Source organism: Pseudorasbora parva, chromosome 3 (assembly GCF_024679245.1).
Source record: "Pseudorasbora parva isolate DD20220531a chromosome 3, ASM2467924v1, whole genome shotgun sequence".
In the NCBI taxonomy this organism is placed as follows: Eukaryota; Metazoa; Chordata; class Actinopteri; order Cypriniformes; family Gobionidae; genus Pseudorasbora; species Pseudorasbora parva.
Window position 1 is genome coordinate 38,983,064 of NC_090174.1, and position 288,358 is coordinate 39,271,421.

General features: G+C 38.3%; 4 protein-coding genes and 1 long non-coding RNA gene across 11 annotated transcripts in view; 2 read left to right on the forward strand and 3 right to left on the reverse strand.

The window, feature by feature from the left end:
• Positions 1 to 697: 697 nt before the first annotated feature.
• si:dkey-220k22.1 (multiple epidermal growth factor-like domains protein 9) lies at positions 698 to 100,401 on the reverse strand. Its single transcript, XM_067438783.1, has 6 exons — positions 99,741 to 100,401; positions 85,944 to 86,142; positions 37,347 to 37,486; positions 22,892 to 23,041; positions 7,447 to 7,716; positions 698 to 2,070 (listed from the first exon to the last, which is right to left on the reverse strand). The coding sequence occupies exons 1-6, from the start codon at positions 100,252 to 100,254 to the stop codon at positions 1,628 to 1,630; spliced, it is 1,716 nt and encodes a 571-aa protein (XP_067294884.1). The 5' UTR covers positions 100,255 to 100,401; the 3' UTR covers positions 698 to 1,627.
• LOC137071096 (uncharacterized) lies at positions 54,452 to 55,873 on the forward strand. Its single transcript, XR_010904386.1, has 2 exons — positions 54,452 to 54,503; positions 55,132 to 55,873. It is a non-coding gene; the product is annotated as an uncharacterized lncRNA (long non-coding RNA).
• Positions 100,402 to 102,698: 2,297 nt separating the features above from the next.
• p2rx1 (purinergic receptor P2X, ligand-gated ion channel, 1) lies at positions 102,699 to 132,272 on the forward strand. Of its 2 annotated transcripts, none has more exons than XM_067438772.1 (13): positions 102,699 to 102,964; positions 114,678 to 114,822; positions 118,789 to 118,857; positions 121,756 to 121,834; positions 124,050 to 124,137; positions 126,416 to 126,496; positions 127,027 to 127,168; positions 129,068 to 129,213; positions 129,517 to 129,607; positions 129,692 to 129,757; positions 130,823 to 130,918; positions 131,728 to 131,772; positions 131,865 to 132,272. In XM_067438772.1, exons 1-13 carry the CDS (start codon positions 102,831 to 102,833, stop codon positions 131,865 to 131,867), a joined length of 1,185 nt encoding a protein of 394 aa, XP_067294873.1. In that variant the 5' UTR covers positions 102,699 to 102,830; the 3' UTR covers positions 131,868 to 132,272. The 2 variants fall into 2 exon arrangements, with proteins under 2 accessions (XP_067294873.1, XP_067294874.1); XM_067438773.1 differs by having other exon boundaries at positions 121,756 to 121,822.
• A 2,370-nt stretch (positions 132,273 to 134,642) lies between these two features.
• camkk1a (calcium/calmodulin-dependent protein kinase kinase 1, alpha a) lies at positions 134,643 to 230,746 on the reverse strand. 5 transcript variants are annotated; one of them, XM_067438774.1, is made up of 18 exons: positions 229,858 to 230,740; positions 201,624 to 201,677; positions 189,561 to 189,969; positions 174,839 to 174,886; positions 174,569 to 174,622; positions 168,824 to 168,875; positions 168,510 to 168,643; positions 165,330 to 165,366; positions 162,014 to 162,035; positions 159,776 to 159,864; positions 154,222 to 154,421; positions 152,596 to 152,649; positions 152,331 to 152,404; positions 150,230 to 150,317; positions 145,777 to 145,905; positions 145,282 to 145,385; positions 139,688 to 139,735; positions 134,643 to 138,900 (listed from the first exon to the last, which is right to left on the reverse strand). In XM_067438774.1, the coding sequence occupies exons 3-18, from the start codon at positions 189,861 to 189,863 to the stop codon at positions 138,825 to 138,827; spliced, it is 1,512 nt and encodes a 503-aa protein (XP_067294875.1). In that variant the 5' UTR covers positions 189,864 to 189,969; positions 201,624 to 201,677; positions 229,858 to 230,740; the 3' UTR covers positions 134,643 to 138,824. The 5 variants fall into 5 exon arrangements, with proteins under 5 accessions (XP_067294875.1, XP_067294876.1, XP_067294879.1 ...); XM_067438775.1 differs by lacking the exon at positions 229,858 to 230,740 and adding an exon at positions 224,074 to 224,282; XM_067438778.1 differs by lacking the exon at positions 139,688 to 139,735 and having other exon boundaries at positions 229,858 to 230,746.
• A 15,354-nt stretch (positions 230,747 to 246,100) lies between these two features.
• atp2a3 (ATPase sarcoplasmic/endoplasmic reticulum Ca2+ transporting 3) overlaps positions 246,101 to 288,358 on the reverse strand; it is an 88,271-nt gene continuing 46,013 nt past the window's right edge. Inside the window, exons 6-22 of one of the 2 annotated variants that reach the window (XM_067438782.1) lie at positions 281,624 to 281,704; positions 281,449 to 281,534; positions 280,184 to 280,648; positions 268,803 to 268,891; positions 268,553 to 268,655; positions 266,830 to 266,961; positions 264,399 to 264,515; positions 262,584 to 262,802; positions 261,248 to 261,583; positions 258,491 to 258,711; positions 258,203 to 258,405; positions 257,359 to 257,444; positions 253,456 to 253,589; positions 252,044 to 252,161; positions 249,370 to 249,487; positions 249,178 to 249,206; positions 246,101 to 249,070 (exon numbers count right to left, since the gene is read on the reverse strand). In XM_067438782.1, coding sequence (XP_067294883.1) covers positions 249,202 to 249,206; positions 249,370 to 249,487; positions 252,044 to 252,161; positions 253,456 to 253,589; positions 257,359 to 257,444; positions 258,203 to 258,405; positions 258,491 to 258,711; positions 261,248 to 261,583; positions 262,584 to 262,802; positions 264,399 to 264,515; positions 266,830 to 266,961; positions 268,553 to 268,655; positions 268,803 to 268,891; positions 280,184 to 280,648; positions 281,449 to 281,534; positions 281,624 to 281,704 — 2,513 coding nt within the window. In that variant the 3' untranslated portion in view covers positions 246,101 to 249,070; positions 249,178 to 249,201. The remainder of the gene's footprint in view (positions 249,071 to 249,177; positions 249,207 to 249,369; positions 249,488 to 252,043; positions 252,162 to 253,455; positions 253,590 to 257,358; positions 257,445 to 258,202; positions 258,406 to 258,490; positions 258,712 to 261,247; positions 261,584 to 262,583; positions 262,803 to 264,398; positions 264,516 to 266,829; positions 266,962 to 268,552; positions 268,656 to 268,802; positions 268,892 to 280,183; positions 280,649 to 281,448; positions 281,535 to 281,623; positions 281,705 to 288,358) is intronic. The other variant, XM_067438781.1, reaches the window with a different exon arrangement.

A 288,358-nucleotide genomic window follows, 5' to 3' on the forward strand; every position in this document is an offset into this window, starting at 1 on the left:
GTGGTGCACCATGCATACTTGCCCAATGCATATAATGTAAGATTAAGACACCGTTACGACGTCAGTCTCTATGTGCGCACACAAGTATGCAGGACACAGAAAAAAAACTCGTCTCCACATGTACCAATACAATAGCAGCCTCCGCAAGACAACCATTCTGTACATCTAATATTTACATTGTTTGTACCGACACACCTTGGGAAAAGACAGCTTCATGACTGTGGAAGTGGGGAGGGAAAAAGATGATATATCCCAAGAATCATTTGAAATACAGACAGAGATGAACCATTGCTCTTTTCTTCAAGCTCGGGCCATCTCCTACAGAGAACGTACTTGTGCGTTCACGCCCTTTGTTATGTCTTTTATTGACTGACACTTTTCCAACTCATCACCACACTCAGCACCCACACATACAGCCATTCACCCAAACACATGCCCTTATTCATTCACTGAACCATTCGAATCAACTTGTTTAAGCCTGTGCTACACGAATGGCAGTGATTGTCCAGTACGGCTGTTAGACCCAACATGCATTATTGCTCATCTGATCATATTTGTTCCCCTCCTCTGTGACACACAAACTGACCCTAAGCCATCAATCTGAGAGAGAGGTTCGTCCAAATAAATTAACCAAAATTGTTAGACTCTCCCAACCCGATATATTATAGTGTCAAGTCCACACAACAAGGCATTCAACAGGTGGCTGGTGATAAGTCACAGAGGAAAAACAGGATTGCAGAGAAATTCCTGAAAATAAATTAAACAAGTCAAATTCTATACATTGTGAAACCGTACTCTAAATCGTCTTTGTCATTGTAAAACTGTGACAAGAATTAGCCAGACTCATTTCGCCCGAGACTGACACACAGATCCTCTTTGGCCTGATAAAAGAATAATCCTTTCTTGTATTTCGCTTCGGCAAGAAAGCTTCTGCCAAAAAAAAAAAAAAAAAAGAAAAAAAAAAAAGAATGCAAAAGTCATTCAGCATCAGCAATTCAGTATTATGTATTTCCACTGGATAATACACAGGCCTGGTCTGCATGTCAGGTCCGGTGTAATGGCGCCCTCTAAAGTCATGCATGTAATCGTAATTGTCATGTAATAGCATGTATGGTATCCTTGTGCTGAAGAAACACAAAAATGATATCCATCCTGAGTTTGTTGAAAACTAATGTCTTCTCTGTGTTTTTAAAAGCATTTAAAAAGGGAACAATTAAATGTATGCGCATGTAAATGTGCATATGATTGATCTAACCAGACATGCTTCTGTGTCTAGTATTCTGATAGCGAATTAGTCTCTGCATCTCTTATCTTCCTTCAAAGCAAGACAACATATTTTAGCTCTGACTTGGCCAAGATCTTCAACAAGGCAGGATGTTTAGCTCTGCTTTTCAGCTAGATGAACTGCTCATGTTCTTCATTCACTTCTGGCTCTTCTTGTTTTGGAGTGCTTGTGTGAGTATTAGCATTATGTCCGATGAGAAAAACAATGTCCTTTTTTCCCATCTGCATAAAATGAAAAATAAAATAAAAATTAGGGTCCATATATCCATTGGTCCACAATCTGGCCAGTGACAATCCAGCACTGGTGTAGCAGCGCAGTTGATGTTTAAAAACACTAGATTAGTTACACCTTATACAAACTACCAGGACCGGTTAAAGCAAGTTGTCCATTGCCCACGTCACTAACTTCATCCTCTAAAAGTCCTGATACATCTGCGTTTGGAATGCTGTCATGATAGCTGCTGAAGCTAATGTTGTCCTCCTTCAGCTCGATGGTCCAGAATGGGGCATTCAGCTTGCGGTTCTGGTATTCCCTGTAAGTGTACACACCACCCACCACAGCCATGAGAGCTATCACTACGATGATGATGACGGCCAGGATGATGATGTTGAACTGGTTCCATGGGAGTGGAGTCACTGTGGTGGTGGTGGTGTTGGGGGTGGAGCTGCCCAGGCTGCTCAGCAGGGTGGTGGAGGAGGTGGTGAATTGTGCTGTAGCATTGGGGCTGGAGGTCATGGTGGTGTAGTGAAACCAGTGGGTAGTGGATGAAGGAGTAGTGTGGGTGACTATGGACAAGGCAAGAAAAAGAGAACGACAGTTTGAGAAAATATGCATCTAATATTATACCACATATCCAAAAAACAAAAGTTAATTAATTGCTAATACTCCAGTGACTTTCTAGTGGTATGGCAGGCAGAGCAGTGTTGAATGTGAATGCGAGTTTGTAGTCTTGTACCGAATGTAATAAGATAAAAATAATGACAAGAAAACACATCTTCATAAAACACGTCTTTATATTGCCTTAGTGGGCTGAATGCACAAACAAAAAAACATACAGACAAAAAGCAACAAAACAAAAAACAAAACAACACATGGACTATTTCTATTGTAGTATTATTCACAAATAAATATACAGTGGGTACGGAAAGTAATCAGACCTCCTTAAATGTTTCACTCTTTGTTATATTGCAGCCATTTGCTAACATCATTTAAGTTCTTTTTTTTTCTCATGAATGTACACACAGCACCTCATATTGACAGAAATACACAGAATGTTTGACATTTTTGCAGATTTATTAAAAAAGAAAACCTGAAATATCACATGATCAGACCCTTTGCTGTGACATTCACATATTTAACTATTACATCCTTGATTTAACATCCTTGAGATGGTTCTACACCTTCATTTGAGTCCAGCTGTGTTTGATTATACTGATTGGATTTGATTAGGAAAGCCACACACCTGTCTAAGACCTTACAGCTCACAGTGCATGTTAGAGCAAATGAGAATCATTAAAGGTCAAAGGAACTGCTTGAAGAGCTCAGAGACAAAATTGTGGCAAGGCACAGATTTGGCCAAAGTTACAACTTAGTTTTTTGCTGCACTTAAAGCCTAGTTCACACTGGCCGTTTTTTGCCCCGATTTTAAGTCGCCGTCAGGTTTTGTGAAATCACCGAAAAATGCCCGAGATCATAGGCAAATCGGTGCTCGTGCACGCGAGTGACAATCACGCAGTGTGAATAATCAAAGACATGATCAGAGAGAATCGCCGACGAGCCGACGATTCAAACTCCTGCTGTGTGAACTGCGTTCTGACTGAAATTTACATCGGCGATGACCGACAGCCAATGAAAGAGTGAGATACAGGACAGCAGGAGGTTCAGGGAGGAGTTATAGAGCAGAATATCAGTATTTTAATAGATATATTTACAATTATATCAAACAGAAACAAAGGCCAAACATTTGCAAGTCCAGCCACAGCAGCAGCACATTACAAAATTGTTTATTTACCTCAAACTGTCTTTGCAGAACACAATCCTGGCTCCCTCTGTCTCTCCAACAATTTCTTCTGCCATAATCTTTTTTTCTTTTTCTCCACAAATTAGCGCACATACAGTTTGAAGAAAACTTTGTGCACTTTATCATTTTTTAAATAACAATTCCAGGTCTCGCGCGAGAACTCCGGGCTGACGCACGTGTGCTCTCACGTTGTTTTCTTGTCAAATCGTGTTCCTACTTGTCACTTCCTCTTGTTCAGTCATGCAGTGTGAACTCCTCTGTCGTCAAACCATCGTGCAGTGTGAACACAGCAGTGACTGAATGATACCCCAGATAGTCATGCAGTGTGAAAAGAGCAGTGACCCGACGAGTATGAAAATCGTGCAGTCTGAACTAGGCTTAAGGTTCCTAAGAGCACAGTGACCTCCATAATCCTTAAATGGAAGACGTTTGGGAAAACCAGAACCCTTCCTAGAGCTCAGGGGAGAAGAGCCTTGGTGAGAGAGGTAAAAAAGAACTGCACTCAGGAGATGGGAGAAAGTTGTAGAAAGTCAACCATCACTGCAGCCCTCCACCAGTCGGGGCTTTATGGCAGTGGCCAGACGAAAGCCTCTCCTCAGTGCAAGACACATGAAAGCCTGCATGGAGTTTGCTAAAAAAAAAACACCTGAAGGACTCCAAGATGGTGAGAAATAAGATTCTTGGTCTGATGAGAGCAACATAGAACTCTTTTGGCCTTAATTCTAAGTGGTATGTGTGGAGAAAACCAGGCACTGCTCATCACATGTCCAATACAGTCTTAAAAGTGAAGCATGGTGGTGGCAGCATCATGCTGTGCGGTGTTTTTCAGCTGCAGGGATAGGATGACTTGTTGCAATCGAGGGAAAGATGAATACGGCTAAGTATAGGGATATCCTGGACGAAAACCTTCTTCAGAGTTCTCAAGACCTCAGACTGGCCTTAAGGTTCACCTTCCAACAAGAGAATGACCCTAAGCACACAGCTAAATAACGAAGGAGTGGTCTGTACAACAACTCTGTGACTGTTCTTGAATGGCCCAGCCAGAGCCCTGACTTAAACCCAATTGAGCATCTCTGGAGAGACCTGAAAATGGCTGTCTCCCAATGTTTACCATCCAACCAGACAGAAATAAAAAGGATTTGCAAGGAGGAATGGCAGAGGATCCCCATATCCAGGTGTGAAAAACTTGTTGCATCTTTCCCAAAAAGTCTCAGGGCTGTAATAGATCAAAAGGGTGCTACTACTAAATACTGGGCAAAGGGTCTGAATACTTAGGACCATGTGATATTTCAGTTTTTCTTTTTTTATAAATCAGCAAAAAAGGCAACAATTCTGTGTTTTTCTGTCAATATGGGGTGCTGTGTGTACATCAATGAGAAAAAAAAAGAACTTAAATGATTTTAGTAAAAAATGTAAGGGGGCCTGAATACTTTCCCTACCCACTGTCTCTCATGCACGGCTTGATATAAAGCATGTGCTAGTCCTTCGGACAAGTAAATCGGTCATTCAAATGTAGTTCTCCGGCAAAAAAGTTAGATCTTTAAAAAAAAAAAAATGTTTTAAATATAATTTATTCTGAAGCAATATTCTCACCAGTGTTCAATCAGCTTTGAAATATTTAAATCTGCATATTTATGATATTTTTACCTTTTACCTTCAGGTTTCATTTTATACTGTTAAATTTGATCTATACATTAAATTAAAAGAAGACACTATAGGGGTGTTACCAATCTAATTAAATAATTTAAAATTACAACTGCATTAAATAATATTATGAGATTATGTATTTTGAATAGACAAATAAGAAATGTTGGAAAGTATGTTTAAACATGAAACGAAACCACCAATACATTCAAACGATTGTACCACCAGGCAGCAGGTAATTCATTCAAACGTTTAATTCAAACGGCTGATTCATTTAAGCATGAGGCACTCGTTTACGAATAGGTACAGCTGAGCTGTCAAACAGCGCTATTGTGGCTGCTATGTGTCATGTGAGAAGCACGACACACCGTCATGGAAACAAAAAGGCGGCGCGTTCTAAAATATTCAGCCAGAGAATATGGTCATATATCTGCAAAACAATGCTGAACTGAAGATGGTTTGTAGGATACTAAGAATACAGACTACTTTGCTGTTATTAGTGCTGTACCTGTCGTTTTGTGGCTCCTTTTTTAAAGTATCGTTCAGGCACCGGTACCGTTATAAAAGTTACGTTTTGGCATCGGTATTGTAAAAAACCCAAACGATACCCCACCTTAGTCGTGGTTCTCTTAAAAAATCATTCAAAAAGACTCACAAGTCTGAAAAACAACTTCTGACTCACTCACCAAACTGCAAGTTATCATTACTTTCATCTTGAAATGAAGCAAATTCTCAAAAAGGCTAGAAAATTAAGGATCCAAAAAGGTAATAAAATTGTCATAAATCAAATGGAAAAAAATAAATGAATTGAGCGGCTTAAATCCAAAACGTTTGATGAGATATGATGCTTTATATGATGAACATATTTCATTTAGTCTTTTATTTACATCTCATCGCATTTGGCAAACACAGAAGCTAACGCAGATTTGATCTTACATAAAAATATTAAAACATTCCAACAATAAAAAAAGAGGAAGAGAACAAAAAAGGGTTAGAGCAGCAAGCTAGTCCCATGTGGAGTCCTGATCTAGTGTAGTGTAATGTAGAGAACAGATGCTGCACACTGGAAGACGATTCAAAGGCAAGAGCAATTCCATCTGCTCAGTAGAACAGACAATGTCAGACTGTATGCCATGCACATAAAGACTGAAAAAACACCTCAGCCATTCACCTCAGAAAACATGTTACATGTATTATTGATATACTTTATAGCATTTATTCATATTTTGAATTAGCTTTAATTTTAACATTTTCTGTTTTTTTATTTTTATTTTTGTAATTTTTTTGTTTTTGTTCCTTTTTATTAGTTTTAAATAGCTTCAGTTTTCAATTCAGTTTTATTTTTAGTACTTAAACTACCAGTTAGTCACGAAGGCAATTAAAAAAATTTCTTCAAGTTTTTCATATAATATTTATATTTTAATTTATTTTAGCTTAATTTCAATCAATAACTGGAAAGTTTTCATTTTAGTACATATCAATAATCATTTTGGGAGATGCTATTTCAAAGATTTTTCAACCATTGTTGGAGAGTCAATATAATTTCCATGTGGAGTTCGATTACAGTACCATTATCATCAGTGAAAGGCAACATGGTTGTTCTGTAGCAGCAGACCATCTGGAGCAGAGCTCAGACAGGCCAAAAAGAAGGATTTATTATTGTTGGCTGAGTGGAAAGATTGACGAAAAGAGAGTGTGGATTTGGCTGACTTACTGGAGTGATAAATCACTCTTTTCTTCCTCCTCTCTCTTTCATATATTCACACTGTGGTCCTTGTTTACCGTTTGGCAGCCTGAAGCAGCCTGCCTGTGGAAATGTATGATCTGTCCTCTTTACAGTACACCACAGATAGAATCAGCAGCATACAGACGGATGTTGAGTCAGAACGCTGATCTGGGATTAGTCATTCGACAACACATCTTCTTTTCCCCTCTTTGAAAACCACAGTCACTTAACATGCAACTCTCTTTTCAATCAACCCTTTCAAAAATATTAATATCTCAAGTTCAGTTCCTTCCTGTTCACACAGTATATACAGTAAGCCTGGGTAACATCAAGGTCTTCATGATGCATGATATATTCAATACATTGCAATATGGATCACAACTGAAACCGCACCAAACGCATGAGAAAGTGTGTCCACGAGAGAGAGAGTTAAACTGCGGGATCAGTTTCAAACTCTCTCAAATGGTTCACTTCACTTTTTTTCATAGTCTTGTAGAAGTGTCTCTAACTGCACTGAAAAATTATAGTTTCAGAGTTACAGATTGTTGAAAATTATTTGAACGAACACACGCACACACAAAAAATATTTCGATTTTTAAAATAATTTTAAGTACAGCTGCAAAAAAAAGAAAAAAAAAGAAACTTGCTATATATCAATAAATTACTGAATTGACACAGCCCTAAAACCCCTGACTTTGGCAAAAATGAATCCATTATTATCACTAGAGCTTTTAAGTATATTAGCCCAAGTGTTTTGGCTTTGGCTTTCACCTGTGGGAGTGCAGTTCCTGACGAGCGCGTCTCCCGTAAAGCCCTCGGCGCAGCGCTCGCAGTGCAGGCCTGTAGTGTTGTTGATGCAGCTCAGGCAGTTGCCCGTGTCCGGGTGACATATCCGAGGGGACAAGCGGGGGTCCCCGTTCCCACTGCAGTTACAGGGAAGGCAGATGCTGTCGGCGTTGTAGAAGCCATCACTACACTGCTCACAGTTAGGACCCTGGTACTCCGGCTTGCACTGGATACATGAAGGCTGGCCGGTTGAGTCTAAACACATATGGAGACAAAGAAAGTTTAGGGTGAATAACCAGATCACCTGCTGGTAAAAAAAAAAAAAAAAAAAAAATAATAATAATAATAATAATAATAATAATAATAATAAATATATTATATAATATAATATAATATACATATATATATATACATATATATATATATACATATATATATATATATATATATATATATATATATATATATATATATATATATATATATATATATATATATATATATATATATCTCGACGTGGTATATATGTTGAGGTATATCAAGAATACAGACATTTTCACTAAGAAAAAGAGGTTTAGAGTTCTTTTGACCACCAGATGGCAGAATATTATAAGGATAATAAAGGTAGTATGAAGTGAAACTGAATTCTTTGTTTATATTATCCTATATTGAGTTGTCAGATGAACTCTAATCATTCTTGCATTATCTCCTTTGCTTACTGGAGAACAAGTTATCAAACAACAGGCAAAATCCGGGCTTTAAAAAGGTCTGATGACTTCTTACGGTTAAAGGATTAGTTCAGTTTAAAAATTACCCCATTATTTACTCATCCTCAAGTCACCATAGGTGTATGACTTTCTTCTTTCTGATGAAGACAATCCGAGTGGGTCTTCCTGGCTCTTCCAAGCTTTATAATGGTAGTGAATGGGGCCCATGAGTTTGAAGCTCAAAAAAGTGCATCCATCATAAATGTACTCCACACAGCTACAGGGAGTTAATAAAGGCCCTCTGAAGCGGATCAATGTGTTTTTGTAAGAAAAATGTCCATATTTAAAACTTCATAAAGTACAATTATGCTACATTACACGTTGTGCCAGTTAAGTTAAATACGGAAGATGGTCTGTTGGAAGCTAAATATTTTACTTTATAACATTTTAGCAGGATATTAATTTTTAATATAACTCTGATTATGTTCATCATATAGTCATATACACCTAAGATGGCTTGAGGATTAAATCCATGGGATATTTATTCATTTGAAAGTGAACTAATCCTTTAAGTGAAATGCTCTTTCCCATGCAAATCTACTGCCTAAAGTCTTCAACAGCACATCTGCAACTAAAAGAAAAAAGTAAACAAATAAAAATAAAATGTTTTAGAAATTTTTCATTTGACAATAGTCCACTAGGAATAGTGCTGAAACACAGTATAATGATTAATGTATAAAAGCTGTTTTTCCATTTCTAACAAACCTAACCCAAAAACAATCACGAACTTTCAGCTCTTCTGTATTCATGACATAACAGACATGTCACATGAAGGGTGGAAACTTAAAATAGATGTATAGTGTGACCTGTCACTGCAATTAAACCACTTGCAACAAAATGTGGCATCATAAAATCAGCATGATTATTATATGACAACTGGGAAAGTACTGCAGAACTACTGGTCCATTTATAGTGTATTATAATGTGTAATGTATTATAATGTACTTGAATGTCAAAGGTGAGGAAGGTTATTTTCAAGAGCAATATCACATTGTGAGATATTTCAGTGTCTGACACCAAGGAAATTAGTTGTATTCTAGTGTTCATTTGAAGTGATTACTTTCTGTGGAGGGAAAAAAAGGAGAGACGAGCCAGAACAGAAGAGGCCATTTTTAAAAGCATTAATGAGTACAACTGCCTCAACCAAACAAGTTTTTCTCTTTCTTCCTTTCTTTAAAAAAAATAATTAACTTAATGTGATGTTTTTGGAAAGAAGTTTCTTATGCTCACCAAGTTTGTATTTTATGGAAGTTTGTTTCCGCCACTTAATAAAACATTACATAAACTATATATAAAAGCAAAACAACAACACTACGCTTGTACCAGAATATGGATGGAAAAATACATGATATCAAAACTAGAAGAAATAATCGATTTTATAACCTGGCCCAATGAAGATAAAAAAGATACAAATCTGATTCCAAAAAAGTTGGGACACTGTACAAATTGTGAATAAAAAAGGAATGCAATAATTTACAAATCTCATAAATGTATATATATATATATATATTTTTTTTTTTTTTTTTTTTTTACAATAGAATATAGATAACATATTAAATGTTGAAAGTGAGACATTTGGAAATGTCATGCCAAATATTGGCTCCTTTTGGATTTCATGAGAGCTACACATTCCAAAAAAGTTGTGACAGGTATAAGAGGCTGGAAATGTTTAATGTAAATATAAGAAACCGCTGGAGGACCAATTTGCTACTTATTAAGCAATTGGCAACATGATTGGGAATAAAAAGAGCCTCTCTGAGTGGCAGTTTCTCACAGAAGTCAAGATGGGCAGAGCATCACCAATTCCCCCAAATCGGCGGCAAAAAATAGTGGAGCAATATTAGAAAGGGGTTTCTCAGAGAAAAATTGCAAGGGTATTTGATGTTATCATCATCTACAGTGCATAATAGCATCCAAAGATTCAGAGAATCTGGAACAATCTCTATGCGTAAGGGTCAAGGCCGGAAAACCATACTGGATGCCTGTGATCTTCAGGCCCTTAGGCAGCACTGTATCACATTCAGGAATGCTACTGTAATGTAAATCACAACATGTATGGGCTCAGGAGTAGGGATGGGTATCGTTAAGGTTTTAACGGTATTACTACTCTTAACGATACTGCTTATCGGTCCGGTACTTTAACGGTACTCTTATCGGTACTTTTTGAGATTTACTATCTATCTATCTATCTATCTATCTATCTATCTATCTATCTATCTATCTATCTATCTATCTATCTATCTATATATATATATATATATCTATATATATATATATATACCCCATACACACACACACACACACACACACACACACACACACACACACACACACACACACACACAAACAATTAACAAAGATATACATTATATAGGCCTACACAGTGCTTTAATTTCAGGAAGAATTCTAGTAATCAAATGTAAAATAACGCTGCATAGTTTATCATAGATAGGATAAATTAATGCTTATTAAAGCTGAAGTTATTCATTCAAGAGCTGTGAGGGATTTTCTCTTTTCATTTGGTTGTTTAATTCGCAGTAATCCGTCCTCATGTTTATTTACACCGCTGCCTCTTTAAGACAGATGTGCAGATCTATAGGCGACTGATAATAGGCAGATGCACTACATTTTCTCTCAACTATCCATAATAACAACGTCCATTTTAGACACAAACTGTGTTTAAGAGACTCTCCAAGCCGGCCATTTTGACATAGATGTTTGTAAATTTGATCGTTTAGACGCGAGTGTGAAACCGAAAGTGTAATTTGCTCGTCTCGTTGCGGGCTGTTTCGGAGCGCGCGCCGACTTGGGAACAATCTCTTGAGCACATGTTTGTGCTTTTAATCGCTCTTTTTATTATTAAACGCATCCCACAATTTACCAGCAGTTGCTAGACTGTATTTTACAACAATCACCGATCGTGCTGATTCTGTCATTACGTTTGAGTTATAGGGAGAAATGACAGCGTAGGCTACTGCTGCAAAGGGAATTAAGTTGCGCTAGACATAAATATTAAAATTATACTTTGCCAAAGAAGCCACAATTAATCTAAAATAAAATCACATTATCACAATCTAGTGTAAAGTATAACCAGGCTATGTTTGAATGTTTAGTTCTGTCCTCCGTCCATCATCACTCATTAGGGCTGTCGTTTTGCGCTCTCTCTCTCTCTCTCTCTCTCTCTCTCTCTCTCTCTCTCTCTCTCTCTCTCTCTCTCTCTCGTCACGTGTATTTTCAAAAGTACCGAAAGCAGAACCGATAACGGCCGAGCTTATCGAAATTCTTCTGAATTTTAAAATTCAGCCCCGGGGCCCGTTTAATACCGGGTTTCGGTACCCATCCCTACTCAGGAGTCAGGAATACTTCCAGAAAACTTTGTCGGAATCCACCAGCCATTCGCTATTGCCGGCTAAAACTCCATAGGTCAAAAAACAAAGCCATATCTAAACATGATCCAGAAGCGCAGGCGTTTTCTCTAGGCCAAGGCTCATTTAAAATGGACTGTGGCAAAGTGGAAAACTGTTCTGTGGTCAGATGAATCAAAATGTGAAGTTCTTTTTGGAAAACTGGGACGTCATGTCATCCGGAATAAAGAGGACAAGGACAACCCAAGTTGTTATCAGCGCTCAGTTCAGAAGCCTGCATCTCTGATGGTATGGGGTTGCATGAGTGTGTGTGTGGCATGGACAGCTTACACATCTGGAAAGGTACCATTAATGCTGAAATGTATATCCAAGTTCAAGAACAACATATGCTCTCATCCAGACGTCGTCTCTTTCAGGGAAGACCTTGCATTTTCCAACATGACAATGCCAGACCACATACTGGATCAATCTACAGCCAAGCCTAGAGTCCAGATATTTCACCCATAGAAAACAATTGCTGCATCATAAAGAGGAAGATGTGACAAAGAAGGCCTAATACAGTTGAGCAACTAGAAGCCTGTATTAGACAAGAATGGAACAACATTCATATTCCTAAACTTGAGCAGCTTGTCTCCTCAGTCCCCGTACGTTTGCAGACCGTTATAAAAAGAAGAGGGGATGGTAAACATGGCCTTGTCCCAACTTTTTTGAGATGTGTTGATTGCCAATTTAAAATCAACATATTTTTTCACTTAAAATTATACATTTTCTCAGTTTAAACATTTGATATGTCATCTGATGTTTTCTGAATAAAATACTAAAATTTGAAACTTCCAAATCATTGCATTCTATTTTTATTCACAATTTGTACAGTGTCCCAACTTTTTTGGAATTGGTTTAGGAGGAAAGAAGAAAGGGGCAGTTAAATGAAAAACCATGTTGAGCCATACAAAAAGAGTGAGCTGGAAGCAATAAGACAGACTGTAGGACCTGCTGTGAATCAAATATATCTAGCAGAGAGGCAGTTTTTGCGTTACATACAGAGAAGGGCAGTGAATCAGAGAACGTTATGACCCTCCTATCATCATTTGCCCAGACTCAGCACCTGCATACAGCAGGCAGCAGGATATAAAACAAAAACCTCCAGGCAGTGATGTACACCCAGGGACTGCTATACTAGAAGGAACAATTTTCCACATTTCTAAAGCATGAGGGCGATAATGATGGTAAGATAATGACACAATGAAAGAACAGAAAGAGAAAGAGGCAGAAAACAGCCCATTTAGATACAGATCATCACGACAGTAAAACAGCCACGTAGGGACAACGAGCTTAAACTTTTATCCCAGTACAAGAATTAAGAACATTCACACAAATGACAGGAACAAGACAACGATAGAACAAATGATAAAAGAAACGGAATACTTGAGCTGTCCAGAGTGAAATCAATGTGTGAATGCGCGCGCGCACACACACACGGGTAATGTCCTCATATTTAACCCTCTCCTTGTAATACCCATGTCATTACACACATTTGTGTCCTGATATTTCACAAAAACTCACAAAAACACACAAACACACACACACACACAAACACCCTTTGTTTGGTCTCACCTTTATGTATTTATTCCAAAAAGGCCGTTCTCTCGCTTCTTTTGGCAGCAGCAAAAACTTTACAAAAAATCCAGAACTGCTCAGCACTGCATATGTCCCAACATGTTACAGCATACAAAGATTTCCGGCGACACACAAGATATGCTTCCTCATGTTGATGTGACTCTGACTCGTGACAATAATGTCTAAAATGAGGGCTAGTCAATGTTTAACATCTAATTAAATTGGCAGCAGCAGCTTCTTGAGTCCGTTGACTTTTACCCATTTGTTTTTTCAGCGTCACAAGCGTAGACACGCAGATGCACGCAACGTTTGACGCACCATCTCAAACAGGTATGGACATGCTCAAGGCTATAGTCGTTCCAGCAGTTTTCACACTTCCTGACCAAAGTGAGAATAAACCCCCCACAAATAAAACACTTACTGAAGAAATAGTTAAGAGTAAATACAGAGTAGCTAATGGTTTTAGAAATACATTTAAATGAAGCCTACAGTAAACAATAATTCCACAGAGTAAGTGAATAGAGTAAAATTACTCTTCTGCTCTCTATATTCTGTGAATATGAAGATTTCTTGTCCTATATTTTCATGTTTAAAATATCTGCTCATTTTTAACAGCTTACTGTGTATGTTTCATTCTCTCACCATCTGTCTATCACAATAGTGGACAGAAAGAAATCAGCAGTGACAAATAACAGACTTTTTCACAGACTGCTCAATCAAAGCTGAAGCTCTGGCGGAACAATGCTGGCGACTCTGTCAACATTATAGCAACTGACACTGCATGGCACATAAGCCAACCAGTGCTAGGTCATTTCCAATGCAAACTCAGGCAGCATATGCAAATCAAACATGCATTTCACTAAGGAAATCTAGCATTAGCAAGGAGACAATCTGTGCCGTAAAGAAAAATGACTACAAATTGCTAAGGGAAATTTAAGTTGAGAAAGACTGAATGAGTTTTTTAAACAACACATTACATAGACACTACCGTGACTGTGCAGCTTTTTATTTCTGCCTTAAAATAAGTGAGATGTTTACAGTAGCTTCTAGTTGGGGAAGAGGGAGTCTTGAGACAAATAAATATAATATACACAGAAGTACATACATTTTTAATAAAACATTTGTGGTCAGTAAGTTTTTTAATGGTCACAAAGGCTACATTTATCTGGTCAAAAATACAGTACCATAAAACAACAGTAATATTATGAAATTATCACAATTTAAAATAACTTTTACATTCTGAATTTTCTGCAGCTATTACACCAGTCTTCAGGGTCACAACAGATCTTCTATCAATATTCCTTATTATTTTCCGTTGCGCTGCTTAATAATTTTGTGGAAACAAAATATATTATATATTTTTACAGGATTATTGGATGAATAGAAAGTTCAAAAGAACAGCATTTATTTAAAACAAACTTTTTAACAATATACAAGTATTTATTATCATTTTGATCAATTAATTGCCTCCTTGCTGAATAAATGTATGAATTAATAAAAAAACTAAAAAAAACTACCTACCTACATGCTTACATACATGCGTACGGTTCATTCAACAAAATATACAGTAGAATAAATAGAACAATAAAAGATATTATTTTTGATATATTCAAGAATATGTTCAGAGAGTTATGAACAGATGCAGCCAGGTATGTTTTTTTCAACTGACATAAATTATTTGATAAACAATTTTTCATGTAATGTTCTGCTGAATCTACCTTATAAAGCCCCTCCACACTCAAGACAGATCAAATAAGGTACCCATGAAACCTTACAAATAATGTTTGGAACAGACATTCACAACAGCATTCTTACGAGACTACATTTTACAGCACTGAAAGATAAAAGAATCTGAGCCGTCAAAATCCTGAGCTATCAAAAGAGTGTTTAATAATTCCATATTTTAAAAGCTCATCAACCTAGTTCATCAAACAATAAGCAATACACGACAACATGAATTTATAATGGAAGATGTGAGAGCTTCATCTGCGTCTGTCAATTCGTCTCAACAAATCATGTGTGTGTGTTTTTGGAGGCTTCATGGGTTTTGATTTAACAATACACAAGAAAAATGTCAAGGCCACGTCACGGTAACAATAGAAGGAGGTACTAAGAATGACTTGTTTGCCATTCAGGACAATTGATTTTTTGTCACTGAGACAGCATACATTTGTTCATTCAGACGGTGCTGTAAGCACAAACAAAGAATTATTGAAGCAAAGCAAATATAGTCATTTATAGAGATCAAATTGCTGACTTCAGAGTGTTTGCTCTACAAGGACTGATTTCAGAAAAGCAACTTCAAACACATTTTCTTTTCCTGATGCAGAGACCCTAATCGTAACAGAAAAGCTTATTCTTACTCTCTCACTAATACTCTAATAAACCACTTATTTTGGATTCTGCAGAAGGGGTCAATACAGCATTCCAACAATACTACAATACCTATCTACTGTGTATATCACTGCACCCATTGACGCCAAGTATTATTCACAATTTACATCTCAAGAACTAAATAATAAAATGTGTCCTTAAAGTCCACATGAAATAAAAATTAAAGAATTTGGCTTTTATTATGAATATGTTAATTTTACTGTTATATCTACTGTTACTGTTACTCTTACTGTTATATGTGTGTGCCAAAACAATGAAAAAATGTGCATTTAAGCACTCAAAACGTACAATCTCTCAATTCCGTCCATACAGATCAACAAATTTGATGACATCATCAGCGTCATGCCCCTTTGAACACAAAGTCAATTCAGCATTGAGATCTGTGGGGGGCTCGCCATCAATTAATTTCCAATATATTCAGTCCAACAGGAACAAAAATCTGACCAAAACGGTGTTGTGTACCTCATAATTCCTGTGTTGTGTACACATAAGTCCTTTTCATTATGTGACTAAATCAACCTGGTCTACACTTACACATGATTAACATTACATAAACAAAAATGTATCAAATTAATGATTTTAACCAATATACACTATCCACTACAGTTTTATGGAGGACCAAATTACTCAAAATGGAATAATTAAATAAAATTAATTATGTTTTGAATTATTAAATGTTCCAGTTTATTCTGAAATAATTGAATTATTAATTTAATAATTAAATAATTTATTTAATTAAATATGAGTCAAATAATTAAATAATGTATACATTTATTTTGTAAAATTACATGAAATTGTTTAATATATATTACAAGTACCACACACACTATTACTATGTTTAAAAAAATGTTTTCCTTATTTAATGTGCTTTTTCAAAAAGACGTTTTTTTTTTTATAATAATATGCTGCGTTTACGAATGAAGCCTATTTGACGAATCATGCATTTCCAAAGCACCTTTTTCCAAAGATTTTTTTTCATAATAATAGAGGACATTTCACAAATGCCAATCAACAGGCAGTGGGCGTTGCTTGGCACTGATTTGATAATCCTTTTAGACTGATTACTTTTTTCTGTCTGGGTCTGGAAGTGGCAAAGGGAAATTGGGGAATTGATTGGAAATGAATATGGCGGTAGGAATTGATCAAGATCAAAATGCACTGTCTTAAACACAGCCAAGGTTCTCATAGTTTTCAGGTTTTTAGAAAATTCAATAGAGTCAAAATACATTTTCAGTCACAAATAAGAAATGAGAAGCACCCATGGTGTTCTGTGATGTCACCACACCACACAAAGATCGATCTGTCATGTCTGTCTCTTCAACTTCAAACCAATCAGCACCAAGCACCGCCCACTGCCTGTTGATTGGCATTTGTGAAATGTCCTCTTTTATTATGAAAAAAAATCTTTGGGAAAATGGTGCTTTGGAAATGCATGATTCGTCAAATAGGCTTCATTCATAAATGCAGCATATTATTATGAAAAATGTATTTTTGAAAAATAGATTTTTAAACATAGCAATAGTGTGTGTGGAAGAGGTAATTGTGAAATATATAAAAAATACAGAATAAGATTTCATTCTAATATGCTGATTTGGTGTTAAAAAAACATGTCTTCTTATCACAGTTAATGTGATAATGCGAAATCTTTTTGTGGATTATTATTATTATTTGAAAAATTAAACTTTCGTATCAACGTAAGGGGTCACTTTTAATTGAATGCAATTAAATTTGTTCCTTATCTTACTGACCCCAAACTTTTAAAAGGCAGTATATAATAACATTAATTTTGTATTAAAAATCATACAAAGGCAACAGCCATGCAAACATATTGCATATACAAAGAGAAAACATTATTCATTTCTGAAGATTATGTAAATTATGTGTCTAAGCGGCGCTGTACTTCAGATTTTGTTTGTGGAATTCTCTATTGCGGACTGCCTTGTACAAGAGAAACAGTACTTTTAATACTATGTGACACCATGGGAATAAAAAACTAAAATATTTACATTAACACTCAACATCAGTGTTAGCTGTGATGAGATCTAAGCAAAGAGCTACTGGCTGTGAGTTCTGTGGGATGCATCCAGACTGTAGATGACCAAGGACACAATTAGAGAAAAGAGAAAAAGAGTCCCCGAGCAGCACCAGCAGGACGGTGACTAAAACCCGACTACATAAATCAAACAGGAGTTTTGTTATGAGCTGTCTGCTGTTTCCTCTCTCACTAATACCGAATATTGGATTATTCGGCTTCATGTCGTCACTTTAAATTTGATCTTTGAAACTGTGATACCAGACTATGAGCTAAAATATGTAGTGTTGATGACATTTATGCTAAGAGCATCTTTATGAGCAGGGCAATCAAAAAGTTAGATGAAAACTGCCATTCTGGCATTGATCTACTACAACACTTAAACCCTTCAAGATCTGTACAAGGCTCGCCAAACCACAGGTTAAAGGTTTATCAGTTGTAAGTCGCTTTGGATAAAAGCGTCCGCTAAATGCATAAATGTAAATGTTATCTTTTATTTGGGTTACCGTCATGGAATTGGCCATCAGGGGTTATGTACATTAGCAGTTTCTTATTTAAAAACACAGCAACAGTAGGGCAGGAAGTGTGCAAATGGCTGCAACACCTGCAACCCAGAACTAGTGCTGTTTGGTAAACCTGCAGCCGCAGTACTTACCAGAACACCCGACCCCTTACTCAACAGCTGCACTAATTCAATTCCGTAACCGACCCAACCCGTTCAACAAAGACCATGACCTGACCCAAATTAAATCTACTACATCAGATAGACAAAAAAATATTTATTTTCTCATGTAGTTGCCTAACAGTGGGCTCTGAACCAAGTCAAAACATTCTTGGCTATTGGATTCACAGTCCGCCCATGCCAATTGATTCCTACCCCGTACCTGTAAATGACGACATAAATATATATCAAAAAGTAGCATTCCGGAGTCACCCGTCAGCAGATCAGTATTTCTTGGTCTAAACCTTGAACCAGCAACCCTTCAATCACAGCGGCAGAGATAATCCCACACATGGTGCAGTGCAGGATGTAAACTAAGGATCTATGCCATGTGCTTTGCTTTTGTGCGGCGTGACCTTTACAGCAGCACGTGTGAATGAATCACTTCCATCCTCCTGTTGGTGCTTTCACATTATGATACATTTCCTTTGTTTAGGTCCCAGTAAAACAGTTTCCTCATTAAGCTCTACAGAGACGTTCAGTGGGTCTGCAGTGTAATCTAGAGGCAGACGGACGATACATTTAGCTCTGCAGGGAGATTTGTTAATAAAAGTGTGGCCTTGATGGGTAAATGAGGAATTCATTTAACACTGGTGTGCTCCCCTGTACCTCATCAGGCAACACCGTCAGGGATTTATGGGCAGAAGAAAATAAGGTCTGTCGGCTAATCAGCTGCTGTCCTGACTGTGCCGGTTATTAGCATTTCATTACCATAATCACTAATCCTCAAAACCTGTAGTTCCATTTTAGTGTGGGCAGCATTTCGGATGCAGGCATGGTGATGAACACTCTTCTTTCTTGTACACACTCTTTTCTCATTGATGAATACTATGACAGAAAACCATACTTTTCGAATCAGGATTTAATCCACACTAATTAAGCATTAGAAAAGTTTTGTCAGACTATGGAGAGAGAGAGAGAGAGAGAGAGAGAGAGAGAGAGAGAGAGAGAGAGAGAGAGAGAGAGAGAGAGAGAGAGAGAGAGAGAGAGAGAGAGAGAGAGAGAGAGAGAGAGAGAGAGCGCACTAGCTCTGGGCAGGTATGTTAGCTTGCTCTTCAATCACAAACCACATAATCCGCATTCGATCGTGGGCGGGGAGGCTGACACAAGTGGGCGTGTCTCTACTTATAATTACTTTTGTTTTATACAAACTGTTCAATCAACTATCACAAACTATGCATCACTTGAAAGCTAAAACACTCAAGATTCATGTTCTGAACTGGTTTTTGCAATAAACACACCAGAGAGGAAAGGGTTAAATTAAATGCTAAAGCAGTAGCTTTTAAAACATTAGCATAATAAACGCAGTACTCATCTTTCATCTCCTGACGTTCAGATCAGATCGGACGAATCCACGAAACAACAGCATACGTGTCTGTGTAAGAGTCCACTCTTCAAAATGCTTCCCACTTTTTAATCCAAAACAACGGAAAAATAAGGGGAAAAAACTAAACATCCTCCGCTGTTTGCATGAGCGTTTTGCGTTAGAGTAATCAATCATGTCCATTTTCAACGAAATAGCAATTATAATCATTATTTTGACAATCTCCCCTGTACCGTGGACTGTTCCGGTCATATTAAACCCTCCCAGGTCTCTCTCCTTCAATCACAGCCTCTCTGAGGACACATGATAGGAAGGGAGCGCGTTACTGGCTGCTAAATCTGTCAGTGAAATGCGCCCATGCTTTTAGTTGGATAAGCCAGTCAATGCCTAGCCAGCATAGATTTGATTGATGGATGTAGTAACGAATCAAAATACATTATTTTGCGCAGTGTTTGTAAGATATGCCGTAAGAAGCATTGATGAATACCTCATGCTTACTGTCTCCATAGTATCCAGCGCGGCCTGGCAGTGTAAGCACACACACTTAACACACAACGCGCAGACTAAATGACAGATTTTTATCAACTAAATGAGTTTTTTTTTACACTTGTAAATTCTGTAAATAGTTGCTTTAGTTTTCAGGGACTGCAAATGCATTATAATTAGCAGTTTATTGCAGATTTATTTGATAAAAACTACTCTTTACTATTACAAATGTTCTAATGTAATTGGCCTTTTTTGAAAGGACGCCTAGTCTTTAAACATAAAAGCTTACAGAAGCTAGCCTAGAAATCTAGACGCACCTAGCGGCAGCAAATCTAATCTGCCCGCGAGTTTCGTCTAGCAACACTGAATACCCTTCTGAGCTGTAATCGGCAAACTCTTGCCGGCCAATCACATCGTGTATGGAGTCAGTGGGCGGGGCCATAATGATGACGGCCGAGTTGCGTTTGCATGCTTCTAGTAAACACAGAAACTGGTGAACGGCAGTCTTTCGAATCAGCTTTGACCGTGACTCTGGAAGACTTGGAGTTAAGCTTTTCTCTGAGAAAAGAACAAAGAACGGCACTGAAGTCATTCTTAAAAAGGGAAGATGTGTTCGAAGTTTTGCCGACTGGATACGGCGAATGTTTAATCTATCAACAAACTCTGTTTCACCTTCGTTGCTCTGGTTGGTTGTAGCGCTTTCCTATCGCGTGCAGAGGGAGTTTAAAAGACAACCGTTTATCCCGCCCCTCGGATTGAGCTGTCAATGGTGAGTTTCCAGACCAAACATCTTGATGTGGGTCGGGCTTGTCAGGCTATACAGAAGCTGAACATTTTTGAGAGAATCATCCTCAAATTTTAATCAAAGCATGATCAGACATTCAGTTTTATATTTAGGTTATTTTCAGGGCCTTAAAATTAAAATCTCTTTTTTTTCCATAAGGGAATAATAAAAAAATAAAAACGTGAGTCACTTACATGCATATTTCATAACTAATATGAAACATAATTTGAAGTGTCTAGTTTAAAATAAGACCAAATTTATGGATATAGACCATAGGGTTTAAGAGCTGCAGACATTTTTATTTGGGGTATGTCGTTTTTTTAATTCTCAAAAAAAGGGGCGGGGGCTAATAAAACTTTTATTATTTTAATGTGCCTTGAGTTATACTCATGTTCCTCAATTGGCAGCATTTGCATAAATATAGCTGGTAACAATTATAAAAAACAATTATAAAACGCATAAGCATTTTCTAGTGCATAATATGAGAAAGCCTAGATCAAGATGACAAATGTATGTGTCTGAAAAGTACAGTAAAGTTACTCAGAAATGATGGAGTGGCACAATTGCAAACAATGCAAATATGGTTGCAATGTTAATTACACACCAAGAACTAAGACAAAAGTGTGTACACAGCTGTACTTCTTTTTAACGAAATAAGACCATAGGAAGTTATGCAAATATGAATCTGTACAGCTTAATATTATGGCATTATTTTTATATATATAATTCAAATACAAATACACTTCTCTTCAAGTGTGACGTCAATTGATTATTTTAAAGCAATTAAAAAGACTTCGGCATTTATATAATTAATATCATATAGGCCTATATAATATAATTAATAACATTACAAAAACATTTAAACACAATTATACAAAATAAAATGTATTTCTATTTCAAATGAATGCTGTTCTTTTTAATTTTTTTATTCATCAAAATAATCCTGGAAAAAAAGCAGTATCATGGTAATACGAAAAGGATCTTGAGCACTAAATAAGCATATTAAAATGATTTCTAAAGGCTCATGTGACACTAAATACCGGAGGAATGACTGCTGAACATTCAGCTTTGCCATCACAGGAATAAATTAAATTTTAAAATATAGTAAAATAAAAATTGTAAAAAAATAAAATAATAATATTAAAATTATTTTGCCTGCATTTTTTAATAAGGGTAAAATTACTCAGTGTATCTTTAAAAAATGTGTGACAAAAATGACTGAAATATTGACTAATTCCCCCAGTGGATGTCATATGGTTACTACTCTTACTCAAAACAGCAGCAGCACTGTGTGGCACGTTTGTGATGTGCCTTACTGTAATATCTGGAAACACTGAACACACACACCTACCCTTTTGCTGCTCTATGTGATCTATTTTCAATGTCAGGTCCTACCTTAAATCAGCTTGCACGGCTACAAGAACATTGCTGCCGTCAGCAAACCCAGAAACCCATCCACAGATCAACAAAATAATATCACTCGATTCCTCACAAATATATCCCGAACAAAATCAGCCTAGAGAGACGGAGCACTGTGGGACTCATCAAAAAACTGTCTGAATAAGACACAAGAAACACCCCCATACTCTCTCGCCTTTACAGTATATTTCATAAACACATCCTGTGAGGGTTTTATTCAAAGTGAAGGCCCAGAGAAGAGAGGAAAAAAGTTTCCAGTTTCACTTTCACTTACAATAAAGCTATCTTCTCTTAAAAGTCTCAGTCCACCCACCCAGAAATTCAGGCAGCAGACGAATGGCCAGAATGATGCAAGACACATAATCCACAACAGATGAGAGGGGGTACTCCACATTTTCCCAGATGTGGAGATCTCCTCAGAATTTCCTACAGCTGTGGCCAATAGGAGCTCAATAATAAAAGTTAGCAGGCTACGCTAATGTGGGCTACGCTAGCCTGACGTGCATGCAAGGAGGACTCACCCAGTTTACAGCTGCCTGTGGAGGTGACACTGGAGCAGGGACAGGGGATGCAGGGGTCCGTGTTGGGAGAACCGGGCCTTCTGTAGAAATTATACCTGCAGTTCTCGCAACTGGGTCCTTCGGTGTTGCCTTGGCAGTTCACACAGATGCCTGAGAGAACAGGAGGAGGGAGAGAGAGTTGAGTAAACAGACCCACAGCTGTGACTGACAGGACTTTGGTCCAGTGAGGTGGACGAGAGGGGAACAGAGTACAACGACGCCAAACAAGGTAGACATAACAAACCTAGAGTTAGAAGACCGATGCATGGGAGGGGGAGGAGGGGCTGGGGGAGGAAATGGAGAGATTGAGCAAACTGATTTGTAAGGAACGTGCATGAAAACAAGGAAGGAACTTCCTCAGACCCTGCCAGAGCATGTGCAAATCTAACGACAAAATGCTAATGGTAATAAAAAGACCTTTTTGTGTGTGCCAATAACATTCAGCTGAACAAGTTACATGTTGAGTGGCTTGAACTGCTTTTATTATATTGATTTGAAATGTTGAAAGCCAAGTGAAAACAGAACACTTCAACAAGTGATTGCATAATTCACAGAGGAAGTACGAGAACACACACACACACACACACACACACACACACACACACACACACACACACACACACACACACACACACACACACACACACACACACACACACACACACACACACACACACACACACACACACACACACACACACACACACACACACAATTACAGTCCTATGATAATTATGCAAGAAGCCCAAACTGACATGTGCAACAATAGAAGAAATCTCTAATTGCAGAAAAAGTGAAAAACTATTGTAAGTGATAGGAGAAAAAAGCAAATACATGGTATAGTAATGAATGACTGGCAGGAAATTGCAGAAGAAAATACTGGTGAATATTGAGGTGTTGTTTTGGAGCAGGAACAGGATCTGGCAATGTTTTCCCACGTGACAGGGATCCTTCTCTGATTCACCTGGTGATGAACACATGGTGATGTTTGGCAACTGATGCCCAACAGTGATTTCTCTGCAGTACATAAGACTTCTTTAATTTGCTGTATTTATCCTTCATTTCTAACAAAGCACCACTTCTTGTCATAATGCTGTACAAAGATGAATGTCCCTGTATTAGATAACAAAATATCAAACCAAAAAAATATAGCAAACCATTTCACAAGGTCCTACGTTATAAAACAAAATATTATATGCTGTTCAAAATTAAAGGGATGGTTCACCCAAAAAGAAACATTTTTGCCATCCTAGTGTTAAATATGAATATTTTTCTTATAAAAACTCATTGATTCACTTCAGAAGGCCTTTATTAACCCGGCAGAGCCATGTGGATTACTTTTATAATGGATGGATAAACTTTTTTGGGCTTCAAATTTTGGGGTGCCATTCCGTGCCATTATAATGCTTGGATTAGCCAATACATTTTTTAATATAAAGAAGAATGTCATATACTTCTAGGATAACTTGAGGGTAAGTAAATCATGGGGTGATTTTCATTTTTGGGTGAACTATCCCTTTAAGACAAAAAGCATTTGGACACTTATCTTCTTTTATGTTTCACAGAATAAAGGAAGTCAAAATCAGTAAGAAAATTAGGGTCAGATGATGAAAAAGTAAACTGCCCTTTTTCAACTTGTTGGTTGATTGCAAAAACAATTAAGATAAATTAAGTTTGCTTTCTTTCTTTGGCAATGCCTCTGGTCTAATTTTTTTATATTCTAATTCAAAGATACTCAAACATTTTTAATTGCGCCATCAATGTCCAAATACCAATTTCGAAACCACTGCAGTGTTCAGTGAGCAATTATCTCAGACAGAGAAAGATTAATGGCACAAATTAACTAAGCAACGGTCACAACTGATGAAACATTGTGAACAACAGTTAGCAGAACGTCTGATGCATATGCCACACTTATCTGGAAACACTTCAAGAGTTTAAAAGTCGTCTTCTGATTGGTTGAATTTTACAGGATATCTGCGAGGCAAGTGCGTTCTTTAGCAAATTACACTCCTATACATGATGTGGAACAAAATGAACCGTGACTGGTTGTGTTATAGATCAGTCAAATGTCCTCTTGGGTGGTCCTTGACTGCCATCAGTCTGAAGGTGTGGATATGTGAGAATTATGTGATCATTTTCATTTTTTAGTAAGCTATCCCTTTAACTACGGTACATTTTTGTGAGTGGTACTTCTGTTCAAAATTCACCAACACAATGCCTACAGCTAGTGTTTTCTGAACGGTTGCTAGAGCTGGGTGGTCAGTTACTGGCCTGGGAAAAATTGCATACTCCCAACTTTCTTTTGTCCCAAGATGCAAGTCAGTTGTTCATCTGATTGTACTTGTACACCCCTTCAAGATTTGAAGTATTATTCCTGTCTGCACCACAAACATGCAGTGCAACACTTCTTTACAATATAATTGTTTCAATAACATATTAAATACTTGTATTTATTTACTGAAATATGACCAGGTATTGAACCACACATTATTTGGCATATGTATATTATTGTAATCTTTTTCTCACGAGATGACGAGGTTATTATTCCTCTGCAGCTAAATTAGCTAAAAAGCAATGGATTTTTCCCCCCACCCTAAGGCATTTTTTTTTTAAATCTGCTTTCAAAGTATATGTATTGTTAAATGAATTGTACAAATATCTGACTGGACTTCAAGCTCCAATAGAGTACAAAAATAAATCCACCAAAAATTAACAGAACTGAGTGACACATGTTAAAAAAGAAGTCTAATTAGGCTAGCTACTTGAATTAAATCGTAGTGTATTGCAGGAGCTGCCTATCAAAACTGCCTTGGGATATAAAACATGGGATACTAGTACAACAGCATGGATCAATGGCTGACTTAAAGAGTCTGTCCATCTATTGACAAAGCAAGGGCATGAAAAATCTTCAGGGATAAAAACAGAAACATTCTTTGAGGGAAAGACAAAGTGAACACTAGAGAGATCCAACTCGTGGCCAAAAGCACATAGATCAAAGAGGCTGTGTTTGTGTGTTTGAAGAGATGTGCTGCTGTCAGACCCACTCGTCTATGTGTGTGTATGTTTGTTTTTCCACTGGGTCTCCAGGGCCAGAAAGTAAAGCAGGAGGAGGATCATTAGTGTTCAAACACTGTTCCCTGTGTTGAAGACGGATATGTGTTCACAGGCGAAGCCTTATGCAAACGCTCCCCCTGGCCCAACTCTAACTCTTTTCTCATCTCCTATCAGGAGACTGACAGGGGTCAGAGGGAAGCAAGGTCAGTAAATCAGGAGACCAATCAATGAAGGTGTATGTACATGACCATAAGGCAGTAGACAAAACAAGTATCTTCAGTTGTGGTTGAAAGTTTACATACATATTGAAGAATCTGCTAAATTTTAATTATTTGAACAAAATCAGAACAATCATAAGCAAAAATGCATTTAGTCTATTGTCAATTTAAGTCTATTTGTACTTTTTTGTCTCTTTTGAGTCTCATTAAATTCGCTACACTGGTTACAGTGTAGCCCGTAATGACAATACAATAGAAAGAAATGTTGTCTGTTTATTATCTTTGTATTATTTTGTGCTAGCCAGTTGGTTTCATTTCATCAAATTCAATTCAGTCTGAAAACTGTAAAATCGGCTGATATATAATTTCTGTTGGAATTGCAGTTGTTATTGAATAGCAGAGCTGGATACACTGGTGGAAGAACTTCAAGCACAGTTGGTTCTGCAAGACTATGAAAACTTATATATCAGCAGCTGAGAGACTACAATGCGAGTCCACAAATCACCATTATGACAGTGGCGAGGAATTTACAGAACTGGGAGGAGGAATAATGAGTCACATTAACAAGTGTGAGTGCCTGCGTATGCAAGAGTGTAATTATGAAGACATGTGCATAAAGATCAAACACATGCATAGTAAATGAGTTAAAGAGGCTTACTGTGTGGCTGAAAATTGCAATTATGCAGTAGGCGGTCACCAAGTGTCTATAAATTCAAAAGGTTTTGGACAAAAAAAAGTGTTCATCATAGAGATAGTTAAAATATATTTAAAATATATTATGACAGTTACGAAAATGTATGTTGACAAATACAAACATGACATGAAAACAAAGTCTACGAAAACATGAACATATGACTAGAACAAAAAAACTGCTAGATTGTGATGCATAAATGTTTAAAAAAAGAAACATCTAAAAACAAAATGACCGTCTCAAATAACCCAGTAAATAATATTGGGCATAAAACTGAATATACACAGCTTTGCTAGAAGATTACTAAACTCAACCAAACACATCCTATATTAGATTAATCTGATACATAGCCTACCTACAATCTGCTCAAAAAGACTAATGCTAGTTTTCACAGTTTATGGTCTGAAAGGGTAACTCACATTTTGAATGCACTCTTCCCTTTAACAACGCTGATACACAGGCAACTAAAGCCCAGCGAATTTACAACATTCTATTACAATCTTGTTCTCATTATGATGCTATATATGACAGATTCGTGCAGCACATCTTGGACTTAATTTTATTTTTCACGATCAAAGTGATTACATCACAGCGCATTTTCGAAGCCATAATGAGAAATAACTTTAAATAAAACATAGGTCAACGGTTAAAAAACATGAGAACAAAATAACACTGCTGCATTATTCATCAATGAAAAAGAAATAATAATGTTGAGCACTGCATTTGAGCTCAAACTGAAGTGTTTATAACAGCAGACCTTTGCTAGCTGGTTAATGAACTCAACCAAATACCTCCTAGATTAATAAGATATAGACATAAAAGGAAACTTAAAACATGGAGAAAAAGCAATGCACAATATCAGGCGTAGTTATTGGCTAATTGTGAAATCTTGCTGGGAAAGACCAGGTCAAAACTATTACAAATAATTTTCATTGAAAGAGCTAAAGTTGAAATAAACTATAAAACTTGTGTTGTTATCCTGTTTTTATGTTGTGTATATGCAGTAGGCTATAACCCTGTGTTAGTTATTGTCTTTACTTGTGTTTAAAGCTGTTGCATTCCTGTCTACTGTTTGGATTATCTTATTGTTGCCTTCATACTCATTTGGATTATCTAAGTTTGTGTTTATGAAACATACTGCTGCAACAAGATCCTCGGCTTTTCTGTGCTACCGTAACAAAGCGGAGTTAGCGCTGCTTTTTCCCGCGGTAATGAAATCCTGCTGTGGTACTAAACGTGTAAATATGAATCGATGTTTCAGCGTTTGAGGGGAGAAAATGTAAAATGTGACCCTGGACCATAAGGGTAAATTTTAAAACATTAAATAAGCATTCCATTGATGTATGGTTTGTAGGACAGGACAATATTTGGCTGAGATACAACTGAAAAAAAATCTAGAATATGGGGGTGCAAAAAAATCTAAATATTGAGAAAATCACCTTTAAAGTTGTCCAAATGAAGTCCTTAGCAATACATATTAATGCTAGTAATAAATGTTTATATACATTTACAGTAGGAAATTTAAAAAATATCTTCATGGAACATGATCTTAATATCCTAATGATTTTTGGTAAAAATAAAAAAATACTATTATTTTGACCCATACATTGTATAGTTGGCTATTGCCACAAAAATATACACTTCCGACTTATGTCTGGTTTCATGTTCCAGGGTAGTGACAGAAAATACTTAAAGGGATAGTTCACCCAAAAATGAAAATTTGATGTTCATCTGCTTCCCCCAGGATACTCCAAGATGTATATGCATTTGTTTCTTCAGTAGAACACAGTAGATTTTTAACTCCAACCGTTGGTCGTATAATGCCTGTCAGTGGGGTGTATTTCTATGAGGGCTTACTATAGATCAATGTGTCACCACGAGCCACAGGGTTTAATATGGAATTAGGGATGCATCGTTACCATTTTTTCAGAACCGATCCGAGTATCCGTCAATACAGATACTAAACTGATACCAATACAGTTTTGTTAAAAAGATTATAAATTTCTATACCTCAGTATGTTGAATTGAAAATCACTCTTTTGTGAATAAAACACAATCAACTAAATACAGACAACTTCATTATAAAGATAATTGTATAAAATCTAAACATTTAGTGGGAAAAAATTAAGAAAACCATAAAAGTGAAAAAGTGTAGCTGTAAATCTGGTAAAATGTTACACAAAATACATTCATGAAAAACAAGTAAATATATTTATAGAAATAAGGCCTATATACTAAGAAATTACATTTATTTAAAATGTATAGTGCATCATTTTAATGAGGTAGCAACATATTATAGATAGGGCAGAACAAGAAAGGCTATTTATAATCTTTCATAGTGCAAAAGTGTTATAATACAGAGCGGCTCAAAGCGTGTATGCGAATCCCGTGCGCAGGATGATGCGATTGAAGCAACAGAGGAGAATCGGTCCTGTCTGATCGATACCCGATCTGGCAAATACGGTAATGGCGGATCAGAGTCGATACCGATACTGGATCGGTGCATCCCTATATGGTATCTTATGTCTATGTGTTTTTTACTCTCACTGAAAACGACCAATTGGCAGGCATTATACAAGCAACAGTTGAAGTTAAAAAAATCTTCATTTGTGTTCTACTGAAGAAACAAACACACCTACATCTTGGATGCCTTGGGGGTAAGCAGATAAATATCAAATTTTCATTTTTAGGTGAACCATACCTTTAAATTGGAGTAAAGAAGAGACATATTCATTCTCAATTTTATCATCCAAAAAGGACATTCAATATAAACTTGACATATACCCTGAATTAAGCAATGTGAAACAAGAAGCAAAATAAACCAGGATTCCATTTACCCAAGGACCCAGGTCCTCACCTATATTAAGTGAGAAAAGACCTAAGCAAACTAAAACAACACTGGGTCAAAATCATAAAATGAAAAATAAGATAAAGCAATTCAATACAAAAGCACTGACAAAGACCAAAGAGAAAAGATTAGTCTATAAACAGGATTTGAATAAATCAATAGTAGAGGTGGGTAAAATATCTGGAGCAGCCAGAAAGCAAGGCACAATCACTCACCAAGTCTAACTGTTATTGTCTGAGGATCTCAGAGGTGTAATACTGCATTATTGCAGTGGAGTGAGTGAATGAATGTCAACCACATCAATACAATGGATAGCATGATTGTCAGGAGTTATTAAAAAATAAAGCAGACGAGACAGTAGCAAACTTTTGGCATCTTATTTAAAATAGTCCACAATACAATTCACATATAAACACAACATTTCCCCCCTTTTTAAAAAAAGAACAGAACATCAGATTTAAGTAACAAAGTCCTTTTACCAACTAGTCTTTCGAACATCACATCTGGTATGAGTGTGTGTGCAGTGAGCAGTGTTCTCAGCCGGAATGGTGCATGGAAATACAGTAAGATGGGAAACGTTCTGTCTTTCCATCACTAAGAAGTCTTTTGGCAACTGAGAGCGGATCAGTACACTTCCTGTGTCACTTAGGAACATACAAGTGGTCCCGTACACTGACTTTATTCACCTCCTAGAAACAATAATTGCGAGCACAAACAGTCATGCTAGTTGGAGGGTGCACAGGAGCAGATGGCAAAATAGACATCTTTGTGTGCATTTGCCTGCCATAAATAAACTGAAAAGGTGAAGTACCAATTGCAGCATATGAAGTCAGTTACCACAGGTTTCTATGGATGACATGGATGGCCATTTGGACATTGTGTTTGTGCATAAGGTCTCTACAGAGCAATTAGCTGCCGGGTAATAGAGAGAGGAAAGATGGTGATGAATATTCCTGCCTTCCAGAAAAGCAGAGAAAGCAGCAGACGTGATCAATAACAATACTCAATGGATTGTCAATGGGGGCTGAAGAAAAAACAAAACTACAGGCCCAGTAGTGACAGTGTGAGTGAAGGAGACCTCAGGCCATTTGCTGTAATAATCCGTTAATATTACAGCAAACCTACAGTCGGATGCAGTAGTTTCAAATGGCTACATCCACTTTTTGCAATGGTCCATCTGGCAGCAGCACTGGGCTGGAGACGAGGATGTGAATTGACAGTTTGGTCAATGAGCTGACAAACGGAGCAGGAAAAGGCAGCATCATGAACCTAAGCATCCATCCCTGTCCTCCAATTGAGACCACAAAAGCGTTGTTTGGTTCTCACCTTTCCCTGATGTCCTTTGTGTGCTATGGAGACCAGCACAGATCAAAGAGAACTAGGTGCAATCAGCCGTGAGTCTCGGGAAGCAAAGTTACCCTTAACAGACAGTTCCAGATGCAGTTCATAGTCTGGCAACAACTCAACATCAAATCCATTGGGTGAAGGAGACACACCATTAGAAATTTGTTTTGAAAAGTTTGTTTAGTGCAGAACACGAAGAACATGCAGCATCAACATCAGCAGCAGACAGAGAAGTACAAACGTCTTAATAAACTAGTATCTTCTTGTCGTTGCAAGACCGCTTTAGGTAATTTTCCACCTCTGACAAGCCAATCAGGCCTATGGTCATCATCTTCTGAAACGTTGCAGGTGCTGAAGCCAATCCACAAGGAACAGTCCATAGAGAGTAATAAAGGCAGAGAGGTCACTACTGTCCTCATGCAGTGGCACTTGGTAGTGAGCGTTAGTCATGTCTATGGTTGAGAAAATAGTAGAACCTTTTATAGCAGAGAGTAGTTCATCCATGTGTGGCAACAGAAAAGAGTCCACAATCACTGCTTTATTTGGGTCAATGCACATTCTAATTCTACCTGGCTTTCTGCATAACAACAATTAGTGACACCTATGCAGAGGTATCGATGTATTCTATCGCCCCATCTGCTTGCAAGCGATTTAATTCCTCTGACACAGCACTACTAACAGAAGGCAGCACAGGTGTGGCAGTTTCATCCAGCTTTGCAGTGTATAGTTTTAGATCATCCAAACTCAGTTGACTCAGCAACAGTGCAATGAATCATTAGCCAAGTGTGCCTTCGATCCACAGTAAAAAGCATGACTTCCTCTTTCCAACCTGAGCAGAACTAAGAGGTGCATGTGACATTTTCCTTGTAGTTCTTCATTTGACTGTGTGCTACACTGACTGTACGGGGGTGGTAACTAGGCAGAAATTTGAAATGGATTTAGCCTGATTGGCAGCAGATTCAATATAGCTTGCTATTTTAACAGCTCAGTTAGGCCTGGTACGGTATGGATTGTTTTCTTACCACTGTTGAAAAGCAAGAAATTCCCACAGTTCATCAGTAATCTGCTTTTAAGCATGTGCGCTGTGAGCATGTGACTGTGTTGCTTCAATCGCATCATCCTGCGAACGGGATGCGCATACACGCTTTGTGCCGCTCTATATTATAACACTTTTGCGCTATGAAAGCCTTATTAATAGCCTTTCTTGTTCTGCCCTATCTATAATATGTTGCTGCCTCATTAAAATGATGCACTATACATTTAAAATAAATGTAATTTCTTAGTATAAAGGCCCTATTTCTATAAATACTGTATATTTACTTGTTTTTCATGAATATATTTTGTGTAACATTTTACCAGATTTACAGCTACACTTATTTTCCCCCACTAAATGTTTAGATTTTATACAATTATTGTGCACTCGTGATTTTGTAACTTTTGCTGCTGAATTATCCACTAATCTATTTTATTCACCATCTATAGTATTAGGCTATTTTTGTCATAGATTGTGATTTTATATATATTTTTTTAATTTGTTGTTTTTCTTCTTCTTTCTTCTTATTGAAGTCTGTATTTCATTGATTTTGTTTAACTCACAAAAGAGTGATTTTCAGTTCAACACACTAAGGTTTAGAAATTCTACATTTTTAAACAAAACTGCATTGGTAATGGATCGGTTAAGTATCGGTATTGACTGATACTCAGAATATATAATATCGGATCATGATAGTTCTGAAAAAATGGTATCTGTACATCCCTAATTATCGGCTGTGCAACCATGAGAGAGAATTGTGCATGTTCAATTAAAAACTGAGATCCTGCTTACATGCATGTATTTTATGCTTTAGTAAAATTATTCAAATTATAGGCTATAAGACATTACACAGGTACTCCCGCATATAGGCCTAATAGTCAGTACAAATGGAATAATGGAACATTGCGCTCCCCAACTCGCGAAAGGTCGGATTTGCTCCATCTTTTGATGTAGTTTTGTTTAGAAAAACCTTGAATCCATATAAGACACACGTCATTAGACACAATCCATGTCATTAGACACAACGTACACACGTGCAGGCCAAGGTTTAAAAAAAAAAATGTTTCAGTCATGACTGTGACAATCTCAGACCCGCGGTAGGCGCCATGTGACCGGTGTATTGCGGTAATGAGTAACCATCCCAGCCCTAAGCTCAGTCCAATGTGAGATCCGTTTCAAGTAAAAGCCTCTCACATATTCGTGGGCACATTCTCTACTAACTGATAGCAAATAATTTCATCAGTACTGACACCGAATTCACATGAAACAACAAGCTCTCAACAAAGCAGCAATGTACTGTATGTGTCTTGAAAGCGTTCAGAAAGGTGTGCATTTCAGCTGCTATGCTAGCTTTTGCCATGAAGTAATCTTTCAATGCATCCTCTGGGCAAAACATGCAAAGCACGTTCACACCTGCCAGCTTCATGACCAACTGTAGGGGGTGGGGGGTAGCCTAATCCTCAACACTAATGTGTGGTATCTGTCAGAAATTATTAAACAAAGCACACAAGACAGGAGTAGAGAACTTCATCCATGTTGTTTACTCTTTCACTTCCGTTCTCACACACACTGTCATTAAACAACAGTTCAGATTTCCTTTCAAAATAGTAGTCCACAAAACTATTCACTTAACACAATGTTAAGGTTCAGCAAAGATTTTAGAGTTCACAGACAAGAAGAGCAGAACTACAAGTTGTGACATGTTTCTTTGTAATATGGTTCCCAGTTACTGGAAGGCAAGAAGCAAGAAACAAAAAACAGTATTATTTAATATTTTCACTGACTAGGCAGCTATTTACTGAATTGAAACGTTTGTTTGTACGCTTTGTGAGAAATGCACAGGCCCAAACAATGCACAAAGCCCAGGCTTGACAGATGAACTTTAAATAGCTGCACCTCAAATAATCTTTCAACATATAGCAAACAGCATTTGTAGCCATTTAAAAAAAAAAAAAAAGTATTGTATTTAATTTAACTTCATCAGCAGACCTGTTTTAGCCAGAGAGCTCAACTCAGTAACATTCAATCAAAACTAATAAAAAAAATTAAAAATAAATAAATCCAAATCACAAGATAAAAAATAAGTACTTTAAAATATTTATGTGTGAGAGCTTGTCTGTTAACAGATGCTATATTTATTTATTTATTCCTTCCAACAATTTTCCAGTCAACAGAAATGTAATTTCTGAAAAATTAACATTTTTAATTTTGGTTATGTAAAATTAATTCACCAAGATATCGACAATGACTTATCTGTGGAAACCAGTAAGAAACATGATTAATTTAGGTCTAAGAAGTGAAAAAATATCACATGTTCAAGCCAAGAATGGTGTGCCTCCAAGGGGCTTAGTCCTCTACAACAGCTCAAATTGTGCTGAACTAATGTAACAGTATCCATTCCTCTCACTGCAAGGACATGCATACTGACTGAGAGATGAGATTCACCGGCAATGGTTGGGACAGTTTGACTCCTGCTGTGGTATATGACGTAATGGCAGATAGGTAATGGAAGCTCTTTGTGCTTGTCTGTGTATATACATTATTGGCTTTTAAGAAGAAGAGTGCATGCTGACAGGAACATTAAACACAGCTGGATTGACACATGGACGCTACAGGGAAAAATCAGAAGAAAAAAAACAAACAAAAACCAGACAGCTAAAGTGACAATGAATCAAATGAGAGAGAAAAAGATCAGGCTTCTGTTCCAAATCGTCATTATAAAAACATGTTTCACTTAACCAGACTTGTGTGGAAAATGCAGGTAACACTAACATCTGGCAATGCTGGTGAAAAATAAACTGATGAATGAATAAATACATTAGTAAGAAAGAAGACTTGATAGATGCAAATGCAGCAACCTTTAAACTTTTTCACCAGCCTTTGCAACAAACCAGAAATAAGGGCAGAAACAGATTCTGAATGTGATCTGACATTATGGCTCTAAACTTAAGACTTTCATACAGGGATATTAGTTCACCCAAAAAATGAAATTGTCATCATTTACTAACCCTCAGGCTGATCTCTAAGGTTTGGAACGACAGGGGGATCATGACAAAATATATATTTTTTTAGGATAGCCTTAGATTTGTATAAGAATATACTTAAAATGTACACCCAAACCAAACAACTTTGCATGATGTCTGATTATGTAAGTGGTATTAACAAAAATCAAAACAAGGTTAAAGATAGACTCATCATGTAGGCATACTGATCCAGAGTGTTAATAATGATGACATTTGATGATGCACTGCAGCGATGCTTGTTGCAAACCAAACATGATGCTTGTTGACTGGTGTGTTGAAGCCCTGACACAATTCATGTGAAAGAAACTTTCACCTATTACAGCACTGAATAATAAATATTGCTGTACTGACCAGTATTCGAGATATATTAAGTGAATATTTGTGATTTGTGGATACTCCGTGCCACATAAAACACCCATTACCATGCTGCTAATCAACGTAATACTCAAGTAAACAAAAACTCAGTATGCACAGAGCATACACATATTCATGGACAAAGAAATGTTTCACCTTTTCTGCCATCGGGACAGTACTTGTCCCCTGAGCTTTTGCATTCTGGGACTGCCTCCTTTTTGAAGGATACAATACTGCCTGAGAATTTGGTCAGAAAGAAGTATCGTAAAGTATCGTTCACCCTAAAAATGAAAATCCTGTCATAATTTATTCACCATCAAGTTGTGCAAATTTGTACAAGTTTCTTTCTTCTGTTGAACACAAAATAAGACATTTTGAAGAATGTTGATAATCAAGCAGTTGACGGTAGCTAATTACTTCCATGGTTGGAAAAAAATAAAATATGGAAGACAAAGGCTACTGTCAACATACATCTGGACTTAAATAAGTAATTAAGTAACAATTTCTTATAGCCAACGATGTAACGTGGGCCATAACTCTAGAACAAAGGTAGATTAACAGCACATAATCAGATCTCATTATCATCTGCTTTTAGACAATCTTCAGATGTCCAAAATAACACAGAAAATTACTTTAATGTATTGTTACATTTCTGGGTACAATTCTGTTGGAATGTCAAATTGACTTGCACTGGATTCAACATAAATCCCCCCCCCCAAAAAAAAAATTCTAACTATGAAAAACATAAAAGAATCAGGTACAAACATTAAACTTTTGATAGCTTTGCTTTTCACACATTAAAAAATGTATAATAATTCCCCCATATGATTTATGAAAATGTTTTAACCACAATTTTTTTAAACTGTCAACTGTGGGACATCTGCCATTCACATTTTTTGTCTAAACCTAGAGTACATGTAACATATGTAACAAGGACACTGTAAAACAAAGTGTTACTGGAAATGGGTGCATTCTTATGGTCACCAATGGAGTCTGGATATCATCTAGTGGCAAATTTTGGATCTGCGGCCAAACAAAATCTTACTAAAAGCTAATTTTTTCAGTAAAATTTGGAAGACAGCTTGTTCAAGTTTATAAATAACTTTTTTATTTTACTTTTATTTGTTTCAGCATCTCTGAAGTTAAGGGAGCGGCGGGAAAAGCATGATTTAACAATCTGACCAATTTGCGAGTCAAAACATAACGTGGAGTCGATTAATACTCCAAGATTTCGATTTTTTAAGGCCTAATCTGGACACCATCAATATCAATGAAATTGTCATGCCGTGGTAAATCTGAGATTTAGGGCCATTCAACAAGATTTTAGTTTTATCACCATTAAGCTGTAAGGAGTTATCAGTCATCTATCTTCAGTTCCTGAAGGTAAGAGTTAACAGTTTTACATGTTACATTTTTATCTAACATGTAAATCGTAATTTTGAAACACATCAGAGTATCCTCACTTTACCTGCACATTCGTGACTCTAATGCACATTCGTGACTGGTTCAAATTGACTCCAACATAATACAAGGGTTAAATCATCAGATAACATTGAATAGTCAATACATTTTCCTAGGTCAAACCCGGCAAGAGGCTATCTATGAACCATTACTATTAATCTTGCACAATTTTAATTTGCTCCAGGGGTTTGTGGGCATAATTCTGTAATAATAAATGTACTCAGATGAAAGCACCATCTAAATGACTAATTAGACAGTTAACGTGACATTTTTTTAGAGACTGAGGTCGAACTACCATACAAAGATACATCTCTGTGTGACAACCAAATGGAAAAGGGTGTGCTGGCTTCTTTTAATACTTATGTTGTGTGAATGTGGGTGGCTCACCTGACTGTGGGTGGCAGTAGCTGCTATGATTATTGCATTGACAAGGTTGGCATCCCGTGCTGCTGAAGTGCGAGAAGCCTGGGCGGCAGTCGTCACACTTGTCCCCATGCACTCCTATCTTGCAGGTGCACATCCCCGAACTGGCAGAAAATGCAGATAACATTTTTGGAGTTAGAAAGAATTATAGCTGCACAAAATGAAAGCAATTGTTCTTTCAAGACCGTACAGAATCCTTCAAAAGCCAGACACAGAGAGGTTAAAACCTCTGTCCACATCAAACACTAGGTGCAGTGAACTGTTAGAATAGCTGCTCCATCACATGTTAACAGATTTGCTCTACGAAAGCTGATGCAACGTGTATTTGAGATATTACTGTAAACTAGAGGTGTAATAATAACATATTGAGAGGCATCGGTTTTGATGGAAATCCTTTTCATTGATTATAGTATTATTCAGGCATAAATAATAACCAAGGTTTGTGGCAATAAATAAATAAATAATTAAATGCATTTCATTTGCATTAGATTTAGCAGCAGGTAGGATACACTATGGTTGTTTCAGTCCCTTTCCTGCCCTGGGTTACAAAAAAAATCATTACACAGGTAAATTAGCCATTAGTGGTTTCGCGTGTAATGCAATCTCTTTGTACTAATCGGAAGAAAAACAGGGGTAAATATGCTCTACATGAGAAATTAAAGTGTAACACTATCAGGGTGCTTAAAATAAAAAAGATCAGAAACTCCCAGAAATGAGAAAACTTCTGATTATACTACACACTTCATTCTTTTGAAGAGCAAATGAGAAATGCAGAAGGATATTTCTTTTGGGAGAGGCTTAGGAAATCTATGAAACATATCTGCAATTATCTCTTTCAAACACACACACACACACACACACACACACAGACACACACACACACACACACACAAACACACACACACACACACACACACACACACACACACACACACACACACACACACACACACACACACACACACACACACACACACACACACACACACGGCTCACTCTCAGAGTGAATGCATTCTCCATATGCACAATCAGAAACTCTCTGCCTTTGCCAATACACAGAGTGATTAGGCTACTTATTCTGACTGAAGCTGAGCTCACTGTTCCTGAGAAAAAGAACCCTGACATGTCAGTACATTTGAACCCGACCTCTCAAATTATTTTCAGTATTCCCACTTGTTTCAATAGGATACAGAACACCTAAATAATTTAGAGCAAAACCCACTGAAATATCATTATAATTAATATTAAAAAGCACATAAGGATAACTGCAGCCACTGCAGCCATACCAGATGGGGTGATGAATTGAGAAATCAACTTTCCTTTGAGCTTTTGATATATAAAAGGTCATGGTAAAAAGATTATCCTGTAAGTTTTAGAGCTGAAAACATCCTTGTTAGTCAAAGAAAAGCTTTTATAGACACCAGGCCCAAAAAACGATCGTGTTCGCATCTTAACGTCATCGACTGACAAAACACTGCCTCTACAGAATAAAAAGCACGTCTAATTCAGTAGCCCCGCCCATCATCATCAGATCACTAGCCAGCCGAGGAAGATAGCAAGATATGGCGCTATTCCTGGTTGTGGAAGAACACAGTCGCTGCATAAGCTTCCTTTGGATCCTAATATTAGGAATGTGTGGAACTTTATTTTTAATTCAGTTCCAGCGGACGTGGGGGAAGCCAGTAGCCGCGTTTCCATTACCCTTCAAAATGCGCAAATTTAAATTGAAAATTGAAAATACGCCCAATGGAAACGTGGAAATTTCGCAAAAACTCCCATATATCGGAAAAAAGTTTTTACGCTCTCATGAGGTGGTTTTTCAGGCAATTCGAAAAAGGATATTTTCGCAAAACTGCAAAGGAAACATTTTTTTCGCATTTACAGGTGCGGTGATGCATTGCTACAACATAGGGCCTATATAGCCTATTATATTTTCCACTCAATTGTGTCGTAATAACAACTTAACAAGATATAATGTAGTTAAAAGGACATATATTTTCTCTTAATAAGGACAGTGGCGTAACTTTAACCTAATGATGGACCCCGGTGCAACCACAAATAATATATAGGCCTACTGTAATTAAGACATATATTCAAGAAATATATTAAAGCAGAAAGAGCTGTAGCTTCAGCTTTACTCAAAGGCAGAGGAAACAGGCCAGCTACGCACGTCATTCCAGACGATCTTGGTTTGTTTCTTATTTAATATACAGGCAATTAATTGATGAAATATCAATAAAAATAAAAATACAATTTATTCAAAACTAAATCATTTTTTTAAGAAAGACTTTCTAGAAAATAAAACTCGAAGTGGTCAAAATCATGTGACTCCCCATCTCAAATATTGGGAATCTTAGGCTATATCTTACTCATGCTGCTCACTTTTCATAATCAACATATAAATTAAAATAATAATATTAAAGGCTAATGTTTAGGCCTGAACGTAGCCTATTTAGTTTCGTAGTTAGGCTGTTTTCTTTAACCCACCGTCGATAAAGGCGCCAACGTTTTCTCATTTTTTCCTTCTTCCTTTAGGACAGCGGAAACAACTCGCAATACTCTGTCATTTTTAGCTATACAGATAAGTTCAAGACATAATTATAAATTATAAACTGTCTACTTTTATTTGTAGACTCAGGGAACTAATTATTTTGCATGCACTCACTCCAAACGCTGTCCTCATTTAAAAAAAAAAAATTGTTTATTAAATGCCAATTTTTCTTTTCCAAAGGAAACGCTGTCATTTCACAATAGTTTTTTATCGACATTTAAGAAATATCGCTAAAGTTTTTCGCAAATCTGTAATGGAAACGCAGCTAGTGTTCACTTAATTTCACTGCAGGATCGTTTGTAAACAAATCGCACAATGCTGTTTCTTCTATATTGGATCTGACAGGAGGAATGGTGCAGCACACTTATGTGAGTAAAATGTGTTTTTATATGTAATAGTATTGCATTGTTATAGATCGTTTTGCTTATGTGTCTAACAGAACATACCTTTAGCACTGGACTCAGACAGGTATGGGCCAGAGCTCGCAATGCCCAATGTCCCGGGGTGCTGTGTGTTTTCCAGAGGGGCTACCAAAACAAAGCCTGTCAGCAGGCCAATGAATCTCGTAATATATTCCTTTCTTGTTCTGCTATTTTCTCACTCTATTTGAAGGGCACGCTCGTGCACGTGTATGTGTGTGTGTGCGGTTCGTGCTTATATCAAACAATCGTGGGGGCTATGTAATACAAAAATAATAGTCCAATCAATCGCGGGTGGATGAGAAATAAATCATTGTGTTTGTTTGATAAAGACGTTTACGAGCCCTGTGGTCGAGAGAATCATTCCCTCCCTCATGTGAACTGAACTGACAGGGGAGCTTAAGCTCATTAAATCTGCAAATCTTCTCCAATCCTAGCTGTGGGCGTTTACTTCCAAGTCTCCAGTGCTGCACACCCATCAAAACCCAGCGTTCAGGAGAGAGCCTCAAAACCAGTGTAGAAAATAGCCTATTACTTATTAGTTATGATGATTGTGAGAGTAAAAACCACACGAATGCCATTAGTTGACCTCAGACAACAGTATACAAAATTTTTTTGTACACACCTTTAAAGCCTGTGTTTCATGAAATATTGTCAGGGCTCAACAGGATTATTTTATTTAATTTTTTACAAACATTTTACTTGCCCCATCACATGAATAAATTAGAAAGTCATACACACGAAATCATACGCGTTGTAATGGGAGCATTGTGAAGTGCTATGTCAGTACATGAAGTGTGATGCAAGCGTGATGTGAAGCTCATGTGAGAAGTGATGTAGCATTGAGGACAGTCACTTCACACCATCTTCACAAAACACTAACATCAGACTTTGCAGTGCGCTGACCCTAACCTCAAATATTTAAAATTTCTTAAACTATAAACTGTCATAGACACATTCATAAACACGCACGCACGCACACACTCTCTCAGTCTCACAGTTTCATCTGCTGGGGTCTCAAGGGTTACATCATGTGTTTTTTTAAAGCATCAACTTTCAGAATTTATGGAATATTCCTTTAACACTAGAACAACTGGAATTCTATAACTACAAGAATGGCCATAGCTGTCATGCCATTTACATTTAAAGCTTCTATTGAGGTTTTAGAATGAAGCTTTACATGTCTGTCTGTTGCCATATTTTATGACAGCATCACTGTAAAAAGTGTCAAAATCCACAATTTGAATAAAATCAAACAATAAAATGAAGCACCAAGCTCCAAACTAACACCGATAGGTCTACATATTACAATCTTTTTTGTAATGTAACAGTGTAAGGGCTACTAGACTGCACCGGGAGGTGCGTGTCTCACATTGTGTGTGGCAAGTGGGAGGGCAAAGCCATGTTTGAAAGTCTAAATGCGAACAAATATGGATTGAAGAAAAATATTTTGTCAGATTAAACATGATGTGATTTTTGGAAAAGATTAGAGCTACCTTTTTTCAATACGTTTGACTTTTAGAATTTACAGCGTTCTTAAGTTATTAGAAATGTTTTGACAATTTGCAGCCAGCAGCATAATCATGTCGTGATCCGGTTCTTCCCTCCCTCTCTCTCTGCGCTGTCAATTCTTCTCATTGACGCTCACACCCTCTTATCTGCTCATTATCTCCCTCAGCTATTTCTCTTTGTTGTTTAGCCGCCGCTTATTCCCTCTCACCTGATTCCTTTTCTCCCCTCATTAGGATCTCTATTTCTTTCCCCCGCTTTCTCCCCATCTTTGCCTGAGGATTACATTTTCCCTACATGTAAGCATATTCGTTTACCTTGTGTCTCTGTCTAATCCTGTCGTGTGGGAAGCTGAATTATATTAGGGGAACTTCTCTGAACTGGTGAAGCGCCAATTGCCACTACCTCTCCCTAGGAAGGGCCTGCCTGCTCTCACTCCCCGTCTCTCTGAGGTTTCCCCCACCTTCCTCACTACCGCCGGCCTGACCGCAGCTGCGCTACCTGCCAGCCGAAACCTGAGTTTGAACTTTATTCTACGACTACTACCCTGAGTTGCTTTATTGACATTACTTGTATTGACTTGAGCTCGCTGGCAAAGACCAGTGGTGAATAAAGACTGCATTATTTCTCCGCATCTGCTGTGTGATCCTCTTACCTTCATGACAGAATACTCAGGCCAACGGGATCCAGCAACGGAGAATCTGGTGGGATTTGCGGTCAGGATCCATGGAATAATGTTAGGTAGGCACGAGGAGGAACTTGCTGCTGCTCGACAAGCCATCGAGTCCCTCGCCACTCAGGTTAATGACCTTACGCTTCAGCTGCATCAGCTCCGATCCATCCCTCCGGCCACCCAGAGCATGTCGACACCTTCTGAGCCCCATATCAAAAACCCCCCTTGCTACTCCGGTGAGCCCACTCAGTGTCGTGTCTTTTTCACGCAGTGCGAGGTTGTGTTCTCTCTCTATCGGGTCCTTTCGTTCTGACTGGTCAACGCTCCTGCTGTTTTCCAAGCGTTGGTTAACGATGTCCTCCGGGACATGCTTATTGTCTTTGTTTTCGTTTACCATGGACGAAATTCTTATTTTTTCCCCCTCTCCACAGGTGCATGTTCAGCACGTCCGTCGCGTTCTTCAGCACCTGCTAGAGTTGATTGTTAAAGCTGAGAAGTGCAATTTCCATGCACAGTCGGTTTCCTTTTTAGGATCGATTATCTTGCCTGACGGGGTTAGTGTGGACCCGGAGAAGGTGAGGGCAGTCACCGACTGGCCGGTACCAGATTCTTGCACCGCTCTTCAGCACTTTTTTGGGTTTTGCTCATTTTTATCGCCGCTTTATTTTTAATTTCAGTCAGATTGTCGCCCTCTTAACGGCCTTAACCTCTTCTAAGACCAGTTTTCGGTGGTCAAAAGCCACCCAGGTTGCATTTGACCAGCTTAAGACCCTATTCACCTCTGCGCCCATTGTATTGTTCCCCGGACGCCTCTAGTCAGTTTATCGTCGAGGTTGATGGATGGACGGACCACAGAAATCTATAATACATTCGATTGGCAAAGGGGTTAAACGCGCGTCAGGCCCGTTTCGTCCGGGAACAAAGAATGTAAAGCCGGACACATTGTTTCGTCTCTTTGATTCTTCGGAGGGTACGGATGTTCAAGCTCCCATCATCCCAGAGGGGTATATCTGGGGTATTGAGAGATTGGTTAGACGCGTGTTATCTCCTACTAATCCTCCGCAGTCGTGTCCTAGTAACCTCCTTGCCATGTTGCAGTGGGACCACTCCTCTAAGCTCCCGGCCCATCTCGGCATTCGGGGCACTCTCGCATCGATTCGTCAGCTGGTGGTCCACCTGCGAACGTGACACACGTCGGTTTGTCGCCTCTTGTGCGAAATGTGCCCAGACCAAGGCTAATAACAGACCCCAGCCGGCTTTTTAAGACCGTTACCAATCCCCTCGCGTCCTTGGTCCCACGTCGCGCTCGACTTTATTACCAGTCTCCCAGCGTCATCTGGGAACACGGTTATCTTGACCATTATAGACCGTTTCTCTAAGGCGGCTCATTTTGTTTCTCTCCCTAAGCTCCCATCCGCCAAGGAGACCCCGCAGATCGTAATTGAGCACTTTTTTAATAACATAAAAAAGATAACTTTTATATATTTTATGATAACTTTTTTTATCCAGCTTTCACCCTCTTTCACCTGAGTCATTCATAAAAACACTTTGACATGGACATGCTTTAAGCAAAAACTATTATTTTCAACAAAACAAGACAAAATATCTTATGTAATTTTACATCTAATAAATTCATCTTGATTTAAGTTTTTTTTTTATAGATATTTGGACTTGAAAAAAGAAAAATTCTAAATAAGAGTAGCATTTTGTTGACTACATTTAAAATAAACTACAACAAAATATATTTATTTTGTCCTATTGCTTAGCTCCCTCTCTGTTTCAGAGTTAAACAAAACAAATGAACTGCATTTAAACCACACTCAAACACACGTGCACACAAACTCACACACGCAAGTCTTAACACCAGGGGATCCCTTTAAGAATGAAACCCTTGAGCCACAGCTTCAAGTGTGTGAGAGAATGAATGATTAAGTAAGCATCACAGAGCAGCTGAGGAAGAGCATCTCAAAGACCTTTCAGTCGGTCTGTTTGAGCTATTGGCTGACACCATGATCCTCCACAGCACAAGTCAATAACTTTGATGTTTGGCCTCACAGTCACGTCTAGAGAACTGAGCTATGACTGTATCCCATCCAGTCTATGAGAGAGAGAGAGAGAGAGAGAGAGAGAGAGAGAGAGAGAGAGAGAGAGAGAGAGAGAGAGAGAGAGAGAGAGAGAGAGAGAGAGAGAGAGAGAGAGAGAGAGAGAAAGAGAGAGAGAAAGACAGAGAGAAAGAGAGAGAGAAAGAGAGAGAGAAAGAGAGGAGAGAGAGAGAGAGCTTCTGGCATGGGCTGGTTTATGTCCAGTGAATTTCAATGGATTCAATCTGAAAGTGCTCTCCTAAATATTAGAATTCAATGATGAATGCAGCCCTGAAAAATCTGACATTACAATTAAAGCTGCTGTGTCTAATTTTTATTAGCATTTGCCATCTTAATTTTCTGAATTAACTATAGAGTAAGTAAATGTTTAAATGAGGAGAGCAGCCCAATGTTAACTGATCTGCTTAGCCAAACAATGAAAGATGGAGGGAGGATTTTGTAAACCTAATTGGAAACAGTTATTAGTTCTGCAATGCATTAGTGCACATTTAAGTTTTAGGCCTTTAAAAGTAATGCAAAGATGATGTTCCTACTGATCCACAAAATAAAACATTAAAATTACATAATCCAGGTGAACTATACTTGCCACAAACCTTAAACTCTAAAGAACTTGTAAGAATCCACTACTAGCCGACTTTGCCCGGAGGGTGTAAGAATGTTGAGGTTTCCATGGCAACAACACCTCAGATCAGAAGTACCCCACTGCGATTAAACTGAAAGTCTATTACAGTATAATCATCAGGGCAACAATCCCACACAAAAGACAAGCATCAAATGTGCTGTGAATGCAAATTTACAACCTTTTGTAAATCATGCAGACTTCGCACTTGTCAAGATTAATTAATGAAACGGTTTAGCAATTTGTGGAAATTCTGATGACACAGCATGGTTTATACCCACTAATAAGGGGGAAAATAGTCTGAATATATTAACTCTTTGAAATTATTTGTAAATGCTCACACTATCATTGTGTATAGTAATACTTATTTATGTGCAGTTTTAATGTAATCCATTTATGCAAGGCCAGTTAGTTAGTAGCTGGCATTAATGCACACTATCTAGGGAAATCTGGTGGTCACTGCTTTAGTACTTGACTACTTCCTTCCAGACCATTTAAGGGCAGAGCGGTTTGAGGCCTGGGTGGTTTGGAACCTCTAATGTATAACCCAGTTTTATTGCGGTAGTGGGTTATGCGGATTCTGGAATCATATGGTCAGACCCAAAGGTTTTCAGAGCAGTTAAACAACCTTCTGAAAGCTCTTGCCATCCTATGCTTCAGTGGTGCTAAAGCAGACTGTCAAATTCAGTTGAAGAACACAGACCCCATCCTTGTCAGGCATGCTATATTGGAAAAACCTTTTAAACCGGAGTGTGTTTTCATGGTAGCCTCTACATTTTTGTTATTTTCATTTATTTTTATTCAAATTTGCTTACAGTGCAATCAACGGGCACAACATTTCAAAAGTTTGAGGGGTCAGAAAGATTTTTTTGTTTTTTTTATGAAAGGAATTCAATTGATTAACAAGCTAGTAAAGACTTGTACTGCCAAAGTTGTTAAGTACACACACTTCATTGTAAAGGACAATGAAGTCTTAAAAAAAAAACATCCACAAGTTAATCCAAATACAGAGAGAAGAGAAACAACCAAGGCGTACACATTAACAATACCTGACAAACTAAAGGACACACACACACACGAACTTAAGGAAACACTGCAAACTGAAAAAGTCCAAACAGGGTGAAATTGTGACATTTATATTATCACAAAAGAATACTGATTTTTTTTTAATCCCAGTTACTTTGCATAAAAATATTAAGCAGCATAATATTTTTTTAACTTTGATAATAATTGTATTTTATTTTTTCAGAGAACCAAATCAGCAAATCAGCATATGTGACGTGACACTAAAGACTGGAGCAATGGCTGCTGACATTTCAGCTTTGCCATTACAGGAATAAATTACATTTTGAAATATACAATAAAACATTAACTGTTTTGACTATATATGATCAAATAAATGTGTGAACATAAGAGACTTCTTTCAAAAACATTGAAAAATGTTATGAAAATTGAATGATGATGTATACATTATGTCTATTGGAGTATTCCCTGGGAATCCAGTCCATGATCAGCTGAACAAGAACACTACTGTATTCAAAGAGAGAAAAAGCGATTAAAAACTGAAATAAAATGTAAAGCTTGCAAATGAATCACCACCACAAAACTCCTAATAGCATCACCTGCAGCAGATGTAATATTTCAATCTTTCAATCTCTTTCTCTCTCACACTCAGTTATTTCAGGTTTTATTTAAGCTGAGTGAAATAGGCACACTTCCCATGTGTCATTACAAGCAGGCCATAAATGAGCTGGTGCAATATTTGGGTATCTCCTGTACTACTTTCACTCAAATTCTGTCAGAGAAATACTGTAAAAGCTATTTTGAATACTTCAGATAGAATCTATTTCTATCTATTTAAATGTTAAAACTGTAAAGCAGACTGTTCACTACATGTTGCTGCTCTGATTCTGTTACTGAATTTAGTATCTTTCTTTAAAACTCATTATGTCACTGAATACAGTCACAATCCTGTCACAATGTCTTCCAAGAATAGTTTGAGTTCTTGGAAATAATGACCCAGAGTAACAGACAGTTAGTAACAGTACAATGGCAGACAATAGCATCTTGTTTATTTAATTAGAGATACACCTGTAACGTGTAGTCGGTTTATGTTCCCTTTTTTGCCTGCCATAGTTCTCTAGTTTGTTTCCCTGGTTGTGAACTAGTTCCCACAACTGTTGCGTTAAATTCTTGATTACACTCCCCATGTATTCAAGCCCTGTGTTTTCTTCAGTTCTTTGTTCGGTACTATCAGTGTTTAATGTGGTTTAGGGTGTTGCCGATGGACGATATCATCATAAAGCCAACCGATATATATGGGGATGATTTAGCCTAGAAATCTAGACGCACCCTAGCGGCAGCAAATTTAATCTGCCCGCAAGTGTTGTCTTGGAACTCTCAATACCCTTCTGAGCTGCATTCCTCTCAATCTGGACAGGCCAATCACATCGTGTATAGAGTCGGTGGGCGGGGCCATAATGATGGCCGAGTTGCGTTTGCGTGCTTCTAGTAAACACAGAAACTGGCGAACGGCGGCGGTCTTTCGAATCAGCTTTGACTGCGATTCTGGAAGACTTGGAGTTGAGCTTTTCTCTGAGAAAAGAACAAAGAACGGCACTAAAGTCATTTTTAAAAAGGGAAGATGTGTTCGGAGTTTAGCCAACCGGATACGGTGAATGTTTAATGGGGGGGTGAAATGCTGTTTCATGCATAATGAGCCTTTTACACTGTTTAAGACTTGGATTCCTATCCTAAACATAGACAAAGTTTCAAAAACTAATGTTGGACGTTTGATGGAGTATTTCTGTGTTAAAAATACTCCTTCCGGTTTCTCACAAGTTTCGGAGAGTTTTTTTCGAGTATGGCTCGGCTTGACGTTAATAGATCGGAAGGTCCTTGTATGGGCCGTACGGGCTCCTCTCCCGGTAAGGTGCACGTGCGCGTGACTAGAGTGAGAGGAAATGCACGCCCGTAAAAACTCTCTCACGTGCAGATCTAGTCGATCCAGGTGCCGCGCTCCACTTTATTCCTATGGGTGACTTCAACGCTTCAGCACAGCATTCCGGGAAGGCAGCGCTGCATTTGAACCGATTTGAACGCAGAAATGACGGGAATCTTCACAACATCGCTTCAGTTGCATCACAAAGTGGATCTCCACACTCCAAGAAGTGTGTTTTTGACGGAACGGTCCCAGCGATAAAGGTTCGGTCCTGCTTTGGAAGCAGCCGGTGAGTAAAACTGCTTCAAATGTCTATGCTGTTGGCTCGTCGTGTGAGTAAACATCAGTAAACGACACGATCCCGTGCTTCGTCATTCAAATGCGCTAACGGACTCTATTGTTGTTCTATGTAAATTATAACGTTACACTAGTCTGACGTGCAAAACCGTTTTGCTTGCTACTGCTAAGGTTTAGTCGAATACAATAGTCCATAAACCGAATCATGTCCTCATACACTGCGAGTAAACACACACAAATGTTGACAGGGCACTAAATACAGTACATACCACAGAGACGGACGTCCTGTGTTGCTGTTTCTCCAGTTCAATTTATTTCAGCCTCCGAATGATTCTGGATCATTATCTGTATTAGCTGAGCTGGATAGCCATGAGTTTCTCCACACTTGAGGACGTCACCGCTTTGTTCGCGATTGTCATTTTTTAGCTCCGCCCACACGATACGCCTCCAGGCGCTCGTTTTTTCCCGGAAAGACTCGGTACAGCCCATATTTCTTTTATAAATATAATAAAACTAAAGACTTTTTGGAGATATGAAGGATGCAATACTACTCTATAGGTACTCAAGATTGACATGAGATTGACTGAAACTGAGTGTTTCACCCCCCTTTTAATCTATCAACAAGCTCTGTTTCACCGTCGTTGCTCTGGTTGGTGTAGCGCTATCCTATCGCGTGCAGAGGGAGTTTGAAAGACCACCGTTTATCCCGCCCCTCAGATTGAGCCTTGTCTATGGTGAGTTTCCAGACCAAACATCTTGATGTGGGTCTGGCTTGTCAGGATAGGGATGATTAGGAGGCTATGATGGACTATGGGCAAAATTATGGCCAGGACATCCTGGGACATCCCTTGCGTTGCATGATTTGTAATGAATGTAAAAAATAACAGAAAAATTCTCAGGTATAACATTTCAAGAAATATAATACTGCACCAAACAGTTGATTCACATAGTTTCTCTTTGAAGAAACTGTATTGTTGACGACAATATCACTCTGAAGCAACTAGCCCAAGCTTCTGGACCGCAATCAAGAGCCAAAGGTTGTTTGTCCAACAGTAGGAAAACACAATTAACCAGCATAAGCGCATGCCCAGTAATTTGAAGTGAGGGATTCTAGTGCAGCCCCATCCTGATAAAAAAAGCCTGTTTACACAGTGAAAAAGCTGATGGAGGGCAGAGGGAGGGCTGACTGAACAAAGCCACACTGTGCTTGGAGCAGAGCTGGAGACTGTTAATAACCCCTTCTACCTACAGACCAGAGCTGGTGAGTGAACAGAGATCTGTCGAGGAGAAAGAAAAACAATTATAGAAAGGAAGTGATGAGTAAGAGTATATAATAGATTGATAAACATATTAAATCATGTTTTAACTAAAATGCAAAACGGTTTCTGTGAGGGTTAAGTTAGGATTTGTTTAAGGGCATATAAAATAATAATAAAACAATATAATCAATAAATATAATCAATAGTTCGGGGTTTGCTGCAAAGCCTCTTATGCTCACCAAGGCTGCATTTATATTAGGGCTGCACGTTTTCAAGTTTTTCATTAACCGTTAACCGAGGCCCTTAGCGGTTAATACTCGGTTAACCATAGTGTGTGTCAGGGTTATTTTTAGTTTATTCATTTGAAGACCGCCATCTCCGTAGTGAACGCGCCTAAAGTGAGAAATGCACAGAGAGTAGCCTATTTCTTTTCGTTTTAAATTGTTAAAAGACATTTCAAGCTTTCTTAAGATATATTTCATGTCTGTGAGGCGTACGCTGAGTTTCGTTAAATTAGGATGAGATGCGCTCCAGTTCACGAGCAATGCAAGTGGCCGCGAGGGTGCCTGCACGATTAGGGCATGTAGTAAAATATGCAGCCGAGAATGATTCACACAGCGTTTGACTCGCGCGGCTGATGAGCCTCTCCCGGCAGAGAGTTCAAGCATCTGTGGACTCGTCCCTTCAGCTCTGGCCATCTTGCTTTCAGTCCGCGATTAGCTTTTTTGTTTTATTCATTACAGTTAAAGTAACCTCTGCTTTTCTCTAGTCATTTACAAGTTTCTCACTTCAAACTTTCTTTCTTCTGATCCATTATGCACAGCGCGCACAGCTCCCGCTCTGCTTCTGCCCTAATGCGACTTATAGTCCAGTGCGACTTGTTATTTTCCTCTTCAGGATGCATTTTTTGACTGATGCGACTCATACTCCGGAGCGACTTATAGCCTGAAAAATGCGGTAAGCACTGCATTGCAATACTTGCATTTTGCCCCGTCACTCTCATTTTTAAAGTGCTCCCACGCATTCTTTGCCCACTTAGAAAGCTGGTCATGACGACTTCTTGTGGATATTACAAATGTCTGGCCCAGAAAACGATAGATCACTGAATATGCCACACCTTGACGTCATCGACTGACAAAACACTGCCTCTACAGAATAATAAGCACGTCTAATTCAGTAGCCCCGCCCACTGACTCATAGAGCTGTTCAGATCGCACTAGCCAGCAGCAATAAACATGCCAAAGAAGATAGCAAGATCGCTGCACAAAGAAGATAGCAAGATCGCTGCATAAAGAAGATAGCAAGTCGCTGCATATGCTTCCTTTGGATCATAATATTCGGAATGTGGGATACTTCATTTATTTTTAATGAAGTTCAAGCTCACGTAGGGAAGATATGTACATGTGTTTGCTTCATTTCACTGTGGAAACGTTTGTAAACAAGTCTCAGGTCGATGCTGGATTTGCAGATATTGAGATTAAAACACAATCCTGTGCCTACTATATTGGATCTGACAGGAATGGTGCAATACATTTATGTGAGTAAAACATCTTTTTTATATGTAACAGTAGTCTTGGGGCTATGTGTTTTCCAGATGGGCTACCAAAATGGAAGCCTGTCAGCAGGCCTGTGAATTTCAAAAAGTTAAATAATATTCATTTTTTATATTGAAAAATATAGAATTTTTATCTTTTCACAACATTTATTATGTTTATAAATACATTTACATTTGGTCCCCGCAATGTAATATAAACAATACACACACACACACACACACACACACACACACACACACACACACACACACACACACACACACACACACACACACACACACACACACACACACACAGGCCCCATCTACACGGAGACGCTTTTAACTGTATATAAATTTTGTACCGTATCAGCGTCCCGTCCACACGGATCCGGTGTTTTGGAAGCATGAATCCGATATTTTTTGAAACCGGGTCCCAGAGTGGATAAATCTGAAAACGACAATCTTCCGTTTTCTTGTGTATGAAATCCGTATATTTTGTGAAACAGTGATGTGATTACACTACGTCCAGCATGGTGAAAGAGTTAAGGGATACAACTACGGGCACTGGGCATGCGCACATCAATATCACGTCATTTAATTACCATATTTACATTATTGTAAGGTATGTTTTGGGTTGGGGTAGGTGTAGGCATTAATAAAACACATTTGTTCAGTAGCAAATGTATATTGTTATTTTATTGTGAGATTTTGCCTCACCTCCAACCACTGCTGTACCCCTTCTAAACACAACTCTTCTTCTCCATTTTTAGTGTATTTCTGTGGCAGAATTACAGCGCCACACACTGGCCTGGCATACATACTACAACGTTTTGAGTCGTTTTTCATTGCTCTCATGTGGACGCATATATTTCTTGAAACGAGGAGAAAAAAAAGATGGAATACGAAAAGCTCTGGCTTCGTGTGGATGGGGCCACACACACACACACACACACACACACACACACACACACACACACACACACACACACACACACACACACACACACACACACACACACACACACACACACACACACACACACACACACACACACACACACACACACACACACACAGCAAGTTAACTTGACAGGATCACAGTAGGGAGGGACAATGTTAAAACTTCTTATCCTTAAAAAAATTTCCATTTTAATATTTGCTCTCACCTGGAGGCATGCTCTGTGAGGAGACCTTTATTTGAATGTTTAATTTATGTGAGATTAAACTCTGCTGGGTGCTCTGCATTAATGCCAGAGTGGTAAACACCTTGAGGTTCATTCTAATTCAAGGGGTGGTAGCTCTTCATAAAGCTGAGCAGGACAGTACGTGAATGAGCTGGATCTGAGCCAATTTATCTGTGAAAACCCCACAGACGGGATTAGCGCTTTCACTCCCTCGCAGTTCTCTAACGTCTGGCGAGACATCAGAGCAACTTCAATCCTGTCACATCGAGGAACCATCAAGACTTGAGAAGGAAGAAAGTTACACACTTCTGCTCCCACCCATAGTCACTTTAAATCAGATTTCTAAGTGAACAGGCGAAGCATTTAACAGTGTGTGATGAGCAATTATTTTTCCTCCCTATCAACAATAAAGCCTTCCATTGCACAGATCTTATTTTTCCTTTGGCAAACATCACGGTTTTGCCTGGCTTTTGATTAGGCCACGCAGCAGGCTAAACTAATCCTCCTCATAGGCTAGAGATATCAGAAGCCAAGTAATTTCAACTTCATCTAAATAAAACAGAAATGGAAAATGGCAAATGGAAAAATGAAAGAAGTAATCCCATGATCTATAGGGAAGAGTGCTCTAAGGGTGTGTTATAGCTTTGTTTAGTTAGACTCACGCTGCTGGGTGTCAGTGTCTTCACACTTCTGGTCTGATGGGGATGAAATCCTCCGTAACAAGATTAGTGAGAAGCATTACAAGGCTCTCCATTACTGTGTGTGGTAGTGGTCGACTGAAATAATTGCCATACCTTCCATGTTGTTGTAATAAGTTTGATAACTGCTAGTCTAAAATGTGGAAATAGTAAAACGTAAAGAGAAGATACGGCGACACATTTTGCTGGTAGCGTAAACAAAACTATTATGATTGAAATACTACTTGCCCACTCGTCTGATTATAAGAATAGATTTGCACGAAATATAACCAGTTTCGATGGAAAGGAAAGAAGATTCCTCTGATCCTTGGTTAAAATCTGAAGTCTTTGATCGTTAGTCTGACTTGTTCACCGGCAGCCGATTAATGACCGCTGCCATCAAATTTTACCTCAGAGAAAATTCTGGCAGTGTCAGAAGATTTGGCACAGTCCTGCAGTGTGACTTCTCCTACGACAACCGTCAAATTATTTTCGTTTTTAAATACAAACTATGACCAAAATGAGCACTAGAGATTTCTTTGTAGCCACTATTTCAATCATGTGTGTAATGCAGCTCACTGTCACCAAACGCATCATTCATGGATGATATAATACACTGGACGAGATTTCTTGCGAGTCCGTTTTAGCGCGCCTCACCTATCGTACAGTCTGACATTAATGACAACTAAGATCTAACAGTGACATGGCTTACAGAGGGATCATGTTCGTATAGTCTAACAAGGAACAGTCGTAAAAGACTGTTATAAATCGCACAGTGTGTGTACCTTGCTTTACTCATCAAATATTAAAATCCCTCAGTTCATCACCATCTCATGTTAATTCTTGTTTTATGGGCTTTGTCGCATTCTCTTTTTGCTAGCACACTCCTTTTTTTAAAATTGGTAATTCCCTGGAGGTTGGAGATTTAGTGTGTTCCATGTCAACCATTCCCGCTCGATGTGACAACTAACCTATGCCACCCCCATACCATACACACACTGAAAAAAATGACTTTGTGGTATTGTAAAATCTATTACATTAATTCATGTAATTTATACATTGTAAAATCAAGATTAAGTTGGAACTATATATTTCATGTAAAATTTACACAATTTATTAATGTAATAAATTAACTGAGAAGAAAGAGTACATTTTACCATATATTTACAAATAGTATTTAATGTTTTATAGTCACAGCACATTCACCTAAAAATACTAAGTAAATTTTAATCTGAAAAGCAAAGTGTGTTTGAATCTGCCCGCCCCGTTTTTGTTGTTGCTCAAAAAGATCCCGGTTCAGTGGCAGAGACGGTCGGTTTGGGATGTCGCTTTTACATGGCTGACTTATTCTGGGTAAGTTCTGACTTTTCTATTTTAGATTTGTGATAACGATGTACTTCGTTTTGATGGTTTGATTATTGCATAGACGTTACGGTTTAAAATTGACTAAAAGTGAGTTTTAATCACAATAACGGTAGCTAAAGCTAAAGCTTTATCCACTTCTATAAAGTTGAGACTGGTGTTTAGTCAAAGATAGAGGGGATTAAATGTAGTTAGCCACGTTCTTGTAGAAAAAGTCACCCTGTCTGGTTAACTTCAAAATAATTTAATGTTAGCTGGCCGTGATTAAGTGCTGGCTGCCTGTGTGTGTGTCCTCTAGCTAATGTTAGCATTTTTTTTAAGTGTCTAAGTTAGATGTTTTTATATCCACTGAAAATTTCACAGCAATTATTATATCAAAGCATTAGTGTGCACTCTGCACTAAAGAAGGAAAGTTTGGATGACAGGTGAACTCTGATACCAAATAAGCATTGATGTATAACGTTAGCAACAAGTGCATGAATGTCAGCAATTCTATTTTAGTGAGCTAACGACATGAAGGTCCGGTCACCTTTTTAATGAAAATAAAATGTAATGTTATAAATGTAATTCTATTTCTTAAATGGAATTGTGTTCTTTCTTTCTTACAAACTGTATGCAGGAGGACAGTCGCAGTGTTGCCGCTGAACATATCCTTAAGATGGAGCTGATCGAGAGGATCCAGTCGATGAATGAGCATTAAGGAAAAGTGACCATTCTATTTCAGCTGGACTATGCATGTGCTCGTCATTAAAGGGTTAAGTTAGTTCAGTTCAGTCTAAAATGAAATGTCTGACATTAACTCCTCTCCCAAATGTCGCTCCACACCCGTAAGACCTCCGTTCATCTTCACACACAGTTTAAGATATTTTATATTTAGTCTGAGAGCGTATGCAAGTGTATGCACACTATACTGTCCATGTCCAGAAAGGGAATAAAAACATCATCACAGTAGTCCATATGAGACATCAGTGGGTTAATTAGAGTCTCTTGAAGCATCCAAAATACATTTGGGTCCAAAAATAACAAAAACTACGACTTTATTCAGCATTGGCTTCTCTTCACCGTTTGAATCTTTATTTGAGGATTGAACACAAACACGGAAGAGAAGACAATGCTGAATAAAGTCGTAGTTTTTGTTATTTTTGGACTCAAATGTGATACATTTCATATTTGGCTGAACTAACCCTTTAATGTTAGTTATGCCACTGTTGGCTGCTGATGTTTAGTTGAACCATACATGGTTAATTCTACAGTTATTGTAAATTATAATGAATGTACCTTAACTACTTAATCAGTTGATGTGAACATTACTGATTTAATGGTTAATTGTAAATTTTGATATAATAAACTGTTCAACTTTATTGTATTTATGTGTGATTTGTGATAAATGTATTTGATGCAGAGAAAATTATTACATTTATTTGGTTTAAAATAGCAACATTTACATAATAATAGTGAGTAATATAAATTAATTCAACTAAGTAATTCAAAATGTCAAATGGACAAACATTATAAAATCTACTTAATTACTTCATAAGAGTAAATAATACAGATTTATAAAATTTACTTGATTACCTTTAATAAATACAACATGCTAAGTTAAATATAATTAAGTAACATTTACTTAATGTCTTTGCAAATGTTACATTTATAGTTAAGTACATTTTACTTGATATTGGCAAGTAAGTTGTACTTGATATCGCAGCAGTAAATTTTACTTAGAAAAACTGAGTGCAAATTGTTACAAAGATTTTATCAAGTAAATCTTACAAGTTGTTTTTATCAGTGCAAGTCAAAATAGCCAAAGACACTTTTCGCTATTTACGTATAGGATGGGACACAGGCAAGTGACATATTTATGCAGTTCCCCATGAAAACCATCCCGTCAGGTCTATATAACACACAGGCTATCAGGGTAAGACAAAAACATGTTTTGAAAGAGTGAATGATGATGTAAATGTTGCTAATTTAAATATATATATATATATAATAATACAATTATATATATATACACTGTAAAAAAAATGTTGGTTTAACTTAAAAAAGTAAGTAACCTGTTTGCCTTAAAATTTTGAGTTTATTAAAATAAAAAATGAGATTTTTTATTTATTTGTACATTTGTTTATTAAATAGAAACTCAAAATATTATTGTATCTGAACCACATAAAAAAATGATAAATCATGAAAATAGCACTATTTGGTAGGGCTGGGCGATATGGCCAAAATTTCATATCCCGATATAGCTCATTTGATATCCCGATAACGATATAGCAACCTTTCTATTAATTCAGTTTATGAATAGTCTATACAAAATTGTAATGTGGAAATGCAGTTTGAAATGATATACAAAACAAATAAAGGTAGTATGGGCTACATTTTTATTTTATTTAGAACCTTTTTTTAAAGCAAGACTGTTGGTAAAGTTAACACCTGCCTAGGGATGTTTACCGATGAACGTTTGACCGATGGTTGACCGTATCAACGTTAACCGATCAAAGTTGTCGGTTAAAATAAATAAAAAAGTGATCTCTAAATTAGGCTATTTATAGACAGTGGACTAAACGCTACAACAGTTGGCCATCTCATTCCAAAATCTTTTTGTGTGATTGAACATATCCCTCGCACTCAATTTTTCATAACTCGCCTGTTTGTACTTAATAAACCAATAAAAACATTTGGCGCGAGGTCACAGCGTTTGGGTTTGCGCGCTCACAAGGTTTGCAAAAAGTAAACACTCGAGATTAGAGCCAGAGCAGACGACAGGATGAAGCGTGCATTTCGCTTAAGATGGGCTTACATTTGGAAATATATTACATGTTCATTTCAGTGGTAACACATAAGGTGTTGATCGTCTTTCTTTATTATTGTTAGCAGTAACGTTACCTCAAACTAAAGCGGCGTCTCTTCGGAGCTGTCATTTTCTTAAAGGGGTACTTCAGCGCTGGGAAGATGAATCTGTATTTAAACTGGGTCATCAATGCAGTAGAAATGTGAAATTATTTTTGAATTTGGTGTCTTCTAGACTGAGAAAAGACAGAAAATGTATTTTTGTCCCATGGGGATGAAAGACTACAATTCCCAGAATGCTTCGCTGCCCTGTGAGGCCATTCCCAACGCCAACAACTTCATTACTGTGACTGAGTTAGAGACACTACAATTAAAAACTGAACGTGTCTGTTCAATATAATGAGTGAGTCACCGCGCGAGTCTCACAGCACTGAGCACTAACTGCACGAGTGATGAGAGCTGAGGTAATCGCGACTACACTCGCGGCATACATTCACAACGCGAGTTCAGTCTGGCACGTTTCAGTTCATGCCTTTGCAAGCTTAACTTTCATAGAAATGAATTTGAGAAGTTAAAAGACTTACATTGCTCACCATAGCTCCGTTTAAATGATCCTGTCTGCAAGCTGAGCTCTCCCTGAGTGTGATCTCCATCCCCCAATGCCGGATTCAAAACATGCGGAAATGGCTCCCTCTGCTGGCTGTAGTCTTTAGCCTCTGGGCAAACATTCCTCCTATGATGCAAAAAGCGTCATTTTGCATCATAGGAGGAATTTTTCCAGAAATAAAATGCATAAATCTCTCGTCTCAGGGAGATATGAGAGGGGAAAGCACAATAATTTGAATATTCTCCAGGGTTTCTACTGATACAAAGCCATATGCTAATCGCTGAAGTAACCCTTTAAATGAGCCGCGGCAATGATTCAAATGAGCTTCTAAGGCTGGACAAACGCCTTTATTTTCAACGCGATCACCTTGTACCCAAACCATTTCGAAACTAAGGAGCCATTTGTCCTCTGATTACAAACAAGCTCCTCTGCGGCGCGTTTGCGGGACTCGTGTTTCGCGCTGTGGGGGATTTTAAAAAAGTGACGTGAGTGGAAGGGAGGCGGCTGGCAGCGCGTGTGTGTGTGTGAGTGAGAGAGCGAGAGAGAGACAGAGGGAGCGCGTTTATGTATTGCATGGGCATGCTGTGGCGTGAGGTGCATCTTGACGTAAAATTCTGCCATAAACGCCTTATCGTGGCGTAAGCGATAGAGCCTTATATAAAACGATAGACATTTTCTATCGTCCAGACGATATATTTCGTCATATCGCCCAGCCCTACTATTTGGCAGGTTTCACTGCATCATCAGAAATAAAAAACACACAATTACCCAATATGCTTACAAAATCTTTTAATAATATTTGAATAAAGGTTGTCCAATCTCAAAAAATGTTAATTTCAATGAACTCAAAATTTTAAGGCAACCAGATAACTTTTTTTCTAAATAATTTTTTACAGTGTATATATATATATATATATATATATATATATATATATATATATATATATATATATATATAAATATATATATATATATATATATATATATATATATATATATATATTTTGTCTAAAAATGTATGCTCCATTATCTATTAAAATACAGGGTATAAATATATAAAACATTTCCTAGTGGGCATGTCCAATTGTAGTTTTAACACAAAACATATATACGGTATAAAGCATAAATACATAAGGATTTAAGCAACATTATTTAGAGCTGCACTACAGCTACTACACTTACACTGATTGCACATTCACAGCAGTTTTATGAGATTATGCCCCACTCAAAAGGTACGCACGTCCCTCTCAGAAGGAACTAGAAGGAAGCTTTTTCCAAACAGGTCCCTGTGCCATTCAAAACCCATGCAGCCAGTTTACGGAAAGTGTCTCTGGTTTCCATAGTTTTTCCCCAAAACATTGTACATAATATTTGTTGTTTTTTTATTTTTAAATAGATTGAAATAGAACAGCAGGCAATAATAATGAATTAATTATGGGAAATGATATGATGTGGGTTGTGATGAGACAGCAGAGGTTATTTCACCTTATTCTGGGTGAAAGTGTTATTTGATATACTGGTCTCAGATAAGCAGACAACCAATATCATCAACATACCATGCTGGTATCGTTAGCAAGCCTGAGGGTTTTCAAAATGATTGGCAGGCCAGCACAAACTGTGTCAATATAATTTGAATAATTAAATAGTTAAATCTTATTTCATGCACCCACAAAATCAAATATTGGTCTGTATATGAGATGAGATGTGAGGGAACAGAAAGCCTCAAGCAACCAATTTTACTGGCTTTGGCACTACAATATCATTGTTTAATCAGTCCAACACCTCTGACAGTTACATTTTATATAGCTAGAGGCCACAACAAATCTTCTAAATGTAAGGTCTGCCTTATGTCAGTGTGTAGTGTGGACACAAACTGACTTCTCTGTAATTACAGTATGTTCCATTGTAATCGGTAATTAACTTGCTTAAACAACACGCTGCTCTTGGTACAAAAGCTCTTGAATGTCTGACTGTTTCATATTGATTTTCTGAAATGTGGGATTCTAATGAGGGCTCAATGAAAGATAAAACCTTCTCCACAATAATTCAAAATAGAATTGAGAAAAATGTCAAGAAACAAGTGTGTAAAACAGAAGATAATGGGTTTAATTATGAATAAAATGTCATGCATTATGATTCATTCTTCTGGAACTCTCCCGACAATTACTGAGGCATAATAGTGCAACGTCCCACCAGGGCCACAGACGTCTTGCCTCAATCAGATCCTCTGATGCCATGCACACAGAGCCGTCTGATTGGATGACAATCCCTGGAAGGTCATGTCTTGACCGGTCCTTTCTCTTTGTCCTCTGGCATGAATAAAGCCTTTTCAGATTATATCAAACAGGGCTTGTTCAATTGCTCACAGCCGCGGCTGCGCCCAGGGAACAGAGAGCTGCCGTGGGCAAGAGGCCAAGCTGTAGGACGAGGGGCTGGAGGAGCTGCAATCATACAGACAACTTCACACCATTACCTCTCTATGGCTCATGAATAGAGCCTTTAGACCCCACTGCAGACTGAACCGAAATTGACAATGAGGGGTGGGAAAAACATGGAGAGAGAAAAAAAAAAAAAAAAGGGAGATGGAAAAAAAGGGAGCGGGAGATTACTAGACAGGAAGCTGTCAACCGGTAGTAGACCAATATACCAGACATACTGATTAATCATAAAATATTTTGCTGATATAGACTAATTTTGGGAGACATTGCTTGATTGTTGATTGATAGAAGTAGACATGTTTACTGGTAATTTATACATTCTAACTGAATTTTGAACCACTGTTTAATAAAAAAGAAACAATTTCATGTTTAGTTTTCTCCCCCCTCATCGCAAACCATCAGTTTTGTGTACCGTTACACCCTTAATATTTAAACAGGACCCATTATGCCCCTTTTTACAAAATGTCCCCAGAGTGTGTCTGTAAAGTTTAAGCTCAAACAACCACACAGATAATTTTTTATAGTATGTTAAAAATATATTTTTTTTTGGGAGTGAGCAAAAAACGTGCCATTTTTTGAGTGTAAATGCAAATGAGCTAGTGCACCCGGTCCCCTTTCAGGAAGAGGGCTACACTTCAAGAGTTCATTCTCCGGCATACGGGCAACAACGAAACAGGATAAGCTCACGGACTGAAAAAGTCAGAAAGTGTTCAGGTGTTCAGCCTTACAAGTTGGAAGGACACTGATGGAGAGACTCGAGAAGGAGTGACAAAATCTAGAATGCAACAGGACATTTCAGAATGGAAATGCAACAGCTTGAGCAGACTGATTTGCGCAAACGTATAAGACTTAAGCGATTATCTTCTGAACAGTTCCTTCGAAGAGGAATCTTAACCACAATGTCCCCAGTGACTCAGATGGCAGGAGTCTATGGCATTACTTGTAATGCCTCTTTGGCGCAGACATTGTACAACTCCAACTGCTACAGCAAGGATACGGAAATGGCAGACTCTGTGCTACTCACTCAGGGCTGTGTCTATGCTAATAGGGCAGATCATCACCAGCTGTGGGTGGCAATACTCCACAATTTGATGAAATTGTCGGAGGGAATATGAATCAGCTTGTTTAAAGAGAGAACTTTTGATTTATAGGAATTATTTTAAAAAATATGAGTGTATTTTTACCATTATAGGCTGGTTGTTTTCACTGTGGAAACATATTGGTCCACATATAAATTGAATGGCTTTGTGCCAAAAGACCCTTGATGTCTGTTAGAAAAAGTATGAAGAAAAGAGCAGAGAGAGGGATATTTACTGAAAGAGATTTTTTCCTCAATATATTTCTTCCCTGCATTTTTTTGTAGGAACAACAGAGATAATGGGGGAAAAAACAGAGGTTCAACCTCTAACGGCAGGAACAGAAGAACAAAGTGTTCCTGGGTATCACTGCATGAAAAGTGGGATTTTCGTCAGTAAGCGGCACTGTAGATTGTCGTGGAAGATCAGGTTTACGACTGTACACGGCAGTTTGCAGGCGACATCGAAAACTGCCGTGAATTGTCAGAAATTGACGTGGGCCTTGCTTGGCAGTTGTCCCCCCCAAGACCCCCCTTCCCTTAACTCCAGGGGAGGCTTTAACATGTAAATGAACATGCTGTGAGCTATACAAATGCAAATCAGGGTAGCAGGAGTTTTAACCCATGTGACATTTTTCTAAAAGGTATTAACTTCCTTCTTAGAAAATCTCTTAGATAGATCAGGCTCAGTATAGCCTAATTGTAAAATCTTAAACTTAAGCTTGAATTTATATATTTGATGAAAGTATTCTAGATTATTTAATGTGTGTCATTTGCAATCAGTCCCCGTGAATTCAGTGCGACTCGCAATTTTGACCAATCACCGCAACTTTTACCAATCATTGCGGTCTCCTGCTAATAAGCGGCGTCATACATCAGCAAACTTTATATATCATATATCATTGCCTGTCAAAATTAACGTGTTAACGCAAATTAATTTTAACGGCACTATATATATATATATATATGTGTATATATATATATATATATATATATATATATATATATATATATATATATATATATACAGGGGTTGACATTAACTTTTTTGCTCACTGGCCACCGTGGCTAGTGGTTTTCCAAAGTTACTAGCCACTCAGCATTTTCACTGGCCACAATTTTGCTGTTTGGAAATTACATTGTATATGTTTAAAGTTGACTTTGGCATATATAAATTACTTGATTTTGAATCATTTTACTTTATTTAGAAGATTTAAAACCCTTTCAAACTTTCAAATGCAGAATGACCCCCCAAATCTTGTATATCAGCTGGGATGTACAGGTGGGCAAGGGGTGGGCAATATAATAGATTATAATAGAATATAATAGGCTAATATGAGAAAGGTAATATGACAGGCTATGAGTTATTTTAGTTAGGATATATATATATATATATATATATATATATATATATATATATATATATATATATATATATATATATATAATTTAAAAAATACCCTAAGCAAATTACAAAAACAATAGTTATTAAAAATAAAATAAAAATTCAGATACTAATACGACACAATGTAATTTATTGAATGTAATTGTCATTGGATACGACTTTCATCGAAAAGAATGTAACAAAATGTGGGCCTGGTCTGTGTTGTGAAATGAAACCACATTAAAAATTCCCTTAAACTGCGTTTGAAACATACAGCAAAGCAGCGACAGAGGAAAACACAGAGCCTGATATTATGCAAACATTTACCAATAATGTGGAAAGCGTTTTAAATCTGTTCAGTGGAAAATCCGCTGTGACGAATCTGTCCTCGTCTAACATCTGCTGTAAATCCAGGTAAAACTAGCTGCGTGCACGCCCCCGTCCCCAGATAACATGATCCCCAGTTGATCCGTAACACCGGCGGGAAGAAACAGCTGAATGCAATCATTGGGCTATCTCGTCAGCTTGCTCAGTTTGCTGCCGATTTTAACGAGCAGTTAACTTTAGTAATCTCCAGGTTGCTGTCCATAGATGATAGGTTGCTTGCTTTGGAGCCGAAAAACTGTGGAAGATACTAACTTTAAGAAGAGAAGACGAGTGCCTAAGAGAAGACCAGTCCTAAGATTGCGGTAAGACTGTTATCTAAGCTAAAGTAACCTAAAGCAAAGCTTTTTAAGTAGCACAAGCTGAAATTAGCCTTGTAAAAGAACAAATGTAAGTTGCTTTATAAAAGTGTTTTCTTTTTCTGGTCATTTTACAGGAAGCAGTACGCCGTCTTCACAACTTCGTCATAACACTCATTTAATTGTTTTCCAGCTGCATGTAAGACATAGAGACAGTACGCAGGAGGTAAACATCCAGTTCTTGCATCGCACGCAGAAGCTGTGAAGAGTTCAGCTCGGAGTCGATTGAGAAGATAGAGGGTAAGATTTATTAGATTAGATCCGTTTTTGGTCAGTGTGACTATTTTTCAGGTGCATTTTACGCAGTACATTGCGCAATACTGATTGTCTTTATTGTTTGTTTTTACAGCTGCTACAAGCAAGAAAGAGTGTGTTTGCTGAGGATGAGGTGGGCCTTTGGAAGTGCGCTACCATAGACCTGATGTCTGATGAGGAAGACGGCATCGTTCGCGCGGTGTCTGGATGGACTGTTTGACCAGCCAGGAGCTCGCCGAGCTCTGTGCCACGCTGCAATCGAGATTAGAGGCGATTCCAAAGAACAGGGCAACGCACGACAGACGTCTGAAAAATGGACTGAAATCAGACAGAATGGCGCTAGTTACCTACAGCTCTGAAGCAGAAAACAGAGACTTCATGGTGCTGTAGGATTTTGGGCTTCTCGTGAGCTTCCTATCGTTGTGTGGGCAGATCTCAAACGTTTTGCATTTGGTTGTGTGTTTGTGTTTGTTCTAATAAAGCTCTTTCTTTGAATAAACTGCACGTCCCTGGCATATTTTCCTTTCCTCAATAAATGAATGTCCTTGATGGTTATAATAGCGTAGTCCATAGGATAACAATGACATGAATATAAAACATAATAGTATATCACATGAATATGAATATATACAATTAAAAAATATGTAAATCATAATTTTATATATATGTGTAAAATTATTATAATTTGGGGGTTTAAATTTATTAATTTATTACCCAGGTTGACCAATAGTAACAGATCTGCCAACCAATCACGAGTGATATTTCTTGTTTCAATGTAGTAGTTTCAACCAATACTGAGTGAGGAAATTCAAGCCATTCCGGCAAGGCGCCGCCCAGAGCTGCTATTCATATGCTAATTAGAGCCATTAGCGCCGGCGCCAGCATGCCTCCGCAAGCTCCACATACGTCATGGTTCGTTTCCGTCAATATGTGGCACAGACGAACGCGACGTTCACAGGCTGTAAACTGACGTTAATTGTCGAAAATCAGGGAGATTTCCGGCCGTTTACGGGGACGAAAATCCCACTTTTCATGCAGTGTATAATGCCTCACTTCTGTTCCAGCACAGAGCACCTGCATCTCAGTCAGTGTTCTCACAGAATCCACAAGATGAATGCAGACCATCCATGCTCTAATGTTTCCACCTGGTATACCATGCATGCTGTTCTCACTTTGCCTGAGAAACAGCCACACATACCAAGATTGTATCAAGCGTGCACATTATGTGACAAAATTGTACGTCTATCTTATAAGACCACACCAAATAAAGAACATGCTAGTCTTAGACTGGTCAGAATCTCAATTCTTTCAAAGTAAAGAAAGAAACAGAGGGGTGAGAGGAGACATGCCAAAACCTATGAAAGTACTTCACAGACATAAAGACAAGAATCTCAGTAGGTGATGAAGCTGCCATTCCAAAAATATTAATGCTCAATTATGAATAGTGCAGTGGAATTCCAAATTTAATCTATTTACTGGACATATTCCTCTTCATTTCCTTTAGTGCTTACCGGGATTTCACCAAGCAGGACGCATTCCTGGATAAACATCCTTTTTGGTCCTGGAACAACATTCCTACTATCAAATTTCACAGTTGGGTTCAGAGTTAAGGTTAGATTTGAGGCCTCTATAACACTCTTTTTAATCTTTTATTTCCTCAATGGTCTAGTAAATAATAGTTAGTTGGAGGACTATGTTAGTTAGTAAGGGATAATCAAAAGATGATACGCCCTACTTGGTAAATCAATGGTTGATAGAAAATGGTTGTCTTAATTCAATATTTTTGTGCATACGTGTTATATTGTGGTAAAATATTTGATTATGCTCCAAAAGATAAACGTTCAGATGGACCAGCACTAGATCCTGCCAGGAGATATATGGACCGTATCACATATATCTTTCAATGGTCTTTCTCCTCCTGTTTTTCTGTTTGCTTTCCCCTCTCTTCCAATAAACAAAATGCTGTTGGAGCATGACTAGCCAATGCTGCAGAAGAAGGGGGACAGATTGCTGAAGGGGCATTATGTGGGAGGGATTTATCAGGCTTCTCTGCTGTGCTAGTCTTTGTGTTCAGATCTCCATTAAACCCTCTGCTATCATTTCCACAAGCCAAGCCTTCAGAAGCAGATAATTAAATCTAAATTATTTATTTTTCTTTGGAGATATAATCCCTATAATCATGATTATCAGATTATTTGTACTTGGAATCAAATGTCTATAAACGAGATCAAAACAAACCGATTTAGTCAAAGCTACTTAAACATAGATAAAGAAGGTACACCAGACAGTGCACTGAAAATTTAAGTCAAGGTTTTTTAAGAGAGGGTTGTCTTTTGTCAGTAGCTGGCCATGAAAACAAGGCCATGATGATCCACTTTTACCATCATGGATTCATTACCTGCTAAAATGGCCCCTGGAAACATCAGAAAACCATCAAAGGTGATTTTGCAGGCCATGGAGCCAGATAAACGATGCAGTTCAAGGATGTGGCTCATAGGAGGAGATGGAGGACACTTCAGGCTCTCAGATGTGTCCAGGTCAATCACTGTGCTGTCATACTCAAGCATGATGGATAAGTACCATATGCCAGGGAGTCATTTGATCTGTGGATGCTTTAAAACACTCAAGGCATTGGGAAGTGATAATAAAAATTAATAACCATTAAATATTTGATTTTGAAAACCCCTTGAACTATCCTCTTAAAATTGACCAATCTTTTTTTTTGACATCTTATCTTTTCATGCATCACTACATCCATTTTATGAGATTAATACATTCTTATATAATAAACCAATTTCACATTTCTTTTTTGTGTGATTTTATACATGGTTAGATAATGCTTGTGTAGTAGGGCTAGCTCTCTTCAAACCATATAATTTAGACTACCAACATGCAACAGCTCATAAAAAACAAATGTTCTCACGATGACACACTTCAATTCTCATAATATGCCAAAATGTGACATCACCGTAATACCCCATTCTGACCCACAAGGCTTGCATCCAAATCCTGTCACAATATTTTCATAATCCCTGGTGGCAAAGACATTAGTATCTTTAAGAAGTCACATTTTACCAAGCTCAGAGACTATGTGTTGAAAAACATCTTATGATTGAATTCCAAAATGTTTACTCTAAATACACCATGTGAAATGCATGTCTGAACATAGTGTTTAAGCAGAAAGTACACATATGCACTGCTATCTGGCAGACAGTGGCAAGCAGCACCGTGGTCCATGGTTAAGCCACCACAGACTCATATTAAGCTATCCCGCTATCCCTGCACTATGGTCATTGTTTTTATTCCCCCACAAAATTCATAATCACACCACCATCATGAAGTAACTACTGCTCAATCTATCAACAAAAAGAGGCTTCTAGCATGACAATTACTTGCCAAATCTAAAAGTAAAGCTATCACAATTTGTCACAATGACATAAAAACATTAGGGCCACACTAGATTATATACAGTGTTCTTTATTAATTTGACACAATAAGCAAACTATTACCGGTCAAAAGATTAAAAAAAAAAAAAAAAAAACCTGCATTATATTGTGAAATATCATTACAATGAATTTACAATGTCTCTTTTTGCTTCAGTCTTCAGTGGCACCAACCAATTCTGTGTGCTGATTTGGTGCTTAAGAGACAATTCTGAAAATAATTGCTGCTTATCGGACTATCTTACTGACCCCAAACTTTATTAACTGTAGTACATCTTTTATATTAAAGGGTTACTTCAGCGATTAGCATATGGCTTTGTATCAGTAGAAACCCTGGAGTATATTCAAATGATTGTGCTTTCCCCCCTCATATCCCCCATGAGACAAGAGATTTATGCATTTTATTTCTGGAAAAATTCCTCCCATGATGCAAATATCATCAATTTGCATCATGGGAGGAATTTTTCCAGAAATAAAATGCATAAATAGCATAGGAGGAATGTTTGCCTGTGAGAATTGAAAGGCTTGAAGAATTGAAAGGCTAAAGACTACAGTTAAGTTAAGCTTGCAAAGGCATGAACTGAAACGCGCCAGACTGAACTCGCGTTGTGAATGTATGCCGCGAGTGTAGTCGCGATTACCTCAGCTCTCATCACGAGAGCTCATCTGCTGTGATACCCGTGCGGTTACTCACTCATTATATTGAACAGACACGTTCAGTTTTTAATTGTAGTGTCTTCTCCAACTCAGTCACTGTAATCCAGTAGGTGGCTTAGGGAATGGCCTCATAGGGCAGCGAAGCATTCTGGGAATTGTTGTCTTTCATCCCCATGAGACAAATACATTTTCTGTCTTTTCTCAGTCTAGAAGGCGCCAAATTCAAAAATAATTTCACATTTCTACTACATTGATGACCCAGTTTAAATACAGATTCATCTTCCCAGCGCTGAAGTACCCCTTTAAGAACCGTTTTAATCATTTTAAAAGGAGACTTTATTACCGTATTTATTGAGTGTCTTGTAGTGCTACAGCTTAGGCTAAATGGTCTATATCTATCTCACAATCCAATTCTGCGCCATCAACCCCAGTACTTGATCTTTGCTGTCAAAGATAATCCCTACCCAATTTCCTCCAGTCTAGTGGGTCTACATCTGCCCTGCTTCCGGCACAAAATAAGTGCACTCTCATTGGGCTTTACAGAGTCTGATTGATTTAACACAGATTAATGAATCTCTAACATGATCCCCAAGTAACTGATCGACACAAACCTCTCTCATCCTCCTTTTTTCTGCAGTGCCTTAAGCACAAGGCCAGAGATACAGAACAAAAAGAAGGGTGGAGTATTGTGTTGATGGCTGCATTTGCTAGGAAACAATAGGGAGGGCTTTGACTACAAGATTGACATATTTGTCCTCAGTGTAAAAGTTATAACCTGTTCAATATGCTGCCAAATCAGCAGTTATAAACTTTCATCAAATAATTTAAAACCAAGTTTAAACCAGCAAACTTTTAAAAAGTTTAAAATAAAGTAGACAATAAAAATTTCAGTTACTAATTAAGCACATTTGTGACAGCTATACAGACGTTTCTGCTTCCACTGAAGCACGAGATCATCTCAAAAAATCATGCTGAACATTATCATAGGACACAAGCTTGTTGAGTTGAAGGCACAGCATGCTGCTAGAGGTCGCAAATTTCAAAACTATAACAAAGGCGTAGCTTGATGACGCTTTGAACGAGCGTGGAATCATGGGAGTTGTCGTCTTCACCACAAGCAATCTGACGGGACTCTGGCATATGATAAATCTTGATCATGGATGAACTAATATATTAAAGTTTATTTTATGTTTATGTATGCTTATATGCCACAGTGGGCCACTGCCAACTTCGCTTTGTTGTTTCTTTAGGTTTATTTTAATGATTAAATGCACATTCACATAACATAATGCACATAAATGCACATCACAGCACATTCGTGTTCGATGTGGAAGCACTAATTACACAAACAGTTGATCAAAAAACAAAAGCATCGCGCAAATTATATGTGCGTCAAAAGCACGTCCAGTGTGAAAGGACCTTACCGGTCCATGTCACTGTGTCATCTGTTAATGACATCATATCCATGTTATACCCTTGATTTCCTGTTTTACTTACCAAACACCAAAGGTGCAAAGGCAGTATTTTAAGGGATCATAAGCTATTTTTTCATCCACCTATTTTATATCCAGTTTGGAATATCCAAAAAATGCACATAAACTATGATGGAAACACATTTCACCAAAGAGATTCCTTGATGAGCATAAAAAAGTAAAGGGACTGTGCAATGGGACACCATAACTGGACTAAACAGCAGACCAATATCGTAGCACAACATCTGAAATGCTGTTTTGGTCATTCCAAAGTGTTTGAGCAAAGTCTTCAAAGTGGTTTGGAATAATTAACTCCCATAACTTGCATGATGGTCTTCCCAAACACCAGGCATCTGGCACCGACACCAAGAAAGTGTTTATTGCCTTTATACAAAAATGATTATATACAGTGTATTTTTCTTAGTGATATTCAGCACCAATTTATCAGGAAGCAAGTGTTTTGTTCTTTTCAACTCACTGGAAGGAAATTATGCTTTATTCACAAAGGTTTTTGCAATATTCCAATTTTGCTTTAAATGGAAACATAGCTACTTTTAGTCTTGGCACACTCTTGGTTTAAAAGGTTGAAAGGCATTGTCACAAAGACATGCAAAAATAGGAGGGCTGAAAAATGGGAAGTGTGAAACAAGTGAGAAGTTTTAAGAAGGGGAATAGGATGTTGCCTTGTTCTGTAACAAACTTTTCGGGTTGTCATTCGAGCAGTGACACCATACTATCAGGGAAGAGTGTCTTGACCTGTGCTATAAATACTAGAGCGACACTGGATGCACAGAGTCAGAACAACTCAAACACAACACAGCCTCAGATTCTCTCTTATTTTCAGCCTTCACCACACACATGCATGCGCGCGCACACGCACACACGCAAAAACTGCAATAAACACACACACACACACACACACACACAACAACAGCAATAAAACGAAACCAATTTATGATCTGTTTTGTGACTAGAGTCACAAACAGTAATTTGCAGCTTATATATTTATTTGTTCTTTTTTTCCCCCTCACACCGGAATTCCTCCTTCCTAACTAGGATAAACTTTTGTGAAGCAAGAATAGAGAAGACTTACCCTATTTAAAGGGGTCATATCCCACATGTAAAAAAAATATTTTCCCACCACCTTATTCAACTTGTGATGAAAGTAGCTTTTACCTCTAAAACAACCAAACGTTGTATAGAGATTTTCCACAGCTGCTATTTTAAGATATGTCCCCTTTGAATGTGGAATGAGCAAGAATTTTCTCCAGTTCTGCTCATAGGTTCGCTGTTGTGTCAAGTATTGTTTTTAACTTGAAAATCCTTCAATAACAGCCTCATTGCAAAGCCTGTGGTAAACTCAGCAGGTTCACAGAACAATCTATGCCAAAAACGAATAAGGTTGAAGTGATCAGGGTCCTTTTAAACTAAACTTCAGCTTTCCTGAATTTGGGTAAGCTTTATCTCAAAAGATCAATGAAAATGTGATAAATTATAATAAAAATGTTAAATATTACCCACAGTTTCTATTTAAATGTCCAATCCTGAGTATTAATTGTATGAATCATCATTATGTTGAAGCCTAAAAGGGCAAGTAGAAATCAGAAAAGACTAATAGCCATAGTAATTTCTACTAAAAAGCCCTCTGAACAGCCGTCCTACATTGAGGCTATTAGATGTGTAATCCTGTTTGTGGCTAATCAGTCATACTTCAACATCCATCAGCTTGATGTGCAGCTCGGGGACTAGTTTTGAGCACTGCAGCATTTCCAAGATGATGTTTTATTGTCTCTTAACCTAACAAGATTGTGTCAGGACATAGTTGTCTTTAAAATGCATGTGCTGTGTCTTGGTTTTCCACCCAGCTCAACAGAGACATGATAAACTAAAATAAAATATGCTTCCTTTTTCACATGAACCCACTCCGCTACACTCATGTGACCTGATCTGTTTGAAAAAGGAACTGCGTATCCCTGTTGCAACCCACAACTTAGTATAATTAGCTGCATTTCAGTCCATTACAGTATAGCTCATATTTCTATTCTATACTTCTATACTATACTGGGGCTGTTCCAGGGGCTGCTATGTGTAAAGTTTCCAACTTTGAATAAAAGTTTATTCTAACTGAATAAATGTAGTAAATGTAATAGTTGAATGCATTATATGCCAGCCAGAAACTTCTCGTCTACGTTAGATGATCTTGAGCACTCTACAGTTAATTTATGTCAATAGTTCAAATTCTGGCTATGTGAGCATATAGTTAAATCTGCATTCATGATTTCCTAACTTAAGACAGGGCAATTTCTGTGACTTAGTGTTATGACTTTATTCCACCAGGGTGGCCGAGGTGATTGATGTGAGCTAAGGGTGAGTGAGGCTCCTGTAATTGGCTTCTTATTTTCAGAAGAAACTATTTTCTATTGAGGTTAGGAAGTGAATGTGAATTCTAGCCCGTTATTCAGGAACATATAGGCAGACTAGGAAGTGTAGATTACCCTGCAGTGATGTTTTCAAATGTAGTGTGTGACATGTGTGTAGAAAACTGTGAGGTGGGCCTTACATAAAATGAGCCCATTTATCAGAAAAAGAAAGAAAGAAGCACATAGGGAGAATGACTAAACCCTTTGTCTTCAGATAGTTTGATTTCCCTCCAAATGGATCCATGAAACAGATGAGTTGTTGTAATAAGCAATATATCTTGGCGACAATGGTGAGTTAACACAAATGTCTGTCTCTTGCAAATATTTAAAGGTGGCAGTAATGGTCACACTCAGATTTTGGTATTAAATCCAGATGGGACAGCAGTGTGTTAATGGAAAATATTTAGGAGTGTACAAAAACAGGACACACACACAACAACAGCAAAAAAACAGAAATTATGAGCTTGTCATAATTAAGGGGAGATCACCTAAAGTATTATTGAATTGTCACAAAAGAAACTAAAAGTATTTTTTTTAAGTTTCACTTACTCATAGTAAAACAGGAACAATAACTATCAGGCCTGAAATGAAGTTTTGTACATAAACAGTGGTAAACACAAATTAATATATTCATTTTCAGTGTTTCAGAAACATTTCTGCACATATCATGGAAACAAACACGCACAAATCCACACCAGAAACACTAAATGCATTCATTCACTCATACATGCAGACTTTCTCCCACAGGATACCCACAGGCAAACATGGCAGTGTGTGTGAATGTGGGTCATGGGCGGTTCATTCTGTCCACTGTCTGGACGTCTGTCTAAGCAGAGAAATGTGTCATGCCCAGCCAATCACTAGCATCACACATTTGCTTTGAGTCCCATTTGACCCTTTGTGTTTGGAATGGCGGATCTTACTCGCATTCATAGGTCATTGTTTATATTTGTAATTTTGGTTACTATCTTTAGATATCTGTTCTCAAGAACAGAATTAACTGTTACAATGATAAATTAGGTAAGTGCATTAAAAACATTAAACATGTGACAGGTCTATAAAAGTTCAAATAAATGTATTTCAATCTTTTATTATGACGGGACGGAACACAGTCGCCGGGTGCCCGCACTTCCACTTTTTCCGGTCAGGTAAAAACAGCAATTTGTATCATATCAGATACATTTAAGGGGCCAAGGACTTCGGCCATCCGTCCGCTCTCTTCCCTGAACTGAAATTAAGTAGTGGGCTGTACTTTCCACACGATTGACATCAGGTTCAAGTACGCCCACAAGCCGTGCAAGTTATTTGTGTATTGCAGGTTGGCTGGTGGTTATGTTGCCCGCATACCGCCTCCCATGGCCGAGACTGGTATTACGATACCTGTCGGGCCGGGCTAGTAATGGTACTGCTAATTAAGGCTGATATCTCTGCAGCATTATAACTTGACATTTTTTTAATGACATCACCCTTATTTCTTCTCATTCTTTTGATGCGTGTAGGTAATTTTTTTGGATATTTTTACACATGGCACCTGCTCTAAATCTGCATATTTGTGAATTTTTATTTTTTATATTTTTACCTTTTATAAAGGGCACTTCCCCCCTAATCTTTTTAAATATAGGCTATGCTTCAGGTTTAATTTTATATTGTTCAATTTGATCAATACATTAAATTAAATTAAATTAAGACACTATAAGGGCTGTTAACAATACAATTAAATAATTTACACTGAAAAATTACAACTGCATTAAATAATGTTTTCAGATTTGTACTTTTGAATAGACAAAAAAGAAATGTTGGAAAGTTTGTTTAAACATGAAACTAAACCTCCAGTAGGTGGCAGCAGGTGGCTGTCTTAATGAGTGAGTCATTGAGTTGTTCATTCAAACGATATATTCAAACTGAATCGTTCAGTAACACACTTGTTGCTGTGAGACGCGTTACGGTTCTGCTGTGTGAACTATTTTTGCTGCTGAAATAGAACAAAAGCACTCAATATTGCATCTAAAATGTAAGTGACTTAAGTGAATGTTAATGCAAGTGAATGTTAATTAATTGTTTATGAAACTTTCATATAAAAGCACTGTCATTTTCAGTCGTGATGGTATTCAGGAAACAGCTTAAACGCTCTAGTGTTGTAATTTCTCCTCGAGAGGCTGCACGAGCGTCAACAGCGAGTTCATCATATATTATTATCCACCACTATCGATCGGCACTTACATTAAATTAATGCACAATCATTCTTGCATTTTGGTGATTGGCTAGTTATTTTTTTTGTTTTCAAAAAAAAAATCAGGCTATTGTCCGTTGGGCAAGTACAATTATTTTTCACTTGTCCCTTCAAAAAATCCACTTGTCCCGGACAAGCGGACAAGCGTTAATGTCGAGCCCTAAGTAGTGTTTCGGTATCCAGGTTGCCAGCTCTGCTCTAGTTACCACAGCTTAATGCAATGAATTCCTACACTTTTGATTTAATTTTGAATTTAATTTGAATTTAAATTCGAGAATTAGACAGCGTAGCATGTTTTACACCCCACTATGTGTTTGAGCGTAAATTAAACAGTGATAGGCCTTTCTATCCCAGCTTCACACGTCACTTTGAAGTTGCATGTCTTACAGAGTACACCAACACACTCTAAAAAATAATTCAGTGGCTTAGTAAATATCACAGTAATAATTAACTTTATTAACTTAATAAAATCTCTCAATATCATTTACTTGATGGTTTTAGTTAAACATACCAAAATAATTGACTAAAAATCCAACAGTTAATTTTGTCTAAAATGTATAGTTATATTTAAGTTTTTTTCACTAAAATAATTTAGTATTCAAATAACCAATTATTTATTTTAAATATACTTAATACATTTGTGAAATTTATTTCAAAATATTTGAGAATGGAGAATTAAACCGATCTGTTTCAAGAACCACAAATATTACTTAATTAAAATCAAGATTATTAATATTTAACACACACTGAAGAAATTGAGTAAGTTTACTCGATCAAAACAATGCACCCCTCCCCCACCCTCTGACATGACGACATCTCGACGGTTGAGTGAGTGCGGATATTTGAATTCTCCTCACTCAATCACCATCAGAGCAGTTTCTTCTTCTCAGCGTCGCAGAATTAGGGCATTTCCTCTGTGAAATTCAGGTTTGTATGTTTTTTTAATCTATATAATCATTACTGTGCTAAAAGGCATTTTATTTAATTCAAAACAACATACAGGGACAGTGTGAGTCACCAAGTTAACGTGTGGCGTTGGTCTTTGAAACGCCTGCTGTGTTGCTCAAAACACAACTTTATTCGGAAAGATAATGAATATAATGAATTTGGATGATAAAATCTTATTAAAACTGGGCACTGTTTGTTTATTGTCAGGTTATGGAGTCTGGCGCCTCGCAGCATCTTTCAGCTACGAATGAAACGCAGGACAGCGGTCTCAAGTTCAAAGTCCACCCGCAGACCGCTAACATTAGTCCATCTCAGGCTCGAGAAACAGCGCTGATACGGTGGAAATGGGATAACAGACCGGTTGATTACACTTGAATTACTTTTAAATGTTTAATTTTTACTTCTAAAATGTTTGTTACATGAGTTTAAATGTTGTAAAATAACTGTTATTCTTTACATGTCAAAACAGTAATATATGCTGTAACATTATTGCTGTAACTTACTCGTCGACAATAAAGGCCATGTCATGTATAAGTGTGTTTGTGTGGACTGTGGAGTATTTTACAAAGGTTTAGAGGAAATTAAAGTTATACTATACAAGTTAGTAATACTCATAAATAAAAACAGTTCATATTAGTCGTAAATATTGGTTTTTAAATGCTTTTTACCCAATTTTTTCTACTCAATTGAATTTGTTAATGTAACAAATGCAGTTACTCAGATCTACTTAATTTTTTTACTTACATTTACTCAGTTCATATGGTGTCTATAATTGATTTCACTGCTTTAAAATTTACTCAATTTTTTTAGTGTAAAAATGTTTCACCAAAAAAATTGAGTAAATCATAGTATAGGTTTTTAGAGTGCATAAACGCTGCTTGAATGTGCTGTCAGAATTATCATAACTGAGTTTCCAAGTTAAAAATTGGACATGAATGACCTCTCAAGTCATATTTAACACAGGGAACATTTAGGATCATTTTTATACCCAAGTTCCAGAGTTGGGCATGACATAAATGTTTGCTGATGTGACTGATAGCAAGTGTAGGTATTTGCAAATTGGAGTAATGGGCTTGCTGAAAGTTTTTTTTTTTTTTTTTAATTGGTCAGAAAAGCTGCCTGTTAGGGTGTGGGGTAGGTTTAGGGGATTGTTTTTGTTGTAGAAATTCATCTTTTGACACGCCCTATTACCCCGACCTGCAGCTACCACACTGCCTCTCTAAAGGAGAGTCTAAACACAGCATGTTTAGAGGCCAATGTTTAAGAATGTGATTCAACATCACAACAAATCTATGTATTTTTCACTATATTTTTACTGGCTTTAGACAAGGTTTAAGTTCCTGTTTTCCATGCTCCAAAAAGTGACATATACACACAAACACACTCTGCTCCAAAGACTTCTCTCACAGATGGTGGTCCCCCCACACTTCTAACTCCACCCTTTCCCCCCGTTTGCCTCTCATCCTTTTTATTGGGTCAGGGGGTTCTTCCCTTTTCAGTTGCTATGCAACAAATGCAATTACACTGAGCTGAAGTGTCTTGTGCCAATGAACAATACTTTTTTTATTTGCATGTGTGCGCGCGCACGTGTGTGTAATAAAAAAGAGGATTGCATTGTCTTAATATGCAATACAATGATTGATCTTTCCTTCTATCTCTCCTACTACCCATTTGACATGTACTAAAACAGCACACAAACACTCCATCACAATTGCCTTGTATGGTCTTTTTTCCACTGATGTCTGGCTTCAGGTAAGCTGTATACATAGCAGGCAGAGGAAGGCTCTCTCAATGCCAGAGAAGATATTGAGCAGGACTCATCTCATTAACTCACTCTATGCTCAGACGGGACTTAATTGTGCATGTCATTTATATAAATCGCTCTGTAATTTTTTATAGGCTTAAACACTGAATTTTGCTAAGTTCTGCTAGTGTCTTAGTAATACGTAATGATGATTTATGAATACGCTGCTGCATTTGCATATAAATAAATTTGATGAGTAAGTAAATATATGTGCGCATTGACTTCCTGAGAGCATTACCTTCCTCTTTTCCGCTATTTACAGAAACAGCCAAGCAGAAGCAAAGTTGGTTAAGGTCTACCTGAAACCCCTGAAGAGTGAACCGTAGAATCTAATTCAGTGGTTGAAAACATCTGGAAGGAATGGTCATAGAGTAATATGGAAACAAAGGGCTTGAAGGCTTTTGTTGTTGCAGTACCACAGTCTGCCAGGTTCAGCAAATGTGGATTGGCTCTTTAAAAATGCCCCAAGGGACCATCATCAAAGGAAAGCAAGGGTCGTTGGTATCAGAAAAACACTTACATGAGCCACACAGATTACAACAAAGTACTTTTCTCTAAAACAAAATTGCAAACAAGAAGTGACACACCAGAGTCTTAGTGTTACTAAATGTCTGAACTGGTTTTGGTGCAAGTACTTTTTATTGTAGCTTTGAATGTGATTTTTCCTTTAACAACTGCGGCAGCCGGCTAAACTGTGGTAAAACAGGCCAGAAAAGAAGATAAATAAAAACAGCACAGTGTTCCCGCCCTACAACAGACCTAGATAATTTATATTTAAAAGAACCGAGAGAAGAAAAAAAATCTATTGAAAATGTATGTCTGCAGAGAAGACTTTAAAAATTACTTTAATTTTATTGAACAACAACCACTTTCAGTCTGGAGGCATTTTGCAGGAGAAACAGCTTTACAGCATTTAATGTGACCAAATTATAGGAGGTTTTCTTTACTTTCCTAATCTGTCTGGTAAACAGCATACCACAGCACCCTCACATAGCTGATTTTTCTCTGTCTGTGCTCGATATAGGCTACTTCTAATTATAGTGTGTGTCAATACTATATCAGTGGAGTTTAATATAATGATTTGAGGCTCATTGTAAATACTTGTGGTTGAAAATGTTCCTTATAACCTAATGGCAGCAGTGCGTGTCAGAAAGTGGAGCGCTGTCAAGAAGCAACAACACATTATAAGTGGTCTTTTGAAAACTGGATGATTGCAGACCAGTTTCGTAGTTTCATATACCGAGATGAGGACATCGGTCTAGAGTTGGAGTGAGAGGCAGTAAAGCATGAGCTCTGGTTCAATCAGCATTCCCCAAACAATCCGAGGCAACCAGGAATGTGAAAACTACCAATTTCCACAGGATCAGACTTCCACAACCAAATCAGGGTGAGCATTTTTTCTTTATTTTGTTTCAGCTTGCTTTTGGTCTTACAGCTCAGGAAATGGCTTGAGGTTTGGACCATGACCAGAGCAGAGCTCTCTAAAGCTATACAGCCTTCAGTCACTTCAGTGCAACAGAACAAATGACCAACACTAAAAAACTATACACTCCATGTAAAAAGAAAATTGTATTCAGCCACAGCTGTCTGATCATCTTTTCTTATAATGACCAAATGTATTATTATTATTAATAATAGTAATATAATTAAGATTGGTTTGAATATATTGATTTCTTGATGCCTTAATTTCTATGCTGTTTTGTATTGTAACACACGCAGCTGCCATGCAATAATAATAAAAAGCTTTTTAACTTTTGATATGAAGGTCTTGGCTTTCAAATTCTTTCAATTTTATCACAATGCACGTGACTCGATCACCTTTTCCTCTTTACTCCTAGTTACAGTAAAAAAACGAACAAACAAACAAAACAAAAAAAACAAAACAAAAACAGTAAAACATATTGAAATGTATCATGTCTCATGTAAATGCTCAGTGTTTCCACCGTGGAAAGATGTCAATAAAAAAAAGGAATTGTAAACAATATGTCATGTAATGTTACATTTACCTCAGGAATGTCATTTAATGTTTATAGCTTGTTAGTCAACTAAACAAAATAACTCTAGAGAAGAGCCTTTTGCTAAATATATGCATCGGCTTGCCATGATAGAAGGTAATACTGGTTATACCAGTTATGAGGGAAAATACCGGTATGACATTTTTTATACCGGTTTAAATGGAATATGTTGTGTAATACCCGACAAAAGCAGTTGCTATATTAATACAGTATAGGGATGAAACGGAATGGAAATTTCACATCACGGTCACATGATCACAGTTATCAATATCATCACGGTTTTGTTCAAATGAGATAAAGTGTTCAAAAAGAACCAATGCACACACTAAAAACATTTCAACAAGTTTTATATTTGAAAATCAAGAAACAACAAATAAATCAAGCTGCTCTATGCCCTTTTTTAAAGCAAGATTGTATTCTTTTGGATTTTCTTATATTGGTCGTCGTTAATAGCACCACGTAATGCATAAATAAGGATTTGTTGTAAATATAATCTCTAATATTATCTCTATAAATATGTTCAAGCAATATTCTCATCAATGTCCTATCAGCTATGATGCATTTAAATCTAGCAAATTTTGTGTACAAGCCCAAACAGTATCCCAGTAAAATAAATCCTATCCATATTTTCATAAGATTTGATAGTTTATTTTATTGGTGTGCGTTATACCCGACACCTAGATGAACACTTTACAGTCAGTTTTATACAAACATGCATACCAATGTTGTATGTAACTTTACAGACGGTCCCTAAATTTGCGAATCTCAAACGTTAAGTCAACTTTATGCCAATCATATCAGATGCGCTATGGTTCTGCGGTGTTTGTTTTAAACTATTTTCGCTGCTGAAATAGGCTAGAACAAAAACATTCAACCGTATATGCTGAATGAATCTCCTGCGGACATCGCACGTTCATCTCTGCTTTGAGTGCAGATTTCAGTGAGTGAGAGCTGCGCGCTCAGAACAAAACTCCAGCTAATCTGAACGCATCTGATTATTTGACATTGCATTGATAAACTCAATAGAAACACGTGTGATAGTTTATAATGCACAACATGATTATAACAGATGGCTTTTGAGAAGCCTATAATAAGTAGGGGACTTTAGCAACAGCGACAGAGTGCCTGTGTTACACGCCACACCCGAAATACACCAAACAAACGGCAGGTGTTATGTCAAGCCCTGATTAATATTCATTAAAGGGGTTATGAATTGAGGAATAAACTTTTCCTTGAGCTTTTGATATATAAAAGGTCATGGTAATATAAGAATATTCTGTAAGTTTCAGAGCTGAAAACTTCCTTGTTAATCAAAGAAAAGCTTTTATAGACACCAGGCTCAGCAAACGGTCCTGTGCTTTATACTGACGTCACTGCGCGACGAAACACCGCCTCCACAGCGCGTCTAATTCAGTAGCCTCGCCCAGCGACCCATGGAGCTGATCAGCTCGTGCTAGCTGGTCAACAACAATAAACATGCCGAGGAAGATTAAGAAATTGCGCTATTACTGGTTGTGGAAGAACACAGTTGCATAAGTTTCCTTCGGATCCTAATATTAGGAATGTGCGGTTGAACTTTATTTTGTATATATTATGATACATCAACTTACAATAGGTTGAATTACACGTCTGCCATAGCTTGACGGGGTCTGTATCATTTTTAATTGTACTTTTAAACTTTGGGTTTCGGGTAGTAACCCGAGAACAAAAATAACTACAAAATTCGAATGCTTTACGGCACTTTCACCAACAGCCACACTTCCTTAAATTCGGACATGCGAAGCCCAACTTTGTTCGTCGGATAATATAGTCATGTCCGAAGCATCACAGACAAATAAGAAAGAAAAGGTTTTGTTGGAGGAAAGAAATAAGAGGAAACGAAAAAGTGATTGGATTAAAGGCAGGTCGAGGATCAACATTGGACCAGCGTTTGCTCGTTGACGTGAGCTGAAGGAGCCGTGCCCAACCTGTCCTGCTTGTTGTGGTGATTGCCTACCACTCAAACATTGAATTGAAGTATCATATAGATTCTGTAAAATCGTAACCAATAGACTACTATAATGACGCTGGCTTGTAAACATGAGCATCGCGATTATTTGGCGCTTGAAACATACAGGGTCCGCGGGTTATGAGACGACCCGCGCATTACTAGTTCAGGGCTATCAGGGTTGTCATGTCAACAAATTCATGCGCGATGGCATCCCCTGTTGTAGGATGACAGCTTACGACAGTAGTTGAGGACATTATTTTTTCCCAACTGTAGGGGGACCTCGAGAGCAAAAGTTACTCAGTGCTCCTTTAAGCTAATTAAATATGCAAATCTTCTCCAATCCTAGCCGTGGGGGTTTACTTTCAAGGCTCCAGTGCGTCACGCCCATCAAAACCCAGCGTTTTAGAGAGAGCCCTTAAAACCAGTGTTGAAAATAGCCTATTACTTATTAGTTATGATGTTTTTGAATGTAAAAACCACACGAATGCCATTAGTTGACCTCAGACAACAGTTAAATTTTTTTTTTTAAAAGCCAGTTCATGACACCTTTAAATGTCACCCTAGTTGTGTCTGAACGTGTTCGTTCGTCTTTGGCTCAAGCTTCACGTTATTATTTCCCAGACGTAGGTTTGGTATTGAGGTCAAAGTCCACTTGCCTTGCGTTTGCAAATCTTCGCAGATTTAAAGTGTTTCCTCAATTACAGGGACTTTATTCTGGCATGTTCTGCTGCAGACAGAGTGACCAGAGCATCTTCGATTCATTTTCCCTCAGGACTTTTGTAAAAGCCAAAATATGGCCACACCTCAGATTTTGTACTTTTAGAAGGCTGGAAAATCTCCCGGTGTGTCACTGCCTTCTGTCATTTCTTCTCATTCAGAAAACAGCGCTGCGTCACGTGCTGAATAGGATTTGCCGCAAGTTTTCAAAATCGTGATAATCACTGACTGTTTTAATGATAATTCAATTTTTAAACAATATTACTAACCGTCAGTACATTTTATTGTGGTTTATCTTGAAACCGTTAATCATTTCATCCCTAATACAGTATATTCCCTGCATAGTTTAAAGCTATTTAGTTGAGACACATTTTGACATGCACCGTCCCTGATAAATCCAAATGAAGCTGTTCTGAATCAAACTGAAGTGGCCAGTGATGTGGTGTGTTCAGAAGGATTAAGAGCAACATTTCCCGAAGCTACTGGCCAATAATGTATTGTTTGCCGAGAGTCAGCAGAGAGCTTCAGCTATACTAGCTTCTTTGTCAAATGGTAACATCTAGACTTTGAGGTGTGCCACAAATCGTGGGGTCCCCCTCCCCCTCGAACCATAAGATGGGGCCCTGTCCACAAGCAGTGACGTCGTGCTCAAACAATGCAAACGTTAAACCAGTCAAACCATGATACAAAAAAGAGGGATGCAATTCTAGAATAGAGTACTGTTCTTTAATATTTCTTTTGCTACACAGGAAAGCAGTTGGACTGACAAAAGCCACTCAGTCATGTCAATCAACACGCCTCTCGTGAATCAATAATAAACATTAGATGTCTGATGCATTGTTTGTTTCCTACATTTAAGTCGCATATTGTATACACTGCTTTAAAGCGGTTTCTATGTGGACCAGAATAGTTCTACAAATTTAACCATAATACAACTGGCTTATACTAGCAATGTTTCCACTGTCGGGCCAAAAATGGGTGTGCTAGTGCGTGCCAGGGCCAGTCAAGTTTCCACTGTCACTTCTGGGGCTTGATCAGGCCTTGTCGGGGCTTCCTCTGGGCCAAAGGGCAGGGTTTTTCAGCCCACCTTTTTTCGGAGTTGTTACGAACAAAGTTTATGTGAGTCTGGAGACAGCAGTGCTACAGATGATTTCATATACCAGCTAACATCACCATTAAAGACTTTTAAGGCAAAAATATATTTATTGCAATGCAAAAGACTATGAGCACTAACCTTTACTATAGTAAACATGGTCAATACAACCACTAAGAAATCATACAAATAATTTAGGCTATCACAAACAATAGTGTATTTATTCATAATATGAAGCAACTTCAGGAGCTTGCTGTGTTTCTCTGACTGAAAATATAGGCCAACTGTATTGTGAATGTAACTGGAGAGAGCTAAAGCACCTCAGGTTGTATTTTTGGTGGAAAATGTGTAAAAATTATAATTCTAAATGTTAAGTAAACATACTGTCCTGTGACTACAAATAAACAGAAACAGACGCAACTGAATAAGTATGTGTGTCCAATTTCTTTTGTGAAATAACGGTAAATACTATTTTTGTGGGACTATGTAGCCTGACAAGCCAGAACCACATCAAGATGTTTGGTATGGAAAGTCACTATTGACAGGGCTCAATCCGAGGGGCGGGATAAACGGTTGTCTTTCAAACTCCCTCTGCACACAAAAGGATAGCGCTACAACCAACCAGAGCAACGTGAAACGGAGCTAGTCGATAGATTAAACTTTCGCCATATCCAGTCGGCAAAACTCCGAACACATCTTCCCTTCTTAAGAATGATTTCAATGCCATTCTTTGTTCTTTTCTCAAAGAAAAGCTGAACTCAGAGTCTTCCAGAGTCGCGGCCAAAAGCCGGTTAGAAAAAAACGCTGTTTGCCAGCTTCTTTGTTTACAAGTAGCACGCAAGCGCAACTCTGCCGTCATTGTCCTAAGCCCGCCCACCGACTCTATACACAATGTGATTGGCCTAACCAGAGTTTGTTTTTTTCCAGCTCGCAAGTCCATGGAGATTTGCTAGACGACACTGGCTGCAAATTAGATTTGCTGCCGCCGCTAGGGTGCATCTACATTTCTAGGCTAGGACTAATGTGCAATCTTGACACAAATTAATTCTTTATGATCAATGTATCACTTATTATTGTAAAACTGTGTGAAACTGCTTTTAAAATGCTTGGGCTTTAAGTAAATGAGAAAAATCATCGAGGACTGTTTTTAATCATGTTTGTTTTGCTCTAACTAGATTCCAGTGATTTCTTTCTGGTTAGTTTTCTGATAAATCTTCCATTTGTTGGTAAAATTATGGGTTTGTGTGATGTTGTTCCAGAGAGGCTTGTTGCAGCCAGGTTTCAGTAAGGCAACCCAGTCTAAGGCAGCTTCTGGCCCAACTGTGGAAACATAGCGTGATTTGGTTCTTGGTGCTACAGGTCCGAGGCTATTAGACCAGCAGGCCCGTTGAAAGCCCTGGTTCGCACTGGCCTGACAGTGGAAAAGTGGCTAAAGCTGCTAATGCTCCTATTTAAGGCCATTGTCTTGTATGTCTGTAGCATAAAATCCTACAGCATGAAATATACATATCTAGCACCATGGGTTAATGACCTGCCACTCTTTATTCTGTATTCTGATAGATGTTGTGATCTGTGACTAAGTGTGGCAATGTACTACCAAGCCTGGTCTCATTAATCACTATGTAGCAAATGACACGCGCGCACACACACCACACACACACACACACACACACACACACACACACACACACACACACACAATGCTAGCTAACTAGCAAGAGTTGCAGAGTCTAATTTCCAAATATCACATAATGTCTTAAATACAGAATACAAACTAAATTAGATGTATCTGCAATTTTCTCGTCTTAATTTAGACAGCATATTTCTAACCCTCAAACACGACGAGTTCAGCAGGACTTTATGAATGACGGACTGGGTACTGTAATGGAAGCTATCTACAGCCAGTGTTCTGAGAGAGAGCGTGAATGCTGTGAATTATGATGCCTTTCTCCATGTCAGGGGGAGCAGAGGGGGGCTGCAGTCTTTGAGCCCGCTCCAAATCAAACACAGGCGGATGGTTGACTCTCACACGATTGCGGCTATTCCGTTTCCAACTGCAGCCGTCTGCAGAGGGGAAGCTATAATTACTCAGCGTGTGGAGTCACTAACTTTACCCCTGCACTCTCATGTCTGCTTTACACACACAGATCTTTTCACATACAGATATTTCTGCATAGAGAGCCACTGTCAACATACAAGTAACACTACATGCACACACACAGATACCCAAGAAGACATTAATGTGTGTTTCTTTAAAGTGGAGATCAGCCAAGATGAAGCTCACTGTGGACGCTTTGAGATATATAATGTTCTCTTGATTTTTACATGCATTAAATTTCTATATACTTGCAATTTGTATAAGATATTATATTTAATATTAACTTCTTGGTTATTGTTGTACAAAAGCATCACGATAGAGATGGATAAACTTTTTTTCTGTAAAACTGCTCCAAAATGATGTCCAATGTGAAGAAGTGTCATATTGCTATCTACGTAAATAAAACGGACATACTGGACATTATAAAAATATTTACATAAATATTCTATTACATGGCCTGTTGTTTATGTAAAGTGATTATGTGTAATGTTGTGCATTAAAAGGTGTCACATTTCTAAGAATCTGTAGTGGCTTGCTATGACAATATTAGCTTTCTGTATTCCCGCAGTGGAATACGAACAACAGGTGTAGAAAATGACAGTCAATGACAAGATATGAGACCCCCACGATTCTGGGACCCACATGCAGACAAGGATACACGCAGGGAATGTTCTCAGGCAAGGTTACGCAGAGACTGATATCATCAAGAGGCTCACTGGCAAAAATCACAAAGGGTTGACAGGTGACTCTGCTACGGTGATACAATAAATTACACGATTGCAGCAGTTTGGCAGGAATCTGACAAAGTGGAAGGGTGGGGAAAATCCAGCAGCAACTCCACTGCAGTGCAGAGAGCAATCTCTCCATGTCTGCTAACTGCATTTATGCAGATGTCAAATTAAGGTCAAACATGAGCCATACAGAACAGCTTTAGACTATGAAGCAGAATCAGACAGAAACAGGAAATGATTCATTAAATACTACCACAAAACAAAGATACAAAACTGCTTAATATCATTACACAGATGCTACAAGTTCAGATCAGGTACGTTTTTCCAACATGCTCTATTTGACTAATAGAGTTTCATATTGCATGTGACATTTAAAAAACAAGTTCTAAGGCTGGGAAGAGGGAACACGCAGCCCTGATAAATCAAAACCATTCTGCTGCAGAGAGCTTGAGGAATTTTTCCATCAATTGATCATGATATCCATAGAAGGTGATGTAATTAGTGTGAGAAGAGCAGATACTCACCTATTGCAGAGTTGGCTTACGGCTCCATAGGAGTCACAGTCACAGGCCTGGCAGCTGCTGGTACCGTTGGTGAAATATCCATTCTCACATTCATCGCAATGTAGACCTGTGTATGTAGGTATGCACACACACTGACCCGTGACAGAGTCACAGGTATTTGGGTCCTCTGAACCCTCAGCACTACAATTGCACTGAGGTCCTGTGTGCGACAGAGGAGAGAAGAGAGATTGTTGTCAATGTAGTTTTTAAAAAAAAAGTGAGCACTTGTTAAAACCACAATGTAAGATGTAAGATATTATATATATATTGTTGCTATTATTAGCAACTCTGTGAATTGCTTGACACTGTAGAGTCCATGAAGGGCCAACATATAATGTTCAATAATGCTTGCAGTATGACTTTCAGAGAGATTCAATCAGTAAGTGGTCATGGTAAGGCTTTTTTATTTCATCAGAGCATGTCACAGCAAAAGTGTGAATTTATTCAAAGCCACAGGTTGCCACTTTCCAGTGCAGTCACAGCAGGGGAATAGCACAAGGGCAGAAAATATGCTGCTGAAATTTCTCTGTATGAGCAAAACCACAAAATTATGATGCAAGCAACTAATGGAAATTATATGGAAAGTGCATGTGGGGCGCAGTGGGGCGACTGTACCTCCAGGGGTGCACTGAACCTCTGGGCTCTGAAAACATGCTGTACACCAGCTTGATGAAAAAAACACCCTGTATTTGGCTACTGCCTTCAAGGAATGTTTTGTAGGATTTGAGCCTGGCCCATCCTGTTATCAGTTCGCAGTACAAACTGTTCCCTCCTGTGCACGTCAACACCTCTGTAAACAGTTTTTTGTTATAAAAACAGCCTGCTCAGTAATTCAAAAAGCCTCTAGCACCTACAGCAGCAGTAACCTTACACAGCTAATATGATCAGCAATATTACAGAGGTCACAGAGAGGCTGTCAGCTGTATTATTTGCACCCAGAAAAACTGAGCAGAACAAAGAGAGTTCGTTATTAATGCACCCTTTAACTGACTGTGCTGCAATATTAGCGTGCTGTGTAGCAACCCAGAGCTTATCTGACAAGAAACTACATCGCATACATGCAGTGTTCAAATAGTGCGTCTGTGTTTTTTTTTTTCTAGGTAAAAAGGGAGCAGGTGCTATCTCCCAGAGGAAAAGCACAGTGGCTGTAATTTGCGATGATAGTTTCAGTGAGATGTGTATGAGAGGAAAAGGCAGAGTAAGGAAAAAATGAAGGATGAAATATTCGTTTTAGGATCTCTTAGTACTGTCTACCTGGCAAAATGTAAAAAAAAATCTAAAGAACCACATTTTGATGGGTTGAAATCATGTTTCATAAGAAAAGACATCTGCTGGGTACTAGAATCAGAAAATACTCCTTTTCTTCTTTTCTTTTTTTTCTTTCGTCTTTAACATATTGCAACTGCATGCATGAATCCAGAGGGGGCCATTCCTGCAGTGTGCCATTGTTTTACAGTGACCTCCCAATGGACCTGCGAGTGTGAACACACACAAAAAAAAAACATACACATGTGCACTGATGCAGTGAGAGAAATGGAGCGCTGTGATATATTTAGGAGAAGCTCTCAGCGTGTACAGTTCCCATAGCTGACTGGGGGCAATATGATCTGAATCAGAGGTGACCTTGCAGATTACACAATAGGAGAGCTATGCCAGACAAAGTAAAAAAAGAAAACATTTGACTTGTCTCTTAATGGAACAATTAGAAGTATCCATCTAATCTTTCATGTATTGTCTTACAAGACTCACTCCTAGCCTACTTCTCACAGTCCCAAGAGAGCATGCATCATTTAATAGAAATACAGATACACCAGCAGTCTAAAGTTAGGGGTTAGTATTATGTGTTTTCATACATGATGCATTAAGGATGCAATGAAGTAATAGTGACAGTAAAAACTTTTACATTGTTACAAATGATTTCTATTTAAAATACATTTCCACAAAAACATTAAGCAGAACAACTATTTAACTGATTATAATAAGAAATTTGAAATAGGAAACTGGGATTTTAAATTGTAATATTTCACAACCTAATCAAAATAAAAGCAGCCCTGGTGTTCAAGAGAGACATTTCAAAAACACACACAAAAAAAAAATCTTAGAAAAATCTTAGTGTCTTACAGTAGTTTAGTGAATGTGATGGTCTTATGGATGCAAGGACGTAAGCCCTTCTTCTTTTTTTCTTTTTTTTATTCAATCATAAACATGCTGAGACTAGACTTGTGACAAGACTAGAGTGTTTGTGACATTGGCAAGGTGATCCTCCTTATAGAGAGTATATATAGAAAATGCAAGAAAATGATGTCAGCTGGAGAGACCTGACAATGAGGTATCAGCTTTCTTTACACAAACATGTAAAGGTCACAGCTTTGTTCTATTTGAATAAGGATTAAAGCTTTCATTTAACAGCTACATATCTTTCAGGGCTGAGAGCATTGACCTAAATTCACCTTTGTCACATTCCCGGACATTCTTATTTTTGTACTCATCCCTCATAATAAAATATTGGGTCAATCATGGCAAGAGTGTAGGTCGGCTCCAGACTGTAAAATGAAGGTTGTCAGAGAAAGCAGCTAAAGACTCATGAATGAAGATGGTCAATTAAGCTATCAGCTGTGCTAATTCACACATTGTGCCCAGTACTTGAAAAAGACTAAGAAATCAAAAATAAGAAAGGGGAAAATGATAATGATACATGCACAATATAAAATAAATGTTGAGCAGTTCTCTAAAAATATATATTTTTTTGCATTCAACCCTGTCTATGGCCATATCTTATATAACTTCTTGCATGTTTCGTGACACTTTCAAAGATATGTCATAACAGAAATGCACATTCAGTTTTAACCAAAACAGATGAACATCTGCCAATGTTTTATTACATCGGTTGCTGCTGAATAAATTGCGGAAGGTCAGAAATTAAATGTCAGGTGAGTGGTAGAGCTGCACAATTTAAAAACCCATGCGATAATTCACACTGCCACTGATCCAGAGAGAGCTGTTACGTATTGGTATGAAAACTTCTAGCTGTGTGGTCTTTTCAACCAGAGTATCCTTAAACATTTAAATGATCACAGAATAACTGGGACTGATACATTTTATAGTAAATCACCTTTTGGATGTAACTTGACACTTCAGACAAATCTATAGTGAGTGGCACTAAAAGATTAATGCTCTATGGCATTTAAAAATAATAAACCTAAACTAAATCAAACTGATAGTGTTAACAAAAGCAAACGTGAGATAAAAATGTATTTGTGCAAGCAACCATAGTATTGTGCCATAATCATAATTTGTGTGGAAAGGAATCAAAGTAGTTGGAATTTTATAGTCTCTAAAGTTAATTTCAGCTGGAAACTGTAGTAAATTGTTTTATTATTGTTTTTTATTATTATTATTATTACTATTTACATATACAGTATGTACTTTTTGGACTTTGTAAAAATTTAGGTACAGGCATGTTACAATGAGCCTAGATTGTATCATTACTACATGGCTTGAACCTTATTGTAGGAGTCTGCTAAAACATTTGATGAGAAGCAAACATTAACCATATTTGTCATCGATGCATAGTTTTCAAAAAGGTATCCCTTGTTTGTGACATCCCTGCAGGTCATAACATGTTTGGGCAAATGCCTATGATTAGATTCAGTAGCTTTGCTGTTGTTATGTAAGAAATTTACTGGTCACTTATATAACCGTGGCCTGACACAGGCCCGTGGGATGACATACTGACCCTCAGGGGTGAGCAGCATGGTGTCATGGGTGATGGGGCCGCTGTCACCCTGCATTGCCACCCATATGAAAAATCCGGTTGTACCGCTGAGAGAAGCAGAATACTTGAGCACTGTTATTTAGTTACATTTATAGTGAAAACATAGCTGTAATGCTCAATTAGAAAGCTAATAAACTTGCCTAATGACAGGAGAAACATATAAGCGAAGACCACAAAACAGGCGTAGTAAATGATAGATGTGTGTCAAATGATGTGTGTTGAATTAGCAAGGCTAAGAATTATTATAACCACTATCAAATCAAATTAAACAAATCAATAAAATATGTGTGGCTTAGTGGTAAATTCCAAGCTTGTAACCAAATTAATTGTAGTTCCAAATGTCATCCTTTTGATCCTGTAAGCAAGGCTGTCAGATAAAAGCTGAACTGACTTGACTATCCTTCCTACTTGACAAACAAGTATAAACCTGTCCTAAAATTAATTTTCTGAAGAAGTGGATTATCTAAACACCTGGGTGTGGTATCAGTTTAGTCTCAAAGACACCCACACATTGTGAAAAATGTAAATGCATAGAGTTAAGCGTGTGCTGATATTCTTGCTCCTGCTTTTTGTTGCATGCTCAGTCCACAAACTGACACTCTTTATTTTCATCAGAGCACTCTAGTGTACTGGCGAACAGAGTGTGAGGCAGAGATAAACAGTGGAGCAATATCTATATGTGCACTTTTAGATATTCAACTGATTGGTACAGTGCATCCAAAGTACTCCTAGCGCATTCACATGTATACGCAGCCTTTACTCAATACTTTGTTCAAGTACCTTTGGCACCAATTACAGTCCAAGTCTTTGTATGTTATTGTGCTACAAGTTTGGCACACCTATTTTGGGCAGTTTACCCCATTCCTCTTGGCAGGACCTCTCAATCTCCATCAGGTTGGATGGGGAGCATTGGTGCACAGCCATTTTAGATGTTCAATCAGGTTCAAGTCTGGGCTACTCACGGACATTCACAGAGTTGTCCCATAGCCAATCCTTTGTTATCTTGGCTGTGTGCTTGGGGTCATTGTTCTGTTAGAATATGAACCTTTGCCTCAGACTGAGGTCCAGAGCGCTCTGGAGCATTCATCATTCCCTTGATACTGGCTAGTCTCCCAGTTCTTGCCACTGAATAACAACCCCATAGCATGATTCTGCCACCACCATGCTTCATTGTAGGAATGGTATTGTCCCGGTGATGAGTGGTGCGTGGCTTTCTCCAGACATGATGTTTTCCATTAAGGCAAAAAAGTGTTTTATTTCATCAGACCAGAGAATATTGTTTCTTATGGTTTGAGATTCCTTCAGGTGCTTTTGGCAAACTTCAGGTGAGCTGTCATGTGCCTTTTACTAAATGTCTTTTACTGGCTTATATCTGAACACACTACCATACTGGCCTGATTGATGAAGTGCTGGGTTGGTCTTCTGGAAGGTTATCTTCACTCAATAGAGAATAGAGAATTGAGAATCAATAAAGACAATCATGTTCTTGGTCACCTTGGTCAAGGCTATTTTCCATGATCACTTAGTTTGGCCAGGAGGCCAGCTCTATGAAGAGTCATGGTGGTTCCAAACTTTTTCCATTTTTGGATGATGGAGGCCACTGGGCCACTCATTGGGACCTTCAATGCTGCAGAATTTTTTCTGTACCCTTCCCCAGATTGCCTTGAAACAATCCTGTCTCTGAGGTCTACAGACAATTTCTTGGACTTCATGGCTTGGTTTGTGCTCTGACATGCACTGTTTACTGTGGGACCTTATATAGACAGGTGTGCGCTAGTGACGTGACTGTAAGGAAATTCTCTCACCGGTTAATCGATGTGTGACAACCCCAGTAATACTGGTATCACCGACTGGGCTTTTAAATCACTAATTCTATCTAACCGAAAGTAACACATTTTGGGCATGAATAACAGAGGGAAGCAAAGTGAGTGGTTTCAATGAATTCCTATGAAAGTTAAGCTTCCATGAACTGAAAACGCACCAGAGCACACACACCGTGAATGACAGTTTGTACGTAAATGCAACATGTGAGGCCGAGCACGTTTTAGTTTTAGTTTTGACTTGGCGCCAATTCGAGGGCGGGTTGCTTGAATTGTGGGTTCATTAGCCTATTCTTAAAAACACAACAACAACACAGTACAATGACAAACTCATGAATATGCAGTTTTACATTTCATTTTGAAAAATCAAAAACCAAATCTTCTGCGACCATCTTGTCTGTCTGCTCCTCACTCTCTGATAAATGAGATCTGACTCCTGCTGCGTTTGTGCTGTGACAGCGACACTTTTTCGTATCATGTATTATTAAGCAGACACTTTCAGTTTTATTGGTATTGTCTGTTCTCTAACTGAACTAAATAATTTTATTACACTACGAGATCTTTTACAAATGGATTATTGCCTTTACCGGCTTTTAAAAATTGTTATGGACAGAGATCTTTTTTTCTTGTGCTAACTAAAATCTGGAATGAGATCCCACAGCACATCAGGACTATCACATCAAGAAGACTATTTAAAAAAACATTTGCTCAATATTTAATGGAGAGGTATATCTGTGATCATTGAGATGGTTCTATAGCCCCCCTGTCGCCCATATCTTGGTAATGTGTGTCTGTTGTTGTCTTAAGATGTCAAGTGTATGAGCTTTGTTGTGAATGTGGTTGTTATGTTCTGCAGAGCAGGAACCTGCTGAAAATCAGTTGTATACTGAGCCAGGCCCGATTGTCCTTAATCTTTTCCTGTTTTAAAAATAAAAATAAATAATAAAAAAATAAACTATTAAAAAAAATCTGAACAACGGTAGGGGCGGTGCTACGGTGTGCAAGTGATGTAACCGGTGTTGAGTCTGAACACTGGTAACACCGACAACACTGAATTAGCAGCAAGCTTAGTGTGTGCCTAGTGTGTCATGGCAAAGGCTGTGTACTAATGTATTTTTAATACATGGCATACTGGGAGTCTGGGACATAATATGATATACTTTGTATGCTTTGTGTTTTAGCAGTGGGGTTTTCTTGACATACCCGAAAACAGACTGACTTCCATGCCAGTACATTTTAAATTCATTATGAATTTGACTTTTAAATGGTTGAGAGAGAGGACAGTAGAGCTTGGCTATCAAACACAGGCAGAAGGGCAGTTATCTGTGTATTGCGGCTCTAGGACTCCTGAGATTTTCTAATCAGCCGGAAAAATAAATCTGTGCTGAGTCTGGAGTGTCTACTCCTCACAAAAGAACTGGATTTAGGGTATTTGTAGACCCTGAACTCTATTAAGAACGGCAGTCTAAGCAATAGCAGAGCAGTGCTTTTATAAAACTCCCAGATGGGAATTCACAAATGGCGCAAATCAATGTGCTACACGGCACATTAGAAAACTAAATTAATTTGCTCATACAGCTCATTTGCATATTCAAAGAAAAGTAGCTTTAGACCACCATTACGATCACAATACAGCAGAGTTGATGTCTGTTTGCGTCATTGGTCACTATTTTTCTGTTTATCACTGTAACGCTGCTTTGAAAATCTGTATTATATAAAGTTCTATATGAATAAAGGTGACTTGATTAACGATACTCTAGCATTATAATTAATGTAAGTAGGATAGTATTAGTTTGGCATATGAGACATCAAACAAACTGTTTGAATTTTAAAGTCAATAGACTTATACAGCCAAACCCAAGCAAACAAACACTAGCTTGTTCTATTCAATTATTTTAATGTCCAAAGGAAGCTCAAAGCACAGCATTAAAACACAGCATTTGTCTTGAAAATGAAGCACATCTACAGCAGGTCTTACAAAAGCTGTACTGTAAGGGACAGTAACAACGTTGAAGACTTAAAGGTCCATAATGTGTGTACGGGTATTCATTTGTTTGAGCTCATGTTACTTTGGTGATGAAACTGCTGAGCAAGGACAGCGCAGAAGCTGAAAAACTGCCTGTGTGTCTCCTGCAGACCTGGGGATTTATGAAATGACTTTCACTGTCCTTGTCTGAAATGTGGTTTAATAAGCCACATGCTGCTGACACGTACAGCACAATATGAGATCTACCACAGGTACCGTGGTGTGGAGTGTATTCCCATTAAAGCAGCACTAGGTAACTTTTCAACCTTCATAATATATTTTTTAAGACTCTTGTGATGATAAATCGACTTACAATAGGTTGAATGACACGTCTGCCATAGCCTGATGGGGTCTGTATCGTTTTTAATCGTACTTTTAAACTTCGGGTTTCGGGTAGTAACCCGAGAAAAAGAAAAGAACTACAAAATTCGACTGCTTTACGGCATATACGTCACTTCCACCAACACACACACTTCCTTACATTCGGACGTGCGAGCCCAACTTTGTTCATCGGATAATATAGTCATGTCCGAAGCAGCAGAGACAAATAAGAAAGAAAAGGTTTTGTTGGAGGAAAGCAATAAGAGGAAATGAAAAAATGATGGGATTAAAAGCAGGACGAGAATCAGCATGTGACCAGCGTTTGCTCGTCGGCGTGAGCTGAAGGAGGCGCGCCCGACCGATGCTGTCCTGCTTGTTACGGTGAGCTACCACTCAAACATTGAACTGAAGTATCATATAGATACTGTAAAACGGTAACCAATAGACTACTATAATGACGCTGGCTTGTAAACGTGAGTATCGTGATTATTTGGCGTTTGAAAAAAACAAAACCCATGAAATTATATTCATATGACATGCTGAAACATATGCCACTGACTGTAACGTTACCTGGGATGAAGACATTTCACACGCGACGCCAGAAGAACTCCTCTTGCAGTTTTCAGGGGAACTGTTATTGCTGCACCGACCCGCGGGACGCTTTTATTAAGTTATTTTGCCCGCACCGCACCACTGTATATATTTTTACAACACGCCCTGCGACCATTAAATAGACATACGGGGTCCGCGGGTTATGAGACGACCCGCGCATCACTAGTTCAGGGCTATCAGGGTTGTCATGTCAACAAATGCACGCGCGATGGCATCCCCTGTTGTAGGATTACAGAGCTTACGACAGTAGTTGAGGACATTATTTTTTCCAAACTGTAGGGGGACCCCGAGAGCAAAAGTAGCCAAGTGGGGCTTTAACAAAAGATTTGTTGGCATTTGTTTCCCAAACAGAAAACAGCCATCAGGTTTGCCACAGTTCAGAATTAAACCAGCCTCATCTCCTCAAGGCATTTTAGTGCACTGTTTGCATTTCTTTTGAATGTTTATGAAATGTGCTCTTGCGGTTTTCAGTTTGTGTACATCAAAGAGTACCCAATCTAAGACCACCACATCATAAAGTATCACTGAGAAATATTTTTCTTGATTGCATTGCAATAAAAACAAGATTACATGAGTCAGTTAAGGTGGGAAAGGACAAATTAAAGATTGTGTTTAAAGGCTAGTCCTGCACTTGTTAAATAGGCCTAAACATAAAACAAGTGTCAATTTTATAAGCACTGTTTAATACTGAAATCTGCCAGTAAAGTGCATTTTAGTAAATCTTGAAAATACTTGCTTTCATATAATTGTATGAATTTAATTGTCATACAATTATATGAATTTGTTTTTTTTTTTACTAATAATTATTTAAAAAGTACCTATGATTACAAATGCAACTAAATAATAATAATAATAATAATAATAATAATAATAAAAACATTTTAAGATTAAGAATCAAATTAATTCATAAGAAAATAAAGTAGATCACGAATCACTTTGGAATTGGACCGTGACTCCAAGTATCGGAATCAGATTGTGAGGTGCCAAAAAAAAAAATCCCACCCCATTAAAACATTCTCAGGCCATCCTTAAAAATATTTTGGTTTGCAGTAACAGTTAAAAAAAAAAAAAAAAAAAAAAAAAAAAAAAAAAAAAAAAAAGAGGGTCGGTAGGTAGGTCTATATTTTTTCCCCAAATTTTAATACAAAAAAAAAAAAGTACATTTTTGGTGATGGTGATTACGTAGGTATGAATTTAAACAAATTGGCATATCGTGACATCACTGACTGGGTCTTCAAGCCGTGCCTTCGGGCGCATAGGCTAATTGCAGGCTATATAGACCACAAACAAATTGAAATATTTGTCAAAAACATGTTTATTGCATAAATTTCAGGTGCATACTTTAAGAAAAGGTTCTAACCACCAGCTAGCTGTCATTGACTCAAAGCTGTCAACCCTCCCTTTTTTTCCGAGTTTCTCACATATTTTAGCTCTTTTCCCACTGTCTTCCCGTTTTAGGATTTTCCCATGATATGTTTTGTATTTTTACGCTCGATTGTGTTAACTCAGAACACGCAACTATCTGTGTCTCTGAAGTGGCTTGCACTTGTTGCCAGACCAACGCATCTGGTGATATAGACTAGTGCATTTAAATATATAAAAAACAAAAAGTTGTTTTTATGAATTCAATTAATTAAGTAGCTATAACCAACTCTTTTCTGGTAAATATTACAGTAAACAAACATCGTAGACAATGGCAGACCATTTTTTTCAGACGTTATATTATTTTTGTAATATTATGTATTGTCTCTCAGTTTTTTTTGGAGAGACACTGCCCCTCTTTCCTCCTTCTTGACAGCCTACATTTAGAATATTAGCTTTGATTAACATTAATGGTGAAAAAGGTTTAAAAATCGTGATTGTTTGGATTGTTTTTCCTGCCGTTGAGCCACAGCCGTTCACTAAATCAGTGTTTCCCAACCTTTTTTCAGTCATGGCACCCTTTGAAAATGTTCTAATTTAGATACTCATCAAGATCGACATGTTGACTAACTTTTTGTGTGAGTTTGTCCGTTCAAGCGCAAGACTTGAAATAACTCAATATTTGCGCGCTGTGAGACGTGCGCGCGCTTTTGGACGGGCGCAGAGACAGATCTTCTCTCACTGCAGAGAGTTCTCATTCGCGTCTTCTGCCGAATATACTGAGTGATGATGGTGAAAATGACTGGTCATACGGCAGCACTCACATGCATTGAACACAGTTTACAAAGATAGACCGTTTTGCCCACGTTTTTCTTTTATTATCGCTGTTGTAGTGTAGCCTATCACTGAGGAGCAAGCACGTGTATCCATTGACAGAACCACATAAATTATTATTTTTCAAGTTACAACCAGTGCCGCCGCTCCCACCACGCGCAGTCGAGCAAAACACACGCTACCCATAGCAACGCGTTATGACAACGACATTTCAGACTGACAGAGACAAGATAAAAGGTTTTCCCGCCATTTGTTACTGTTTTGTACATGTTGTTATATTAATTATAATTCAAATTCTGTTTTATTAGCCGCAATATAGTAATGATAAATGTTGAGAGGGGCACTTTTGATTCATTTTCAAAAAGGGCAGGGGCTCAAACCCCCAAAGCCCTCCCCTCTGCAGTGCACTTGCCTGGTGTGTGTAACGTGTCCATGGTCCTGACTCCTATCACAAAATGCGGCGAAATCTCCGACAGGGCTAACGTTACAGTGAATGAGAGTATGAGCCGAAACAAACGCACAGGCCATGTGAAATCCGTTAACCATATATATGACGTCACGGGTTTTTCTATAAAAGAAAGAACGTAGCCTTCATTTGTATGTAGGCCCAGGCAATTTATATATTTATAATACTTACTAAAATATAATTCATATTATTTTATTACTTTTGTATTAGTTGTTTGAAGAGTAAAAAAATAAATTGGTCGGTATTAAAGCAAATTTACAACCGGCAAGTCGGTCGGACTAAAAGGAAAAAAAATAAAATGAGTCGGCCCTAAATCGACAGGGTCGGTCGGGTTACGGCAAACAAGAATATTTTTAAGGATGGCCCCAGGATTTGGAAAAGCTTTGATGAGCTTTGATTCATCCTGTTACTTTCATCACCAATGTATTTGGTGGTTGTCAGTGTATTACAAAGGTAGAGAACAGACATTAGTAGTACTACTTCAACAAGTTGGTAAATTAGTATTATATAATTTAATTTAAAAAAATGTTTACTGTAAATTTAAGTTAAATCGGTAAAACCTCAAACGTTTCTAGCGTATTTTTTCCGGTAAATTTCTGGCAACCACAGCTGCACAATACACAATAACTTGTAAATGGACTGCATTTATATATACTTGTGTAGGTGTTATTTGAGTCTCAGTCTGAAATCATTTTATGACAGAATGAGGTGAATGTTTTAAGGTTCCCCACTGCTAATATTAAACATGAACAAACTTTATATCAAAAAGAACAGTTGCCAGAACATAATCCCAGGGATGTTCTTATGCAATTATCACAACAAAACATTTACTTAAACCCAGAGGCAGTCGTGGCCTAATGGTTTGAGAGTCTGGCTACGGGTTTGATTCTCAATACGGCAAAAAATGACTGAGGTGTCCTTGAGCAAAGCACCTGACCCCCAATCGCTCCCTATAGGCGCCACAACAAAAATGGCTGTTGTGCCCTGTGTGTGTTGACTACTCTAATCCTAATGTGTGCACTAACTTGGGTTAAATGAAGAAGACAAATTCTGCATATTATTACCATACTTGGACTTCACACCACAGTTAATTTCACCATTTCACTAGTCACAATGTCTTAATCAGGTACTGAATATCATGCTCATTAAACTTTCTAATAAGGTGCTATCTGGGTCACCTCTTACCCTAAAAATTATATCATCGATGTCTGGGGAAACAAGGGCACTAAACTTACCACACTATAGGAACAAACATTTTAACTTTTTAAAACTTCTCCCCACTCATAAATAAGATAATAACAACAAATGTTTCAAGGCAAAAATAAATTAAATAAAAAAAGAAGAAAAACAATGGCACAAAAAGCCTTGAAATATGATGACTCTCGTTTTCTCTTCATATGTATACTAAGCTGCTGAATCCAGTGGCTTTAATGTGACACATCCGCTTTTCTGTGGAAGCGCTTTAAGACCTGCAGTAAACAACAAAGGGCTAAAATCCAGAAACAAATCTCAAACAGACACAGAGCTGGTCGCCTTTGGGCTGCTACATAGAATGAGATGGTTTTTATTAACTGTAACCTCAAACACCTGTCTTCTTGTACAGTCACTTCCAGTGAAGTCCAGAGGGGCTGCGGATCGCATACGTCTGAACCTTTAATTATACCTCATTTGGATGGTTCACTTTTAACTGCATTTCATCCCACTTCTGTCACTGAACTTGTCCAAGTCCGAACTGAGAGAATTTAATGACACCAAAAAGATGAATTTCTATTCCTTTTTTCCATGTCAAGATGAACGATTATGAATAAGACAAATAAATGTGTCATTCTTTTAAAGCAGACATAAAGGTGCTAATACACTGGATATGACCTTAATGAAAATTAATCATCCCTATTCTCAAAGCTAGCTTGCCATCATGAACTCAAGATAAACGAGTGGAAGGTTTAAGATTTATGACTATTTTCCTCTTTTGGCAGTCAGATGGTAATTAATCACATTAAAGCAATTAAGAAGGTTGTCTCTGCACAACTGGCCTGATCTCGAATGTCCTTCAGATTCACAGCTGTAAAGTAGGCTACTGAAGGGTTGTGGAAAGTCATTATCTGTCAATTCATTTTTTATGATACAGCTGAATAATACACAAAACCAACAGAGGAACTGAGACAAAGGAGTGTCTCTAAACAAAGGTTTGTTGTAACTGATCCTCTGGAAGCAGTGAACAACAACTCTTTCCGTTTGAAACTGCACTATGTGAACCCGTGACTAGAAGAAACAGTGTGAAATTCTATCAGAATGCTGCAACAAAGATAAAATAATGAATGTAGCACAGAACAGCATATGCAGGTGTAAACCTCTTGCAAACCCCTCTGTTTCGCAGAGGCTGGGAAAGAAATTCAAGGACACGAGGGCCTGTTTTTTTGGTATCTGGTGTTGGAACACACTCCAAATTGAAAGCACATTTGGAAAACTTACATTTTACAAACTCGCATACTCGTCATCACATCGTTTCAGTGAAAATGAACGGAATGAGAACCGAACATACCTTTCTCAGTGGTCACAAGAGGCTTTAAGGTGCTTTTCTCTGTCCATGAACTCTTTGCAGTATCCACTGCAGGTGGTGTTGTGTTTTTTGTGCCAGTAATTGGAGAGGAATAAGTAGGTTTTACTGTAATGTTTGGTGGTGTGGAGAATGTGGAGTTTTCTTTGACTTTACTGCTTTTGGAGGTTGGGCTCATTGTTTTGGTCAGAAGCGCTGCTGTGGTGGTCAGCCATAGTTGGTTAGTTTCACCAGTGGTTTTCAAATCCTCGGTTGTGATGGTCATTGTGGGGGTGAAAGGTGAAAACCTGAAGTCTCTGTCGTCCTCCTGTAAGTGGTTTGGGATGGTGGTCGCCTCCAACGTCTGGTCCAACACAGCACGCGGTAGTCTCGCGCCTGGAGACGCGTTCTCATCGCTCAAGCGACGTAACGTTACAGCACGCGACAAACCAGCTGTGTATCCAAACAACAATAACTCCAAAACTGGGAACAGTAACATAGTGTAACGCATACACGTCATGTTGTTCTTTAACTCCCCATGTGAAACGTTTCAATTGTATCCTTTAGTTCTCTAGACAGTTTTTCCTACTATCGAATCCGTGTTTCATCCAATTGTCTCCACTTGTCCACTCGCGCTGTAAACTGCACGGCTTTACTCCAGCGGGACTGACAGCTGTAAACCACGCCCACTACGGGCACGGGCACGCCCCCACCTAATCAGAGCGCAGGCTACATGAAGATTGACGTAACGCTGCACCGATCATACGACTGCGAGGAGGAGCCTCAAAACTGACAACTCAATGAGCTGACTTGAAAAGTGACAAAAGAAAGGAAACAGCTAAAATATTGCGAGATACCGGGATAAGAGCCAAGGCAGAGCTTCCAGTGAAAATAAAACATTCTCAAAGAAAACTACCGGAAGTTGCTGCAATGCAAAATATGTAGGCTATATTATGGATTTCTATATATATATTTGAAATGTGTGCATTATTTAACACAATGCATGATATTTGTGTATAACTGGCACATTATTGTTTAGACAGAATATAACCTGTAAAAATGTTACAAAACAAAAAAGAAAACACGTAACACCTAGCCTATATATGGAAAAAGGACAATTTAATGACGTGGTTTACGTGTTAATGGATAATTTTTACGAAGTTCCATTCGCCCAAAACCAGTCTTAACAAAATGTACAGTAGCCTGCCCGACACTACAGAGTAATCGCGACCTCTACTGGTGACGCACCACGAGTGAAGAACACGCTGACGGTTGGCACAGCTTTTGAGTAAAATTCCTTTTACTAGCCTTCTAGATTTTCAACAATAATCAGGACAATTAATAAAACACAATGAAATAAATGATGTAATAATTGAATAATTACAATATGCAGATAACTAAAATATCCAAAAATCTAAATAAAAAAAACAAGTATTTTCGATATTTTGGGGTTTCACCAAAAAAAAGAGAAAATGGGAATGATTAATAAAATCACTGATTTATTGTTTGTAATAGCATAATAAGTAGCTAAAGAATTATCCTACATAAAAAAATAGCTACACATTAAAATCTGTACAATGTTCAAACCACCACACTGTAAAAAAAATAAAAAGAGAGAGAAACCTTAAAGGGATAGTTCACTTTAAAATGAAAATTCTGTCATCCTTTACTCACCCGCAAGTTGTTTCAAACCTGTATGAATTTCTTTCTTCAGCTGAACACAAGGGAAGATATTTTGAAGAATGTCAGTAACCAAACAGTTAACTGGAACCATTGACTTCCATATTAGGAAAAAAAAAAATACTGGAGTCAATGGCTCTAGTTAACTGTTTGGTTACTGACATTCTTCAAAATATCTTCCCTTGTGTTCAGCTGAAGAAAGAAATGCATACAGGTTTGAAACAACTTGAGGGTGAGTAAAGGATGACAGAATTTTCATTTTAAAGTGAACTAACATGATAACTTTTTTCATGTTAAATAGTTGAATAAACTTTAAACACTGAATTTGTCTTTCAAAACTTAAGCACTTTACTAGGCTACTTAATACACCGATTAGTAAAATGTAACATCTTGTAGTAATAAGTTAAAAAAAAATTTTTTAAAGCATGTAAACATTAAAATCCCTACATTATAGGCAAACCACCACTTTTCATGTGGGTTCATTTGGTTGATGTAATTTGCATTTTGGCCATAAGAAATAATCTATTCCATAACAAGCTACTGTCTGTATGCATACCACATTGTTGATTATTTTACATAAGGGCATTTGTCATAGTGTGCACTGAAGAAGCCTGTGTGCACTTGATGATATTCAGTCCTTGAATCAAGAAATTTCTCATCAGCCACTGCAGGCGTTTTTGGCTGCACTGATCCACTGCTCTCTGCAAGGTTCAAAGGCTGGTTTAACGTCTGATGGTGGTGACCCAACTGTGTAATGTAGGAACTGAGATGCTTCATTAAGCTTAAGATTCATCCTGTGAAACTGTATATGTATGTAAATATAAAATGAACACTACTGTGCTGGGTTTTATCTTTAGCAGTCATTCCAGGAAGGCAGTGAACGAAGAGAGCTGATAAACAGAGAGACAGAGAGGAAGATGTTCCAGGGACGTCACAGATGCGGTGACATTAAGCCTTTATTTTGCAATTGGACTCTGAGTTGTTACTCCACCCAGTTTATCCGCCTGTACATGAATTTGTATTACAGTCCAAAAGAGGAGGGGGATGAAGACAACGCAAAGTGGGTGGTGTACTTTAGAAGTGTTTGGTTTAGAAGAGTGAGAGAGAGAGAGAGAGAGAGAGAGAGAGAGAGAGAGAGAGAGAGAGAGAGAGAGAGAGAGAGAGAGAGAGAGAGAGAGAGAGAGAGAGAGAGAGAGAGAGAGTAGAGAAGAGAGAGAGAGAGAGAGAGCGAGAGAGAGAGAGACAGAGAGAGAGAGAGAGAGAGAAGAGAGAGAGAGAGAGAGAGATAAAGCTGGGGGAGGCAAGGAAGTCAAAGATCAGCACTCTATACACATCTTACATTGTTTTCCAGGACATCTCAAGAACACAGAAAGGAGGATTTGTCACACCTTTCTACCTTTCCTTTCAATTATAAAAATGAAATCCATGGGGAGATCTTTTTCAAACTTCTTCTTTGAGTATGAAACCCCTCGACAGGTTCTGGTCAGGAACAGAAGAGTAGCAATTGTGTGCCGAATCATCCAGCTGGGCGTTCTATCCTACATCATTGGGTAAGAGATGTCTTTTATTCTTAAAAACAAAACTGTGAAAGAAATGCAGAGGAAAACCCAAATATGATGAACAGAACTGAACATGCTTCAACAAGAGCAAAAAATGTACAGAATGCAAACAAACTAACGGTTTTGTATTGGACTGAACAGTTAAGTGCTGTCATGTATTGTTTAGTCTAACTAGCACCGTACCATCAAACTGTTATTGTTTTAAAACAGACAGACATGTTTTTGAAGAAAATTACAATAAGTCGAGATTTATTTAGTGAGCTTGAGCTGCTTAAAAGTATGCAGATGCTTTTCATTGTGTCTGATTAAGTTGTAATGGCTTGCAGGCAACAGCTCCATTCCAGTCTTAGAGCTAAAAGCTGGCCTTTAGTATGTATTAGATAACTATTAGTCTGTGTAAAGGATAGCCTACACTTATGCATATAGACTTGTTTATAAAAGCAAACATTTGTTTGAGCGGTAAGATGTCATAGTCATACATGGGTAACAAAAAAACAGACTTTAACTGATGTTAACAAACACTGAGAATGTAATTCAACCCTGAGTAGTCCACTGAGCACCAGTGAAGAATTTGTGTGCTCTAAGCTAGAGGTTTTTAATCTTTTAGCTGCCACGGACTCCCCAAATATGATTATCCTCATGTGAGGGACCCCCATCCTAAAATTTAAAAGGAATTTATATTTGAGAAACACAACATTTATTCACTGTAAAATAAACACTACAAATCTAAAATGACACACACACATATTTATTCGATATAAATATTATATATATATTATATAATAATATTATAATATTATATATATCGGGTTTGATTCCCAGGGAAAGCAGGAACTGAAAATTATGTAAAATGTGTACCTTCAATGCAATGTAAGTCGCTTTGGATAAAAGTGTTTTTTTTTAATATTGTGATATACTTTTACAATTTAAAATATTTGGTTTTCAATTTATTATACTTTAAATTATCATTTATTTATGTGATGCATTCGCTTCTTTTTTTCCTTTTCTTTACTTTTTATTCATCAAAGTAGCCTATTTTTTTTTTTAAAGTATCACAGGTTATGAAAAAATATTAAGCAGCAGAACTTTTTCCAACTTTATCATCATATTATAATGATTGCTGAAGGATCATGTGACATTGAAGACTGGAGGAATGATACTGAAAATTCACAGAAATAAATGATCATTTAAAGTATAATAAATTGAAAACCAATTATTTTAAATTGTAATAATATCACAATATATATTTTTTTTCTGTATCATTAAAGGTGCCCTAGAAGGAAAAAATTAATTAACCATAATCAGGGGGGCGAGCACCCTAGCGCCTGGCGTCACCGGGAGGTGCAGACTATAATACCTCACGAAGGTATGCGGTGTGGCCCACCCAGCCGCCTCGCAAATCTCTTGCAGAGAAGCTCCGGAAAGGAGGGCTACCGAGGAGGCCATGCCCCTGGTAGAATGAGCCCTCACGGCTATAGGTGAAGGCAAGTTGCGCACCTGATAGGCCGTTGCTATTGCCTGGACAATCCAGTTACTAATTGTCTGTTTCGCTGCAGGCAGCCCCTTCCTAGGTGGACCAAAGCACACTAACAACTGGTCTGACTTCCTCCACTGGGCAGACCTCTCCAAATAAATCCTCAATGCCCGCACCGGGCAGAGGAGGTGAAGCCTGCCCTCATCTGCCGTCACATGAGGTGGGGGATGAAAAGCCTGGAGAACCACCGACCGTACCGCATTAGACGGTACCTTGGGGACGTATCCCGGGGTCGGCCGCAAGATAGCTTTCACGTTGCCTGGGGCAAACTCCAAGCAATTGGGTGTTACTGCCAATGCCTGAAGGTCCCCCACCCTCCTCAGAGAGGTGATGGCTAAGAGAAAAGCTACCTTAAGCGTGAGGTTCTTGGCCTCAGCCAACTCCAGCGGTTCGAAGGGGGCCTCAACCAACCCTTCGAGAACCACTGCCAGATCCCACGCAGGGATCCTAGAACGAGCCACAGGTCTCATCCTCCGCGCTCCTCGGAGGAACCGTACAACCAGATGGTGCCTCCCCAGAGGTCCTTCACCTAATGGTGCGTGGAAAGCTCCTATCGCTGCCACATACACCTTAAGTGTGGACGGGGTAAGCCCGGCGGAAAACCGATCTTGCAGAAACTCCAGTACTGAAGCCACAGCGCAGTTCACTGGGTCTACTTCACGGTCTCTACACCATATGGAGAACACTCTCCACTTCAAGTTGTACAGCTTCCTGGTGGAAGGAGCCCTGGAGCTGAGTATAGTCTCCACGACACCTGCTGACAGCCCTTCCTCTATGAGCTCTGCCCCCTCAGGGGCCAAGCCCACAGGTTCCATAACTCTGGCTGGGGGTGAAATATCGAGCCCCCCGCCTGAGTCAACAGATCCCTCCTCAGAGGAATCTGCCATGGAAGGTCGTCTAGCAGGTCCATAATATCGGAGAACCATACCCTGGTCGGCCACCGGGGTGCTATCAGAAGCAGGCGAATGCCTTCCCGGCGAACCCGCTCCAGAACTCCCGGGAGCAGAGCAATCGGGGGAAATGCGTACAGACGCAGCCTCGGCCACGCCTGTGACATGGCATCCAGGCCCAACGGAGCCGGATGCCTGAGGGAGAACCAAAGTGGACAGTGGGTCGTCTCTCGAGACGCAAACAAATCCACTTCCATTCGGCCGAACCTCTCGCATATGGCCTCCACCACCTCTGGATGGAGACGCCACTCCCCGGGCCTCAGCCCCTGCCTCGACAGGATGTCTGCTCCCTGGTTCTGGTCCCCCGGGATATAAACTGCCCTGAGAGAAGACAGTTTCCCGTGGGACCACAGGAGGACTTGATGCGCCAGTCTGTACAGAGAGCGCGATCTCAGACCCCCCTGATGATTTAGATACGATACCACGGCAGTGTTGTCGGATCGTATCAGGACATGGTGGCCGCGAAGGTCCTCGAGAAAACTCCTCAGAGCTTTCCAGACAGCCAGCATCTCTAGGCAGTTGATGTGCCATGAAGCATGCTGGGCTGTCCAAGGACCTCTCGCCCCTCGGCCTTCCATGACCGCGCCCCAACCAGTAAGGGATGCATCTGTTGAAACGGTTTTCCGGCAACACGATGCTCCCAATACTAGCCCCAGGGACAGAAACCAAGGTTTCTTCCATATAACCAGGGAACGAATGCATTTGCGCGTTACCCTGATCATACGAAAGGGATTCCCCTTCGGAGAAAACCCCTTGGTTCTCAGCCACCACTGTAGCGGTCTCATGTGGAGCAGGCCGAGTGGAATCACACTGGACGCTGCTGCCATGAGACCCACCAGTCTCTGGAACTGTTTGACAGTGATGCTGTGGCCCAACCTTATACTTGAGACCTCCGCCCGTATGGTCTCGATACGTGCGGGTGACATGTGTGCCCGCATCGTTACCGAGTCCCACACTATTCCCAGGAACGTAATTCTCTGGGAGGGCGTCAACGTGCTCTTTTTCGCGTTGAGTCTCAACCCCAAACACCTCATGTGTGCTAGAACAGCATCTCTATGCTGAACTGCCATATCGTACGACCTGGCCATGATCAACCAGTCGTCGATATAATTCAGTACCCGGATGCCCTGGAGTCTTAGCGGAGCCAGGGCTGCATCCATGCACTTCGTGAAGGTGCGAGGTGACAAGGCTAGGCCAAAGGGAAGGACCCGATATTGGAACGCTTCGCCCCCGAAAGCGAACCTCAGGAACTTCCTGTGACTGGGAAGGATGGAAATATGGAAGTAAGCGTCCTTTAGATCTATCGTGACGAACCAGTCCTCGAACTGGATCTGACTCACGATAACAGGAATGGTTAGCATCCTGAACCTGTATCTCCTCAGAGACCGATTCAGAAGCCTGAGATCTAATATTGGACGCAACCCCCCATCCTTATTGGGGACTATGAAGTACCGGCTGTAGAACCCGACCTCCCTTTCTGGCGGGGGGACCCTTTCTATCGCCCCTTTTTCCAGCAGAGAGCGTACTTCCTGCCCCATTACCCCCACCTGCTCGGGACCGACCACTGTCCAGACTATCCCCCCAAATTTCGGGGGGGGAACTCTGAACTGCAGTCTGTATCCCCGTTCTACAGTGCGCAGGGCCCACACAGAGATATTCGGAAGGCATGACCATGCGCCGAGATACTCTGATAAGGGGACCAGCCTCTCGAGGCTGGTCTGGGGTATCAACCGAACCTCTGCCTCGACCCCCTGAAGCGGATAACCGGCAGGGACTAATCGAGGCAGATTTTCGGTGTGTGAACGCAATCGCTGCTCTGCCGCAGATTTTATATGTGCTGGCCAGAGCCGCGCGCGAACATGGGGAAACGACGTGGTCCGGAGCCCTTTTGACTGCGAGAGCACAACATCGATTTCCCGAGAGCCTCGGGGGGAGAACGACCTCGGTCGCTCCGCCCCGTGGGGGACAGCTCTCAGCGGTCCTGCCGCAGCTAGGACCGCTTGGAAGCCTTCTTGGCCTGAATAACCTCCCTCAGGTCGGTCTTCGGCTTTGAAGACTTCCCGCGAGAGCGTCGCTTCTTCTGCCAAGCTCCCTCAGGAGGGGCACGAGAAGCGACGCTCTGCTTCTGCACCTCACGGTGCGAGGAGCCCTCTGCTGGCCGAGACTGCCCGCTCGAGGCAGCCTTGCTGGAGGAGCCCCAGTGGCGAGGGATGAACTGGCTGAGAGCGGCCGCCTGCTTTTTCACCTCCTGAAACCTCTCGACGACGGTGCTCACAGCGCCGCCGAAAAGGCCAGAAGGCGAAACCGGGGAATCAAGGAGAAAGTGTCTGTCTCTCTCCCTGATCCCCGACAGGTTCAGCCAGAGATGCCTCTCCGCGCACACCAAACCCGCCATGGAGCGGCCGATATCACGGGCCGCTTGTTTGGTGACACGAAGAGACAAATCCGCTGCCTTCCTCAGCTCAGTCACATCCTCCGGAGAGGGACCCTCGCCCTCATCGAGCTCCTTCAGCAAGTCCGCTTGGTAGGCCTGCAGAACCGCAAGAGTGTGCAGGCACCCACCAGCGCGACCAGCCGCACTATATGCCCTCGCCACCAGCTTCGAAGTCTCTCGGCATGGTTTCGAGGGCAATGCCGGGGTCTTCAATGAAGCTGCTGTCTCGGGAGAGAGGTGGCCCGCGAGCGCCTCTTCTACCCTCGGCAGCGCAACATATCCCTTCTCAGACGCTCCCAGCACGTTAGCGAAGTCAAGTGCAGGGGGCGTAGTCAAACGTGCTGAGAAGGGTTTCTCCCACGCCCTGCACAGCTCACTGTGCAGGTCGGGGAAAAACGGCAGACCCCGGCGTGGAGGCTGGGCTCGACGCTTGAAGAAGCGCTCGTCCAGCTTGCTTGGCGGCTGGACGTGCACTTCCTCTTGTGGCCAATCTAAGCTCAGCTTGGCCACAGCGCGAGTCAAGACCTCCACGAGCTCCTCCATAGCCTGCGAGTGGGGTGGCGACTGCCCCACTGCGCCTGCTTCGGTGCTCATTGTCAACGATCCCTCAGAATCGGACAGCATGAGCACCTGATCCTCCGCCTCGCGGGAAGAAGCCGCAGCGCGGGCTTCCACACGTGGCGGAAGATCCTCTGAATCGTCAGAGGAAGAGAGAGATGAATGAATGAATGAATGAGGCATTTATATAGCGCTTTCAAATGTACTACTGTACACCCAAAGCGCTTCACACTGAGAGATGCCTCAACATTCCCTAATCCCGCTGACAGATCCAGCTGCGAGCCCCACGACCTGCGGCGCCGCTCTGCCTCGGCAACAGCGGGCCCAGAACCGCGAGGCTCGCGAGGCTGACCGGCCTCGTCAAAGACCGCCAGCCGCGAGCGCAGTACTCTCAGCGGCAGCTTATCACATTCGCCGCAAGCCGCTCCCTCGAGAGCGGCCCGGGCGTGCTGCATGCCGAGACACTGCACACAGAGCTGGTGTGTGTCCGTGCCCGAAATAAAGCGCGGACAGGGAGGCACACACCGTCTAAACTGCTCGCTCGCCATATCTAATGATATAATAAGCCCTACGGGACAAACAACACCAAATAGACAGACAGAACACAGAGCGCGACCGCTGAAAGCAGGAAGCTGCGTTTGCTTGTGCCGGCGTCCCTTTATACCTCCGGGTATGCCGTCACTCGTTACGTCATTACGCAACACCAATCAAGATTGGACTTTTTTGATATGAACTCAGCAGCGTCACGCCGAGGGCGTTCCCCGATGTGTCATCTACGATGACGCAGTGCGAGTTCCCTCGATAAAGGGAACTGTAATGTTTCCATATCACACGATTGTATAAAACTAAATAAGTCAAAGTGCCGTTCATAGAGCAGTATTTAAACGCAGCGTACGTTCGTCAGCGGCTGTGCTGTGCGGTTATTCTCCTTTTGCAGTTCCATGCGCTCAAATAATAAATAAATAAATAGAAAAAAAGCGCCTAATATGGAGGGGAGGTCGCTTCCCCTTTTTCTGAATTGTCAATTCAGAAAACAAACCAATGGGCCGCTGTCGCTGCATGTTGTCAGTGGAAAAAAAACAGTGTTTTTTTTTTTTTTTTTAATTTTAAACACTATACCGGCCCCAAAAGTGCGTCGGCCCACCGGGCCCGGCATGCCAAATTACCAGTCCAGCCCTGCTTAAGCCTAGTTCAGACTGCACGATTTTCAAACTCGTCGGGTCACTGCTCTTTTCACACTGAATGACTATCTGGGGTATCATTCAGTCACTGCTGTGTTCACACTGCACGATGGTTTGATGACAGAGGAGTTCACACTGCATGACTGAACAAGAGGAAGAATCGCCAATCGCCAACAATTTTATATATATATATATATATATATATATATATATATATAAATAATTTACAACACACACACACACACACACACACACACACACACACACACACACACACACACACACACACACACACACACACACACACACACACACACACACACACACACACACACACACACACACACACACACACAGTGTTTCCATGTTTTATGGGGACTTTCCATTGGCGTAATGGTTTTTATACTGTACAAACCGTATTTTCTATCCCCCTACACTGCCCCTCCCCCTAAACCTGCCCATCACAGGAAACATTCTGCATTTTTACTTTCTCAAAAAAAAAAAACTTCTGTATGATTTATAAGATGTTTTCTTCATGGGGACCAAAAAATGTCCCCACAAGGACAAGGATTTCAGATATTGGCATCTTTCTGGGGACATTTTGTCCCCATAACGTAGGGATTACCAGCTCCTGTTATAGTTTTATTTAGAAATCATCTTCGTCAAAAAAAAAAAAAAAAAAAATATATATATATATATATATATATATATATATATATATATATATATATATATATATATATATATATATATATATATATATATATATATATATATTTGACATTTTTACAATTTTTTCCCAAACCCTATTTGAAAAGCAATACAATTTACATTACAAGTAACCAAATAAATGTTGAATTATTTTTTGTTTAAATACTGCATATAAGGCCATTGGAGCAATAACTAATTTGTAAAAGAACAAGTAATTTATACTGGTACAATTATTAGGTTATAAAGACCAATTTCTAGCTTATTTTACTGTATCTCCTACAAAGGGATAAAAAAATATAATATGATAATAATTAAAAAAATTACAATTTACGTCTCAACATTTACTCACCCTCATGTTGTTCAAAAGCTGTAAGAGTTTCTTTCAAATGAAGATACTTTGAAGAATGTTGGTAACCAGACAGTTGACGGCAGCCATGAACTTAAAAGTCAAAATGCCATCAACTGTCTGTCAATATTCAAAGGGTGGGTGAAATGCTGGTTCATGCATACTGAGCTTTTTACACTGTTAAAGACTTGGATTCCCATCCTAAACATAGACAAAGTTTCAAGTTGGACGTTTGATGGAGTATTTCTGTGTCAAAAATACTCCTTCTGGTTTCTCACAAGTTTCAGAGAGTTTTTTGCGAGTATGGGTCGGCTTGACATCGACAGAGCGGAAGGTCCTTGTATGGGCCGCACACTCGGCCGCGCTCCACTTTATACGACAATTCACCATGACTTCACAACAGCAATAAACAATCTTCCGAGTGGCAAAAGCCGAAGCGTTCCAATGGCACTGCTAGTAAATTGCTTGGGATTCAGACAGTTAACATGATTATTGAGGGACTGATTAATTAATTCAGGAGATAGCAATACATGAAATGCCTAACCTTGCTCCAGTAGATGTAGCGCTAGTCTAATACCCTAATTTTTAAATGAGCCTCAGCCTACATTGAGTAGTTATTTGAGTGACTGTTGCTGTTTGACTTACAATATGTTAAGCTATCGTAGATGGTCTATTTCCCTGTTATCTAACTAAAAAAGGCTGGTTTTCTGTTGCTCAGTCGGGGTCGGATCAGATGGCACAGACGTGAGCTTCTGACGGTCAGAAGGATAGCGTGCTGTTGACAACTCCGTTAGGCATTCACTCAAACCAAACTCGCGGTAATGATGAAGCCAATGTGGTACACGCATCAATCATCCATCAGCCTGAAAACTATGTTTTGCTTTTCCTATTTCTTCCATTGACATTCGATTAGCCTACATGACACTAGAAGTTCGGTCTCTTCCTACTTTTACTTCAGGCAGTGACTGGCAATGAGTTCGATCTTTAAACGAGATCTAAAGTTTACTAATATTAGTCTTGAATTTCCCCAGCTGAAGATAATTATGCTCTGCTATGATTTTGTAGATGGACCATTTTGAGAATACTTCTCTGTAGTGCCTCTTTTGACGACGTCCACTCGCCCTCCTCACCCACAGGTTTTGCTGGATATATTTACTTTTTTCTGAAGGAAATCAATACAATCCTACACCTTTTGCTGTATATCTGACGGCGCATCCCCAAACACTACATGTTTTCATCATAATTTCAACTTTAATCAACAACAATGTTCTTAACTATGTAACTGTTTACAGTAGCCGGCAGGATCTCTTCAGTTTGTCAATAGAAGCCGCTCGCGTTCTGCTACCCGGAAGGATCCTGGTGCCCATTGTTTCCAAACATTCTGAAATGGTTCTATTCCTATGGGTGACATCAAACGACTTTAATGCGCCCACACAGCATTCCGGGAAGGCAGCGCTGCATTTGAACCAATTTGAACGCAGAAATGACGAGAAGCGTCACATCACGCTTCGGTCATGTCGCAACAGTGGATCTCCACGGTCACTGCTGTCACAGGACTTCACCAAATCAACAAGAAGTGTGTTTTTGACGGAGCGGTCCCAGCGATAAAGGTTTGGTCCTGCTTTGGAAGCAGGCAGTGATTCTGAGAACGTCCCCTAGCCTAGCTTTATGTTTGGGTGGTTTTACAATAAACACACAGACAAATTAGTCAGCTAAACAAATCTATTTAAACACACACCATACGGACGTCCTGCTGCTGCTGTTTCTCCTGTTAATTTTTATTTCATCCACCGGATCTGATTCTGGATCATATATGTATTAGTTGAATCTGATTGATAGCCATGGTTTATTAGAGTAACGTTTTCTTTTCCACGCTTGAGGATGACAGCTTTCAGCAATCTCTCATGCAGTAGCTGCGCGCTCGTCATTCTTTAGCTCCGCCCACACGATACGCCAGGCGCTCTTTTTCCTATCTTTCTTTTATAAATATAATAAAACTAAAGACTTTTCGGAGATATGAAGGATGCAATACTACTCTAGGTACTCAAGATTGACATGAGATTGACTGAAACTGAGTGTTTTAGTCCCAGAGCATAATGCAGTCAATGCCCTCTTTACTGTCCATGTCCAGAAAGCTGATAAAAACATCATCAGAGTAGTCCATATGTGCCATCAGTTGGTTGCTTAGAGTCTCTTGAAGCATCGAGAATACATTTTGGTCCAAAAATATCAAAAACTACGATTCGGGTCGCCGAGATTTCAGCAGTTCGGTTCGTGTCAAACTGCCAAACTGCTGAAATCAAGTGACATTGGCGACCCGAATCATTGATCGATTCACTGATTCATTAACTGTTTGATTCTTTTTGGAGGCACATGGAGGAGAAGACAACGCTGAATAAAATCGTAGTTTTTTATATTTTTGGACCAAAATGTTTTTTCGATGCTTCAAGAGACTCTAATCAACCAACTGATGCCACATATGGACTACTTTGATGAATGATGTTTTTATTAGCTTTCTGGACATGGACAGTAAAGTGGGCATTGACTGCATATGCTCTGGGACTAAAATATAAAATATCTTAAAATGTGTTCCGATGAGGAACGAAGGTCTTACGGGTGTGGAACGACATTAGGATGAGTCATTAATGACATCAGTTTCATTTTTGGGTGAACTAAGTTAACCCTTTAAAGTGAAGAGCTCTTTTGTTATTTGTCATGTAGAAGTTGTTTGTTTTTGTAGTCAGGTAATCTGAACTGATAAAGTCGATAAACACTGCAGTAGCATTTGTTTTGCCAGTTTGGTCTGTCTGGAGCAGTATGCCATTGCCATCTTTAGGTGTGTCAGATGATAAGGCGAGTCATGCTTAACTGGAAGAATAAGGTTTGCCATGTCTTGTTAGATGGCATGAGGCCAAAATCGTATTGACTCATCCTACTTTTATGTCGCAAGATAGTTTGAACACATGACACTTTCTGAAACACAAACTATAAAACAGCCATATGTCATTCCAGTTTAATCATGAAGATATGCTTTTTACCTAAATAAAATAATGCACTTGTGCTATGTTGTACTGTTATTATCAACCAGTAACCAATAAAAAGACTAATAGTTCTGGGTGAAAGTCAAAACCAGCTTTGTCGCATCGTATCGTCTGCTGTTGACTGACATGTGGACAGAAGTTCAATATTGACAAATTGTGTTGTGAGAATTCATGAATAAATAAAGAATGGCTTTTCAGAACCAGAATCAAATAAAATGTTTCATACAATTAATTAAGATAAAAATACTTGTAAAATATTGTCAACAAGAAGAATATATCAGTCCATAATAAGCTAAATATTTTAAATGTAGCCCTTTGCTTAAGCCTTTTGCTAATATATGTATTACAAGTCGTATATTATGTTCAGTGTTGGGTGTAAATAGTTACTAAGTAATTAGTTACTGTAATTTAATTACTTTTCCCTTGAAACAGTAAAGTAAGGGATTACTCTATTTACATGTAATTGAACTAAATACGGTGTATAGACTGTGGAACAATTGTATATAATACAATAGTTGAATTAATATCAAAACTTTTAAAATGCATGTTTTTATATATCTTTCTCACATGTAAAACTTTGGTCAGTTATTAAGAATAATTAATGTAGTTTTATATATTGTATTTGAATAAATTAAAAGACCCGTTTCATGTCCATCCTTGAATCACTTAACTAGTCGATGTTGATATAGGATTTAGAAAGTAATTAGTAATAAGTAATTAAATACTTTTTGGAGAGAGTAATTTGTACATTAATCTAATTACACTATTGAAGATGTAATTAGTAACTAGTAATTAATTACTTCTTTAGAGTAACTTACCCAACACTGATTATGTTATGGCTTCATGAAATCTCATGCATTTGACAAATAATAACAGTCTTTTGTGACTTTTTGAGTCTACATGTGGCTTTTGTAGTTCATGGATTGTTTTTTTTTGTTGCTTTTATTAGGTGGGTGTTCATGTATGAGAAAGGCTACCAGACAGTGGATACTGCCATAAGCTCCGTCTTCACCAAGATGAAGGGAGTGGCCTACACAAATATCAGTGGAGATGAGAGGATATGGGATGTAGCCGATTATGTTTTTCCAGAACAGGTGGGTTATGTCTCATAATTTTGACCTCAAAACTCAACTCATAGGGCCCTGATTAAGGTGTAGCCTATATATTTTTTAGTTTTATAAATACAGGTACATACATCTGAATGCAAATATATGTAACTCACTGGGTAATTGCCCATCCAGCAAAGTGCTGGAATCGGTTTAAGTGTCATTATGGTTGTGGTTTGGGACAAATCATAGATAAAAGTACTCTAATTGTGTAAACATTTGCAGTCCTGCTCACACTGTTTCAGGTTATTCTCACTCAAATTGCTAACGTTATCAAAGACAAATAAACATCTGAATTATGACTTGCTGTTTAGAAGGGAAACACAGAGAAACACATTGAACAATATGACACAGTGGTGATAATTTCTTAAGTAAATAACTGAAAATAAATACCTGCCAATATTTACTTTATCCCAACAGCCTGCAGCATTTTCTGAATGTAAAGTTATTTCGCAGAAATCACCCAGTGTAATAAGAAACTGACTGACTGTTGACAGAAAAGTAAACACGTCATCACTTAGCAATTAAAGGAGTGGCTCCAGGAGCTTATAGATAGTCAAATAATATCATCTCCAAAAAAGGGTATACATGTTACAACTATACAACTATACAACTTTGTATACATGTATATGTATACACGCTACCATTTAAAATACTTTTATTCAGCAAGCATGCATGAAAGGGTTAAAAGTTCACCCCACAATCAACAAAATCATTTACTCTTCATTATGAGTTTCTTTCTTCTGCTGAACACCAAAGAAGATATTTTGAAAAATATGGGTAACCAAACAGTTTATTTTTGATTGCTGATATTCTTGAAAATGTCTCCTATATTGTTCATTCATATAGAAATTGTCTGAAAGTTTGGTCAGAATTTTCATTTTTGGGAAATAAATTAAACTTTAAAATGTTCAAAAGGGACAGTAAAGACATGTATAATGTTACAACAAAAATCTATTGAAAAAGTGCAAATACATCATAAAAGTGTATTGTTTGTTTGCACACACAGGGTAAAAGGCTCACCAGCCTTTACTTTATACCAAGTATTTACACAAATAATTTAACTATAAAGTAATATTTGTTGAATATTTTTTATTATACTTTAAGTTAATACTTGTTCAAAATAATCAATTTAGCAAAGTTTGTGGTTTTGTGTTTATTTAAAAAAAATGTATTCAATAATTGTTATTAAAATGTGTTCATTTGAAAAATACAGAAACTAAATTATTTAAAAAAATATTCTGAAAGCATTGATTGAGACCCCATAATAATTGAAAGGGATAATTCACTTAAATTCTGTCAACCTCTCAAGTTTTTTTTAAACCTGCATGAATTTTCTTCAGCTGAACACAAGGGAAGATATTTTGAAGAATGTCAGTAACCAAACAGTTAACTGGAGCCATTGACCTCCATAGTATGTTTTTCCTATGGAAGTCAATGGCTCCAGTTAACTGTTTGGTTACTGACATTCTTCAAAATATCTTCCCCTGTGTTCAGCTGAAGAAAATTCATGCAGGTTTGAAACTTGAGGGTGAGTAAAGGATGACAGAATTTTCATTTTAATATCAACTATCCCTTTAATAAAGCTTTATAAAGCAGTGTCACGTTTTGTTCATGTATAGAGTTTATTTTAGATAATTTTAGATTTTTTTTCTGTTCATCCCTAATATCCCCCTAGATCAGTTTCAATGTTGTAGTCATGTCACCCGTTGTTCATCAATTAACTTGTTAGTCATGTCAGCTGCGTCTTGTCTGTTTAATTTAGCCCTGCGTATTTAAGGCCTGGCTGAATCTGAAATCACCCCCTAACCCTCAATCGCTATTCCCTACTTTAGTCCACTAATGCAGTTCACTTGAAGGAGAGAATGAAAATGAGTGCGTAAAGTCAGAGAGCCGTTGTGTTTACACAACGTGGAATTGAGTGAGTGCACTCAATAACGTCAACTATGGTTTCACGACTAATGGCATCTCAAATAATGCCCTATTTAAGGGTTTAGGGGGCGATTTCCGATTCAGCCAATGTTTTTGATCAGTTCAGTTGTCTGTTGGTGTGTTTTCCTGGTTGTTCTGATTGTATTTTATAGTCAAGATGAGTTTTTCTAGTTTTTTGTTAATAAACCTTTTACTGCTGTGCTTTGATCCTGTTCCTGCCGTGACAAACAGCATTTTACCCCAATTACCATACTTTACATATTCTTCAGTTATTGAAAAAAACTGTTTGCGTTATTTGAACAAAAAAAAATCACGTTGGTCTCAAAATATAAACAATAATTTAATTGATTCTCATTTGCTTGCAAATACTTCTACATAAATCTACAACATTTAAAAAACATTAAATATTAGATCAAATTATTGCATAATCAACTGTGCGCAATCGCCGTCCGCAATCACATTAAGGATCTGCCAAATCAAAAGTGGTTGTTAAAGGTTACATAACATGCAGTTTCTGCCAATTTCATGTTAATCTTGAGTATCTGTAGAATATCCTTCATATCTCCGAAGAGTGTTTAGTTTTGTCATATTTATAAAAGACAGATACGCTGAACCGATTCTTTCTGAAAACAGCAGAACTCGTGGAGAGGTGCTGTGTGCGGAGCTAAAGAAACACGAGTGCACACAAAATACATCATGGCATTATCCCTGGATAACTTCTGATTGACGTTTCAAGAGGTGGCGAACTCCGGTCCTGGAGAGCCTCAGTCCTGCAAAGTTCAGCTCCAACCCTGATAAAGCTGACCTGCCTGTAGCTTCCTATAACCCATCAGAGCTTCATTAACTTTCACAGGTTTGCTTGGTTAGGGTTGAAGCAGAACTCTGCAGGGCCGTGACTCTCCAGGACTGGAATTTGCCACCCCTGTTTGTGTTGTTTACATTGTATGCATTTACCTGCCAATTGCCAACAGAACATGCAGTTTCAATCCCCACCTGTGGTTTCGACTCATGACCGGGGAACAAACAAACACACTTGCACAACTCCAATGCTGCTTTAAAAAAAGAAAAAAAAATGCGTCCACTTCCTCCTTAACGCTGGGTTATTTGGGAAGCTGAACAAGGTTATCTTTCCTTTACAAGCAAAACAGACTTCTTTAGTGACATTTTTGATTTTGTGGTATAAAAATAAATTGACATTGAGAGTTCTTCTGAGATATGAAGCATGCAATACTACTCTATAGATAGCCTACTCAACAGAAACTGTGTTATGACCCCTTTATATTGCACTAATACTGCATTTCATTACTTTTTATTTTATATATATATATATATTACTGTATTTATTTATTGTATCTATCCCAAACATATTATATACAGTATATTCTATATATGTGAATTTTATACATTCTAAAATTCAGAATATTTGTCACTATACTCAAATTTACACTCCTTACCAGTTGAACTCACATAACTATTTATCATATCAAACAAATATGTACTGCAAGTCTTTTGACACTTATATGAGTAAGACAGGAAGGCACTGTTGATAACTTGATAATGATTATTTGTTGTAAGTTGTTGTAGTCACACTATAAGCTAAAAGTACTATAGCAGAGCAGAGACATGACATTGGCTATTTGAGGCTGAGGTTAAACATTACATTCAACATACGCAACCGCCTCTCTGACACTGATGCGAGCTGAAAATATAGCCATATCTTTTTTTAAAGAGTGTAAATCAAGCATTTAATACTGAACCAATGTACATGGTTTTTTTTTGCAGTTTGTTTTGGATTTGGTTCTTGGTTTCAAAAGGGGACATTCATCATGTCACGCAATGGTGTCAAAAACAGCAGCCTGAAGTCACGCATGCACAGTCAGCTTCAAACACTCCATTTCTTAGGCAACCACTGCATCACCAAATACCACTGAGAAAGGATGTCAATTATGGCACTCTGCATGCCGGCTTAAGCTTAGGGATTGAAATTGCATTCCTTTAAGTCATTTCTGTTCTGTTTTCTAGGGTGACTCGTCTTTTGTTGTGATGACAAACTTTATTTCCACTATACAGCAACAGGACAAATGTCCTGAGGTAGGTAAAGACATATTTCCCTCATTTTCTCATCTATTGTCTTTCATAATTGTTTGTGACTCTCAATCTGCAGATAACACATTTTTGATGCATTCAAAATTCACTTGATTCAAAATCGTTTTTTACAAACTATTTCAGTTTGAATGGACATGATGCTTCTGTCAGTGATCTTCCCTCTTTTACTTTTATTTCTTATTAAAGCCCTTCCCTTTTATCATCATCACAGTTGAAACATCTGTATATTGCTTTTGAATCAGTTAAACGCACTCATGTCAGCTTGCACATTTAGTCATTCTGTTCATCAGAATTTGTTTGGTAAATGCTGAAATTTGTTGCATTGCTCATTTAAATGTCTGCAGTGTGTGTGTGGTGCGTGTTGCGTTGCGTATGTGGTGCAGGAGCCGCACGCTCTGTTGTGCTTTCACATACTGCATGCTGTGTTTGAAGTGTGCAACTGATCTGCTGTTGCATACCACAAAAACAGCATTTATTCATTATTTTTTATTTAAAATCCAAAAGTTGTACTGAACATGGCTTGTCAGAATTGCAATTCTCTTTGTTTAGGCCTATAGGCTACTCTTTCATAGAAGTCAGGTTAACATACTATAATTAAACAACATTTTATTCAATTCATTAATTCATATTTCTATAGCCTAGTACATTTAGCTCACACAAGTCGCAGAACGTTTAAATATAAGTTAATGCCTAAAATCACAAACATTTTAAATTACAATAGGCTATTCAAAAACAGTCGCCTCTTGTCTTTTCTTTCGTTTTTAAACCCTTTTAAAAGAAATCCTGCAGGTCTTAAAGAATGAGTGCTATCCATTATGGCACTTTTTTTTTCTTTACCTAAATGCCAGGTAAGGTGTCGTTTCCTTGCTTTACTTGTCCACCGGCACGGAACTGGGACCACCGGTACTAGGACCACCGGCACATGATCGGAACTGGGACCACCGGCACACGTTCCACCGGCACAGAGTCCACCGGAACTGGGACCACCGGCACATGATCGGAACTGGGACCACCGGCACACGTTCCACCAGAACTGGGACCACCGGCACATGATCGGAACTGGGACCACCGGCACACGTTCCACCAGAACTGGGACCACCGGCACACGATCCACCGGAACTGGGACCACTGGAACACAATCCACCGGAACTGGGACCACCGGAACTACCTTTGGAGTTTTGGGTAAGGCCCTGTGCCTTTCCCAAGCATGCAGGACTGCCACCATGAAGCATCCCATCACTGCCCTCCAGGCCGTGTCTGGACTTGGGACCACCGAAACTGGGATCACCGGAACATAAACCACCGGAGCAGGGACCACCGGAAATAGGACCACCGGAACTCGGAACACCAGAACTAGATCCACCAGAACATAATCCACTGGTACTGAGTCCACCGGAAGTGGGCCCATCGGAACTTAATCCACTAGGACTGAGATAGAAGTAGCCTTCCACGGAACATGGAGCACCGGACTGGGGACCTCCGGGTAGGTGGTGGACTGGAGACATTGCAATCTGTGGGGAAAATTGGGGAGGCCCAAGAAGTGGAAGACCACCCCTGCAGGGCACTCCTCCACCATCACGATCATACACATACCTCACAAACTGCCAAAATGATAGTGTCCCCAGCATTTCCATATCCCAGGTGATGACTGGCTCATTAAGGCGGGTGTTAAAAATGTCCCTGAGCTTTGTCTGACTGATGTTGAGCCCCTCCGCTGCAAACAGGAACCGGTAAGCAAACTCCTTTATGCTAGCTCCCTCCTGCCGGAGGGAAAGGAGTCTGCTGTGTTGACCTTCTCCTGATGCAGCGGAAGGGCAGGCAGATGGGAATAGGAAGATGCCACATGGATCGTTATGTCACATGAAACTTAAAGAAAACTAAAGTACGAGGACTCAAGTACAGGACTCAGAAATGAATGATTTATTTTTAAAAAGAAACATAAATACAAAACAAAAAAACTAGAAATAACAGAACACAACTTAAACATACCAGAAAGGAATCACGGGGAAGACGGGAGACGTAGACATGGAAACGATCCGACAAAGACTGAAAAACACAAGGAGCTTATAAAGAGAACAAATCAAGCAGGGAATCAGGGAACACAGGTGGGGGAAAATTAACCAATAATCAGATAACAAGGGGGAGGGATCCGACAATGACAGGAGCACATGCTCAACATAAAACCCACATGTGCAAACAAGACAGGACAGGCATGTGACAGTAGCAAAGACTCGGTAAGGAAACGATTGCTGCACTGCTGCAGACGCACCGCACCTGGAACGGACTGATGGAACACATCCGCATGCAGTGTGAAAGCTGTAATCCGTTAACATACACAAAAAATTCTCAAGTGTTTTTCTAAAGCAGAAGCCAAATTGATAAGTGTGTAATGGTATTTGACACTTATTATGATATTATTATTTTTATTTTTTACAACATATACATTTAAGTGAGGTGATTGCATCTCAATGCATTTCAGCACTTAATGTAGTCAATTAAGTCTTTAATACACAAGGTATAGATTTTATTTTTTGCTACCGTGTGGTTGATTGAAAGAAACTCCTGCTGAACTTGGCAACCACACACATAATCTGTTTGATGTTCCGATCTGTTTGTACTTTCCTTTTTGACATCCTGTCTACCATCTAATCATACTCTCGGTTTACCTCAGTCTTATTTGTCTTTCACTTGAATCTCTATTTGACTTTATCGCCCTAGCTTTGCTTAAACAAATAAGTCTCAAGAATTAGGTTTTGTGGTTATTTTGTCTCATCATATCTTGTTTGTATCTCAAATTTTTATATTTTCAAGCAAGCAAATTTGGGCTTAATTAAACACTAATAGGCAACAAAGTGCATTTCTCATCATGTGTGTGTGTTTCAGCTGCCAGATGGGAAGAACAGGAACAAGTGCACCTCGGACACAGACTGCGATGAGGGCAAATTCAAACGTACGGGAAATGGTAAAGTTCTAACCATTTAATTGTTCCGACAGAAGGCACCAGCGCATCCGACTAACATCACATCACTAACAGCAGCCGGGGGCAGGAACTCGCTTATTAAATGTCTTCTTATGGGCATTGTATAATCCCTTTGACATTGACTGGTAACTCAATCAGTGCACCAGTGGTCTAAGATATGTACCGCAAAATTCAAATCATGGGGTAAGGAAATAAATGCACTTGCATGTAGGCATTTGGTTTCTGTTTTACTCGGAACGGGGGCCTAATGAACTCTCGCCCTTCTAACTGACAAACCTGCTCTTCAGCCATACCATCATCTCCGTAAGTCACTAACATTCATGACTAACATGCTTTGCTTTCTTGCTCCAAGGTTTGTTTCTTAGCTTTTCACATCTTTGATGAATTTTACCCTTTGATCTCGGGTGTCTGTATTTCCCAGAGTTCCACAGGCCTCTAATCCAGATTCAGTTCATTTGGTGTGTCTACACTCAAACAAATGCTTGAAAATGGACAAACCGAGCAACTAGGTTGTTTTAACTCAGCGAATGGGTTGTTTTAACCCAGTGATTGGGTTAAATGTTTGCTTAAAACAAATTGCTGGGTTTGTCCATTTTCAACCCAACTTGGGTTGTTTTAACCCCAATATTTTTTAGAGTGTAGCAGTGTCTTTAGAACCTTGCCAATTTTAAAGCTACACTGTGTAACTTTTTTAGTTTATTCTTAGCTAAAAAAAACACTTTATCTTTTACTTTCAAAAATATATGTGCTCATTAATGTATATTTACTTCTTTCAAGTAATAAAGTATTCTCGTAAGTTTATAATATGCTACTGAAAATACATACGGGTGAGGGGTTTGAATGCTGGTCGCCATGTTGCCCCTCCATCTTGAAAGTACATTAGCCAAAGAGGGACATACCCGTAAATTCAAGCTTCGCCTTTTGCGTTTTAACACTCAATGGCACCGTGTCAAATGTTGGGAGGGGGATTGCCATGTTAATCTTGGACTAAATCGGCCACCGTAGGAGGTCATACAAAATCAGAATTGAGAGGATCAGAAATTATTATTCAGATGGTCATATACCTTTTTACCGCTAGATGGGGAAAAATATCACACAGTGTAGCTTTAATTGAATAGTAGCAGCAGCAACATGTTTAAGATACAAAACAAACTGGATTAAAGGCATACTTTCCATTAATTATATTATTTTGGCTTTTTTTCTAGGATCCAGTTTTAAAACGTTTTCAGAAGCCATATTCTACCGATGCTATTATACCACTGCTACCCAAACAAAAAATCAATTCATGTTAATTGAATCTTGTTGCTTATCATTATCAATATGATTGGGAAAAAGCTGATTTAAGAAAAAATGCAATCAAACCCATATTATTGACTGATATCCTGAGCTCTATGTGGGCCACACAAATACTCAAAGATTGACTATGTTTCACGTGCATTTGAAGACAAACAGAAGACTCAAACTGCAGTAGTTTAAAGTTCCCTGACTTTCAGTCGTGGGCAACTGGCATAAACCTCACACTTGCTATAAATCCTGTTACAAACTGACTCTGTGAACTCAGGGTAAAATTCACAGACGTTTTTTTTTTTTTAAACAAACAACCAACTTTTAACGCTTATGCCATGCTTTAGACTGCATTTCATTTCATGCTAATTGTATCATTATGTCTTTGATTTGTATTTGATGTTATGTGTATTTAATCCTTGACAAAAGGTTTGTGAATGCTATGCCACCAAAGCAAGTTCAGTGTTTGAATGTAAATGTTCCTGGCAGTGTAAAAAGAGTCACACTAAAATTACAAACATATGACCAACTGCAATCTGATAAAAGCATTCCTGAAAAAGCTGGACTGATGGAATCATCCATCATCCCCATTCATTCAGAGAAAAGTTAATTTAGGAACATCAAAGTCATGGCTGCCCCTCACTGAAATCTCACAGTCATGCACTAACAGGAATAGATGTGTATCACCCAGATAAATATCTGTCTATCTAAAAAAAACAAAAAAAAAAACAAATACAAAATCGAAGCATTTTCTCAAGGGAAAACAGACTTTTGGATTCATTGATATACTTTGCCAACCCTCTTTGCAGCACAAGATTATGTTTTGAACAAGCTCTTGTTTCAGTCTGTTTGGATCCAATCCAAATCTTGCCAAGTCACAAATCTTCCCTCACGACATTATGGTCTCTCTCAGGGCACATGACGGGCAAGTGTGTCAACAGCACCAGTACTTGTGAGGTCTACTCCTGGTGTCCTATTGAAGATGACCGTCAAATACCAGAGTATGGATGCTTATTTTATCATTGCTTATTAATTGGATCTATCACATCGGGGAGACAAACAGTAACTTGTAAAAATCAATGTGGCACAACTTTGACAGAATTTGATTTTTTCCTTAAAGCTGCAGTAAGCGATTTATAACAGCCAACTGTATACTCATACTGCATGTTCATTTTTTGTTCTTACTTGTCGTTCATTCGTGAAGCTTTATTTTGCTTCGCTTCTGCTATGATAAAGAGACCCAATTATTGCGTGTTTGTGCATTTTGGGGATGGAGAAAAGAAGGGTGTGTTTGTTTGTGTTGATTTTAAATATCAACTGTGTTCAACAATGATTCTCAGGTATTGCTTACTACACCTTTAAATGTGGCATTTTTTGATAATAATAATTAGGGGGGGTGAAATGCTGTTTCATGCATACTGATCTTTTTACACTGTTAAAGACTTGGAATCCCATACTAAACATGGACAAAGTTTCAAAAGTTAAGGTGGACGTTTGATGGGAGTATTTCTTTGTCAAAAATACTACTTCCGGTTAGTCATAAGTTTCGGCAAGTTTTTTGAGATCATGCGTCCCCTTGACGTTAACGGGGGCGGAATTTCCTTGTATGGGCCTTACGGACAATTCTACCGGAAGCGCGTGAGAGAGAGAGAGGGAGAGAGCGAAAGTAACAGGCTACGCCCATCAAAGCGCTGGCTTGTAGGATGCTAAACAGGTGATGTGCACATAACAATGTCACCAAAAAAGTGCGTTTTTGGTTACCAGACCAAGACAGTCCTGCACAGAATCCCCAAAACCCCCGCGTTAAGGCAACAGTGGATGTAATTTGCTTTTCCGGATCAGCAACTGAGTTGCGCGAATGTTTATATCTGTTCGCTGCATTTCGGTGCCGACTGTTTCATAAACAAGGCCCAGCTTGACGCCGGCTTTTCCAATCGCCTTATGCTGAAGGATGGAGCAGTCCCAACGATAAAGGTCCCAACGTTAGAACCGCAGGCGGTGAGTAAGACTGCTTCAAATGTCTGTGTTTTTGCCTATGCTCATCAAGTAGCCCAAACATGATCACGTATAGTTAATTGATCAATGGAGCATGCGATGTGTAGTGCGTGTACATTTGTTTAGCTGGCCACTATATGTGTAACTTTATGTTTGTGTATTGTAAAAGCACTCCAAACAACAATACACAAAGAGGGGGGAAATATGTTGAACTAAATAAGCGCGCTTCTTCATTCAAATGCGCTACTATTCCCTGTCTTTCTATGTAAACATTAACTAGCCTGCTGTGCAAAACCAGTCCGCTTACTGTCTACACAAACCACGCGTAAACACACAAACACACGTGCACAACTGCACTTCCCACATGTACACCTTCAAAGACAAAAATACGACGATATAATTCAAGTATAAATATGTAAATAACACAAGCCGCTAAGCATATTATATAGTTAGTGTATAACTTGTACCACATAGAGACGTCCTGCTCTAGTCGTTTTTGCTGCTGCTCCTGTTCAACTGCAGCCTCTGGGTCTGATTCCGGATCATAGATGTATGGCTGTATCTGATTAAAAGCCATATTTTTATTTTGAATAAAGTTTTTTTCCCGCTGTTAGGGATGACACAGCTTTACGACGCACTCGACTCAACACACAGCGCGCTGCTGCACACGTCATTATTTAGCTCCGCTCACACGACACGCCCCCACCCGCTCGGCTTTTTTCGGAAAGACTCGGAACAGCGCATCTTTCTTATATAATTATAAAAAAAATAAAGACTTTTCGGAGATATGCAGGATGCAATGCTACTCTGTAGGTACTCAAGATTGACATGACACTGACTGAAACTGAGTGTTTCACCCCCCCTTTAAGCACTGAGTAACATTTAATAACTACATGTACTTACTATAGGGTTAGGGTAGGATTAGGGTTTGCTTGAGGTTGTTAGTTGCATGTGACTATGCATAATTTACTGTTATTAGTAAGTACATGTAAAATATGTAACAAGGCCACTGTAAAACAAAGTTTTTCAGAAAATTATTATATTATGAACATTTTTTGCAGTATGTGCAGTTTATACATTATGTGCAGTTCTTATTTAAATGCAAACACTCAAAATTTCTGAATGGCCTGTACTTTGTGTCTATGTAGAAATCTTGGGAACAAACAAATCAAACTAAATGTGACAGTTGCCTTAAACATATGTTTGTTTATAACCGGAGCATGTGACAAATTGTATTAGAATCACCTCACAGTCTGATCCATTTAACTGTGTTTTGTCCCTCAGCCCTCCAATTCTGCAGACAGCAGAAAACTACACACTGTTCATCAAAAACTCCATTACCTTTCCCCAGTTTAATGTAGTAAGGTAAATGCTTTCTTTTCCAAACTGTTAATGTTCCTTGTGGTATATTGGCAACTCCTAACAAATCAATTCAAAGCATTTAAAGTGATTTTTAAATCTCATATGAAATCAAAAGGAAACTTTTAACTTAGAAAAGCCTATTTTGAAAGTGCCTTTCCTATAAACCAGGTGTCTTTAACAGAGGGTTCAATGCAGGTACTGTATATAGGAAGCCTGCATGTATTGTTTGACATCAAATTAACTTTTGTGAGGAAAAAGGAAAAAGAAAATGCATACAGTATTGAACAAAAATACAATACAATGTTAATGTAAACCAAAGCTAAAATTAAGATGCTATACTTCAGCTAAAAGTTTTGTTGTCTCTCCCACAAAAATAATGATTTTAGTGAATTTGCAATAAACAACAAATTTTGTACAATATGTATTTTTTTTTTTTTTTTTTTTACATATTATTAAAGGCTAGGTTTCAAATGTTTTATCTATCAATTTTGTCTACTGGATGAATGTTCTCCTCACACTTTTTCTTTCTCTAGGAGTAACTTGGTGGAGACTGTGGACCAGAATTACATCAATAGTTGTTTGTATCACCCCAAGACAGATCCCCAGTGTCCCATCTTCAGATTAGGAGACATTGTTGAGCGCTCCGCGTTAAATTTCTCTGAGATAGCTCGTGTGGTAGGTTTTTCTCATCATTTTTTTTGTAAAATAGACGCACACATGCATGCACACACGGTTTAATGAGGAATTAATTATGAGGAATTTCCATTGGCATGATTTTTATAATGTACAAACTGTATATTCTATCCCCTAACACTACCCATCAAAGGAAACTTCATTTTTGCATTTTCAAAAAACATCACTTGATTGTGATGTGATTTATTATCTGTTATTTTCATGGTCAAACATTTTGGATATTGACATTTTATTGCCCCCATAGATTAGGGTTTACCTGAAACACACACACACACACACACACACACACACACACACACACACACACACACACACACACACACACACACACACACACACACACACACACACACACACACACACACACACACACACACACACACACACACACACACACACACACACACACACGCACATGTCGTGTTTCCATGTTTTATGGGGACTTTCCATAGGCGTAATGGATTTCATACTGTACAAACTGTACATCCTATCCCCTTACACTGCCCCTGCCCCTAAACCTGCCCATCACAGGAAACATTCTGCATTTTTACTTTCTCAAAAAAACTCCCTATGTGTGATTTATAAGATGTTTTCCTCATGGGGACCTAAAAATGTCCCCACAAGGACAAGGATTTCGGATATTGCCATATTTGTGGGGACATTTTGTCCCCATAACGTAGGGATTACCAGGTACACACACACACACATACACACACACACACACACACACACACACACACACACACACACACACACACACACACACTATATATATATATATATATATATATATATATATATATATATATATATATATATATATATATATATATATGGTTTTTATACTGTACAGACCATTTTTTCTATCCCCCTACACCGCCTCTGCCCCTAAATCTACCCTTCACAGGAAACATTCTGCATTTTTACTTTCTCAAAAAAAAAAAAAAAAAACTCATCCTGATTGATTTAGAAGCCATTTGAAAAGTGGGGACATGGAAAATGTCCTCATATTTCACTATCTCCTTGTAATACCTATGTCATACCCATGTCATTATACACATTTGTGACACACACACACACACACACACACACACACACACACACACACACACACACACACAGACACACACACACACACACACACACACACACACACACACACACACACACACACACACACACACACACACACACACACACACACACACAGCGTTTTTCACAATGAATATAGTTTCAAAGCAGCTTTCCAGAAAATGCATGCTTTACACAAACATTCAGACATATCCACTTACATTCATAACATTCTCGTCAGGTTACCAGAATCTTTTTTAATCCAAAAGGCTGGTATTGAATTATACAATTTTTCATGATGTCAAGTTGTTGGCGAACTTTGAAGGTGATGAGTAAAATAAAGGCCAATTCACACTTCACTGACGTCTAACAAAAACAATCATTACAGAATGTGAAAATGTTTAATCAGCAAAAACAACACCAACAGATGCCGATAGGATTAATAATACAGATTAATACACAGATCTGATAAAATCTGACAAAGGGCTGTCAATGTTGCTCGGCATCTGTCATTGCAGTGTGAATTGGCCAGAAGGTCTGTGCTCAACAAAACTTGAAGAAAGGCGACTTAAAAGGCGTAAACAAGCTTCTATAATAATAACAATAGCAGCAACAACAATTATAACAATAATTTAAAAACATGTGGGAAATTCCCAAGGAACCTATGTCTTGAAAATGCAAATTTCATTATTTATTTATTTATTAAATAAATTATTATTTATTAAAAGTTCACAAGAGTGTTATTGTAGTAGTGACTGGAGAAGAATGATGAAGATGATAATCATCATGATATTTCCTGTTATGTGTTAGGGTGGTGCTGTAGGAGTCCTCGTTGACTGGGACTGTAATCTGGACCTGAATCTCAGGCACTGCAAACCAAAGTATGAATTCTATGGTCTTTACGGAACAGGGAAAAATGACAAAGGAGAGAAACCATCTTTAGGATACAATTTCAGGTTGGTAAGAAAGTTTATCCCCCTTTAAAAGGCCTTGTGGAAACAACAAACGTTTTGGAAGCAATACTGTAAAAGAGACTCAGAATTTTCACGGCATAATCTCAGATTACATTCATGTTCCCTTGTCCCCTTAAAAGTAAAATTACAGCTAAACTGGGAAAAGGTCAACCCTTCTGTACTGTATTATTCATATGCCTGAACTTTGAAGAGATCTCTAAAATAATGAATTCAAATGGTTTTGAAGAATTTCTTAATATCTTATTAAAGTCTGGATTCTCTATTATGTGCTCCTGACTGTGTCAGATTTGCTAAATATTATGTGGAGAATAAAGTGGAGAAGAGAAATCTAATGAAGGTGTTTGGTGTACGGATAGACATCATTGTTCATGGACGGGTAAGCATATATTCCTTATGGATTATTTACAAAAAAATTACAGCACATGCGCATTTTAATTTGTGTTTACACTTGTCGTTGCAGGCAGGGAAATTTGATATTATCCCAACGCTGACGGCCATAGGCTCAGGAGTAGGAATCTTTGGAGTGGTGAGTCTCACAGAAAATACACTATCATTACACCTCCATTACTTTCCACAGATTCCCTCTTTTGAATACCACTGTTCAAAGTAATCAAGGAGATAACTGAATGATTTACCCTCGTATCGTTTGACACCCATGAGACTTTTGTTTATCTTCAGAACACAAATGAAGATATTTTTGTTGAAATCCGATGGCTCAGAAAGGCCTTCATTGACACCAATGTCATTTCCTCTCTCAAGACCCATAAAGGCACTAAAGACATCACTACAAAGCCCATCTCACTACAGAGGCTCTACAATCATTTTATGAAGTGACGAGAAAAGCAGTGTATTGAAATCGGCCATCACCATACAAGTCGTTATTTAGGGGGGTTTTTGCGCATAAAAACTATTCTTGTCACTTCAAAATGATTGTAGAGCCACTGTAGTGAGATGGGCTTTGTAACGACGTCTTTAGTGTCTTTTATGGGTCTTGAGAGAGGAAATGACATTGGTGTCAATAAGAGCCATCGGATTTCAACAGAAATATCTTCATTTGTGTTCCGAAGATGAACTGATGTCTTATGGGTCTGGAACGGCCTGAGGGTGAGTAATTAATGACAGAATTTTCATTTTTGAATTGTTAAAATAAGTCTCTTATACTAACCAAGGCTGCATTTATGTGATCAAAAATACAGTAAAAGTTACAATAAATATTGTTACAATAATAATAAAAAGTTTTGTATATATATATATATATATATATATATATATATATATATATATATATATATATATATATATATATATAATATCCTATGAGGGCAAAGCTGAATTTTCAATTGCCATTACTTCAGTCTTCAGTGTCACAAGATCCCTCAGAAATCATTCTAATATTCTCAACCATTTCGTATCAGTGTTGAAAAATGTTAGGGTGCTTAATGTTTTTGAGGCAAGGTTTTTGTTCAGGATTCCTTTATGAAAATAAAGTTAAAAAAAGCAGAAAGATTTGGAACAGAAATGTCTTGTAACATTACAGTCAATATCATAACTATAAATTCACTGAATTAATATTTGTTCTAATTTGTTTAAGGCCACCGTCGTGTGTGATGTGCTCCTTCTATATTTACTTCCAAAGAGAGATTACTACAAAAACATGAAATTTAAGCATACAGAATTACAGGAAGAGGTGAGTATTGACTTAATTTTAAAAATGTATTAAACAGGATCCTGCCTTTGTGATTGCTGGTGTGTAGTAACTTCATGCTCAACTTCATGAGTTTTTCATGGATAGATTCAGTAGTTGCTGGTTGCTAATGCTAGTTCATTACCCATAGGCCCTACACTAGATGGCAGCAGAGGCACATAGTTAGATGACATCAAAGAATTGTTACTTGAGCGGATGCAGATGCAGTGCTGTTTCCAAACATTTACATCAAGCTACATTCCTGTACTATCATTATAAAAACAACCAGGATGCGCATAATTCAAATGTCCTCATATGGTATACAAAGCACGCTTCGCTTGAACTGAAGGAGAGTGTGTGTGTGTGTGTGTGTGTGTGTGTGTGTGTGTGAGAGAGAGAGAGAGAGAGAGAGAGAGAGAGAGAGAGAGAGAGAGAGAGAGAGAGAGAGAGAGAGAGAGAGAGAGAGAGAGAGAGAGAGAGAGAGAGAGAGAGAGAGAGAAAGAGAGAGAAGTAAGAGAGTAGAAAAGTATAACTACACATGCGTCAGCAACTATCTTACTTTTGCACGTGGGCAGTAAGCGAAACTATTACATTCAAGTCCATGCATGCAACACCACGGCCTCCTGTAGATATCTCTGCAGTGATAGTTACCGTAGCAACACAGCAATTTGACCAAACTTGTCTCTTATTGAGAAAAGAAAGTGAGGGCACGTAACCAGCAGGACTCCCACTCTAGCAGAATAAAGGAAAAAAACATTGTGATTGATAAGAGCAGGAGAAATTATCACAGATATGCATTTTCGCCTCCACAGAAGCCAACCTTGCCCCCATCACAGATAGAAAAAGAACTACCGAAGGTAACATACCATTCAAATCATTCAACCGCAGATCTCTCTAATATTATAGCATATCTCCATAAACAACTTTTCCATTTTTGTTGTGGTCACAGTGATTCAGTCCTTCGCTGTGCACAGGAGTGAAGTCAAGACGGCTGCCATGACGACTGACTAGCCTACTGCACTGAAAAAAACAACACCACCACCTCAAAGCTGGAGCATAGAACTGTCAAACATCACTTTTCCTTTCTAAATTACATGTCTTTACCAGACTACTGAGAAAACATTCAACCACTGTCTTTATTTAAGACACTGCTAATCTCCACTGGTTGTGTTTTGGCGAGGCTCAGGGTGGTAGGCCTAAAGAAACACAATTTGATGAGGTCTTTACAGAGTTTTTGGCAGTTTAAAAATTATTTTTTATTTATTTATTACAAACAGGGTCACAAACTCTACAGGTCCTTCTCAAAAAATTAGCATATTGTGATAAAAGGTCATTTTTTTCCATAATGTAATGATAAAAATTTTCAGACAATTAGCAATTATACTTTCATGTATTTTAGATTCACTGCACACCAACTGAAATATTTCAGGTCTTTTATTGTTTTAATACTGATGATTTTGGCATACAGCTCATGAAAACCCAAAATTCCTATCTCAAAAAATTAGCATATTTCATCCGACCAATAAAAGAAAAGTGTTTTTAATTTAAAATAAGGTCAACCTTAAAATAATTATGTTCAGTTATGCACTCAATACTTGGTCAGGAATCCTTTTGCAGAAATGACGGCGTGGCATGGAGGCGATCAGCCTGTGGCACTGCTGAGGTGTTATGGAGGCCCAGGATGCTTCGATAGCGGCCTTAAGCTCATCCAGAGTGTTGTGTCTTGCGTCTCTCAACTTTCTCTTCACAATATCCCACAGATTCTCTATGGGGTTCAGGTCAGGAGAGTTGGCAGGCCAATTGAGCACAGTATACCATGGTCAGTAAACCATTTACCAGTGGTTTTGGCACTGTGAGCAGGTGCCAGGTCGTGCTGAAAAACAAAATCTTCATCTCCATAAAGCTTTTCAGCAGATGGAAGCATGAAGTGCTCCAAAATCTCCTGATAGCTAGCTGCATTGACCCTGCCCTTGATAAAACACAGTGGACCAACACCAGCAGCTGACATGGCACCCCAGACCATCACTGACTGTGGGTACTTGACACTGGACTTCAGGCATTTTGGCATTTCCTTCTCCCCAGTCTTCCTCCAGACTCTGGCACCTTGATTTCCGAAGGACATGCAAAATTTGAGCAACAGTCCAGTGCTGCTTCTCTGTAGCCCAAGTCAGGCGTTTCTGCCGCTGTTTCTGGTTCAAAAGTGGCTTGACCTGGGGAATGCGGCACCTGTAGCCCATTTCCTGCACACAGCTGTGCACGGTGGCTCTGGATGTTTCTACTCCAGACTCAGTCCACTGCTTCCGCAGGTCCCCCAAGGTCTGGAATCGGTCCTTCTCCACAATCTTCCTCAGATTTCAGACTTCCTCACAATTAATCTCGTTGTGCAGCGTTTTTTGCCACACTTTTTCCTTCCCATAGACTTCCCACTGAGGTGCCTTGATACAGCACTCTGGGAACAGCCTATTCGTTCAGAAATTTCTTTCAGTGTCTTAACCTCTCGCTTGAGGGTGTCAATGATGGCCTTCTGGACAGAGTCGGGTCGGCGGTCCTACCCATGATTGCGGTTTTGAGTAATGAACCAGGCTGGGAGTTTTTAAAAGCCTCAGGAATCTTTTGCAGGTGTTTAGAGTTAATTAGTTGATTCAGATGATTAGGTTAATAGCATGTTTAGAGAACCTTTTCATGATATGCTAATTTTTTGAGACAGGAATTTTGGGTTTTCATGAGCTGTATGTCAAAATCATCAGTATTAAAACAATAAAAGACCTGAAATATTTCAGTTGGTGTGCAATGGATCTAAAATATATGAAAGTTTAATTTTTATCATTACATTATGGAAAATAATGAACTTTATCACAATATGCAAATTTTTGAAGGACCTATATATATGTCACCCATATACAAATCGTGATACTGAATCGCATTAAAACAGTTATTTTATGACAGGTGTTTTGTACAGATTTTTATTTCCAATTGTGACGCAGTCTGATTTGTTTGTGAATTAAGCTTTAGATCCAAGGCTGAATCTACCCTGCTGTACAAGACTGGATAATGGTTAGGCCTTTAGTTTTTACTTTATCTCATTCGAGACACTGAACCAAGAGACATAGGATACTCAGCATCAAAAGCATATCTTGTTATCATTATTTCTACACAGCTCTCTGGACTACTTGATTTTGATTGGTCAATCGCAGCATTCAATGGTCAAATATTTCTGAATAACGATTTGCGATTTGACCTATTCATTACCTGCTCATTCAGAAAATCTGTTTCTTAGCTGTGCACATGTTTCGTCTGTAAAAGTATCAATATTTTGTGCCCATATATTTATTTGTTTGTAAAGTAGTTGTGCAGTCATTGCTGAAAAACAAAAAAACAAAAAAAAAAAAACACAACAACAACAGACAGATTGATCAGGTAGAGTTCAGCATTTCTGGACATCCAGTTTCTTTCTTTTGATATAAGAAATAATTTTAATAAAATTAAAATAAAATCCTTTCAGGATTATACAAAACACCCTCCACTTTGCACTGGTATCCCGTTTAACTCTGTCTGGATTTATTTTGCAACAATGACTACCAAGATTTTATTAAAAAAATATATATATACATTTACATTTTTCATAATCAGACAGCACCAAGAAGGATTGTTTGGTTTTATGTGTAAAAGTGCTGTTATACATATACACATGCTCAATTTATCATAAACAGCAATAATAAAACATGTGTGTAAAAAAGGAACCAGTCACCTGTGATATCTTTATTGTCTTTGATTATGTCTATGTGTACAAAAAGCATGCAAAAAATAGCATCTTTATATGGTTTGGTACATATTTACATAGTAAAAGTCGCATTCAGTGCTTTTTCGGGCCATGCTCTTATTTGTCTATTTTCTTAGATTTTTTTGTGTGTAATAGTTACATTCAGATCAATGCAGCAGAATACAGACGTCTATAAATAACCAGCAATATCAGGCACTCTGACACGAATAACTGGGCAGTTCAAACTGCAGGTATGTGAGCGAGACCGCGTTCTACGATTTATACATAAATCAATTCTGATATACATTTGAATCAACATTTGTAAGAAAGGGGAATTAAAAAAGCTTTGATAGCAAGGACCTTTTGCAGCTTCAAAGTGCATCAAAATGGCCACTTTTCTCTCACTTCCTTCACAGACTCAAACGAGTGTCAAACAACAGAAACCTTTATAAATGTGGGTAGACAAATGATCAAACCTCATCTATTGCACATGAGCTGAAACCCGGAAAAGGAAAAATCCTTCACACTTGAGTTGATTGTTCAGACAGAGGTATGGCATTTTGCTGCATATGTTTAGCTCATACAAAAGTCCTGCAGGAAACAATTTAAAGGGGTTTTACACATTATTTGTTTCGTCTCACATAGATATCAAAAGGAATAGTGAACCTAGAGAGGTTTGTAAAGGTTATAGCAAGTTAAGAGACATGCCGCACATCAAGACACAAACAGGTGCATAGCATACATCAAGAAGTAACAGACAAGACTACTGCACATTTAAGACAGAATGGACAAATGCGACTGCACATATAAGAGAAGAAGTGGGGTCCTTTAAAACCATTCAATGAATTTACAGAATATGCTACTCCATTTTTTCTGTATTCCCAGAATAGCAGTGTCCAGACCCTGAGTACCACATATTACAGAATCTTAATACACAACAGAAATGAGACTCCATTTAATGCCTGAATCAAAAACTCTATACAAACAGACCAAAAAAGACTGGTCGTTTGGCACTGAAAATGATTTTTCTTGTGTAATTCAGTTTAAAGAGAAAATGGTATGGGCAAGAACCAATCTAGAAGTAGTGTGTGCATAAGAGAGGGCCATAGAGAGATGGGGGAAGAGAGAGAGAGAACAAGGGAAGAATGTGTAGGAGTCACACACAAAAAAAAGGGACCACCATCTGCACAGGATATTAGTGAGAATATAATGAAAGCGGTTCACTGCAGTTTATCAGTCTGTCTTCATACAAGCAATAATGAGTCATCTGAATGACTGACGTTGGTTAAAGGTTTCCACTAAGCACTTGCTGCTTAATAGAAATAATTTGCAGATGACCTAATTGAGTCCAGTTTTATTTTTCTTGAAAGGAATTAAAGGGACAGTTCACCTCAAAATCTGCATGGACCCTTTTTGTAATCAGACTAGTAGCACAGTCAGAATAAAAAAATAAAAGTAAAAATCGCATGTAAATCACGTCAATTGGAATGAACTGGCCAAATCCGACTAAAATTTCATTTGGATTGTAAGGAGTGGTTTAAACCTTTTTAAAATCCGTTCAATAGGAAATGTAAACATTTGGTTGATTGAAAACCGAAACTGGACCATTCTATACATGTGTAACGATGTAATATGCATGACGTATGACGCAGAAATTTCAGAAATCGTTGTGTCAATATAAATGTTTCCTTCTGCTAATTGTCTGTAAAGTGTTTCAAAAGATCAACTCTGATTAGAAGCTTGATATAGGGAGATATAGGCTACTGTAAACACGCGCACCAACCAGATCACTTTTTTAGCGATCATGTAAACAATATATTCAGATTCATCAGTCAGAATTATTTAATTCCTTTTGAAACAAAAAATGTCCATGTAAATGTATCTAATGACAGTGAATGGTGACCACAGTGTTTCTCATCCACTTTTTATTATATGAGAAACAAGCAGCCTGGACATTCTGCTAAATAACTCCTTTCGGGTTTCATAAAAAAATACAATAAAGTCATACATGTTTGGATTGATATAAAGATAAAGTCATGTTCACATTAAGATTAATATTTGGTGCAATTAACATTTTAATTTGAACAAACTACAGTAAATGAGTCTGTTCAAACCTACACAGACATTTGCATGCCATCGAGGGTTTCTAAACTCTCTTCCATTGCAGTGCGAAGAAAACCGGACAACCAAAAAGATTTGTGCTTTTGGTCACATGCCCAGAGCTGCTGCTGTTATATAAAATGATGACTTGGTGGCGATCATGAACAGACTATTTTGCTTGACGACAATAAATACCAGAAGAAGAATCGATTTTTGTGTCAGAAAGTTTGCACATAGTCTCAGCTTCATCTGATTTCCGGGAGACTTCTGTCACCTTCTTTAACGATTCGCCTGGAAATAAAGCCACCATGATGCCGAAAGCCATGGTGTTTACATCTGTGACAATTAGCTAGGATCAACTAAAAGTTGGATTTTTCAAAACAAATGTGATGTTCCCAGCACCAGTGTTGCAGTAAAGTTGCTCAACGTTCTTGAATGAACTGTACGGCGGTCTGTTATGGTGGGGACATCAGCTTCCTGCATTTTTTTAACACACTGGTCTGAAGAGACAAATTGTAGAAAATTGAACAGAATATTTGCCGGTCATATTTTGGACAGAATCTTTGCCGGTCTGAATGAACAGACCTTTAGTAAATGATAACTAAAATGTTTGGGTGAACTGTCCTTTTAAAACTAAAACATGCTCAATGAGGATTTCACAATGAAAATCTAATTAATATGAGTGATCTGTGCTCATAATTAAATATCTCGATCGCCAATGTGCATTTACAATGGTTGTCCACTGAGAATCCCTTTGTACTTTCAATACATGGCTGAAAAACGGGATGATTGGTTCGCCTGGCAGACGATCCGATGTAAACAAGGGCGTTTTGTTTTGGATGGAGTTAATACAGGCCAAGAGGGACCGTGATGACATTGAATGGCAGTTCACTCTCAGTCAACAGCTAAACACCATATTCAGATCCTTCCCTCAATTGGCTTGTCTGTTTTGAGTGAAAGTGACTCCCTCTGCTTCCGCATCAGTGAACACTTGCTCGCCTCGGTGGCATGTTTGCATGTGAGTTTGAGCCCCCGTTAGCATTGCTGACTGACAAATAGGCCTTTTGGAATGTGAAGACTCGGTAAACAATGACACATTCTGTTCCTGCAGAAACAAAGCGCTGCGACACGAGAGCCCTGCATCCGGTGCGGTCCAAATGTGGGATTTCTGACATTCACAAACACGGAGAAAAAGCCCTGTTCTAGATAATGCTAACACCAAACGCTGTACGTTTTGTGAGAAAGCCCTGTTCGCTAGAATTGACTGAACGTGCAGACATTTTTACATGAAGAGCTCTTTTAGTGTCTAGTAGTTACATAAGCCCCTTTGATTCACACTACAACACTGTGTGTGTGTGTCTGGTTATACTTCGTATCTGAATGAAATAAGAACATTTTGATAGTATGAAAGAATTGGAAAGCAACAGAGATATGGAAACACCATAATATGGAAAAGGCCATATTTCAGGCATGCCATGATAGGGTTAAGAATTGCACATTGACATATACAAAATGGCAAGACACCAAAGCTATTATTTTACACACGTATAAACGTTACGATGGCAGCACACTGCATCATTGCCATCACTGTCTTTAGCTTTATGAGGTGCTGTACCAAGTTAATATTAGCATATTTTGTAAATGCTGTAGTATTTTGCGCTAGAAAGCTTAGTCTTTCAAACAAACCTGGCCCAGTGTAGATTCCATCCAAAATATACTTGTTTAGCCGGGAACAAAGGTGAAAAGATCCAAACTGCGCGAAGTATGATTTTCCGCCGGAATACCAAGGTAAGGTTTTCTGAGAACATTTACTACAGTGGACTTAAAAGCAAGGAAAGTGATTCTTGTGCAAGACTGAAAAAAAGTGAAAAGCCTGAATGATGACAAGCAATAGCAGAATCCAGTTCAATGTCAAGGTGAGCCTCAAGTCGGCAGAAACTGAGTGTAGTGTAGCGGTTTGGGTCATGATCGTCATCTGCTCGAAGGGTTGGAAGTGTCTAAATGGAGAAGCGCAGACAATGAGGAAGGCTTTGGGATCTATGGAGACACTCAAGAGGTGGGTGGTTCGTCCTCATGCAAGTCCTCGAGCTCGACTTCTCTACCAGCCTCTCCACTGCTCCCCTTTCTGAGAGAGAAAAAAAACAGAGAGATGTGAATCTTTATCTAAATGTTCCATGCTTTCATCCAGTAGTTGATCTTGAAAAGCCAGTCTTTGATTATCAACAGTCTATAAAGTCTGGTGCACTATACAGATTATTCAGACCCATATAACCACAGATGCTTTAATCTTTTTCTCAGAGTTGCGGGTCATAAAGTCATAGTTGTGATTTATAAAGTACAATTCTAAGGCAAAAAATGATTTTCCTCAGAATTTTGTGTATAGCTCACAAGTCTGACTTTATATCTTGCAATTGCGTGTTATAAAGTCAGAATTGCGCAATTCTGAGAAGTCAGTATTTATTTCCCCTTTAAAATAAACAGAGAAAAAAATCTTCAGTATATTGTCCCTTTATACAATAAAATAAAAAATCTACATGATGCATTTAACAGGTGTGATACATCTGTAGACCTGTGGTTGAATCTATAAAGTATTAAACACTGAAAACTAGCACATCGACAAACAATCTTGGAGGAAACACAGATGATGAACATGGGAAGGTTCTCTGCAACAGACACAACTGTACACAGAGGAACGTACATAGTGGGATTCAATGAAAGACCACAACATGGCAAGTTTCACTGGCTTTCAAACACTTTCACTGCCATGAAGCAAGAGAAATGCCACACAAGGACAGGATGGAGGCTGATGTATGAATCTTTCACTGACCCGTGGGAATACATGTAGAAGGGCAGGGAATCTGACACAAGGCTTGAGTGACAAATGACAATGACCACCTGTCACAATGAGTTACCTTAACGAGGGCTGGAGTTTAAAAGAGGGCCGGAACGGCCAAGAGTCCCTGCAGCAGAGAGAGAGAGAGAGAGAGAGAGAGAGAGAGAGGAGGAGGAGGAGGAGGAGGAGGAGGAGGAGGAGGAGGAGGAGGAGGAGGAGGAGGAGGAGAGCGTCAGCGGTTTCATGTGAAGATGAGCAGCAGGAACCAGGTCATTATAGAGACTACAGTAAGTTATTGAGGTTCAGAATGCCAGTTACATTAATAGTCGACATTAGACTACATGTCGAGTTCTGCGATAAAAGTCAATTTAGGGAAATGGACTGCATTAGCATCAACTGCTGAAGAGATATGCATGTGCCAGATTCTTATCAAAAAACTCATCAAATGCCAAGCATATTTGTCCAGAAGAAACAGCATTTAACCCCTGTATTTGACAAACACCAACAGGAAATTATCAAATAACTCTAGTCTGGGCTTCATGAGCATAAGAATAGGTTACCCACACTCAACCTGCACTCTGTGAGAGCTAATTTAAAAGGTGCTGGAGGCCAGAAAAAAAGGTCCTGAAATGTAATAATGTGCAGCCACATTTTTATCACATCCAACAAATGTGTAGTGATATGGCAATTTCTTTCCCCATGCTTCTAGACAGTGATGTGTATAGCGTTATAGCGTGTCCTAACCAGGCCTGAAGCGACAACTTTTACACAGAAAGCTAAATGTGGCACAATGCAACAAAATGACAACAAATAAACATGTTTAGTGTAATATATAGCTGTGGAGTAGTGGGGCGTTGCTATCCAGCACAAATAGAGAACAATAGGCTGGCAAAAGCTTATAATTATTCTGATGTTAAATGGATGATAAATGGAAGATATTTAAATTGTATACTATTTTGTATTGTGTGTATGTATGTATGCAAGTATATACATATAAAGAGTATATATACACTACACACTATATTGCCAAAAGGTTTTGGGATGCCTGCCTTTACATGCACATGAACTTTAATGACATCTCATTCTTAATCCGTAGGGTTTAATATGAAGTTGGCCCACACTTCTGGGAAGGCTTTCCACACGGTTTAGTGTGTTTATCAGAATTTTCTTTACAATTCTTCTAATAGCGCATTTGTAAGGTCAGGCACTGATGTTGGAGAAGTCCTTGCTCGCAGTAAAGCTCTAGATCAGGACTCAGGACTCTGTGCAGGCCAGTTAAGTTCCTCTACACTAAACTCGCTCATCCATGTCTTTATAGACCTTGTTTTGTGCACTGGTTGGAACAGGAAATGGCCATCCCCAAGTTGTTCCCACAAAGCTGAGAGCATGAAATTGTCCAAAATGTCTTGGCATGATGACACATTAAGAGTTCCTTTCACTAGAGCTAAGGGGCCAAGCCCAACCCGCGATAACAAAAGCCCGCCCACACTCTCACAGATGCAGAACAATTAATTATGTTGGTGTGAAATAAACAGTTGGAAATGTAGAAATTAAAGCTAAAGCTCCAATCTGCTCCCAAAAATTCCGAAAAAGTCTGTTAGTGCCTCAGTAGCTGCGTTTCCATTACAGATTTGCGAAAAACCGTATTATTTTCCTCTCGCGATATGTCATTCCAAAATGATGGCACTTGGTAGGTTTGTATATCCCATCCACCACACTATAGCCATTATTTTTATTGGAAGGAGACGTGTGTGTTATCCTGGGAAGTGGGACACAATCATGAAGTGGAATGAAATTTATTGGATATTTCAAACTTTTTTAACAAATCAAAAACTGAAAAATTGGGTGTGCCAAATTATTCGGCCCCTTTACTTTCAGTGCAGCAAAATCTCTCCAGAAGTTCAGTGAGGATCTCTGAATGATCCAATGTTGACCTAAATGACTAATGATGATAAATAGAATCCACCTGTGTGTAATCAAGTCTCCATATAAATGCACCTGCACTGTGATAGTCTCAGAGGTCCGTTTAAAGCGCAGAGAGCATCATGAAGAACAAGGAACACACCAGGCAGGTCCGAGATACTGTTGTGGAGAAGTTTAAAGCCGGATTTGGATACAAAAAGATTTCCCAAGCTTTAAACATCCCAAGGAGCACTGTGAAAGCAATAATATTGAAATGGAAGGAGTATCAGACCACTGCAAATCTACCAAGACCTGGCCGTCCCTCTAAACTTTCAGCTCATACAAGGAGAAGACTGATCAGAGATGCAGCCAAGAGGCCCATGATCACTCTGGATGAACTGCAGAGATCTACAGCTGAGGTGGGAGACTCTGTCCATAGGACAACAATCAGTCGTATACTGCACAAATCTGGCCTTTCCGGTAGAGTGGCAAGAAGAAAGCCATTTCTTAAAGATATCCATAAAAAGTTGTTTAAAGTTTGCCACAAGCCACCTGGGAGACACACCAAACATGTGGAAGAAGGTGCTCCGGTCAGATGAAACAAAAATTGAACTTTTGGCAACAATGGAAAACGTTATGATTGGCGTAAAAGCAACACAGCTCATCACCCTGAACACACCATCCCCACTGTCAAACATGGTGGTGGCAGCATCATGGTTTGGGCCTGCTTTTCTTCAGCAGGGACAGGGAAGATGGTTAAATTTGAAGGGAAGATGGATGGAGCCAAATACAGGACCATTCTGGAAGAAAACCTGATGGAGTCTGCAAAAGACCTGAGACTGGGACGGAGATTTGTCTCCCAACAAGACAATGATCCAAAACATAAAGCAAAATCTACAATGGAATGGTTCAAAAATAAACATATCGAGGTGTTAGAATGGCCAAGTCAAAGTCCAGACCTGAATCCAATCGAGAATCTGTGGAAAGAACTGAAAACTGCTGTTCACAAACACTCTCCATCCAACCTCACTGAGCTCGAGCTGTTCTGCAAGGAGGAATGGGCAAACATTTCAGTCTCTCGATGTGCAAAACTGATAGAGACATACCCCAAGCGACTTACAGCTGTAATCACAGCAAAAGGTGGCGCTACAAAGTATTAACTTAAGGGGGCCGAATCATTTTGCACGCCAAATTTTTCAGTTTTTGATTTGTTAAAAAAGTTTGAAATATCCAATAAATTTCGTTCCACTTCATGATTGTGTCCCACTTGTTGATTCTTCACAAAAAAATTAAGTTTCATATCATTATGTTTGAAGCCTGAAATGTGGCAAAAGGTCGCAAAGTTCAAGGTTGGCCGAATACTTTAGCAAGTTTATATCCAGTATTGGCAGATAAAAAAAAAAAATTAAAAAAAAATCCCTGACCGATTTTATAATGTGCTCATGCTAAAACAGGTTATTAAAGTGTCAATATTACAATAGAATACAATGTCAATAGAATACTCTTAATTAGTGCAATATTCATGTGTTTTACAAGAAATTACGTGTTGCCACCACAGAGTAATGATTGCAGAAGAATGCTTCATGAAGGGAGGGAGTGTGTGTGTTCGGTATGTACTGTAAGTGTGTGTTGAGATGAAAAAGGTTATTAACCGTGCGGGAGGTAGTGTATTCAACCTGACACTGAATTATGGATGACATGCAAATGGAAACCCCTGACAGTTGGAGATTTAAAGGAAGGGATGGGCTTTAAAAAAAATTACGATGATATCTTTCTACCAACCGGGGGCGCTGCTGCTTTTTATCCACTTCATCAGAAATGCTATTACTCAGAGGGGAAAACTAGCTGACAAATGGCTAATAAAAAAATTATAGAGGTAAATGAAAACACAATCAACTGCCTCTTGCAAATGAAGTCACCGGTCTGCTGAGTCACTGTATTGATCCAGCTCATTCCAAATCAGATTGCACCTTTGCCAACACAGACAGGCCAGACCAAACAAGCAAATAATTTGTTTACAGACAATCAAATGACCTTTCAGTTTTGATTGTACAAAATATAACTGCATATGGCACAGATGGAAAAAACTAACAAAAAACAAACAAACAAAGCAATACAACCTATAACAGAGAGCATTCAGCACTGCATTAAAATATTCGCAAGGCTGATTTTGGTCTATCTGGGATGCATACAGAGATAACCAGATTGTTTGTATTGATCCAGGGCATTCAGAAGACAGAGAGCAACCCTCTGCTGATTCTGACAGGCATCTAACAGACAGCACACAGAGAGGAAGAGTGAGAGAACATTCTGCTGTCCTTGAACAAACCCCCTCTAATGTGGGAAACGCAGCAGAGTGGGGACAGAGATGACTTCATGGAGACACTTACTGTCAGTCTAGTGGGCAGATACATTAACCGCAAAAAGCCTTTGAGGATAACTGTCAAAGGAAAGATGGAGCAAACAACATCCAGTAGCTGTGACTTTTATAACTCGTATATGTGTTATCGTACATAAATGCTGAAAATGGCAAAATGAAATATACATGTTTAACTATAAATGTCCATATTTATAACAAATAAATAAAAATAACAATGTTCATACTCATTTGTAAAGGCAAATATTCATCCAAACACGTAATTAAATTGTCTGGCTATCACCAGACCAAGCTCAATTTAAGTTTGAACATTGGTCTGGGGAGTCTGCTCTGTATTTTCTACTGCACAAGAGGCGTGATCAGCGAACATTATTTAAATGACTCTGTACGTAATTGGATAGTCCTTCAACCAATCAGACCACAAGAGGCGTGATCAACGGGCAACAACCCATCGTTTCTCTATCTGTCGTCGTGTTAAACCCACCAATAACTTGCTAGGTGAAAAAAGCCAGTCTGTGATTGGTTCCCGCAAAAGTCTAACAGAAGCAGTAAAAATGAATGTACAGGTTTCCAGACTGAGTTGCAGGGCAAAATCAAATCGCTGGCAGATCAGGCTGGGATTAACTAGTCTAGTAATTACTAGTAATTAATAATAAATTGTAAATGTGTTCAGCATTCTACAACAAATATTTTAAATTTTAAGTCGTAAAGTGAGCAGGATATAATTTAACTATGGCTTCGGCAGGCATGTATCATGATACTAAGCTGGGCAGCGGGCGCATGAGCCCTCGCCAGCTCTACAGTGTTTGTTCTTAGAATAGACATGACTTTGTAAAACAACATTCAGAGGCAATAAGATGGTCTAAGAAGTATTTCAATCATCATTAGAGTGCCACCCAGGCTGAATAATGCAAGGACATTAGAATTCTGTCAAAAATGTTGTCTGATATGTTCAAAATTAGAATAAAAAGCATACGGCCAGGAGCTGCCATTGATTAAGGAGTCAGCTGTCTCCTCAGTGCAATAAAGAGAAAAAAGTTCCAGACATTAATAGTTAAAACATCAAGTCCTAGAGCTTTGAATGCTACTGCAAAAAAAAAACGACTGAATCATGCTACTATGGAAACGTATGTTGGCGGCAGGAGAAGTAATGGGTGACTATTAGCGCACCTTCCTGTTCAAATAGACAGACATGACGTCTGAAATATCATGCTGTGACCTTGAATGTGAGAGTGAAAAAAGCAAAGAATGAAAGGGATGCAATGCAGAAAATATTTCAGCCTCTTACAAAAGGCTTGTGGGGAAAAGGAGAGTCATTAGTATTTGTGCAGCTATATTACTATGGTTTCCAGTTGGTCATCGGTTGTCGTAGTTTGTAAGTTTGGAACACTTACATGAGAAGACTGCCTGGTGCAGACATGGATCTCTCTTCTCTTCTGCTGGGACACTCAAATGGATTCCCAAAGGAACGCTTCCTTAACATGGCTTTCACCAATATCTACAGCATCACAGGAAAGAGGGGGAAACTAGATTTAACTTACTGTACAAATTAAGAGAATATGGACCAGGGCATGCAGAAAATAGAGGGGAAAAAACAGCGGTCAGCTAAAAATACACTTTGCATTAAGTGAAATGATGATGCAGAGAAGGACTAATTCCAGGAAAGTAATCAAGGAAAAGCTGACAGTTCAGAAGCAGGGTCAGTCTGACATATGGTGAGGTTTCATTGTTTGGTTGAAATCAATTGAGTCTTAACCTTCTTACTCGTCTATTCAATGGCAGCAGTACGATGCACTAAACACATTTGGCATGTGTGTGTTCATGTAACTATAGTTCAGCAGCTAGTTTTTTACACATAGAAACCCTTGTTCTTTCTCTGTTTCACTTACCACAGCAGACAGACTAGGAACAAACTTCACCGAGTTCTGCACCTCCTCTTCAGTGACTTCTACCACAGTACAGTGCTCCTCTTCTAAAGGCATAGGGTCTGTACAATCCTGAGTCACCCAAGGGTCCACCTGAAGATACACACACACACAAATAACACACATGCTGTGTAAACCTATCATTCCATCTGGCCATTTAACCGTGCTGACTGACTGACTGACTGACTGACTGACGGAAGGACTGACTGACTGACTCACTGACCTTCACAGTCCTTCAGTCAGTCCTTCAGTCAATCAGTCAGTCCTTCAGTCAGTCAGTGAGTCAGTCCTTCAGTCAGTCCGTCAGTCAATCAGTCAGTCCTTCAGTCAGTCCTTCAGTCAGTCAGTGAGTCAGTCCTTCAGTCAGTCCGTCAGTCAGTCAGTCAGTCCTTCAGTCAGTCAGTCAGTCCTTCAGTCAGTCAGTGAGTCAGTCCTTCAGTCAGTCCTTCAGTCAGTCAGTGAGTCAGTCCTTCAGTCAGTCCTTCAGTCAGTCAGTGAGTCAGTCCTTCAGTCAGTCCTTCAGTCAGTCAGTGAGTCAGTCCTTCAGTCAGTCCTTCAGTCAGTCAGTGAGTCAGTCCTTCAGTCAGTCAGTGAGTCAGTCCTTCAGTCAGTCCTTCAGTCAGTCAGTGAGTCAGTCCTTCAGTCAGTCCTTCAGTCAGTCAGTGAGTAAGTCCTTCAGTCAGTCCTTCAGTCAGTCAGTGAGTCAGTCCTTCAGTCAGTCCTTCAGTCAGTCAGTGAGTCAGTCCTTCAGTCAGTCCTTCAGTCAGTCAGTGAGTCAGTCCTTCAGTCAGTCCTTCAGTCAGTCAGTGAGTCAGTCCTTCAGTCAGTCAGTGAGTCAGTCCTTCAGTCAGTCCTTCAGTCAGTCAGTGAGTCAGTCCTTCAGTCAGTCCTTCAGTCAGTCAGTGAGTCAGTCCTTCAGTCAGTCCTTCAGTCAGTCAGTGAGTCAGTCCTTCAGTCAGTCCTTCAGTCAGTCAGTGAGTCAGTCCTTCAGTCAGTCAGTGAGTCAATCAGTCAGTCCTTCAGTCAGTCCTTCAGTCAGTCAGTGAGTCAGTCCTTCAGTCAGTCCTTCAGTCAGTCAGTGAGTCAGTCCTTCAGTCAGTCCTTCAGTCAGTCAGTGAGTCAGTCCTTCAGTCAGTCCTTCAGTCAGTCAGTGAGTCAGTCCTTCAGTCAGTCCTTCAGTCAGTCAGTGAGTCAGTCCTTCAGTCAGTCCTTCAGTCAGTCAGTGAGTCAGTCCTTCAGTCAGTCAGTGAGTCAGTCCTTCAGTCAGTCCTTCAGTCAGTCAGTGAGTCAGTCCTTCAGTCAGTCAGTGAGTCAGTCCTTCAGTCAGTCAGTGAGTCAGTCCTTCAGTCAGTCAGTGAGTCAGTCCTTCAGTCAGTCAGTCAGTCAGTCAGTAAGTCAGTCCGTCAGTCCGTCAGTCAGTCTGTTTTCTTCAATCCATCCAGCCATCATCTAACCATCTATTTATCAATCCATTGCTTTGTCCATCCATCCTAACATCCATCCAATCAGAAAATCATTAAAGAAATAAAATATTTGTCCTAAAAACAGTCTGAAGGATATGAGGGTAGAGCTGTTGAGTGAATGTAGGCCGTGGAGCTCTGATTAAAGTGTGCTCTGGGGATCGCTGCTTTAATGGAACATTTTCTGGGTAATGACATGCAGGCAGGAGTCTCTAATGGTCCAGTGTGTGTGTGTGTGTGTGTGTGTGTGTGTGTGTGTGTGTGTGTGTGTGTGTGTGTATGTGTGTGTGCTAAATATTCACATTCACTGTCACTCTGAGACAGCAGATGGAAGTTTCCAGAACTGAACCAAAATCCTTCTCCATAGGGATTAGCTGATGTGTTTCTGCCCAAACATCAAATCTGCTAGATGGTGCAGAAGCTATAAGAGATATTGTGTCATATTTACACAATCCCTGTATGTGACTCAGGAAAAGTCTTTGATAGAAACACTGGAGCTATTATGAGTGAAGACTAATGAAACATTTCTTTCTTAGAAACCGACTATCATTTCAATATGAATTGATGTTGCACTCTATGCATGAAGGAAAATTTAGGGGAATTCTAGAAGATCTCAGATCTTATGGTGACAATGATACAATGTTGTGCTTTGATCCAAACCATCATTTTGGTTGGGCTTGACATGTCAATGTTTACTGCTTAATTCATATACGTGTATCTGTATGAAAGAATGTAACTTATCTCCTTTCAGTTAAGCCTGTTTCCACTGAAACACAATCACAAAAAAGTAAATCTTGTGTTTATTGAGAAACTAACTGACATGGCTATTTGTTATATTTAAAGAGATTAATGTCTACATACGGTTATTCTGCAGCTTTATGCAGCTTTCAAAATGAAACTTTTCCTCATGTATTCACCCTAAAATTGTTCCAAATTGGTAGGAATGTTTTTCTTCTGCTGAACACAAAAGAATATTGAAGAAGAAGAGTGAAGAATGTTGGTAACCAGACAGTTGACCATAGCCATTTACATTATTTCCTGCTATGTAAATCAATGGCTACTGTCTAGTTACCAACATTAAAATATTTTCTTTTGTTTTCAACAGAAGAAAAGCACTCGTAAAGGTTTGGAACAACTTGAGGGTGAATAAATTATGACAGAAATTTAATTTCGGGGTGAACAATTCCTTGAAAGAAATTTTCATTGAAAAAAACCTATGTTTTGTATTCTTCGAGATTAACTTGTTATTTGACAGATGTAGTTTCATGGAAAATGTACTGAGATTTATGTAATTGCCACAGCTCAGAGGTGTTTATTTTTCTACATGTTTAGCTCCAACATATCTACCCGGAAGTGTTCATTGATCCTAATGACCGGAATCAGCTGCTTCAGGTGTGTTTAATTATGGCTGGAGATAAAAATGGTGGGAAAAATCAGACTTTTTATATTGAAGCATTAATGCATTTGAGTAAAATAGAATAAATATACAGAATTTAAAAATACTAATATTTTGTGTTGAGCAACTTGAATGTGACTGTATGACAACTGAAATGACTATTATGACTTGTAATATCATGCTTTCTTTTTCAGATTTCACCGTTGGACCACATGTAGTTAATGACATCCGACTTATGAAGCTAATTTTATTTTTAAAGGTTGTAATGCTTTTGATCTATTTCTCCCCCTTTCTTTCTCTCTTTCTCTCTTTCTTTCTTTCTTTCTTTCTTTCTTTCTTTCTTTCTTTCTTTCTTTCTTTCTTTCTTTCTTTCTTTCTTTCTTTCTTTCTTCTCTTTTGTCATTGATTGTGTGAAACAAAATTAAATATTTGTTACAATAAATATAATTGTTAAATAAAATAAATTGACTGCAGGGAAGGTGTCATTTAAACTTGAAAAGGTTCCCCCCAAACTTTGTAATGATCAGAAATTTGTTGACGAACCACTGAAGTATACAGCTCTGGAAAAAAATTAAGAGACATTTAAGAATAAAAAGGATAATGTTAAGTTGTCTCTTTATTTTTCCAGAGCTGTATAATGTGGTTTCTAAATTGAATTTGTATATTAGATATAACATTGTTTTATGTTGTCATTACATTTCATTCTATTTTCATTTTCAACAAGAATCAACATAACACTGTAACATTGATCAAACAATATTACACAGTAAAAAAAACAGGCCTCCAATTGAAAATGTTGTGACTGATCACATCTAAATTTTTCAGTTGGTCAAATTGAATTCCTGTGAATTAAATGCAATCAATTTGTGATCAGTCACTAGAACATACATTTTAGTTTTTTACAGTGTACTAATGATTTCCCCCCCCCCCCCCCAATATTACCTCAACTTCAGTGATGTAGAATCCATCATAATGTAATGTTGATTCAGCAATATTACCAAAGATTATTTTTTGATAATTTCATTGCTGATTCAACATCAGTAATGTAGAATCCATCATAACGTAATTTTGATTTAACAATATTACCAGTGATTTTTTTGGTCACCATTGTTTCTACATTAAATGTGGGTGCAAACGTGATATCATAATGCTGATTCAGTGGTATTTTTTGTTGACTTTGTTTCAACAGTGAGGGTTACTTCAAAAGTGATGTAGAAAAAAAAATCACTTTGTAATATTGACTCAATCATGTTATCATTGATTTGTGGGTGAAATCTCAACATTGCTTCAACATTACCTGAATGTACAAGAGTGATACTGAACCAACATCACTTTGTAACATTAATACAAAGCAATTATTGTTGACTCTTCAACACTGACTCAACATTGTTTCAATGATTACATGCGATCTATGATAGCATTGATCAATAATGCTAGCCCATCCAAAAAGGTCAACTTTGGACGTTAATTTTAGTGTAATGAGTTGTGAAGATGAAAGTGTAAGGGATTATTCTGTACTTTCTATCGAAGAACTAAGTGCTCCCGTCATATGTAGACTTACTTTGATCTCAGGAACGGTGATCCTAGTGTCTGGGTTTTTGTCCAGCATTCGTGAGACCAGGTCCTTCAGCCCTTCGCTGATAGCTGGCCTGAGATATCACAGAAACACAGAGCAAACAGCTTAAAACACAAACCCAACGGTACTGCTAGACAATGACAGTGTGCTTTTACAAGAGACGAGACACACTACAGACAGAAGAAGCATGTTTCAAGCCCCCATTGACTGTCTCTGTAACAATCACAAGGGCTGAAGAGCTCAACTGTACTGAACACAAAAGACGAGATAGGTTGAAAAGATAGATAGGTTGGATAGAGTTCATTTACAGGAGCTCTGCAAACATGAAAAACAATAACAACAATATAGCATTGTCTACACACACACACACACACACACACACACACACACACACACACACACACACACACACACACACACACACACACACACACACACACACACACACAGCAAAAAAAAAACATCCTCTCACTTTCAGCTGTTTTTTTTTTACAGCAAATTTCTTATTATTTGTTAATATCAATATTGGTTATTTTTGTATAGTTCATTAAACAAGCAAACAACTTTGTTTAAAACCATTTCCAATAAAGATATGTAAAGCTTATTTAAAATATAGTTTCCTGAAAAAGGGGTTTATGAACAAAGCTGAGGAATTAATAGTTAATAATCATTCCTTTAATAGAGTATGGTAGAGAACAATAGAATAAAATGTATTGTACAATAGAGTACAGCAGCAGTCCAGAAGAGCAGAGTTATACTCTTGTCTTCTTGTCTTTTTTCCCAGTTCAACTATCTAAACATTTAAAACCAGATGCATTTACATAGTTATATTGGCTTTCAGAGAATATCTCTTGAATTAGGTTGAATCTCTAATTTTTGGGCTTGTTTTAAGCATAGAATGAACACAATTTAGTGAGATTTGCTGTGAGAGAAGAGGTACAGTAGGTATATAGTGAGAGGTATCTAGTAAGTTATGGAGTTTTAGTACAGCACTTATTTTAATTTTATTTGTCACCAGGCAGGGAAACATCAGATTAAGGTAACACTACCATTAAATAAATATTATAAAAGAGTAAAACTGTCAGAGTCATTGTATGTATAGCAGGATCTGATCATAGAAAAATCTGACAACCTTACAAAATATTGGAAACCCTCTGGTCATGTACACTGTATTTGATCCACAGTGATGACATTGTGATATGTTGCATTTGTTTTAGCCACTGAGAACACTGCAGCATGACATTAGGGAACAGAGACAGAGTGTGTGTGTGTGTGTGTGTGTGTGTGTGTGTGTGTGTGTGTGTGTGTGTGTGTGTGTGTGTGTGTGTGTGTGTGTGTGTGTGTGTGTGTGTGTGTGTGTGTGTGTGTGTGTGTGTGTGTGTGTGTGTGTGTGTGTGTAGCCTGTTTATGTGGTTTATGAGGACACAAATTTGTATAACTACATGGGTATTACACTGGTATTACACTATAAATGTGGTTTATGAGGACATATCAAATGTCCTCATAATTCAAATGGCCTTAAAAACATACTAAATGATGTTTTTTTGAGAAAGTAAAAATGCAGAATGTTTCCTGTGATGGGTAGGTTTAGGGGCAGGGGCAGTGTAAGGGGATAGAAAGTACGGTTTGTACAGTATAAAAACCATTACGCCTATGGAGAGTCCCTGTAAACCACATAGACCAACATGTGTGTGTGTGTGTGTGTGTGTGTGTGTGTGTGTGTGTGTGTGTGTGTGTGTGTGTGTGTGTGTGTGTGTGTGTGTGTGTGTGTGTGTGTGTGTGTGTGTGTGTGTGTGTGTGTGTGTGAGAGGCGCGCTTTATTTGCTGACGATTTGTCCAAACACATGCACCAGATGACATGCATCCTGATGGCCTCTGGCCTCCACACACACAGACGACAGACTTCATCAACATATCATTAAAAGAGACCTGCGCGGGCATACACAAACATCACACATAAACCAACACTCCTTAAAACAGCATTCATCTCACATCGCCATACACTCAAACATCTCTGACATTTCCTCTCTCTGTATCTGTTTCTGTGGGACGACAGAAGCGACACACACAGCAAGAGGCGACTTACATCTCAGGGAACTCCACCGGCTTACATTTGATCTTATTGTGAAGTGCCAGAATGTACTCATCAATAAATGGGCACTGGAGGACAACGGAGAAAAAGAGAGAAAGAGAGGGAGAGGAGGTTAGACGGATGAGTGATCAAAATCATCAATCACACAAATGTCACTGCAGTAGCGCACTGGCCCGTCCATTGATCTTACTGATAGATAATCCCACAGTGAAACACTACTGCTATCAATCTGATCATATCAGCACATGAGCAGACTTACCTTCCCATACACAAAACAGTAGAGAGTCACTCCCATAGCCCACACATCCAGAGCCTGAACAAGACACAACTTCTGTTATACTGATGCAGGAGCTATTGAGATAAATGGAATTCCTTAAAGGGACAGTTCATCCAAAGGTTTAATTTTGTTGTCATTTATTTACTCTCATGTTGTGCCAGCCCTCTAAACCGAATATCTTAAAGAATGGACTAATGTATTGTGCACTTAATAAGGGTTAAGGGGTTAGTGAGATTTTTAAAAACAAAGAAAATAATACAGTGTTTTGCTCAAAGGGGCATTCAACTGATCAAAAGTTAAATTACAACAAATTTCAAATAAAAGCTATTCTTCTGAACTTTCTATTAATTAAAACATCCTGAAAAAAATATTAAGAAGTATACTATTTTAACATTGAAAAAAAAGTGTTTTAGCCTTTAAATCAGTATATTAAAATGATTTAAAGGGTTAGTTCACCCAAAAATTACTCACCCTCATGTCGTTGGACACCTGTAACACCTTCGTTCATCTTCGGAACACAAATGAAGATATTTTTGTTGAAAGCTGATGGCTGAGAAAGGCTTCAGAAGGGCCTCCATTGGCATTCAGTACATTCCCACTGACCCACTCACAAGACCCATAAAAGGCACTAAAGACTTTGTTACAAAGTACATCTCACAACAGTGGCTGTACAATAATTTTACAATGCAACGAAAATAGTTATTGTGCGCACAAAAATCAAAATAACGATATAATCCACCAAATTATTGACATGAACTTGACGCATGCGCGAGAATAGGACACAGCTCCGCCGTTCGATTCATAGGGAATACATGACCCGGAAGAGGAGGAGCGCCGCTATTGCGTGAGTTCACGTCCAAGACCTACACGGAAGACAATATCTTGGCAGATAAAGTCATTAATTTGATTTTTTTGCGCACAAAAACTGTTCTCGCCGCTTGGTACAATTATTGTACACTCACTGTTGTGAGATGTACTTTGTAACAAAGTCTTTAGTGCTTTTATGGGTCTTGTGAGTGGGTCAGTGGAAATGTACTGAATCCCAATGGAGGCCTTTCTGAAGCCTTTCTCAGCCATCAGCTTTCAACAAAAATATCTTCATTTGTGTTCTGAAGATGAAGGAAGGTGTTACAGGTGTCCAACGACATGAGGGTGAGTAATTAATGAAATCATTTTCATTTTTGGGTGAACTAACCCTTTAAGGTGACACTGAATAATTTGTTACATTTATATAGTGTTTTAACTCAAAGCACTGAAGGCTGGAGTAATGATGCTGAAAATTCTAAATTGCCATCACAGGAATAAATTTAAATTTAAATGTACATACTTAAAATATTGCACAATTTAATTTATAATCTTTCACAATATTATAGTGTTAATGTATTTAATGAAATAACGCTTTAGTGAGCATGTGAACTTCTTATAAAACTTCATATGAACTTCTTGTAAAAAGCTCTGACACATTCATGAGAGTTCATGAGAGAAGTAGTGATGTCCCATTCATTATATGTTTTTTTTTTTTGAGCCTAATTCTTCAATGATATGGCTCACAAAATCATCTGAATGATTGGCCTATCACAATACATATTAGCAAAATCACCACATTACCTTTCCACTAAAGCTCTTGCGGTTGTCTGACAGTGTCTCTGGGGCCATGAAAGCAGGAGTACCAGCAGTGCTGGAGAGACAGGCATCGTTACCCTCAAACTGGTTACTGACCCCAAAATCGGCGATCTTGACATGGCCGTCATCTCCAAGTAATAAATTAGATGGTTTGATATCTCTGTGAACAATCTTCTGATAGTGCACTGAGCAAAAAGAGAAATCAGAGAAGGAATAATTTGAGCATTACATCTAAAAGAATAAGAAGTCATTTCAAAAGTTCAAGTTACTGACGATTAGCTTCAAATCTCAGAATTTTATTAGACTTCATATCTAGGTGATACCTAATACCTAAAGTAATTGACAAAATGAGTAATTCTAACCATTTAACAATATATTTAAAAGTTACATTTTACAGTGATGCAAATGATGATTAAACAAAAACACTTTTCATAATGTTATTATTATATTACGGGAGGGCCAATCATCTCAACGCAACATCCAAAAATATTTATAATTCAAGAATAAATCCATCCATGACTAATTGTAATCACCTGTCTTGGCATGAAATCAGAAAAAATATAAACGTTAACATACCATGTAATACAAATTCATACTTATACTGTACAAATTGCTTAATTTTGACCAATATGTCGGTTTATAACTCGAAACAAGTTTAATAAAGCTACTAGGTTGAGCACAGGAAATGAAGAAGAGGTACTGAAGTGTGTCTGACCGCAAGAGGTCTCATCCTTTCTTAACAGTAGAAAGGATCAAGAAGGTCACCCTGGCCTGTGCACACAGAAGCTGAATTTGATCGGTTAAGAGACACCTTCTTGTCTCAAGTGGTCAATCAGAGATAACCTGCCCAACACTTATCATCTTTCAGTCATGTGTCATTACTGGTTATATGCGACAACAAGAGCCCCGTCTCAGACATCTTCAGATGACAAGCATGGTAATGAAATAAGAAAATCCATTAAGGAACAAAGAGATGTGGTCAAAGTATTAGCAGGTTATTGCATATCATTATTTGATCAAAGTCAGCAAAGCAAGGTGAATGTAACGCATGGGGTACATGCTTGGGTATGCATGGGGTACTTATGAAAGGTGTCTCTCAAGCAGTTTACACATGATAAAACCCACACACATATTTTTTAGATGACTATTAATTAATTATATTGAAATAGCTCCCTAAGGTAACTAGCATAGTGCTAATGAAATAAACAGGCTATGGACACATACTCTGATTGTAGTCCACAAATGAAAGACACACACACAAAGGAGTTCGTTGTGAACACAGACTGATTTATAGCAAATCATGCAAATGGCCTGTTGCCATCCAGACGGTTGCCACAGCGAGTGTTGCCTGGTTAGCAGGATTCAAATGAATTGATGAAAGCTGAGTTTCCACTCGAGCCGAACAGACACTTGGCAATCAACTCAGCTTAGCGCATTCTTCTTTTTTCGAGCTTCCATCTTATTTAAAGGTTCAATAAAATTTAAGCTCAATCAACATGCCGATTAACTTATTAAAAATCATTTTGCTTCGTCCCTTGTTTTCTATTAAAAAAAAGAAAAGAAAAAATGTAGGTTATGGTGGTACCATAATAGGGCCAATTTTTGGAGGATTTAAAACAGAAATGTAAAATGTGCAATGTTGTAAAAGCCATTACATTAACACTAGTCTTAAAACTTATTTGTATTATTTAAGGTGTAAAGCTGTGTCAATTTTACAGTCCTTTTAGGGTTTACGACATTATGTTGTAACCCTGAAAAGGTTAGTAAGCACTTTTTAGCTCATTCACCGTATCCCCCAGAGTTAGATAAGTCCATACATAGCATTCTTATCTCCGTGGGTGCTGTAACTCTCTCTGTAACTCACCACTAGCTTAGCTTAGCACAAAGACTGGAGGTAAACAGCTCCAGCTAGCCTACTGCGCAATAAATGACAAAATAATGCTAACATTTTCCTATTTACATGTTGTGATGTGTATAGTTACATTGTGTACTAAGACCGACTGAAAATGAAAAGATGCGATTTTCTAGACTGATATGTCTAAGAACTATACTCTCATTCCTGTGTAATAATCCAAGAACTTTGCTGCTGTACTATGGCTGCAGCGACACAATAATATTATGCAGCACCTCAAAATAGATTCATTTCCATCAACATAACCAACATGACAACCTTCTTGCACAGAGAGCGTGCTGGGGACTATTTTCAAGCACTGCGTAATATCATTGCGCCGCTGCACCCATGGTACGGCAGCAAAGTTCCCTGATTGTTACGCAGGAATGAGAGTATAGTTTCTAGCTGGTCTAGACATGTTTGCGTTAGTCTTAGTACACGATGTAACTATACACATCACTGTATGTAAATAGGAAAATGTTGGCGTTATTTTGTCATTTATTGCGCAGTAGACTAGCTGGAGCAATTTACCTCCAGTCTTTGTGCTAAGCTAGGCTAGCGGTGGGTCAGAGAGAGTTATGGCATGCACGAAGTTGAGAATGGTGTATGGACTTATCTAACTCTGAGGGAAACGGTGAATGAGCTAAAGTCCCCAAAAGCCAGCATCTTCCTTTAACTTTACTTTAAAGGGTCATTAAACCCTAAACAAAATTTTCTGAGATTTTAACAGAAGTATGTGTGTTGAACATCATGGAAGACAATGTTACCAACTGTTAATTTTGAATGTGGGAGACAAATAGTTACTTTTAAGCCTTTTTGCTCTATTTTCAACTTCCTGGTTTAAATTAATCTTCATGTCAATGTCCTAGGTTGTGACGGTTTTTTGTACTATAGTACAGCGATGACTCATCGCTGTCTCATAATTATTCGTGAGATTGCGTGTCTTTATCCTATAAGAAGACGTGTTGCTTAATTCATGACAGCACGTGTTTAATTATTAATGACAGCACGCGTTTGATAGGCATTTTCCACTGACTGACGCAGCGGTGCTTCAAAAAGTGAGATCGCATACAGTAAGTGAGAGATGCATTAAAGGTAGGGTAGGTAAGATTTTGTTCAAAAACTTTTGTTCCAAATTTGTTGAAACCTTCTTTATATATCAATACATAATTAAAATGTAAGTACTCTGAAAAAGAAAGTATAAAAATTGAGTGTCTGTAGACCTCTCACGACTGTTTTAAAGGCAGCTCATTATTTCCATTCACTCCACCTTCTTCCTTCTGGGCTCTTTCCAAAGCCACGCCCCCAAAACACATGACCGCGCCTCACCGACCACTCAGCTGGAAGACGCACCCGAGACAAGCGGAGTGCATGCATCATGTCAGAATCTCATGTAATAAAAAAATCGAAATTTATCAGTATGAATATAAAGATGTCTTTTAGTACTCACTATCAAGCTAGAATACCGATAAAATATATTTTTGATTTGGTAACAAGCTAGTTATATTTATAAGGCAAAGAAAACGGGTAGCATCATGTTTTTCCAATAACATCAGTTATTCTGTGATGAAGATGAATTTTGTGTAAGATTCATAACATATACTGTGTTTTGTATGTAAGAGTTTCCATGATGAAAGCATTGTTGATTAGTAGAAGCTAAAGCTAACTTAGTTCTAAAAAAGTTTCTGGACTAGCTTTTAGAAATGCATTTTGCTATCTAAAGTTAAATTTTGCGAAATTCAACACAACAGCGATCAATTTGAGAATCTTGAAACCTTGAAAATCTCTACTAATGGCTAAGTGTATAATACTGCAACTTTATGCTAAGTAATGTTATTAGTTATATTAGGCAGCTTCATGTGCTAGTGATACATGCTTCATGAAAACATAAACCAAAAAAAATTATAATCAAAATGAAAGATTACCTGTCCAGCAGAAATACAGCTGCAAGGAGATGCTTTTCAGCCCCTTGAGGTCCCTCAGTTCTCGCCATCGTTGGAAAGCCATGCTGATATTTACTCACGTTTGATTTCTTTGTTTATCCAACGACTCTTTGTGCATTGCCTTTACATGTAGGCCTACTGTCTTCCTTTTTTGCATTGTTTGCCTTCGCTGACTGCAAAACGCGGGAGCGTGCATTTTGAATGCTCTTTCTCTGCCATTATTTTGCCTAGGTTTCGTGCCTCTTGAAATGCTCAAATCAAACGGGTGCGCGTGTGGGCGGATCCTGTAGCGAAAGCGGTGGTAACCATGGTAGCGAGAGAGAGTGAAAGTCGCCAATCCAGAAGCCAATCACTTGTTTCGTCCCGACCTAAAATAATGAGCGGTGTTTATTGCAGATTAAAAAGTCTAGAGTCGCTCGATTTTTATACTCTGCTTTTCAGAATACTTACATTTTAATTATTAATTAACTTTCCAAAAAAGGAAAGTTTAAACAAATTTGGACAAAAGTGTTTTAGATCATTTCTACCTACCCCACCTTCTCATCAAAAACGAGTGTTTTTTCCGCTTTGTATGAGTGTCTGCATTGTCTTCGTTCTCTTCAATAGATCCCGAGTCTTCACACAAACTTGATACATCCGCACTGTGAGTGTAATCGCTCTTCAGGGCTATTTAACCAACCAAACGGCTTATAAACTCCACAAAATAAGCCTCAGAGGTTTTCAACGTTATACAACAGCGTGTTCACATATATTTTCAAAGCAGAGAACAAATTGCGATTGGCTGTGCATTAAATTGTGCATTAAATTAGTTGTCACCGGATATATGTATTTGTGTAATGGTGAGCTTAAAAATCCATGTGTATATTGTGTTGCGTGTAACGTCATAGTCATTTGCAGTGTGCATTTGTGGCAAGCTTTGATGCTTTTAAAGAGAACGAAACAAAACTGTCTGAATCAGAAAAGGCCATTGCTGTGCCGTCAGCTGTCCGTCTCCCCATCACCCCCCTCCACTCCGCTGCTAAACCACACCCACTTTCATAGCATTTTTCAAATCTGTGGGGATAACTGACTGCTGCTGAAACAGGGGGTTTCATGACCCTTTAACCACTATATATATATATATATATATATATATATATATATATATATATATATATATATATATATATATATTATATATATATATATATATATATATATATATATATATATATATATATATTATATATATATATATATATATATATATATATATATATATATATATATATATATATAGTTTTTTTTAAGTTTTCATAACTAGTGTTTTTTTCTTTTGACAGATGAGAAGATCAGAACAGCCTTTAGAAATAGCACAGACTTGTTTTCATCAGGAAAAGCTGACCTCCCCCACGCACACATACATGAGTGCACTGCCACATTCGCTCACTTCATTAGCCTAACAGGATGCCATGATGAGTTAGAACAACAAACACAGAGATGTTCCTTGTGACAGAGCTCTCTTGGGTCTTTATTTTTACACAAGTAATGATTAATGTCAGACGCTCATCAGTAGGAGTTTGCTTCGCTCTTCTCTCCTGGGATTTATTCACATGCTCCGTTACCAAAAGCATGTCAAGGTGGTCTCCTTAGAAACTAAGAATGAACCCAGCGAGGTCGACCCAGCAATTTGAAAACGGCTTTTAAAATAAAGGAAGTGACTCACAGTACTCGATGCCCAGAACAATATCCCTGAAGTAGTGACGGGCCTGTTCCTCGCTGAAGGGACTGTCGCTGGGAACCTCCATCACAGGGCTGGTGACCAATGGAGACAATTTATTGTAAGTTAAGGTACTATTAAAAGACAGTAATAGTAAGCAAAGATTCATAAAAAGAAAAAACATCAAACATTTAGTCTAGGAGAGGTCACAAAATCATTTTGATACAATAATATAGTGTCCGAAACATCCCATTGATCCCAATGTTAAGTGGTCTAATGTATATATATTAAGGGTGTCCCCGACTATGGATTTACACATTCGAATCAGAATTGTCGAACCTTTCTATGGTTGACCGATAGTTGAATCATCTCTGTGTGTGTGTGAATGGGTTGGAAGGGGCACGACACTCAGCAAGAGGGTAAAACTAGTTTTATTTTCCTTTACACACTGCACACAGCAACAACTTTTAATAAAGTGACCAAAACTGCCTGCCAACTAACAGACAAACTGACAATGGCTTTCTTAGTTAGGTATTAAATAAAAGGTAATGTGGTGGATAAACATTCATAAAACGCTTTCTCATAACATTTTAAAGCCGCGATCGAAATACAGAATATCACAAAAATATTAAGAACATTCTGATAAATAAACCTAAAAAAATACCTGCCTAGAGAGAAAAAGAACACTTCTTAAGCTGATTATGCCTAAAGGGGGTCGCACACCGGACTCAATTTTGAATCGACTTCTGACAGAAGAGCTGCACGATGGGTGTATCTTGTAGCACAGGGTAAAATCAGTATGTACATTAATAATTTGAGGGAAATATAATATATATTTAATATAAAACCTTGAAATGGCGCTCTGTGACATCGCAGGATTTTTAAACAACTTTCTGAGTCGCCACAGACAGGTTCCGAATGCTGCCGCCACCGCTGTGTGTAGCCTACACTCATTGAAAACAATGTGTTCGAATTTTAAAGGCGAATCTTCGACTATTCGGGTCACGCCTATTCTGATGTTTTTAAGAATATTATGTTAATCTATGTTAGTCAGCTAGATAATGTAGACTTAGTGACCGACCTATTTAAATCAGCAAAATTCGAAAACAACAGTCACAAAATGCCAAATGTTTTTTTCTGTCATATTCTATACCTTTTCCAGCAGACTCTTCCCTGTGTGCCATTTTTTTTAAACATTTAATTCCCCAGAGGATTGAAATTTAACGTGCTCCATATCAACCGTTCTTACTCATAATGACAACTAACCAAACCATCCCGTCAGGTCTAAAATATAAACAGGCTTATGCCATAGTAAATCAGGGTAAGACAAAAACAGGTTTTGGAAGAAGAATTGATTATGCATTTGTTATTTATTAAATATTTGATATTTAAATGTTGCTAATTGTGACAAAAAGTTACATATGTGACAAGGCAGCACTGGGCAAGTAAGATACACCAATGAGAGAACAGAGGGTGCTGTGAAACTACATGACTTCACACACACTGGATGGAATCCTTCAAAATGAACTGTGAGATTTACATAAAAAGCAATCACAAAATCCACTTAGCACAAAACAGGGTCCTCAAAGGCCATTTCATTCATTACCCACAGGCAGTGAATCACGATTGAGCAGAAAGGCCAAATATATTCAGCCAGGTCTAGTGAAAATAGACCATTCTGTAATTATGCAAAGCAAGTTTTAATCTGCTCTTTTCGAGACAGATACCCACAAACACCAGGAATACTGAACATATCTCCCAAACAAAGCCTGGCACTGGCAGAAACTCACATTCAACCAAAGTAAAATGTCACATTTGAAAGCAAAAAAAAAGGTCTTATAATAAACTGGAAGCCTGCTGCCCTTTAAATGAGCTTTTATGGATGTGGAAACGCAGAGAAAGCAACAGAATAAATAAACACTCAACAGAATACAAGAAAAGTATAACAATACAACATTTTACTATGCAGAGAGAATACAAGTGCCTATTAAGAACTGATCTAGAAAAAGACGTGAATAAGAGTCTGAGTGAGAAAGTTAGAACTTAAGCATTTAATTAATCCCTTTGGAACAAGAGAGGAAAGTAGGGACAACTGAGCCAGATCTAAGTGATGACAGATATGCAAGACAGGGCAGTTGATGAAGGAGGAATAGAGTGATTAATGGAAGGACAGAGGATGGAAGATAATGTGGTGAAATCATCAATTACGTAGAAAATAGAAAAGTGTACACACAGAATACTCACCCCTTCTGCATCAGCTCAAACACTGCAGAGAGATCAGATATAGCAGGAGAGTCATTAATGCAAAATGAGAGTGAAAAGACATTCTGCTATTGACAAATCTATTATTCAGTGCACTTTATGAAATTTAATTTTCACAGTCCTCATATAGTACATCATAGCCTTATATGACACGGCTCTTTTTCTCATATAAGTATGATATGTGCTTTTATTCGCACCGTTTCTCAGTGGTGTGAAGTCATTCAGGATTTTGTAGCAGTCCATCAGCTCAAACACCTTATATTCATTCTTACAGTATGAGTCAGAGCAGCCAACTAAATGTGTCACAGTCGAATGTATGAGACACTTATTCTGCCAAAACTCACATCAGCCTATTAGGAAGCCAGGCTGAACAGTTTGAACTGTTTGAAATAGACCACAGTCTACTTTTCATGAAAAAGTTAAGTTTGTAATGGTAGACTTCAGGGGGTTTCATAAGTTTTGAAACGAAAAATGCCCTGAGATCATTAATTTTCAATGAGAGTTGGTGATGTGAGACAATATGAGCGAGATTGATGTGACAAAAGTGAAGCGTTTCATTTCAAGTAAATGAGCAGTGAAGCGATGTGAGGACTAGCAATGAGATCAAGCAGCTGAATACTGCAACCAATGAACACTCGTTGAAAAGAAAGAGTTAAGCATGCATTATGTGTAAACATGGGGTTCATTTTGATGATTAGAATGCTAATACAATATTCACAAGTGTCTGTTCGGTATGGGATTTGATGTATCGTTTTTTTTAAAGTCTCTTAAGCTCACCAAGACAGCATTTATTGTACAAGAGAGTGAAATATTATTCCAATTTAAAATAACTGATATTAATAATATTAATATATTAAAAAAGTAATTTATTACTGTGATGTCAATTACTCCAGTCTTCAAGAAACATTTCTTCTTATAAATGTTGAAAACAACTGCATTGCTTAATATTTTTGTGGAAACCGGAAAAATGTTTCCCCTCTGCACTTTTTGATGACTAGAAATTTCAAAAGAACAGCATTTACTTGAAATATTTTGTTAATATTTATACTGTCACTTTTGATTACTTTAATGCATCATTGCTGAATAAGTATTAATTTCTTTTCTTTTTTTAAACCCGTAGTGTAAATACAATTGTACAATACAATTGGTATAATGGATGTTTACTAGTGCTGGGCAGTATACCAGTTCATACCGATTTTTTTCCCCCCCAAAATGTATTTTTGTTATGATATGAATTTTAATTATACCACAATACTGGCATATGTCGCTTAAACAACGTCCTGAACGCGGCGCACTGGTGCACTGTAGTGAGGGCACAGGTGAGATTGCCTTACACCCTATGGCAGCTAAATCCGAAATCGCCCCCATTGAGCCAATCAGCCATTGAGCGTACAGCTGAACTCCAGTAAAATTACACACTACTGGTTGGCACCCCTCATCGGATCCACTCCTCTCCCTTATCCCAGCTCATCTTTGACGGCCAGGTCACCACTTTCTCCTCCTCAGTCACTAATCTAGGGGTTCGGTTTGATTCCCAGCTGACCTTCAATGACCATATTAAACACATCTGCAAAACCTCCCTCCACCACCTTTGTAACATCTTTAAACTGCATCCCCTTTTAACCTTTCCAGATGCAGAGAAACTTGTCCATGCCTTTGTCTCCACCAGGCTGGACTACTGCAGTGGACTCTTCAGTGGGATTTCTTTCAGAAATATCCAGATGCTTCAATACATCCAGAACAGCGCTGCCAGAGTCCGTAAATATGATCACAAAACTCCCATCCTACACTCATTGCACTGGCTCCCTGTTTCATCCCGGATTGACTACAAAATCCTCCTGCTCACACATTAATGCATCACTGGACATGCACCGCCATATCTACAGGAACTCATCACTTTGAAATCCTCCACCTGCACCCTCAGATCATCAGGCCACCTGCTTCTTCAAGTCCCCATCACCAGGCTTCGTACCATTGGGGAGATTGAGCTTTCTGTTCGGCTGCACCGCGGCTTTGGAACCGCCTTCCCAGTGAGCTGAGAGCAGTACAGAGCCTGGACCAGTTTAAAGCTGAACTGAAGACTTTTCTCTTCAGAAAGGCTTTTATGTGTTGATTTTTTGTATTAATCTTTATTTTTATTATTTTTTTGTTATTTTTTCCCTTTTTTCCATTGTTGCACTTTGAGATTCTTCGGAATGAAAAGTGCGTTATAAATAAAATCTATTATTATTATTATTATATCAGTTGTAAACTCGTTATTGCGGTCCAATGTGAGATTGAGCGAATGAGTGCACTCAAAAACGTCCACTACAGTTTCAGACACAACTCTGAATGGCTGTCCCTTCAAATAATGCCCTTCTTGAGGTAATAGTGGGCCATTTCGGATTCAGCCCTTGATTACAGCAGAGAATTCAAGCTCTGCGCGGAGCGCTACGATGACATTAACAATGTTCTCCACATGGATTATATAGCACATATAGACCGTTTAATTTTTTTATAGACCTATTTCATATACTCTAGTGCTCTAAACATGAACCAGCACAGTGTATGCGCACATATTTTATCAATATGAAATGTATGCAAAGGACACTGATGCATCACGACAGCGATGACAGCATAGTATAGATTATTCTGCTAGACGGAAGACAATGATGTAAGTTAATAAATAGACTGACAATTAATTTACAATTCAAAGAATGAGCTAAAAAGTAACTGCTTTATTCTTTCTGTGTTCAGAGACGGTAGTATTCTTAAAGGTATTGAAAACATCCTTAGACTGTTTAAATGTTCTTTCGTGTTTATCCCACATTTTGGCAGTTGGTTGTTATATAGGGTTAGATTTTTAAAATGTTTAAGGTGCCCTCAACTCTTTTTTGTCTCTCTGTGATCATATTTTAATATTAATGTGTCTGTGATGAGTCTGTGTTTTATTGGTTGTTTCCCCAAAGCATCATGTTGTGGGGCTTTGAAACCTGTATTAACTCTTGTGTGGAATTTTTCTACAATATTCACAATATTCAAAAAAAAAAAAAAAAGCACTCTAGTCAATCTACTGCAGTATTTCCTCTCAATTAGTAGAAAATGTGGTTAACAACCGATCATGCATAGGGGGAAAAAATACCGTCATATACCGCAAAACCGATATACAGTAACTTAAAAAAAATACCATGCTATACATTTTTGGTCACACTGCCCAGCACTAATGTTTACTACTGTAAAAACACCATCATTTGCTAAATATTTGACACATAATTGCCATTTTACCATTAAAATTATACGGCAACAAAAAAGAACATACCCATGTGAAGGTTGTCCTCCGCTGGATCATCCAGCACCTGAAAAATACATTTTATTAAAACACCACATGTATGATCTCCAGCATTCTTTGCATCTAGGAAACTCTGTGATATCCATTAGTAGGTTCAAAGCAAATGACTAAACTTTTTTCTTCATTGGTTATGTTAGAAAAATCTGTGGAATGAATAAAAAATGCTCAAATGTGTTCAACAGAAGATTGCTCTTGTTAATAGCTAAAAGCTATTGTAGAGCTTTGCGACTACAATTTTATAGAAATCTGAGTTTAGCAGGCACAGATTTAGGGACATATCAACATAACAAAATACAGCTGCAAACAATACAGAGGAGCTTTGTAGGAAACAACTACAGTATTACGCAGAGAAACACACCAGCCCAAAGAGCATGTTTGATTATTGCCTCAGCTCCATTGGCTATATAGCTGTGTGTGCAAATATATGAAGAAAAACGAAATGTTAAAGATTATATCATTCTACAGCACTGCATGGAAAAAGTTGCCTGTTAATGGAAAAGCTGGATGCAAAAGCTAAACTTGTTTTAAAAACAGCCGAGCTACTGGCACAGCGTAGCTGCTTTTAGTTTTACACTGGTGATGAGATCCGATAAGCATCAGGTGCACCTCATCCGTCACTGCTAGCAGAGCTTCGTGTCTGTATTCCTCTGTATGGCCGCACACTGTTGACTTAAGACTATACTTGGGCTGGCAGTAGGAGAGGCAGGTGATTGGACTGTAGGTGGTTCCTCTAGCTCACTTTCTAAGATTCCTTTAAACATTTTTCATGCTCTGTTTCAATTTTCTCTGGCGCTCTCTCTCGCCCCTTTTTTCTAATTATGCTGACGTACGTGGGTGATGCTGTGATTGAAGAGCACTCAGACAGAACCACAGGGGGAGAGAAGGAAAGGCGCTTTTCTCCTTCAGCATCCCTCCATTCTGCCTTCCTGCGATCGATTGCACTCATCTCCAAACCCTATTCTCAGGACATTACTGGTTGTCTCTCTTCAACAGATTTACTCCTGGCTGATTTTCATTGTGTTGCTATTATTTTGTCCCCTCTTTGGCACAAATTACATAATGACACTAGGTTGTCTGAGGGGTTGGTCCGAGTCCAGTCGCTTCCAAATTTCAAAACATATCTCATTACATTTCTAGACTAAGAAAAGACAGAAAATGTATTTTTGTCTCATGGGGATGAAAGACAACAATTCCCAGAATGCTTTGCTGCCCTGTGAGGCCATTCCCAAAGCCACCTACTAGATTACTGGATCACTTTCCCTTTCCCATCACGACCGCTTTCATTTTTTAAAAATCAGCTCAGTTAGAGAACAGACACTACAATTAAAAACTGAACGTGTCTGTTCAATATAATGTGATTTAGCCGCTGAGGGAGTCTCACAGCCCAAAACGCTGCAGGAGTCCGATAACATTGACAGTCACGGATGAGCTCATGATGAGAGCTGAGGTAAACGCAACCGCGCTCGCGGCATAGACTCACAGTGCATGTTCATTCTGGTGCGTTTTCAGTTCATGCCTTTGGAAGCTTAACTTTGATAGGAATTAATTTGAGAAGTTGAAACACTCACTCGCTGTGAGTAAGATCCCATCACCCATGCGAGGATTGGAAATATGCGGAAATGGCTCCCTCTGCTGGCTGTAGTCTTTAGCCTCTTGCCAAAAATTCCTCCGATGACGCAAATTGTCGATATTTGCATCATCGGAGGAATTTTTCCAGAAATAAAATACATAAATCTCTTGTCTCAGGGGGACAATTATTCGAATATACTCCAGGGTGTCTTCTGATACAAAGCCATATGCTTTGTATGAAGTAACTCTTTAATTTTTTGCAGAGTTTTAGTTGAAACATTTGCCAACAATGTGAAAAATGTAAAAAATAAAATAAAATAAAAACAATTTATGGTTATAATTAATGATTTGTTAATATTTTTTTTGGTACTCAAAACACTTTACATATGAAAGGGGTGAATCTCCTCAACCACTACCAATGTGCAGCATCCACCTGAATGATGTGACGGCAGCCATATTGCGCCAGAACGCCCACCACACACCAGCTGATTGGTGGAGAGGAGACAGAGTGATAAAGCCAGTCGAAATATGGCGATGATTAGGTCATGATGGACAGAGGCCAATGAGCCAAACAAATGATTTTGTTTTGAAAATGACAAATGATTTCGCTAGATAAGACCCTATTCCTCGTCTGGTACCACGCAGAGCCTCTGAAGCCCTTCGACTGCATTGATTTGGACCTTCAACAATATTGTTGCAATGGAACTCAATGGTGAGGATAAAAATCCTGGAATGTTTTCCTTAAAATACTTAATTTATTTTCGACTGAAGAAAAAAAGACATGAACATCTTGGATGGGATGCAGGTGAGTAAAATATCAGGAAATTTTCATTTTGAAGTAAACTAATCCTTTAACGTCTCATCTGAAATACTGGAGTTACCACAGTTATAGTTGACAAATGTCTCGTGTAAATGGAATTATAAATGAATGTTGCATTGTTTGTCACACTGTTCTTATATGCTATTCATCGTTTATCGTTTTTAATAAGGATAAAAGTGTTTATATTGTCATTTGCAGGGTCTTGTTTTAAATAAAATTAAGGAAGGAAGGAAGGAAGGAAGGAAGGAAGGAAGGAAGGAAGGAAGGAAGGAAGGAAGGAAGGAAGGAAGGAAGGAAGGAAGGAAGGAAGGAAGGAAGGAAGGAAGGAAGGAAGGAAGGAAGGAAGGAAGGAAGGAAGGAAGGAAGGAAGGAAGGAAGGAAGGAAGGAAGGAAGGAAGGAAGGAAGGAAGGAAGGAAGGAAGGAAGGAAGGAAGGAAGGAAGGAAGGAAGGAAGGAAGGAAGGAAGGAAGGACTTTTGATTTGTCTATTATTTTTTTATTCCTTCTTTGAATTTTGGAGTTTGAAATGACTTTTGTTCAGAAGGAAATAACTTTGCTCAGAAAGAGTTAGTTAATTCAGAAAGAATCAATAAAAGAAAGAACGTTGTAAAGAAATTGTTGAAAGAAAATTTGGTTTAAAAGGATCATGAATTGAGAAAAATGATTTCCTTGATTTTTAAAGGTCATTGTACTATAACAAATATTTTGTAAGTTTCAGAACTCAATGAATGGACCATTTTTTCCTTTTTCCTTTTTCCTTACCTCAACCAGTTTAACAATGTTGAGGTGGTCTAGCTTTTTCAGGATGGCTATCTCCTGGTAAACTCTCTCCAGAGGACCAAGCACCTTGGGCTGCTCCCCCTGGGCTGCTTTAGGACCTCGGGGAGGAGGGCGGCCTGCACAGCGAAAAAATGATTCAAATATACAGAACTTAGGGTGCTGCTTCATTTAGATTCTGAATTCTTCAGCTAATTTAGAGGCCTACTTCAGCATCTGCCCTAAAGAACAACATCTGCTGTGCATAATGTCTGCATACATGGTTTCAAATTAAAACTTAATTCAAAAGCCATACGTACGAGGGAAACCATACTGTTTCATCAGCTTCTTCTTAGATACCACTTTCATTGCCTGCAAAACAAAGACACAGACACAATGAGACACACAGACAATCTTGCACAGATAAAGATTTCTGAGCTATTGTACAAAGAGGTCTCCTCAAACACAGCCTATTTCCTGAGCTTATAAAATGGGTGAAATAATCAAGTGACTTTTTTTCATTAACATACTAATCAAACATAGATTTCTCAGAGTTCAATCGACTGCAGTCTTTTCGTTTGTTTCTGGCCTTGATGGGACACTCGAGATTCCCCTCACAGCAGTGTGAACTTGCTCAAATGAATGTGGAAATTTGGTCACATACAGTGAGTGACAGACAATAAGAAGCAAGCAGACCAAAGTGCTTGTGTTTGAAAATCAACTAGTTCATATTGTTTTTTTCTCGAGAAAAGAAAAAAAGAGGTTGAGCACATTCAACCGCTGATGCTTGGATAAGATGTTTTTGTAAGCAATTTAAATGTTAATCAAATAAATTGCTTTTGGCACACAGAACTGGGCTTTTAAAAAATGCACTACATACTGAGTCATCTGTGTCTTTTTATAATGGAAGATGTCCATTACTGAAGAATCATGCACCTGTGTCTTGTCTACTTATCAACTGGGTTTCTAGCACCTGCAGAAAACATGAGGGTTTTCGTAACGTGTGAGTGCCGGGTAATTTAAAAAATTCATCCTTGAGTTTCTCATGACATTCTCATTTCACATATTGTGATGGAAAGAATTCAACTTTTAACTAAAGCATATGTTGAAAATGTGGTCTTTTCTTTTCCCTTTTCATGCTATAAAATCCAATAAGTGAAATGCCTCCATCTAAAACTGAAACCATGCACAACTTTAGACATGAATCTATAATAGTTAGCGATACGAAAAGGTGATTTTCTCTCATGTCTCAAGGACAGCTGGAGGAGAGCTACATCTGTATTGCTGATGAGTTTAAATAAAGTGTGAAGGGGAAAAAAAATGAATGTTTCATGAACATGTCAGAGGTGAGCACGGTGAAACAAAATTGCTATTTAAAATACAGCAGGGTTGGAAAGAACTGAAGTGTCTGAATATAAATGACTGGGAAACAATGAGATGAATCGGCATATATATATATATATATATATATATATATATATATATATATATATATATACAGTCTTGTTCAAAATAATAGCAGTACAATGTGACTAACCAGAATAATCAAGGTTTTTAGTATATTTTTTATTGCTACGTGGCAAACAAGTTACCAGTAGGTTCAGTAGATTGTCAGAAAACAAACAAGACCCAGCATTCATGATATGCACGCTCTTAAGGCTGTGCAATTGGGCAATTAGTTGAAAGGGGTGTGTTCAAAAAAATAGCAGTGTCTACCTTTGACTGTACAAACTCAAAACTATTTTGTACAAACATTTTTTTTTTCTGGGATTTAGCAATCCTGTGAATCACTAAACTAATATTTAGTTGTATGACCACAGTTTTTTAAAACTGCTTGACATCTGTGTGGCATGGAGTCAGCCAACTTTTGGCACCTCTCAGCTGTTATTCCACTCCATGATTCTTTAACAACATTCCACAATTCATTCACATTTCTTGGTTTTGCTTCAGAAACAGCATTTTCGATATCACCCCACATTTCTCAATTGGATTAAGGTCTGGAGATTGGGCTGGCCACTCCATAACATTAATTTTGTTGGTTTGGAACCAAGACTTTGCCCGTTTACTAGTGTGTTTTGGGTCATTGTCTTGTTGAAACAACCGTTTCAAGGGCATGTCCTCTTCAGCATAGGGCAACATGACCTCTTCAAGTATTTTAACATATGCAAACTGATCCATGATCCCTGGTATGCGATAAATAGGCCCAACACCATAGTAGGAGAAACATGCCCATATCATGATGCTTGCACCTCCATGCTTCACTGTCTTCACTGTGTACTGTGGCTTGAATTCAGAGTGTGGGGGTCGTCTCACAAACTGCCTGTGGCCCTTGGACCCAAAAACAACAATTTTACTCTCATCAGTCCACAAAATGTTCCTCCATTTCTCTTTAGGCCAGTTGATGTGTTCTTTGGCAAATAACCTCTTCTGTAACCTCTTCTGCACATGCCTTTTTTTTAACAGAGGGACTTTGCGGGGGATTCTTGAAAAAAGATTAGCTTCACACAGACGTCTTCTAACTGTCACAGTACTTACAGGTAACTCCAGACTGTCTTTGATCATCCTGGAGGTGATCATTGGCTGAGCCTTTGCCTTTCTGGTTATTCTTCTATCCATTTTGATGGTCGTCTTCCGTTTTCTTCCACGTCTCTCTGGTTTTGCTCTCCATTTTAAGGCATTGGAGATCATTTTAGCTGAACAGCCTATCATTTTTTGCACCTCTTTATAGGTTTTCCCCTCTCTAATCAACTTTTTAATCAAAGTACGCTGTTCTTCTGAACAATGTCTTGAACGACCCATTTTCCTCAGCTTTCAAATGCATGTTCAACAAGTGTTGGCTTCATCCTTAAATAGGGGCCACCTGATTCACACCTGTTTCTTCACAAAATTGATGACCTCAGTGATTGAATGCCACACTGCTATTTTTTTGAACACACCCCTTTCAACTAATTCAACTAATTGCCCAATTGCACAGCCTTAAGAGCGTGCATATCATGAATGCTGGGTCTCATTTGTTTTCTGAGAATCTACTGAACCTACTGGTAACTTGTTTGCCACGTAGCAATAAAGAAATATACGAAAAACCTTGATTATTCTGGTTAGTCACATTGTACTGCTATTATTTTGAACAATACTGTATATATATATATATATATATATATATATATATATATATATATATATATATATATATATATATATATATATATACATATATATATACACAGACGACTGCTTCTTAAAACTGAGATCAACGTGCACATCAACGATGCGCAGAAAGATGGGTCAGTTCCCAGTTCTGACCCATCCCAATAAGGATAAGGAGAGTTTAATTGGACCAGCTTGTTTCTCAGAATCACAACCTGTAAGTATAAATAATTATTGATGTATATATTTTAAACCGGTTGTTCAAAATACATTGTTTTCAACTAACCGGCTAACTCTTACAGAAATACTTCTACTAATACTTCTGCTAAGCAGCTGTGGGCCTCTACCTAAAACTGTGTATATTAATAATGCATTTCATCAGTCATTCATTGCATATTTTCTTTGAGTAAAGATAAGGGATTGAGCAAGACTTGTTTTGCATCAGTCATTCACATTGTATGTTACACTGTTATTGATACATTTCCTATATGTACACATGAGAAATATACACGTGTTTGTTGATGGACATTGATGAATCTCATAATGTTCCACAAAATGAGTAGTGTATCAGAGAAATGTACTCCTCAAGTCTCCTTGCCATGGAGGTTTTGGTTTGAATAATTATATCTTCTGATGTTTCATTATCAGTTATGGCAATGGTCATTTAGCTTGCGACATGCGCCAGTCAGAACAGACTGGGCCGTCTGACCAGAGTAGGCTCATGGAAAGAAAGGATATAGAGAGACTGATTCATCAGCTGAGTCATTTAAGAATATCTGAAAAATGTGGTGATGTGCATATGTATATAAAATGAAAATTAAAAGGTTTTTTGTATATAAAATGAAAATTAAAAGGTTTTTGACCCTGATGCATGTAAACCTCACTGTAAAAAACAAACAAAATCAGGTCTCCAATTGAAAATGTTCTAGTGACTAGAACATTTTTAGTTGGCCAAATAAATACTAATTAAATTGCATCAATTCACAGAAGTTTAATCTGGCCAACTGAAAAATGTAACTAGAAAATGTTCAATTGGAGACCTGGATTTTTTTACACTGCTGTTGTAGGAGCCAAAACAGAATTAGGAGCCTTTAAATAGCATAATGGGGCACTTTAATACAAGCATGAGAATAACTGAAAGCATGGAGCGGATGAATACACATAGAGTTAAATGAAGAATGAGTTTTAATTTTAGGATTCATTCTACAAGTAAAGAAAAAAGAGAATGTGTGGTAATTGTAAGACCGATAATACCCTGCTTGTGAGTTTTTGAGGCCAGTGGAGTGTAAAGGCCAGAGACGGGGGCACTCTTACTCTACTCTGCCTTTATGAAGGGATTTGAGCTCTGTCCTCTATTCATCCTTGCTCTTATCCAAACAGCATGGATTAATGAATGCAACTGTGAACCAGGAGCTATATTTTGCTGTATATTATGACGGATGATTATGAGGAGGACAAGAAAGTAATCAGACATGATAAGTAGACCTGCACAGACCACACCAAAAAAGACCCCCTTCATAGTGATACACGATGTGATGCTGGCTTCATGCATTTTGATACTAGTACGTGCAAGTTTCAGAAAAACCAAGAATGCTTATTTCCCGCTACTGCTAAGTCACTCAGTTTATATCTCATATATAGTCTGACAGAAGAGGATCCAGGATCGGCCTTCTGCTGTTGAAAGCTCATTCTCTTCAAGGTTATGATTTGAGCTGTGCTTTTCTCCTGTTGTGAGAAGTGCTAGTTTGAGTGTTTGTGGCCTTTATCTCAGCATGAAGGAGTCTAACCAATCTCATCTGACCTCCCTTATTAACAAAGTGTTTTTGAACAGGCCCTCAATGAATGTGACGTGTTATTTATTTTTATATTTACAATATAAAGATTGTGGTGCACGAGCATCGTGCCAATCAAAGTCATTTTAGACTGTTTTGCTCCACACTCAAACCTTTCGACCATTTCTCTACATCCTTTACATACATTCCATATAGTCTCTTCATTGTCATGAGTCTGCAGACATGATCATAATACAGCGTGAAAATGCTGAGTCGAGTAATTTTATGTTGCAAAATGCAGGGCATTTCAAAGTATTTTCACTATTCTGACACATGCTGCCATTCTCTGATATCCTGCCTGCATAGATTTATGCTTATTAATGTAGACAATCTCACTTTCTGTCATGTACATTGTAAGAAAAAACGAATGAGTTCTACATAATGTGACAAATATAATTAAATGTAGAAGGAGAATATCTCCCTCTTCCTGACATAGTATAAAAAATGTCTTATTTACTTTTCTGATTTACTGGCAAAATTGACAAAAATGTCCATTACAAAAGTCTTTTGTGTCAAGTTCTAAAACAGTGGCGAAATATTACAAGTTTATTTTTAAATATTTTTACATTTTATTTCTGTACTGTTCATTATAGATGTAGTTCTGTACTTCATCTCAAGATGAGGATAGTCACACAGAAGGACAATGTCTGTGCTCTTTGCTGTCCAGTCAATTAAATTAAATGTATCAGAGGAAAATTATGAAAGTTCGGTTACTGTGTGCATATTGTGATCAACAGTGACGGTGTTAGTGGGCTGATATGAACATCTACACATAAAATTAAGTACTGCTGCACATTCTTGCCATCACTGTTATATCACAACCCTCCCCCATCTGCTCTCATTTTTATTACCATTCAATCTATCCTGCCTCTCCTCCATCATCCTTTCTGTCATCTCTCTGCCTTTTTCTCTTTCCCCCAGCATATTGTTTCTTACCTTTGCGCTACATCCTCGCTCACTCACAATACACATATATCGGTCATATAGGCCACCCCAACAGCCTACAACACTGCACTAGTCAGTAGTTAGGATGATGCAACAAGTACATACAAATGTGAAATAATTGTCATTTTAAAAGGTACTTACATAATATTTGTCATCATCCTCATTGTATGCCAACTTGACAACACCATATGAGCCCTTTAAAACAGAAGAAATTGATAGAGGAAAGAAGACAATAAAAATGCATAGATTATGATGAGTCAGAAAATGAGACTGTGTTGAGGGTCAGTTAGAGTCAGTGTCTGAATGAAAAAATACATATTTTGACTAAAACATATTCCATGCGATTTTTCTGAATTCTATATGAACATCGATTATCAAAATAATGTAATATGACAATGATGTAGTGTTTACCTTCCCAATCTCACTCTTTAATTTATACTGGTTAAGCTGGATGCAATCCTGAAATTGTAAGAGAGAGAGAGAGAGAGAGAGAGAGAGAGAGAGAGAGAGAGAGAGAGAGAGAGAGAGAGAGAGAGAGAGAGAGAGAGAGAGAGAGAGAGAGAGAGAGAGAGTCAAATCAATACCAGCTGCACACACAAAGGAGCCGTGACACTATATTAATATATTATACACCAGAGGGAACATGTAAGCCAGTTACGGGCGGAAACAACAAATCTCTGCGTTTGTTTCATAACCTATTCCACAAGGGAAGAATGGAAACTGTAAAAGAAAAGATTTAAAAATAATTTTGCTTCCTGGTGGACTATGACAGCAACTACCCCAATCTCAGTTTCCCATAGACTGACATATTGAACAGAAAATCTGATCCACTTTGCAGTTAATTCTGTTCAAAAAAGGACATTTAAATATTGGATATAATATAATATAAGGATTATAATATAAGGATATATAATATAAGGATTTTATTATTTACATTAAGGTAAATTTATGTAATAAAGTATCATACAATTTATTAAATTTTTGGTGTAAGTATTTTGATTTTGGGAACAAATGGAGGCAGATAAATTCTTGTATTTGTGAACATCAATTCAGGAATATAATAATAATACCTTTTATTTAAAGGCGCCTTTCAGGACACTCAAGGACACCTTATACACTTATACAGACAAGATATAAAAGATAATAAAATATAAAGCAAACAAAACACAACTTACACATCAATCAATCATATCATTAAAAGCTAATCTAAACAGATGTTTTTATCTGAACTTTAAATTGGGAAATTGAATCCGACTGTCGAATGAGTAATGGTAGAGAGTTCCATAACTTGGGAGCTGCACAACTAAAAGCCCTACCACCAAAAGAGCTCAGCTCAAAAAATTTGGAACAGACAATAGTTCTGCCTTAGATGATCTCAGAGAAGGAACAGGAGTATACAGATGAAGAAGGTCCGAAAGATAATCAGGTGCCAAATTGTTTAGAGCTTTATATGTAAGGAGCATAATTTTGTAATGTACGTGGTAACGGACAGGAAGCCAGTGCAATGGAAAAAGAATAGGAGTGATATGATCAGAGATACGTGAGTGGGTAACAATCCTGGCTGCTGAATTCTGAATTAACTGCAATCTGTGAAGATGTTTTTCAGGAATACCAAATAAAAGAGAATTACAATAATCAATCCAGGATGAATAAGTACTTCGGTGTTGTGTTGAGAAAGTGAAGAACGGAGTCTAGCAATGTTACGTATATGAAAAAATGCAATGCATGAGATATTAATATGTGAACCAAAAGAAAGCTTTTTACTTGGGTGGAGAAGTTAACCAGACAATTATCAATAGCCAGATTGAAGGATTGGGCTTTGGATAGAACAGATTTAGTACCAACAAGAAAATACCTTTGTTGGTATTTAACGTAAAAAAAAAAATGATTAGTCATCCAGATGTTCACATCCTGCAAGCATTTAGTAAGATTAGAGGGGGGATGGAAATCGTCAGGCTTTGTAGAGACATAAACCTGTGTGTCATCAGCATAAAAATGAAAATTAACACCATAGGATTGAAAAATGTGACCAAGTGGTAATATATATATAATAAATAAAAGCGGACCCAACACTGACCCCTGAGGAACACCATGAATGACTAAGACAGGCTCTGAATGAGCCCTCTTTATCTGAACAAACTGTTTTCTGTCACTTAAATAAGAAATGAACCAAAGTAGTACATTATCAGCTATACCAATGCTAGCCAATCATTCCAGTAATACTCAGTGTTTAATGGTTTTAAGGAATATATAAGAAAATGATCAGTATATGAATGTTGTAACGTTAGTTTAATTTACCATTTTTAAGAGCAATATGAAATCCATAATATGGGCAATAAAAGCCTTTTTAGTATGGTTTTCCTGGATTTCATCATTGACTTTGAAAAAAGCCATTTTTATAAGCCATCATGCTATTGCACCCAATTCTTTATCAACCAGATCTTTATCAACTGTTGCAAATAATATCTTAATTTCTAGAAAGATTTTATTTCATATAGTTACACAATGTGTGATATCAATAAAAAATGCTGCTTCCATAGACATCATTGTGTATTTGACTAACTTTAAATGTTTTTTCCTAGTACTAAGTGTATTAATGGGCTCCTATTATGCCCCTTTTTACAAGATGTAAAATAAGTTTCTATTGTCATGATAATCTATAAATCACTTGTGTGAGAACTGTTGTAAAATGCATACAAAGCCAGAGAATATATGGTGTTTGAAGAAAGAACAGGTATAGTTTAGTTAAATAACGATTATGGCTTATGCTGTTATCTAGCTTTTATGACTTACATTTACATACTGTATTGCAATAAATGTGAAAAGACGGATGTGATAGCTCAAGTAGACTCCTAAATGTGCTCTGTTACAACAATTCTTCCTCTTCTCTAAATCAGCCCAACATGGCTTCACCAACCCGTGAATAAGCTTGTTGTAGTCCCTACCAGCCGTTTTTTGTAGTCCTTAAAAAGGGAATTCTGTAAAAGGAAATATCTCCCTTTGATTATTACAGATTATTTACGCTCAAACAGCAACATTACACACAAGTTTAAAAAATAACAGAAACCTAAAATAAACATTATATGATTGTAAACACTGAACTCTGACCCAGCATCAGCCAATACGCAAATGCAAATTTGAATTTAGAAGCTGATCATGCAATGCACTGAACGGTATAATCACACCAGTGTGATAATTTCATGTAATGTAAAAACGACACCTCTGATGACCAGCCTAGAAACCCCAAGTATCAAGATCCTCTCCACCATTCATGGAATTATGACTGAATTGTTCCACAACCAGGGTCAGAACAACATTATTAAAGAAGAAAAGGCATCTTTAAAAAAAAAAACTTGTGAACATTACATGTGAATCAGCAGGCAAGTGCAAAAAGACTTGAAAGTAGCCAAGTTGGCAAAACAATTACTATCTGGATCAGCAACCTTGGTGCATTGTGAACTGCAGAGTTTTCCCCACAGCAGGGAACATTACAACCGCTAACAATTCTGCCCTAATAGCAGAAATGTCACTGTTGCTTTCTGCTAGCTTGAATGTACTGCAAATATTGTAGTATTGTCAAGAGACTGAGCAGAGACCTTTATGTACTTTTTACAAGCATACAATTTAGTTTGATATAAAACATCAACAAACTTTGCCATTTTCTTTTGATTTATTGTTTTGTTGTGCTATACTGAAAAAATGTGGTTCTAAAACGGACACCAAAAAAAAGTATTTACAATGTGGTTACAGCCCTGCTCAACAACATTTCAGCGATTTCAAACATCATAAAGCAAAGACTGAGAGGAACAGGAAGAAAATCTGTAGTAGTGGTCACAGCAAAAAATGAGAAGTTAAGAGAGGAAGAAATTCACTGGAGGAGGAACATCATTGACAGATGAGAGTACATAGATTTATGTACTAGTCTCAAAAGATTTCTGATCATTTGAGAATAATCATTTAGATTATTATAGACGCAATCTTAGAGGGGGGGGGGGGGTTAAAAACTTAAAACATCAAGATGGTTTAAAACATCTTAATATATCAATTAATACACCAATTTCACAAAAAGCAGGAACATTATTTGTAAGTCTGTAATATGCAAATTCTGTTTTCAAACTTGCTGCCATCACACATAAACATTACTTTAGGATCCATTGCTGTCAACTCTATAGGCCCCTATTCTTCCTCAATTTCCATATATGGCCAATTTTGCTGTCCCTATTAGATAATTACGTAACACTTTACTTAAAGTCCTTATGTAATGCATTATAAACATATTCATACAGTATGGTATAATGCATTATCTCTTAAGTATATTCATAAGTAATAATAACCAATGCATTATAATATTCCAACCCGATCACACATAAATGCGTATAAATAGTAAGAGTGTGCAATGTCGTGGAATGTATACGCCAAAACTCATTTTGGCGTGCATATGATACGCACTTTATGGCGTATATATGACACGCTCTTGGGTAGGTTTAGGGTGGTGGGGCGTATATATTACACGCTCTTGGGTAGGTTTAGGGTGGTGGGGCGTATATATGACACGCTCTTGGGTAGGTTTAGGGTGGTGGGGCGTATATATGACACGCTCTTGGGTAGGTTTAGGGTGGTGGGGCGTATATATGACACGCTCTTGGGTAGGTTTAGGGTGGTGGGGCGTATATATGACACGCTCTTGGGTAGGTTTAGGGTGGTGGGGCGTATATATGACACGCTCTTGGGTAGGTTTAGGGTGGTGGGGCGTATATATGACACGCGCTTGAGTAGGTTTAGGGTGGTGGGGCGTATATATGACACGCTCTTGGGTAGGTTTAGGGTGGTGGGGCGTATATATGACACGCTCTTGGGTAGGTTTAGGGTGGTGGGGCGTATATATGACACGCTCTTGGGTAGGTTTAGGGTGGTGGGGCGTATATATGACACGCTCTTGGGTAGGTTTAGGGTGGTGGGGCGTATATATGACACGCTCTTGGGTAGGTTTAGGGTGGTGGGGCGTATATATGACACGCGCTTGAGTAGGTTTAGGGTGGTGGGGCGTATATATGACACGCGCTTGGGTAGGTTTAGGGTGGTGGGGCGTATATATGACACGCGCTTGAGTAGGTTTAGGGTGGTGGGGCGTATATATGACACGCTCTTGGGTAGGTTTAGGGTGGTGGGGTGGGGGGTTCGTATGTATAATACGCCATAAAATGCGTATCATATGCACGCGAAAAACAGCGTGCCATAGACACGCCAAAATGAGTTTTGGCGTATACATTCCACGACATTGCACACTCGTACTATTTATACGCATTTTTGTGAGAATACCCTGAATATTCACAGATTCCTCATTACATCTGGAATTGGATGTGTGTTGTCTTTTAATGCATTATGAATCTAAAAGTGTATTATATAGTTACAATTGTTTATGAGATCATCTGCATTATAAGGTGCATTACAAGGCATAATTAATGCATTAAAAATACTTTTATAATGCATTATACATAAAGGGTTCAAGTAAAGGTTTATATAAAATAAAATTGATAAAATTAAATAAAATGCATATTTCAGTCCTATAAATATTTTGTCTGAAGATTCTTCCGTAAACTTCTGGTACCAAATTGTAAGTAATTCATCATAAAGATGATTAAGTCATTATCATGGTTCGAGTCATATTTACAGGGTCGCGGACAATGTGTAGTTTGATCATGTAAAATCTGCCGATCATGTAAAATTAAGACCGGAATCCCTCAGGGAACCCTCCTGGGGCCAGTCCTCTTCAGCCTGTATGTGAACGAGCTGCCAGAAGTGTGTCCTGAAGTTGGCCTTCAGATGTAGGTATGCCGATGACACTGTAGTTTATGTGTCCAGTAAAAGCCCTGTGATCGGCAGTGCACTGACCAAAAGTCTTGAGAAAGTGTCTAATTGGCTTAACAAATCATGGTTAACACTTAATCTGAGGAAAACTATATCTATGTGCTTTTCAATAAAAAGAATGCAGATAATAAATGATCTTAACATTAAAATGAATGGTGAACTCATCGATCAGGTAGAACAAGAAAAATATTTAGGAGTAATTTTAGAGTCTCAGCTAAATTTGATCAGGAGACATTTGACATTTGAATGTGCTCATGTGTTTTTGAATGCTATGATGCTGTCCCACTTGTCGTACTGCACCACTGTTTGGTCCATGACTAGCCAAACTACTCTAAAATCTATTGAGAGGCTTTATAACCATGCCCTTTTTAGATAACATAGCCTATTCGATTTCATCATTGTTACATTTAAAGTAAACATAAAATTTTAAATTTTGTTAATTTTGTTAATCTTGGACACATAACGTTGTTTTTTAAATGTGTGACTGGACTTGCACCTGAATCACTGTGTAAATTTGTGAACAGAACGGAATTCTCTAGATCAACAAGAGCTGCTACGGAGACTATGTGGAGACTGTAAAGTTCCCTTTTGTAAAACATCTTTTGCCCAAAATGTTTTTTTCTGTGAAAGGAGCCAATCTGTGGAATTGGCTTCCAACAAATATAAAAACTTTAACTAAACTGTCCGCTTTTTAAAAAGCAACAAAAACTTGGTTCTTAGAGCAGCAGCAGTGTGATCATGCCGTATGAGATGCGTAGCTGGGTGTGTGTGAGGTGTGACCCTGTGTGAGTTTAAGGACATGTGCTTATCTGTTATATTTATCTTTTTTGGTGCTAACTGGTTTCTTGACCTTTTATTGTATTCACTGTAATTTTTTCTTATTCTTTAAATTATTTCTTCATTATCTTAACTGTTAAAAGCCTTACTAGGGACAGGTGTTGCGAATTAGCCCTGGCTATAAACACTGTGATACATGCATCGGATTTTTCTTTATGTAATTATCTATGCTGATTTTATCTGTCCCTATTCAAATAAACAACAAATTAAAATCTTTACATTTTTAAAAACAGATGCACAAAATTTTCTCCCTCACCACAAACCCTACACTGCCCACCCACTGCTGGTTTCAGGTGTGCCACGTGTCTGTCCAAAGCTATGGTTCTGTGAATGATCCAGATCAGCATTTCGATTCTCTATTGGAAGCTTATACAGGGTCCTCCACCTGGCCCCAACAAACTGAAAGCCATCATGAGACTTTTTGACTCTTTAGTGACTTCTTGACTGCTGTGTGGTAAAGTGCCTTCTTTTAAGCACAGTCCAGATCCAATTGAGCAGTCCGGAAATTCAGTATCGCATCTGTAACTTCACTCTTATTCTCATCACACATTAGCAGAAATACCAATCCTTGGAAATGTTTGTCTGTTGCTTTGGTTTGCCATTTGTCCTCTTGCTATAATTTCTCCAGAAGTGCTTTGTATTACCAGATAAATGTCCTCTCTCAGTTTAGATACAAGTCTATGATCGTAAACCAGTCACTTAATGGTTTCCACAGATTTCCATCGTTCTTTATCCATTAGGTGACCCAGATTCACAATTCAATTCCTGGGCAGACAGCAGTAGAACTGCTCCCATCTCTGCCCACCTTTCAAACATTCCTCCACACACGTAAAGGTGTCATTTCAGACAAATTCATGTTTGTCAAATCCAGATCTGCAAAATGGCACATGCTGTATGAGTGCATAATAAGTCTTTGTGATAAAGGAATCCTTTTGCTGCTTATAATCTGAAAGCATAGATACGACTTTTCTCCCCTGCAAAATGGCACACAAAAAATTCACTGATGCCCGGACCCAGTATACAGTACACCTGTGCCACAGTATAGAAGCTGCCAGGTTATTAGCGACCAGAGATAGAGAAAGAGGGGGGTGCAGGAAGAGAGGAAAGTTGGACTATTACTGGCACACACTTGCATTGCAGTAAACCCGCACCTGCACGCAACAAGCAGATGGTCAAAACTCACCAAGAACAAGAGCAGAGGACAGTACTTAATGTTTGCATGTCACATTTAATTTGCAGGAAAACATAGCTCAAAGAGATAGTTCACCCAAAATTGACCCACCCTCTTGTTTTTCCAAAACAACTCAACAGAAAACTCAAAAGAGGAATTAGTTTAGACATCCCACATAAATATTAGGGATGCACTGATACTAAAATTATAGCCGATACCAATAAACCACTAAACATTTTCATGTTATGTCCTATAATTTGTAAATGGACGATATTATCGTGATATATTACTTTGTAAAAGCAAATAAAAAATGAAACACTAATGCTACATTTTAAAAAGTACATTATATTCATTTAAAGTTTTGATAAAAATTACATCTTTTTAAAAATTATAAAGTTTTAAGTGTTAGATAATAGCAAATGTAATCAAATTTAAAAACAGAGCACGCACAATTTAAAGTAATATCAGCTGATATCTATCCACATTTTTAAATCTCTAATATTGACCTATAACCAATATATTGTGCATGCCTATTGAAAATGAATATTATTAACAGTATTCATCACATTATTAATTCATATCATTCATCAATTATTCATATTGTCATGGCTTCGATAGTAAAGAACAATAGAGCCTTCACTTGAGGCAAATTACATACATTTTTCATAGAAGTCTACGCGTTTCTATCTTTAGATGTCTCAAAATTGTTTGTTTCACAGGCTCTATAAAATCGTTTTATCTTAAAATATCTGTCTTGTCTTAAACCATTCATTTTAGAATAAGATAACTTATCTATCCACACAAATAAAGAGACTATAGTGATGTTGGAAGTTTCTTGTTGTCTGTGTTAAGCTGGTGGGCTCTGAGGAAAAATCATCCGCAACTAACTTCCAAACTGATATGCCTTCAAACGGCTGTCCACAGACAACAGCGGGTTTTCCAGGCCGCTAATACTATTGTGTAGATCAGGTAATGCTTTAACAAGATTTCACACATGCATTCTATATGAAGGACTCGCAGAGTCAGATCACATCTGAGACCTGTCATAACAAATAAACGCCACATCTTCCTGTGAAGGCAGAGATGCCTCGTAGGGGCAATGAGAACTGAAAGATTGCAAACAGAGAAGATGAATGAGAGAGGAAAAGACAGGAGAAAATATGAAAAAAGAAAGTTCAAAAGAGAGAGCTGAAGTTTTCACACAGGGAGATAAAACGTTTAAGCGTGACAGTCAAGGATTAGCGCACATGGCTCAATTTTCAGTTTGGTCCTCTTCCAGGTTGGTCCTTTTTTTCTCCTTTTAAACCCGGATTAGACTGGATAATCTTGGGTTTAAGTAAGGTACAGCCGCATTGTGCATTCAAATGTTGTACTACAATAACATCTGGGATCACAGGGTGTATGGTGTAGGTTTGTGTGCATGTGTTCGCGGGTAAGGCTGGAGAGGGTGCAAAGTATTTTACAGAAAGGACATGAGTGCATTATGGCCAAAGGTGAGTGAAGAAAAAGGTTCAGGAGAATGTACCGAAAAAGGGCAAAAGAAACCGAGACAGAGAAAGAGCAAAGGCAAAAAGAGAAATATCCGCGCATTTGAAACCTGACTGACAGTCAATTACTATGACTGCTCTGTGTTCCTTAACCAAAACAGCCTCACATTACTGCTCACACTTCAGCTTGAGTGTCAAGGTGTGACGTGCTCCTCACTCGCGGAGAGGAGAGTGTGTATGACAGCTGTCTGAAGTCTGAAAGGAGGAATGAGAAAGAGATAGAGAGAGAGAGAGAGAGAGAGAGAGAGAGAGAGAGAGAGAGAGAGAGAGAGAGAGAGAGAGAGAGAGAGAGAGAGAGAGAGAGAGAGAGAGAGAGAGAGAGAACAGTAGAGTCTCAAAGATGTGACTGAAGCTTCTGGGATGAAGAGAGAGACAATGAAAGGAGAGAGAGAGAGAGAGAAATTAGAAGTAGAATCTCATGATAAACCGGCTTGGGGGGACCTCGACCTTTATTATAATTCACATAAAATGGGTCGCATTCATTAATAATTTTATTGGCTGAAATGCACATCAGTTTATTATTACTAATGTTGATTAAACTTGATTATTGTTTTCAAAGCAATTAGCATAATACACACCCAGGTATACGGTTAAACATTTTTAATAATGTAAATAAACATTCAAATAAAAGTACTAATTTGTTAATTAACACTGTTTAAAAGTTTTTTTCAACAAGAGCACACTTAATTGATGAAAAGTGTTTGTAAACAAAAATATTTCAAATAAATGTTATATATACAGTATATATACCCCCACGCACAACCATTTCTAGGGTTTACAAAGAATGGTGTGAAAAGGGAAAAACATCCAGTATGCGGCAGTCCTGTGGGCGAAAATGCCTTGTTGATGCTAGAGGTCAGAGGAGAATGGGCCGATTGATTCAAGCTGATAGAAGAGCAACTTTGACTGAAATAACCACTCAACCGAGATATGCAGCAAAGCATTTGTGAAGCCACAACACACACAACCTTGAGGCGGATGGGCTACAACAGCAGAAGACCCCACCGGGTACGCCTCATCTCCACTACAAATAGAAAAAATAGGCTACAATTTGCACAAGCTCACCAAAATTGGACAGTTGAAGACTGAAAAAAGTTTGCCTGATCTGATGAGTCTCGATTTCTGTTGAGACGTAAACAGAATGATAACATGGATCCACCATGCCTTGTTACCACTGTGCAGGATGGTGGTGGTGGTGTAATGGTGTGGGGGATGTTTCCTTGGCACACTTTAGGCCCCTTAGTGCCAAATGGGTATCGTTTAAATGCCACAGTCTGCCTGAGCATTGTTTCTGACCATGTCCATCCCTTTATGACAACCATTTACCCATCCTCTGATGGCTACTTCCAGCAGGATAATGCACCATGTCACAAACCTCGAATCATTTCAAATTGGTTTCTTGAACATGACAATGAGTTCACTGTACTAAAATGGCCCCCACAGTCACCGTATCTCAACCCAATAGAGCATCTTTGGGATGTGGTGGAACGGGAGCTTCGTGCCCTGGATGTGCATCCCACAAATCCCCATCAACTGCAAGATGCTATCCTATCAATATGGGCCAACATTTCTAAAGAATGCTTTCAGCACCTTGTTGAATCAATGCCACGTAAAATTAAGGCAGTTCTGAAGGCGAAAGGGGGTCAAACAGTATTATTATGATGTTCCTAATAATCCATTAGGTGAGTGTGTTTTGTATTTATATAAAACATTCACAGACAAATTTGCTTTATGTATTTCCTCAGTGTTGAAATCAGGCACATATAAATGTCAGGAAACACAATTCCTGGCTACACGTCAATGCTCATGGATCACTGGAGCTTTGGAAAGTTGTAATGAACATTATATCAAGTCTAACCTTTAGATTAATCAGATCACGTTTTCATAGTTTGCCCTATTAAATCCAGTCAAGCAGCAACTCTTTTGCCACTCAGTAGTGCTGAGGAGGTATTTTCCGGCGGGATAGTGACATCAATATACATACCCTCTATAACAGGGGTATCCAAAGTCGGTCCTGGAGGGCCACTGTCCTTCAGAGTTTAGCTCCAGCTTGCCTCAACACACCTGCTGGAAGTTTCTAGTATGCCTAATAAGACCTTAATTAGTTGGTACAGGCATGTTTAATTGGGGTTGGAGCTAAACTCTGCAGGACAGTAGCCCCAGGAGCAGGATTCGTCACCCCTGCTCTATAACATAGATGACACCAAACAAAGTACTGAATGAGGGCTTAAATACACATAGGAAGCAAATTAACAGAAACTGAAACAGGTTTGTAATTCAAATCAGTAAACATTGAAACTAATTAGTATCGGGAAATGAGAACAAAGGAACTAGAATTAAACCAAAACAGAACATAACATAATATGATATGCTTTTCTTTTTCTTTCTACACTCTAAAAAATGCTGGGTTAAAAACAACCCAAGTTGGGTTGAAAATGCACCAACCCAACAATTGGGTTGTTTTAACCCAATGGTTGAGTTGTTCTTACCCAGCAATTGGGTTGTCTTAAGCAACATTTAACCCAACCACTGGGTTAAAACAACTCAACCATTGGGTTAAAACAACTCAACCATTGGGTTAAAACAACCCAATTGTTGGGTTGGTGCATTTTCAACCCAACTTGGGTTGTTTTTAACCCAGCATTTTTTAGAGTGTATCTGTTAACAAATCACATAACCACATAAAATATAAATATCAAAACAGTTTTCACACCAAATAAGCATGAAGCTAGCCTGACAAGCCAGACCCACATCAAGATGTTTGGTCTGGAAACTCACCATTGTCAGGGCTCAATCCGAGGGGCGGGATAAACGGTTGTCTTTTAAACTCCCTCTGCACGCGATAGGATAGCGCTACACCAACCAGAGCAACGAAGGTGAAACAGAGCTTGTTGATAGATTAAACATTCGCCGTATCCGGTCGGCTAAACTCCGAACACATCTTCCCTTTTTAAGAATGACTTCAGTGCCATTCTTTGTTCTTTTCTCAGAGAAAAGCTTAACTCCAAGTCTTCCAGAGTCACGGTCAAGGCTGATTTGAAAGACCGGCGTTCGCCAGTCACTTGGCCGTCGTCATTATGGCCCTGCCCACCGACTCTATACACGATGTGATTGGCCCGGCAAAAGTTTGGCGATTACAGCTCAGAAGGGTATTGAGAGTTGCTAGACGACACTCGCGGGCAGATTAGATTTGTAGATCTGACTGCTTTTACATCTTCTATAAAAGTATAAAATAATTCATAAAGATTTTACCGCTAACCTGCCGCGGTCCACATGTAGATTTTCCATTAACAGTGTCTTTGATGATATTGCATACTTCAATGATTATTAAATTCCTCCATAAAAAGACTGCAAATGACTTTATCGTCATTAAAAGCACATGCGCTCACTGCAAGGTCATGATCCGACCACTTACATATATTAATTACTGACTCTCTGTCTCTGTCTTTTTCTCTGTTTTTGCTCTTCCTGCCGAGAAAAACATTCTAAACCAGCTTAAGCTGATTTGCAGGTTTCCCATTCAGGACATATTGGCCTGCGTCACTAATTTAAGAGGGGTTTTGTGCACTTATCTTCCAGTCAGTCTGAAAGATCAGCTGGTTGATCAACTAAATAAGTTGAACACCAAGGCTTGATGACCAACTTAAACAAGATAAGACAGCAAATCAGTCAAAGCTGGGTTAGAGGATTAGTTTAAAATTCTGTCTTAATCGGCCCAACATCATATGACCGTCTTTCTTCTGTGAAACACCAAATGCAATTTTTAATAACAAACTTGTTGTCCTTTTCCATCCAATTACAATGAATGGACACTGAATTGGCTGAGGCCAATGTGTATGCACATTGAACAAAGTTACAATCATAATATCTAGGTCTTTTTTGTCTGACTGTGTTTAAAGCCGTACACAACATGTTCAAAATGACAAATAATTGCTTTCTTTTAAAGCGAGCTGGTTAATGTTAAAAAGTTATTAATGATCACTTACTGACTCTACTGCATGAACTTGATTTGTAAGCAAATCATTAAGAATGTGCGAACCTTATTCACTAATAATTAGTATTAATAATACAAATTATAGAGTTCCATGGAAGAAAAAAATTAAATGAAGGAGGGTAAATATTGACAGAGTTTTAGTAAAACATTATAAATACTCCAGTATGAACATTAACATTATTCAAACAATGACAATGAATAGCTTTAGAGCTAAGAGTGCTTCTTCTACTGGATAAGTGTGAGAGCAGATGAAGAGAACTCAACCAGCTGATGCTCCTGTCAGCGTCTCACTCTTCAGGCAGGCTTAAGCCCCATTAACACACACAAACATATAGCCAGGAAGAAATGGGGGCACACACACGCACGCACGTGCACGCATGCACACGCACACACACACACACATACACTACAACAGCCAAACACACACAGATCACCTTTATGGGTCAGAACAAAGATAATTCTTTAATAGGAGCCGGTTGTTATAAGAGGATGGGGGTGCTGAGGCTGAGTATGAATGAAAGAAGACTTATTAAAGTATGGCTGTAAGGGTCACAACATGATCTGTCCTGGACACTAATCACAGGAAATGAGTTTTGCTTCAAATACAGACACACACGCGCACACACACACACAGCACATGCTCTTCATGCTATGTAAGTGAGGATTTCATACTAGAAAGACAGTCAGATGAAACCTGATTTACCATTGGCATTCAGCAAAGAGAGATTATTCTCATTTAAAAAAAGTCTTTGATTATTTAATTTAAAGAACTTTGCAAAACATTAAGAAATCCAATCCATCCATTCACAAGTCTGCTGTCACAGCACATGAGCAACAAACCTTGAAGAGTTTTAGTTCACCCAAAATTAAAATTCTGTCATTAATTGCTCATGTCATTCCAAACCTGTAAGACCTTCGTTAAGCTTTCTGACCCCCTGATAGTCTGCAATGTTATCACCACTTTCAAGGCCCAGAAAGGTAAATAAAACATTGTTAAAATAGTCCATGTGACTCCGGTGGTTCAACCTTAAATGTTATGAAGCAACGAGAATAATTTCTTCTCTTCCATGTCAGTCTGCTACACTGTTGACGTAGTAAACACAGTGCAGCGCTTCCAGGTTCTACGTTAAAACACCGGCTCACTATTGGCTGAGGCTGTTCATGTGAGCACAATAACATATACGTGTGATTCTGACGCAGGAGCTGGCATATCAGTGGCAAATACTGAGCCGGCGTTCTGCTGTAGAACCGGAAGTGCTGCACTGTGTTTACTACGTCAACAGCATAGTAACAGCAAACAGATCTTATGGGAGGACATGAGGGTGAGTAATTAATGATGATATTTCCATTTTTGGGTGAACTATCCCTTTGAGCAATATGATAACTTTGTTTGACGAAAAGGTTGGGATTGAATTAATTCTAAACAAAATCTTGCTTTCAGACCTCCTTTGTATTTGTGTACAGTATATTCAAATAAACCACATGTCCACCAAGTTTTACATCAGTCGAAGTTAACCACTATGTCATATTCACTGTTTTGTACGTAAAAATAGCATTTCCTAGTCTTTATTTGCAAAAATATGATTCACTATGCAAACAGACTTACCATTAGTTCATTTTCTTTCCACTATCTACTTTCCACTATTTGCTTAATTTTTAGTCATGTTTCAACAATTTCTTTATTTGCAAAATTGGTAATATTTAAATGTCTCTCACCTGCGAGTCTGAGATGGACACTCGTTTGGACTCGATGGTTGGCTGTCTGGCTATTCGGGAGTAGCGGTCAGCCCCGCCCCCAGAAGACACGTACGTCCCTCTCTCCTGCAATGACATCTTCCTGCCTGACAGGTGTGGCCTCTTGGGCAGAGCTTTCTTAACACCCGTCCCATTCTTCACTAAACTGGAGGTGGTGTCAGACCTTAGGGACACTGCGGACATCTTGTCTGTCATTTCAGCAGTCTGGGAAGAGTCTGGGTCAAGGTCAAACCCCATACAACCAGGATCACTGCTCATCGCCATGACGATGCAGTAGGAGGAGCTTGGAGGCAGGGAGGAGGGGTGTGTGGTTTTTTTTGCATTAAGTGTTAAACCTCCAACTTTGGTTTGCAGTTACAGGAAGCTGTGGCTATATAGACAGAGATACAGAGATGAAGGAAGAGACAAAAAGAAACAAAAGGAAAATGTTACTGAAACATATTTTGGACCAACTTTTCTCATTCAAGTAGGCAGGAGCTGCATGTTTACAAGATGGCCGCCGAATTGACTGACTTCCCTTCAAGCACAAGTCACAAAGACTGAGAGGTTGTCGTATCGCATAAGTGCTAATTTGTACACAGAATTTGAATTCTGGTCTCCAATTGACAATTTTTAAGTTACTGATCACATCTACATTTTTTCGCTGGCCAAATTTAAAGGTCCCGTTCTTCGTGTGTTTTCGAAGCTTTGATTATGTTTACAGTGTGCAATATAACATGAGTTCATGTTTCGCTTGTAAAAAAACACAGTATTTTTCACACAATTTACTATTAGTACAGCGCTGTTTCCTCTGTCCTAAAAACGGCCTGATGATTTCCTTGTTCTATGAAGTCCCTCCTTCAGAAATACGTAACGAGTTCTGATTGGGCCAGTGCTTCCCGTGTTGTGATTGGACAGCAGCTTAGCGCACTTTGCCCGGAAAGGTCCCGCCTCTTACCATAACGGGGAGATGCAAGCGCTGAATGAGCGCTCTTCTCCACGTGAGAGAGCAACAAGACCATGCCCCCTATTTTGCGTGTTCTTGTGGGCGGAGGGTTAGTCAACAAACGGTTCTAGTGACGTCATTCCTGCCAGGAAGTGCAGGGGTGTAGTCCAAACCGGCCGTTCGCTGTAGGCTTAGAAAGGGAACTTCTGTTAAATAAAATATCTCGCTTGGCATTGAACTTTGAGCTTTATAATTTTACAGGTATTATTTATGCTCCAACACCAACATTTCACACTAACTAAAGTTTAAAAGATGGAATCGCAAAGAACGGGACCTTTAATTTATAAATAGTGAAATAAATTGCATCAATTCACAGAAATTCAATTTGGCCAACTGAAACATTTTCGTTCCTTTGAATACCATTCAAACACCTGTGAATGCGGGAGACCAGAAAGGTAAGCTCATCCCAATAAGTTTTGGATATCACTGCTTTCCAAAGTTTCATTTTGATTAACTCTGTTGCGAATTCGTATCACTTGAATCTGTGTGACCAGTAGAATATGCCACAGCGTGACCTCTTAGCTGAATTAAAATAATGGAAACTTTTTGCAGTAGAGTAGATTGCATATTCTTTCACATTTACGATTCACTATTATTTGTTTCATGTTGAATTCCTGTTTTTAAAAAAAGACACCACAGAGCCTGATGTCATATAATGACCGTTGCAGCATCTGTTGGCTTTTTCCAAGTTCAAAATCTAGTGTGAAAGCGGCATGAGATTAGGATATGTTGAGTTGTTTAAAAAAAATCTTTCTGCTTTTAATTGTTTGAACATGCGCTAGATGACCTCACGTGCTTGGAACCCTTGATACTGATGTGTGAAAGGTAACCGTTAAAAAGACGGAATGCCATATATGTGTATTTGCCGGTAAAGTTGTTCTCGTTTTACAGTAATTTATCAGGATTACTGTGTGAAAAGGGCTAATGGTTGTGGTCACTTGTGCCGCTTTAGACTGCCAACTTTAATAAACAATGAACAACAGAGAACAGACACATAAAAAAAGAGAAGATTGTTCTATAAAAAAAATAATGCATTAAGTGTTTTGTAACCAGACACATGAAGGAATAACTAAAGAAAAAAATGGCAATATAACTGATTTTGTACCCTAATTCAATTCATTTTCTTTGCTCTCATCCTTTCTCAAACAAGTAGAAAAATGAAAGGTTGTGTGAACATTATCAGCCCTCAACTTCATGTTGGGCTCTAATGAGGGTCAGTTATGCCTGGATCATGCTCTCCATGGCATTTTTCTGGCATTAACTGTGTGGTGGGTGTGAATATTACTGGCAGCAAGGTGCCAATGAAGTCATCCATACATGACCAACTAATTGAAAAAAAAAGTGTTTCTCAGGGAGCCCAATTTCCTCAGACGGGAGATAATTAGGAGCCACCACTGTGAACAAGAACTGCTTTGTACCCACTGACTCGTGTGTTTGTATGTGTGTGTGTGCATCCTATTTCCCTCAGAGCCTTTAGACTCCAATAATCTATCTACCTGTTTGTCTGGGGATTGTTTGTGGCAGATTGAGACAGTGACAGAGTCTTTTCATTTATCATACACAGGCTGCGTGTGAGACGGCTGCCTGAGGCCTATTGATTAACAAAACACTGCAGGGCCAGACTCAACCCCACTGCAACAGAGCTTTTGAAAGCTAACAAACCATTAGGAACTTTACAGGACCCTGAACCCAAACTGCATGCTAATAAAACAGTAAAATATACTAACAAAGAAATATAGAGAAATATCACTGAGAATTCAAGTAAAGTCACAAATTTACATTTGTGCAAACAATATACATACAACCGTTCAAAAGTTTGTGGTCAGTACATTTGTTACAAACTTTTTTTTTTTACATTACATTTTAAAGATATATATAAAAATAGCTAAAAATAATGACAACAATTTTTGTTTGTTTGTTAACAGAACTGCAAATCTGCCAAGCTGACACGGTCATATTCCACTGCCAAAATCATCCCAAATCATTTACAGTGCATATAAGGTTTGAAATGAACTTTTTTACTCAGCAGCCAATTTGGTAAATCTTTAAGTTACCAGCCATTCAGACCACTTAAGCTCTGGGGCCATTTTTGGGGATTTCCACCAGGATTTGGCCTACCTAAATTGAAAAGCTTCCCATGCACATACAAAAAATACAGGGTAAATACACAATTTTGGTGTCATTTTACAGGACACACTTTGAAAAATGATAAACATGTAAGTATATGTTGTCTGAGCTCTAATTTCAAATGGTAACACATATGAGGTCAGCGCTCCTCCACAGACATTTAAACTGTAAAATATATACTTGATGCTTTCATTCCTGTACAGGGTCTGCAGAGTTTAAGAGGCCAAAACTAAAATATGACATATAAACAAGATTATCAGTCACAACTTAGATTTAAATCTAATTATGAATAATTGAATCACTTTCAGATTTACTCAATCACGGCAGGCACCTATTATGCAAAATTCACTTTTACATGAATGTACATAAAAGTGTGTTGGCAGTGTGTGTGTACCCTATAATGATAAAAATCCACCCAGTGCTTTTTTTTAATGAATCATAAGCACTGTCTCAGAACAAGCTGTTCGCAGTTCCCATGAATGTTGACGGACACTGCTGTTTTAGCATAGACCCGACCTGAGTGAGGACTACACAGTCCGCCACTGGAGCAGCTGTAGACAAGAATGTCTCCTGGTGTTTGGGGTTTTTGTATGTAAGATTGTAAGAATGTAAGATTGTAAGATTGAACATAGCAGTCGTCATTTACTCCAGAGCAGACCTCTGAGCCGCTGAAAACACAATCGATTACTTTTTGTTTTTAAAGGTAATGCGTCCCAAAATACACCAAAATTAATTTAAATCTAATAATTTCACTCGACTGCTTTGTGAACGAGGGGCAATACAAGGAAGGCTTTGCTAAAAAGCTGTTACTAAATGGATCAGTACCAAATGATTGTAAGCTTAAAGTACACGATACACAATCTTCCAGCCTAGGATAAAGTCAGTACGTGCATAAATCTGTCACAAATCTCCTTATTTTAATGGAAAACATTGTAAATGACGCTATAGCCCGGCATATGACTTTGAACAGACCAAAGTCTTGTAGTTGGGCGCCGCGGACAGATGCCGAAGTGGTGTGAGTACAGTGAAAGAATCTGTTTGAATTTTAAAGATGCGGCTCTGTCAGGTTTGGGGCTCCTTTTAGGGAAAGGGCTCTGATAGCGATGACATGGAAAGCGATAGATGATTTAGATACTTTATGAATCATAACCTGCCAATTTGGCTAGTGAGCTGATATGCTTTACCTGCCACGGTCGATTTAACCCGCATTTGGTGGGATGGCGGGTGTTAATTTCAAACCCTAAGTATTACCATACCAATAAACCCATAAAAACAGAACAGAACAACAGAAATCAATACATTTATGGCAGTCAAATATTTATCTTCTAACTGTCTGATATGCAGGATTAAGTTAATATGCAAATAGTTCACACATTGGCTGACGTGTCCAGAATTTGCAAAGACTGAGCAGGAATACCTGTCCATCTGCTGACACTGTTCGCTCCTCTCACATCAATGTCTCTCTTATGATCAGACATTGTTCGCTTCATAGAGAGAGAATCAATGGAGAGCTAGACACCTGCCTGAGTCTTTGTTTTATAAATAAAAGAGGAGGAAATACAAAATACAACTCGCTACGTGGAAATAAAGAGCAATAGGAAGCAGGAGAAAAAGATGTAAGAATGAATTTCTTCATCCATTCTCATTTTACCGTTCTACTCATCTCCCTTCATTTCTTACTGTTATTGTCTCTTTCCAATGCAAAGCATTTCAGAGAATCCTCTATGAGGAGGCATGGAGAATTACCATAGGAAAAGCAGCAGAACAATAGAAATGTCATCGCAACTAAATCTTTTCTGTCCTACAGCGAGCCGGAGAGACTGAGCCATGAGACAGGCTCCAGAAACAGAGCGAAATCATGTAACGCAAATGTCAAGGGAGCCACTCTCAATTTGACGTATTTGGGACATGCTACTTTATTCTATTGTTCAAGGTTATCCAAAATATACAGGCACCAAACATGGGAGGGTTTTCTTCTACACGTCCCAGATGCCTTTTAAAACTAGCCCAGGTGGGCCTGGCTCAACAGCTTCACTGAATTCAGATGGCTGATATTAAAATGTTTTGTTGGCCTGTACTGAACTAAGAAAGAAAAAATACAGGCATCTGGTTTGTATCCAAGATTCAACAAAATCTCTGTACACAGAAGACTAATACATGAGAAATGAACGAAGAAATGTGCAAAATCAAACTTTGTAAACCTGAGATCATGAGATCCAGACCCGATTTCTGGATTAACATGATTCTTAGACAGTTATCAGAGCAAAGGCTGAGCCGATCTGGACATCTGGTATTGTATCTCAATACCAAGTCAGTGTGGAACAACTACAACTCAAGTGTCTCTGCACATAAATGTATGAATAAAAAACAAGGTGAAGGCTTGACTCATAAATATTTATTAGGTTCCGTGACTGGACAGTCTAGCAGTAATACCTGGCAACATCAACACAATCGAGTTAATATTCATGAGTCAGGCCTTCAATACATACTGTACCAGGAACCCTCTTTCTAAAATCACTGACTCGCAGAGTTCCTGTTTCAGCACTGGGTCGAAGCATTGTCCTTTCTGTCAGGCTCAGTACTATGGCTGTTTAATCTCAATATACTACCAGCGGATTCAGGCCAGGGCTGGTTACAGAGAACAAACACACACCCGCTAAGGCAATGCTGACAACAACTTTGAAATGCCTCACAATAAACACACACACACAGAGACACATTACACTGATATCTAATATTGTTATGATCTGTGGAATCTGAATCAAATCTAAAATATTTATTTATGATCACAAATCCAGTGCTCAATTCATTTATTCAATGAATTGTTTAATCATTAACACCAAAAACACCATGAAAGACTATAAATAGCTTGACTTTTAATTAATTTTGAATAAAATATACTTTAGATATATGGTATACTCTATAAAATTTGTTCACTCAGTTTATTTTATTTAAACAATATCAACAATTTCTCTTACTAACAATACAATCATGTTAAAGGGTTAGTTCACCCAAAAATGAAATTTATGTCATTAATGTCGTTCATGATCATGGCCGTTTGAATCTTTATTTGAGGTTTGAAAACAAACGCGGAAAAGAAGACAATGCTGAATAAAGTCGTAGTTTTTGTTATTTTTGGACCAAGATGTATTTTCGATGCTTCAAGAGATTCTAATTAACCAACTGATGTCACATATGGACTATGATGATGTTTTTATTCCCTTTCTGGACATGGACAGTATAGTGTGCATACACTTATATGCTCTCGAACTAAATATAAAATATCTTAAACTGTGTTCCGATGATGAACGGAGGTCTTACGGGTGTGGAACGATATTAGGGTGAGTCATTAATGACATCAATTTCATTTTTGGGTGAACTAACCCTTTAATAATCAATCCCAATAACATTTTAACCATTTTAAAATAAAGCCAAGATTTGTATCCTCTCGTATCCTTGCCAAGGCTGCATTTATTTGATAAAAAATACAGTAAAATACAGTAAAAACAGTAATATTCTGAAATATTATAATTGAAAACATAAAAAAAGTTTTAAAAGTTTTTTTAAAAGTTCAATGTTTTCCAGTTTTACGTATTTTATCATTTGTAGAACACCTTTGAAAGCTGCTTCTCAAAGAGCTGCACACAAAATAAGCAGTGCATACTGTATCACAAAATGAATTTTCGTTTAATTCATTTTAAAAATGTCAAAATGAAACGTCTTCAGTGCCAAATGATCCTTCAGAAATCATTCTAATATGCTTAATTGGTGCTTAAGAAAAATGTCTTATTATCAATGTTGAAAAAAGTTGTGCTGCTTAATATTTTGTGAAATCTGTGATACATTTGATCAGGATTCTCTGATATAGAAATCTCAAACGAACATAATTTATTTGAAACGGTAATCTTTTTTAACATTATAAATGTCTTTACTGTATAGCTATCAGTCAAACAAACACTGTATATCATACTATTTGTCACTTTTAGCACAAATGTTTCATTTAAACACTATCTACAAGCATCTGAAATGAACCGTTACAAGAGCACAATATTCCAAACACATCCATACATACATTTCTAAATGTATATAGCTGTACCAGCAAATATATACAATTCTTTTTGTGCCACTTTATGCCAGTGTTAAACAGGAAAAAAATATATTTTGATCCCAAAACATATCCTTGGCAGATTGGCATCTTTATAGGTAAGGTACCATAAAAGTATTCTTGGTTCTTATCACTTTTTTTGAAAAAGTCAAAAGTCACTGAGAAAAATCAAATTTTTGTCTAGACTACATCTGGATCAGATGAACGATTATCAAATAAACATAGATGGAGTAGATTGAGCCCATCGACACACCCAAAGCACAGTACTATCCTGGGTCTACATTTCATTCAGTAAAATTAGGCAGTTTTAAATTAATATGCAGTTTAAAATTGTTCCTGTTATTATACATATGCATCTCCCTAAGCGTCAACCTTGTGTATAAAGAAATCTTTTAGCTATATTTAGAGACTCTCTTGAATCCAACATGTAAGTGCAATACACTGACTGGCCACTAGAGAGAGGCTCCAAAATGGAGTCAATCAACCACAATCCCCCAGAGTTAAAAGAGATTTGGAAAGTGAGAGACTAATGTGACATGATGCTACAGGTCTGAAGTGCCCTGAAATGACTTCTGTCCACATATCTTCCCATGCAATCTGTGTTAGGTGTCAATCTAGTCGCTCACTCACCTAGATCTCGGTAATAAGAGATGAATCACTAGGCACATATGGAACCTGCACCCGCAATTATCGCAATGAATGTTTGTTGATTTGTGTTTTTTCCCCCTTATAATTGGAACTTAAAAGAGTTCTATGTAATTGTTCAGATGGGAGGGCCAATCTGAATTTAATTCATTTGTCTAATTTGGAAAACCTTTTAGTTCCTGTATGCTGAAGTGTGTTAATGAGATAATGAGAAGAGAGAACTCTGTATATTCACAGAATTACCGTCATTTCACAGAAAGTGTGAAAAAAAAGTGTACACTTTTTGAAAATCTAGTCAGATTTGGCATGCTGCCTCCTAAGACGAGGATAACGCCTATCCTTGGTGGAAAAAGCAATACCAGGATGTTTTGCAGCAAAGTAAATCCAAGATGGCAGCTACATCTGGGTATATAGTACATTAGCAGTATACATTAAAAATTCATTCAAGACTGAAGTCTAATGATAAAAACTCTTTAATCAAAAAACTATTTTAACCAGAATCTGTAGGCACTAATTTTATGCTACTATGCTATAATTCTAGAGAGGTGATCCTCTTTGTGTCTAAAGGTGATGATACACAGGGTAACTTTTTGAGCAATCTGGATACTTTGGATCAGTTGTGGGCCCCCTGTCTCACTTGGTTGCCCGTTGATGGCAACATTGCTCAAAAAGTTGCCCCATGTAAACAATCTGTACAAAATGTATAATAAATAGAGCTTCTTTAGCTCAAATCACACTAAATACTGTTGAGGCTAGTCCGTGACATTGCGATCTCCTCCCCATTCTGTCTCTGGTAGGCTAGCAAGCTTAGATGACTTTCTAAACTCTTCTAGACAGGCCTGTCAGCTCATGCTAGTGAGAATATAACTCACATCGTGTTTTTTTTTTGTGTGTGCAAGTGTGAGTTTGCATTCACAGATGCTTCAATTGTTCTCCCAGGTGCTGGATATCCATTTCAATCCATGACATCTGTATGCAGTGTGCAGACTTTAATGTGCGCGCACACACTTTTTTCCTGCACTGGCAGAGCTGCTTTCAAGCAGGCATCCTTGTAGAAGCAAAGTGCATTTACGCGGCTGTTAAAGCAAGTCCCTCCGGATGAGAAGGAATTCACAGAGCAAAGTGAAGGAGATGTAAAGAGGGAAAACAGGAGGAGGAGAGGTGAACGGCTGCAATGCTCCATGCCCACGTTCTGCCTCCTCTCACTTCAATTCAACACCAAAGCTTTGATGCAAACTGTGAGGGAACAGCGCCCAAACGGTTCTAGCGCAGTATCAGTCAGTGGGTGTTGATCTAGAGCCGGAACCATGTGCTATTAGACAAGATAAACAGCAAAGTATCGCTTGACTAAACACAGGGAGAAAGATGTGCTTTGAAATAGAGCATAATGAATGGTGTGTCACCATAAACTTTAAAATCGTTCTACAGTCTACAACAGTGGTTCTGAACTGGTGGGTGGTCTTATTGAGTCATAGAAAAATGCTAATGCAATGGATAAAATTTAGGACAACACAAATGTTACAAGGAAGGTAAAACGCGGTCACATCCATGTCACTTGGTAGAAGCTAAGTTAGGCAGATGCCAACATGGACGGTTTGCACAACATGCCCTTATCCTCAAAAACCACACTCTAAAAAATGCTGGGTTAAAAACAAGCCATGTTGTTGGGAAATTGGGTTGTTTGAATGGGTCCATTTTCTAGGTTCAATCAACCCAAATTCTGGGTTTGTCCTTTTTCAGCCTAACTTGGGTTGTTTTTAACCCAGCATGAGACCCTTTTAGAGTGCATGAACAAAGCTACACTGTCACTGTGTGTTTCCCAGTAAAAAAAAAAAAAATTCATTAATACATAAAATAGTATACTTTTAGTTGAGAAACACAATGACAAGATATTATAGTATAAGTTTGGGGTTTCCAAATTGTGTTATGTGTATTTAATTATTAGCTGCTAAGAGAATGGAACAAAACTAAGCATTAAAACCATACAAAGGCTGTAAATCACACTTTGGCTATTGTTTATAGATTTATAGACAGCAAAAAATATAAGGTGACACGATGACTAACAGACAGCTGATAAATGGCTATCCACCTGTCAATCAAAGTGACCACGCCCTTAATTATGCAGAACTTTAAGGCTTTATATAATGTAAATGAATGAGTTAACAAAAAAATATCAGCACCCTCACAGGCAAAATTAGCCATATAGACAAAAAACACAATTTGTGCCAGGCTATAAACATGTTTTTTTCTGCTGTATAGTTTGGGATTTTAACATGGGGCTCAATGGGATTCTGCTCCCTTCTGGAGCCTAAAGCCCCTTTCACACTGCACGTCGGACCCGCAATATTCCCGGAACATTGCCGGATCGCCTTCTGTGTGAAAGCAACCACGTCCCGGGATCGATTACCGAATTGAACCCGGGTCGGGGACCTAGTAACATTGCGGGATTCGACCCGGGACGAGCGCTGTGTGAACAAAAGCCGAAACTAATGCCGCAACGTGTACGTAGTTACCGTGCGACTCCTAGAGCTTGTTTTTTCAATAATACAACCCTGCAGTGCCAGAAGAGCTCGTCGGTGTTTTAAACGCAGAGAGTGTTCGTATACAAAAGAAACTAAAATTAAACAAGCAGAAATGTGTGCAAACTGGACACAAGTCGAGACCACGGAGCTCCTTACTATCCGCGCTGAAGCTGAGATCGCTCGCTGTTATACGTCACATCAGGATGTCATGTGTCAACTCGTTCCGGGACCGTTACGGGTTGTGTGTGAAAGCGTATATATTACGGTATTTCGCTGGCAGTGTGAATGGACCAAATCTAGCGGCCCGGGAACAAATGCCGGGTCGCATTATCCGTGTATTTGCCGGAATTGCAGTGTGAAAGGGGCTTAAGTTACTTCCGTAGGCTACTGGTTCCAACAGAAACGGGGGGAGGTTACCGCTTGGATTAAACCAGGGGTGGGGAACGTTGATCCAGAAGGGCCCAATTCTGAAAAAAAAACACTCACCTGCCTGTAACTTTAGTAATCCTGAATACCTTGTTTAGCTTCAGGTGTGTTTGATTAGGATTGGAGGTAAACTCTGCAAGAGAGTGGCCCTTCTGGATCAACGTTCCCCACCCCTGGATTAAACCCAAACTGTTTATAGCTACTGTATATACAAATGCATGGAAATAAATACTGCTACAAAACATGAAGCACTAGCGTGCAGTTTTAAGGCCCCGATATACTTCAAGCGAAATTGGAGAAAAATTGACGTGATCTTATTTTGAACAAACTCAAGCCAAAACAAACTCTGTTTGGACTTTGAAACAGCTTGCCAAACCAAGTGTTCCGGAAAAATCTGCTATGGCTGGTAAACACCTTTGTACTCCCATTGGTCAATTGTAATTTTGTAATAGGTGTGCACGGAGGCTCCGCCTTCTTTCACATAGAAATCTTTTCCGGGAAATTTCTCCTTTTCAGCTGCTTAATTTTAAGCAATCTATTGTATAAAGCGCTATGTAAATGTGACGTGATTTTACTAGAGTGCCAAATTGCAGAGACTGTAAAAAAAACATATATCATTGCTATGATCAGATGGTTTCTTATGCTTTATTTCAAAAAATGCTTGCCGTTTTCTCAATTTTGTTGTGTGTTTAGCGTGTAGCACATCTAACCGTCGCTCTCAGCAGCATGGGTGGCGTCAGATGATCCTTACCGCTGGTCACGTATTTCGAACTTCGTTTTACCCCTAAGCGAAGAACGAAAAAGAACTTTGCTGTGAGCATCGGGGACTTTACCATTGGAAGAGTCCATAAACAGCTATTACTTTCCCTTTAAGAGGCTGGTAAGCTCTGAGGGAGAGTGGGAGCACTGATGAGATGAATATTGACAGGCTTTAAACTGCTGGAGCGTATAGTGATTGAGGACACGACCAATGTACATGCAGATGAATACAAATGGGATTTCACACATGTAACAGCTAGACAGATTACAGTATGAGTGTTTAATATGCCGCTTACAGACAGTAGAAGCTGCCCTTTTAGACCGATCTACAAACAACTTGATGTAATCAGGGGTAAAGTGTGATATTATGAAAGGACCTGTCAGAAATACTTGTTAAACTAAGGCAGTGATAATAAAGTGGATTTTATCAAGTAAAACACACCACCAGGACTCACCCTCAGTTTCGCAGCATTCAACTTTTCTTCCACTAGTCTCTCTACAGCATAAACCTGTGAGTGATACAAAAACAAACAAAAAAACTCTGTTAACCTAGAATGAGTTTATGTCAACATAAGGAGTATGTGCACGAAAACCCGTTATTAAAAATAAATATTGTGTACCCATCCTGAAACATGAGCTTTACTTCCTCCTCAAAGTACATACCTGTTAGCACTACTGGGAAGACATACAAGTAATCGGAAAGGTGTATCTACAGGTGATTTAGCATTTATAATCCATATGTTGGAAAATGGATAATAACAGGGCAATTTACTAAGACGAATAAATCAGCTCTTAAAAAAACACACACCCCATCTAGATATACTGTATGCCTGATTATCTCCATCATTTGATGATTTACAGCTACCATGATCACTAGAAAAAGTACACAAATCTTTCAAATGTAATATTATTTCCATCCTGTTTCTGCTACATTACTAACACTTGGCAAATAGCACTGAGTTTTGTGAACAAGACAATATACAGTGGCAAATCACAGTAATTCGTTTTATCAAAATAGTGTTATGAGTTATGACTAAAAGCCATAAATGCCAAATAAATACAGCCTTGGTGAGCTTAAGAGAGTAAAATAAAAGAGTTGAAAATAAAATCTCTTTTGTGCAGAAATATTAAATGTACAATTGTCACAACTATGTTTAGTGATTATTTTAGGTGTTTACAGATAATAATAGCAGACAGAACATACAGTAATTGCCAAAAGGGATGTCCGACCTAGGAATTATTTTATTATTATTTTCAAACTTTTGATTAAATATTTTGTGCGCATGTTGTGAAGTGCCTGAAGTGTAAAATGAATGTTTGCGCTTCATATCAAATGGTATAATTTGTCATGACGCAATCAAATTGTGTGGCTGTGGACATCATTTTTGGCCAAGTGGTCATGCTAGCTTGCACTTGTTATTCACAGCCTATAATTCAATAAATCACTATGTGGCAGGTATTAGCTATAATTATGATATTTTGTGGGTTTTATTGAAAATGCCCAGATGGAAGGAGCTGTCCTAGTTTAAATGGCAAAAACTGATCAATGGGTTTTGAATATGGCTCATGCGCAAGCATGTGAATGGTCAAAATGTCCACAGATTTATTTTAAAGTGAGATCACTACCATGCAGAATGTAAAGTGCTGTGGTTGGTTAAGGAAGACTATTGAGAATTTTGACGGGTGGATTAAAATCACCTTAATGTAGGACCACCTTAAAAAAAACTTAAAGATCTGGGACTTGAAATTGTGAGGAACCTTCCATTTCATCTTGAACTGTAAGCCAACAGCTACAAAAGGCTGGATTGAGAGATTTTGTACCAGTAAAGAAACCATTTATTAGTTTTATCAACTGCAAAAAAAAAAAAAAAAAAAAACCTTGCATTTGCCAAAGAGCATGTTCTACAGTCCGACAAGACAAAATTTGCATTGATGGTGACGAATGGGGTGTTTTAATGCCAAATACATGCATGGTATTGAGGATGTGTGTCTGTTGCAGGTGTTGGAAGGACCTACAAAGTTGCTGGTACTTTGAAAATGGACCAATAATTGGGAACCCTGCTGAACACAATGTAGCCAAGTATGGAGGATATGTTTGGAGAGCAAATGTAATCAAAAACAATGGAGAACTAACAAAATATTAATAACTGATTACCTTGTTGCCCATATGCTTTATTTCCTGTGAGCTTTTGGCTTTTCTATATATATTTTTACATTATACCATACAATCCATATTCCATGAAATGCTGGAGATTGCCTTTTATGCCAAATAATTGTATCATTTTAATACCTTAAGCACATTTAGTGTATTTTTCTTCTCAATATATCATACTCAAATATCCCCTCCGGCCATCATTTTTGGCCAATGCTCATTCTAACCAAGTTTTCCTAATTACAATTATTACATGCAGAACTCGAGATAATTGGGAAATTCTAAACATAGTAAACAGAGGAGGGCAGCAGACAAGCTCAAGTGCCTTCACTCAATAATAGAAGAATAACAGCCCTCTTGACCAGCAGGAATCCAGTCTGCCATCTTCTCAAAAGTATGATGCGGACAAAAAGACCACAAAAAGGTCAAGCACTCCACATGCAAGAGAACCAGCCAAAACAACTTGTCTGCCTCCTCCAGAAAAGATGTTTGGGTCTGTTGACGGCAGAGAGCTCAGACAAGCCCCAAAGCCCATTATGAGTTATGTTGGCTAGGCCTGGATTTCAGAGCAAATGTGTGATGAGGCACATGTCACAGGGCTCTTGAGTCATTGTTTGCTGTCTTAAGCCACAAGTCTTAATTTCAAACATGAAGCAGCACCATTAAAACCTATTCAAGTCCACAAGGGAACAAAACAGAGCTGCCAGGCGACTCAAGTGGGATGGGGATTTCAGAGGAGGCTGTCAGAGAATGCCAGCATGAGAGGCTGAACGGCCAAAATGATGACTATTCTCCAAAAGAAACTTCAATTGTATGCTCTGCAATGATGAAAGAAAGAATTGAACATATCAGCTATACAACAGAGAGAGAGAGAGAGAAAGAGAGAGATGCCCAACTTCATTTCAGACAGGTACAACAAAGCTTAGAGACAGTCTGAAACCAGGAACTAATTTAAACACATCACTGTGCATGAAGACTGCAGGGTCCCCTCAGCAAATGACTCTCTGGTCTACATCTACTTAAAGGGCCCTCTGGAACATGAAATGTGAATTTAGTGGGCACTTATAGCGACAACAATAACTTCTGCTTACACAGTATGACAAGCTCATATCTTCAAACTACATGAACAAGAGATAATTAGGAAGAGTGTTTCAAAGATCAAATTGTTTTATTCTTATATTAAATAAAACAAAATAAATTAATGATAATTTTGCCACAACAATATATAATTTATTTGATTGGTATTACTGGGCAATTACTGTACATTTATACCCATTCTGGGCATTAAAAAAGGAGTAGAAAGAGAAATACTGCATTTATTTGCTCAAAAATAATACATAATGATATATTGAAATTGTAAGAATTTAAAATATTCTTAAATATTTTCCATTTAGATATCATTTTAAATGTATTTTTGTCCTTTGATGTCAAAGCTGAATTTTCAGCTCCAGTCATCAGTGTCACATGACTTTCCTTTTAGAAGTCATTCTAATATTGAATGTTAATTCTCAAATTTTTAATTTCAATAAACTAAAAATTAAGGCAACCAGGTTACTTACTTAACCCAACAATATTTTTTTACAGTGTGGCTGAAAAAGAAGAGCATGCAACATTTACTCCTGTAAAATATAAATGCAACACCATTAAAACTGAAGCTGGATTTTCTTTAGACTTATACAAGAGACATACACTTTGCGAAGTTCACAGTATCACAAATACAGCTAACAGCTTTAATGTCTGAAGCCCCTAGGCATGTTCTCTGACCTACAGACAGCACTACTGCTTGTTATGGTCAGACCTAACAGCTTTAACTAGCATTGATGTCTGTGCTTTTGTGTGCATGCTGAAATCCAATGTACAGCGTTCACAGCCTAATGTTAAACCCAAGCCACAAGAATCGTTTTGTTACTGTAACCAGTGTTGAGGAGTAACTAGATTACCTAATTTAATTACATAATACATGTAACTGCAATCAGTTACAGTTACTGTGAGAAAATGTGCAATTCAATTACAGTTACTTATGAAAATGTTAATGATTACAAAGGGCATTCATCTGAATATTTTCCATAAAAAACTAGGATATGTTGATGAATAATATAAATGTATTGCTTTGCCTGTTTTTGATGTGCATGATGCCTCCTGCCATTTAAAGGCCATTTAGTAAAGCGAAGCTATTTTGATGCTTTTAATTGGTTCTCTTTTGAATTTGCAGTGACCATGTCTGCCAATCAAATCAATCCATATTGCCGCTAAAAAAGCTTTAGGCTACAACCGGTCTGAGATTTGCCACCATGGCTACTAGTAATAAAAATGTGCTCCAGTCAAGGAAAATAGAAAAGTATTCCAAAAATAATCAAATGAAATAAGTTACATTACTTTAATAAAGTAATTGAAACAGATACACTACTTGTAATCTAACCAAAGTAACCTTCCCGACCATGACTGTAACATATATAAAGTAGCTACACGAATAAGAAAATATCATGGTTTTAATGGGCATCTTAATCCTTCAGTTCGAGGGAATGTGTTTAATGTATGTAACACTATAATTTGGTGAATTAGTATAACTGTTGATCTACATACAAGCCAGTACAGCGAATGAGAGACCTTCATTCATACCGTAATGGACAGCAGAGACTAATCCTCACTGCTGATGTGCTGTGATCAGACTGATTCATTAATCACTGGTAATCCCACACTAAGAACGGACACAATAAGAGGACAGAGAGGAACAGGCTGGAGTGACAACAGGAAGTTGTTGACAACAGGGAGAAAAAAAACAGAGGACGAGGGAATATAAACTACCGCTGTAAAATCATTTAATCATTAAAAGTTGTTCCTCAAATGATTTACACAATATTCATCACAATTAACCACATATTAACATTTGCTGAGATACCACAAACAAACCGGCTCGGGCGATATCACTAGTCATATTGTCCGATCGTCAGCCTGTGAGATTGTCAGCCTAATTTAATTATTAATTTACTTATTTATTTACTAATTTATTTAATGATTTACTTCATTTTGTTTTTGCGGGACCTATTATTGGCCCTTGAAGACTATAAAAAAATATAATCTATATAATAAATGTATATATATATATATATATATATATATATATATATATATATATATATATATATATATATATCAATTAATATTAAGAATAAATAAATATAAGAATATTATTATTATTAATATTTTAGTGTTGTTAGTGTAATTAAATAATTTTGTTAATGTGAAACAAAACAAAGCAATGCTGTTTCAAACATGACTTAAAACTGAACGATGTTTATATTTTATAACTACTGACAATTTGTGAATAGATTACCTTGTAATTCAATTTTTATGTGGAATGTAGTTTTGTAGACTGTTTTAAAAACATTTTAAAAATTTAGTTAAACCCAACAAGTGTGGTTAGCCATGTCGTTATAAATTGTAGGTCTTAATATTAATTTGAGAATAATATCAGCCTGATAATAATAATAATAATAATAATAATAATAATAATAATAATAAAATAAAATAATAATAATAATAATACATTAATGGAAAAAAATTATATTGTTGATATAATCCTGACATTGTAAAAAGGATCAGTCATCGGCAATATCTCTGATTATCATTGATACACAATACTATTATCCATCGGCACTACACTAGAAGACCAGATATAAAAAGTATATTTTTTAATTTCCATATCAAGTATAAGCCTATCAGTCTAAGCTATCTTTTTTGCTGTCGATTTTTCCAAAGAAGACTACTTCGCTATTTTTGTGTTTCATCTAATCTCAACCGCATCTATTTTTTTTAATGTTTCATGTCAAGTTGCTTGTCACTGCCATTGAAAGAAAATAATTATGTTTTAAAGGTCAATTTTTAAAAACTGACAAGAAAATGAAGAGATGTGATGGGAAAATCATAGGAAGCAGTCTCAGCATCTACTTTACAATCAACAACAGCTTTATATTGCAGCCATTAAGCTCTTAAGAAGGATCCATTTCAAACCACACACACACACACACACACACACACACTTGTGCTAATGTGAGTGCAGTTCACATGGGGGCAGCATGCAGGGGACATTCATTCTCCACCCTACACTCATTTTACAATCATGCAATCCTCCTCCTCTTTATCTGGAGCGCCTCACCTTGCCTCCTTACTGACTCATTTTAAATGCTTCATTTCAATTTATAAAATCAGACAACCATACAGGATTTCAAATGGTTCTAAATGCATTGGTTTACAAAAAAGTGCATGGATGTATAGATTAAAAAAACACCATCTCCGAAACTACCAATAGTCAACTCTTTCTTTTCATATCATCTTCAGCATGAAGAAACCAAATGAAAGCATGTCAATTCAGTTTTAGCAATGAAATTAAAACAAAAGTGCCAGTTAAAACCTTTACATTGTGACAGAAAAAATATGCTGTTCTTTTGAAATTTCTATTTATTAAAGAATCCTGAAATGTTTTTGAGCATCAAATCAGCAGAATGATTTCTAAAGGATCATGTGACACAGAAGACTGGAGTAACAATATTTAAAATTTAGGTTTGCCATATATAAAATATATTACATTTAAAAGAGTTATTTGAAATTGTAATTTTTTTTTAAAGATTTTCAAATATTTCACAAGACTTGTATTATTTAATAGACATGTGACACACTAACGTACTTTCTTAAACTATACAGTACAATCTTAACATTTCTCAAATGTTCTTCAAATGTTTGGACATGAGGTACATTAGTGTAATTAAAGCTGAAATTAACCATGATAAATCAAATGAAAGTCTCAGTTGAGGTCAGAGGTAAAATTGGATTACACGCTTGGGAATCAAGCTTGAGATCTGGTTTCATTTAGAACTAAAAGCCAAATAAGCAGCATTGACACAAAGACCACATCATTGTGTTCTATAGAATCGCATTATTTCATCTAGAAACTCACCAAAGCCCTCTGACACTTTCGACCAGTGCGTAGGGTATTTCTACACCTATGAAGAAACAGTTGGTGTACACATTGTCAAATCTATTCGTCTATCCTGCAGCAGCTACAGATATCTGGAGCATTCAAAGCACACATTTTCATTTACAGGTGCATTTAGCAGACAATTTTATCCAAAGGGACTTAAAAGAGAGTGTGTGCAGTGTCAGGTTTGAGTGTATCAGGCTATAATCTGGGTCACTTTAATTGAATAACACAGATTATCTCAGTGAAGCTACATCAGCCATAGTTGCTCACTCTATATCTCTTTTGTCATCAACGTTTAGTATTTCGTCATTCCACAGACTGTTAAAAGACGAGTCAGAGACATATTTAAGAGCAAAATAGCAGCAGGCACTTTCCCTGCCAAATCCTGAGCTAACCTCTATGCGCCCTACTAACCCCTAGCTACTGAATTTGGGATTAGCGGACGGAGAGAGGTAGAAGCGCCTCGTTTAATTTACTCACACGGGCCGAGGGCTTCCTGAGTGGTCGGCTGGTGGATGGAGACATGATCCGGTTTTACTGGGGGGAGAGAGAGGGGGCCTAGATGAAGAAGTACCTATTGTTCATAACATGGGACATCCAGGGTGTTCGCCTCCCTGCACTGCATAAGACATTGCTAAGACCTCAAGTGCGTCCCTTTATACAGGTCACAGCCTGTCCAGGAACAGGGCAACCAGTGTGGGTGGGGCAAAAGTGGAGGAGCTTCTGGTGTTTTCCCATTTCCCATATCCAAATAAAACCTTCGGACACGCATAATCAGACAACAAGATGTGCGTTTGACGTGCAGAGATAAAGCAAGCTGTGGGGATCGGATCCATCTGGGGATATCCCAACTGAAAAAAAGCTCTAGAAACAGTGGGGATACATTAGAGAGAAAACGCACAGCACTAAATTTAGCCGATGGTAATCATCATTCATAAATGATGAATGGTGGATATTCATGGTTGTCCTGAGAGTCTGGACCTCACCCAACTCACACAGTGTTCCTCTAAAAACAGCCCAACGAGGAGGACATGTCTTACAAACACAAACACGGCTCTTCCTACCCCATTAAAATTCCTTCAAGCAACGTCTTTACACAGCTACTGACACACAAGGCATTACCGTGTTGTCTGTGGTCTGGCATTTAAAGAAACAATGAAAAATTAAATGTAAGATGCAACAATAACATGGTCTTATGCACATTCGTCCTCCTGCTAGTTTGGCTTCCTGGCTGCTATATCGGATACAAAAGGACATTTTAATGAGGAGACTTACTCTCACAGATCCACAAAGGATTTAGATGTCTCAAAGCTTGACAGTGTAGGCGAAGACAGACCCGTGTTTGGACAGCTCACTCAAGAACGGCTGAATCAGTAACACTTTATAATACAAAGGCTCAACTTGCTAATACTTGTTAAATGCACTAAATAACAAAAACTAATAATGGACAACAAAAAGCATTTAATAATTAATTCTTATTTTGCTGTTGTTCATAACGAGTTGGTGCTGCAAAAAGTTGTGCTGCTTAATAATTTTGTGGAAAAAGTAATATAGGATTTCGGAATTCTTTGATTCATAGAAAAGTATTGTTGATAGTTTATGATTCTAGTAGTGCATTTACTCATCTTAACCTGAACCTTATTGTACAGAGTTACCACTATCACCTTAATGAATGATCAGTTAGATGGACTGGCCATTTAAATACATAAATGTAAACGGTCGACTTACTTTCTTCATGGAAAACAACTAATATGGATGCAAAAAACTAGACTACATTTAAAAGGAGATCTTGTTATTGGAAAGAAATTGCTGTGCTTCTCTGAGTACATGTTGTAAAATGTACCATTGCCTGTGTAATTGTGTCACCCTTCATCTAGGCAAATCCAATTAAGAGCAACGGAGGCTTGAAAAGAGAGAAGCTGGAAAACAACCTGACATGGACTGATTGTGTGTGCGTAAAGAGAGAGAGTTTACAAGCTCTGCGCACATGAATAATGGCTTTGACTCAGATAAAAATGAAATTTTTAATGGTTTACATAGTAGCAAACTAAGGAAATTGACATAATGTTGATTGCTGATAATAATAATAATAATAATAATAATAATAATAATAATAATAATAATAATAATAATAATAATAATAATATAATAATAATAATAACCACTTAAACTCCTGTTCAAGCAGGAGGTTCAGCATTTGTGAAGCCACAACACGCACAACCTTGAGGCGGATGGGTTACAACAGCAGAAGAACCCACCGGGTACCACTCATCTCCACTACAAATAGAAAAAAAGAGGCTACTATTTGCACAAGCTCACCAAAATTGGACAGTTGAAGACTGAAAAAATGTTGCCTGGTCTGATGAGTCTCGATTTCTGTTAAGACATTCAGATGGTAGAGTCAGAATTTTGCGTAAACAGAATGAGAGCATGGATCCATCATGCCTTGTTACCACTGTGCAGGCTGGTGGTGGTGGTGTAATGGTGTGGGGGATGTTTCCTTGGCACATTTTAGGCCCCTTAGAGCCAATTGGGCATCGTTTAAATGCCACGGCCTACCTGAGCATTGTTTCTGACCATGTCCATCTGTTTATTACCACCATTTACCCATCCTCTGATGGCTACCTCCAGCAGGATAATGCACCATGTCACAAAGCTTGAATCATTTCAAACTGGTTTTTTGAACATGACAATGAGTTCACTGTACTAAAATGGCCCCCATAGTCACCAGATCTCAACCCAATAGAGCATCTTTGGGATGTGGTGGAACGGGAGCTTCGTGCCCTGGATGTGTATCCCACAAATCTCCATCAACTGCAAGATGCTATCCTATCAAAACTATATATATATACATATAACATGCCCATATGCCCATAACATTTAGTAACATTAGCCCATATAGCGAGCATGTCACATTTTTCCTGCACATCCATTCTTATTTCATATTATTTTAATTTTAGATTTCCTATCATTTACATCCATTGCTAGACATTTCTGCTTAGCCTTATTGCAGTGGGGTTATTTTTATTGTCTAGTGTTTGTATCTGCTGATATGGCAAGCATCATGTTTGTCTTTTGGCAGAATGACCTTTCGCCACACATACGCTGGGCCAAATGGTTCTAAAAACCACTTCCACTATCCACTTGAGCTTGGTGCGGCACGGCAGGATTACAAACCGTTCTCGGCCTTGGTTGGAATTCTAGGCTGAGAACGGTTTGAGCTGGTAAAATATGTGTAGTGTCGTCACCACTCAGGATCGGTCACTTTTCTATTGCTGGATACCAGTTTCTCTGTAGAGAAACTCTGCTGTTTCTCTGCAGTTGCCTAAGTGTGCTATTTGAGAGACGTAAACACAAATGAATTATAAAATGTAAAGACATATCTGATCATCCTCCGTAACGCGGTCGCTATTTGCATGTCATATAATCAGTAAAATGTTGCGTTAACAAGGCAAAGACTGCCGCAGTTGTATCACATTCCAAAGAGCGGCTGTTATCAGCCCCACATGAAACCATATGGAACATGAAACCATATCTTTACCGGCTAGACCAGATCAGAACGGAATGAAATGGCTAAGCAAAGAAAACGGTTTGGCCCGACTGTGGAAAAGAGACTATAGCGTTACACAGGAAGCCGTCATCTCACCATTAATACTGCTGTCCAGTAAGGTCTAGAGAAGAGATGGAGGACATTAGAGGAAATGCATGTTCAACTATCTATGTTCAACTATGCTTTGTCACATGTGTGTTTAGGCTTAATTATTGACAAAGCGGGGCTGTTTTATGTCAAGATACGATAGTCTTACAGCCAAAGCTAGTCAATAAAACAGCTCAGCCCTGTTGATTTATTACTCCTGTGAGATACAGTAATATACAGGGTCATTAAAAGAGCCACGTTTGGATCTCTTAAAAAACTGTCACTAAGTAAAATGTAAATAGGATGTTAGTGTTGCATAATCTTTTTTTTTTCCAGTATGGTTATCTGCATAGCACATAAATACCTTCATAATCCTCTAAGTACTCATAAATCTTTAATATGGAATGTAAAGCGGCTGTCCATCCAAAGAGCCGCAACTGTGAGTAAATTCATATTTTCTTAAATTGATCCACACCATAAGTTGCAGTCTTGTCTGAGTGAATCATCCAACAATTCAACCTATTTACACACTTGAACATTTTGAGACTTAAAATTGTTGTTTCACAGTTGTAAAGTAAATTGATTGTCAAAATAAAGATAAACAGCATAAAAGCCAACAGACAGTGCCAAAATCCCACCCGATGCACAGGCTTGACTGTTCTCGTCAACTCGAAAAAGAAAAATATAAAGCTCTTTTATGTTTCGTTTGCGGTTTCTTTTGTTGGTTTCTTTCTTCGTTGCATTGAAATCCACTTTTATACACTATTTACAATATTTTCTGCTGGATATATGTTGTGCTTTTGCATAGTAGTGTTTATATACAGTATATGTCATCTTTAGTTAAAATTAAATCAGAATTCCCAGAACTTCTTTTGAGAGTTTTTATTATTTTATTATTATCCTGTTAAACTCCAGGACCATGTGCTTCGTGAGTTCACATCCGGGGCATACGCAGAAGACAATAATTTAGTGGATAAAGTAATTACTTCGATTTTTTATTTTTTATTTTTTTTAAGTAAACTTCCCTTTCTCAAATCAAATGGATCTTTCTCAGATCGAATGAACTGTGTTGCACTCATTCAATTTCATGAACTAAATTCAATTGCAAACACAAAACGTAACAGAAATATAATTAAGCTTCAGCAAAAACATTTGCCTCACGATAAGAAAATGATCCCTGCAAAGTGAGTGCTGCTTCATGATAAAAGTGTATTCAGTCTTGTGTTCTCTCTCAGGATCCAGCTGTCTGCCAAAGCAGGCCAATCCATGCAGATGGAAAGGCAATCTGTTTTAATGGTTCATATCTAATCACCATATTAGAATAGTTTTAGTCAAGGCCTGATTTACATATCGCCAACATTTGTCATGTTTTTCAAATGAGGTCTAGAAACGGAACGAGCAGGTTTAATTAGACAATGTCAATATTTGCCATTCACTATCTTAGACATTTAAACTGACAAGCTCATAAAGGAACAAATCAACTCATTAATTGTAAAGTTATCTGGATCTCAAAAATATATTCACACAAATACTAACACATCCCTTTATGACTCTTTAAATCCACATGAATAATTTACAGCATGATTTAGGGATTGGTTACTTTACGATAAGATTCAATTTGTTAGCATCAAATAATGCATTGAGACAATGATCTAACAATGAACAATACTTCAACAGCATTTCAAATCTAGGAGAATTTCACAGGGACAGTTCACGCAAAAAGAAAGTTCTGTCATCATTTACTCTGTCATCTTGTTCACCTCAACAAAAATAATTTACAGAGGATGGAAAATTCTTTTGAGAAATGTTTGTTCATCACTGTCACTGGGTGTGTTCACTTGGCAGGTTTGGTTCGATAAAAACATACTCAGGTGTGATTGCTCTGTTAATGCGGTGTTAAAAATCATTTTCTTTTTTGGTCCAGACCAAAAGAACCAAGAGAACCGAACTAGAAGTTAATAGCATGGTCACCTTGTGTAAGTCTACAGCAAGCGAGGGATCCACACGACCATTCGCAGATGATGTAACTAATGCAGATTCTATCCTCCGTTGTTTTTTCTAACCATCCTTGTGCTGATACATAATAATAATAACCTTGTGCTGATAATAAAATGAGTGGGAATGGGTTTCTCTCTACTCTTCAAACTATAATCTGTCTCCCTGTAGATGCATCTGAAGGCGTCACTGATGGCTTTCAAGTCATTGCCGATTTGAGTGAGATAAAGGGTATTTGATCTCTTCCATTTTCTTCTAACACTCAAGTGGGTCGGAGTCATCGTCTAAGTGTTCCCACAATGACCACCTCAACACTTCATAGACAATCAGGGCAGTGCTTCACAGTTTATGACATTTGTAATGCATGGGCAAAACAAGCTTAAAGGAGAGTTTGTTATTTAGAAATTATCATTCCTTTATAGTTTGCAACAGTTAATTTAGTTTCTAGCTGCATTATTATACACCCTGGCAGTTAATATGCATCAATCTTAAAAATATAGTTTGTGTAGCTGAATAATCAGTTTAAAATATATGTAGAGGCAAATGGAAATTCATGCACCTTTAATTTCACCAAGCTGATTGCTCACAAAAAAAAGTCATGTTTTAATTTTGAGCTTGATTTTTGATGTGAAATAAAGCAATGATTGCCGTAAAGTTGTTTACTTACTTAGTCGTTTAGTTAATTAGTTGTAATAAGTTGTTTACTTAATTAGTCCTCCCATTAACATCATAATGTTCATTCAAACTGATTTGTGAATGCGCATGAAAACAAGAGGCGGGATTTATCGCACAAACCAATCATATTCAATCCTAGCACAATGGAGGATTGCCTCCTCTCACATGACTTTCCACTCATTCTCAATTACCCCCCACCAAACCCATCGCACGCTTTAGGGGGTCTGTTGAAACGCAATGGGCTCAGTGAAGGCAAGAGAGATTCGGACTCCTGCTGTAACTTTCCCTGCTGGTGTCACTGTTGAACAGTGATACTTTAGAAAAAAGTTTACTTTAGAAAAACTTTTTGAGGAGACACTTCCTCCCTTGCCTTCTCAAATTAGGTTTAGCATCAAATTGTTTGAAATGTTCAAAAATAACTGCCGACCCAAAGATTCAGTCATACTTTTTTTGCCCCCCCAAAAAAATGCTTCTTCCCTTTCTAAACTGATGTTTTTCCTTCTGTCAATGAGCTAAAAAGGGGGAAGGAAAACACCTGTTCATTCTGTGCTATCTTTATGTCAATGTTTAGCAGCTTTCCTCAAAGCAAAAGGTTTGCTCAAAATGTCCCTCAAAATGTGTTTACGAACTCCTGCCATCTGTTGAGGAAAGAATTAGTCTCCAGATTGAGGGCTTTAGGGGGTTGTTTATTTCCAAACCCTGTACTCTAGAGATGTGATTAATTGGTTGGTGAAAACATATCCTCTCCATAACTCCTGCGGTGAAGCCTGGCCTGTGTACACAGCGAGACAACCAAGGCAATTTTAGTAGATTTAATCTTAAGTCTAATATGAAAGCCACTGAACGCTGACCGCTCTAACAGTTTTGAGTACAGAGCACTAAAGTAATGAAGTTTTGCAGTTTCATCTGCCCATCTCATTTAGCAGCGACAAGCAGCTCCCACAGAGAGACTTGAGTTCCCTCTACCTGTGCTTTCTGACGCCACAAAACACTCAAGAACCAGAGAGAAGCCTTTTAGATCATCAAAGAAAAAAGGTCAAGCTAAATAAAAACTCAACATGCAGCAAGAATGACTAAACAGAAAAAGACCTGCTGTTCAAATTTATTTATTTTTTTGACATAATTGCATTTAATACGTTTAATTTTTTCTGGGTCCAAATTTTGAGATTTTGAATACTGTCAATGTGGTAGTACGACAACACGACTACAATGAAATAAGATACAGGGCTTTATGGACCGGAGATGATCTAATGACAGATTTTCACACTGAGCAAAAAGAATGGCGACACGGGCATGAGCCATCTGCTCCTTCCGTTGCTTCACCTGTCACTGAACATAACAACAACAAAAACAACAGTCCCACAATCTGTAGATCGCTGTCTCAATCAGCAAATCAATCCTGTCTGAGTAGAGAAACCTGAAACCTATGATTCAATCAGTGTACAGGAGGCTCCTGCTGTTACAAGTACACCTGCAAAGGCTCAAAAGTACTCTAAATATAGTTCACAAACAAAGAATTAGGATTTTAATGTAATGATGTCTTAAAGGAACACACCAAATTTTGGGGACTTTAGCTTATTCACCTATTTTCAGGTGCTGCGTAATATCATTGCGCCGCTGCACCCATGGTACGGCAGCAAAATCCCTGGATTATTACGCAGGAATGAGAGTATAGTTCCTTGCCATTTCAGTCTAGAAAATTGCAACTTTTCATTTTCCGCCGGTCTTAGTACACGATATAACTATACACATCACAACACGTAAATAGGAAAATGTTGCCATTGCAATGGTATGTATGGACTTATCTAACTTATCTTACGGTGAATGAGCTAAAGTCCCAAAAAGCTGCCGTGTTCCTTTAAGAATTAGGCATTCAGCACTACCACTCAAAGGTCTTGTGTTGTAAAAATGTTAATGTTTTTGAAATACATCTCTCATGCTCACCACGGTTGCATTTATTTGACCAAAAATTCAGTAAAAGGAATAATATTTTGAAATATCGGCACAATTTAAATGAACTCTATTCTATAATACTATATTTTAAAAATGTATGACGGCAAAGCAAAATTTTAGAAATCATTCTGATATGCTGATTTTGTGCTGAAAAAACATTTCTTTATATTAATGTTGAAAAGGTTGTGTTGCTGAAATTGTTGTTGCACTTGTGATACATTTTTCCATGTTTCTTTGATAAACAAAGTACATTTAAAACATTATTTATTTATTTAACTGTAAAAAAAAATGTAACAATGCAAGTCTTTACTGTCTCTGTTAATAAATGTATTCCATCTTTGCTGAACAAAAACTTTTTTGTGTAATATTGTTACTTCCAGTACTTGAATTTGATTTGCTGATATACAGCCCGACAGCACTGGGAGTTTTGTATCCCTCCGCTTACCCGTGTTTGCAGGTTCCAGACAGACTGTCCAGTTGTAAGGAGTATGTTCTGTTTTGGTTTTGGTTTTGTTTTTTGCTGTGTTCTGTTCCTGTTTTGTCTGCCTGAGTTCCTAGTTTCCCTGTCTGTTAATTAGGTTCCAGTTTCCACACCCCTGTTTCTGTTCACCTTAATTACATTCTCCACGTATTTAAGCCACGATTTGCATTCTGTTCCTTTGTCCGGTATTGTCAGTGTTTAAAGTGATTGTCTTCAAGTTTCTCTCCTGTGGATTTTATAAAGACTGTTTTGTTTCACTGACATTCCCTGAAAACTTCACTTGAATGTTTAACATTTCTTTTACATATTAAAACGTATTTGGCTTACTACTGACTTGACCTCACACTAGTTTTGAAACATTACTTATAGCACATAAATGAGGCAACTGAATGCTCAAAACCTCATTAACCTCATCAACTGAGGCCTGGTTTCACAGACAGGGCTCAGATAAAGCCAGGGTTAGGCCTTAGTTCAATTATGCCATTTAAGCAGCTTTTATAATATACATAATGACATCATAGAAAAACAAAAAAACTTACTGGTATGCATATTGAGACAAACATAACAATGACACTGACATATTAAGATACGCAAGGGCAGGTTGCGTTCAGTTAAAACAGCTAAACTGTGCATTTTAGTCTGGGTTCTCTCTCTCTCATGCATGCATAATGTTGATGCATATTTGGGGGAATCCTCAGGCTGAGGGATTAGCATTAGCAATGTGTCAGAATCTGAGTGTTTCCACAGAGCTCTCCATGCTTTCTCTCTCTCTCTCTCTCTCTCTCTCTCTCTCTCTCTCTCTCTCTCTCTCTCTCTCTCTCTCTCTCGCGGATGCCTGGAGACAGTGACTAGTGGGGCGCAGGGCTGATAGCAGGGTTCTTAACTCCACACACAGACAAAAATACACTGCCACTGAGCTCACATGAAACCGTCTTCTGGCTTGCATCATGGAGAATGAATCTGCTTTTTTTTTGATACACTATTTTCGCACTGCACAGCGCCACCCAGAATTGGTCTTTCAATTATATTTTACATGACAAAGACAGATAGACCTCCTTTACACATATGCATTTTTAGTGATTTTTTTGCCATTTAAAATGTTTTAGAGGTGGTCAGGGGTGGATTCTGACCACATTTGAAACAGATGTGAATATTAATGTGTAGAGCTATCTGTACTATATAATTTTTTATCAATACTGGTTGATGTATTGGATAAATCAGTTATGTGTATTTATATGTATTATCTCATTTGGAATGAGATGCTTTCCCAAAACGAGGTGTATCACCACCTCTGTTGTGCTTTTTTTTGGTAATAATTCAACTGATCAGTCAATTATTCCTCACGTGATGAATAAATTCAGGATATAAAGAGATTTATTTTAGTTTTATTGTTTTCTCTTTTCTCCAATTCTAATTCCTATTAGCATTCTTTAAAGGTGCACTATGTAGTATTTTTGCAGTAAAATATCCAAAAAAACACTAGGCCAGTGTTATATATTTTGTTCAATTAAGTTCTTACAATATCCCAAATGTTTCCAACTATTTGTAATTTGTAAGAAAATTGCTATTTTAACCAGTAAGCTGGAACATCTGAGGGAGTTGCCAGTTGTCATATCTGCGTTACCCTCGGTTACGATTTTATTCAGCAGAAACATTTTACTCTTAGCAGTGTAAACAAGTTTCACAGCAGCCACTGAGCGAACGCACAGAGTAACGTCATAACATCATTTTAAACTCACTTAAATGCATCTAATATGATAAACAGAGCCGTGTTACCTCATACTTAAAAACCGGAAAAGCGGAAATGGCGCAGACGACTCGTTCCGCCATAATAAAAGTCCCGGTGCTCAAGAGTCGTGTGTTCCTCAACAATCCGTCTTGCTCAGCTCCACAACACTCTGTCCTGCTCTGCTTCACATACAGTAATGTTAATAACCGCATCCATGAACCTGAGTCCTATCCCGATTCTTTTCCACAGGCTGTGAGGTGAAGACCACATGTCCCAAGATGCTGTGCTCAAACTATGCGTCATCAAAATACAGCTTTGTTTTGAATGGGTGGCGCCCTCTAGCGGACAGAAAAATGACATAGTGCAGCTTTAAACCAAGGTCACACCAAAATTTGAGCACGCAAAATTACGTTGGACACAAACACTCACACTTCAACATGTAACAAATAGAATAAATCAACTTAACTTTCCTGAAATGCTGCAAAGTTTGTGTTTATTTAATTCAGCTATCACGTCATGAGGTATAGTTCTTCTGTTGGTCACGTCTTCATGTGATATGAATTTGCAGGTCACTTGCACAGCAGAATAGACTGGGTAAACCCAGCCTGATCTTCTGGCAACTTGATTTTGCCCTGCAACAAGTCTGGAAACCTGTGCATTCATATGTGCTGCTTCTGATAAACTTTTGCAGGAACCAATCACAGACTGGAAATTAACTTTTGCCACCTGTGGAGGATTTCAAAATCTACCTGCATTCTATCACTCAATATTTTTACTAGCTACTTTCTTGTCTTACAAAGTCACTTCCCTCAACTGACAATGTGTAACTGTATGTGTAAATTAATACTACAAGCTCTACAATACTTTAGCAGTTTATTTAACCTCAAGTCTCAATGAAATACTGACATTTTCTCTTTCTCTCTTATACACACACAAACCATGAACTGATATATATTTCATTAAATGAGTAGGGCTCTGTGCTCTCTTTTTTTTACCTGGATGTGGCATTTGGATGATTTGTGGTCTTTTATGGCTTCCAGTTTTAGGTTTTTAGTCCCAACAATAAAACTATTAGTTTTTGCATCTTCTAAAACTGTTGATGACATAACGAGCAGAACATTGTCAGTAGGGATGCACCGAAATCAAAAATCTTGGCTGAAACCGAAAAAGAGGAAACCAAGGCCGAAAACCAAAACACTTAAAGAAATTTTCCCAATTATTAGTAACATTTATGGCTATGACTGTGTAACTTTACTAAAAATCAAAGCATTGCAATTCCATAAATTAATATTAAATTTTCAAATAATAAATCAATTGCAAATTATGCAAATATTTATTTAGCACATTGCAACAATGCAGAGTATAAAATAAAATTCAAACTAAAATGTTTACCTTGAACTCACTCATGTGTAAATTAAATAATAATGTACAGGCCTGCAGAAAAGTACAGACATTGAATAAAGTAATCAAATGTAAATTAACTGCATATTTAATTGTTTAAATTAAAGATTAATACTTATTAAACTTACAAATAGCTATTCAATAAAGAGCAGTGAGTGATGTCCTTTTGTTGTTTGACATTAAACAGGCAGCAGTAAAGGCTACTGCCCCTTTAAGACCTAATGCAGGGACATGCGTCATCTTTCTCGACTGTATACTGTATACATATAACTTAAGGCATATACAGACTATAGCCCTATTCGGACGGTAATTGTTTCTCATGTGAACGTCCATAAAAATACATTTGCATGTCACCTCAGTGATGAAACTCGTGCATTCAGATGGTGAATAATTCCCGGTGGAGGAGCGAGTTTTGTGATTCTGCGCACCTGTGAACCTGCTCACGTGGTCAGTCCACTGACTGTTTGTCTGCTGTGAAAATGTCATATGCTTGGAATAATAAGAATAAAATCATATTTATTTATATATGTCTGCTAGGATACTTATCAAGATGGACATGTTGATATACTTCTTATGTGAGCTTGTCCATTCAAGCGCAAGACTTGAAAGAGAACTCAATATTTGCGCGCTGTGAGACGTGTGCGCGCTTTCGGATGAGTGCACAGAGACAGATGTTCTCACAGCGCACGCAAGTTCTCATTCGCGTCTTCTGGCTCTACTCGGGTGATAACGGAGAAAACGACTGGTCATATTCGAACATACGGCAGCACTTGCATGAACTCAACAAAGTTTACAAAGAGGTGAAACGGTATGCTATTTTTATTTACGCGCCACGGTGGCCGGTGGGTGAAGCAAGTTTACCAGCCACTACTACCCGCATTTGGCTGGTGGCGGGTGCTAATTTCCATCCCTGCCTGGCACGCTATGGGCGGGTTTAACACGACGACAGATAGAGAAAAACGATGGGTTGTTGCCCGTTGATCACGCCTCTTGTGGTCTGATTGGTTGAAGGATTATCCAATTACGTACAGAATCATTCAAATGATGTTTGCTGATCACGCCTCTTGTGCAGTAGAAAATACAGAGCAGACTCCCCAGACCAATGTTCAAACTTAAATTGAGCTTAAACTTGTGTTTCCCATTTTTGCATTCACATACACTGTAAAAAAAAAAAAAAAATACTACAGTGTATGTGACTGATAACATCTACATTTTTTAGTTGGCCAAATTGATTTTTTTGTTAATTAAATTGCACCAATTCACATAAATTCAGTTTGGCCAACTGAAAAATGTTATCAATCACTAGAATTTTAAATTGGAGACATTATATATATATATATATATATATATATATATATATATATATATATATATATATATATATATATATATAGTGTATTAATGGAAATCAAAAGAACAACAAAAATTGACATGTAACTGGCCATCTAAAAGAAGCAATAGGTTCCCCCCGCCCCACCCCCACCGCCACCCACCGACCCCCAATGATTTTAAAATCCGGTAAATAAGGGAACATTTTGTTAGCAGAGCCTCTGATGCATTACGTAACTACCATTTTCCATTTTGCACAGGTAAGTGGCGATAAATACAATCCAGCAAAAGAACATCCAGATATTATCCAGATATTGAATGCATGTTAATGCCAGGGGTAAAGGGGCCATAGAGAAAAGGCAGACAATTTGATTGTGCCCTTTGACACACCCAGCGGGGGGGGCAAGAACACAAGCTGTATATCTGTGGCCTTTTCAAGGGCATGAGATACAATCTCACCGCTAACTGATAAGCACCAGGTTAAAGAAGCTCTGGCTCTGCCGTGCAGGTACAATTACTGACTGATTTCACATGACTGCTTGGGAAGGACAAGGTTACATATCCTTTTAGCTTTGCATTGCAAAATCAAGATAGAAGCATAACAGGTGATCAACTTATTTAAGAAAAGCAAAGAACGTTTATCTTTCAGTCTTTCCAATAAATATGTGAACAAGCCTTACATGAAAGCAAACTACAGGAAAGTCATGGACAATTAGACGCAGGCAGGCACGCACGCACACACACACACGCAAGACCCAGATGATTCCATTATTCTCATGTGTATACTGGGGAAACACACTCAAGCATTACTAAACCAAATACAGTGGAAGATGCGTCAACAAACCTCTGGGTTTCTGGAATCCCTTATTCCACAGAAGAGCCCAGGGAAGAATCACACTGTTGTGACATTATAAGGACTGACTAAAGCAGGAGATCATCTCAATTGTTTTATAATATGCACAAAAAAATATGTTTTGTGCAAAAGCAGGGACTCTTGTTGCCAGCCTCATTTCAATAGTTTGAAGCAAATAATTATTGTCATGTTATGGCTGATAACAACATCTAAAACAAACTTATGTTACAGATTAAATTAGTCATGACAATGTAAAGTTCACAAGAAGGATAAATATTTCTCTTGACATCTGCAGAAGGAAACATTATACTAATTACATTAGGGGAAAAAAGTCCTTATAAGAGAGACCCATGGGATGCAGATCAGATCCCTTGAAAAGTAAGAAAATCAAGCTCGGAGACTAATAACCAACAGGTCTGAATTATTATCTGCCATTTCCACAATGTGTCATTACAATCAACAGTAACAGCAGCTCACAGTGCTCTTTACAAGAAAGTGTTCATCTTAAATGGTCAAATCTTTGCCTTAATATTTTGTGTTATTACTTTAAAGTGCTAGATGATGGTAAAAGCTCTCTTTCAAATGCTCAAAGCAATTACACATCAAATACCAGACAACTGAAAAGATATAGAACCTGTCCTGATATTTAACAGGGTGGATAACAAAAGTATACATTAAATATAATATTGATTTGTAGATTGTATTGAATTGTATTTGCGCCACTAGAAATTAAACAATGCATTTTATAATCCTAAATAAGGCGTTCCATTATGTAAGTTCTACATTGTCAGGCCATTTAGTTGTACAAAAGGACATTATGCTGTACATTTTTCAAACACAATGACATAAACCCACGCATAAATCCTGGTCTTACTGAACACTCACAGTAGAATTACTGGAGATGAGAGGGACGTGTATGACTGAAGCATGTCATGGTCTCCTCCAGGCTGCATCGCCGGACTTCTGATGCAGATCCGCAGTGATGACAAGAGTCTTTATCTCAATACACAGAGAGATCACAAAGCCTGAGCTATAGAATTAAGTCAAGGATTACAAAGGATGCATGATGTGGAGTCTCTAAGCAGACTAATTCACCTCACAAATGCACAGTAATCTCGGCTTTCATCGAAAGATGACAACGGCTGGAATAAAAGACTTATGCTTCAGTACGTGCGCAATCACACAACTCTTGTTTACAGAAAATACCAGGGTGGTGATTGCAAGCTTTGTTCTAGTTCAGTGCTGATCAGAATAAAATACTGCTAGAAATTAATGAGCAATGCTGAAAACTAAACAGCAAAATCTAGCAAAACAAATGGCTATCCCGGGCATGTTGAACATTAAAATTTGATTAAGTCAAACAGGCGTCCTCTTGCATTATGCAGGAACTGAATTAATTTTCATATGGTACGTTTCTATATTAAATCGCAATAGGATAATGGTAACACATTACAATAGGGTTGTTTGTCAGAAATCATATACAATGAACAGCAATTGCTTACAGAAATGATTCACTCAGGTTATTGTTAATTTAACAATGTTCTATTGGTAATTTATGTTTTTATAATATCCAATTTTAATTTATACAACTTGTCAATCAACATTATACAAAAATGACAATCAAAAATTCTAGCCTTGTTATAAAGTGTTACCAAGATCATTTCAATGTTTATTTGTTCATGTTTTTGTTTTTAAGTCTTAAAATGCCCCAACTACACTTACTTTCAAGGGTTTGTTCTCTCTTTCACGCAGCCTCTTCAGATTTCTCGCCTCCTTACATCGACATGACACGTTGTTACTCCAGTTCTCTGTGCTTCTCTCCCACCCTCAGATATATATGTCACAGGAGCACAAAAAAGGTCCTCATCAACTCTCTTTTTGTGCCCCCGCCCCACCCTCTCTCCGATTGTCTCTCAGGTCTCTGACAGTAGTAAACACTATGGCTTCCCTCACTCACGATCCACAATCAGAGAAGAGGAACTAGAGGTGAGATGTGTGCGTGTCTGTTTGTGTATGCACAGAGGAGGAAGAGTGCTACGCTACAGCACTGTATTCTCCAGTGTCTTTTATTGCTGAATCAGAGTTAACCCAGAGCAGAGGTGACATTGCTGCATTCCCCCCCTTGGCAATGAGACAAGTCTGCACAACAAAGAGGATAAAACATTGCTGCATGTTGTGTTCCTCTAAAGTCAACATGAAAAAAAGACGTCTGTTGCACAATTAGCTGGTCCTCATTGAAAAAATGAGGAAAAGAAAATGTAGGGCAGTGAATTTCTTCTGTTCATTGTCGATTGAAATAAGACAGCTTGAGGTCGAATTGCGATGTTTAAGTGGACTAAATTATTGGAAAAGGATAATGCCTGTCACTTCACCTGAAAACTAAGTTCTGACATTTTGATTAAGAATTATGGGGTTAAAAAAATGAAACATGCATGGATGTTTTTCAGTAATATTTAATAGCAATTTTCATTTGATGCTGACTTTAAAGACAAAGCCAATTAATGGGCTTCTGGATAATGTTGATCAATAATAGCAATTTAGACATTGTTTTTTTAGCAGACCCACATTGAGGTCCGGCTACATTCTAGTACGTAACGCCCACTTTCTACAATGCACTGCATTCCAGATGGATAAAATCAAGTCTCGCCCTACATTTTATTTTCGTTGAGCATCCTGTTTCACACATAAATGCAAGATTCATTCCCCTTACATAATCCTAGAATATTGCATTACAGCCTTTACAGTTTTTTTTCTTAATCTTGATAATATGCATTTTAAATTACACTTAAGTAAAAATGATCAGATTAAACCTTCATTTTCTGTGTTTTAAGTCATCCATTTTAACAGCTTGCTACCTTAGCATTGAGCTATAACTCTAATTGGAAAAGCACTTTTAGGCTGGCCACACACTTGAAGATAATAAGCCCGATTCGTGGGCCAATTCGACGATTGTTGCAAGACTTTTTTGTCCTAAAAATCCTCAATTGTGTGGTGTCATTACGATTATTTTACTGCTCTCGATCGTACCGGAGCCCATCCAATCACAAAACGTAAATATCAGACATGTTTGATATTTACATTTTGGGATTGGGCGGGCTCCGACGTGATAACCCACGATAGCCAATGAGAGCGAGCAAGCTTCGCCAACCGAATGTTGTGTGCTTCTAGCTGAAACTTGCCAGCCAACATGCCACGAAAATATTGAGAAAGAAGATCACCCATATTCGTTTTTTCTCCTTAGTTTTTTTTCCCGTAAAACAAAACTCACATCTAGAAAACCATCGGTCTGTGATCTCCCATGGTTTTAAAATCCGTTTAGTGTGTCCCAAGCAATAAAGCAATACGCTACAATGTTACATTGTGGAAATAAAAAGGCTCGCAAATGCAGTTTTACGTCAGCGTTAATGTAACAATGAGAAGGGAATGGGCTTTTAAAAAGACTGTGTAATAAACCGATTTTGGATGCTTTTCATATCTGATAAGCCTATAAACACAACTTGTAAATAAAGATGTTGTTGTGACATAATTAAGGACAAAATTAATCACCCATTGTTGTAGTCATATTTAGTAAGAATAATTGTGTCAGATGAATATTTATATAGCTCACTGCATGACACTGTTCTGAACGAGCTACCACAAAGAGACCACATACTGTCTGCACTCACAGCTCAACTCCTATCTTTGGTCAGCGTTTATCTGACAACATACTGACAGATCAGTCAGATCAGTCTGATTCTTGCTTGCATTTTAATAAAGGCTGATTACGTGTTATCAGTTTGACACACTCACAGAGACACAGGAAGCACGCGGCATCTTCTCTCACACTCACCAGGAGCGTCTGAGCACTGCTGAAGTGCCGCCAATAGATGTATAACCTCTGAATTATTCTCTCACATCCAGCTCTCAGCGGCCCCTGCAACTGGCTGGCTATGGTGCGCTAAAAATGTTAAATACTGCATCTACTGCATCTAGTAGCTTACATTTGGAGAACAGCCACCTAATTGGCAATTAAAGCAGATAAGAAATGTCTGTTGTACTCTACACTCAGTATAAAGATAGAGCTATTCTGGAAGACCAGTAAAGCAGCTGCATTTAATAGGGCTGGACTAGAAGATTTGAATATTCCTTCCACGGGTTGGTATTTAAATTTTAATTTTGTGATTCGAATAATCTTTTTGTGTGTATGTGTGTGTGTGTGTGTGGGGGGGGGTGTCCACACCTTTATTAGAGAGTAAGTATGCTCAGCCCTTCCCTCAGAATATTCTATGTTGATTACTACCGAAGCTTCGAAGCTCAAGAAAAAATAGTATTTGGACCAGCCCTAGTATTTAACCACATTGTTCTATTCCCATGGGATTCCTATTGACAATACTGAGAAATCCTTCAAGCACAGTAGAATCAATAAAGTCAATGAGGATTAGATTTACAGAGGCAGAAGGGCCAGCAATCTGGTGTGTGTTACAGAACCAATCCAACAGGTCAATGGCATGTAATGTATCCTTCAATGGCATGTAATGTATAGACAATCTTCCATATAGTCTGTTCAGAAATCAGTATTATTTAATTTACCCTTAAACATAAATCAGTGTGTGCATCGGTTTGCACACGCAAAGCCACAATGGACAAGCAATTCACTATACTATAACTAATTTCACATTATATAATTATGCATAATTACATTTCAATTATGATTTTTTTTAACTGACAAATTATTATCATAAATGGTAAAAAAACAATGCAAATTAGCCATCACCCACTATCCTGGCTAGAAAACAGCTAAAAACAGCATAAGCTGGTTTTAGGTGGATCAAGCCTGGTCATAGCTGGTTTAGCAGGCTCGTCTTGGCCACTTCTTCAACTGGTCAGACTGGGGGGAAAATACTGGACAAGCTTAAACCAACGATATTCATCTTAAACCAGATAAAGGCTCCCTGTCTGTGTAGACTGCTAGGTAGACTATGCAAAAAACTGTAAAAATAAAATAAAAAATACAGTCAACAATTTCAGAGCCTAGACCAATACCAAGCTCCAAAACACAGATACCAGTTTAAACTGTGAACAAGGACACTCAAACAGCTGAATTTAGCTGTAATAAAATCAGCAATGCAAACTATACTATGCTGCAGGCGTCCCTTGACTCCCGTCATATATTCTAGCTGACTTTCTTGTAGGCCTATTGATTGCAGCAGTCTTGTTTCATTCAAGTGGCTGGGGATTTTTCTTTTTACTGAAGGTCATCTGAAGTACAAAAACATTTACTGAAAGTATTCAAATGTATGGAAGATGTCTATTTCCCCATAGAAATAATAAAGTAGTAACTAGAGCTGCAACTAACGATTATTTTTTCTGTCGACTAATCTAACGATTATTTTTTCGATTAGTCGACTAATCTAACGATTAATTTTTTTACCCTTTGAAATTTTTCAAAATTCTGTGGCACCCCCTCGCATAAGTTACGCTAGAGGTGTAACAGTACAGACTGCTCACAGTTCACTTTGTATCACGGTTTTAGTTTCACGTTTCAGTACAGTTCGGTATTTGCTATGTTCAGGGGAAAAAGGACTACTGTCAAATGAAAATAAAGAAAATAAGAACAGATAACTTAAATAGAAGCAGCAGCACAAATAAATACTATTGAGCAAAGATGAGAATAAAATAAACAATGCTTTTCAGGATTTTCAGGTAGGTCTAACATTAGTTTTTAGGTAGAGAAATGGAATTAAGTAATCAAAAGTAAAATAACCACACATTTAACTGTTTAAAATTAAAAAATAATCCTTATTAAACTTACAAAAGCTATTCAGTCAGGAGCAGTGAGTGATGTCTTTATCTTTTGTTTGACATTAAACAGACAGCAGTGAATGCTACTGCCCCTTTAAGACCCACGGATAGTCGTCGTATTTTCTGTATAAAGTTCACTTAAGGCATAGAGTAGGCTATGACATTTTGACATACTTTTGTGAGTTTGTCCGTTTAAGCACAGGATTTGAAAGATAACTCAATATTTGAGCACTTTGGGACGAGTGCACAGAGACAGATCTTCTCATTCGAGTCTCCTGGCTACACGGGGGTGATGACGGTGAAATGACTGCTCATATTCGGACGTACAGCAGCACTCGCATGCGTTTTATAAAGTTTACAAAGAGAGACCGTTTTGCCCACGTTTTTCTTTTATTATCGCTGTTGTTGTAGTGTATACCTGAGGAGTCAGCACGTGTATCCATCGACAGAAACATACATACAGCATTATTTTCAAGTTACAACCCATATTAAAGATGCGTCATCAGATGCCAGATGAACCGAAGTGTAAGTGCGTCCCCGCAACTTTTGCTCGGGATCCCGGTTGGGAAACACTGGTCTGTATTGATTGACACCGCGCTGGCTTGTTTAGAATTATATGAGCGCCGTGACCGCGCGCTGCCGCGTGATGAAGGCTTGTCGCAACTCTGTTATTCAACTGCTCTGGTTTTAAAAGCTATGTCATACTAAATGCGCCAAAATGCAATAAAACTTGTTTTACAGTCGAATGCAACGCGTGTGTGTGTGAGTGAGTAAGAGACGCGCAAAAGGGCGGAGAGAGAATTTAAGGAAATGCAGCTAAACGAATATGCGTGCGTCTTTTAAATAGCATAAAAATGAATGAATGACGAATGTGGCGGCCGTTATTGATTATGTGGCAGTCCGCCACAAATTAGTCTATGTGTGGGAAACACTATTTGGCCTCTGTTTAAAGTATTCCCATACTTTTGATATTCGCGGTCTAGGTTTTTGTGATAAAACCAGGAGCAGAAGCCAACATTACGCGAGATGAACGTCTGACACGACGCGTCGACGCATTTCACGAACGTCGACGTATTTCCGTAGTCGACGTCATCGATGACGTCGACGCGTCGTTGCAGCACTAGTAGTAACTATGGGAACTACGATTTGTCCACACACACCCAACCCCCCCAAAAATACACCTCTATTGCATGCAGTCTCACCACTTTTTGTTTCATCTTACTTTTAAATAGGTAACATTTGCATTTTTTTTCTTTATGACTTTATAACTTTCTTGACGTCACAAAACTGTGAATTAAATTATATTCAAATATTATGTTTTATCTCACAGCTTAAATACCAACCAATTTGTTTTTGACGTCATTATAACGTAACACAGTATTAAAATAAATTGCTATAAAAAAACAACTAATGTTTTAACGGTTCATTGCTCCAGTTAATGCACCCCATCGCAAAAAGCTTTGTTTCTGGCTACACTACTGTTCTATAGCGAAGATATAGGCTAGTGCAATTAGGGTGACAGAAGGGGGTTCTCTTCTCGTAATAAGAACCCGCCCCTTCGACTCTCCACACTAAGGTAACCAGCTGCATTGTTCACAAACAGCATTGCAACAGCTTCTCCGCTGTATGTCTTCCTGCCAAGTGCCTCGCTCGACCAGCGCCGGTGTAGATGACCGAAACAAAACACTGTCACCGTCTCCATGCTGATATGATAACTGTACTCACCTATCAACTTGGTCGCTTGTCTTTTGTTCAACAATCTCCCGATCACAGCTCCTGCATTTCGAAGTTGCTTTCGATTTGGTTGAAGGCGACGACACCCGAATTAATCTGTTTTAGTGTTTAAAAAAAGTTTCACTTCCAAAATCGAGCTGTCAAAGATCCTCGGCGTGTGTCGACGCTTCAGGAGCGTGTAGTGAGTGACAGCTGGCTTCATCAATGTCACTGTCTGTCGCTCACCGGTCTATCCGAGCAAGCATATTTCTGCTTCTTGTTATGTTGAATTGTGTTTGGGCTTTGTTGCGCGATGGAATCTCCGCATCATTTCAGTCTCTTGTGAGTCAGTTTGATGGCATATATCTGCCCCATCTCTCTCTCTCTCTCTCTCTCTCTCTCTCTCTCTCTCTCTCTCTCTCTCTCTCTCTCTCTCTCTCTCTCTCTCTCTCTCTTTCTCTCTCTCTCTCTTCCGCACTGCTGACAGATCCCCGACCGACCGAGCCAGTGCAGCTTCAAACAGCCCGTCACATGCTCACTGCCATCAGCTCCCGTTTCTCAGCAGCGCTACAGATCAGTCAAGTGAATTACGTGGAATTAAATTGCGTCTCTTATCAAGTGAAACATTACCACGCTAACAGAAAGCTTGGGTGAACTTCACGATCCATCAAACATTTCCCTTTCTTTTACTATGGTCGGGTCCTAAAGCCCACCGCGTTCATGGCACTCTCAGAGGTCACGCCCACAGACTGTGGCTGAATTCAGAACCGCTTAGCATACTGCTCATGGCCTTAGCCAGCTATGAGGTCACCGAGGTCCGGACCTCAGTATTTTTCCGAGGTGTAGGGAAGTGCGAGGCACAACCTAACGCGGGGTAAGCTGTAACACGCATGGTTTGTTTAACACTGTCAGGATGATTAAACTTTGTGTATTACTAGTTGTCATATCAACACTATATAGAGAAAAAATAGCACCAAAATTAAAAAAATCTTTGGAAGATATCACTGAACATTTATTTTACCATAGCAAAAGTACGTTTCTCATTTAAGTTTATTTTTTATTTTTATGTTTTTTGTGTTTATTTAAAATAAGACAAATCTGATATTATTTGAATTTTATTTTATTTAACAGTTGAGATCGTTCTTTAATGCTTATCTAACAGCAGTCCTGCAGTTAGGGTCCGTTGTATAACACTGCGTTACAATGAGCCCTTATTTGAACTATGATATTATATTCTATATTTTTATGAATTCTTTTGAGAAACAATGAGAAAAGGGTAAATAAGGACTGAGAGTCAATATTCAGAAATTATTCATTAGTCTGTTTTTAACTATGCTGTATAGCTGTTATAGCGATGCATTTGTTGTCAAAATAAAAAATGTGTGTATTTTTAATGATAAAAAATGTCAAATAAATTGTATTTTATTGAAAAAATATTTTTGTTTGTTTTGGATATTTTTTTGATTATATCAGATAACATTTTACGCTTTTATTTGCTCATGATACAATGTGCCCCCTCGCAATGTGCCCACCTATGGGGCATGTTGTCACATTTCACTTTCATTCTTTCAGGGTAAATCAAGAAAAAAAGTATACACTGTATTAATGAAACAAAACCATATAATTGTACTAGAAGTGTGCAATTAATGTGGGAAAAAATAAATACTCTAAACCCCAAGTGGTTTTACACAAACTGAGATTTACACAAAAAGCTTTATGTTGTGCTCCACTCTACCCTATATAATAAATGTTGTAAAATAATTGACTAATCTTCTTCTTTTTCTTTTGGCTGTTCCCTTTCAGGGGTCGCCACAGTGAATCATCTGCCTCCATCTAGTCTTATCCTCTGTATCCTCTTCTCTCAGACCGACTACTGACTCATGTTCTCCTTCACTACACATCCATATAACTCCTCTTTGGTCTTCCTCTTGACGTCCTGCAGCTCTAACCTCAGCATCCTTTTACCGATATATTCACTCTCCCTCCTCTGAACATGTCCAAACCATCTCAACATGGCCTCTCTAACTTTGTCTCCAAAACATCTCACATGTGCTGTTCCTCTGATGTACTCATTTCTGATCCTATCAATCCTCAAAGAGAACCTCAAAATCTTCAGCTTTGCTACCTCTAGCTTTTCCTCCTGTCTTTTCCTCAGTGCAACTGTCTCCAAACCATACAACATCGCTGGTCTCACTACTGTCCTGTACACCTTTCCTTTCATTCTTGCTGGTACTTTTATCACACAACAGACCTGACACTTTTCTCCACCCATTCCAACCTGCCTGCACACGCTTCTTCACCTCTTTTCCACACTCCCCATTGCTCTGGACTGTTGACCCTAAGTACTTAAAATCCTGCACCTTCTTTACCTCTTGTCCCTGTGACCTCACTGTTACACTTGGTTCTCTCTCATTCACACACATGTATTCTGTCTTGTTGCGACTAACCTTCATTCCTCTTCTCTCCAGAGCAAACCTCCACCTCTCTAGACTTTCTTCCATCTGCTCCCTGCTCTCACTACAGATCACAATGTCATCCGCAAACATCATAGTCCATGGAGACTCCTGTCTGACCTCATCTGTCAGCCTGTCCATCACCACCGCAAACAAGAAGGGGCTCAGAGTCGATCCTTGATGCAGTCCCACCTTCACCGTGAAGTCCTCTGTCTCACCTTCGGCACACCTTACCACTGTCCTACTGCTCTCATACAAATCCTGTACCACTCTAACATACTTCTCTGCCACTCCAGACCTCCTCATACAATACCACAGCTCCTCTCTTGGCACTCTTGTCATATGCTTTCTCTAAATCTACAAAGATACAATACAGCTCTTTCAGACCATCTCTGTACTTCTCCATTAACATTCTCAAAGCAAATAATGCATCTGCTGTGCCCTTTCTTGGCATGAAACCATATACTGCTGCTCACAAATGTCCACTTCTCCCCTTAGCCTTACTTTCACTACTCTTTCCCACAACTTCATTGTATGGCTCATCAGCTTAATACCTCTGTAGTTTCCACAACTCTGCACATCTCGCTTGTTCTTAAAAATCGGCACCAAAACACTTCTCCATTCCTCAGGCATCCCCTCACTCTTCTAAAACCTTGTTGAACAACCTAGTTAAAAACTTTACTGCCATTTCTCCTAGAGACTTCTATACCTCCACTGGTATGTCATCAGGACCAACTGCCTTTCCTCTCTTTATCCTCTTCAAAGCTCTCCTTACTTCACCCTTGCTAATACTTTCTACTTCCTGGTCAACAATATTTGCCTCTAAAACTCTTCTCTCCCTGTTATTTTCCTCATTTATCAGTTCTTCAAAGTACTCCTTCCATCTTTCCCTCACCCTCGTATCACCTGTCAAAACATTTCCATCTCTATCTTTAATCACTCTAACCTGCTGCACATCCTTTCCATCTCTATCCCTCTGCCTCACCAACTGATACACATCCCCTATACCTTCCTTACTGTCTAACCTTGCATACATGTCCTCATACGCTTTCTGTTTGGCCTTTGCCACCTCTATCTTAACCTCACGCTGCATCCCCCTATATTCCTGTCTACTTTCCTCCGTCCTCTCACTGTCCCACTTCTTCCTAGCTAACTTCTTCCTCTGAATACTCTCCTGGACTTCCTCATTGCACCACCAAGTCTCCTTGTCTTCTTTCCTCCTTCCAGATGACACACTTAGCACCTTTCTACCCGTCTCCCTGATCACTTTGGCTGTAGAAGTCCAGTCTTTTGGAAGCCCTTCTTGAACACCTAAAGTTTGTCTTAACTCCTCCCTTAAAACCACACAGCACTTTTCCTTTTCCAACTTCCACCACTTTGTCTTCTGCTCTGCCTTTACTCTCCTCATCCTCCTCACCACCAGAGTCATCTTACACACCACCATCCTATGCTGTCTAGCTACACTCTCACTACTTTACAATCACTAATTTACATCAGATTACAGCGTCTACATAATATATAGTTCACTTGTGTTCTCCTGGCACCACTCTTATATGTCACTCTTATGTGTTCCTGCCTCTTCTAAAAGTGTGTGTTCACCACAGCCATCTCCATACTTTAAGCAAAGTCTACCAACTTCTGTCCTTCATGGGTTCCTTTCCTGAAGACCAAACCTGCCCATCACTTCCTCATCCCCACTATTCCCTTCCCCAACATGTCCATTCAAATCTGCCCCTTTCACTACCCTCTCACCTCTGGGAACAGTCTGCGTCACTTCCTCCAACTTGCTCCAGAATCTGTCTTTCTCATCTTATTTACAACCTACTTGTGGAGCAAAGGCACTAACAAAATTCAACATCACACCTTCAATGTCCAGATTCAGACTCATCAGCCTATCTGACACTCTATTCACCAACAGAACATTCTTCACAAACTCCTCCTTCAGAATCACTACAATTTTCTTCCTGTCCACACCATTATAAAAAAGTTTAAACCCTGCTCCAATGCTTCTAGCCTTGCTCCCTTTCCACCTGGTCTCCTGGACACACAGAATGTCAACTTTCCTCCTCTGCATCATATCTACCAGATCTCTGTCTTTACCTGTCATTGTACCAACATTCAAAGTTCCTAATTTTTCAGTTCTAAACTCCTGTCTTCCCTCTTCTCTCTTTGCCTACGGACACGCCTTCCTCCTCTAACACACTTTCCTCCTCTACTTCTTTGACTAACAGTAGCCCAATTTCCACCAGTGCCCTGTAGGTCAATGGCACTGATGGCGGTCGTTATTAACCCAGGACCCAACGAATCCAGTATGGAAGTCATATTCGTGATTTGCATAATGAATTTGGCAAAATTTTTTACGTGGGATGCCCTTCCTGACACAACCCTCTCTATTTATCCGGGCTTGGGACCGGCACAAAAGTTACACATGGCGTGTGACCTCCTGTGGCTAGATTTAAAATAATTGACTAATACACTGTGTAAAAGTTTTTTTAAAAGAAACTTTGAGAAAACTTAAATGTTTAAGGCAAACAGCTGCAGAACATTTTTGAGTTTTCTCAACTTAGGGTCAATAGTTGTACAAACTTTATCTCAAACTTTTTCATGTTAAATAGTTTAAAAACTTTAAAAGCTGAATTTGTCATACAAAACAAGTTGGATTTTTTTACAGTGTTTAGGCCCGATAGTATTAAAACTACTTTAGTGCTGCAAGGATATTGCACAGAACCAAAATCTTGTCATCTGAGATATCAGCGGTCTGTCACTGTCTGCTCACCAATGTCAAATTTGAGATGATCAATCAAATTAAAGTAGAGAGGCTTTACATTCACAGAAGCTGTTGAGTGCAAATTCCAGCATGACGTTTCAGATCATAAAGTGTAACCAAGCATCTTAAAATGCACATATGTAGATCAGAGAAATAAAAAGGAGCCTCTGAACCCCCTCTAACTAGTTTGGGACCCTGTTGATTATAAAACCCTGCCTACAGCCCTGATACTACTCTTACTATTTCTATGTGGTAAAAGTAGGTTTATATTATGCGGTTCCCAATTCATCACGCCTGCCTGTCATACTGCACAAAAAATAAAAAATAAAATAAATCAAACTGAAAAGCACTTTCGGATCCAATCTAATTGTCGAGCATTACACAAAGTCTACATACAGGAGTTATTAATCAGCATGGGGTTGGTAATCTTAACACTTTTGGCTCTTCAATTTTGAAGAGTAGCATAAATACCTGTCGACATGTAGGCTATATTAGTGTTCACCAACACAAAATTGGTGCAAGAAGCGTTTTGAGCGAGTTCGACAAGGGCCAAATTGTGATGGCTAGACAATGGTCAGAGCATCTCCAAAACTATAGCTCTTGTGGGGTGTTCCCGGTCCGCAGTGGTCAGTATTTGTCAAAACTGGAGGAAAGTCCAAGGAAGGTCCTATTAAAAGTCCAAGGAAGTGGTGAACCGGCGACATGGTCATGGGCGCCCAAGGCTCATTGATGCACGTGGGGAGCGAAGGCTGGCCCGTGTGATCCAATCAAACAGACGAGCTGCTGTTGTACAAATTGCTCAAGAAGTTAAGGCTGGATCTGATAGAAAGGTGTCAGAATACAGTGCGTCACAGTTTGTTGCGTATGGGACTGCATAGCCACAGACCAGTCAGGGTGCTCATGCTGACTCCGGTCCACCACTGAAAGTGCAAACAGAGGGCACATTAGCATCAGAATTGGACCACAGAGCAATGGAAGAAGGTGGCGCAGTGTGATTAATCACATTTTCTTTTTTTTCCCTCGGGTTCTGCCATCCATGTGGATGTTACTTTCACATGTACCACCTACCTAAGCATTGATGCCGACCATGTACAGGTCCTTCTAAAAAAAAGCATATTGTGATAAAGTTCATTATTTTCCATAATGTAATGATTAAAAATTAAACTTTCATATATTTAAGATTCATTGCACACCAACTGAAATATTTCAGGTCTTTTATTGTTTTAATACTGATGATTTTGGCATGCAGCTCATGAAAACCCAAAAATCTCAAAAAATTAGCATATCATGAAAAGGATTCTCTAAACGTGCTATTAACCTAATCATCTGAATCAACGAATTAACTCTAAACACCTGCAAAAGATTCCTGAGGCTTTTAAAAACTCCCAGCCTGGTTCATTACTCAAAACCGCAATCATGGGTAAGACTGCCGACCTGACTGCTGTCCAGAAGGCCATCATTGACATCCTCAAGCGAGAGGGTAAGACACAGAAAGAAATTTCTGAACGAATAGGCTGTTCCCAGAGTGCTGTATCAAGGCACCTCAGTGGGAAGTCTGTGGGAAGGAAAAGGTGTGGCAAAAAACGCTGCACAACGAGAAGAGGTGACCGGACCCTGAGGAAGATTGTGGAGAAGGACCGATTCCAGACCTTGAGGGACCTGCGGAAGCAGTGGACTGAGTCTGGAGTAGAAACATCCAGAGCCACCGTGCACAGCCGTGTGCAGGAAATGGGCTACAGGTGCCGCATTCCCCAGGTCAAGCCACTTTTGAACCAGAAACAGCGGCAGAAGCGCCTGACCTGGGCTACAGAGAAGCAGCACTGGACTATTGCTCAAAATTTGCATGTCATCCGGAAATCTAGGTGCCAGAGTCTAGAGGAAGACTGGGGAGAAGGAAATGCCAGAATGCCTGAAGTCCAGTGTCAAGTACCCACAGTCAGTGATGGTCTGGGGTGCCATGTCAGCTGCTGGTGTTGGTCCACTGTGTTTTATCAAGGGCAGGGTCAATGCAGCTAGCTATCAGGAGATTTTGGAGCACTTCATGCTTCTATCTGCTGAAAAGCTTTATGGAGATTATGATTGTGTTTTTCAGCACGACCTGGCACCTGCTCACAGTGCCAAAACCACTGGTAAATGGTTTACTGACCATGGTATTACTGTGCTCAATTGGCCTGCCAACTCTCCTGATCTGAACCCCATAGAGAATCTGTGGGATATTGTGAAGAGAAAGTTGAGAGACGCAAGACCCAACACTCGGGATGAGCTTAGCAACTGAAATTTAAGGTGCACTAAGCAACTTTTCATCCACTGGAGGGCGCCTATTCTAAACGGCTTGCGAGTACCGGGACTTTTATTATGACGGGACTGGACACAGTCGCCGGGCGCCCACACTTCCGCTTTTTCCGGTCAGGTAAAAACAGCTATTTTTATTATATCAGATATATTTAAGGGGCTACGGCCATCCGTCCGCTCTCTTCCCTGAACTGAAATGAAGTAGTGGGCTGTACTTTCCACACGATTGACATCAGGTTCAAGTACGCCCACAAGCCGTGCAAGTTATTTGTGTATTGCAGGTTGGCTGGTGGTTATGTTGCCCACATACCGCCTCCCATGGCCGAGACTGGTATTATGATACCTGTTGGGCCGGGGCTAGTAATGGTACTGCTAATTAAGGCTGATATCTCTGCAGCACTATAACTTGACATTTTTTTAATGACATCATCAACCTTATTTCTTCTCATTCTTTTGATGCGTGTAGGTAATTTTTTTGATATTTTTACCTCAATTTTTACACATGGCACCTTTAAGGCCGCTATCGAAGCATCCTGGGCCTCCATAACACCTCAGCAGTGCCACAGGCTGATTGCCTCCATGCCACGCCGCATTGAAGCAGTCATTTCTGCAAAAGGATTCCCGACCAAGTATTGAGTGCATAACTGCACATAATTATTTGAAGGTTGACTTTTTTGTATTAAAAACCCTTTTCTTTTATTGGTCGGGTGAAATATGTTAATTTTTTGAGAATTTTGGGTTTTCATGAGCTGTATGCCAAAATCATCAGTATTAAAACAATAAAAGACCTGAAATATTTCAGTTGGTGTGCAATGAATCTAAAATATATAAAAGTTTAATTTTTATCATTACATTATGGAAAATAATGAACTTTATCACAATATGCTATTTTTTTGAGAAGGACCTGTACACCCTTTCATGGAAACTAATTCCCTGGTGGCTGTGGCCTATTTACGCAGAATAATGCCCCCTGCCACAAAGCAAAAATGGTTCAGGAATGGTTTAAGGAGCACAACAACAAGTTTGAGGTGTTGACTTGGCCTCCGAATTCCCCAGATCTCAATCTAATCGAGCATCTGTGGGATGTGGTGAACAAACAAGTCCGATCCATGGAAACCCCACCTCACAACTTACATCTTGGTGTCAGATACCACAGCACACCTTCAGCCAGGGTTCTAGAGGTCTCTTGATGGGTCAGGGCTGTTTTGGCAGCAAAAGGAGGACCAACACAATATTATGAAGGTGGTCATAATGGTATGCCTTATCGATGTATATACATCTGTAGATGCACACACTTTATTTTCAATAAAAGTAAACTAATTCCTGTGAATGTGCGAGACTTCTGATTCGACTATTTGCACTAAACAAAACAGTCTGTTTATGATTATGATAATATTTTATGTAAGCCTGTAGTGTAGTAAGTCATCCACATAATTGTGTACACAAAATGAGCTCACAAAGTATACTGAGTTGATAGTAGAATGGTATCCTGACCATGGCACCGATAATCACCCACTTTTATAAGATTGAAAGAAAGAAAACCCGATCTAAAGCTCTAATGATTTTCATTTACAGCCATTAAACCTGTTGAAAAGCTTGGTACCTGAACAAACAACCTTATGCTTGAGTGTCTATAAATTTGAGAGGCAATAGCATCATGCCCCATGGGTAATGACAAGTGAGTTCATTTATTCAAAGGTCAAACCCATCTGTTCCTTTTACTTTTGCCTATTACAGACTAATCCGAGTCTACAAGATGGTCTGATATAAGTAATGGGTGGTGAAGTAAGTTAGCATGTGCATATGCCAGCGGGAATAGAGGTTGTGCTGCACCTAGGTACCCATAATGCTGAGCAAGGAGCTTTAAAGGAAAATCCTTGTCTTTGGGGGAGAGTTTGGTGCTCAAGTTGCAATGAGGACAATCAAGTGCACCACTGCCTAATGATGATTAGACACATACAAACACATCTAATCCAAAATTACTTCACTTTTACACACAAGATGTTTCAAACAAGTACACATACAAAGGGACTCATTATGTAGCTTATTTAGCTAGCTACTGCAATTTTCTTGTCTTTTCTCTCTCACCTTTTACCATCATGAGTGTATCCTTGCAAGCTCCATTCAGTCTTTTTTTTTTTTATTCACAATAATACTCTGAATGTCTGCTGTTGAGTTTGCTATGACTCATACCAATAATTTACACCAGTGCTTTTAATATGCTCTTACTGCCACCAAATCGAGGAGAGAAAGGGGTATAGACAGAGAAACGATAGATAAGAAGATGGGGGAGCGAAGGAAAGAGGGATTGGGTGGCAGAGTAATTTATCAAGCTGAAGGAAGAAGAACTCAAAAGCGGATTCTTAAGCCTCAAGCACAACAGTGACAAACAGGCAGCTTTGGAAACCTCCATGTATGTATGTCTAAACATTGAGAGAGAGAGAAAAAATGCAATATGATGGGATTATTACATCATTTCTCAATGCAGCTGCACAGATTAGCATAAACTATTGCCCTTCATTTGTATATGCATGAAACCATTAGAACGCCAGTACTGAAGCATCACATGCACTGAAGAGTATGATTACAGCGAGTTCCTTGATCAAATGCACATTATAAAATATGGTTTAAGTTAATATTAATACTGACACAAAACTTTAGAAAAATACAGATTTTTTGATAAACAAATCTTAAATTTGATATGTAATAAAAATAAACAAATTGCAGTTCAGTAAATTACGGTAGTATGGTTGATTTTGTAAATGCTCTGACTGGTTCAGTTTAGTGAAATTCAAGAAACCATAGGCACTGGTTGCACTGTATGTTTTTTATGAACTAAATAGAACTGGTTCATAAGAGTCATTAGTTTACAAATATCAGCATGTCTAGTGTAACTAGGTTTTGGCTATTTATTTTTACTTAATATTATTTTATTTATTTGCCATATTGAAGAAACCCTTTTGAAAGATATGCCTATTGGTTTCCTTATGATCTTTTTGATCTTAACTGAGACTTTTTGTTTGTAAATGTTTAAGAGGCTGTTGTGTGAGTAAAAAAGGGTTAGTTCACCCAATGAAAATTCTGTCATTAATTACTCACCCTCATGTCTTCGTTCGTTCATTTTTCGGAACACAAATTAAGATATTATTGTTGAATCCATCTTTAAGATGTTCATGTTGTTGGGCTATTCACACAGTGCAGTGCTTCCAGGTTCTACGGCAGAAAGCCGGCTCAATATTGGTAAATGGACTGCATTTATACAGCGCTTTTAACAGACCCTATGGCCATCCAAATCGCTTTACATTTTTGCTTCACATTCACCCATTCATACACCGACTGCGATGTCAGCCATGTAAGGCGCCATCCATCTCATCGGGAGCAGCTGGGGTTAGGTGTCTTGCTCAAGGACACTTCGACACTTGGTCAGGTGGAACCGGGGATTGAACCACCAACCTTTTGGTTTGAGCCACTGCCGCCCCACTGGCTGAGCACCACATGCATGCGCTGTTATGGTTATGTGAATCGCATAGGAGAGTGTCACAGAAGGGAAAAGATTGTTTTGTTTTGTTTTTTATGCACAAAAAGTATTCTTGTCACTTCATAAAATTAATGTTAACATAAAATTAACTTCCACTGGAGTCACATACACTATTTTAACAATGTATTTTGTATCTTTCTGGGCCTTGAAAATGGTCATTGCGTTGCTGTCTATGGAGGGTCAGAAAGTTTCTCGGATTTTATCAAACATATCTTAATTTGTGTTCCGATGATGATCGAAAGTCTTAGGGGTTTGGAACGTAAAGAGGGTGAGAAATGAATAACAGAATTCAAATTTTGGGGTGAACTTACCCTTTAAGTACTGTTAGAATCACACTTTTTCTCAAGTAGAATTGGTGACTTTAATGGAGTAATTTTCACTGTAAGGTATCTCTTAATTGTACTTAAGTGGGGTATTCAGGTGTGGTTTACACATCTCCTAAAAAGAACACTCATTCACTGTTTGCCGTCATCTAAAAAGCAGTCTACATACAAAAATGATTGTAGTTATACTGCAGGCTAAAGATAATCTTAAAGGCAGTGTTTAGTTAAAGACGAGATGGCACAGATAACGTCAACATTCAGATTAATTATAGGCTCATTATTAACGGAAAACAGTTTGTGCCGTCAGTTTGCTCAAACCTTCTCTGACCGAGCATGCAAAATCATTGTTTAGGTGGGATTAGTTCAATAATGACTTTAAGGTATGGATCCAAATATATTTCATCTGAAGGAGAAATAGGGTCAGAGATGACAAAACAAAGGAATATTAATAATGTGCAGTTATTGTATAAGAGATTATTAAGGGATCTAGCGTGGGAAAAAGGATGAAGATTTAAAAAACAGGCGTATTATATAATGTGGTTTAGGCATCCTGTGATGCAGCAACAAAACAAAAATGAGAATAGAGAGAGAAAAACAGGTATTATGACAGATGAATTAAGCCTCAATAATAACCTAAATGTTATCTAATCCGAATATTAGACATTAAATGAGCATGCTATGCAACATTCTATACATTTTACAGCAACATTTCACTAAAAACTGCTAGACTTTGAAATGAATCAGTGTAATATACGTCAACTGAAACAGTCAAAATCATTTACTCACCCTCACACTGTTTCAAAACCTGTAGGCTATGGTTTTCTTTCTTTTGCAGAACAAAATAGAAGATATTTTGAAGAATGTTGGTTGGGTCCAATCAAGACATTCATGAATTTCATGTTATTAAAAAAAGGGAAAAGAAATGAGAGGCATTTTTCAAAATATCTTATTTTGAGTGAAAAATCATACAGGTCACATTTTTTGTTTTTTAATAAGCTTTCCACTGATATATGTTAGTTAGGATATGACAATATTTGGCTGGGATACAACTATTTGAATCTGGAATATGAGGGTGCAAAAAAATCTAAATATTGATAAAATTGCCTTTAAAGTTGTCCAAATGAAGTCCTCAGCAATTCATATTACTAATAATAATAACAGTTTGATATATTTATTGTAGGAAATTTACAAAATATCTTCATGGAACATGATCTTTACTTAATATCCTGATTATTGGCATAAAAGAAAAAATATTTTACAATAATTTGGACCCTTACAATGTATTGTTGGCTATTGCCACAAATATACCCGCGACTTGTGACTGGTTTTGTGATCCAGGGTCATTTGCATTTGATGCACAGCTGAGTTTGCTTACTATTTTAGGATCAATGTGTGTATTTTGCTTAATGTCAGAAGATGTTTCTTGATGTTGTACATTGAATTCCAAGGTCTGTTGCTGTCTATTTTAATTCTGTCTGGATCTGGTTTCTGCCTGTCTGGTTGAGGTCATGACTCATAATAGGCATTTAAATATAAATGGGAACAAGCTTATTAAATAATGGTTTTATTAAAACTACACACTGATAAAAGAAACGTAGACAGACGCCTTGTGAGTTATACTAACAAACACATGAAAAACAGATTGCGATCAGGGTTCCTATTTTCCATTTAAAAATGCCATACTTTTCCAAACTTAAAGGGGGGGGGGGGGTGAAATGCTGTTTCATGCATTCTGAGCTTTTTACACTGTTAAAGACTTGGATTCCCATCCTAAACATAGAAAAAGTTTCAAAAACTAATGCTGGACGTTAGATGGAGTATTTCTGTGTCAAAAATACTCCTTCCGGTTTCTCACAAGTTTTGGAGAGTTTTTTTCGAGTATGGCTCGACTTGACGTTAATAGATCGGAAGGTCCTTATATGGGCCGTACGGGCTCTTCTCCCGGTAGGAAGGTGACTAGAGCGAGAGAGGAAATGCACGCCTGTAAACACTCGCTCAGGTGCAGATCCAGTCGTCCGTGAACACTTCTGTCGGTTATAGTCCGCGCCGCGCTCCACTTCATTCCTCCACTTTTACATTAAGTGACTTCAACGCTTCAGCACAGCATTCCGGGAAGGCAGCGCTGCATTTGAACCGATTTGAATGCAGAAATGACGGGAAGCTTCACAACATAGCTTCAGTTGCGTCGCAAAGTGGATCTCCACACTCCAAGAAGTGTGTTTTTGACGGAGCGGTCCCAGCGTTAAAGGTTCGGTCCTGCTTTGGAAGCAGCCGGTGAGTAAAACTGCTTCAAATGTCTCTGCTGTTGACTATCGTCGCGTGAGTAAACATCAGTAAACGACACGATCGCTTGCTTCGTCATTCAAATGCACTACTAACGGACTTCATTGTTGTTCGATGTATAACGTTACACTAGTCTGACATGCAAAACCGTTTTGCTTGCTACTGCTAAGGTTTAGTCACATACAATAGTCCATAAACCGAATCATGTCCTCATAAACTGCGAGTAAAGACACACAAATGTTGACAGGCCACTAAATACAGTACATACCACAGAGCCGGATGTCCTGCTGTTGCTGTTTCTATTTCAGCCTCCGAATTAGATTCTGGATCATATATCTATTAGCTGAGATCGATAGCCATGGGTTTCTCCACGCTTGAGGACATCACCGCTTTGCGCATTCGTCATTATTTAGCTCCGCCCACACGATACGCCTCCAGGCGCTCGGTACAGCCCATATTTCTTTTATAAATATAATAAAATTAAAGACTTTTCGGAGATATGAAGGATGCAATACTACTCTATAGGTACTCAAGATTGACATGAGATTGACTGAAACTGAGTGTTTCACCCCCCCCCCCTTAAATTTCCAAACCTCTCTGTAGATTTTTCAGACCATACATTATATAAATGGCTCATAAATTATTCTCAGCATTATATTTGGTATATAGTATAGTCCTCTGTAAATATTTTAATTTCTCATTTTTTATTAAAAATTGGTTTTCTCGAAGTGATGACGTGCTTACATTATGAAAAGAAACCTAAGACAATTCATAACCTGCATATAATAACTTCCAACATGTGGTTATCTGTTGCTTGTTTGAGTGGAATTTGAGCATGCATTCGTTAGATTAATTTAAAAGAGACCTTAAAGAAAGATAAAAAAAATTTCATAAAGTGAAACTGACATGTGAAGGCCAAGTAAGATAACCCATACTCTGAATTTGTCTTCTCCATTTAACCCATTTAAGTTATTGTGCACACATTAGGAGTAGTGAATACACACACTGCAGAGGGCAGCCATTTTTGCTGCGGCACCCAGGCAGCGACTGAAGGTTAGGTGCCTTGCTCAAGGGAACCTCTGACATTTCATGCCATTATTTGTATGAGGTGGCTAGTTCAAAATTGGACAGTTGAAGACTGGAAAAATGTCTTGATTTCTTTCAGATGGTAGAGTCAGAATGTGGTGTAAACAGAATGAGAGCATGGATCCATCATGCCTTGTTACCACTATGCAGGCTGGTGGTGGTGGTGTAATGGTGTGGGGGATGTTTCCTTGGCACACTTTAGGCCCTTTAGTGCCAATTGGGCATTGTTTAAATGCCACGGTCTGCCTGAGCATTGTTTTTGACCATGTCTATCCCTTTATAACCACCATGTACCGATCCTCTGATGGCTACTTCCAGCAGGATAATGCACCATGTCACAAAGGTCAAATCATTTCAAATTGGTGTCTTGAACATGACAATGAGTTCACTGTACTAAAGAGCATCTTTGGGATGTGGTGGAACGGGAGCTCCGTGCCCTGGATGTGCATCCCACAAATCTCCAACATCTGCAAGATGTCATCTTATCAATATGGGCCAACATTTCTAAACAATGCTTTCAGTACCTTGTTGAATCAATGCCACGTAGAATTAAGGCAGTTCTGAAGGCAAAGGGGGGTCAAACACAGTATTAGTTTGGCGTTCCTAATAATCCTTTAGGTGAGTGTACAAATTATACATATTACAAGCAATTAACTCTAAACCAAACTATCATCTTAACCCCAACCCTACATGTAGTTAATTATTATACTAGTATTACAGTAATTATATTAGTATTACAGTAATTATACATTTAGTACTGACACCTTAAAATAAGGTAATTTTTTGTGTGTAAATAAATTCATTTTATTCAGCAAGAATTCTAATAGAAATAAAATAAAATTTATTTTTTTATTTTAGTGTCCTTGTTACATGTAGCCTACCACAGCTAATAAAAAGTAGCCTGTACATTACCTAATCCTACCCTAAACCTAGTAAGTAAATAAGTCAATTAATATTACTCAGTACTTAAATATATTTTACACTATAAATACACTGTAATACTGACCTCTTAAAAAGTTTAACTTAAAATTTGCAATCTGGTGAGTTTAGAAACATGCTGCATCAGCGAGGGTTGTCGTACATGCACGAACCCACTCCATGGCTTTACTGTTTCTCACAGCAAGACTTCATTATGTGGAGATCATCTGGTTTCTCCAAAAGCCACTCTCGACTGAGGACTTGTAAGTTTCTCTTAAGTCAAACCCCCACTTGGGTATCTCCATCTAGTATTTCTCCGAGGAACATGTTGGCGGTGCAGAATTACTTGAAGACCGAATTAAGGACCTGCACCTTTTAATTTTAATTTATTTAAATAATTCTATATCATTCAGAATCCAATTGTGTCTGTGTAGATTAAGTATACAGGTGTTAAATACACCAGAAAGATATATGATATTACAGTGTCACCTGGTGGTAGCTAGTGTCCATTGCAGCCATAAATCCAGACTGCAGATACAGTAAAGGGATCTGGAAACGCAAAAAAGAAAAGAAAGCAGCAACAACAGCGTGGAAATAAATTATAAGATAAATAATCTTTATTTGACATGTCTTTTCATATATATAAAATTATGTATCCACAATTAATATTACCAAGGCGTTTACAGAGAATGTTTTCTCAGTAGTGGGTGCAAAGCTCCAGGCGGTTTGTGCGCAGGCAGAAAGACGGACAGCCGTCCAGTACGAACGGATCATCTCAGGACCACACTGTGCTCGGGGGTGAATGGAGGGAAACTTGACTACAATCTTTTGTTTGCTTTCCTGATTGTCAACCTTTCGAAAGTGTTCATAACGAACAATCAAGTACTTTTCAGAATGAAAGCAATTTAGTATTGTTTGATGAAATGGTATGAAGCAGAAGCACCAACAAAAGGAGTTGTAAATGGATTGAAATAGATTTACAAAGTGGACGTCCAACTTTCTGCATAACACACAGACATTTCATATCTGGAGGCACATGTACCCACACCAAGCCCTTCATAAGCCAGTATTGACTACTGGACGTCACTGTGTAAACCACGATGTTCCTTTACCAGAACAATCAAACAAACAGGACAAAAAAACAAAACAAAATAAATCCTCAGACAATAAAACCCAAATATAGTTGCAAAAATGATCATTAGCACAATTCTTATGTTTATTTTACAACTCCTAAGCTAAATTGAAAAGACACAGAAACCCCTGCAACCTTTAAAAACAAACTGTAACAATGACAAAACAACCTTCACTATTCTATAAAGTATTTTCCATCCTGTTACTTGAATGCAGAAAGAGAGAAAAAGTTTTGGACTGTTTTCTTCCGGGTGGTGATTTAAGTCATTATTTAAAAAAATTAAATATACTGTATAGGTTATTAATTACAGTAACAAGGTTCCATGCAATCAGGTATTTAGTTTTTTTCTTCTTTTCTGTACAGAGTTCAAGAGATCAGTAGTTATTAGCAAGGCTGTACAAGCCCACACTTTCTATTGGCGCAGATGCTAGTGTGATGAATATGAGCGGCCTTACTGCCTCGTGTCAATACGCTGACCCTAAAGTTATATGGTAATGCGCTGCCATTGAAGTAGCTGAAGGTGTGAGAGCACATGAGACAGATCTTGCCTGTTTTAAATAGCATTTACATCACTCACATTTGTTACTGGCAAAACAGATGAGCCTAGACTAACAAAAAGGATGCTCAAAGCAACAAGCGGACACAGACTTTTCACACTGCCGCGTTACCACGGCAAGCATAATGACACCAGGCACAGGCATAGTTGGTTCAACAATTTGTCTGAAAACAGCACACCAGCATTTCCCAACAGATCGGTGAAGGCATATCATACCCTTAACAGCAAAACTGACAAACTAAACCACCTGGGTTCTTTCAGTCAAATACATTATTATTACTTTATTAAAAACAAAAACAAAAAAGAAAGAAAAAGTAGCAGAGTTCATTAAGATTGCAAGAAAAGCACTAGCGGTAAAGAGTTCTCCCTCTTGCGGACATGATGTACGGCAAGCATGTAAGACCCACTGCCTTAAGGATGTTTGTGTTCGTGATGACGCCGATTTCAACTCCACCGAAATGTAGAATATGGAGGAAGAAAAAAAATGAGCAAAGGAAAAAGCCATTTGGCAGCATACAGTATTAAAGGATGAAAAGGTGCCGCTTAGGGCTGCAGATGTTAAACAGCTGGGATTAAATTTACTGGGATAAGACGGTACAGGGAAGAAGCAAGTGAAAGAACATTCAAGTGAGAGCCCTTCACTCAGTAATGAGGGGGCTATGTGTTTGTGTCTGTGTGTAGGAGTGAGTCAGATAATGTTAAACAAACAATGCTGCGGACCTCGACTGCCCTTCACGTCAATGAACTAATCCCTTCCTTTCCTCCTCTTCCCTTTCATCATTTTCAAAACCTGCCATTGATATTAATACTTACAGCATGTGACAGGCTGCTCCATGCTTGGATCGATTTACTTGCAGCAGAAAGTTACTAGTGTTCAACTGGAGTTCGCTTTACAGAACAGAGGAGGTGAAGAGGAGGGAAAGTCTGGGATACGTCAGTTCACTTGCTCACTTTGTGTTTAATCATAATATGTGAAAAAAAAGAGAAAAAAAGACAATTTTTTTAATGTTTTACAGCTAAAATGAAATCCGGGGCCTATTATTACACATCCACTTGAATCCTAATCTGAGTACGTTTCAAAATTCTCAGGTTTAAGCGACACCTATTTTAGACTTAATCTAAAACAAATGCTTTTTTATTTTTGAATTCAAGTGAAATATAAAAAATCTGCGGCCAGGTTTAGCCTTGTGTAAACGGTTATCTAAAGGAAACGTATAGCTAAGAGAAGGACCTCTCAGCACTGAAGGTGGCAACCCCATGCGTAAAGAAGAGAGGAAGGAGAGAGAAAAAGAGAAACAGGAGTTGACCACTTAAAGAAACTGGCCATTCTGTCCATACAAACATTTACATCTTAAAGACGTCCCATGGTGCCATCTCCATCCTCTCTTTTTCAATCTGAATCCATTTTTGTTGTTTATAGTGAATTTTCATCCCCTGTGAATTTAACCCGTACTACCCAAATTTTAACCTCAATCCCTCTTCTTCTTCAAGTGCACCAGTAACCGCCCTGCTATATACAGCAAGTGTGTTGAAAGCTAAAAAGCAAGATAAAAGAAAACAAATGGTCACATAACTGACATGATTGAATTAGGCCCATGCACATGCCAGCACAGACCCACACACACACACACACATACACAGTAACAAACTACAAGCCCTGCTTGTTTCAGTGGTGGCTGGACATGCAGCGGAGACACGGGAGGACATATGACGAGGAGTCTGATGACACGTGTGTGAATGTGTGCACATGGGGTGCAGTCTTAAAAGATCAGAGGGAAAAGGCAGGGGTGTGTGTCTGTGTGTGTGTGTGTGTGTCTGGAGGAAGTTGTCCTAGAATTTCAGCTGCCGACTCTTCCTGTACCTTTCTTCCTCTTCACCTGCAAAGGCCAAAAAAGAGAGAGGGTGGTTTTTATAGTGTCTCCGTGAAATGAAGAAAATAATAAAGGTGATTTCGAAATGGACAGGCCATTGTTATAGAAAATACCTTTTAAAAGTTGAGAGGAGAAAGTTAAACTGCCAGAGGAAAAACAGATCAGAAGAAACAAACAGAACATGACAGTCAATATAAAAGAGACAGAAGCATTGGCTGGAATATTATAAACAGTCATATCAGGGACAGAGACAACACTTTAGCCACACAAAGAAAGAAAACCATGTTACTGTAAACAGGCTGTACCTTCTAAGTGGTGACGGGAGAGGTACTTGAGTGCCTCATCCAATAGAATTACAGGAATTGAGATCTTCAGGACTACAATCCATTGGGAATAATGCAGTGGAGTTACCTGGAAGATCAGCTGGGAAACACAAGATAAGACAAAATGAGAAACAAACATGTACAGGTCCTTCTAAAAAAAAAAGCATATTGTGATAAAGTTCATTATTTTCCATAATGTAATGATAAAAATTAAACTTTCATATATTTAAGATTCATTGCACACCAACTGAAATATTTCAGGTCTTTTATTGTTTTAATACTGATGATTTTGGCATACAGCTCATGAAAACCCAAAATACCTGTCTCAAAAATGTAGCATATAATGAAAAGGTTCTCTAAACGAGCTATTAACCTAATCATCTGAATCAACTAATTAGCTCTAAACACCTGCAAAAGATTCCTGAGGCTTTTAAAAACTCCCAGCCTGGTTCATTACTCAAAACTGCAATCATGGGTAAGACTGCCGACCCGACCCTGTCCAGAAGGCCATCATTGACACCCTCAAGCGAGAGGTTAAGACACAGAAATACATTTCTGAACGAATAGGCTGTTCCCAGAGTGCTGTATCAAGGCACCTCAGTGGGAAGTCTGTGGGAAGGAAAAAGTGTGGCAAAAAACGCTGCACAACGAGAAGAGTTGAACGGACCCTGAGGAAGATTGTGGAGAAGGACCGATTCCAGACCTTGGGGGACCTGCGGAAGCAGTGGACTGAGTCTGGAGTAGAAACATCCAGAGCCACCGTGCACAGGCGTGTGCAGGAAATGGGCTACAGGTGCCGCATTCCCCAGGTCAAGACACTTTTGAACCAGAAACAGCGGCAGAAGCGCCTGACCTGGGCTACAGAGAAGCAGCACTGGACTGTTGCTCAAATTTTGCATGTCCTTCGGAAATCAAGATGCCAGAGTCTGGAGGAAGACTGGGGAGAAGGAAATGCCAAAATGCCTGAAGTCCAGTGTCAAGTACCCACAGTCAGTGATGGTCTGGGGTGCCATGTCAGCTGCTGGTGTTGGTCCACTGTGTTTTATCAAGGGCAGGGTCAATGCAGCTAGCTATCAGGAGATTTTGGAGCACTTCATGCTTCTATCTGCTGAAAAGCTTTATGGAGATGAAGATTTTGTTTTTCAGCACGACCTGGCACCTGCTCACAGTGCCAAAACCACTGGTAAATGGTTTACTGACCATGGTATACTGTGCTCAATTGGCCTGCCAACTCTCCTGACCTGAACCCCATAGAGAATCTGTGGGATATTGTGAAGAGAAAGTTGAGAGACGCAATACCCAACACTCTGGATGAGCTTAAGGCCGCTATCGAATCATCCTGGGCCTCCATAACACCTCAGCAGTGCCACAGGCTGATTGCCTCCATGCCACGCCGCATTGAAGCAGTCATTTCTGCAAAAGGATTCCTGACCAAGTATTGAGTGCATAACTGAACATAATTATTTGAAGGTTGACTTTTTTTTGTCTTAAAAACACTTTTCTTTTATTGGTCATTTGAAATATGCTAATTTTTTGAGATAGGAATTTGGGGTTTTCATGAGCTGTATGCCAAAATCATCAGTATTAAAACAATAAAAGACCAGAAATATTTCAGTTGGTGTGCAATGAATCTAAAATATATGAACGTTTAATTTTTATCATTACATTATGGAAAATAATGAACTTTATCACAATATGCTAATTTTTTTAGAAGGACCTGTATAATATGCAGGGAGCAATCTCATCATTAGAAAAAGTTGCTTAAGAGGTGACCTAGGGGGCATATCCCCACCGAAAAAAGGTGCATAAACCCACTTTTTTTAGCAGAGCTTTTGGTTGATTTGTTACTTCTTAATTATTATTATTATTTTTCAGTTTACATTTTTTGTTGTTGATTGTTTTAAATCTGTTGCACTTTGATATTTTGTTTGATATAAAGTGTTACAAATAAAATGTATTATTATTATTTTAGTATATCGCAACTTTATATCAGATGTAACATCTGGAATTACAGTCAAATTTACATTAAGTTATAGAAAAGAAAAAGAAAAACTCACCAAAGTTTTTATTTTAATTTATTTTATCTCTACTTCAGCTATGGAACTGATTCAATATGACTATAAAATACTACTACTAATAGTAGTTAATTTATTATTAGTAACAACAAAATAATAATCATTATTATTTTAATAAATTTCAAAAATGTAAACAAATACTGTATTACTATAATAATACAACTGAACTGTAGAGTAAAATGGACATATATTAATAATAATAACAATAGTAATAATTATAATTGTTTTTATTTTGCAGAACAACAGTATAATTGCAATGCTTATGTCTTCATTCTTTTGCTTTCAAACGTTAAACCACAGAACTTTTATTTTTGAAAAACCACAGAATATCTTTTGCTGACAATAGATTTAGAAATAATAGTATAAATGTAGTAAATGATTAATGATTGTTTTAATCAGTTAATTCTAATTTTGGGGTGAACAATCCCTTTAAATACTTAAATATCTTCACATCTCCAATTAACCTTTGAGTATTTTGGCAGTTTATTCCACCAGGAGATTTTTAAGGTTTAATCCATCATTTGTACCATTGTATAAAAAGATTCAAAGAAACAGAGTTATTTCCTATATATTTGACTCACCGGTAGAGGCTCCACATACAGAATGAGGAAGTGTAGAGACAAGGAAAGGATTATGGCTCCCAGTAGCCATATATTCACCCAGGGTGGCATCCTCAGCAGAGACTGATTCTCTGACAGGCTAAATGAGAGAAGTGTTGGTTTCGGTCAGTGCCTTGGGTCTTAAATTCATTCTAATCAATAGTTTCTGGTAAAAGCCATATGCAAGTCTATTTCCGGCAGAAGAGTGATCTTTGACCTGACACACAAGGTATTAATGAACATGGAAGCATGGAGGATAGAGCAAAACAAAACACAGCTCACGAAACATGTAAAATAAAGAGAGATGTCTGTGCTTTTCATGAGCTTGTTGCCAGCCCCATTAGTTTGAACTGCGAGAGGCGTTGACTCTCGCCTAAGCTTATGCTACTCCTACATCCTATGTCATGTGCCGGGTCAGAGATCACTCTTCCTCCAGAACTAGACTTGCGTACGGCTGTTAGCGGAAGCTAGTGATTAAAGTTTATTTAGTTATAACTATGGATATTTTTTTTACAAAAATGCATCCCTTTGATGGATGAAAGCACTTTTTTGGGCTTAAAAAATTGTAACCATTCACACCCATTATAAAAGCTTGGAACAGCCAGGATATTTTAAATATGTATGCTTTTTTTAATTTTTATTTATTTATAGTTTAACGCCATGCCAGCTCCCCCTGCTATATCTTGGCGAGAAAGAAAAGAAAAGAAAAAGAATGATTAAAATAGGTTTTTACATTTTATAAAACTAGATCTGGTCTTACCTCATTAAAAATCTTTTTATAAGAGTCAACTGTAAAATAAAGAATTCTAACAGAGTTTAATCTATCACAGTCCATTAAAATATGCTTCAGTAATAATGGATTCTGGCATGAGAGGCATAAAGGAGGATCTTCAACCGTTAACATAAACACGAGATAGTCTAGAGTCTGGAGATAATATGTTCCCAGCGATATTCATAATTGACACGTTTTAACCCAACCACAGGATTGATTTTGTAAAGTTTGCTTGAAGTTTTTAAAACTACTCAAAGTCATATACAGCTAGTGTGGCTTAAGGGAGAGTAAATTATGGGATCATTTTCATTTTTGGGTGAACTAACCCTTTAATAATAGAGGAACAGTCCTTCTGAGCAACCTGGGTGTGAATGCACTGATAAAGGCCACAACAAATGACGTCTTAAAAGGATTACACCTGTAACCTTTCAGGGACCAGCCCAGATCTTTAAACACCAGTCTATGTCACTCATGTTTTATTGAAATGAGAAGAATGGAAGAAGCAAAAATGACAATAGCAAAAAAATCTAGAATGCATATAAAGGGTGCTTTAAAGAAACTAGTTAGACACATTGAAAGAACACAGTTGATGCAGTGCCATCACCATGGCTGCAGGTCTTACCTGTTAAGAGAGTTGAACATCTCTATGGTAACAAGCACAGAGAGAGCCATGGTGGTGGGGTAACGTGACTCAAAGACCTCACAGTTAATGCCCTCAAACATGGGGTTTTCTTCTGTACACTGCATGAAATGCCGCTACAGAGGAGAACATTTGAAAAAGACAGTAATATTAGCACCACTAGCCATCTTGAGGATCTTTAGCTATATTTGAAACGGTGATCTTTAAGTGTTTGTTTCTGTAAGTGGTTTCACAGTGGCTATTAATAATACAGAAAGGCTGTGTTTCAGTACATCTAATAATAACAAATGCAAAATTATTAAAGACAGGAAATTATTTGACCCGCTAAGGGCAGCCATTGTGACCTCTGAAGGGCTGATCTGATATAAGAAAGTAGCTGTGTAGATCATCCTGTGAGATCTGAACTCCCTGACACTGAACAGCTGTGCCTTTATTTTAGAGTGATATATTCAAACAAACAAACTAAAAACCTCAGAGAATAGTTCCTCAAACTTCCTAATTTGGGATTAATCCTGGATCTGTTTATTCCAAAACAGTCTCAATCCGCAAAGAAAACACCATACTTTGGGATTTCTTTCATTTTAAATGTATGCATGTAAGTTCAGTGCATCCAGAAAGTATTCACAGCACTTCACTTTTTCCCCCAATTTTTTTTTACAGCTTTGGTCCAAATTTTATTTAAAAAAATTTTCCCCTCATTTCTACAAACGTTACCTCATAATGACAACATGAAAGAAGATTGTTGGCAAATCTTAGCAAATTTATAAATACTAAAAAAAACTAAATAAATAAATCCTATTTTCCATAAGTATTCACAGCCTTTGCCAGGACACTCAAAATTGAGCTCAGGTGCATCCTGTTGATCATGAGATCCTTGAGATGCATCTACAACTTTATTGGAGTTCACCTGTGGTGAATTAAGTTGATTGGACATTATTTGTAAAGGCACACACCTGTCTATATAAGGTCCCACAATTAAAGGACAACTCCGTGGAATTTTTAAGTTAATCTTCATTGTTATACCTTTGTGAGTACAGTCTATAGAAAAAAAAACGAACCGGATAGGTGCTTACAACACGGAGCTGTTACAGTTAATGCCCAGAGCCCCCACTCAGCTAAAACGGCAGTTATGGGGGCATAAACGTAAAGGGTGTCATTGTGTCTCTTAACAAACACAAAATGCAATTAAAATGTCTGTCCAACATGAACAGGTCACTTACATGACAACGAGATGCATTTAGACATTGTATAAATTCACCTAAATAGTGTTTTAGCCGGCTAGCTGTAGTCTCACGCTGAAGTCCCGTGGGAACTCAGTGTAGCCGGAAAAAAGGCTACACTGTCCAGTTGGGAAGAGCGTTGTGTGTGAAGAGTGATCTCATTGCTCTGCTCATCAGCTCACCGGTTCTCAGTATCGAACGTGTCCGAGAGAAATCATTTTCGATTCTGTACTGCTTATCCGAGAACCGCTGTATGTTCGGTTACACGCGCATGCTCAGTATCAGCTGCTCGAGTTCTCATCGGTTCTCTCTGCAAAACATGTCTCAGTTCAGTTAACTGTTATAATGTGAACAACATATAATTCAAGATATTCGTTTATTTCTAGTCTGGAGGGACTGTCACTCATGTCAGAAAGTGAGTAACTAAAGTAACTTGTGGGATCATTGCTGATTTGAGATGCGAACTGTTTAGAACAATTCAGTCCGGTTTGGTGAACTGCTTCGACCGGTTCACTAAAAAGAACCGGTTAAAAAGAACAACTAGATTGATGATCCAATTGGGCTCACAAGTGAAAAAGAAATGGTTCGCGTTTCCGAATTGTGGCAACAGAATGCAGCGAACACTTCGACAAGGATGACAAAACACACTTACACAGACACAACATCTAATCATCGCTATCAAAATCCAGTGTTCTGTATTTTGCGTACGTGAGTTTTTGTTGTAGGTGGCTATTGTAGATGGCTTAAAAAATAAAATAAAAAAAATTGTGTACTGTGCTAATTAATTGAGACTTCTTACAGCTCTTACAGGTTGTTGGCCTTGTTTGTTTCGTTGCTTCTGTAGCTATTGCTTTAACACACACAGCGCTCTTCCCAACTGGACTATTTGCCTTTTTTCCGGCTACACTGAATTCCCACGGGACTTCAGCGCGAGACTACAGCTAACAATTTTAGGTGAATTTAAACAATGTCTAAGTGGCTAAACGCATCTTGTTGTCATGTAAGGGCCCTGTTCATGTTGGACAGACATTTTATTTGCATTTTGTGTCTGTGAAGAGACACAAAGACACGTTTATGCCCCCATAGCTGCTGTTTTAGCTGAGTGGGGGGTCTGGGCCTTAACTGTAATAGCTCCGTGTTGCAAGGACCATTCTATAGACTGTGCTCACAAAGATATAACGATCAAGATTAACTTAAAAATTCCCCGGAGTTGTGCTTTAACATGGCATGTCAGAGCACAAACCAAGTCCAAGGAATTGTCTGTAGACTTCATAGACAGGATTGTATCGAGGCACAGATCTGGGGAAGGGTACAGAACATTTTCTGCAGTATTGAAGGTCCCAATGAGCGCAGTGGCCTTCATCATCTGTAAATTGAAAAAGTTTGGAACTACCAGGACTCTTCCAAGAACTGACCGCCCGGCCAAACTGAGCAATCCTGGTGAGAAGGGCCTTAAGCCCTATTCGGACGATATTAGATTAACATGAGGACGTGGGGGTAAAGTAATTATTACCAGAGGTTCTCTGTGATTTTAGTCCCGTCCGAACATGCCATCTCGGAAATCGGTATTAAGACTTTTACCTTCTGTAAAAAGGTAATGACCTTGGGTAATACTAATCCCGTTCCAATAGACCCGCTGTAAAAATGTCTGGTAAAATTTCGTCATTTCCTGTTTAAAAGTTAAAAAAGTGCATTTTGCGAGCTTGGAGGTGCTTGAAGCATTTGGTTTCATTGTAGGTGTTGTGACTACTTGGGAAAAACTGCACAAAAATAGGTGTGCCAAACTTGTAGCACCATACTCAAAAAGACCTAAGGCTGTAATTGGTGCCAAAAGTGTTTCAACAAAGTATTGAGCAAAGGCTGTGAATACTTATGTAAATGTGATTTTTTTCCTTTTTCCTTTTTAATAAATATGCAAAGATTTCAAACAAGCATCTTTCATGCTATCTTTATGGGGTATTGTTTGTATAATTTTAGTACTTTGAGATTTTGTTTAATATAAAAGTGCATTATAAATAAAATGTATTATTATTATTATTATAATTGAGGAAAATAATACTGAATTTAACACATTTTGGATTAAGGCTGTAACAAGTGTAAAAAGTGAAGCGCATGAATACTTACCAGATGCATTGTATGTATGTATGTATGTATTATTATGTTTATTTATTAATAAAGATCAAGTGCTTGAGCTTGTCCAGAACATTTCTGAAAGCCTGCAATATCATTTAATAAAAATGGGTGTATAATGGGTGTTCCTTAAAATAACTCAGCCATATATTGTATATATATATGAATGTATATGCATGCATCTATCTATCTATCTATCTATCTATCTATCTATCTATCTATCTATCTATCTATCTATCTATCTATCTATCTATCTATCTATCTATCTATCTATCTATCTATCTATCTATCTATCTATCTATCCATCTATCCATCCATCCATCCATCCATCCATCCATCCATCCATCCATCCATCCATCCATCCATCCATCCATCCATCCATCCATCCATCCATCCATCTATCTATCTATCTATCTATCTATCTATTCACACACACATTTTATATATAAAGGGTACTTTATAAAAGAAAAAATCCTAGTAATAAAATAAAAAAACACACATAAATGTAATGTATACGATCTCACTTTTGACTCACCAGCTGATAAAAGGACACCTGTGGCCCTTCCTCATCATACAAATACCACCAGGTAGCAGCACTGACAGTGCCTAGACCTACATATCCTAGAAAAACAAGAGTACAATCACTCCAGTGAGATTTAATGGTTCATACACTGAAAATATGAGTGTAATTGCAATACAATTTTGTAAAAATAAATACAAATAATAATAATTAAAGCCTGTTGATTGGTTAATGGTAAGTTCCTTTACACTACAAAGTGAAAACTGCAACAGATCTAATAGGACATTTCATATAATTTTACAGTCTTTTGGAATACTTTTGATTTTCCACAATAATTCAAATAAAAGTAATTAGCCAATACAGTGAAATACTGTAAGCTGATATTCCAAGAAATCTGTTTTCATTGATGGTTTCAATAACGGTTTCTTATGATGTTTATTGCATTATTTTAGTCTCACGTGAGTGACCATGATGGTGTTTTGTATTTGTGTACATGACACCGTGGCATCTTCGGTTTACCTCTATATGTGATGAACTATAATTCATAATGTGGCTTTCTCTTTACCACCTGTGTTTTAAGGTAGTTGTCAGTAGATCATTTGGTATATTAACTACCTCATTTAACAAATTGTGTGTGTGTGTGTGTGTGTGTTATACTGTAAATTTAAGTTTAATCTGTTGCTACTATATTTTTCATGGTACATTTCTGGCAACCAAAGTTTTTTTTTTTTACTATAAATGTAAAAAATAAAATGACAGTGTATTGCTGACTTGCAGTTTTCAGGGAAGTAAACAAATGTGGCAAAAACAAAAATGTCAATAATATTACATTCTATGGAATAACCGATATTGGGCTAACCTCCGATGGCCAGGTATCTGAAGAAGAGCCAGCCAGAGATAAGAGGCTCCTTAGGATTTCGGGGGGGCTTGTCCATAATGTCCAGGTCAGGAGGGTTGAAGCCCAGGGCAGTGGCCGGCAGACCATCCGTTACCAGGTTCACCCACAACAGCTGGACAGGGATCAAAGCCTCAGGCAGGCCAAGGATGGCTGTCAGGAAAATACTGAGAGAGGGGGAAAAAGTGAACCCACTTGAGTGTAAATGTGATTGGGATACTAAAGCACTACACAAATCAGGCTTTCACTCACCACACCACCTCTCCCACGTTGGAGGAGATGAGGTAACGGATAAACTGCTTCATGTTGTTGTAGATGGCTCGTCCTTCCTCCACTGCGGCCACGATGGTGGAGAAGTTATCATCAGAGAGCACCATCTCGGAGGCTGACTTGGCTACAGCTGTGCCTGAGCCCATGGCGATGCCAATCTCAGCCTTTTTTAAGGCAGGGGCATCGTTCACGCCATCTCCAGTCTGAAAGTGAGATGGGAGGCAGGAACAGAATTAAGGATAACGGTTTGTAGTGATATACTCATGGGCTTTTCACATGACACTTAACCTTTGGCCCCACTTTTAAACCGTGACTGACCTGCAGGATAAACTGAATTGTGGCATATGAAAGTCCAGTTTGTTGGATAATTTCTGTAAAATTTTGTTTAGTCAACTATTTAAGGAATGCATATATGCATTCTAAGGATAAAAGTGATACACTAGGGAATCCTTAATGGTAAAATGATGCCAGCCATCATTTCCTGAATGATTATATTAAATTAATCCAAAGTAACAGCAAAAATATTAACAAAATTAAAGACTTATATAAAATTAAAATAAATGCTGTTTAACTTCCTATTCCTAAATGCTTTTGAACTTACAATTCTTCAAAAATCTTCCTTCTTTGTTCTGCTGAACACACAAAAAAAGATATGTTGAAGAATGTTTGTGACCAAGCAGAGAGAGCAACCATTGACTACCATAGTAGGGAAAACATACTATGGTAGTCAATGGTTGCTCTCTCTGCTTGGTCACAAACATTCTTTTTTTGTGTTCAGCAGAACAAAGAAACTCATACAGGTTTGGAACTTAAATGATAACAGAAATTCCATTTTTGGGTGAACTATCCCATTAAATAATAAGAAGAATAAGAATGAGAATAAAAAGAATGAGAAGAAATGTTTCTTTAGCACCAAATCATATTAGAATGATTTCTGAAGAATCATGTGACACTGAAGACTGGAGTAATGATGCTGAAAATTTCGCTGTGCCATCATAGGAATAAATTATATTTTACAATATATTCACATAGAAAAATCGAATATTTCACTACATTATTGTTTTTACTGTATTTCTGATCAAATGCAATGATGGTGAGCATTATAGACTTTTTTTCCTGTTCAAAAACATTAAACATTTTAACCAACCCCAAACTTTTGAACGATAGTGTAATTTTGAACGAAGCATTTCATTTATGAACTAATCAATCAATCAATCAATCAACTTTATTTCTATAGCGCTTTTACAATCATGATTGTGTCAAAGCAGCTTCACAGTGTCAAACAGGATAATATTGCGACAAAATTAGATTTGGCTGTACAGTCGTACTGGAGAAAACAGTGATGTTATCAGCTTATTTTAATTTATCATATAACGACGATGTTGGCAGATCAGTATTATAGTTTATAGAATTAAATAAGACCTAATTCATACATTTTATTTGTATAATAAGTTGAATAACTTTAATCATATTTTTAGTGTCCCCAACTGAGCAAGCCAAGCCAAAGGCGACAGTGGCAAGGAACCAAAACTCCATCGGGGCGTGATGGAGAAAAATAAACCTTGGGAGAAACCAGACTCAGTCGGGGTGCCCGTTCTCCTCTGGCCTATTAACACACCGTGTAAGATTATTATTCTGGCAACCTCTGGTAATCATGTTACATGTCATTTAACTATTTAAAGAAAAATAGATGAAAATGTTTGCAATGCTACACTTCATTCCAAAAAACATACAAATACTATTCCCTACATTTTAACCACATAATAAACACATAAAAAATGGTGTGTGGTATGTCCTGTAAAGCTTCTCTGAGATGGCAACAGTAACTGAGAGGGAGTGGAGCTTATCAAAGGGGCAATTTAAAGTATATCAGTTTAAAACTGTGGATTAAAGTAAGGATTCAATCCACATTGAGCTTATGAAAGAACTAATGTTTAAACGATGAATTATAGTCACTTTTAGGTAAAAGTATATTATAGGCTGGGGATTAAAGTCGAGAAGTCGAGAAGATAATGAGGAAATCTTTGTTTTGTTCTTCTGAAAATCATGCACACTGATGTCTGGGAAGTACCTCAAGTCCCCAAACGACAGACAGACACATGCATACAACAGAGCTGGAGGCGACAGCGTGTGAACAGGAAGAGCACTGACATGCTTTCATAACTCCAACAGGGAAAATCAGCATAACCGACAAGGCTGTCTTTCTCAGAGAGATGTAGATGCTGCGGCATATTACATTATTGCTAAGAGACTGGAGAGTAGAATCGGAGACCTTATCCTTCATATGATCCCAGCTCTCCCACTGTATAATTGCCACCTTCAAACAAATTAACAGCCCAACTGTGACAACTATGATCACATCATGCTGTTTTTAGTTATTCAGTGGCGGTGGTAATGAAGCTTATTCTATTTTACTCAAACCAAATGTACAGCAATTAGATTATACTTTAATATTAATATTAAATGTAAAGGTAATGCCTAATAATCCCATGACTGTTCTCAATTAAAAAAAGTGCAGGGCTTAACTTTCATCCACACCTGCTAATGGTGGGAGAATTGAGAAAACGTATAGTGTAGTGAACTTACAGCAGGAAGGGTGAGATTATTTAAAATATGTTGTAGCTCCTAATAAAGTAGCCAACTGACTTTACTCTCATATGTGGTGGGCAAATGTTTATTTCTGACCCTCTTTTAGTTTTTCAACTTTTGTGCAACCAGCCACTAACCACTATTTCTCACCATCGCTGTGATCTCATCAAAGGACTGCAGATAAGCAACGATCTTTGACTTGTGTGCAGGCTCGACACGGGCGAAGCACCGTGCCCTTTTCACCGCCTCTCGCTGGGCCTCCGGGGTCAGGTCATCAAACTCTCTACCCGTGTAGGCTCTTCCTTCCACGTCTTCATCCTCGTTGAAAATGCCGATCCGTCTGCATATAGCCACGGCGGTGCCCTTGTTGTCCCCAGTGATCATGATGACACGTATACCGGCCTTACTGCACAGCTTCACTGAGCCAATCACCTCCTTTCTGGGCGGATCCAACATCCCCACACAGCCAACGAAGGTGAGATTTGACTAAATAGAAGAACAAAATTTGCATGTAATCCCAGACATATACATTTACATGTACAGTGGCATGAGAATGGACTTGGGGACTTAATCCACATGCAAAATTATTACCTAATTAAAGGGTTAGTTCACCCAAAAATTAAAATTCTGTCATTAATTACTAACCCTCATGACACCATCATATTTGTGTTGAAATCAGATGGCTCAGAAAGGCCTCCATTAACACCAATGTCATTCCACGAGAATAGTTTTTGTGCGCAAAAAAACAGCAACTAAATAATGACTTGTATAGTGATGGGCTGATTTCAAAATAAAGCTTCGAACTGTTATGAATCAGTGTCTCGATTCATAATTCGGATCACCAAAGTCAGTGATTTCAGCAGTTTGACACGGGATCCGAATCATGAACCGATACGCTCATTCATAACCATTCTAAGCTTTGTTTTGAAATCGGCCCATCACTAAGTTTAGTTTTTTTTTGTGCACAAAAATGGTTCTCGTCGCTTCATAAAATGATTGTAGAGCCACTGTAGTGAGATGGTCTTTGTAATGATGTCTTTAGGGCCTTTTATGGGTCTTGAGAGAGGAAATGACATTGGTGTCAACGAAAGCCTGTCTGAGCCATGGGATTTCATCATAAATATCTTCATTTGTGTTCCGAAGATATACAAAGATCTCACGGGTGACGAATGACACGAGGGTAAGTAATTCATGACAGGGTTTTCATTTTTGGGTGAACTAACCCTTTAATAATGATTTAATATAGACATTTTAAACAGCAAATTCTCAAATTATATTTGTGTTCTTGTGTTATCCTGCTCTAAAATAAAGCTCTTGATGTTTTGCTATATAACGCAATGACTTAAGTTTTGCTTTTTGGGGTCACTGTACATTGCATACATAGCGAAATTAGTTTTAAAAAAACATAACTGCTAAAACTATTGTGGTAAACAATCAAGTGCACAGATGTTCATAAAGATTCTACACAACATCCAAACTCTCTCACCTCATAATCTGAGAACTTGGCAGAGTTTTCCAGGTCCATTTTGTCATCAGAAGGGGGAGCATCTCGCGTGGCCAAAGCCAAGCAGCGCAGTGTGTCCCTGCCTGACCCCCAGTCTCTAATAGTACTCATCAGCCCCTCCTTCACGGCCATGGTCAACGGGACACGTTCTTTACCAACACGCACAAACTGACAACGGTCAATCACACTCTCTGGAGCACCCTACATAAGGGAAAAAATAATAGGAGAACAAGGTGTGATGCACATAGAAAAGTTTACATGAATATCCAATGTTCAGTGTTGGGGGTAATGCAAGGTCTATAATCAGGTTACTTATGTAAATAGTAAATGCAATTGAGCCCATCTGCTCGCCCATGGGCGTGCTGGTCTGAAAACAAGGCGTGTTCAGGTGCATTGTTGGCGCGTTAACTAAAAGCAGCTGTGACCACGTTTTTTAAAAGTTATTTAAAGGGCACGTTAGTAACGTACCAATAGGCGGGTGCACAACAAACGTACACTCTGCTTATTACACACACAGGGATCCACAGCAGCACACAAACATTTTAAAATATTCAAAATATAAGGATTCCTCTCTGGAGAATTGTTCATTCTTTCCGCTCGCAAATTCCGCCATGTAAATAACGAATCCGCCATGGTGCAAGCGCAACTGGGAAAGGGAATGGGAGATGAGACTCTGATTGGTTCATTGCATGTTATGCCCAAAACACATCCATGACTCTTTAAAGGCCCACTGAAGTGCTTTGGAACGCGCCACATTATTCAATGTGTTGACGTAATTTCCCCTGAAACGGCTCCAGCTGTTAGCAGCTCCTCCCCTTTTTTGAAACAGCGTATAGCGTTTCGTTAATATCATCACAGTTTGACTAGAGCGGACCTTTCTGTTTGGTGAAGCCAGTTTCCTCTAACACTGTTTATCATCAAAATCTCCTCCATATCACTTTGAAAAGCCTCATTTTGTGCAGAATTCAAATGGGACGATATTTTTTGTTGTCTGCGCCGACTCGCGAATATGATCCGCGCTGCGCTCTCGTGTCTGTAGTCTAAATTTAGACCAGAGCCGTTGGTGTGTGTGTTCTGCTGCGGTGCATGAAACTAACATGAAAACAGACTTAATTCGCATCAAATAAAAGCATATTTACACTAAATTGTTTCCTATCACATATATAGTGTGCTATGTGCCTTTCACCATGTAGAAAGTAGTAGTATGTGTTAACAACTGACCGATTTCAGCTGCAGCTTCAGCAGCGTAGGGGGCGGGCTTTAGATTCTAGAGAGCATTTTGATTGGACAGAAGATTTGATGAGAAAGTGAAGTCTGCTATAATGTCATCAAAATCTGAGATTCGTTTTAATGGAAGTGAGAGACTGTAAATTATGAATGCTTATATTTCCTAAGTGCAAATTGTGTCATTGTTTTGGAACATACCAGCTTATTCATAACTTTAAGGCTACTAAAAGCTAAACACCTTTTGATTTCAGTGGGCCTTTAAGAGGAAAGGCACTTTTGGACCATGCGCCTAGCACTCAGACTGTTTTTTTTCTATCATTAAACTAGCAAAAGTAGATTCGGACACGCACTTCAAACCATGCCCTCAGATTGTTAAAATATAGCCCTTTGTGCAAAAAAAAAGCAACACAAGCCAAGATGAGAAAAAGTAACACAAAATAATGTAACAATACTTTCTATAAAAAGTAACTAACACAATTGTACTTTTTAGGCAGTGACACAATATTGTAACACATTACTTTTACCCCAACACTGCCAATGCTTTTGGATGTGTGTTTAAGTTAGCAATACCTTGACAAACATCTTGCTTTGAGAGTTTGAGCCATTAGGAGTGCAGTACACAGACATGGACTTCCTGTCTCTGGAAAACTCCAGTGTGAATTTTTTCTGCATTAGTTTTCTGATTATCTAGGAGGGAGAAAGAAAGAAAGAAAGAGAAAGAGATAGAGAGAGAACGAGGGATGTTACATTACACAAAAATGAAACACTCTTTGCTGCCAGTGTGCGTGTGTGTTGGGTAAGATGTCATTCTCAGTTGTTTTGTAAGGTTGCCTTCAGACATGACTTTGTAGTTAGCATTCAAGCCCAGGTGGTTGGAGAGGAGTCTCATACAGAGTAAATCACAGACTGAAACTGCAGTAGTTTTCTCAAAATCTGTTTAGACTTCAATCAATATCACATCAAGTGTGAAAGATTACAGCAGCAGCTCAAAATTTCTAAATATGTTTGAGCCTTGATACTCATGCAGGTGATAGTTAGAGGTTAGTCATTCAGACTGACCGCAGGTTTAACATTAAGGCATCCCTGCATATAACTTTTCATTTAAAAAAAAAAAAAAAAGGTTAGGGTAAGGCTTAACATTTAATGAAAATAATATTCAAAGGTTTTTGGGGTTGGTAAGATATTTTCATGCATTTAAAACACATTTCTTATGCTCACCAAAGCTGCATTTATTTAATACAAAAATACAGTAAACAGTAATATTGTGAAATATTAGTAAAATTCAAAATAATTTTTTTTTTTATTTGAAAATATTTTAATTTATTCCTGTGATGGAAAAGCTGGATATTCAGTAGTCATTAATCTAGTTCTCAGTGTCACGTAATCTTCCTGAAATCATTCTAATATTCGGATTTGGTTTTTTTTGCAGAAAATGTGTTACATTTTAACAGATTACTTAATGAATAAAGTTAAAAAGAACAGCATTTGTTTGAAATAGAAATATTTTTGTATTCATGTTTTACTGTCACTGTTTTCTTGCTGAATATAATTATTAATTTCTTTAAATTTACATCTTACTCACCCCAAACATTGAATGTGAGTGTACATATCTTTTAGCTTAAAATATATATTTAGCACAAAAAACAAAAAAACAAAAAAACACTGATCACACTGATCATAATTTCCTGTTATGTATTCACTTTTGAATATAAATAAATAAATAAATAAATAAATGCAAGTAAAACATTCAGTGATGCGACGGCACCATTTTGCCACTAGGTGGAAACCATCTCCATCACATGAGAATAGAGGCATTTACACTGACCTACCTACAGTACATCTTGCTCTGTCTCTGGCTCTGTTTTATATTGGGATCTGATGATCTACAGATGTTTAGATAAGGCATGAATGTGTAAGAGAAAACTAGTGTCTCTTGTTTCCAGCTTATCTGAGGACATATGAGATGACGTCATCCCTCAGCAGGTTTCCTGTGTTCCCTATCCTCAATAGCTTTATAAAAAAAAATTAAAAAACATCTACACATCTGACATCTTTGAAAGTTTACCCCCAATATGCACAGACAGAAGAAATGTCTCGTTTTCGTTTCCATAGGGCAGTGAAGCTTTGGATCAGAGTGGAAAGTTTAGATAACCTCTTCATACATTGGCCTGGTTATCTAAATATTATGCTTTGCCTCTGGGAGTCTGTGCGACTAAGTTACTTTTTTTGGAGAAGGATTCAGGGGTCAGCGGAATAAAGAAAGCGGTTCTGGTCATTCATTCTTTCAGAGAAAAACAATTCCCCTAGGGAAAAAGGGGGGTCAAGACTAACCCACTGTTCCAATGTTTTTGCTTTGTCCCAGAATTCGTTTACATCATACTGGCACCAATCACAATGTGTATTAACAAGTGCTTGTTTGTTAGACAGGGACATAGTCACAATCATTTTGTCAATATGTAAGAGAAATGTATACACACACACGCAGACACAACGACACACACACACAGAGAGAGAGAGAGAGAGAGAGAGAGAGAGAGAGAGAGAGAGAGAGAGAGAGAGAGAGAGAGCGAGAGAGAGAGAGAGAGAGAGAGCGAGAGAGAGAGAGAGAGAGAGAGAGAGAGAGAGAGAGAGAGAGAGAGAGAGAGAGAGAGAGAGAGACACAGAGACCCAGCCACACACACACACGTGACACACAGAGACACACACGCAAACAGACAGACATACACAGACACACAGACAAAGACAGACTCACACACAGACAGACAGATAGACAGACAGACAGACAGACAGACACACACCGACACACACCAACACACACCTTCATTTCTTTTAAATATCCTGTCTTGCATCACTGGCCAAACTTTATGAGCTCTAATATTTCTTCTGAAGCTTCAACTATCTATCCCTCTATTTATTGTTTTTCATCACCAACCAGCCCATTATTTTCTCTTTTATTGCTGTCTGTCTCATATCCTGGTGCACCCCATGGCTCCCTTCATACCAAGTTGCATGCTGACGCTCGGTCCACTTTGCTGAGTCCAGAGAGGTCTGTTTTAAACACGTTCATCTTCTCAACCAGCGTCGTGAGCGCAGTTTCCGTGGCCTCGCCCACTTTCTCGTACACTCCTTTAGCCTGTAGGGCACCATAAGCACAAAAGTGTGTAACCATTCAGTTTCCTATCAGCACAAACAACATGAAATATACAGCCCTTGCATAATCATTTAAAACATATGCTTAGAGTCATGCACTCACTTCAGAAGTAATTGTTACTGTGCACTTTAAATGCCACATGAAAACAATGGACCACACTGCTACATCTGAACATCTACATCAGACTCAACAAAGTATCCCCAATCTAGGGGATCCTTAAAGTGTATACTAAGGTAGTGTTAAAGTGTATACATTCAATGTAAATCAATTTCTCAGATAAATTTAGAAAATGCATGTACACTTGAGTTCAAAACTAAGATATTTTAATGTTTTTGAAATAAGTGGAATATAATTACTATTTAAAATAACCATTTTCATTTTTAAACCTATTTTGAAATGTAACTAAATTCTTGTGACGGCAAAGCTGAATTTTCAGCATCATTTCTCCAGTCTTAAGTCTCACATGATTCTTCAGAAATCATTCTAAATAAAAGGATTTGCTGCTCGAGAAAGATTTCTTATTATCAACAGTTGTGCTGCTTAATATTTTTGTGGAAACCATCCTTTTGATTAGGATTCTTTGATGAACAAAGTTTAACAGAACAGCAATTACTCGAAATGGAAAGTATCATCCAAAATGTATCATCCAAACTTTTGAATGATAGCGTATGTAAATGTAAAAATAATTGAATTAGTGTAGTGGATTTTACTTTGAACCAATATTGTTATATATTGTAATGCACTAATGTCTTTAGTATTGAGCATTTCACCAGATTCAAATTTGTGTTTTTGATCTTACTAATTTCCAAAAACGTGCTATATTTTTAAACAGGTAATTACATTTATTTATTTTCATTACCTTTCTAAGATTGTAAATCTCTCTTTTTTTATTATATGATATTTTCCAGGTTTTGTAACACACCTAAACAGTGTGTTCTATGAAAAAACTAGCCTAAAATTGTTACTCATCATTCAAACACATGGCTTCTGTGTTAACATCTATAATGCTTTATTAGATTGACAGTTCACTCTATGGATGGTGGTCAACTCCGTCCTGAAACATTTGCATTATTCCAGGAACCAGGGTTATGTGGTAGTGAAACATGTCATTTATTCAGCTAGTGATTATTTATCCCAATAAAAACATGGTCAGAATACAGTAATAAGACTGATTTAATGTATTATCGTATAACGTATTATTACATTAGATTAGGTGCCTTCAGCAACAAAGCACGGTTTAAAAATCTTCAGCTTGTCCTAACTTGCGCTATCCTTTACCCTACCTGACAACCACGGAAAATGCTATGATATTACACAACAGTAACCACGATACCATGGCAATGGCTCAGAGGTGAGAAATACAAGTCAAATGCACAAAACAAGCAAATTAAAAAGCTGCCTGTCCCCAAAGAGCACAGGGTGAATGGTCAACACTTCAGAAATGAGAGGAGGACAGACATTTAAAAAAACTGAATGAGACTTTTTTTTTTTTTTGTTGTTAAACTCAGAAGGGTAAATATGGCATCCGAGGCTTGGACGCAGGAGAATATCCACACACACAAACAACGCTGACCTCATTATAGTCCAGCGAAGAGTCATTGCACAGGGAGCAGATAGTAGCCAGTTCCACCAGACCATCATATTCTCCACTCTGCACTGGTTTGTCAGCCTTCAGCCTAAGGGCGAGACAGTTATTGAAAGATGAAGGGATGCAAATACAAACTAAGTATCCAGAATAAGCATTAGATTATTTGGAGGAGGTAAAAATGCCAAGATGTTTTGGGAAGGATCAAGGGATCTGAGTGTGTTTGTGTGTGGCTTACACTTGTCCCTCCGGAGCATAGGTTGAGCCGGTGATGGTGAACTCATGCAGGGAGCAGCTGGTGTCATCAGCCTTATTAACCACAAACATCTAAGAGAGACAGAAGTGAGAGAGGGAGAGAGACAGCATGAGAAACACGCAGATTAAGGAAACACACTGCACAACAGGGTTACAAGTTCTTTAGGGCAATTCATTTTTATAGCTTTTTTCCAGTTGTTCATGATTACTGGATTAGTATTTTTATTTCTGAAAATTGCACGCAGAAAATGTCAAAACAAAACATTATACATTAATACATTTGTTTTATAAAGTAAATTAAACATTTTCTAAATATATACAATACTATTCAGAGTTTGAGGGTCAGTGATTTCTCTGATGCTCACCAAGACTGCATTTATTGTAACAAAAATATAATGATTATGCCTTTTATAAGATTATATATATATATATATATATATATATATATATATATATATATATATATATATATATATATATATATATATATATATATATATATATATATATATATATATATATACATACATACATACATACATACATATACATATATACACACACACACACACACACACACACACACACACACACACACACACACACACACACACACACACACACACACACACACACACACACACACACACACATATGCACAAATATATACTACTGGACAAATAGGCTTGCAGAAAAATTATCTTTTTGTTAAGCCTTGTAACTAAACTCTGTTCACTAAAGAAACTTTAATGACTTTCATGATTTATTAATTTCCAAAACATTTGCAGGCTAGGAAATTACTATTTTAAAATAAGCTAATATTCCCAGGTTTTCCATGAGGAAATCCTGCCACATGAAGTTCTAGTGCTTCCAAGTTTACCATTTAAAGTGGTTCTTGTAATTAAATAAGTTGGGAAAAACAAACCCCGCAACTGTGCCTAAGAAAACATGGCTTAAATAAGAACAAGAAAGTTCTCCAAGGCGTCTGAAAATAGTTACAAACCCCAATTGCTTTATAAAAAAAAAAAAAAAAAAAAAAGAGAAGAAGAGTAGAGAGAGAAAAAACAACCACCAACAGACAGTCGTGACTCCACCCAATCAGCTCTGGGGTTTCCCTCATCCCCGTCCAATCAGAGGCAGAGCACTGATGTCATACTGCACTGGTAGAGGGTAGGTTCCTGTGTTTAGTGGCCTGGCATGAGCTCTTCCCTGTCTGAACCCGAAACACTCCACACAACTGCCAACAGACAACACGGACTACAAAAAAAAAAACCGACTGCCTCCTACTGAAATGTCTGCTTTCACCGGACCAAATGAAAACAGACGAAGTGAAAAAAGCAAACAAAAACTTTGCCCATGTTTCGGCTGAGATTTGTCCAGTTTTGTCATAATTAACCCCAGGTGTTGTACTGTATTGTGCTGTTTTGTGTTCACAACCAAGGCCAAATTCTACTGCATGACTGAAGCAAATAAAGTGTTTGATTTTTGGAATAAACACCACAAAAGTGTTTAAGAAAGCTAAACGACATGAGAGGTGAAGATGAGTTCAGCCTAACAAACAGCCAAACCCATAATGCAATGCTCTATTTTATTTTATTTTTTGACATGGAGTCTTTGCCGTGACATTCATCACACTGAAACGAGTCAGCAGCCCTGGGCGAGTTTAGGCAGAGAACAGAGATCTTATTTTCTCACCAACCCCTTCCTCCAGTATGTGGGCGTAGGGGCAGATGAAACAGGTGGACGGTGGAATGGAACTCATAAAGCCAATTTGGCGAACGCCATTGATCGCAGAGCCCACCATTGTGTTCGGATGACAGGTCTGAAATGAAGGTGCATGCGGAGAACGGATAAAAATGAATCTTGATCTTACGAGGTGTCGTAAATGTTGATTATGCGGTAGGTGGACTTGCTGAAATGGGTTTTATCATGATTAAAAGCCACTGCGGTCGAGCTCAAGTCGCACGGACGCTAAAACATACACACACAGCTACCAGAAGTAGGGTCTTATCAAAATATGCAGCACTCTGCTCCATAATGAAGCATCTAAACTTAGACGTCGCTAAAACAACACTTGCCAAGCAGCCGTGTATGGGTAAGTTACTTGAAAGGAAGGTCATCTCAAGCATGTACACGTGTACAAACACGCAGAGGGAAAAACATCCTCTCTTGGCGGGGCTTCACTCACAGCAAGACTCAATTAAATGTGTCTGATTAAAGAATTAATGAAGCAACTAAGTTGTAAAACTTTCAGAGCTCCACAGTACTCCTGCTTCCTGTTTGAAACGGACACGCATACACAAAACTTAATTGTGGAAAGCACAAAGTGAGCGGCAGGCAGCAGCAATCAGAGGCTGGATCATGCCCCTAAGCCCTTAAAATAAACGGATTATTGAGTTAGCTTGCTCTGCAGGAAAGAACAGTCTTCTCAGGCAAAAAAGATGCCTTTATTAGGTAATGACCAAATTATCATAACTGCTTCTGGTAGTCTGGTACACGGTGCAATTTCTCTGCATTCGTGCGCGGGTACTTTTTACTTTATAAAGCTAACATTAAAGAGCAAATCATTATTAGATGGGTATTTTTGGGAAAATTATAGCATGTGATCGCCGTTTTTTAATTGTTGGTACAGTGAGCCAGCAGATTCTAACCACAAGTTACAAAAGCAGCAGGTTCTCTTTTCTGAAGAACATACATTTTTTTGTGGTCTGCTTCTCTGGTCTTTAACTACACAGGAACCTGTGCTGCTCGATTTCCACAGTCAAGCACCATGCAAGCAGACATTTTCAACTAGGCAAGAGGAGGAAAGGGAAGTAAATTAGACCCAGTTGCCTGCTCACTATCACATGTCCTCCTTCACATCGGAATGCTTGGCTCTGGCAGGTTCATTTAATGAAAAATCTCTGTTTGGTTGTAATGTCACTTTAAGGTATCTATAGGCCTGCAGGTCAACCCAGTTTCTCCACAGAAACTTCAACAGAATTCAAATAACCACTATTCATCTGGTTAAACCGCATACTCTCCATGTATATTGACTTTACTTCATTTTATCATTCTTTGAATAGTTTAAAGGTGCACTATGTAGTATGTTTGCAGTAAAATATCCAAAAACCACCTGTGTTATATATTTTGTTCAGTTGAGTTCTTTCTATATCCCAAATGTTTCCAACTATTTGTAAATTATGAGAAAATTGCTATTTTAATCAAGGACCCGGGACATCTGAGGGAGTCGCCTGTCAATTGCATCACATCTGCGTTACCCTCAGTTTATTTGGCAGAAGCGCTTTACTCTTAGCAGTGTGCAACAAGTGTCACCGCAGTTGCTGAGCGAACGCACAGAGTAACGTCATAACATCATTTTAAACTCACTTAAATGTATCTAATATGATAAACAGAGCTGCGTTACCTCATACTCATGACCGTAAAAGCGGAAATGGCACCGGCGACGGTGTCCCGTCATAATAAAATATGAGTCCTCGCGAGTCGTGTGTTGCGTAACAATCGCTCCAGTAGCCTCGCTCAGCTCCTTCAACACTCGGTCCTGCACTTCTTCATACTATAGTAACGTTAATAACCACATCCATGAACTTGATTTCAACCCGAGTCCTATCCCGATTCTTTTCCAATGGCTGTGAGGTGAAGACCACATGTCCCAAGATTCTGAGCTCAAACTTGGAGTCATCAAACTACGCCTTTGTTTTGAATTGGAAGAGTTACATAGTGCAGCTTTAACACACTATTTCAATCCAGTATGCAGAATAGATTTTGCCTCACATGCTTTTCCAAAAATGTTTTAATAAAATGAGTAAATGAAATGTATATTTTGTGCAAAAAGTATTAATTTAATTTCTGCAGTATTTTTTATCTTATTACCTAATCAATGGGTGGGGTAAGATTTCTTTTATGCTCACTAAAGCTGCATTTATTCGGTAAAACAGTAATATTATGAAATATTATTAGGTAATATTTATAAGTATAAAATCATGTTTTGCTATTTTGATATATAGTAAATTGTATTTTATTGATGATGGCAAAGCTGAATTTTTAGCAGTCATTATTGCAGTATTCAGAGTCACATGATCCTTCAGAAATAATTTTCAAGAAACATTTATTATTATTATCAATGTTAAAAACAGGGTAACACTTTAGAATACTGGTCATTAGTTTACATTAGTTATTGTATTAACTAACATGAACTAACTATGAGCAGTACGTGTTTAACACGAATTAATAAAAATACAGCTGTTCATGGTTTGTTCATGTTAGTTCATAGTGCATTTAACGTTAACAAAGATAAATAAATGCTTTATAAGTGCAGTTCATTATTAGTTCATGTTAACTAAAGTAGTTAACTAATGACCACTATTCTACGCATTATGGAAAACAGTTGTGCTGCTTCATTTTTTTATTTTTTTGTGTGGAAACATTCACTTGTCTCTACAGTTTAAAGAATATCAAGTTCAAAAGAATTGAAAAGCATTGTTATTTGAAAAACAAATCTTCTGTAACATAAATGTTACTTTCAATCAATTTAATGCCTGCATAGTGAATACTTCTTTAAAAAAAACTAAACTAAAATAAAAACACTTCCTGAGCCAAATTTTTTGAACAGTAGTATGTAGACATCACATTAACCATAACCCCCCACTATGCAACAATAATGGTTGACACATTTTAGCATATTTAAACAAATTCCCCATGTACCAACAAGTAGCAGTGACGCATCAGTAGCACAAAATAATCTAAAGGAAGAACATCACGATGAGGGTTGTTGCTAGCCTGCATTGTTTGTTTACAGTCATTTATAAATCAGATCTGCACCAAAAAGACCAACAGCCATCCCGTAACTTGGCAGACATGGAACTGTGTTGCTATATGTTGTCATAGCAACAGATACCAGGGAACAGGGTAGCATGTAGTGATATGCAATGATGAGCCTCTGATAAGATTGTGTTTGTGTGTTTGCATGCGTATAGTGTATGCGTTTCACAGGAGTGGAAAAGGATTTTAGGCACCCGTATTTCCTCCTGATTTAGCCAAAGTGACTTCCGCATTAGTGACGGTGACACTTGGATGATGTCTGGCCTTCAAAAGGCACACAGTGAGATGATTGGCTTAGGTGATCACGAACAACACAGCGCTAATTCCAAGCCCAGGATAAGCATCTTGTCCGTCCCTTTAATAAGCCTCTCAGCATAATGCTTTTAGAGGCACAGGAGGCTGAATCCATTTGGGATTCTGTCTTGCATGTGAAATATCTTTTCTCCCTTTTCTTTAGAGGAACTCTTTAGGTGATGAATGTTGTCACTGCTTCACTGCCTGTTCCCCTCAGTGAAGTATGAGAGTTGGTTAAAAAAAATAAAAATAACATTGCAACACACAAAAACACATTTAACTCTGCTTCTAAATTGAAAGTCAGTTTTCGGGCTGTGCAATATATATCGAAATTATCACAAATGTACATATTGCAATATGCATATCGCAATGGCTCGCAATATCTGAATGATTTTAATAAGCTACATCAGCACGGTGAAAAGTGTAAGTTTTAGGTCACACATTGGGCAGAGAATAGACTGGGAACGTTACTGTTACTTATGTGACTTGTTTGACGTTAAAAAGAGTTATTAAATGCAATAATTTGCGAAAAAAAATAACTTGCAGTCTCGCACTGTTTGACACACACACACACACACACACACACACACACACACACACACACACACACACACACACACACACACACACACACACACACACACACACACACACACACACACACACACACACACACACACGTGAACAATTTGTGACTTTGTGATTTTATTTTTTACAACACTGCTGGTCACTTTCAGAAGTTGTAGCGATGCTTTCTTTTCCCAGAAAGAATGTAAAACACAAATGATTTCATTCTCAGTTTTTAAATCGTTTTTTTACATATAATTTAAATAGATTTTACACACTAATTGCAATATCGTATCGCATTTAGAATATTGCATTATTTAACAAGATATCACATTTTTCTTCAATATCACACAGCCCTAGTCAGTTTGAAAGATTTGTCTACTATTTTTTTAAATCTATGTTTTTTTCTCTTTTTCCTGTGAACGTACTATGTATTAGAAACATGCATGAAATTTGGCAATGTCTAATATGAACGGAAATGGAGAATCAAAATAAGGAATAATTTAACACAAAAGGCACCTAGTACAACAAACAGTGTCCAACACAGTACGTTAGAGTGAATAGGCTGCATTAGGCTTCCTAAACACGTCCCTGTGACTCTGCTTCCTTTGGCATTCTCGGATCACGCTGCAGTGGGAGCAGACGCAAGGAAGAACGTGAGCGGCATAAAAATGGCCACACTAAAAATATGAGGGAAATGAAGGATGGCAGACAGGAATCCCTTGCTGGGTGAGATGCGGAAGACCACGGTATGATGGGAAGAGGATGAAAAAAAAGAAAAAAAAAGAGACTATCAGACACAAAGTCCAGCCTGCACGATTAAAAGCAGGAAAAGCCAGAATGTAGCTGTAATGTGTGATCTACAGTAAGTCACAATCAGCCTTCAGCCTGCCCTCAACACTGTAATCGTGCTGACAAGAGCGGCTAGAGGCTGTTGAAAAATACCATATACAAAAAAATGCAAATGAAAGTTGCCTTTACAAATTCATAAATACTTATCTACATATATTTACAGCTTTATCAAAAAGTGAATGGAGTTTATTTAGCATTCATTGAATGTTTTAAAGTATTCAAATATTTTTTTATCATATATAATTTATAATGTCCTCTGAGGTCCACTTATAATTTTAGCAAGACTTTTACATCAAAAAAACATGCTAATTTAGAAGTAATTGGCTATTTTGTCTCTTGTTGTTTTACACTTTTAATGGGCGTATCACATTCAAGAGTTGGAAGTAAATCTTTGACGCAGAATACAGCGGTATTGAGCATTTATACGGATGATGGGCAAAGTATTCTTGGGTGCATTATAAAAAAAGTATTAATTGTTAATAAATTATTATTTACGATATTTTAAAGTGTCCACGATAACAATATCGTGCATATTCATTATCGTGATAAATCGCATTATCGAAAATCGGCACGTGTCTAGTCTGATCTAATATAGTCGTCACTGCATAATATTTTAGTTTTAGTTTATGAAAAGCCTGGGTCAAAATTAATCCAGTTCATCCACATTTTTTGACATTAGGATCACAAGGAAGGAAATATAAAAACTGTTTTCCCACAACTTGGCACTGTAAAACATCTTGAAGAGAGGCATCTCTATGGTTTTGTTGCTGGAGTGATCCTGTGTTTGTGTCTCACTCGAATTTACTACAACATAACATGCTCAAATCAGTGTGAGGGGCTAAAGAGGCAATGATGTAGAGGTAGGCATTTTTTTTATGTAGAGGCAGTCTTTCATCACACTATGAGTCATTCTGGGAGCATGGTTTCTTTAAAACTGTTCCTCGATTAATGAAGAAGTTCATTGACCCCTTTCATTTATTTTCTCACACACACACACACACACACACACACACACACACACACACACACACACACACACACACACACACACACACACACACACACACACACACACACATGTATATTCTATCCCCTTAAACTAACCCCACCCCTAAACCTACCCATCACACAACACTTTTTGCATTTTTATATTTTCAAAAAAACTCATTCTAACTTTCTATATAATTTCTAAGCTTATTTCCTCATGGGAAACTCAATTTAAAGTCCCCATGAGTCTGTCTGCATTCAGGTTAAAGTTATGTCTTTTTTAAACGTTTTTTGATTGTTACAAAATATATATATGGTTTGTATCCTTAAAAAAATATTTTACAGGTTCAACAAAAATATTAAGCAAGCATAATTTGGCTTTTTTTGACAATTTGGTCTGCTGGAATTTTAAGTCTATTACATACCTTTAAGCCTGAAAGGCGTTTTAGTTTCCAAGATACAGATGTACTGTACCTTCTTAATTTAAAAAAGTGTTTTAATTGAGTATCCCCTTGAAAAGGATGCATTAGACTGATAATAGATTTAATCTGTGTCCAGGAAACAGTCATCACCGTTGAAGTGCAGAGCAGGTAAAGTGAATGTCGTGGTGTTTGACTAAAGTGCTCGCCCTTAATGTTTGAGCTCTGATCGTTGCAGGTCTGGGATCAGGGCGCGGAGTGAGTAAATATTTACCACAGCGCAGTGGGACTTTTTCCGGAAGGTTCCCGGCACTTGCAGGGAATTAAGCAGCTTCTGAACAGAGGGAACACCCTGCTGTTAAACACAGGAGTGACTTCGGGCAGACACACACAGATGGACGCTCACACGTGCTGTGGGGCTTTGCAACAAGGAATATAGCATATATAACATAGGCTTCCTTTTTAAACACTGAAAACAACGGAGGAGCTCACAATGGAAATATTAAAGGCTGCTTTAATATCAATGTGTGCAGTATCAAAAAAAAGTGATGTGACTCCAATATCGCAATCATGATTTTCCAATTGAAATCCAAAAGGTCACAAAACCAAAAGCGAGAGATGCAAGGGGGCTGATAAATGAATAAAAAGGGTGGAGAGGTACAGATGGGGGAAAGAAAACAAAGAATTCATTCTCCAAACCTTTCCTGCTCTCTCCTTAAAGTAACATGAATATGAAATATGCAAGGACAAAATGGTACTATAAAAAAACAACATATGTGTGAGTGTGAGTGTGTGTGTGTGAGTCTGAACTTCAACCATATAATGGCTTTAACCGAGAACCAGGTCTTGTGTGACTGTAAATGGATCTAGCTGAGAGGTTTTGATGGATTCACATCTGCAGCTGTATGAGAATATAATGTAAAAGATGTTGCAATCATGCCCCTCCAACCTGTCTGTACAAGTTTAAGATTTTCCATTGCGTAAAAACACAAACATATACACCTTGAGTATCCCAGAATGTCTTCAACATGGATGACTCTAACATGTCCTGACTCTCTGGGAGCAACAACATAAAAGGGACACTTATGAAGAAATATCGGCCCAGCACTTCAAAACTCAGAATGGTGGTAACTAATAGATGTAACATGTTTGAAATCTCCTTCTTTGGGACAGTAGAAAACTTCAGTAACAACATGAGCAGCCTAGGCAAGAGTGGCAAGGCAAAAGTGATGGCACTGAAATAGAGACACAACACCTTAAAACTCAGCACTCAGAATACATTCTTGGTTGTGCTGTGAGTAAGGTTACTTTGTGTCACACACACACCCTGAAAAAGGGTGGCACTGTCTTGCAAACAAACATGGTTGCTTGATTTTCTCTCTTTACAGAGCAAAATGATATGACAGTGGGAATACATTCCATGGAAAACAAGTTCACAGTTCAGTGGTATTGGCTATGGGTGTGATTGGGTAAACCAGATCAAGACTTGGATCAAAAAGATTTAAGGAGGTGTGTGTACTTTCTGCACCATTAGCAGCACAAAATACAACTGCAAACAACAACGGTTTCCCAAACGTCTGACTGCCATTGGACAAACATGTAGTCCTGCCCTAACCCAACTCACACCAGTGGCTAAAACAAACAAAGCAATGTTATAATCAAGATTACATTTAAATCTACCTACATTCTCTCAAAAAATCAGATATAAACCCAAAGGAGACCCTGGCTGCATCCGAAACCTGGAAAATGCTGCCTTCGCAGGACACATTTAAAGACAGGAAGGCATAGAGCTACGTCCGAATCTAATGTTTGCTCTACTTCCTGTCTCCTGAGATACCTTCATCTAATCGATTTTTGAAGGCATCATTCATGTATCCTTCGCTGCCTTTGATATCCCACAATCCTGTGCTTTCCATTCAGTGACAGTTGAGAAGTTCACAAGTTGCGTTTGCGGGTCAGTTTGCGTGTACATGTACATTTTTTACCAACATATTACATTTCTGATATCATTTCTAGCGAGAAATCACTACTGGAGTAATTGAATACGTGTTTAGTTCTCACCAAAGCTCTCTCTATTTAGCTGTAGATCATTAAACTGTTACACTGCCTTAGAAGTTTGTCCGAAATTAGTTCCGTGAGGTGCCTTCGTGCACAAACGCTGCCTGCAGAGTCATTGTCTGATGAGGCAGCGAGGCAACGAGTCAGCTGCCTAGGTTTTCAGACAACGCGCCCGTAACCTTGAACTATTTTGGATTCACTAAAGCTAAACAAGCAGAGTGATGTTACAGAAACTAGAATCTATTATAATCATAAGGTTGTCTATATCCGTGCTTGTACATCAGATGCCACAGTGTAAATAAACAGGTTCCTTTATTATAATAGGTATACAAATGCTTAAAAACTGGTTGTTTCCTTTGTATATTTTATTCAACATTTAAAAACTACTCATATGAAACTACCAATGTAAAATTGGCTATTTAGAAGGCAATTTAACTACTTTAAGTATTACTTTATGTATTTATGTAAAAAAAAAAAAAAAAAAAAAGACAGCATGAAACATAAATTGTTCTGTTCTAAATTCTTATTGTTCTGTATATTTGAGTAAACCAGGTTTTCGAACAAGAAAAAAAGATAGGAACTGTTGTCAGTATAGCAGCCTATGAACAATAAGATATGCTATTGACCTACACAAAATATAATAAAAAATAAATGTATAAAAGTTTACTGTCTCTAAACAACTGGATTGCTATCTGACCAGTCTAGTTCTTCCACCTCTCTCATGTTGTGTCTGGTGTGTTTCTATGGTCTTCCATATGGCAGCCAGAGAGAGCTGCTGCTGTTGCATCACTCATCTCCGTATGAGAGGCCCTGGCAAGGCATCAAAGACCTGCTCTCATGGTAAATGCCACTACAGTATCCAGGCCTGTGAAACCCACCTGTCAGTGCTCCAAAAACCACAGTAAAAGTGCACACACACAGGTCTGGAATCAGTGAGAAAGAATCCCGAGACCTGGTCAAAGGGAATTCATATGACGCACTCTGGCCTCAAGGGACACTTTTTTTTTTTTAAGGGGTATTTCTCAGGTGAATCTATCATGAATCTGAAAATAAAATGCAATTTTTAGGGCGACCTCCAATGCCTCGCTTCATGACAGTTTGAAATACGTTCTGGCTCTGGTTCTAGTGCACAATAAATCACTTCTTGTGAATGTACAAATAAAAAAAAAAAGATGTTCAAAATCTGTGCTGTCCAAGTTATATATAAAAAGAAAAAAAGCTCACATAGGACCATATGTCAACATGAGACTGAGAATGAAAAACGAAGCTGTCATCAACCCAGACATAAAATCAAGATCTGCCCTCAGACATCAGTTCTGATTCTAAATGAGACACCATCTCTGCGTCTGGTTCGAACATCACTCACCCTGCAGACAGACATCTGGTTGGTCGTCAGGGTCCCCGTCTTGTCTGAGCAGATAACAGAGGTGCATCCCAGCGTCTCCACCGAGGGCAGCGAGCGAACAATGGCGTTTTTCTTGGCCATGCGGCGAGTGCCCAGTGCCAGGCAGGTGGTGATGACAGCTGGAAGACCCTCCGGGATAGCAGCCACTGCCAAGGCCACGGCTATCTTGAAGTAATAGATGGCACCTCGGATCCACGAGCCGCCGTGGACCGGGTCAGCGAAATGGCCGATGTTAATGACCCAGACGGCGATGCAGATGAGGGAGATGACCTTCGAGAGCTGTTGGCCGAACTCATCCAGCTTCTGCTGCAGCGGGGTTTTCTCCTGCTCAGTTGCCGCCATCTGGTTACGGATCTTACCGATTTCAGTGGAAACAGCGGTGGAGACAACAACACCGATGGCCCGACCCGCAGCAATGTTTGTGCCCTTTTGGAAAACATGAGAGCATGCATATATGAGCATATATATATACCTAAAAAATTAAACAAAGCCACCAAAAAGACCTTTCAAATCTAAATTTACAATTTTGCAGACTTGGAAACAACAACAGCAGCAGCATCAGAAGTTCCTCAGTCTCATATAATTTTATAAAACGTAGCTTGGAAAAATCATTGACTTGTGTGGAGTTGGCTATAATGTCATTAGGGACATTTTACCCTATTAGGAAACATCATCTTTCATTACCACAGTGTTTTGGAAAATTCATAAAGCTGGACTATAAAAGCACACAGGCCATATACAGTTTATTTTAAATGACTAAAGAAGAAAACAGGGAGACTGCATTAACTCTGACGTTATTCTATCACTCACTAGGCCAATAACGTCACCTGAGGTGTTCCCTATCCCCCAGATGATGTTAACGCAATCTAAGTGGATTGAGAGCGGTCAAATACATGCCTACTTAGAGCATCTGAATGACCGCAAATTAATGCAGACAGGAAGAGTATGTTTAGACTGAGTGCAAGAACAGAACACTTAAGTCTTATTATATCCTACAGTCTAATGATATCCTCCAAATCAGATACAAAAAACAGGACAAACCAGGAAAAAAAAGACAATAAGAAAGAAAAAAGCAATATTTCTTTAATCCATGAAAAGACTAAAAATGCTATGCGATGAGTAGGCAGACAATATTAAGTAACAAATTGCTTATATGTAAATATACTGCTTATCATATGCACATAAGACAAAAGTTTCTCTCCAAAAAAAGGAAGTGAATTGCTTACAGAAAACAGCATATTCTTTTTGTCTTGATTGACAGCTCGGGGATCTGGCACGGGATCAGTGTGTTTGATAACAGACACAGATTCACCTAAGGAACACACAGGAAGTTTTAAATAAAGCAATACTGGGAACTGGGCAGTGAAATGCAACGCTGTTTATCTCAGATGTCCACAGTACCTGTGAGAATGGACTGGTCCACTCTTAGGGTGGTGGATTTGATTGATGTGATCCTGATATCTGCTGGCACTTTATCCCCAACTAGAAAACAAAATGGGTCGAGAGTTACTTCATCAAGTAGGCAGGCAAAGACACTCCTACGTTACTGATGACTGCAAGACGGGTCAGAAAAAATAGTGTACATAGGACATATGCCTGGGGGGTCAGAACCGCAATCATAAACAGGAAATAAGACGTGCCACTGCACGGTCATCATTCAAGGCTGTTCTTGACCTCTTGTTTTCCAGGTAAACACTTAATTACAACAAATCGAAGCTGAACTACTAGGACACAAAGCCTGAAGCAAAGCAAAAAAGTGTCTGGTACAAAAAGAAAGAGAGCAAGAGAGAGAAACACCACCTCGAAGCACACTGGAACACCGTTCGATACCCGGTTGATGAGAGCACACAGAGTGATCAATATTCAGTTCATGCTTCCATTTTTTTTTTTTTTTTAAATGCTTCTAATACAAAAGGGTAAAAAAACAAGAGGTGGGAAAACCCAGCCAGTTGGATGAAACCGAATCTGTCAATAAATGTTGTTTTCAACTGGGTTTTGTGAGTCCTTGCAGCCATTTAGTCTTTAAGCAATATATATTTTGTAGTAGCTTGACTTAATGAACCTACTCTTTCCTAACTGAGACATCAAGACAAAGCTTCATATACACTCATCACACAAGCTGCAGAGATCTGCTTGTGCACTCACAGCTCAAACAAAGAATGACACTGCAAGTTCAGTTTATTGAAAATTAGCAAAAACCACAAATTAGGTTCTTTTTGTGAAAACTGCATTAACCAAACGCCTCTCCAGCATTCTACATATCCCAACAGTCTGGTACGCTACCATTTAAAAGTTTTGTGTCTGTAAGAATTTTTAACTATGAAATATTTGTAATGTTTTTAAAAAGGTTTTATAAAATAGTTACAATTTAATAATTTCCACTATAATAATTTGTTTCATGCGGTCTTCCACAATAATAATAGCAGCCGTGTCATATGATCCTTCAGAAATCATTCTAATATGCTTTTTTTTAGTGCTCAAGAAACATGTCTTATTATCGATGTTGAAAACATTTGTTCTGCGTAATATTATCGTGAAAACTGGGAAACATTTTTATTTTTTAGAAGGAATAGAAGAAGAAAAAGTGTATCCCAGAACATATCCCACAGAGGGCCACGCGATTTATGCGTGGACTATTTATGTTGTGTTTTATTATGTTATTATGCGACAGTCCCCCATGAAGGGTATGTTTAATTTATGATATTAAAGTGTATTTGTGGGCTTCGGCATCAATGAAACAATGTTAAAGGTTCAGGGAAGAAGGAAGCAATCATTTAACGCATTTTAATACAGGGTTCCTGCAGATACTGTAAAATAAAATTCTAGGACTTATGGACTTTAAGCACTACATTTTTGATTTTCAAATCAGAGATTTCCCCTATTAAACAGTATCTTTATTATCTTTCAAAAGAAAAACTAGAGATAAGTAAAAAATAAACTAATAAAACAAAAAGGTACGAATAAAGTGCAGCACAATGACAGCTAACTTTAACTATTGAAATGTTGACAAAGATATTGTTTCCTTATTCAAACTGATTTTTTTTTTCTAAATTAAGAGTTCCAACCTATATTTAGTGTGCAAAATGAACAAAGAAAAGGTCTGTGCACTGACTTTTACCTGAACTTTAAAGGGGACTTGTGCGCCTGAGATGTGTGGATGAGCTCTAACATCACTTGAATCCACCGTTAACAATAAATCATTCACTTGCTAACCACCCGAACCCATGATATTCTTTAAATTAGATATCTGCACCTGATCATCACATTACAATTGTTCAAATTCTCAGTCTTAACCAGGACGATATGTAAAATATGATATGGTAACTGGAGTTGACTGCTTTTAAATGAACATTTATTTGAAATAAAAGTTATTTTTTGGCTAAATTACATTTCATTACTAGCCTAAACACAGGTTTCACTCCCTTCAAACTTAAATTGTCATTTCATTAGGCTACATCATTGTTGGAAAACACTCTCATCAGAATAATTTCTGTAAAAGCATGTACAATTTTAGTTAAAGCTGCTAAGCTATAAAGCAATATCTCATGTGGGTTTTTCCTTTGTGTTTTATAAATGAGCGTTGAGGTGGTCTAGGGATCCATTTTCCTTGATTGGTATTCCCTGAAGAGAAATGCTCTAAAAGCAAACTGTTTGGAACGATTCAGTCGAATTTGGTGAACTTTTCAACCAGATCACTAAAAAGAACCGGTTCAAAAGAATGATTCCTTCACGAACTGGACATCAATTTGTTGAAAATCAAAAGTAAAGAGTGACGCACGTTTCATTGCATTTTACTGTGAAATGAGAGTTCCGTGTCTTCACTTAAATCAACACACTAATAATTGATTTCGCTCTCATCCACAGACAATTCATTGGCCTGCTCGACCCATAGATCTGTGAATATAACCTAAATCAGTGCATCACTATCGAGCGGTTCGAGAATGGACACAGGCCCGAAAACTGCAACAGAACCTTGCCAGTGAAAAATGTGTATCTGAGCATGTTACTGCCTGTCTGAGTTTTGCCGACAGCCGGAGGCGGCATGAAATTTGACAGAGGCGGACGCCTCATAATTCCCTATGCAGGAAAAACCTGTCTTTCAATAATTTAAGCACTTTTCAAGTACCTTTTCATATATATGGCTGTTTTCAAGGGTTTTCCAGGACTTACATTTTCATAAGTCAAATTCTATAAATTCAAGCACCTTGGACTTAAGGCCAGTTTGGCGCACATATGACGCTCATTAACACTTACGTCACTGACCTCACTTTATTTCCATGACTCCCAACCTCGTCCTGCTTGCCACAATATGATTTTTAATAAATCTCTCAATCAATATCTCCTATTTTTCAGAAACTACACAAAACAGTGTGCAGTTTCCATGTATACCTATAACCCTGCAGCTGGGTGTCAGCGAACTTGCAAATTCTCATCCCCATGTCACATAGCTCCTGGACCAGGACAGGCTGCAGGGGCACTTAACAGGCACTTAAAGCTATTAGAGTCCCCTTAGTGTCATAATTATACTCCATTTAAACCCTTAGGCTGAGCTGGAGGGTTCTGGGGGCAGCAAGGCATGCAAGAGAGCAGCCACACTTCCCATTACTCTTTTACACACTGTTAGACAGATAGTGGATGACCAGACCGGACAGTGTAGAGACTCAGAAAAGGGGTGAATGTCAGATTTTTCACAGGACAAAAACAGATAAGGGATACCAACAGGCAGCGTTTCTTTTTTGCTGCATGACAAATTCCGTAAAGCAGTCAGATCTTGCATAATATTATCATGTACAGTAAAAAAAAAATGATCTCTGCTCTAACCCTCTGGACACGATTTCTTAGCCGTACAGTCTCTCTTCCTCCCACGTCACAGGAATGGCTCACATCTCTGAGGAAGGAGACAAACCCCCCATCAGGGGCTGCTCTGTGTGGGAGTGGGGATAGAGAGGGCACGGTGGGCGGGAAACTGTTTATGCTCCCAGAACGACGGACCTTTCTTTTCTCATTCTTGGATTTTATCGCTCCCTCTCTTTCCCCTCAGCGGTTTCTCCCACCCACTCGGTCACACTGTGAATGGGTACTAAACCCATCTAAATGCTAATGCGAGCAGCTTTTCGCCATACCAAGCCAGAACAATGCAAAGTGAGCTAAATATACACAGACATTATGACAGTAGATGGCAAGCATCTGATAGCAGGAAACAGGCCGTCACAGACATCGGTCATAAACCTGATTATAACGGGTGATCCATGCTAACTTGTAAATGTGGAACGGTGTAATAACAGAAGCTGGCGAGTTCAAGATGTTTGCGAAAGCTGATCAAAAGCCTGTGGGTATGACTAAGGCCATGTTTACACCTGGCATTAAGATGCATCTTGGTCGATTGGATCACAAGAAGAAGACGGAGACACATTCTTGAGGGGAAGGTCTATGGGGTTTTTTCAGGTCTTTCAATTTAATGAACAAAATTAATGCAATGTACAATGTAATTTATGCAATGTACATATGAACGCCCATGGAGACCACAAGCTTTTGTTTATGCTCTGACAGCCGCAAGACCACGCCAAACTCTTTGAGTACATGTTAGAAATTAGGAATGGTGAGAGAACAATGTGCTTGGTAGGTACATTTTTATTTTTCTTTAAACCAAACTTGGGTCTCCAAACGTAAAAAAAGTTGAAATCCCGTCTGGCTAGTGAGCTTCGTGGCTGTTCGACTACCTGAGAACACATTCGACTTGATGAGAGTTTACACAACAAAGCAATCTGGTCAAATGTGAAAAGGTCGAAAGTGGACAAGCTCAAAACTTCTGCTTGTGATCAGAGTGACCAAAAGTGAATTCATTCCCACTGTTTCTTATCCCAAAGAGAGTAAAAGAACAACTAGAGTTCTTTCTAAATATCCCGGCATTCTGTAAAGCCCCATTCTGGTTCCTCAGGATATTCCAATGGAGTGAGTGTTATTTTTGAGTCTCTGAAACAGCTGAGGGAAAGTTCCACTTCGGATATTGTGATTACTGCAACCGTAATGCTGGCACAATGCTGGGCTGACTGGAAATAAAAGTGTAAATAACCTATAAATATCTATAGTACTCATGCATGCAAAAAAAAATGACTGAACACTGTTTTCCAACCTCCAATTCCCTCGGTGGTGGTCCACAGCAAAAGTTCCGATGGAATTGCCACTCACGAATGGCAGGTACATGAAGGTCTTAGTGGCGAGGAGAGGGGAACGAGTGTTGTGGGTTATATTTTTGGAAGCCATTTGTTTTTAATCTTTTTTTTTGTTGTTGCTGTAGTTACCAATTTATAGTTCTCACAAGTGCCTTTTTCCAATGTGTAATTTTCATTCAACCTCTAGAGAAAGAGAAAGGGTTTTTAGGTAGGGGTTGTTTCGTGTTTGTTTACACACGTTTGATAGTGCTTAGCAACCGGATTATGTCATCGGCGCAGTTGAGTTAGACTGAAATTGAGAAATGTATCAGCAGATGCAGCTGACAACACCTCCATTTTGCCAGCGCTTCCCACTTACTGAACAGGACTTGTTAAATGCTATGACTATAACCAATGAACTCAGCGCAAGCAGCTCAGCATGTGTGTGAATGCGTCTACACCTCGTTAGTGGATTCTCATAGCTATAAACCTGTGGATGGATCTTGAACCTCAGAGCATTCTCCCTTTCCCCCATTGCCCATAACAACAAAGAACTGAATATACATAGAGTGCCAGCCATTTCCACCCTCACACACCCCTGGAGTGGAAACACCTCTTTACTTCTCCCCCTGGATCAATTCACCTTGCAGGCTGGGAAGTGCTCAAGGCTTCAGGAAGAGGAAAATTCCAAAAATCTCACTCGCAAGCCAAAAATATCCATCAATCCAGCCATGGTGTTGAACTATATAGCAGCAAAAAGAGTTCAGAATGTTTTAGAGTGGGGACATTTTTGATGCCATTATCCCTATTGATGCTATTAATAATAATAATAATAATAGTTGTTTCATATATGAAAATCTGATTAGTGGTCATTTCCAGGTTCAAACTGTGTCTCTTTTTTATTTCTACTCTTATTTCAGTTTCATTTAGCTAATTATCTCTTTTTACAGTTACATTTAATTGGTCCAAAATTAATCAGTGATTTAGCATATGGCTTTGTATCAGTAGAAGCCCGGGAGTATATTCGAATGATTGTGCTCCCCTTCCTCATATCCCCGAGACAAGAGATTTATGCATTTTATTTCTGGAAAAAAATCATCCGATGATACAAATACAGTCATTTTGCGTCATCCGAGGATTATTTGGCCAGAGACTAAGGTAATCCAGTGGTAGCTTTGGGAGTTGCCTTGTAGGGCAGCGAAGCAAGTGCATTCTAGAAGTTGTAGTCTTTCATCCCCATGAGACAAAAATACATTTTCTGTCTTTTCTCAGTCTAGAAGGCACCAAATTCAAAAATAATTTCTAATTTCTACTACATTAATGACCCAGTTTAAATACAAAGCTTAATGCTAAATCACTGAAGTAACCCTTTAAACATCAAATATACTCAGATTTGGGTTTGGTTTTTGTGGCACAATCTTGGCTTTCAGGAAGGACAGAAACTTGTCACTGGAAACATCTGGACTGACAGTGATGTCTGGTAGTTACAGTACTTTACATGTCTGTCAGTTTAACCTTGACATGGGAAGGACTCGGGGACTGGTTACCATGGTGATATGCTCAGTAGGTGTTAGGGGGTGAAGTCTGACAGCGTGAGCGCGTGTGTGCGCGCGCAGAGGAGAATCTGGCCACTGGAATGCGGGCTTGTCAAGGCATAAGACCAAACAGTGCAAATGAACAAAGGGACGTTTGTTACCTCCCTGCTAAGACAGGTAATGTAACCCACATCTCATTCCCGTCTCTTCAATTCCACTTGTCTTTCTCTCTCTCTCTCTCTGCATCTCCCTGCATTTATCGCTCCCTCCTGCTCATCTGTCTTTCATGCTTTCGCACTCTCTGCCTCCCTCACACATTCTGTATCTCTCCGTACACTCGTTCCCTCTCACCCCCCTCCCTCTCATCTTTGACTCTCTCACTTTCACTCCCATTCACAAGCAAGCAAAGCGGCAGCATCCATGTTTCTGAATGAATGTGGTTGCTCTTG

Bases quoted from the DNA above. Each gene is read 5' to 3' on its own strand.
- camkk1a (XM_067438776.1), bottom strand. From the start codon at position 189,863: ATGGCGATGAGCAGTGATCCTGGTTGTATGGGGTTTGACCTTGACCCA. The intron at 154,422-159,775 runs GTGAGTCACTTC...CTTTTTGCTCAG, and splicing joins TGTTCTGGGCATCGAGTACT to TGCACTATCAGAAGATTGTT. The intron at 152,650-154,221 runs GTAATGTGGTGA...TGTCTTGTTCAG, and splicing joins GCAAGAGCTTTAGTGGAAAG to GCTCTGGATGTGTGGGCTAT.
- si:dkey-220k22.1 (XM_067438783.1), bottom strand. From the start codon at position 100,254: ATGACGTGTATGCGTTACACTATGTTACTGTTCCCAGTTTTGGAGTTA. The intron at 37,487-85,943 runs GTGAGTATCTGC...ATTTTCTGCCAG, and splicing joins GTAAGCCAACTCTGCAATAG to TTCGGGGATGTGCACCTGCA. The intron at 7,717-22,891 runs GTGAGTCCTCCT...ATATGTGTTTAG, and splicing joins CACAGGCAGCTGTAAACTGG to ACTCAACCGGCCAGCCTTCA.
- p2rx1 (XM_067438772.1), top strand. From the start codon at position 102,831: ATGAAATCCATGGGGAGATCTTTTTCAAACTTCTTCTTTGAGTATGAA. The intron at 124,138-126,415 runs GTATGGATGCTT...TTTGTCCCTCAG, and splicing joins GATGACCGTCAAATACCAGA to CCCTCCAATTCTGCAGACAG. The intron at 126,497-127,026 runs GTAAATGCTTTC...TTCTTTCTCTAG, and splicing joins CCCCAGTTTAATGTAGTAAG to GAGTAACTTGGTGGAGACTG.